Source organism: Zonotrichia leucophrys, chromosome 6 (genome assembly GCF_028769735.1).
Source record: "Zonotrichia leucophrys gambelii isolate GWCS_2022_RI chromosome 6, RI_Zleu_2.0, whole genome shotgun sequence".
Taxonomy (NCBI): Eukaryota; Metazoa; Chordata; class Aves; order Passeriformes; family Passerellidae; genus Zonotrichia; species Zonotrichia leucophrys.
The window spans coordinates 13,481,196-13,722,002 of NC_088176.1; the positions used below are offsets into that span (position 1 = coordinate 13,481,196).

A 240,807-nucleotide genomic window follows, 5' to 3' on the forward strand; every position below is an offset into this window, starting at 1 on the left:
GTGCCTGGAAGAGGCCACGAGAATGCTGAAGGTGGGACGGTATCAGTAGATCAGAGGAAGGCTCTGAGGTCACACAGCGTCTCTCCTGCTGCAGCCGCAGGGGAGCACCCCAGGGCTGAGGCGGCCTCTCTTGTGACTGTGGGGAAATTCCGGCAAGGCGATCCTGCCGGCCTTCCCAGCATTGAGGAGGCTGCAGCAGGTGCCAGCCGGCAAGGAACAAGTTAATAAAGAGCTGCCGCAAACCCCAGCTGGCGAGGAAGGGCTGGACAAGGCCTGCAGACATCAGGGCAGACACCCCACGTTTCAGCCACATTTCCGCTCATTCCCACTGACATCAGCTCGGGCATGACAGAAACCGAAGGCGGCTGCGTTTCCGGCACCGGCAATGAGCCTTGGCCAAGGGGCATCTCTAGTTACCACCATCAGCGGGCCAAAGCTTTCAAGGAGCGAAAATAGAAATTGTACAGATACCCTAAATAGGAACCAGCTAAATTGTATTGACACACGAGCAGACTTTACAGAAGAGTTAGAGAGGAGAAATGCACAGAATCTGGGTGGAGAACACACAGGGCTTTCACACACCTCCAGAGCTTGGTGGTGACCACAGGGTCACAAAAGACTGCGAAGGGTGCTCATATCTCTGATCACAGCAAAATAATCCTACAGTAATAGTTCTCCCAGTGTTGCAATCTCATCCTTTTACAAAATGCTTGTGTTTCTAGGCAGCGTTCAGGGTGCTGGAGTGAATCACTGCCCCAGGCTACATCACCTGTTTTACCACATAGCTACTATTAGCTTTTCCTCTGAAAGCTGGGAAAAACTTGCCCTTTTCCAAGGATCCATCAACTCTTCTCTCTGTTCTCATCATAAACCAAATGATTTGGCTGTCCACCCTTAAATGCCACCTCCTACTAACAAAGGTCGTCCAAGCCCTGGCTCACACGGCAGCTTCTCATGGCAAGCTGAAGGCACACCTAAACGATCCAGGCCTCCCTGCCCTCAGGCCCTTCCTGAGGGCCCCTTCTGGGGAGAACTAAACAGATTATTTTTTACTTCCAGCTCTCCCACCCCCACTCCAAAAGCTACACTCTCTGCACAAACCTTTTCCCATTTGGTGTGAAGAGGCTACAGCAGCATTCGAAGGCTGAGCCCCACAGCGCTGTTTTTCCCGATATCACCTCAGCCTCTTTCCTGCCTTTGCCCCTGGGGACAAGGACCCAAGGGATCCCATCAGTGGCTCACAGCATCCTTGTGCCACAAGAGGGCACATCAAGCCCTTGGATGTCATTGCCCGAAATAGCAACCAGCCGAACAGAGCTCAGGGGATAGGATATACCGGGGAAAGTGGGTTAGAGGGGAAAACGTGCTCAGGCCCATTCATACTGCCATACACAGCCCTGGGTGATGGCCAGCAGCCCAAAAAGGTCCCTGGAGAGTCAGAGGCTTTGGAAAGATCAGACTTGCTGCTTACCCAGTCCCACAATGGTAATTCCCCCCACAGCCAGAGCCCATCCTTTTAAGGCTCTGTTTGGTCTCCAGGCAGCTCTTTACATTGAGCTTTCAGTTCCTGGACCACAGTCTATAGAATGCTGGACCATTCTGCTGTCCCACATCAGATCCACTGCTCTCTTGTTCTGCTACTTTTTTACTTACATGACTGTTTACTTAATTTTTCCCAGTTTTCAATGGTGGACTTTTCCAACAGCCAGTAATTGCCATAAGAAAACCTCTTCCCAATCCATACCTACCTCCTCAAGGTGGCAGGCGACCATGTTGCTGTTAGCTCAGCCTTAAATGCCACATGCTAACAAGGGCCACCTGGTCCCAGGCTTGGGTTCACCCAGCAGCATCTGTGGCAAGCTGAAAGCACACCAGGCAGCCTGGCTCCTGAAATGTGACACACTTGATGCAAGAGCTTTTTAACCTTAACACCTCCAGCCTCTGAGCAGGAGAAACATCTGTATTTACAGGACCACTGACAGCATGGCTAAGCTCAGTGTGCACCTTGTCCCTCATGCAACCTCCCAGAGCACCCATGCACAGCACCCCAAAAAGGATACCAGCCCTCTGCAGAGACCCCTCATTTTTCCTGCCCTCACATCCCAGGCAGCTGACAGATGCAAAGACAGAACAGTAGTGTGCATAGCGATTGTGGTTAGATTTTATTGGTTTTTTGTTGGTTTTTCTTTTGTTTTTTGTTTTTTTTTTTAACTCATATAATTGTTATAATACAAAATATACAGACTGGAGATGCCAAGCAGGTTGTGGGTCACCATGCCCCGGGGCAGGGGGTCACACCATGCGACCTACAGCGTGAGGGGGGAGGCGGCAGGTGCTCCACACGGCAGCGAACAATGGGTACCCCAGAGAGCTGGGAGGAGGGAGAACAGGGCCAAGAGATGGAGGGGTAAGGCCCTCCCACCCGTAGGAGAAGGCAAGTTGGAGCTCAGCCCCACAGCAAACCTGGGAACAGGTCTGTGAGATGAACAGTGTGTTGAATGAACCTAAAAAACACATCATGTCTGCGAGATAAATAACGTGTCAAACGAGCCTAAAAAACGTGATATCTGCAAGGGCTGGGACAGGGATGGTCTCCCTGGGAAGCAGCCCCCTAGCTTTGGCTCAGAGCCCCAGGGGTTAAATTCTAATATCTGCAGCCCCAGGGCCTCAGCTTGGGTCTGGCCTAGCATGGGTGCTGATCCCAGACATCACAGCTCAGGCCAGCCCAAACCACCCCTGGCCAAAGATACAGAGAATGGAGCCACAGTCGGGGCTGCCAGGGCTGGGTACATTCCCAGTGCCTGTGAGGGGCTTCTGGAGTTGGCATGGGATCATTAGCCCATGGGCATCACTCTCCCAGCTATGACTTGGAGTGGGGTACGTGGGCAGGACAGGCCTGTCTGCACACACCCATCTGCAAGGAGCTGGTGGTGACAAAAACACCCAAGGTCCCCATCCCCAAGGTCCCCAGGCAGGCTCTCACACAGCCATGCTGGGAAATGGAGAAGAGTCCCCCGCCCCAAGGTGACCCTCCAGCCTGCCAGCAGCATGGCAGTGACTCCTGTCTAACCCCAGCCTCGACTTTCTCCTCCAGGAGCTGCCAGCTCAGCCATGTCACCAGCACAGGGCTATCCTGTGGGGACACCTCTCTGCCTCATTGCTTATTCCCCCATTCCCAGGGCAGCAGGTGGCACAGGAGCAGGGCAAGGTCAGCAGCAAGTGATGCCAGGCTGTGAGCCCTATGGGGCCAGAATGGCCACCACACACCAGCCCATCTCCCTCTTCCACAAGTCCCTGTACCCTGGCTGTCACATCCTCAGGAAGGGTTGGAAAGGGTGTCTCTCCACTGGAGCCTCAAAGTGGATCCCTGGGGTCCCCCTGTGCCAACACCCCAAACCTGAGAGACAGGGGCTGAGGATGCAGCTCTTCCAGCCTTGCATCGTCCATCCTGGGGGACAAGTGCCACAAGTCACTCGGAGTCCCTTTAGCCTCCATTCTGCCTCTGTCAGGAAGAGCCTCGTATTCTAACCAGGATCCCTGGGATCAGGGGATGCTCCCCAATAGCTCACGCAGCAGTGACACCCAGGGCTGGTGTGGCTGCCTTCTCCAGGCACGGCCCCTCTGCCCACCCACTGGCCCAGGACAGGGATGGTGCCCGGTGGCTCACAGTGGACACACCAGACATCTTCCCACAGCAGGGCACAGCCAGGGCAGGGGAGGAAGCCGAGGCACTGGCTGTGCCCACTGCAAGACTTTATTGGTTTCTAGACAGCATTGCTGCAGGATTTGGGCTGGAGCTGGGACTGGGGGCTCCTGGGGCTGGGGAGGATCAGGGTAGGCGAGGTGTGGCTGCACAGGGTGGTGTGCACGGGGAAAACCTCTACTGCAGCCTAAGGATGCATCTTTTCCACCAGGATTGGGTGCAGGGACGTCCATCCAGGTGAAATTCTCATCCTGTGCCAGCCATGCCCATGCTCCAACATCTGGGAGCACCTGCTTGGGATTCCCCGAGGAAAGCAGAGCTGGGCCAGGGGAAAGGGAAGATCTCTGTACCGACTGCATCCCAGGGAAGGAAAGCCCCTTTCCATGGAGGTGTCTGTGCAGCCGGAGCAGGGGAGTCTCAAAGGAAAAGTCAAGAGAGAGAAGAAGGTTCTGGGCCCAGTGTCAGGAGAGCTCATCTGGAGGCAGGTCCGGGAGCTAAATCACGCTGTCGAAGAGCTGCATGGATCGCATGATGTTTTCATCCTGTCAGGAGCAGGTGGGAAGCAGGCAAGTTGGGCACAGAACAGCAATCTGGGCAGCTCCCCCAAACCTGGCTTTACCCTCATGGCAGCTCTGGCACATGGGACAAGAGCCCCAGGGATTACAGAGCCCTAGTGGGATCCATGGGTCTCTGTACAAGTATACTGGCATCGGTACAGTTCCCAAGGGAGAGCTCCAGCCCTGCCCCTGGGAGCCCTGGCTTCACTCCCTCCCTGCAGGAAGGAAGCAGGAGGGACAAAGGTCCCCAAGGAAGAGGGTGGTAACCTAGCTCAGAGAAGAGTTGCTGGTGACTTTACCTTCTGGCAGGACTCCAGGAACTCCTCGATTGTCACCACACCATCCTTATTCCGGTCCATTTTCTGCAGACAAGCACAGCACAGGGAGCATAGCAGGGACAGCCCCAGCCCTAGGGAGAACCTGGTACCCCCTGCCCAGGTCCCACAGCGGCTGGACACAGTGCACCCCTGGCCCCAGGCATGCCCAAGCACCAACAGGACCAGCACAGCCCTGCCTCATCCCCAGAGTGGGGTGTTTTCTACTGCACCCACTGCAGCTCTGTGCTGGAGCTCTGCTTCCCCAGTGCTCCTGCTTCCTGAGGATGTACCCAGCTCACCTGGAAGAAGTTCTCCACGTGCTCCCGGGGTGCTTCCTCCCTCATGGCCGGGTAGGTGTATTTGCCCATCATGTCGTAGATGGACTTCATGATGTCCAGCATTTCCTGATGGGAAGGGGAGCAGGGTTGCAGTGTTAACACGGGGCTCTGCCTCCACCTGGTCCCCAACCCACACCTTTTCCTTGATGCTCCTGAAGGACCTGTGGGGTGCTCAAATGTGTTTCTGCTGGCTCTGTGCACACTGTGGGGCCATGTGTGCACGTGTATGTGTGATGGAGCCCCAAAGCTGCACACCACTCATCCACCTCCATCCCAGAGTCACACCAGTGCCAGGAGGCCAGGAGGGACATTTGCAAAGCAGGGCTCAGTTAAATACTGATCCCCTAGGCCCTCCTCCAGAGTTCATCCCAGTTCTGCCCCTGTCCCTGCCAGGTGCAGACTTGCACTGGCCCTGGGGACCAGTCTGGACCCCATCCCACCTCTTTGGTGATGCAGCCATCTTTGTTCAGGTCATAGAGGTTGAAGGCCCAGTTCAGGCGATCATCAATGGTGCCCCGCAGGATGGTGGACAGCCCAGACACAAAGTCCTGCAAGGATGGACAAGGCAGGCAAATGGGAGTTACAGAGGGCCTCAGAGACACAGGGTACAGCCCTGCTTGATTCTCCTGCAGAGAGGAACTCAGTCCCAAAGCTGATATGCCCTGGGGCTGGGCTGACAAGGCAAAATATTGGGTATCAAAAAGAGCTGGGGGAGAAAAAATTGCTTAACACTGTACATTTCCCACACTACTCCCTTGGGTCACAGCAACCAAGAGGACAATGTGTTCAGTCTTGTGCGAACAAGACCCAGCCATGGCTGTGTCTGCCAGTCTGGATCCCTACACAACCTTACCCAGAAAATACAGAAAGCCCCTTTTTTTTACTTTTCATTAGTTTCTGTTGCCTCTGGGAATTTAATAAACTCCACTAGGCCTCCAACTCTTCATCCATCTGCAATAACACTGCTGACCCCAGTCCATGGTCCCTGGAAGGCTGTGCTCTCCTTGCCCTGCTGCACCCCACCGCCCCCTCCCTGGCCACAGCTCACCTCAAAGCTGACAGAGCCATCGTGGTCGGTGTCGAAGGCGTTGAAGAGGAAGGTGGCGTAGGTGCTGGAGTCTGCAGGGAGGCAGGCAGCATGAGGGGGTGCTGGGTGACCCTCTGCCCTGCAGAGGCACCCATGTGTATGGGGACAGGGACGGGGATGGGCACTCACCTCCTTGAGGGAAGAACTGTGAATAGATCTGCTTGAAGTTTTCTTCGTTGACAATGCCACTTGGGCACTCCTGCCAGGGCAAGATCACAGCATCACTTCCACATTGCAAAAAGGGTTGAGCACCCCCTAAAAACCTGTGTCTGACTTGCCTTGCCCTCCAGCCCTATGGACCTGGTGAGGTGGCTAGAAAATCTGCTTAGAGCATCTCCCTGATTTTTTGGGTTGCACCCCTCGCTGGAGGGGCTCTGTGCACCCAAGGAAACAGCACAGGATCAGGTGTCCCCACTGAGCTCCTTGGAGGTAAGATCAGGCTGTAGCCTTCCATAAACTCTAACCCCAAAAACTTTCACACACAAAGCACTACCCCAAGGTGGACATGGCAGCAGAGGGGGGGGCTATCAAAGCTGGTCAAGGAGTACTCACATTCTTGAAGCCTCGGTACAGGACCTGCAGCTCTTTGCGCGTGAACTTGGTCTGCTCCTGAAGCTGCTCCAGCCCCTCGGGGCGGTGGCAGACGGTGGAGAGCTCAAACTCATCCTCAACACTGTCTGCAAGGAACCCAGGGGAAGAGAGGGTGGCTGAGGCCAGCACTGTCCTGCCTTATCTTGTCATGCCAGGGGGCAGAGAGGCACCTTGCACAGCACACACTGTCCTCTCACACCTGCCCAGGTTGACACATTTTTGGGGTGCTCTGCTCAGCCAGAGCTGGGTCTATGCCAGAAGAGGACACTCAGAGACACCCTGGGTTCAGACCAGATTGGGCAACAACCCCCCTCCAGTACAGCCCAGCTTGGGCACAAAAGAGGTGTAAAAACACCCCAGTGCTGAAACTCTCCCTGCCTGCCCTTGTCCTCCCACCAGCACAGGCATCTGCCCAGTGGAGTTCAGACCCTTGATGTCCTGCAGCACCAGGGCTCACATCCAGCAGGAGAGTTGCCCCTCAGAACCCCCAGCCCCAAATGCCACCCCCGCCCCAGCCTTTCCCGATTCTTTTCTATCCCCTGTGCTCCCACCTTCCTTGACAGCTTCTCTCCATCACCTGCCAAGCTGCACAACCCCTGCCTTCAGCACCAGCACCCCGAGACCCCACTCAGCCAAGGGGGGCACATAGCAGTACTCCCTCTTTGTGGGACGGCTCAGACCCTGCCCCTCCATACTCACCTTCTCCCGGGGGGGATTGGCTTGCACCGTGGAGCTGGGAGAGATCCTGACCAGGGGCTTGGACTCTCCAAGCAGCCAAGCACACCCAGTACAGGGGGTTAAGGGACTCTGCACTCACTCCCTGCTCAGCCTCTCTCATCACCCCATCACACCTCCATCTCCAGACCAACCCTCAGCTTAGAGAAACAACTCCCAACCCCTCAGACCAGTGCCGGGAGGGCCCTGCTCCCTGAGCCAGCTCCCAAGTGGTCCTTGCCGCTGTGCATCCCGTGGGAGCTGCTCCAGGGAGACGAGCAGGGAGAAAACCAGCCTGTGAGCAGGTAACGACAGAGGTGGGTGCAGAGCCCATGGGATCGGACCCCTCGGGGGCAGGGCTGATCCTGACAGCCAGGGCAGGGGAGAGGCGGAGGCGTCCCCTTCCCGCAGGCAGGGCCAGGGCGGAGAGCAGGCAGCAGCACCGCCGGGGACACACACACACAAAGGCAAGAAGAAGCACTTGCTTTCACTGAGCGAGGGGATGGATTTGGGCCGGCAGCAGGGCAGCAGTTTGAGGAATCGCTGCTTCAGCGCTTTTTTAGTTTGGACTGGCGGGTTGCCTGGAAGAAAGAAGGAGTCACCAAGCAGAAGAATTAACACAGCATCAGCACCCGGTCCCGACGGGCAGCAGGGTTGAGCACCCGGCGCGGGGTGATCTGAGCAGAGGCAGCACATGCAGCGTGAGGCTGGAGGAGCAGGAAGGCAAAACCCAGCCCAGGCTCTGGTCGACCTTCCTGCTCAATCCCAGGACAAACCCAGCACTGGAGTATCCACCCTGCAGAAGGATGAGGACAACCCTGCTAGGCTACCCACACCCAGCGCTTTTGTACACCCCCATCATACCAGGGTGTCCTGGAGACTTCCAGGAGCCCAGAGATACAGGAAATGGCAGGGCCAGACTCTGTCCTTTAGCCTTGAGGACAATTACCGCACCCTGGGGCCCCTCTCGAGAGGCTCTGCAGGGAGGCAAGGTAGAATTAAGCCCAAGAAGCAGCCTGTGGCAGACAAGGGCATTGCATCCTCGCTGAGCTCGGGCTGGGTTTGATCCTGCTGGCACCCAAGGGCTGAAGGCAAAGCATGCACCAGACCCCCCATGCAGCCCAGACTGCAGCATGCACCCCCACCCCAGTGCAACACTGGGATCTGAGCCCAGGAAGCTGCTTTGAGACAGCCAGAAGGGGAATGGGGCTTTGCCTTGGCCAGGCTACAGGGCTGAGAGAGGGACTCCCCACGCCAGCCTGGCCCATGGCCACTGCATCCAAGTCACCCTGCATTAACAGTAGGTCCCCTCACTGTACTGACCCCACTGCCACCCCCTGCTCCCCCATTTGGACCCCAGTGGGTTCACCCAGCCCCATCTCTCCCAGCTGGTGTTGCCCCATGGCTGCAGACCCCCTTCCCTCCCTTCCCACAGTGCCTCAAGCCAGCAAACTCAGCGCAGAACTAATGCTGCAGGTGGGGAAAGGAGGAGGAGGAGGAGAAGGGGATGAAGGTCATGCTGGGCTCCTGCCTCCAAGGGGAGGCAGATACCAGCATGGGGACAAATGGGACAAAAGGTGCAAAGTCCCTTTCAGGCTCTGGTTTGTCACTGCTCCAAGCATCCTGTACATCTACAAGCAGCAGATCACAACACCTACACATCCTGACCTCTGTTTTTGGGGCTGTTTCTCTAGGGGTCTAGCAAGTGCTGCCAGAGAAGCCCCTTCTCAGCCTTGTGGGACTAAGCTGAGCCCCAGATGCCAGGAAAATGGTGTTGCATGGTACCCAGCTCCAAGATAGAGACATGGGTCTGCATCCAGCAGCCACTTCTAGGCAGACTGGCCCCAAAGTGCCCACAAGCAGAACCTGGCACCCTCTGAGCTCACACCAAGGCAGCTCGATCATTCTAGGGGATGGAGAATAGCTCCAGGAGGTCATGGATCCAGCAGGACATCACAAAAAGCCACTCAAAGAGGGCAAATTCTCCCCAGAGATGTGTCATCCCCACCAGGGTGACAGTGAGCTGCAAACCTACAGGGATGAACCAACACATCCCCTGGCATTTGTCAGGGGGTGACAGGGGCAAGGGTGAGGACCAGGATCTCGGCACTGATAGAACAGCACAACCTGGCTCCTGTCTGCTCCAGGGTTTGCAGGCAGGTGAGGAAAGAGGACTTTTCTTTCCTAGAAGTGGGCATCAGTTGTACATAAACCGTGATTTTGTCCCAGCTACCCTTCCAGGGCCTTAATTTGCAGAGGGAAAGGGAAATTGCACCTTTCAGCCTTCCAAGGATGCTCTGGGGCCAGGTCCCTCCAGCAGAGCTGAGCTGTGGGAACAGACCTGACAGGCAGAAGTATCCCCTTTGCTGAGAGGGAAGAGACAGGGTGGGCAGAGCAACACCCAGTGCCAGGGTGATGCACCCAGGAGGGAGCAGGGCAGGAGGGAAACCACACAGCGAGAGAGATGCAACAGAGAGTAAACTGTGGTTGGACTCACAGGGGCAGCAGGTATAGGCACGTGCAGTAGGTCAGGTCGGGTGCAAGTTACACTTTAGTTTGTTATAAAGAAGGAAAAAGAAAAAAATAAAGAACATGGGCGTTTTCTCAAGGAGGAAACCAAAGGGGGCCCAATTCCAGGGTCCCCAGGGCAGGGGGGGAGCACATTCAGCACATGCAGCTTAACAAACAGGAGAGGAGTGACCAGGACTGGGGCTTTGCTGTCCTGGCTTTAGTGAACACAAGGGCTCTGCTGAGTAGGACACACCACCCTCTTTCTGTCTCCAGCATCCAAACCACAAGCAAGTCTGGGAGCTGCTCCTTGCTGGGAAACAGCTCTGCCCAAAGATGAGGAGCAGAGCCTAGCCATGTGCTGCCACTCTGGACACAAGGGACACTGCAGCACGGAGACCTGTCCCTGTCAGCGACAGCTCCTTCTCCACCCTCCTGCAAGGGCGATCCAGCGGCCGGCACAGAGCAGGAAGGGCTGGCAGTGCTTTGCCTGCGGCGGGGGGGCTGCCGCGTTAAGTGTCTTGTCGCTTCCCAGGCATCGCTCTGCAGCTCGGCGGCTTCAAAACACACAAACACACACAAGCCGACACTCCATCCTTGAGTAGCACTAGAAGGGGAAGGGATTTCCCACCTCCACACGCTGTTGAAATCCCAAAGCCTGGCTCTACAGTGATCCCTGCCCCCAGCAATGATTGCCATCAGGATGGCCATGGACCCCTTTGTATGGAGCCACCAGCAGCTGATGTGTCCTTGGAGGCTGGATCCAGCCTATGCCACCATGCTGAGGGTTACCCAGTGCTGGGCTGATGCTCCCTTCCCATGGAGGACCCAAGAGGACAAGCAGGAGACGGAGTCAGTCAGGTGCATAACAATGTCCCTGCCTTCCCAGAGAGCCACAGCCACAGTGCCCTTCAGGTGACAGCTGGAGACCAACCCACCCCTCCCACAGCACCCTCCTGCTAGAATACACCCTCAATAACAAACCAACAGACAGTGCCAAAACTTCCCCATCACTCTCAGTAACCTGTCAATAAATGCATGATCATGATGGGTGGAAAAATGTGCATCCCACAACAAGACCTCCCCAGTGTCCCCAGCCCCAGCACCGTTCCAGGAGGGGAGCAGAGCACCAGCAGCCCACCAGCCATGCAGCATCCCAGCCCCTGCTCAGCCCCGTGGGCAACACTGGGGCAGCTGGCACAGCAGGAGGAGCTGCTATCTCACGCTGATCTGAACCCAGCTGCCCCCAAAACCGGTGGCTGACAATCACCCCATGCAGGGCTCAGCCACAGCCTCGGGCAGTGCCATCAGCCACGGCTCTCTGGGGGCTGCAATGAGCTCAGCCCGAGGAAGAGTGAGTCTCCCCTGGGGAGGTCAGGATGTGTCCCACCAACAGCAGCTCTGCAAATGACCCTCATCAGTCAGCAATGCAGAGCCAAGTGTAGCAAAGGTGCCAGACAGTCATCCATCAGAGGAATGAAATCACAGCTGGCATCTCCCAGGGCCAAAGAGTCCTGTCCTGGGGGTGGGACAGAGCTGGGAGCAGCAAAGCTGCCAAGCAAGCTGCAGTTTGTGGTACAGCAAAGGCTCAGGACCAGGATATTCCCTGGTGCCAGAGGGAGAAGCAGCTGCACAACCCTTGTGCTGAGCAGTCCCCAGGGGGGTGCTGGCCATGGGCCAGAACGGGCCACAGAGTCAAGTGGGGCTGGCAGCACTGCTGTCCCCATTGCCATCCCCAGCCTGTGGCAGTGCTCCCAGAGAGCCTGGCTGTGCCTAAAGGAGATGCTGCAGAATAATAATTTCTTTAGACCACACCATGCACAAAATGTTGTGAGCAGGGAATGGGACAGGATACACATCCCAAGAGACAGTGGAGCTCAGGGGCTCCCCAAATGGAGCAGACAAAGCTGCAGGACAGGGACAGCCATATGCATCACCCTGCTGCAAACCCACACACAGGGACACATCCTGCCCCCATCAGCACCTCCTCTGGCAGCAGGAACCAGCACATCCAAGCTGCCAGAGGAGTTACCCAAAAAATGCCCCAGCGGAGCAGCAGCTCCTCTTGGCTGCAAGCAGTGAGTTCCACAAGAGAGCTGGGGTTCTGCATTTCCATTACCCAGATGCCATCCATACCCTCCACAGTAAGGCACAGGGACAAAAAGTGGATGTGCTTCAGCCACACCCCAGGCAGATCCCAGGCAGCTCACGGACATCCTCCATCAGAGGGAGGTTGAAAGCACCTCCTGAGCACAGCACCCTCCTCTTCTCCCCTCTCTCTGCTCTACTACTAGTTGCTCCTCTGATCACTCCTGGCCACACATCTCCCATTCTGAAATCTGGCTACCCAAGGGGATGTGCTGCAGTCCTTTCATTTCACAGCATCCCCAGTGTCAGCAAGGAGGCAGAGGGGATGGAGGCAAAAAAACACATTCATGCAAAGTCTATTGGCAGCCCTTGTCTGAGCTGGGACTGTCTGTGGCACCGTTGAGCCAGAGGAAACAAGGCATCAGCACCATGCAGCTCCCAGCGCTCCCACCCTCTCCAGGCACAACCAACAGGTGGTGTATCCATTGCTCTGACACATTTTAGGTCCTCTTCTTTGGCCACATCCAGCCCTGTCCTCAGTACCCACTTGCCAATCCAGGAAGCCAACACCCAGAGCATCCTCATCTTTCTCCAACCCTGGCACAGCCCCACAGGGAGGGCAAAGGGGCTCTCAGATCTTTTCCCATGTTTTCCCCATAGCCACCAATTCCTTCAGCAGTGAGAATGCTTTGCCCTGCATGGTGCTGTACCATACATTCATGGCTCTTTTCTCCCAGTTCACAATTATCTCTTCAGCCCCAGTTACCTGCAGCGTTTTCCCCCATCATCTGACAAAGCCCAGCCCTCTGCATCCCATTGTCCTGAGACTCCTACAGCCCAGACAGTCTCCATCCCCCAGCACCCCACATGTCACTGCATCCCAGTGCCTCAAGACACAGATATCCCCCACCCTGAAGCTCCCAGACACCTTAAATTTCTAGCATCCTGCACCCAACACCACACATTCCAATGTACACAAATATTCCCACCCAATATCCTAACACTCTGAAACACCCCCAGACACCCTCACTTCCCCAGTTCCCCACACCCTTTGCTGGAGTGCTGCCAGAAACCCCAATGCTCCCCCCCCCCGCCAAAAAAAAAAGCCCTAAATCACACTAAGCCTTCAGAAACTCCCCTAAGCACCCTGCAGCCCGTGGAATAGGAGGAGCACCTCCACCACCACATCCCCATCTCTTTGCAACCCCATCCCCATCCCTGTCCCCATCCCACCTCCCCTGGTCAGGTCGATGATGCCCAGAGCATGGAGTATCTTGAGGCTGGAGCAGAGCAGCAGGATGATGCCCACGGTTTGCAGCCCCTGCAGGTCCCAGGGTGCCTCAGCAAGCGCCATCCCCAGACACACAGCCCCAGCCGGCAGCTGCTCTGGCAGCAACAGACCCAGCAACGCAGGAGAGGGGAGGGCAGGGGAGGAGAGACCTGCCTTGGCCCTCCCTCTTCTTGCCCTGGCACCCTCTGGGGTCCCCCGGGGCACCCAGACTGCAGAGAAGCCGAGCCCAAGGGACTTAGGGGCCAGCTCTCCTGCAGGGCACCCCTGCACTACACAGCCTGGCACAGGAGGAAACTGCCAAGGGGTGCACAATGGGCACCAGTGGGTGCATGGAGGTGGAGGAGGCTCAGCCACACCGACTTCCACCCCAACAGCAGCTCGTGGTGGCACTGGAGCTGAGCAGCCTGCAGGAACCCTCGAGTTCATCCCACACTACTGGGATACTGCTGTCACCAGCCCGGGGAGCAGCTCTGCCTAGGAAATCCACTCTGCCCCATCACAAACCACCAAACCTTCCCCAACAGTGTCCCTGCCTTGCATGGCACAAGTTCCCTGCCTTGGAGCTCAGCCTTGTCCACTGATCACCTCCACAGACATCTGCAACCCTCATCTCCTCCCTCTTCTTCTGCATCTCTGCACCAGCAAGTCAGTCACAGCCACAGCTGGGGCTGCCAGCCCGGGGTAGGGGTAGATTGCTTGCTCCTGGAGAGAAATGTGCTCCATAGGGTGAAAATGTGCCCCAAAGGGTGTGAATGTGCCCCACAGGGCACTGCCTGGAGGGAGGGCAGCACGTCAGGGACAGCCAGGGTGGATGCTCCCCACAGCCCACCCAGTGTCCTGCTTGGAGGGCAGCAGGAGGGACTCCAGCCTGGCAGCAGTGTTATCAGAAAGTGGCTTTCAGCTGTCTGTGCATCTCTCATCTAACAGCTGCTTCTGATGAGGCCACCTCCTGCCCCAGCAGTAGAACAAGCCCCAGGGCAGGCACCCATGGGGGAATGAGACATTCTCCTGTATCCCTGGCAGGGGATGCTGTAGCCAAGCATGGATGGCGCATCTGACATCATATCAGCACTCCAGGCACCATGGACTCCACACTCCCTAGAGCCCAGCCCAGGGCACTTCTACTCCCTCCTGTGCCCTGTCCTGGGGTCTAATCCTGCCCCTCACAGGGGAGAGGTGAAGGACATCCCAATGAGTTCCCACAGCACCCTGCAGCCCAACGCAACCTTGTGCTAGAGAGTCACAGCCTCTCCCACTGGACATGAAGGTTTCACCCTCCACCAACAGAGCAGGACTATAAAGAAGGGCAGTCTATTCTAATAGGCTCCTTTGCTCTCTACATTTCTTGATTTTTCTCACCTCCCTGTGGCCAAGTAATCTCTGGCCCCTCTGTCTGTTGGCTCAGAGCCCATCCCAGGACAGAGTGAGGGCCCTTTCCCATGTCCAGCTGGATCTCCTTGCTCCCCTCTCCAGGCACATCAGTAACAGTAAGAGCAAATCAGGCCAGAGGGAATTGGGAAGGAAGCAATGTGAAAAGTGATTAACACAAGGCCGGAGGGGGAAGAGATTCAACAAGCTAATTAGGTCTGGCTGGGCTGAGCAGGACATGTCACCACGCAGCAGCAGAGGCACAGGGTGCACTACAGGTACTGTGGACCCTGGGGAGCTCAGGGCTGCTGGGAGAGCCAACACTGCCCAGCCCTAGAGCCAGTGACAAACCTGCTAGCCCATGGAAGGGCAAGGGTTAAATCCAGTGCAGATAGGGAACGTCTGGTGCAGCCCAGCCCAGGGAACCCCAAACTTCCATCTGGAGTGCCTGCAGCTATCCTAGGCTGGATTTCAATGCTCCAAGATCTACTGCCCTGCACCAAGCTCACCTTGACCTCGGGTCTGTCAGACCCACCAGGCTGGATGACACCCTGAGCCCAGGGACCAAAGCATCACACCCCAAAGGGCCTCTCCCTCCTGCAGCCACGACACAGCACTCCTGCCAAAGAGGTTCCTGGAAAGCAGGAGGAACCAGGGCTTGGCACAGGACTTTGCTCTCACCAGCACCTTGGGGATGCTTCCTTTCTCTCCTCTCCAGAGGGACCCTCATCCTGAGCCCGCCATGAGGAGGGGTCCATTCTGCTCACTGCCACCACCCTCTGCCTGGCACCTTTCGGAGTGGTGCTGGCATCCAGGCATGCTGCTGCTCCTCCTGTTTCTCCCACATTCGGGAAGGGTTTGGCACCCTCCCAGCCCTGCTTCTCTCTCCCTATCCTGAGCTCTACAGCAGCGGCAGCCCCCAGGGAAGGCAGAGGCCAGCACACCCTATGCTGGGGGCTCTCCAAGACACCCCCAGTCCTGCCTGTCCCCCAGCACGTACCCTGAACAGCCAAGGCAGGAACAGCCCTGGGCGGGCACCGATTATCCTGCCGACAGCAATCTGCCACTTCATTCAATATTAATCTGTGGCTGGGCTACGCGGGTGGCGCTCCCGCCTCCTCCCTCCCGTCACCCCTCCTCCCAGCCGGGACCGATTGCTCTGAGCTGAATTATTGATGCTGCACTTCAAGAGGCAAAATTGATAGTGTTTCTCTCCACCTGCCCCATCCTGAGCGCTCGGCCAAAGCGAGATCTCAGCAGAGGTCTGAGAGCCTCCTGCCTGGGTCTGCCAGGAGACCTTCGGGGCTGGGGACAGCCATGATGGCACTGGGCAGAGAGGGATGACACAGTCCATCATTGATTATCCAGCTGTAAACAACGTCAGTTCCAGCATTGATCACCTTGAAGATCCTGGAGCACAGTGCAATCACGGGGATGCTCCACTGCTGCTGCCAGACAGAGGCTGTGCCCGTGCCACCAAGGCTGTGGCAAGGTCCCGGGGGTACAGTGCCAAGCAGACAGGACAAGGGGTTGCAGACAGTCAGCACTTCTGTCCAAGCCCTTTTTCAGGGAAGTGCCAGCTCCAAATGAAGGAGGGGGTCCTTGGGACCTCATCCAGCTGAGTTTGGGAACTCAGCAAGCCTGGAATTCCCCCAGGATCTCATTGAAGATGCTCCCACTGAACCCTTCCCCCAGACTTAGAGGGGTTGGCTTGGTCCCCTCTGGAGCTGCTCCATTCCCAGCCCATCACTGCGGTGGCACAGCACAGCCTGGGCAGAGAGAGAGCCACAGGCAGGGGAGCAGCAGGGATGGGGCAGGCAGGGCCTGGGCCGGCAGCTGGAGCAGGGAAGCACCGCCAGCAGCATCGATGGCTCAGGAGCAGGGGCAGAGCCCCATGTCCATTAGCAGACCCAAGCCATTAGTGTTTGGTTTCAGGCTCTTTGCAGTCTCTGGGCTGTCACTGTTGACCCAGCCATGGCTTGTAAACAACCCCTGGAGGAGACACAGTATTCACCAGCCCCAGACACTGCCTGGGACCTTCCCTGGAGCGCAAAATCCTACCTGCTGCCTCTCAAGTCAGAACGGGCAGCAGCCTATGCAAGAGCACCTCACCTCCATCCCAAACCGCTGCTGCTCACACACAGGACTCCTTGTACAGTGCCCAGCTCAACCTCTGCCAACTTCAACTCTGGGCACCTTCAGGCAATGGGAGCAACTGCTGGCAATCCAGGGCACCTGGATTCCATTCCCACCCTCACAGCTGGGGCACATCTCCAGCCAAGCCAGAGGGAACTGCAGCTTCTCAGCATGGGAATGTGAGTGGCACAGGCATGGCCCTGTTCCTTCTGGAGGAGTGACAGGTGACCGGGACAAGGCTGGACACAGGACACCCCATCTCCAGCATCCTGCTCTGGCCCATGCTAGGGAAAAGTCACTTGCACATGGACAAGGAGCATGCCCCAGGAAACAGAGGAGCCGCACAAGGCAAGGAGTGGCCCCTGCCTTGTGCAGAGCCCCTCTGCAGGGTTGCTGCAGGGGATGGGGGCTCTCTGTCTCCACTCCTTCCACCACACCTGGGAGCTGCAGAACAGCCACAATCAATGCCACTGATTTTGGGCGAAAGCTTTGAGCAGCTACAGGGGGAAGCAAAAGCACTGGAAGGGGAAAGCAGGGTCTGAGGGAGGCACCCCCAAATCACCAGGAGGAGGAGGGGAAATCCACCCTGGGCACAGACAGCATGCCCTCCCCTGGCACTCACAAGGCAGGGTGTCTCACAGGTCAGCTCCTGCCTCAGTTTCCCTCCTGGTATGATCCACCTAGGAGTGCTGCTGCTGGAATACAGGGACTTAGCAAGCAGTTAAATAGCAATGAGAACTTCCACCCACCTTTCCTGTCCTGCAATCAGCTTCCCAGGATCAGAGAGAGAGATCCCCCCATCTGTCCCCTCCCTCCCTATCCCCAGGCACAGCCATCCTGTAGGTGCAGCCTTGTGTGCTGCCTGCTTCACTGCTTGTGGAGGGGAGCACTCACCACTACACCCAGCCCGTGCGGCACCCAGTGCTGGAGAAGCACAGCACATATCTCAGGGCACCAGTGGACCAGGAAAACTGTGTCTCCTCCTCACCCTGTGCATGCCCCAATGCCAGGGGCCAGGCAGGCTGCAGCATCCTTCAGAGAGGTGTGTGTGGGCATGGGCAGGGGCTGGGCAGGGCTGGGGGACCCTTCACACAACCATCACCCTGGGAGTCCAGGGAGCACCCAGCCAAGCAAGCCTCGACCTCGCTCCCACCATGAACAAAGCAAAATCCCCTGGGTGGATCCAGACTCTGCCAAGTGTGTCCCGTGCACAGCACTCAGCACCTCACAGCCCATCCACAGCTGGACAGTTCCCTCTGTGTCCCCCACCCTGCCCAAGGGCCACAGGGAGCCCTGGGGAGAGCCAGGAGCAGGAGCCCAGCATGCACCCATCCTGCCTGAGCCTGGCTGCTGTGCAGACTGGTGCTGAGCCCAACACCTCACGTGCAGGGTGAGGTGACCATGGACTCTGGTAACACCTTGCTCCTGTGGAGGTGCTGGAAAACACCCTGGTGCCCACACACACGGTCACACACAGTCCCAGTCCCAGCCCCAGCATCCCAGCACACATCAAAGTCACCACCATACAGCAGACACCTTGCCAGCCCGATCCCCTCCCTACATCCCCAGCCACTGGGACAGGCAGGATACTCTGCTCCTTGCATCCTACGCCCCTACAAGCAGCCAGCGGACACCAGGACTCTCTGATGGATGCAGCAGCCTTGGAGCATCCTTAGGGGCAGCTCTGGACACCCAGCACCTGCCCCTCGTGTCCCCGGAGGTGACAGCACCGCCCACACCCGTTACCTTCCAAGGACACAGGCTCGAAGAGGCCAAATTGCTCCAGCACCTTGACGAAGAGGACCAAGACCACCAGCACTGCAATCATCTCAAGGCCTTCCAGGTTCATGGTGAGGGTGTCTCATGGCCCCTCACCCCTCCACCCCCCCCACCACAGTCCTGGAGCCCCCTCACCCCAGCACCTCGCATCCCCAGGGACCAGGGCCTGTGTCCCTGGCGGGGGTTTGGCTGTCACCCCCTACTCAGGGACAGCTGCCATCAGCCATGGGCGAGCGAGGGGTCAGCACAGGGCTGAGCAGGAGGCTCAGGGAGCCACGGCCGAGAGCCCAGGCAGAGCAGGGCCGTGCCTGTGAGTGAGAGTGGAGAGAGGCCAAGGGGAGGGAGGCGTGGGGGGTGGCGGGGATGGGGGGGTCGGAGGGGGAAAGAAGGCATGCCCTCCCATTCCAATGACACCACCTCCATCGATTTGCTTAATGCAGTTGCTAAGGAAACGGGCCACAGATATTAAAAGGCACTCGGTTCCCAGGGGGGGACACGGGGAGGGGCAGGACGCTGGGCACTGGCAAAACATCCAGGATGGGGATGACTCAGGTTTGTCCTCTGTGCCCCAGACGTGTGTCTGCCCCACGGGGACCAGCTTGGCTAAACATCTCAACATCTCCCTCCTGGAGAGTGTCTGGGGCAACAATTCCATCTGCCCCATTGCTGAGCAGGCAGATGGGTCCACCTGTTTTGCTGGGAACACCAAGGGAAAATGGGGAGCAGGTCAGGGAGAACAGCCAGACCCTCAAATGGTGCAGCAGTAGCAGGAGAGGAGGAGAAGCAGGGGCTAGGGACCCAGCCAAGGTCACAGAGAAGCTGGAAACAGAGGGTCAACCTGTGCAACTGTGCCTCGAGCACACATCCACACACAGCCAACGGGGCTAAATGTAGCTCTTTTCTAACAGCATTCCAGCCCCTGCCTGGCTGTTTGATCACAAACACAGGGATCTCTGGGGATCCAGGTACCTGTGGTCACTGCCTGTCACCAGGGTCCAGCACCCCTTGGGGTCTTCCCCATCGCTTCCCCCAGGGATGCCACCAGCACTGCCCATCTCCAGGCAGACGATTCCCATATGGCCCATGATGCAGGACCAGCCCTAACTCCAGCACTGGTGTGGTCAGCAGGGAGCAGGGCTGCCCCCATGCCAGTGCTGCCCCTCAGCTCACCCCAGGAGCAAGGCCAGCTGCCACAGGTGGGGTTGCCATATGGAGCAGACCCCCAGCAAGAGCTCCCAGCAGGGCTGCCTCACCCCAGTCTCCCAGGAACCCCCATCCCCAGCCCAGGAGGCTGCAGGTTTGCCCCTGGCAGGGGATGGGGAGGGCTGGTGTTTCAGTCCCAGGTCACAGCACAGCCTGGCTATCTCATGGCTCCATGCCACAGGGCTTGGCATTGCCTGCCCACCTGGGGCACGCTCCCAAGGCTGCTCTAACACCAACAGAAGATGCCAGAGATGCATCAGAGGCATCTTGGGGAAAGAGCTGAAAGCCTTCCCTGGGGAAACATTCCCCAGGCTGGAAGTTTTCAGACCTCACATTTCCTTTTCTTGGAAAGAGTTGAGTTTCCAGGCACTGGGCCTGGATTTCATATGTCTTCCCAGTTTTGCCCTCCAGTCAGTCCCTCAGGGCTGGGGTGGCACAGACCTGTTGCACACCTGCAGGAAGTTTCTCACTGATGCCAACTGTGTTTTTAAAGCCACTCTTCTTGCTGAGCCCCAGTTACAGCCCATCCTCTCCTCAAGCCTCCAGCTGCTTCCAGCACCGATGCCTGTCCTGCAAGCCATGAGTCTATTTTTGCAATCTAGTTTTAGCCAGACGTAGAGGGAGAGGAGCTCTTCCAGCCTGATCCAGAGGGTTTAGGGCAGTTTCTCTGCAAAGGGAATCTGCAGAACCCATGTGAATGGACTGTCATCGGCCCCTCATGCCTCTGGCAGCATCGTGGGATGCTGGGGCTGAAGCAGTGGCATGTCAGTCACCAAGTGACAGCTTCCCCACGTGCCTTTGTGCCTCCCCCGTGGCAGCCATCCTCCCCAGCAGAGCAGTGATAATTCTCCCACTGCCTGCCCTGTCAGGATTACACATTTCTGTGCTGGAGCCATTAAAAAAACACTCCATTGTTTGCTGCCAGCATGCCACAGAATCCCACCAGGACCAGCACAGGCACCCAGTGCCACACACTGTGCCCAGCTCCCAGCACCCCCAGACTCCCCAAGGTTTCTTGCCCAGAGTTTATTCCTTTCAACCAAGGGCAGGTCCAGATGGGCTAGATGAGACAAAGGACCATCCCTTCACCTCATCAAGGTCCCCAGGGATGTTACTCCACCTGGAGCTGCCCCCAGGATGGAGGAGACACCTGGGACCACATGTGGGAGGTCACCACTGGAGCCAGACCCACAGCTGCATGCAAGGGATGCTCAAGAGCACGCATACCCCACCAGAAGTGTGGGGCAGGGCTTTGCCTCCCATCCCACTGAGGGGCATCACTCCCAGGGGTGCTCCCTGCCCCTGCAGCCAGTCAGCATTTGGCCATGCTGTGGGAAGTGCCCCAAGGCTCTGGCTGAGCTGTGCAGAGAGGTCTCACAGACGGATGGAGCAATGCACACCCCAGGCAGGAGAGGCTCCACACGTCCCCAGACACGTGAGGCCAGTTTCACCCCTCCTGCCCTGCTCCTTGCCTCGGGGTCTCACCCTGCAAACCCCTGGCACTCACATCCCACTGCAATGGGGCTTGGAGAGACCCTTCACTGGGGAAAGTGGGACCCCTGCCACATCCCAGAGCTCCCCAACACACTAGATGAGCACCAAAGATGTGGGTCACACCCAAAGGGACCCAGAGCCCCAAAACACAGATTGAGGCCCGAGCATGAGCTCTGGGCACCCCACAAGAGTGGGAGGCTCCAGAGAGTTCATCTGCATCCCCATCCCACAGCGAGGGGCAGCAGCATCCCAACACCAGCAGCACGGTGGACCCGGAGCAGTGCTGGATACAGCCCTGAGCCACAGCTCAGCCCCGGGCTGCCACCGGCTGCTCTCACACAGCGGAGCAGGACCACGGCCAGGAGGAACTAATGAAGTCACTGAGGAGATGGAGCTCTCCCAGAGAGGGAGTCCCCAAAGCACCCCTCCCACACCAAGCATGTGGCCCACCTCACCGCTTGGTCTGTGCAAGTGGCCGGGCCAGGCCACCGTGTCCCCCCACATCCCCAGCCCTGTACCTTCGATGCCGCTGATGATTTTGAAGCAGCGGGTGGTGAACCAATAGGAGATGAGGAGGAGGATGGCAATCAGGGAGGCATAGAGCAGGCTGTCGTTGTGCAGGGATGTCCTCTCCATGGCTCCATGCCCCGTGCCCCGCTGTGCTATCTGGGGCAGCCCTGTCCCCCGCCAGAGGAGCGGCCACCGCGGGCAGGGAGGCGGGGGGCCGCACGGGCAGGCAGGCAGGCAGGCAGGTAATTGGGAGCGTTGTGTGAGAGCCAGGCTCCCAAACCAATTACCTTAATTGTGCTCAGACAGCACATGGCAAACAGTTAAAAATAACCCTCCTGGCCCGGGGGGAGAGTGGCACCATCAGCCAGGAGAAGGAGGCAGGGGGCAGAGAACAGACAGGGCTCGTTACACATGTGGCTGTGTCTCAGTGCCATGGGGCCAGCAAGGCATCACCACAGCCCAAGGGCTGCTCTGAGTTCCCTGATGGTCTTGGGATCCTCAGGGCTCAGCTCCTTGCTGCCACACCACAGGTGAAGCTGGGAGTCCTGGAAAAGGGGCTCCCTAGGGAAAGATGCTGCCAGGATCTCTGCTGATGCCTGTGTCTGTCCTTGCTCCAGACACGAGGACTTGAAGGAAGGTGTCTCTGCAGTTCTGCCGTCCTGGAGAGCTGGGTCTGGCTCCCAGATCTGGCTCTCTGGATCCTGTTCCCTGTGTCCCACAACAGCATGTCCCCAGAGATGCCTGCGATCAGCATCTGTTTCTCTCAGCCTGGAGTCAGATACAACCAGCCTGGTTCCTGCTCCATGATGCCAGGTGCATTTAGTGCCACTGTGGGTTTGGGCACACTCACTCACAGATCCCAAACCAAACTGGATTAACTGCACCCGTGCCTGAGACACTTCTGCCCCTGCACAGCACTTGGCCCCACCTGCTGTCCCATGGGACATAGGGCTGAGGAAGACACCAGACCCAAGTGTTCCATCCCAAACCCTCTTTGCACATGAGATGTCCCATCCCTACCCTGTACCCACAGGCAGGGGTTGTGGCCACCCCACTGTGTGAGGAGTACAGCACTGCCCCAGCTGTGCCCCTTTCAGGGAGCAGAATCCAAACATGCAGATCCCTCCCTCCTTTCCTCCCTCCCTCCCTCCTCTCTCCTCCGAGATCAACGGCTCTGGGGATCCACAGGTGACACAGGACAGGATGGCAAAGTGGCCCTGGCACGTGCCCATGGCTCAGCACTGGGAAGAGCAGCAGGCCCTGTAACACGGCCCAAAGACCAGGCAGGCCAGGCTGGCACTGAGCCCGTGCTGCCTGTCCCACTCTGGGCTGTGACACTGACACTGAAAGCGTCCCCCACCCAGCCAGCCCTGCCCTGGCTCCCCAGTGCTGCCGGCAGCACAGCCCTGCCACACTGCTAAATTTAAACACCCTGCCAGCCACCTGCTGGGTGGTGTATAAATAACCCCTGGAGTGAGGGTTCTTGCCCAAAAAGCAGCTCCATGTCACAAGCACACCCAGAGCCATCAGGTGGCTGGTCCCTGTCTCCATCCTCCCAGCACTACCAGCAGCTGGGGAACTGTCCCCCACTGCGGGATGGAGCAGATGGGGACGGAGCAGAGCAATCACCCATTGTCAAGGGACCTGTCTCTTCAGGAGGGGACCATGCACCTTGACTGTGGCCAGGATCTGCCCTCCTTGAGAGCCACCCCTGTGGCTGCCCCCAAAGTGTTCTTCACTCAGTGTAGCAGGGTGTCAGGACACTGCTTCCACAAAATGTGCCACGGGACCTGCTGGGTCACAGTGAGGTGATGGTCCCTGGGCACAATTGGGCAGCTGCTGCCCAGGTCTCAGGTGCTCCTGACCTGCTGGGGGGCCAGCCTGATGGATAGGAATTTCTCCTTTTTTTTTGGTTCTCGGGGCCATCATCCATTAGGGAGAGTTAAATTTAGGTTAAAGCTGATCCCTTATTACCTTGCTGCTAATCAGAGCGCGAGCAGATTATTAATAAGCACATTAAAATATTGGTGAAACGCTATTTTTGGGAGGTGAAGTCACAGTTTTAATCTGGTTAATTGATTGAGTCATTTCTCTTTGCCCTCTCTGGCAACCCGTCCTTGGCCAGCTCCCCAGGGCACCCAGCCAGGGGCCCCCTGCCCCAGGCCCACCTGGTCAAGCACCCAGTGCCTTCTGCAGTGAGCTCCAGGAGACCCCCTTCATCTCTGCAGGAAGGACAGGGGGTCACTGTCCCCCAAAAGGTGGTAGGATAACAGCCAGAGAGGGGTCAGCATCTTGGTGACCCAAGGATCAGAGCAGCAGCTGAGGAGGAGGGGAGCTGCAGAGGGGAGAAGGCTGTGCAAGCCCCACATCCCACACCCAACTCAGAGCTGCCCAGATTTGGGTTTCACCCCACTTGGGCTTGTCTCAAAGCTTGGGAGGACACCAAGAAGACAGTGAGGCTTCCCCACAGCCAACCATGCTCTCTGTGCCCATCCCAATCCCATGCACACCCAGCAGGGCTGTAGGGAAAGCCCTTGGTCCTGCTCAGCACCACACATGGTCACTCCAGAAACCCAGTCCCAGGGGACACTGCTACAGTCCCAACGCCACAGCACCCAGCTGTAAAGCCCAGCACACTGGGAGAAGGACCTGCAGGATATCTTTGTAGGTGATGGGATTTGGGAGCATCCCAAGGTCCCATTCCCTTGTTGCTCCATCACCTGCAGCTCTGCTCCTCATGCCCTGGGCTGCACTCAGCTGACTCATCCTCTGCCCCTCCACTCCAGGCAAGTTGGCTGGTGCCCAGTGGAGCCAGCTAGCGGGGATGGAGCTGGCACTGCGTGTGGCACACCCAGCCTCCAGAGCCTGGCATGCTGCTGGGCCTGGGGACTGTGCCCCGCTTTGACCAGGAGCCTCCATCCCAGGGCTTGGGTCCCTGTGGGCAGGAAGGCAGCATGCCAGCTGGGCACAGCTCACAGGTCAAATATTGCTCCCACATCCCATCCTCCTGGGCTGTGCCAAGGGCTCCACGCTATTCCTGCCTTTCTCTGGCCCCAAGGACGGGCACAGGCTGTGGAGACCCAGGGTTTCCCCAGGCAAGGAGGGGACAAAACCCGGGAGGAGTTTTCCAGGCAGGCTGAGTCCTGGCAGGAGCAGTGCAAGTCCCAGCCCTGCCCTGAGGCATGACGCTGCCACACTGGCCTAACAAGGCTTTCCCTGCACTCACAGTATGGTGCATCCCTCCCCAGCTTGCTGGGGCCCAGAGGGGCAGCCCAGTGGTCCTCAGCAGGGCAAGGCCATGGGGATGGCACCTTTGTCCCTGCACAGGGACGCAGGGACAGGGCTGGGAGTAGCACACCGAGATTCCCAGCACACACAGGTGCATGATGACCTCCCCAGGATATGCTCACTGGGTTTAGGAGGTGGTGCTGGGTTCACACCCAGAGGATGAGGTTCTGGGCAGTGCAGGGGCTGGCACAGGGGTGAGGGTCCTGCCATGGCAGTGACATCAAACCAGGAGCACACAGCTCTGTCCCCAGGACCAAGCATCCCAGGACAAAAGCACCAGCAGATGCAGGCACCAGGGTGTGTCCCTGCCCTGGCTCGTGGGGCACACCCAGGGCACACCCATCTTTGTCCAGCTAGGTGGAGGGCATGGCTCCAGCCCCAGAGGAGTCAGATTCCTTGACATGTCAGGAACCACCAGACCAGCTGCAATTTATTTGTACAGCAGTTCTTTCATGCTCCACTTTGCATTAGTCCCCTCCCCAAATAAAACATTCCCCTCACCCCAGGTCCACAAGGGGCCTTCAGGGGCTTTTGTTGCCTCCTGGAGCCATCTTCAGCTTTGCTCCACACGGAGCACAGTGCAACCCCTCCACCAGCATTTCTAAGCAGCATTTCTCCCCTCCCCAGATAACCCCACAGAGCTCACCAGACAGACATCCCCAGCCACAGAACAGAGACCCCGCGTCCCCCAGGACGGTACCTACCTTGGGAGAGAGTACCGGTGACAAACTGGTAGAAGAAGCGGATCACCCGGCCCAGCTGCCTCTTGCAGCGCTGCTGGCAGTGGCTCATGGCTCCAGCTCCCAGCGCTGGGGAGGGACCCAGCCGCACCCCCTCCCGGCCGCCAGGCAGCCCCCGGCTCCTGCGAGCAGCGGGCGATGCCCGGGGCAGCCCCGAGCCGCTGTGCCCGGAGCGAGCCTGCGGGCATCGGCGTCGCTGCGGGGCGGGCAGCGGCAGCGCGGCACCGCCGGCCCCGCTCCCCGCGGCGGGAGGGCAGCGGGAACTTTTGCGCGGGGATGCTCCGGTGCGGGAGGGCAGCGGGACACGGAGCTGGGCGGCGGGGCCCCTCCCGGGGCTGCAGAGAGGGAGCGGGATGTCCCGGCTCGCCCCCCGGGCCGTGCCCTCCCGCCGGCCGCAAAGTTGCGGGGAGCAGCGCCGGGGCGATGCGGGGTGCCGGGGAGCCCGGCGGTGCCAGCCAGCCCTCCGGCAGAGGCCGATGGACGCCTCCCCGGCCGGCAGAGCCTCGGGTTGCCCCCGGCTCCTGATCCGCCCCTTGGCACTGGCTCGACCCGGCACTTCACGCCCCGGCTGGCCGGGAACCAGAGGCAGGTTGGTATGGCAACCCGCAGACTCCACAGGTCCCGCTGACCAATGAGGCACCGCTGCATCCCAGGGCCGCCTCTCTCCAAGAGCAGGCGAGGATGCTCCTTCCGGAGGGAAGCCAGCACCGAGAGCATCCTGCATCCTCGAGCAGGAGCCACCCACTCCCACAGTCAAGTGTTGTGAGCATCCTGAATCCCTGGGCATCCGTCCTTCATCCCTGCAAGTGTCCTGCATCTCCAGGCATCCACTCCTGCTGGCTCCACACAGGGGAGGAGACAAGGATGGATGCAAGGGTAGTAGGAAGAGGAGTCAGACTCTGAGACCACCCAGGCTATGAGATGCTCACTCCAAAGCTCAGCTGGCAGCAAGTTGCTGACTTGCACAGTATGTCAGAGCCAGCAGACAGACTGGAGTGTGGTGGCAGTGGGATTTCCCTGCTCCCAGAGCCAGCCTGAGACGGTCTGTGCAGCCTCAAGACAACATCCCTTCCCCTAGACCATTTTCCCAGCTGTATTCTGTGTCTACAGTGCATTCACACCCCACAGCAGCAGGATTCTATCAGTTCTGAATCCATCCAGACGCTACAATCTCATACATTTCATCTCTTATTAATAGGGAAGGAAGTGAACAAAAAGGGACCTGATGGAAATTACAGCTTCTGTTCCCTCAGGGATGGAAAAGAGGGTGGAGCCATGATACAGCCAGGAACAGCGAGACTGTCCGGTCCCCACCAATACCTCAAGGAGTCCAAAGGGAAGGGGCAAGAGCACCACCACTTCCCACCAATCCTGTACTGGGGTTGGCAAAGGGGAGCCTCACCTCCTGCTCCCCAAAAGAAAGGCCATCCCCTCCAAACCAAGCCCCTCTGTCTGCCCCCCTCTCTTATACATTGCCAAACGGGCCAGCAATGTCCCCACACCACAGCAGGACAGTGTCCCAGGGGGAGGGGACCTGCAGCAGGGGATGCTGCACTGGCCACTGCACAGCTGAGCCACGTTTGGAGAGATCCTAAACAAGGCACAACACACAGCACAGCAGGGACATGCAACCCTTTAATAATACATCCACAGAACCCCAGGCCAGGGAAGGGCTGCTAGGGACACCAACCTCACAAGAGGAAGGGGCCAGCCCAGGCCAGCTGAGGCAGATTGGGCAGCTCAGCACACAGACACAGATGTAGAGACAATCTGTGAGTGCAACACCCTGTGAACCTCTTGCCCCCAGCTGAAAGTTCAGAGATTGGGGAGCTAGCAGTGCCCAGCTCACTCCTGGCACCTTCCAGGAACAGGTGCGGGGTTTAGGACCCTCATCCATGTCTACAGTACCCAGGAGCTCTGCTCCTGGCTCAACCCCACAACACAAACACTTTGGACAGTTTCTTGCAGTGATCAGGTCCCATGAGCTGTGTGATACAAGGCCAGATCCTGTAAACACCCGGAGTCCTCAGTGCTACGGGGACCAGCCAGCACAAACACCAGACCAGGGCAGCTGCAGCATCCCAAAGGCCCGCGGGAGACAGGACAGGCGACACAACAGCCACAGGAGGGTGCCAGAGCCCACAGTACGCGGCAGCACACAAAGTTTGCAGATCCATCCCCACCATCCAGCTCTGTGACAGCCAGTTCCCACCTGCCAGGGAAAGTCACTCCATCCCAGCTTGTCTCGGGTGGGTGAGACATGCAAGTCCTAACCCTAACCCTGTTCCCCCTGGCCGTGATGGTCATGCAGGACAGGGGACCCCCAGTCCCTTCCAGATCAGCAGATGTTGGCCACCCTGGTCACTGATCCTGCTCATCCCTGGAAAGCTGAGTAGGAATTCGGCACAAATCAAAAGCAAGCCACAAGGCAGGGCTGTTGAGCCCATCCCTACACAACTTTTCTCGCTAAAGACCCCGCCTGGGTCACATCCACCCACGGGTGCACTGCAGGGTGCATCCTGCCAGCCTCCTGCCCCACAGCCCAGCCGGTGGTTCTCCCAGACCAGGTCCCTGATTAAGAAGGGCAGTGGTTCCCCCGCCCTGCCCCAGCTGCAGCCTCAGGTGAGCTCCGTTCTCCAGAGTGCCTCACTGTGGGCAAAGGAAATTATCTCCCAAAAAGATCCTTAGTGTCAACCTGTGTCCCCAGAGCATCTGCTGGGCCCCCAGAGGGGACACACCGCTGTTGGAGCTGCGGCGATGGGAAGGAGGAAGGCTGTGGCTCCGGGCTCTGCCTCCAGCTCCCGCACGTGGTCCCCCCATGTGCTTCGACCCTGGCAAAGAGAGACACTGCCCGCACCTCCTAATGCCGAGCCTGCACCGGGGCCAGCCTGGCTTAGGGGATAAAGGGCAAATTCAGAGAGACTGAAGAACAACACTGTCCTGCACTTCCCTGCCCCAGTCCCATGGCTGCCTGGGGGCTGCGCTGGGACACCCCGGCTTGGAAGCACAGGAGCCGGGACGGGCAGTACAGGCCATGCGACACTCCCTGTCATGGGTGGGGACACGGACTGCCCACGCTCAGTGCCCCTCGCTCCCTGTCCCTCGCTCCGTGTGGCCGCGGTGCCGCCGCCCGACGCTGAGAGGAGCCCCGGCACAGCGCAGCGCAGCGCAGCGGCGGGAGGTGAGCCGGGGACACGGCTCGCTCAGACGGCGGTGGCAGCCGATGGCACACGGGGGACAGCAGAGGACACGTGTTGTTGTGTCGGAGCGTGGCCCTGCACGCGTGTGAGAGATGCACGGGAACCGTAAAGGCCATGCGGCCACCACGGACGTGCGGCCACCGCGGTCCCCAGGCAATCCCTCGGAGGCTGAAGGGACAGCGACAACACCGCCGAGGAGAGGGACACGGCACATCTGCCCGCAGCAGAGCCACCGCTTCCTTCCCTAGCCGGGCCCTCTCCTCCCGAGATGCTTCCTGGCAGATCCATCCTTCCTCAGCCACCGACTCTCGGGCTGTACCTGGCGAGGGAGCGCAGGGAGCTGCCGGGGGAATTCACGCTGGTTCCCGGCCATGAAATATTCATTAGCACAGCCGCCAAGAGAAGGGAGGAAATAAAAGATAAACAGAAGGGGATGGGGGAGAAGACATAATGCTTGCAGGCAGCTCAGCATGGCACTGACAAGCCCATGGAGTGGCTGAATCAAGGTCTTTATACCAGTCATCACACCAGTGTGTGGGTCCCCTGATGTCCATGCAAAGCCTGATTCACTGTAATGGATGTCGTGGGCACATAAACACCCTTAGAATATGCAGCCAGGAAAGAGCAGAGCTTGCAGGCACACCCAGCATGGGTAGGGATGTGCCTACCATCCAGCATGTCACAGGGATGTGACAGGCACATCACCAAGGGGCACCATGCTGGGCTGCTGGTCAGAGACTGTCTGTGCCTGTGCCAGCCCTGGATGGTGCCTGGGCTTCAAAGTATTTAAACTTGGGCTACAGCCCTCAGGGACAACAGCAGAGAAGGGTCCCAGCCCAGGGCCACCTTGGCCAGGGCATCTGTGAGCTCTGTGGAGTCATCCTGTGGCTGGCAGAAAGCAGATGCCAACATTTCTCTCAGCGAGGAAGGGCTGTCAGGACGGGAGGAACATTTCCAGTAATGAGGAAGGGCAATCAGGGCGGGAAGGAGGAAAATTTCCATTACGAAGGAAGGATAATCAGAGTTGGAAGGATGCAGGACATCCTGCGACCCTGTGCCAAGCCTCAGCCCACCACTGAGGTCCAGAGCAGCTGAGCAAATGCTCTGTTCTCTCTCTAAATAATTCAAACTCACTTTTTTTTCGGATGGAGGGCATACACATCCCAGCCATGCCAGACCCACAGTTGCTTGGCAGGGACAGAGCAGGTCCTGCCTGGAGGGAGAGCTCAGCAGGACTCACCCCAGAGCCAGGACACCATGAGGGAGAAGGAGGTGGGCATCCCATCAGCAGGGATTGCTTCAGGAGCCATGAGTTTCTGTTCCAGATACACCACATCGGGGTGGGTGGCTCCGTGGGATCCCAACACCCCTGCCTCCAGCAGAGGAAGGCTCGGCCCAGCCAGCCCTGCGTGCTGCTGCTCTGCTCCTGCCTCCTCCCAGCCCGGGGAAACCGCAGCCTCCGGGCCTGGGGGAAGTGCTGAAAACGTGATGCCAGAGAAAATAAATAAAGCAGCTAATGAGGTAATTTGCATAGCTATTAGCAGTCAGGATTTGCAGCGGGTCTGACATGGGATGTGCTGTCACAGCGAAGCGCAGCCTAAGGGCTCTGCTGCGCTTGCAGAGGGAAACACACAACACCGCCCTGTTGCAGGCACCCACCGCAGGCACCCACCGCAGCACTGGGGCGGCCGGGGGGCAGCAGCAGATGCAGCGAGGAGGAGGAGGAAGGCTCGGAGTGGGGCACACGGCCTGGGAGGAGCTGCGTGCTCTAACCGTGAGCCCGTCCTGCCTTTGGCCCTGGGATGCACAGATCCTGGGCCAGCACTCAGCTCCTGCCTTGCCAAGGCTCTGAGAGCATCCATGAAAGGACGAGCTTGCAAAGGCCAAGGAAAAGCTGCCAGCAGCCCAGGCTTCATCGCAGGGCAGCCCTACATTGTCACAGCCAGCTGGCTCCATGTGCTTTTCCATCCAGAGCTGGCCACAGCTCCCTGCACCCCTTACATCTGCTTGCTCACTTGTAAACCTGGCCTAAAACACGTCCCAAGACAAGCACAAACCCTTTTGTAGCCCAATCTTTGCTGCCAGCAAACCCACCTCATTCTGACTGCCAGCAGAAGGTGCAATTTTTGGGATGTAGGACTGTGCATGAAGCATAACAACAGCTCTGCACCATAACTGCACCCATCCCTAGCTGATCGGGTCAGGAGTCACTGAACCTCAGCAGGCAGGAGGGCACTGACCATCCTGGCACATTCAGGAAGGCAGGGGCACCTACCTGCAACCTGTGACACGGCTGGATCCCCAACCCTGCTGTGCCCAGCAAACTGTGACAGAGAGGAATGGCATGCAGGGCCACTCTCCCCAGGCTGCCAGGGCACGTCTGGCTTTGATCACAAACGTGCAGTGACAGCTCAGCTCGTTCTCAGCTGGTGGATCTTGCTAAAAAATGCATGTGACGTGATCTGTCTGCCAGGGAAGGAGCCCAGCCCAGCGCTGTGCCGGGCTGGTTCCTGGCCATGCAGCGCCCACCTGGCAGCAGGTGAGGGGCAGCAGCCTGGCTCTGTGGCACCAGCTAGGGATGGCACATGCCAAAGCATCCCTGCAATGCAGGGAAGGGATGGGGCACCCCCCTCTCTGATGGCAGAGACAAAATGAAAGACCCAATGGATGGGTGGCTGGACAGACAAACAGACACAAACTCCACCACCAACTTGGGTGGTGTGCGTCAGGCCAAGATGAAAGTCAGAGCCCCACAGGGTCCACCCTGGCGTGTCCATCAGCCCCAGAACCCTCGTGGTGGCCCTCAGGCATCCAGAGACACTGAATGCTCCCGAATGCTGCCGAATCTTTTTCGTCAGTTCTGCTAAATATTTTAGGTATTTACACAGAAAACCTCTCTGCGCTCGGCATCATGTCGGCCCCCTTGGCATCACACAGGCGGCCACAGACACGCCCCGCCTGCCAGGGAATGAATAATCCATTGACTCCGTGAACAGGAGGGGGAACGGCTCCATCAACCCCGGCCCGGCTCCCGGGGTGCACCCCGAGCATCTCCATGTCCTGCAACGGGAGGCAGAGAACTGCACCAGAGCTGCAGGGAAACAGAAGCACAGGGAAGGGAGCAGAGCCAGGAGCTGAACCCAGCCCTGGTTATAGGGCTGACACATCGAGGCAGCAGCTGTGAGCAAGAACCATAACCCGCCTGGACCATCGGGGGGCATCTCAGAGCTTTTTGTGTCTGAAAAGCACAGCAGTGTTGGGGGCACGCAGGGTGTATCAGGCAGTGAGGCAGCACAGCACCCAGGGGCTCCAAAGAGCGTGGCCCTCACAAGTGTGCACTTTGCTGTACAGGGGTGCACAGCTCACACTGGGGCACAGCACAGACACAGCACCTCCTTATCCCAAAGCAGCATCTCTCTGCCCCTCAGATGCCCACCTTGCTCCATGCCCATGGCACCCCATGAAAATCAGCAGGGATTTCTAGCTCCAGTCCCGTTCCAGCACCCATTCCAATCACCACCAGGGTCTCCTGAATTGAGAAGCTGAGAAAAATCTCATCCTGGTCACAGGTGATGCCAGCCCTGCTCCCAAGCCTGCAACAGAGAGGACATGGTCCTCTCAGCATCTCTGCAGCCTGGCCACCCTCACCGCCCCACACCAAGCCACAGTGATGGTGGCAGATTAATGAGCTCTGTGCAATCACACAGAGGTTGGGCTCCAGCAAACTGGAGGTGGCACCAGGCTCATTTCCTCGCAATCAGCGCTCGCTTGGCCACCGACAGATCAGTCTCGGCAGGGTGACAGGAAGAAGCACAGTGGGAACAGGCTGGGACACGACCTCACTCCCACGTGCTCAGGCAGCTCAGGCTGCCTTGGGCCGGGAGTGGGACCCCCTGTGTCACCCAGGCGGGCGCTGTCACACTGAGTGACACGAGCTGTTGGCGCCACCGCTCAGCCAGGGGCTCCGCACACACAGCCTGCACAGCTGGGACGGGGAGATAAGGCGCCCAGAGGGGAAAGATGCTTCAAATGGCAGGAATCTCCCCCAGAATGGACTTGGCTTGAAGGCACCAGGAGTGTTTGCTGCTATTAATAACTGCAGAGCTGTAACGAGGAGCGTGCCCTCGGCTCAGGGAGACACAGCAACGAGGCAGGGTGGGAGGGCAAAGTGGTGTGGAGATGGGGCTGAGGTCCTGAGCCAGGGCTCCTCACCAAGCCCATGGAGCCCCCACGCCAACAACACCCCAGCACTGCCCTGAGGCCCCTGGAGAGGTGGCAGGGTGGACCTGGCGGCTTAGGGCATGGCAGACACACGAGGTCAGTGCTGCCCTTCCAACAGCCCACAGCCCACCTGTGCCCTTCTGCAGCCCAAGGCAAGGCACAGCACATCCCCATGGCTGGGCTAATGGCCCCCCATGCCAGCACTGACCCTCTCCCCACTTGCACCCTGAGGGATGGCTCAGCCTTCCACCCTGCTGCTCTCTGCCCCACGGGGCAGCAGGGCCGCCCACTCAGCATCTCCAGGGCACCCGCTCAGGTGACTGCCAATCCGGGGGGGGCCAAATACTGCCTTTTTAAACTGACATTTTGGGGACAGGAAAGCTATTTTCAGTTGTTTCAGAGACAGTGTTTCCATTGCAGCTTATCTGCCTCCACCGGAGGGAGGGATGCTCTCCCTGGAGGTGCCGTGGCCACAGCTCTGTGTTGGGCTATGGTGCCCAGCACCAAACCTGCACCACTGGGTCATCCTCATCCGTCCTCTGCCTGCCCACTGTGCTTGAGAGCACATGTGAAGATATCCCTGGGCTCCCAGCTGGGCAGGAGGGTCAGGAGCATCCCATCTGGGAGGCTTGGGGCAGAGCCTGGGAGCCTTGCTCCTGCCTAAGACTTCTCAGCATCAGCAGCTTTTCTTCTACACACCTTAATGAGATAATCCCAAAAATGAGCACACAGACCTGAGCAGCACCCCCTCCCTGGAGCCCCCAGGCACTCTTGATAGGAATAAATGTGCCTGGCAATTATGGAGGGGGAATACAAGCTTCCAGTGCAAGACCTGCTGAGAGATTCAGAAATAAATATGTTAATAATCAAATATCCATCCTGTGTCTGAGCTCACGGGAGGACTTTCAAGTCTAATTAGTGGAAGATTTGTACCATTGCTGCCAGGGCTCGAGGGACAATTTGCCGTGGTTCCCAGGAAGTGAGAGGTTCTCTGTAATTAGCCAGTCTGCAGGGATTACCTCCAACCTCCCCCGCAGGAACTCCGGGCTGGGGCAGGCGGGACCCGGGTAAGCCAAGATGAGAGATGGCCCCGGGCTTTGATCTGTGCACATCGAGCCTGGAGCTGCAAATCCAGGGCAGGCAGGGGGACAGGCTGTAAGCACGGGCAGCACACCAGGAGGAGAGCTCCCCTGAGCCTGCAGGTCATCCCATGCTCCCACATCTGCACACAACCCCTACATCAGCACGGAACCACAGCAGCTCCCCACAACATCCTGCCACAAAGACCCAGAGTGCCCCTAAACCTGCTCCAGCTCCAGACTGATGGTTTCCCAGCCAGGAGCCCAAGAACCAGGGCTGTTCAAGTGGGGGCATTTCCCAGTCAGACATGGTCTGCATCTGCCCCCTGATCCATCACAGCAGCATGAGCAGTGCCCAGGGGAATACTCCTACCACCCCAGCCCATGTGGTTTTAAACAGGCCCACATCCTGCTCCTGAGGGTGTGATAACAGACCCATCTCCACTGCTGCAACTGCTTGTGGGGTGGCTGTGATGGGGAATAAGGAGCACCCAGAGCAGAAAGGCACAGGGGCAGTACCTGGAGTGCACCTCTGACAGTGCCCAAGCTGGGACCAGCCTCAGGGGAAAGTGCAAAGGCAGAGAGAAGAGGGATGAGGAAGGGATGGAGACTGAGCAGAGGGAGCCATGTCTGCACTGAGGACCAACAGCACAGCCGAGGATGCTCTGCTGAGCAGGGCCCATGTGTCTGCTCTCATGGGGATAGCCTGGCAGATACTCTGCCAGAGACCACTGACCTGGCAGCAGCTGCCAGGGACCCTCATTAGCACCAGCTCATTGCAGGCAGAGGTGGCTGGCCTGGCAGCAGGCACCTAATCACACACTCTTCCCAGCCTGGTAATGGGCAAGGCTCCAAACTGAGGGGAGAATTATAGACAGGTGTCAGTGGTCACATCCAGGGCACTTCCTCAGGGCTGGCCTGGAAACATCTGTGCCAGAGATCCTGTGCCATGAACAACAAAGCCAGCACTTCATCCCTCCCAAGGGCATGCAGGCATCCCATGTTCAGCCCTGTTGTCCAGGCCAGGGCACAGCCATCCCCACCCAGCTCCTCTGCCAGCCCCAGGAGGCCTCCTCATAGCCACTGGGCTGTTCATCCCAACAAACAAGGGGTCACCAGCCCCTCACTTCCCCAGTATGTAATTAAGCAATGATAAAAGAGAAGTTGTATTACCCAGAGAGTGACAGCAGGTTGCAATTACAGCAGGGCAGGCTGAGGAAACAGACAGTGCTGAGGGAGGCACAGGATGATGTGGGGCTGGGGGGACACCACAGTCCCTTAGGACCCACATCCCTGTGCTGGCACTGTGGTCCAGGGCAGAGGTGGGGCTCTGGAGTCTGTGAGGGATGGAGGAGGAGAAAAGGCTCCTTTGCCTCCATGGATGTGGTCCCAGCTTACTCTGCAGTGGGATGGCCCTGATCCCAGCCCTTCCTGGGGGATGCTGGGGGATGACCAGTCCCAAGGAACAGCAGGTTTCAGTGTGTCACTTGGAAATATTAAACACCATCTCCTTCTTCCCCTTTCTGCTTCAGGGCAGCCCCTGCACTGAGGGGCTGGCTGCCCAGCTGAGCCAAGGGCACCAAGTCCCAGCTGGGACATGGCACCCAAAGGGGCTCTGCCTGCTCCTTCTCCCCAGTCCCCCCATCCAGGCATGATGCCCTCCTGCTGGGTCACTCCAGGCCGGGGATTGAACCTTGCCTGGTGTCTCACACAAAGCACAGATGGTGGAACAAGAGGCATGGCCACAGTGCACACAAGCAGCTCATAGCCCTGTCCTTCCCCAGCCACCAGCAGCTCTCCCTGAGGAGGGGAAAAGCTTCACTCCATGTTCCGTGTTGGAGGGTGCCATGGGTGCCATCACAGTGGCAGCTGGGACACATCAGGGTGGCTCAGTCCTGAGGAGAGCACAGCATTCCCTGCCTACCCCAGTCCTGAGGAGAGCACAGCATTCCCTGCCCATCCCAGTCCTGAGGAGAGCACAGCATTCCCTGCCCATCCTGCCCCATCAGAGCCTGTGCAGCCCCCAGCCCCAGCCACATCCCTTCCCTTGGTTAAATCGTCCTGCCCTCAGCCCAATCCTCTTACGCTCTCCCTCTCCCATTACAGCATCCTTAAATTAATGCTTGGCCAAGCGTGGGATAGAAGGAAATTAACCCTGGGGAGGAGGAGCAGTCTCTACAATGCTGTTATCACCTAAAGCACTGTTCCTTCCCTTCTCCCCCTCAGTATGCAGGGGGGACACAGGATCTACCACAATCACAGCGAGCATCCCTCGAGCACAGGCTCTCAGCCCCCACACCCTTGGCTGGTGGGTGCCAAGAGTCCCCTCTGGGCAGCCCTCTGCCTGGGAGGCTGCGAGGTCTGCCAGCTGTGCTTGGGTTTACACCAAAAACAGCCAGCTGGGAACTCACTGGGAGCAGTTCCAGAGCTGCCTGCACCCTTGCTGGGACACTTTGGGGTCCCAGGTCTGGAGCAAGAAGTCAGGAGGGATTTTGGATGCTGTGGGAAGCGTTTGTGACATCCACAGTGTGGGGAGCTCAGAGGAGCTGGAGTGGGTAGCAGGCAGGGATGTGGCCAGAACCAAGAGTGCCACAACACACACTCTGAACAATGCAGGGGACACTTCTTGCCTGTGCCACTGTGGGGGAGCTGGAACACGTCCCTTTCAGAGGATCTGTGTGAGGCTGAGCAGACACCAAGGCCGTGACAAACAGGTCCATCTCCCTGGCTGGGATTCAGGCAAGACGTGATGGCTTTTGGAAAAATGCCTCAGGGATGCGACCCCACTGCTGCCAGGCTGGTGCAGCTGTGGGACCAGCAGGATCCCTCCCATGGAGCTGCCCTCTCCCAGGGCAGGGGTGGCCAGGGCCAGGAGCTCCTCGCCACAGCAGCGCTCCCGCTGATCCTCTCCGTTATGCAACAAATTATTCCACTCGCATTAATGACTTTGCGGCAAAGGGGGAAATGACATGAATGATTCCTGGTGCCGGGAGTGACTCACTTTGCACGATGGAGGGGAAGCAAACGGGGAGGGCGGGCTCAGGGGAAATTTGTTTGGGTCAGCATGATCAGCAGAGGGCTGGGGATGGGCTCAGAAGATCAACTGCTGGAAGCAGAGTGAAGGGGAAAGAAAGAGGCACTTAGGGACAGATCCCACCGCTCAGGAGAGGACTGAGATGCCTCCAAGAGATGCTGGGATCAGTCATAACCACGGCATATTAGAACATCTGTTACTGTGCTGCCCAAGCCCCTTTTCTCACACCCCTTTTCCACCTGTGCTGCGACCCCAGAACCTGGCACCAGCAGCTGTCCCTCCCTGCTCCAGGGTCAGACAAGACCTCAACCAAGTGCAACCAGGGCTGGGGGTGCTGTACCACATCACTGAGCCACCCCAATGCAGCATGCCCCTAGGAGTCTAGCAGGATGGGCAGATGGCCCTTGAGGCCGCAGGAGGTGGGGGAACAGCAAAAGGGACCTGCCACATAGGCTGCAGTACAGAGCCTGGCATCTGACCCAGTCCCTTCTCCCTCACCTCTGGAGACTTCAATAAATCATACCATTAAAAATTAATGCATATTCCCTCCTGGAATAAATCAGAAGCTGTCAAGAGCCAGTGCTGCCAGCCACCTCCTGGGGACACCAGAGACCTGTGGAGACACACCGGGGACTCCAACAACCCACGGCCCAGCAGCACCAGGGGGGCCCTGCAGGGACAGAGGGCTGGGTGGATTATTGCCTTTAAACCCATCCAGGGGCTTTCTGTAAGCAATGCAATTTTAAAAAATTCAATCTCGGAAGAAGCGATTAACCAAAGGCCAGAGCAATGGCTCGCCTGTCTAATCTTGTTAGCGAGCAGGCCGGTTCCCATCCCACCCCACCACTGCATGGGCTGCAGGAACTGGTGAAAGCACACAGATGGCTCTTCCCTGGCTCCTGACCAGGCTCCTGATGGGTGTGAGAGTTTTCTGGTGCCTCTCGGCACCTCACAGGGCTACACCTTCCCCATCTGGGTGAAGGAAACCCCTCTTCCCTGTGACTCTCATCCTGGCCAGACCATCACCAATGATACTCCATCCCTAAAAAGCACTTTTTGGTGTCCAGTCACGTGGTTGGTAATGGGAAGAGGACAGGTAAGGGATTTGGTGCATCTCTGCTCTGCTGCTGGGGTCAGTGCCTAAGCCAGGAGCAGGGTCCCACTTTCTGCCCCACAGGCTCAATGACAGGCCATGCCAGTCTCTCATGGTAGCATCTTGCCAAGAAGCCTGCCTCTTCTTCAGACTGTAGAGCCCCTTCCCAGCAGGACTGTCACAGCCATGGGATGTGTCTCACAGGGACAACAGGACAGACCAGGGTGTCCAATCCATCCAGCTCTCAGCAGGGCAGAGCTAAGGCAGCAGATTTGTGCCACCACCCCACCTCTGAGTTAGTCACTGCATCATTGTCCCTGACCTACTCCCTAGAGGGGACCTCAGGTGAAGCTGTCCATCTCCACTGCCACCCCCTGGGGCTCTGAGTGTTCCCTGCCTTCCTGCAGACACTGCTGCTGCTGCTGCACGGTCCCTGACAGACTCTGTGAGCAGCCAGACCCCACACACCTCCCTGTGACCAGGACAAAGCCATCTGCCCGTTCCAGGTCCAGCAGAGCAGGTTTGTCTGCAGGCAGGATGTGCAGTGCCCCCGCTGGCACAGGGCACAACCCCTAAAACACTCATTGTGCATGAAGCTGGAGCAGGAATTGGGTGATCACACATGCTCAGAGTGGGGCTCCTGCTTGCACGTCCTGCAGACCTCTCAAGGCCCCCCATGTCCCCAGGTGGAGTGAGCAGGAGCAGCAGGGATGGGACATTGACCTTCTTGCCCAGAGTCCCCAGCATCAATGACAACACCAACCTGGGGTTGGGAGATGTGCCAGCTCCCTAAACAGAAGGGATCTCCAACCCAACAGGTTCAAAAGCAGAGTGCTTCCTGCCAAAATGGGGCTGGAACCTGATGGAGCTGAGCCTTTGGGGCTGGAGAGGCACACAAGGCAGGGACACAGAAGTGCACGTCAATGGCAGCGAGTGCCTTTCCTGCCCAGCAGGGTCCATAGGTGACGAGCCCTGTCTGGACCACAGGGGAAACGTTCAAGGCAGCCCAGGTTCAGAGGCAGTGAAGGCGGCAGCTCTCCACATCCCCATCTCCGCCAACTCCTGTTGAAGGCAGCAGTATCCTGCCCCAGCTCCCTCCTGCAGGGCTCTGTCTCCAAACAAGCTAATTACTCTCGCTGCTCCCCAGGGGCTGCACCACCCCTTTGCATTTGAAGAGGAAGACAAGTTAACTTAAAAGCCAGAAGCAGCCAGAGCCACAGCAGCTCGGGGACAGGAGGACCCCAGTAAGTGCCTCCCGCCCAGCAGAGCCCGGCTGCCACAGAACATTTGCCAAGCCCTCAAAGGGAATATCGCTGGGAGCACTCGTCCCCCATATCCTGCCACTCACCTGAATGGCATGGCCTGCACCCAGCCCCAGCTGCCAGCAGAGCACTCTGGCATGGACAGTGGGTTGAACATGACCCCTGCACCCATCCACAGACCCTGCCCCACGGAAAAGGGGCTCCTCTGCCCCTTTGCTCCCACAGAAGCCACTCGCAACCACCCCAGCAGCTCACTTGCTCAGCAATAACCCCCCTCAGCGTTCTGCAGTGTTAGTGAAGGGCTGTGATTCCCCAGCTCAAGGCAGAGCCCTCACCATGGCATCAGACCACCCAGCTCAGCCCCCGGCGAGGCACGACAGGAGATTGGTTTCACTGAGGGCTCATTTATCTGCGGCGTGATTAGAGAGCAGGGCTGGGATCCGGCGGCAGGAGAGCGATTTGCAGCAGATGGATTTATCATCTCCCAAGCACAGCAATTTGGCTTAAACAAAACCAAACCACTTCCCCTAATGAAAACATCACTAATGAGGACTGAGGCAGAGGCAGCTCCATGAATGGGGTCTCTCCTGTCCTTCAGGGCTGGGGTGACCCACTGACATCTGGGCTGTTAATGCAGGAAGCTCAGGTCCAGCTGGGACATAGGGACCCAGAACACCTGGGAGAAACCAGAGTCTGCTCCAGGGACCAAACCTCCTCGTGTACTGGCTCCCAAAGCTCTGCGGGCAACTGGTTCCAGCACAACACACAGTATGAGAACAGCACTACCAAGTCGAGACATTTTCCAGTTGTAAAATGGCCAACAGTGAGGAAAAACTCTCTGCCCAGACACAGACCTGGTGAAAGAGGGTGTGCATGGCCAGCCCTATGCAGCAGGAGCTGTATCCCTTGGCCAAAGTTGCAACAAGCCATGAATTATGCATCAGCATCTGTAGAAATCAGCTGTTTAACCGGCCCAACCAAATCCAGCAACTTCCTGTCAATTAATCCTGTCAATTAATCCTGTGCCACCAATTCCCCATGGACTCCAACCTGCCTTTGCTTGCAGGGATGCAGCAGCGGCTGCCAAAACCTCAGCTCCAGCCCTTCCACCTGCAAAATCCAACCTGCCCATGAGCAGTGGCACCCAGCAGCATCACTCACATGCTCCTTGCCCTGTGTGTGGCTGGGAGCAGCATCCCTTCCATCAGGGACCCTCAGGATCTCAGCAATGCCACAACACCACATGAGAGAGAAGTCAGCAGCATCAGAGGGCTGCAGACAAGCCAGGACAGCAAAGAGGGAAGAGGAAGAGGGTACAGGTGCCAGGAGGAGGGAGACAGCAGACAGAGATGAGGCAGAGTCAGGCAGCAGTCCCATCGCCCCGGGAAGGTGCAGCAGCCACCGAGGGCAGGCGCTCTGGCACAGAGATGACCCATGGGAGCCCCTCACCTGGCACACGAGGGGAGACCCTTCCCTACAGCACCCCACCCTGGCAGAGAACCTCCTGGGAGCTCGGGGACCTGAGGGTCAGTGTGGCTTCCAGCCCAGCCTCACTGCCAGGCTGCAGGAGCAGGAGTGGCAAGAAGAGGAGGTTGCATGGGGCAGCAGCAGGAGGGGAGGCAGGTTAGCAGGGGAGCAGGTGGATGGGCAACACAGTTCCCATGGGTCAGACACCCAGGGGAAGGACACTGGTGGCAGTCACCTCTCCTGAGGGCTGCTGTTAGGAGGAGGGGACAACCCATGCTTGACAGTGACCAGAGGGATGCAGGTAGCTGGCCCTGCCAGACCCATGAGGACTGGGCTGTGCAGGGCTGTTCTCAAGAAAGCAACTGGGCAAGAGAAGGGCCTTTTTTCTGGACGTGGGTGAGCTGGTTTTGGGCACAGTTCCCACCCCTGTCCCCCTCCTTGGGATCCATCCAGCACACAGGCACAGCACACAACCTGCCATGCACACTTGCAGCTGAGCTCCTGGCCAGCCACTGCCTGTCCATGCCCTTGCTCCCACCCAATGATCCTGTCACTCCATCTTCCAGCTGCAGATCCCAGTGCTTCCCCCTACACACGCTATTATTTGGGACAGGCTACCACTGACACCTCCTCCACACTCTGGGAAATAAATTATGCCCCATGCAGATGAAGTCCTACGCCATGGCAAGCTGGTGGACATGTTCCCCCAGCTGGCTGATCAGGGGCTGTGAGCAGACACAATGAGCTGCTGGGTTTGCCAGCAGCAGAACAAGCCCCTGGCACAGCCCTGGCTCTGCCCATCACCTGGGGCCCTCCTGCAGCACTGCCAGGACACAGCTCCTCAGCTTTACCCCACGGCAGGGACTGGAACCCTGCTCCCACTGTTCTCCCTCTGATGTGTCTGTGGGGGACAGCTTGGCCCCACCTCTCCTTTCTTACTGCCATCAGGAGAAATACCTCTGAAACACCCTCCCTCGAGGTGGGGAGGAGAGCTCAGGCAGATGCTGTGCTGCTGCTGCGCTGCTGCCTAAGGCTTCCATCTCACAGGGTGGGCTGCTAGAAGTGCTAGGAGTTGGGGAGTCCCCATCCATCAGCTGTGCCTCTGGAGACAGGAGCATCCCAAAGCTCTGCAGATGATCTCTACAGCAATTGCTCAACCCTGCAAACGCTGCGGCTGCCTTTGGGGTGGAGCAAAGCGGCTGCTCAAGTCCCCAGATCATGACAATTGGAGGAGAAAAGCAGGGGTGAAAAAGCAAGGGTGAAAAGTGAGCCTCCTAACCCTTTTTCGGGGACCCAACAGCCCTGGAGATAAATCTCTCATTTTCCCAAAAGGCAGTTAGGGGCCTTGCCCCACCCCAGGCAGCCTGGATATGGACCCTGTGCTGGCACATACTGTCCCACTCATGGGATACAGCATGGCTGGGAGGGGTTTGTCCAACGGGGTAAGACAAGTTCCAGGCCACCCACCCTTGTTCCAGATCTGGAGCCAGGGCAGCTGTGACACCCACACATCCCTGTGGGGCATCAGGCGGGAGGGAAACCCTTCTCCAAGCTCACTCACCTCTCACACTGCCGGCATGCAGGGTCAGGGATGTGGCACCTGCACTTCTCGGGACGAAGTGGCTCTGGATTCCCATTTCTCCTGCATGGAGAGCCATGGCCACAGCAGTCCTGAGACACTGGCTCTGGGCGCTGCTTGCACACTAATTGCTCATGCCATTAGAGGCAGGAGGAATAATGTAATTTATGGATGGCTTTTATTTCTCGCTAGCGTCATCTAAATATCCAGAAATGGACCAGTTTAATTTCCTGGTGTGTAACCTAAACATTTCCCTCCTCAGCACCAGGTGGGTGCCCAGGCTCAGGCTCAGCAGCCAGGCAGGCACTGCTGCTTCCTGCCCCACACAGGGTCAGCACAGGCAGGGTCCACCCTGGCTCACCCAGCGCAGCCCCTCTGTGTTCCCCTGCACAAGGAAACACACTGCTGCTCTCCCCACTGCTCACACACAGGCAGTCCTCATTCACTCGGGCCTCTCACACACACATCCACGTGCCCACACAGCCAGGGCAGCTGGGCATCTCTGGAGATGCTGCAGGGGGTGGGGACTCTCACTGCACCCTCATTCTCAACAGCTTTTTAAATTTAAAAATGAGTGGACATCGTGGAGTGTGTCCACAATGGGGACACAGATGGGGGTCCTGCTTCCTGCTTAGCCCCTCTCCTTCTGGAAGTGGGTATGCTAACCCTTCTGTGGGCATGCACAGGTGGGAATCACATTGCTCCATGATTTTGGGCAGTGATGGGAGGTAGCAGGACTGACTGCTCTCCCTGAACACACTGGAGCTGCTGTGGAGCTGTCCCCGAACACACTGGAGCTGCTGTGGGGCTGCCGCCTGACACATCCTGGTGGATGGGGGTCTCCAAAGCTGCAGGAACACCCCAAACCGCTCATGCTTGACCCCAAGCAGAGCTGAGCTACCAAACAGCAGGTGCCACCAGCAACCCTCCTGTCTGCACACAGAGCCCACACAGGCACTGCCAGCTTCACCCCAGGGCATTGCTACAGCCCTGTGGAGCTGCCAGCTCCTCACCACATCTCCAGGGTATCAGGAGAGCCAAGACCAGGTTAGAAGGCACAGCGTCAAGCTAGTAAACCCTTCCTAGAGTGAAGGTTGCATCCCCTTCCTGCCTGCATCCCTTCCACACTTTCTGGGAGAAAGACAGCTTTCCCTGCATGGGGGAGGTGAGCTTCAATGCATTCAGCCAACTCAGGGGAAATCTGGGACTAGCTCCCTCTCCTCCACGGTGCTACTGCAGGCTCTGCCCTGGCTTGACGGAGATGGGACATGAGTGACATGCCCTACAGGGCCTGTTTCCCACTCTGGGAAATGAGGCAGATATTTCCACCCTTGTTCCCCAAAGCCCCATCCCTGTGGGCAGGGACTTGCATGGTGGTACAGCTCCACTCCATCCATGTTTGCTGCACAGCTGGCTCAGAGGTAAGCCCCGGCATAAAAGGTCTCAGTCTTGGAGAGACTGGAATTTATTTTTAACTTAGATTTGATTTAAATCCATATGGACATTTTAAAGTTACCGGAGAAACCAAAAGTTGTGTGTGGGTTCCAAGTTCCTACACAGCTCAAAAATATCTTCCCTGCAGCACGTTTGGGCAGACAGTAAGCAGCGCTTCCCATGTGTGGGGCTGTTCAGGAAAGCAGAGCAGAGGTCCTGCTCTGCTACCACCACCTATTTGAAATCCTGGAACAAATCCTGAAATCCACCCCATCCAGACTTCAGCAGGAAAAACATCACCAGGACTCGGGGAAGCTGCCTGTGCCCACACAACACTCCCTGCAGCACAAGGACACCGAATCCCACTGGCCAAGGAAAGGTTCAGCTCTCTCGGGGTCCCAGGAGGCAGCAGGGAACTGCTGCCCCATTTCACAGCTGCAACAGAGGCCCTGAAAGAGGACAGGATTTGGCCTGATCTGCGGAGAGCACGTGGGGAAGGAGGGGTGTTGTGAGCTCCAGCCCAGCTGCTTCCCTATCGGACAGTGGAAGATGAGGTGTGACGGACGGACAGATGCTGTGGGATGTGGGATGCTCGGCAATTCCCTCACCGGGCAGCGGATGAAGGGGAATACAATAGAGTTACAAATGGGTTGTCTTAATCCTCTCAGTCCCACAGCTATCCCATCCAGGGGCAGGACATCTCAAGGGGTGCTCTAGGGGACACTGGGTGATGGTGAAGGCACCGTGGTGCTGCTGGGGTTTCCTGAGTGAAGTGAGCCTGTCTTCCCTGGGGAACCTGCTCCTGTCCTCCCTGAGGAACGTGCTGCCGGGATGCTGCTGTGCCACCCCAGGGCGCAGAGAGAGCCCAGCGCCAGACCCTGGCGTCCCGAGGGGCTTGGGCGTAACAGTGCGGGAGTGTGAACCTGGGGGCGGCCAAAAGCGATCCCAGCATTCCACCCCCCGCCCGGGGCCTTTTCCTTGCCTCGGGACAGCCCCTGCAGGCTGGGACCAGCCCTATGGCCCCGGAGCACCCTCCCTCGGGGGCCGGGACTGATCCCCTGCTCCAGCGCCGGGGTCGCGGCCGTTCCCCCTCTCCCGAGCAAGGCGTGCGGCGAAGCGGAGCGGGCAGGGAGCGGGCAGGGAGCGGGGCAGGGAGCGGGGCTGGAGCGGGGCAGGGAGCGGGGCTGGAAGCGGGGCAGGGAGCGGGTGGAGCGGGGATGGAGGGCGGAGCGGGGCTGGGAGCGGGGCTGGAAGCGGGGCTGGAAGCGGGGCAGGGAGCGGGCTGGAAGCGGGGCTGGAAGCGGCTGCCCGGGACCGCCCCGCGCCGTGTCCGAGTGGCTGCTGCACCTTCCCCGGCGGCGGCACTCACCCGTCAGCTGGTCGTAGGAGCCGTCCAGGTCGCGGGAGTCGGACAGGCTCTCCTTCCTGCCCTTGCTCCGCATCTTCCCGCCCCGCCGAGCGGCGGGGGGAACGGCGACGGGGCGCACGGGCTGCGCCGGCGGGCAGGGGCTGCCCGCGGCCGCCGCCTCCCCCCGCCCCGCCGCTCAGCGCCGCTCAGCGCGGCAGCGCCAAGGGGCCGGCGGTGCCGGGAGCTCGCCTCGGCACGGCTCGGCTCAGCAGCAGGAGCGCGCAGCCGCCCCGGTCCCCGCCGCCGCCGGGGCTGGGCACCGCCGCCCCCTCCCTCTCGTCCTTCCCCGCCTCTTCTCGGGAACCGCCAGCCCGGCCCCGCCGCCGCGGGGAAACTGAGGCACGGGCGGGGGGCGGAGAGCGGGGGCGCTCCCGGGAAGAGGCAGGCAGGGAGGGAGCTGCTCTGGACCGCGCCAGGTGCTGTGTCCGGCGGCTCGGGAGAGCCCCGGGCATCAGGCACCGCGCAGGGACGGAGAAGGGGACAGAGATGGAGAAGGCGCGGGGCAGGAGGGGTGCAGACCCGCCTGCGGGCGGGCGATGGTGCCCCGAGCCCTGAGTGTCAGTGCCCATCCCGGGCTGCGCCGTGCGAGCCCCAGGAAGGGAAACCCCGGCCCTGGCCGGTCCCGCGGGGCTGCTGCACCTTCGCCCGGACGGAGAGGCTGGATGAGAAACCGGCCCGAGACGGAGGGGATGGGCAGGGTCAGAAGATGCAGGAGAGGGGTGGGGAGGGCGGCCAGGTCCCTCTGCCTGCAGCCAAGCACAGAAGTGGATCCCACTGCCGTCCCCATCCCGAGCATGGCTTTCCATGCAGGGCTGGAGTCTTTAGCAGGATTTTACCCCATCTCCTGCAGCCCCAAGGAAAGGGTGAAGCAGCTGCATACTCGGGGAGGCCTCCACAGGCGCGGTGCTGCAAGAGAGGAGCTCACAGCCCACCGGTACATCTGGCACTGGGAACTCGATGTCCCGCCGCTGCCCCTGGTTATTTGTTGCCATCTGTGCACGCAGCCATCCCCGGGGGATGCCGACTGTGCTGGAGAGTCCCGTCCATGGACAAAGCCAGGGGCTTTTGTCATGCCACTGCCTAAGTACTGACTGCACCGTGACAGGGGTCCTGGGCACATCTCAGAGCCCGTCCAGCTCCCAGCGCTTCCCAGCGCTCCTCCCTTCATTGTCTCACCCATGCAGAGAGGCAGAGGAGAGCAGGGGCTGCGGGAGGAGGCAAAGCATCCCGCCTGATGCCAGCCGGGCACACGGGAGCCGCAGGGCAGGAGGGAATCCAGAGCAGAGGAGGGAGGGCCGTGCTCACGAGGCAGCATGTTGTCAGCGTGCTTTGGTGTCAAGCCATGAAAGAAGCCGCCTTAGCGAGGCAGTGATGCTTAGCAACTGCCTGGATCTAAAAATAAGAGCCATTTAGCAAGGAAAACGCAGTGGAGAAATGCTCAGAGAACTAAACACATTCCCCCAGCCCTCCCCGTGGCCCGGCCAATGCACGGAGCCTGCCTGCCCTGCCTGCCCGGAGGGAAACTCCCGGGACAGCTCCGGCAGTGCCCCCTCTGCTCGGCCTGACAAGCAAAGCTGGAGCTGGCCAGCCCACAGAGCCCCTGCACTCCTGGCCTTGTCCATCCTGCTGCTCCCTGGCCTCCTCAGCCTCCCCCCTCCAGCCTCTCCACCACGTGCGTGCCCACATTTCCTTGGCTGCCTTGGGGACCAGCAGTGTCCCAGGGAAGTGGGTTGGGAGCTCTGTGTGATCCATGCCCACCCTCACCCACCAACTGCACTGTCCTCGGGGTCCATCCTGCCATGCATGTGGCAAGCCCAGCAGAGCTGCACAGGGAAGTTTTCACCTTCTGCCATCCCTGGTCCACTGGGAGGCAAACATGGCTATTTTTATCCCAGCTAAGTGCTCCTGTTCTAGCAGGCAAGCAGGAGATGCTTTGCCAGGCTGGGCAGAGGGGGAAAGCTGGGAGGTTTGGTGGGTACCACAGGGGAGGCTGGGGCAGCCCCAGGCCCAGGCTAACATATCCCACCACCCCAGAGTGTAGAAAAAGGGGGACACAACTCACTTGATCGCTGGTTACAGCTCCTTTCTGTAGCAGACATGAGGGCTGGGCATTCTGCCAGGATTCACAGCCTCTGAGCCTTTCTCTGCTTGGGAAAAATACAACATCCTCCCCTAAATGTTCCTCTGGGCACTGGGGGTCTGCAGGCTGCCAGGGGAGGAGCAGCAGGAATGGCTCTGGTCTCTGCCCTCCTGCCCACACCCAGACAGGTGCCCTGCTGTGGGTGCATGGCTGCTGAGATGCCTCAGTGAGTGTGTCTGGACAGGGACACAAACAGCAGCAAAGTCACCCCAGAATGCTGAGCATCCCTTGCAACACGTCTCAATCTCACCGGGATGTGCTGCAGATGCAAAAAGAGCGGGCCAGGCTGAGGAAAATCACCTGAGCAGTGTCTGAGGCTTTAATCAAAGTGTGCCTTGTGCAGCCTGGCTGCTGCTGGCCACATCCACCACAAAAGCAATCAGCAGGCTCAGGATGGGCAGGGCTGGTGGTCTGCACTGTGGAGGTGTCACTGGATTAACTATTTCCAGAGGAGAGAAAGAGCTCTGTCAGCTCCTGAGAGCCCAGACCCCAGTTACACGGGGTAACTGGGAGGAAGGGCCGTGCTCTAGGTGGCCAGCACATGGCACAGGCTCCACAGGCACAGCTAACCACAAAACCCATGCTCCAAAGCCCAGGGCCAGGGGAGTGTGGAGGGCAGGCAGCAGGGAGATGGACTCAGCCTGCTGGGGCAGGCAGGGGTCTGGTGGATGCACTCAGGTCCCCAAACTCACCTCTGCAACAGCAGCAGAGAGCTATGACAAAAACAGGGCCATGTAAACCAGCCCCAGGGCTTGGCACAGCCAGCAGAGGGGTGGGATGAGTAGGAAACAGAGGGAGACAGGCTGGGGGTCCAGTGGTGCTGCCTATGAGGTGTCCCCAGGCTGTGTGAGGCAGGGTGTCCCTGGCACCGCTCAGACACCCTCCTCATGATGGAAATCACCCAGGCATGGTCCCCGAGGGGCCTCTCTGCCGGAGACAGCAGAGCTTTGATAAGGGACATCCACACAGGATTCCTGCTGCCCCCCAGGCAGTGAAGCTGCAGCCAGGAATGACTCTTAGGGTGAGAAGGGCTGGACAGAATGAGCAGGGTCATGCTGTCCAGGAGCCTTGTTCGTTCCCAGCTCATCGTGGGGCCACTGCAGCCTTGTCATAACTGGGGAAGAGAACAAGTTTGGAAATTCACCAGATTAAGAGTCTGGCTGGAGACAGAACTGAGCTAGGCTGCCAGCAGCCTCATCCACACCCAGGCTGGACCGAGCTGAGCCCACTCACAACCATCCCTGCTCCTCCTCCAAGATACTTACCCTGCAATACTGGACTGATCCCTTTAACTCATCTTTGCCTCCTGCTCCCTGCTGGGACACCCCAGCACTGGGGCCACAAGTCCCTACACTCCCCTGCTGAAAACCCTGGGCTCCACACAGAACCCTGAGAGTCCCAAACCACAGAAGACAACCCTGGAGAGGAGCCAGGAGTGCTTGAGTCTGCACCTCAGGGGTGGAGGAATGCAGGGGGATCTCCCCCAGGCCCTCTGCTCTCTGCAAGCAGCCTGGGGTGGGCATGATTAGGGGACAGGGAGAGGGAGAGACATAATTTAACATTTCATTAGGTAACTACAAGGCATTGATCTGCCCTACCATCCTGCACGCTCTCTAATTGCAAATCTCCATTCTTATTAGTTCTATCGAAAAAGCAGAGAGCAGCACTCAGGAGTCTGATCCTATCTTTAGGAAATTTCAAACAGAGATGTAATTGTGGAGTGCTCGAAATCACGGTGCTTTACCCACTGTTAACAGTATTTTAAAGCCATGATCATCAATAGCAGTCCTCGGGATGAGCTCCCAGCAGATGCCATTAATCCTATTTTGGCTGTGGTCACCTGGTGTCTCTGGGCTCAGATTTACACTTGGTGACAAGGGACAGCTCTGCTTCCCCAGCAGAGAGGGCTCCCAGGCAGCCCTCAGGGACTGGCGCCAGAGGCAGAGGGCAAGCATGAGAAGCTCCTTAAACCAGCTTCACCCCTTGCAAATGTGCCAGCAGATGGAGAGGAGCAGCTCTGCACCAGGGATGGATGTTCATGACCATGCAGGGGTCTGGGGAGGGCTCCAGGCAGGGCAATGGCCCCACTCAGGAATAAACCACGACATTTACTACATCTGCAGAGGAAATGGATCTGGGTGACACAAGACCAGGATGGGCCCCTCGGTCTCTGCAAAGAGATGGGAATCTTGGAACAGCTACAGCAGACCAGCAGGTCCCTGGGAGGTGATGCCCAGGGGGGACATCAGCCAGGACACACACAGGGGAGGGCTGCTCCCATCTCCACTAACCCACCCTGCAGGGACACATGGGCAGGTGGGATCCATGGTGAGATTCAGACCTGGGGGGAATTTCAGCTGCTGAAAAATCTTGCAAAGCTGGAGGAGGAACAGATGATCCTGCAAGCTGCTGGGAGAGCCTTGCAAACAGGAATGCTGCAGGAGGAAGGGAAATTCCTCTGTCAAATGCAAACTAGCAGGTGTGAGAAATCTGGGTGTGCAGGAGGGAGAAAGGACTTTGCATCACACCCTGTATCCTCGAAAGCCAGGCACCTGCCTCTGCTTATCCCTCAGCAAGGAGGGATTCCCCAGCATAGCCTCACTGCTGGGTGGGCTGCAAGGGGGCTCTGTGTCCCCCCAGAATGTTTCTTTGCCACTTCTGCACAACAGATACAAAATCTGTGTGAAGAAAAGGCTTAGTCTGGGAAGTGGAGACAGGAGCATTCCTGGGCTCAGGACATACCCTGCGTCCCAAAAGCCCTCCCAGCATTACAAAGCGTCTCATGTTTGTGTGCTCAGTGCCTGTGGGCTCAGGTTTTAATTAAAGAGGAACTAGATACTATTTCCAACCTTCATTTATGCCACGCTGGATGCCACACCGGGGACTCTTTGAGCAGCTCAGGTCTGCTAGGAGAACAGATGTGCATCTCTGTCACGAGCGAGTCCCCACTGCGGACACGTGTCCTCCTGCACTGCCAGGGCAGGGAAACAACATCTCCACTGTGACTCGGGTCTCAGCACTCTGCTCTCAGCTGCCCATCCCAATCCATCCTATCCCATCCCACTGGCCTGCCACTGGTTGCAGCAGAGGGGCTGAAAGCAGAGCATGGGACTGGAATGCTGCTGGAGCCCCCCTTGTAGGCTGGGAGAACAACAGGATTGGAACTCCTGAGCAGCCACAGGTCGTCAGAGCATCCCAGCCCCTGCACACTGTTGGGAGGGCCCTGGTTTAACCCTGGAGCAGGGGAGATCCAGCTAATTAGTCATTAATTGCTTCAGAAGGGAAAGGAGCCAAGCCAACCTCTGTGTGCCTGTAGCAGAGTGACCTGTGGGCCCTGGGACACAGCCAGCTGCACATCACTGAGCAGTGGCCGAGGGTCCGTCTGTCACAGCAGAGCTGGACAAGCAGCCCAGCACAGTGGGTGTCCATCCCAGCAGCCTCCCCAGCCCCTTCCTGCCCCCATGGGACTCCTGGGAGCTCCCAGCCTCTGGCAGCAGCTTGGCAAGGCTCTGAGCTTGCTGCAGTGAGAGGCAAGCCCGGCTCATTTAATCTATTCAATTGGATTCAATTTCCAGCCACATGATTCAATTAGCCCTGGAGGGACAGCACAGAGAGCAGAAGCTGCAGAGCATGGTCCAGCCTGTGCTCTGGCAGCTGCCAAGCTGGGAGAGGGCAGCACTGGGCCCTGTGCTTGTTCTGGCCCTCTGGGATGGGCTGAGATGTCAGGGGCTCCAGGGGAGCCCCATTCTGTCCCAGGGCACAAGCTGCTGGTCCTGGGTGATGTGTGGGCAGCTGGAGGGCACCATCCTGAACATCTCTCTGGGGAAGCCCCATCCTGAACATCTCTCTTTGCAGCCAGTCCCAGCCCTGAGGGCTGACAGCCACACTGGGTCAGAGCTGAGGTCTGCAGCCCTGAGCGCCTGCCAGGGTGGCCCAAAGAAGCTTTAGAAAGACAACAGCATCCAGCAATGCTCCCTTGAGGGTGCTGCCTATCGTACACATTTGGGATCAGCCCTCTGTTTAATCAGTGTCCCCCTGGGCACAATCACACTGTGCTGTACGTGGGAGAGCCAGGGCTCTGACCAGCAAAGGACCAGGGGTTTGCTACTACCTGCTCCTGGCAGCTCCAAAGAACACACAAAACACCATTTGGAGCTGCTGGCCCATGCAGGGAAGACTCAGCTCCTGAGGAGCTACCTCTCTCTCAAGTCTGCATGAGAAGTGGGACCTGTAAGAGCTCAGGAAAAAGAGATCAAAAATCAGTGGCACTTACAAAACAACTCTTAGTAACTCCCTCCAAAGTTTAGCTCAAATTCAATTCTCTTCCAGGTCATTATTTTGTAAAGTATTTGTCTCTCTGCAGCTGCTGCATAATTTAAAGGTAGCAATCTGACTTCTCCCCACACTCCCCAAGCCTCAGAAACAGCTCTTCCAATAACAGACAGAGTTATGAATTAGATATAACAAAATACACTCACCTGCTCAGATCAGATACAGGGAAGTTGGAGGCTGTCACACACATCCTGAAGCTGAACATTAAGATTTAAATTACTTTCTGCTCAGTTCAAGCTGGCCTCAAAACACAAATTGTAGTAGGGTGTTTAACAAAGCAGACAAATGTGCAGCAGAATTTGTGAGCAGGAGTCTGCTGACACCAGCAACAGAGAGCATCACACACAGCCAGGTCCCTGCATCCCTCACTCACGGGCTCAGCCTTGCTCGAGGTTTCCTTAGTGCCAGCCCAGGGACACGCAGGAGGAAGAGGGATGCTGAGTCCTGGGTGGTACCTGCACACTGGACCAAGGACAGAGCATCACTGTGCAGCACCACAGCCGCCCTCTGCTCAGGCTGGAAGAGCCCAAGGGCAGCGATAGCCCTGCTGCAGCCAGTGTGCCACCAAACGGTGACAGGGCCACTCCCCAGCCACCCCACTCTCCCTCCAGTGAAGGACAAACACTGCACACTCTGGACAGACGGGGCTCTGCTATTTATTGAGCTCTAGGTTTGTATGTACATCCATTTACAGTGCTTGGTTCAGTGACAGTGTGACAAGAGGACATGTATCACAGTCTTCCCCAGCTCAGACTTGGGTGAGGGCTGGGCTCAGGAACTGATCCTACACATGCCTGGGCTTCTATGAGCATCCCAGCAAGGGAGCACCCTCAGGGAGACAGGATAGCTGAGCCCAGAGTGAGAAGCTGAAAAGTCCAGAGGCTGCCAAGTCAGAAGCAGACTCATCCCGAACTCTCTCATGTATGTGTCTAGGCTCAGCCTAAATGGGCTCAGCGAACAGGAGGCATGAGGACAGCTGGATGACTCAATGCTCCACCAGTCACAATGCTGGGGCTGCACCTCAAGTCCCCTTGAGAAGGTGAGATCCCACCCCTCAGAGAGTGAGATCCCCCTCTATCCCCCCAGACAAGCACCACGTACTGCAAGCAACTGTTCCTCATTTTCCACTGGAAAAGCTGCCTCCTCTACATGCCCTGGCCTGTTCTCAAGCAGTGATTTTATGGAGCCTGCTTGCTCTCCCCTAAGCACTGTCCCTCTGACACATACACATTCCCATACACTTGCATGGCAGAAAGCAAATAAACGTCTGGCTTAGCTGTTAAAAGCCAGACAATTCCCTGCTGAGGAATAGTATCATCTGCTGAGAGAAGCCAGTGCTCCCAAGGAAAACATAGGGATGTCATCAGTGTTGTGCCCAGTGGGTGGCCAAGGACACAGCTCTCAGTTTCCCATGCTCATAGCAGGTAAGATGAAACATTAACACAATTAATGCACAATAGCATGAAAAAAGCCTTGCCTAAAAATGGTAGTAAATGAGCATGACATCCACATTACTCACACTAACCTACAAGGCTAAGAGCAGGACTAGGCACTTTTTAAAAAAAACATCTGTTTTCTAGGGGGAGGAAAAAAAACTGTGGATCTGGGATGTAAAAAACTTCTCTACTTCAGTCCACCAAGTCAGGCCAGATCCTAATATCATAACATCAGTGCTGGGAGCTGAAAATGCATGAGCAGGGAACAGGTGTGGAACAGGTGTTCATGCTGCGTATTCCTGAGCTGGGAGCCTGACACAGCACTCTAAACAGGCTCTGCCAGATGTGGGCACCTCTGCAGCACTGGCTCTGGGAGCAGAGAGGTGCCTGTGCCCCAGAGCATCATCCCAGAGCTGCTCCTTGGGAAGCCCTCAGCAGACACGGCTGAACGTCGCTTGGTGAAGACAGGAGGGCAGGAAAGTGAAGTCACTACTTCTCCAGATGCATTTTAACTGTGTGCTACACACAAAGGAAAAACTGGAGACTTCTTCATTTATGAAGGTCACCAGGCACCTGCAAACATGTGCAAGGCAGATGTTCCTGTGAGGAAGAGGAGGATTGTCGCAAAGCGGTCTCTGATGGGCAACAAGGTGAGTGGGGAGAAGGAGTCAGCCTCTGCCCCATGAAAACCAAATATCTAAAAATGTCCCTCTACCTTAGAAACAGCAGATGAGCTGGGGCTACCGGAAGCAACAGTGACTCCAAGCAGAGCTGGTCTCCAGTAGCAAAGTGCTCTGTTTGATGACCCATATTCTTGGATCCTGGCTCACAATGGACCCTGCAAGCCAACAGCCTTGGAAGCAAAGTTTCCCCTTTTCCAATGGCTTGGTTGAAGTGACACCTTTTGACTCAGGAGACAGCAGTGAGCAAGGCCTGCTCCTTGGGGAAACTGTTTTATAATCCAAAGCCATTCCCAATGGGATGGCAATGGATTTGACTTACGTGACAGGAGGACACGTTGACCCAGGCTGATGGACAAGAACAGCCCTCACCTGGGACCAAAGAGCTTTCCCCATAGAGCAGGTGAGCAATCTCTACCCAGAACAGTTTCACACAGCTGGGCTGATTTTATTATTTCAGTTGTGAGCTCTCCCCAGCTTTGCTACAAAGGTTTCCAGTGCATTTTCCCTGAGGCTGTGGAGGGAATCTCCCATTGCTATGTCACAGGAATGGCTGCCCACTCCCGCGGCACCATAAAAAGTTGCTTCCTCCTCAACGTGCCAATCAGCTCTCCTCAGCCCAAGTTCTGTTTAAACACATTCCTTTGGGATCAGACACACAGCAGCAAGGCGTTCCCCTAAAAGAAACTCAGTCCCTTCCGCAGGCACAGAGGCCCGGCCGCAGAGCGGAGTGTCCCTGCCCACCGGGCCGCCCGGCTCCGCCCGCGCTGCCGCAGCGTCCCCGCCTCACGAGATCGTCGAGAATTCCTTCAGCAGCAGCTCCTGGCTCAGCGTGTTGAAAGCAAGGTTCTTCCTCACGTTGATGCTGATGGAGCGAACCTGACAGAAACAAAACGAGATGTTTTAGCCACGGGACTCGTCCTGGCTCCTCATGAGCCCGGTGGTTTTGACACTGCTGACCTCCATGCCCAGCATGAAGCTGTTTTGCACTTCCAGCTGCACAAAAATTGCTGCAGCAAGCTCTCACTGAGACTCCAGCCTAGCAAGGAAATGCTGAGGTTCAGCTGTTCCTTGGAAAAACAGGAATGTCTACAGTGACATCCCAGCAAGGAGAGTAAACTCCCAATGAGACAGGGATGGGAGAAGATGCTCTGTGTGGATGCAGGAGCTATGATGTCGTTACTGTTCTGGGGCAAAGAGATGGGGGAAGTGAGCATTCCCAGGCTGCAGCCTAAAGATCATATTTTATCAATGCCCACCAGAGTGCCAGTGAGCATTTCCCAGATCAGTGCAGTGCCATGGCCTCTGTCCTGCTCCAGAACCCCAGAGCCAAAGATACAGACTGAAGGGGAGGACAGAGGCCATGCAACTGTGCTGTAAACACAAATCATCACCCAGGCTGGCAGAAACCCCTGGGTTCAGAGCCAGCTGTGTGTATTCTGAGTGCTGTACACATGCAGCTGGCTCACTGGCTGTCTCTGAAGAAGAGACACCTTTATCCCTCAATGACACCCAGACTTCTGGTCACCCACAGAGCACAAAGAAGAGCTGGACAGCCCTGTTGACAGCAGCTTCCCTTCCCCCCTCGTGCCAGCAGACTCCTTGGCCAAATACGCAGGCCCCAGACTGGGCTCAGTCTCAGCTGCACTTGGCAACGAGAAAACAAAGTCAAACATCATCTGTGTCAGCGACTGTGCAGCAGTGACAGAAAGCAAAACTGACACAAGCTCATCCAAACAACAGGATTACAGTTCCCAGAGACTTGGAGCCTGTGATAATAAGGTTGTTGCTGACCTGGTTAGTGTTTTGTACTTTCTAAAAACACTGGAGGAAGAATTCCATAGATGCATAATGAGGAATCCAATACCAGGGGCTGGAAGAGCATATATATACACACTGCTGAGGGTCCCACTTGCTACCCAGTGAGAAAAACACACTGAAAGGGCAGAAAGCCACCCAAAAGGCAGAATGTGTAAGAAAGGGAAGGAAAGCAAAACTTGGAAGGTTATCAGGGAAAGCTGTGAAATGAACCCCAGTGAGCCCCATTGCATAAACCCTAACAACTCGAGCACGCCAGCAAAGATGAATACCCTAAGAGACAAAGTACTTAAGTTTTAAGTAATCTGCAAAAACCACAAACTCTCCTTCATCAGGATGCTTGGCAGAGACCCCAAGCATCTTTGTTCCCTTGGAGCACCCCTTCAACTCTCTGCTTTAGGTGTTTTTTGACTTACTCCATCCTCAAATAGTTTGGGACCACGTATTGCAAGATAAGCACGGTTGTACCCTGTGTTAAACACCACTGCAAGGGGTCTCCAGAGCACTGGCTGGCACAGGTCTGTCCTGCTGCCAGGAGACAGGAGTCCCACTAACAGGATTTGGTCCCAGTCCTGCCAAGTGCTCCAATGATCCAGTCAGTTCTTACAAGAAGGAAAGAACACGAGCAATGAGCTGTGGGGAGTTCTCTGCTCTGGGGAATATCAGTGCCTGAAGAAAAGGGGCAGATGCTATAAGCAGTATCCTTATTCTGACTAAAAGCATTTCTGTGGGTCCCAGCAACACAAAGTACAAGCAGTAATGAGCTCCTGGCCTCAGGAGCTGCTGCCAGGACTCAGGTACCAGCAGCAGAAGATTCCCAGCTTGTATACACATCAAGGTCTCCAAGAAGGAGTATCTGCAAGCCCAGAAAGTGAGGCTGGAGTGGCACAATGAGAACACAGGGCTTAGCAGAAATTGTAGCTATGGGGTAGAGCACAAGAAATTAATTAGCCTGATTAGTTTGCAAAGAGAAGGAGGAATAGAGCAAACACACTCCATTATGTAAAATGAGGTCAGAAAGAGAACAGTGAGTAATATTTATCTGGCTCCCCAGGGATGGGGCAAGAAATACACAGCCTAATTTAGACAAAGAAGATTTACACAGGAAAAGAGGAAATACTTTTAAAACCTATGGGCTGTGAAGCAGTGGAGGAGATCACCTGAAGCTACTGTGGAGCCAGTGTCATTTAAAGACAGCTTCAGGTTACAAGAGAAGCTTTAGACACAAACTTTGGTCAAGAGCAGTCTAGATGAACGTAGATCTCCCTTAACACAAACTGGGGAGAAGAGTGGGCATGGTAACACACAGGAGTGACGTTTACACAAATCTCTGCCCAGCACTTCTGCTGTGAGGCATCAGGCAGCCTGAGCCAACCCGCTTAAAAGGTAAGAATAGCTCAAATTAAAGTTAAATCAAGTTATCTCCAGCACCAGGGCTCAGCACAGGGAGCCAGAGCTCATCTCCCTTTTGGAGATGGAAGAGCAGACAGTTACACAGGGAAGTGTCAGTCTGTAACAAGGATGCATTTCAGAAGCTTCCTATAGTGTATCTAAGCTGCTCCATAAGGATACACCCCAGGACTCCTAGCTCTCGGTGCAGTGGGCAGCCCAAGCCTGGAATTTTCCAGATCCCTCCAGACTTACACAAAGTCAGAACTACAGAAATTAAGGTCAGAGCTTTAACACTAATTCTGCTAGGAAGTACCAGCAGAGCACATGTCCTCTCTTGCTTCTGTATGGAGCATCCTGGAGAATTAGGGACAGAAGAACTCTAAAATTGTTTTCTTACTATCAGTCCACAAGTGTTGAAAAAATGGAAAATGCACAAAATACTGACACCACCTGTGGAAGAATGAGTAAATGAAAGAATGGATGAAACAAGGGCATTAACCATGGGGGGAAACATGATAAAATTTTAGTTTTGTGTCATCAGAGCTGGAAGTGTGCAAGGTTGTACCGACACTCCTATTTCACAGCAAGTCTCATCAACTAAACCTATTCCTAATCAACAAGCAGTCCTTAAATTATTTGTACAATGGGAAGAACATTTACACTGACTACTACACTTAATTGAAAGTCAAATTAAGATAATTTCCCCAGTCGAACTCAATCCCTAATCAGACTGTGTTGAGACTGATGAAACCTATCTAACTGCAGAGACAGTGAATGCTTTGGAAAGATGCTGAAATCTCTTTCCACACATTCCTCCAGCTGCAATGTGAGGGTCCAAAAGCTCACATCCAAACCATTCCTTTCTATCAAAGCAGCACAGACCTCAAATGACATCCCTGAGGCTTCAAAGGAAAAGAAATAAAAAGTGTAAGAAAACTTCTTAACTTCATTCCTTCAGCCCCTCAAAGGCAGCACAACATGCTGAAAAACCCAGCTGATAAAACAATCTGCACATCACCTTCCACCACAATGTGGCCGCAGTATCGCAGCCTTTGAAAACCTCTTTGTAAAGGGAATGGCAGAAGAAAGCAGATTCTTCTTTGGGATTAGTAAGAAAGAGCAGCACTGAGGCAAAGCAGGAGAAGTGAAGCAGTGAATTAGCAAAGCAGGTCAAAGGAGTGAGAACAAGATTTCTAAGCATAAAGGAGCCCCCAGAATGGCTTGGGGAAGCTTCTGCTCACCTACTTAATGGGAGCAAAGAGAGATAAAAAGGCAGCTGAAAAGGAAAATGTCTCCTCTGTGTCATTCCCCACCCAAGAAGGGTTTGCTTTGATGCAAACATTTGCAGACAGTGATAAGAAAACCTGGCAGAATCTGGAAAGAATTACTTGCAAACGGATCCTGTCCAGGAAGACCTGATGGGAACAATGTGAATTCAGAAACTTGTTCACCACCAGCTCTGAACTTTTGGTACAGCTCACAAAGAGATTTGCAGCAACTTCCCTCTGCCCCCTCCATGAAATCCTGCAAACCTCTGAGGTTAAACCCAAAGCACTGGGTAGGGGGGTATTATCCAGCATCAGACCAGCAACAGAAACTGAAGTACAGACTCAAAATCTTCACAAAAACAAAGCAAGTACCTGGTTTGAAGGGACTATGGGAAGGACAGGGCAGATTAGGGCCTTTTTGATGAGTTGTTTGAACAATTAATAGAGCCATCAGTTACTGTGCACCTAGAGAAAAGCAGAGCGAGGAGGCCGGGAGGCCAAGTGGATTTGCTGGAGACAAATCACAACGTATCAGGTTCATTCCCCGCTGCGCCGAGGCAGCGGCTTAATGGAATGCAGGGGATTTTCTGTAGCTGTGAGTAAAGAACGTTTAATAGGGTCCCAATTCTCAGGGCATCTAGAGATGTGGATTAAACTGATTCACAACTGGGTCAAATCAGCACATTTATACAGTAATTATTCAGGCTTTTATATGCTCTTGAGGAGAGGGTCCCAGGGGTACCTGGATGGGCAATTTTCACCAGGGAGTTGACGGGCTGGTTATGATAAACAGATTCTTAAATGATACAAAATTGGGATTTTGAAAAAAAATAGGAAATTGGTCAGGAAGAAAATAATTTTAGCTGAAATGTTTCATGGCTGTGATGATCATAGGACTGAGAATGTAATTTTAATCAATTGGCATGATTGGCCTGAGCTTCTGCCAGACCAAGTGGAAAGTGGGACATGCAGGAAGCAGGGCAGTCATGTGGCAAAGGAGAAGGAGATGCTGGCTGAGGGTGGGAGCCCTTGGGACAGAAGAGATGACAACAGAAACGGGAATGTGTCTTATTTCTAGAGTTCAGTAATAGAAAAAGCCTGTGTCACAGGAAGGCTATGGCCAAATTTCTTTGCTGTATTCCAGGAAAGCTGTGTCAAACAGCAGGCCAGAGAGACAAAAACAGGCACAAAAGAACACAGAAAAATAGCATAGAAGCAATTGCAAATGCTTTTGCCCATATACTACCCAATGTCAGGGCTGGAATGACCCCAAGAAAGTTAAAAGCATGCTGTAAAAGGAAACAAAAACCATTTCAGGTGCCTGTTCTGGAGCAGAGCTGACAGAAGGATGCACAACAACATGCCCCAACTCATGGAGACTCGTGATAGAGTAGGCAGGCATCAATTACTCATCAATCAGCAGGGACAGAGCTGGGAGAAAGAATCAATTCTCAGACTGGTGGAGAAGGTTGCCAAAGTTAGAGATCCCTCCCTTTTGGTGAAGCTGTAATGATTCAAGAGTGAGGCTTCCCTCACACACCAGTCACTACAAAAACACTGCCTCCATGCTCATGTGGCAGTGGACATGAAAATTGCTCATGTGGTCAAGAAAAGTTCCATCAGTGCTCTCTGGAGAAGGGCAAGCAAGCTGGCTTGCTGAAGAATTATAATTACCAACCTGAATTATTTAGACTCATTTTTGTCTTTGCTGTATAATTTTTGTGGGTCTTCCTACCATCAGTCTTCTTTTCTTGCAGAGGGAGACATTTCTAGGGAATGCCTTCACTTTCTATGCTTGGAAACCCTTTTTTGGTGAGTGATGGAGGAGAGCAGTGAGCAGGAAGGTGTTTCACCAGTCCCAAACTCCATGATCCCCTTAACAACAGCAAAAAAGCCAAGTTGCTCTCCATGATTAACCCCAGGTGGGAGCAGCCAGCTCAGTCAGCTTCTCCCCATACAAATTTACGCCCTGTCTTTGGGGGCAGTCCAATGGAGTAACAGGACTGCTCAGCTACACCCCAAATACCACTGGCCAGGCCATAACAAAGGCTCTGGAGGGGGCTGTTGATTGCTCAGAGGCAGGGCAGCTTACCAGCTCTTTGAAGAAGGCAGCCTCCTTATGCTGCTCCGAGTAGCGTTCGTACTGGTCCAGCCCGTCCTGCAGCTTCAGCGTCAGCGTGTCGTAGTTGGACCTGACCACCTCCAAAACCTGCCAGAAACAGTCAGACACAGCACAGGAATCAGCATCCACACATTCCTCAGCACAGGAGGAGCAGGGCTGAGATAGATCACAGCTCTGGCACCTGTTTTCACAACAGAGATGGCTGTAACAGCCAGTATTTGGCTCATGATTAACACCATGGAGCTGGGCACTAAAGGCTTCCTAATGCCAAGGAACAGTCCTGAAATTTACAGAATTTCTCCATTCATAAGAATGGTAGATAAAACCTATATCCATGACAGCAGCAGCTTTCTGTCATCAGAATTAGACATATTAATAAACCAAGCAGCTAATTACCACATGTACACCCAGATGCAACACAGAAGCACAAAACAAACACAGATTTGCCCAGTCCCACAGTCCCAAGGTTAGCTTTGTCACCACGCTTCCCTCCTGGCTCATGAATCACCACTCACAGCCTGCTAAACCACCAGCTTCTAGAGCTGCTCAGGTCAGCTTCATACAGAGCACTGCATGTCCCTCCTGATAGGAACAAGCTTCTGACAAGCAGCACTCAGAGAAGACCAGCCTTGGTATGGACCCTGCTTTTACAAAGACATGAATCCAGGTCTTCCTGCCCAGGAGATACTTTACTGTCTTCAGTTTTTACAACCAAAGCAGTTCCAGCTTTTATTACTGCCTTACTCTGCTCCCAGCATTGGGCTATACTTGCAAACTCATAGTTACATATCTCTGTTCTATTAAACCATTCATTTTCCTAACTAGGGAACACCAAGAGGGACTCCCACAATGATTTTTAGCCTTAAAGCATTGCATGGACTAACATATTCTTCAAAGCACTTGTGAGATGGTTGGTGACAACAATCTCCCTACAAGGAACCATAGAGGTTAACACTCCTGGGCAAACATATGCCTGAAATTATTCTCCCAAACACAGGAACTTCACTCTTAGGTTGTTGCCATTTGCTCTGAGAGCTAAACAGAATATGAGCATGTGAGCTTTGCACTACAGTAATCCCCGCTCATGACAAGCTTCAGCCAGGAAGACACGTGGTAAAAGGTGCAAAAGAAGAGGACCCTGTTTGAAGGCATCACAACTCAGAACAGATCCTAAGAACAGCATTGCAGAGGATTAAAGACAGCAGTGACCAGAACAACAAGGAGCCCTTGCACTTCTCCTCTTGTACTCCCAACAGTGTAAGCACTACTGTCAACTGCTCCTTTAGGCAGCTGGCAGCTCCTGCCCTTTACAGATATCTTGTCCTTACATTTTTTATTCTAAGAAATCTAAAGTTGCTTAGGGTTCATTCAAAAGCTTGCTTCTCCCAAACTCTGCACGTGGCAGTGGTGCACAGAGATACTCATGCTAGGGCCTGAGATGGCAGAAGCTACAGGGAGTCATCCAAATGAGGACTGGGGGTAAAAAAAAGGGGTTCCAGAATGGTTCCCAGGTGAGATGGTCACACAGCAGTCTCTGCAGCACAACTGTCCTGCAGCATTGCAGACACAAGCTAGGGAGAGGAATAAGGATTTGGAGGAAGGTCTCAGAGCCCTTTCCCAACTGCATTGACTCTGATTCTGCAATGCTATTTAAGAACAGCTTGCCAGTGTTGCAAAGGCTCACATCCTCCTCTCCAGCACTCATTTCCTAATGCTGTTTTGTTTGTCAGCTCCACTGGCAGAAAGAACTCCCTGCAATGACATCCATCTCCAAATTCAGCCTGCCCTTCTTGCTCCTGTGTGCAGAAGCTACAAGAAGTATTGCAGAGCCAAGAGCAATGATGAAAGAAAGCCACCTGGGCACAGGAATAACTATCCACTAGGGACACGGTGTAATAGCATAATGCACCTTCTTCTGAGCAATAAAGGATCTGGCAGCTTGCTCCTGTCAATCAGAGGAAGCCAAATTGATCAAGATTAATAAGCTGCAGAGAAAATCCTGGTTTGAAAGGTGAGGAGTTGAACAGGCTTCTCCCGCAGTAATTCAAGAGCAAAGGCATTTCATTCAGGGTTACCTGACTCCCCAGGAACCTTCCCTTCAGTCTCCCTGTATTCCCATACACACAGGTGTGCACAGTGCCACACAGTTGTGATTGCTCAATGGATGTGTTTCTTTAGGAATAATCAGGATTCCTCCTTGCTAGCTCTGAGTAGAGATCTCTTCAGATAGTCAAGAGAGGCATCCTCAAACCATGGTGAAGAGAAGTAAACTCTGAGAGCAGTAGCGAGCCCTGTAACCAGAATCCTTTAAATCTGTCTGCTTGCATCACCTTTGAAAGGCATGGAACTAAGCTAAGAACTCAGTCTGATACTTCAGGACGAGGACAGGGAAGAAAAGAGGCCCCCAAAGTCTCTACTCTGTTACTTACTGTAATCTCTGCAGCAAGCTTGAGATCAGCTTATCCCTTCACTATGTATTTCATTGGCTTCCACTCCTTATCTCCTTTAATTATGAAATAGAACTTAAAAAGAAAGGGTAAGTTAAAAATAAACAGCTTCTCCCCATTGCCTGATAATTTCCCTTTCTTGCTGCTACTGAGAAAAAAATGCTACGTGGGATCTGAGATAAACCCACTCACAGATCATTTCAAACTCACACCTTGTAATGGATAGAAGCTATTACTGAGATTAGGACCTGCCATCCTTGAGATGACTTCATCTGCTCTTTAAGATGCAGCTGCTAGACAGAGGACAGGTCAAAGAGCAGCAGAAGATATTAAGAATACCTAACAGGAAGGTTTAAAAGTCATCAACTTCCTACACAGATGACAAAAAGCCTCACATCCTTGGTGTAATAGAAGACTGTATGTTAGCATCCTTTGCCCTTCTTACACATTGCTTTGACTTTTGCTCAGGAAAACTACTGCAGGAAGAACAGCCTTTTTCCTTAAACACACAAGATCTTTATCTGCACTTTCTGTCAGATCCAAAGGAACTAGAGCAATTTAATTTTGAGATTTAAAGCATTTCTCCTTCAAAGTCTTGTTCAACCCATTCTTCTTGGAAGTCTCATGTCTAGAAAACTTGACCAAGATGGTCAAGTATGAGAAGGGAAAGGCTTTTTAGCTGTTCTTCCAAAAGATTTTAAATACTCATTCAGATTTTCACCATCTCATGAGAAACTGGAAAAATACCAGTTTTAGTGTCAGGCAAGGACAGATGAAATCAGACTGTAGATGATCTTCAAGGAGTTTGATGTGACACCCCTAAGACTGCAAGGATAAACATGCAGGGGAAGCTTTTTTCTTTTTTTAAAAATAGTTTACTGGATCTTTACAGTGGAAAAAAAAAAACCCAAAAAAACCAACAAACAAACCCTAATGGAGTCACAATCTAAAAGTCTTTTTGTAGGTTACCTTAGGGGGATCAGAGTCTTTAAAAAGCAGTATGATGCAAGCAAGCAACTCAGACAGGGTCAATACAAGAGGAGGGAAGGCTGCTGAATTCCCTTCCTGCAGTTACCTGTATCAGCCCCAGAGGCTATATTTGCTCATTTTTTCCACTGCAACAAACCAGAACTCAATGGAGCTGTACCGCTGTAATTTAAAGATAATTTGCCATCAAATTAACCCCCTATCACCACTCACTCTCTGACTGCTTTCCAGAAGTTCCAGGGAAATGCTGGAGATTCAGGTCCCTGCATGTGTGTCCCCAAACCAACTTTTCAGGAGCTGCTCTGAACAGCAAGTGCTTTCTCTGGCATTCAGATTGCAGCTTCCTCCTGCAGCTACAACTGCCCATGCCCCATAAAACTCTCCTTCCCCAGTCACACTCACCGCTTGTGAGTAGAGGCAACCCCTCAGGAACATGGCAGGAGGGCTGGCTTCCAAAGAGGGGCTGATGTGGGGCTCAGCTCTGTGCAGCATCCCACCCATGCCATGCCAGGTCACTGCACCCAGAGGAACAAGATTATTTCCCAGTTCGTGGCTCCTTACTTTGCTCCATCCACCTGCTCCTTCTACCACTGCCTTGCAAACTGGATGGACAATCTTGGTCAGTTGGGTCAGTGGCCTCCTCTCACACAAGCTCTGAAACCATTTCCCCCAGAAGCAGTTGCCCCTGCCCTGAAATTTTCAGCATTCAAAACACAGCATCATTTTGCTGTACTAGTCACTACCACTGACTTTTTCCTTACTGCACCAGAGCTGTTCCCTCTGACTGATCCTCAGCAAGAGCCAACACACTGCACTCCCCCAGGAGAGACCAGTCCTCCTGCAAGATCCTGTCCTGGAGAAACACAGGGATTACAGCACTCTCCTATCCCCACTGTGCCCAGGAGAGCACTGCTGCTGTTAGCAGCAATGCCACAGAGGGAGCTGCACCAGCAGTAAAACCTAATGGGCAACATGCAGCTCTAGGGCCCATCTATCTAGGAGACATCATCTGCTTCACTGCTTAGTAACTTTTTAACCTGCAGAATCCTTCATCATCTGCATCTGCAGTGTCTGCCTTACTGGAACATAAAATTAGAGAGCACCAGCAATTCACAGCACCCAGCAAAGGACCTGGTGGTGGGTAGGTTCCAGGGAGCATGCACAGGCAATGACAAAAATAAAAGGAAAAACAGAAACAAGAACAAACCAAGGTCTCTACATTGTCTTTTTAATTAGCACAGGAAAGCACAAGAAGGCAATCAGTCAGCATCACCAGTACCTCACTAAAACCTCTCCATGCCCATAAGACAGTTATTAACAACCATGACACAGACTGAATGATCTCACACCGAGCAAAAGGTAAAACACCCCCAACAATGCCCAGGTTGAAATGCACTTGCCCCCTCACCAACTCCCAGCTGCTCAGGGATGGGGGAGTGTCTCAGGTCAGGACTAGCAAGGCCCCACAGGACAGAAAAGCCAGAGGCTCTGTCCCATCTGTTCCATGGCAGAGGATGGAGCAGCCAGCCTATGGGGCATGTAATGCCAACCTCTCATCAGCACTGCTGCACAACAGGGCAGGACTGAGGGCAGCCAAACATGCCTTCTGTGCACCCTGCAGAGGGGTGTGGAGGCACTGCCTGTGTACCTCATCCAGAGGGAATTCAGGCAGTCCCATCCCCCAAACTCAGTCAAAGCACAAAGCACCACAAGCAAACTCAGCAGTCTGTCCCCTCAGCTCAGAGGGTGGAGGCTGCAGGAAGAGACTCTAGGGTTTTCCTATTCCAGTAGAAATGTGCATTTTACATGGCAGTCATCAAATGGGCTTGTTTATTCCAGGTTTAGTACAAATCTTCCCCCTTTTTTCCCTCCTTAATCTCTACAACAAGTTAAAGTCCCTGAGTGTTTCTCTTCATGAATTCAACTGAATTGCAACATTTCTCATTGTAATGAAAAGGCTGCTGACACCTGGACTACAAAGAGGCTATTGCCTCTCCATAATAAAGTGCTGGATAATTGACATCAATTTTACAGTACTAACTTCTAATTAATAGAGAAAACAATTTTTTTCCAAGTGCTATCACACTTCTTACAGAACAACTTTAAAGTTGCTGATGCAGGCTGAAGTCTTTGTTGAAATTAATCCCCAGAAGCACCACAGAGAAAGAACATAACTAAATAATTAGAAGTTAAATAAAAACACACACACAGCTGCCACATTTCCCAACAGACTCTGCCCAAACCCCAGCTGCACTCATCTCCTTCTCCCTTTCCTCTTCCTCTGTCTGCAGGAGCCAAGTTCAGAGAGAGGCTCCACTAAGGCTGGCAGTGCTACAGGCACATGATGGAAGCAGCTGCCACTGCCACTGGCTTCCAGAAAGGCATCCATCCAGGACTAGCAGCAGCTCAGAGCTCTTGTCTGACCCAACACTGCCCTACCTTTGCATCTATCCTGGAGCTAAATGTAGTGCTGATGCTTTAGCACCACTCCTCACCCCCACACTGATCAAGCCATGACTGTTATTTCCATGTTCATGAATGCTAAGAGGAAGAGGAGGAGGAGGATGGTGCTATGATGGTTTCACAACTCAGATTCCCAGGACATGCTGGTTGTACAGCACACATCTGTGGATCCAGAGGATGTGGAGTGGGTCAGATGGGAAAGGCAAAGATGGGGGCTGCAGATTCAAGGGTAACCATGCCACATATGTGTAAGACTCACAGCACGCTGCCAATCCTGCTCTGGTGTCCCAGATCTCCTGCATCCAGCAGCTGCAGCTTGTACTACATGCAGTGAAGGACCCATGGCCCTCTCGTGCTGTGGGCTGAGAGCATGAGCCTGCAAGTCAGCCCCCACCAGCTCACACATCTGTCACTCCCAGAGTAGAAGGCATCATCTTTCCTGCCCTGAGTACAGGAAAATTTGCTGGAAGAAGGATATTTTTCCAATAGTAAAAAGTTCAGCCAGACCAAAAGATTAAGTGGAAGCAAAAAAGGGCAGACTTCTCCTCTGAGGTATGAACAGGATGCCACTGAGGCGGGAGGCACTAACATTGCAGGGCAATAACTGTAAGAGGTCACTGGGGAGAAGCACAGCCTGCAGAGGTGGGTGCAGCTCCCCATGAGCTCCAGGGTAACAAAGAGACATGAGGACAAGCTCCAGCCCTGCTGTGGAGAGCCCAAAGCTGATGGAACTCATGGGTGTCTTGTTCAGTGTCTGGAGCTGGACACATGGACAAAGTTGAGCAGCACACAGCAAAGATGAGTGGAAATAGGGAGAGGAGGAGCCTCACCCTGCTCTCCCCTGCTGGGTTGGTGCAGGGACCCCTGCACACAGCTCCCACCAGGTTTACTCTGGCAAGCACAGACTAAAAAGTGTCAGTCTCTCTCTGTTCAGCTGACTGAGCATTAGCCAGGACATTGCTTCCTGGAGTCTGGAAGTGAACTGTCTCTGCCAGTCACTTCTCACAGTCCTGCTGTTTTCAGTGAACTGCTCTGTGCTCAGCCAAACATAGTCTAACTTGCTGTGTCCCAAATCCTTCCTGAGGCTGCTTTTATACATCTGCACTTGAGTGGTATCAAAATCCAGGCCTCATCACTTCCGTACACAAGGAAAAGGTTTTGATGGTACTTAAAAGATTATCATTATTATTATTTTAGTTAGCACATCAAGGAGGGACATTTCACACCCCCTTTTCTCACCTCAGCATAGAGCCAGTCTGTCAGGCTCAGATGATATATAGTAGCTCAGATGTTTGTTCAATGATCTCACAGGGATCTGTGATCTTTAAAGGAACAAGCCTACAAAGGCAACACTTTTTATCCATGGAGCGTGAGGGTTTGGTTACAGTCTTTCTCTTCTGCCCACAGGTGCCTATTCTAAAGATAAATAATTTATAAGCTCACTCAGAAAATTACTGTTGTTCTCTGAACTCTGCTAGCAGAAATGGCATCCTATTTTAGGACAAGAGCTATCTGCTTCAGAAACGTTTTAAACCCACAATCCATTAGAAGCCTTAGGTGTTCAACTTTATTTAATGGTGATAAAAAAACACACTGATCCAACCAATCTGGAAATCACTTGGCTTTCAGAAACGTCTCAAAGCCAAAACTGTTACCCAGCTCCACCAAGAAGCAACTGTAAATAAAACAGTGCCCATTCCAAGCTCCCACAGGACAGGCATTCCCAACACCCAGCAGGTACTTTAGGAAGCAGTAAGGACAAAGGCAAGGAATAAGGAGATACACACATGGTCTCTATGTGCACAGCTGGCAGGGCACTTCATTTGTAAGAGGTACAGCCAAGCAGAACAGATTGATGTGGTGATAACCCCGGACATTCCTGCAGCCATCACCAGGACTAGGCAGTGCTGTGCTACAATAAACACCTTCTGAGCTGCGGCTGCCAGGTAGCTGAAAGCATGCCCACCTTACCAGAAAACCCATGCCAGGAATGCTTCTGCTGCAGAATAATTTCAAGAAGTCATGTCTATACATGTTAAATGCACCTTGCTCAACCTATTCAGGTTTGGAGCACATGGAGCAAAATTGCATGTGAAAAAGCATCACACTGCCTTTTCTCAAATCCAATCCACCTTTTCCAGTTTCAAAGATGGTCAGTGGGTTTATACTAATCTGCATATCCCACTTGGCACAAAGAACCTGGTATTCTTTGTGGGACACTGGGTGCTCTTTCCCAGACTGTGGGGCAGGCTCTCCAGGGAAAAAAAGGAGGCAACTCTGTGCCATTCAAGGAAGGAAAACAGGTTCAGTGGGCTTCTGCCAAGGGAACAAACCTCCATATACTGAGTAACGCTGACACTTTCAAAACCCAGGCAGAGAAAAAGAAGTCAAAGATCCTGAAACAAATTATCTGAAAAATTATCAGTTAATAAAATAAGCAGTCTCCAGAGCAGACATTTAGATCTGGAAGGGGAGATACACCAGAAACCGAATGAGGCCCACTAAGCTTGCCTGTTTTTAGAAATTTTGTTGAGAAAGGCAGGCAGCGTTAAGAAAGGCCAGGATGATGGCAGGAGCATAAAAACCTGAGATAGATAGATTTGCTATTTTGGAGTTAGAGCCCATTTTGGAGTTGTGAACTCTTATCTCCAGCTGGTGGCATTTATGAAAACATTTCTCACTGCTAGGTACGTAAGAGCACTTGCAATTCTGCCAAGGCTCGAAATGCACTGCAGATAGCAATGGACTGGACTGTTAATTTTTTTATTTCCCCTTTGTGCTTACAATTAACTTAAGTGCTGAAAAGTGATGGGCTATTCCAGGAGAAGCTTTTTATCTACCAGCTGCATTCACACAGAGCAGTAAATCAACTGCTGTCACCAAACCATCACACAAGAGGACAAGAGCATCCTTATGCTCACTGTTATCATTCATGGTACCCGTTCAGCCTAAGTGGCTAACCAGCATTCAGCAAATGAATGCTGTGATTTGTGTGCAACCTTTGGTGCAATTCTCTATTTACAGAAGACCTTGTCCTCCTGAACACAGAGGAAAAAAATAGTCAGCAGCAGCTCTTCAGCACCATTTAACTGACCAAAGCAAGACCAGTAACCTTGGTGCCCAAAACAAGACAAAAGAGTTTTAAGTTGGGAACTGCTGCTCCAGCTGAATTGAGAAGCCAAGACGTACAAAGATATTACAGAAATCAAAGACAGATAGAAGAACCTTAAAAACGGTAGTTGAAGATTTTAAGAAAAAGTTTGAAATAAAATCCTTCTAGGACCAGTAGCCAGAAAGCATCCTGGCAAATGCTGGAACTCAAATATACAGCTTTCAGCTGAGATTGCCTTAGTGAAATGACAACAGGATACCTGATGTACACCAGAGGAGACTCATTTCCAGCAAAGAAATTCAAATTTGCCCAGACGACAGCTAGCTCAGGAATAAGGCTGTCTAGAGAATAGATTAAGGCAGGATATGCAACAAAGCCCTTTCTGTTCAATCAAACCCAGACAGAAGTGCACTGCCCCAGCTCAAAGAAACCAAAACCTAATTGTGCCCAAGGAAAAAACAATGGGGAGCCTTATTCTGGGTATGGTCTAATCAAACACCTGCAGTCACATGAGGCTTCTGGAACAACGACACCTGGTCAGGTTCACAGAAATCAGCAGAGGATCCAAGAGAGCTTGTGCCCCTCACACAGCCACCATGGACTTCTTTGGGATATAATGATGCAGACGAACATAGAGATAAAACCAAATCAAAACTCACCAAGACATTGACTTGAAGATCAAGACAAGTGAAAGGAGAACACAGACACTCCAAAAAGCTAGGGAGCTTGGCATGCATTTTGATTTTCTTTTTGATCTTTTACAGCAACTAGCAAGCCAATGGCCTTTATGATTGTACAGTCCTAGGTCTGATGCTTGCTGAGAAAAAGTGGATGCTAGATTAGGTTTTTTTCTTTTTTTAATGATCAGAAATCTTTTTAAACTTGGTTTGCACAGCATGAATAAATTTAATTAAAGGAAGCAGCAAAACTAAATACCAATATGCCAAAAAACTGGCCACAAACCAAGTGGATGCTTGTATTTAAAATAAGTCAAATCAATATAGGACATGCTAGAGAAAACCAGCTAGGACTGGAAAAGGAAGGTGCACATTTGCAGGGGCAGACATTAGGAAGATCAGTTCCCTAGCTCCTACTTACATTTCAGCAATTAGTGGAAGTGATAAAAAGCAGTCATTCAGTGGCCTGAGGAGATGCAATGAAGCCAAGAAAGAAGAAACACTAAGCTCACCTGCCTAACTGACTACATGTGGAAAATGAACTCAAGTCTATTCTCAGGGAAAATAAAAATTTTTGAATACAAGCAAGAACTCTGGATAGTTAAGAAACCCATTGAGCAAACAGCTGTTTGATTATTTGCACTATTTTGCAGCTCTTTGGTATGTTTGATGAACTAAGGGCACTGGAATCAACACACAAGATTTAAAACATGGGTTTTCAAAGACTTACACAGTGAAAACAACAATTGTTCTCCTTTATTTTTGTGCTCTCTCTAATAATTTCTAATTCTCTATTTGTCTTTATGACTACTGTTGAGCCTTGAGCCAACATTCCCAGGCCTATCACAATGACTCCAGGAGTCCTTTCCTGCATAACAATATCTAAAAGACTTAAAACTACAGTTTAATGATTCTGAGAGACTTACAAATTCAGTCTGCACAAATGCCTTCTAAAGATAGAGCCCAAAAGAAATAGAAGATCTGTACTCAACTGGTTAGCTACAAATAGCTAGAAAGACTGTAGCAGCAGTATGCTAAGGTAGCAAGCTAATAAGGAAAGGTGGGCAGTGCTTGGAAATTTGTGTGACTCAACCCACATAAAAGTTCTAGCTCTTAAGGCTTTTACAAATCTGGAGTTGGAACAGACAGCTATAAGCTGCTGGATGATCCTTATCCTACAGAAAATCCTGTAGTGAAGAGAAAACTTCAGTTGCAAAATGTCTGCTCTAAGGCACCAGTCCCAAAAGGGGTTTAAGCCAAACTAAGTGCAGCTCACCCAGCCTGCAGTCCAGAGTCTGGAGTTCTTCCTTCAAGGGCATTCACTGCAGAAATAAGACATTCTACTGTGCAAGTCAGAAATCTTTCTGTTCTAAACCCAAGTACCAAGGATGCTGGGGACCAGGCAGGACTGACATCAGGAGGGACTGAGAAGGTAAAGAAGGAGTAGAAATGACTAAAATACTGAGCATGCAGCTGTGCAAATCAGGTTTATAAGAATTACAGCAGTTACGGAATTCCTACCACGACAAGGGGATCAAATCAAATCTATCCCAACTAAGTGACTCCTCACAAACCCCAGGCACACTTTGGGATCTCAGACTTAATCTGCATTGCACAGCAGAGGAAAAGGAGTGGACAAAGTCTGTGGTGAGGGCAGAAGTTAGGAAACCAAATAATTTCTGATATGCTGAAGGAGTGAAGCTTGTTAACATTTTAATTTGTTGAATTATTCCCTTTTGTGCTGTTGGAATGTGTCATTCTTCTGAAACTCCATCTGGGCAATGACCAGAACTGAAACAGAACGAGACCCTTAATGCTTGGAAGCATCCACAGTCAACACAGAAAACGTTTTCTGCCTGCAAAACCAGAACTGCTTAAACTTGACTGCTAAGTTAATTTAAAAGGAACATTTAAACAGCTATTGGGACAAATGGAAATGCAGGGGCTACCATCCAAGATAATCACTAGCAAGGGCAGGCCTGATGAGATGATGAACGCTGTAGGCTGAGACACTTTTTGACTGAAATCGATGTGCTGGAAAGCTGGCCAGCAGACAGCCAGCAAGGTGAAGCTGAGTGGGAGCAGAGCCTTGGGCATGGACCACACACAGAAAACAGCTCAGATGTTTCCGAGAAATCAGTCTGTTGCTTATTACTGTCCGTCTCAGAGAAAGACATCCATGTGCAATCTCTGGAATAAACACAGAGGCACCAAAGGTTGCTGACACTCATTTGTTTCTAGTCCTTCATCCTCATATTACCAGAGCCTAAGATAATAGCTATGCCTCTGAAGGAGTGAGTCCTGGCATGGTTAAATGGCATCTTGCAATCAAAACATACTTGGAGAACAACAAAGCCTTGTATGCCTTGGAACATAGTGTTTATCCCATAAACATTTCTTCCACTTGTGTCCTTAAAATATCAGACCTACCACCCCTTCAGCACCAGCACTCTCACCATTCACATGCTCCCAGCAACAAGCCCCAACACTATAGGAGACAAATCTCTTCAGAATGACGAGCTGAGAAAGACTGAGAAGAGGCATCTAACCTCTATGACAGCGAGCTTTTACTGCACAGATATTGAGACGCTGGATGGGCAGGAAGGACATGACACAAAGGTGAGGTTTATTGCTGACAGGTCAGATAAGATTGCAGTGTTGGCTGTAGACCCACCACTGACAATCAAGGAAAAGGTGACTTGTGCTGACACCTGCTCTCTCCAAAGGATGAGGAGAACAAAAGAATACAACCTGTGCTTCCTTTCCAAAGCACCTTTAGCTGTTGACTCCTCGAATTGAGCTGACCAGCAAGTTGAGCAGCAAGCTGGAGAACCACTTGTCCACAATGCCTGCCCTCTGAATCAAGAGCATGCACCCTTTGCTGTCACAGCTCTAAAGAGAACTTGCTGGCTACAGAGGTGGGATATGCTGAAGACTTAGGCAAAGACAATACCACTGTCCTGGGGATATGAAGCTGACCACCAATGCTGCTGCTTTCTTGATATATTTCTCTTTTGCCATATTCCATGGATCAGTACCTGCAGGATCTAGGATGGAAATATCATCTGCACTGTAATTTCTCCAGAGCTTGGAGGACACCATTGTTCTACAGCCTAAAAATCCCTGTGTGAGGATTTAATGCTCCCAAGTGCCTCTTGGACATCAAACATTTTGAAAACTATTAGCTCTGATGGGTTTTTGAATAAGGCCCAGGGAAGCCACTTCCTCAGTATTTCTTATGAGGAAAAGGTAGCTCTGATCTGGTAGAATAAAAATTACTGAGAAGGAAGAAGAGAAGGAGAAGGAGAAACAAAGTCCACACAGCCTGCATCACCTGTAAGCAAGGAAATGAGATTTGATTCACTCTGTGATCCTGAGGTGTATTCAATTTCAGCCTGAATTTCCACTGCATAAATTCAACTTGGCTGAGCAATGTCCCCATTAGAGACTATCCAAAACAACCTAAAATTACCCACAAATGATCTTTGAAGCTGAAGGTTCAAAGCCTTGGTGAGGTGGGGCTTTTTAGCATATTTTTGCATAAGAAACCCATAAACCCATGTCTTCCCAGAAGTTTGAAGAAGACAATACAAAGAAAGCAATTAGATACAGTGCATACACAACTCCTTATTGTTGCCAATTAATCAATTTATTTATTTAGTTCAGTGGTTTAATTTCCTCTTCCTACACCACAGAGAACAACTCTGGGTCTGTTTTCTATGAGTCAAAGGGATTAGATGACAAGCTGAAGTCAGTCACTAAAAGGACTTGAGGGTTTCAGTTCAGGGATTAATAACTCAGCAGCTTTTTCTCCAGATTTTAAACCCTTTAACTTATATTGCATCAGCTGGTAGTTTTATTTGCAAAACTATTTTTGTTTAAATGGGAATCAAACCCTGCTCTTCCCAAAATGCTGCTGCATTGCCCTCTTGATATTATTCTCACATCCAAATTTTTGACTATATGTAAAGAGGATTTCATGCTTGCTTAGGAAATTTCTTAAGAAACTGCACCTTATACTAATACACAAGTTCAAGTTCTACTTGGCTTTTCCTGAATAACCAGACACAACAGCTGAGCAGTCCCCTCTGGAATTCAGCACCACTAGAAGGGCTGGGTGAAGCTTTGGACCAGGTCTCTCTGTGTCTTCAACTCAGTCTCACATTTCAAAGCAGCTCCACAAAATATTTGCCTGCATTTGATCACATAGTAACACACCTTTAAGGATAAAGCAGAGGGATCCATTTTCACCCTCAGCTAACACAGAATAAATTGGTACCACACTTATCTTGCTAAGAAAGCCAGTGGCAGAAGCTAAAGGGGGTCACATTTTTAATTACCCTGTAGAGACTCTGATCTTACAGTTCTAAGTATCATTTGCTAAAGGGAGCTTCAGTGAAATAGTACTATAATTTAACCCTAACACTTCTACATCTTAGACTCTATAAATAAAACACAGAAGCAAGTCTACAGGTTGAAAAATTCAGGTACTTTAAAGGTCTGGGGTTTCTTGGAACCTGAACTGGCCTGACTCAGCAAAGACTGAATTTCTTCCATATGCCTTTTTAAGGCCCAGCTTGCGACTGTGCCTAGAGCTTTTATTTGGTGTATTTTCACAAACTGCAATAAGTAGAGCTGTTCACTTTGTTTACTGCTTCTAGACAACAACTGCCATCTACAATCAACTCAGAGAGGACAGCAGGACAGGGCTGGCAGCAGCCACCAGATGCAGCATAGCAGCAAGTGATGGCTGTGCATTAGGAAAGGTCCCATCATTTTTCCTTCTCAACTCTCTAAAATATGTGAAAGGCACTAATTAACAGGCTACCCAAGTACCCAAGGCACATAAAAGCCACAAAAAAAGATATCCCTAGTGTCCTGTTAAGGCCCAATCCTAAGATGACTACCAAGGCTTTAGGAACCAACTGAACTCTCCCACTCACACGTCTCCAAAACTGATACCAGAAAGAATTCCAATATCACAAGAACTGCAGAACCGAGAAAAGCAAAAAAGAAATAAAGTGACCTACTTTATATTTTGTTATCACATGTTGAAAGAGACCGAATCATAAAATGCCAGAAAGGCACATGCAAAGGAATCCTCAAATTGCCTGCACTGTCAGCAGTGTGACAGCACTCAGCCTCCCACAGAAAAAACAAGGGCAGGGAAAAAACACCACTCAAATACTGTGCCAGAACAACAGTACCCACAGAGAAGGGAACATACAGTAGGAGCTACAGAGAACATAAGAAGCCTGAGATGCCACTTGCCCTTATCCCAGCAGGCTCATCAGAGCCTCTGCCAGGGAGGGACACCGAGCGTCAGAACGATCCCATCGCCTTTTCCAAGAGAAAGGGACACAGGACAGCTGTCTTAAACATTTCTATTTCTCCAGCATCTGTTCCTGACTCAGTCACAAGTGGCAGGGCAGAAGAATGTGCAGCAGTCTGTAAACACCCAGGTACAGCTGTGTGAGGTGACTGCAGAGGGTTGACAGCCCAGAGTCTGGATTAACCTTTTCAATAACAACGCTGTTAAGCACTGGAAAGTAAGGGGCTCAGGGAGAGTGTAGGCAGAGATTTTCACCCTCCATTCCCCAGGTTTCTACAGATTATTCCATAAAAATAAAAACCACTTATTCCCCAGATTTAACTTCACAGATTTTTGCATCATTCTTTCCTAAAATAAAGATCAGGGTCGAGCCAACTGGTCATTTTTCTTCAAGCATCTTAACCTGACCTTTTCCAAACTTGTCACAGAAAAAGGTCTCCATGACATACCTAAGCTGAAGTCATGCTGAGTTATGATCTCATGTATGAAAAACATGGCAGCTTCAATCCTCATCTCACAATGGAACAGTTACCTGCATCTTCAAATCATGCCTCACTCGCCTGAAGGGTTTCTGGGTGACAATGAGGGACCAGGCTATGCCTAAAGCTAACAAGACCACATGTTACCAACTAACTTCCTGAGCAATTAGGACAGGAGTGGTCAGTGACCAATTTCTCTATGCTAAAACATTTGGTATGACATTAACTGCCCAGCCCCAGTACCACTTACTCCTAGTTCTGATGCATCAACACACTAAATAGCAACAGAAGCACTTTAGGACTCAAGCAGTCCAGGAATATTATCCCTCTGGGCACTACTGAGGGTGGAAAGCTCAGCAAAATCTGCATGATGTGGAAATCTGTCACCAACCAGATAAATTAAGGTTTAGATCATGTTAATATTCTGCCCTGCAAAAAGTGTGTCACGCTCAGGTATCTGCAAAGAGGCTGAGATGAAGTATTACAGCAGATTTCTTTTTATTCTTCTGAGAAGGGGAGTTTAGCCCAGCAACAGACCTAAGTTTTCTTTCTATGCCTATAAAGTGACTTGTAGGTGGTACTGTAATTAAATAGGTCCATCCCTTAAAATAGAAAAGCACATCTTTACAGCTGAGGTGAGAACTAATGCTCTGTAGTGAGATGCTTCCATCAAGTCACTAGTCACTAGTTTTCAGGAGCATAAATGACAGGGTAGAAAATTCCCAGCAAAGCAGCCTGGATGCAAAAAATATAAGCAGACAATCAAAGTCTGAGTTCCATCATGCCTACCTCAGCTCCCTCACAAATCCACATTTCTGTTTTCATCAGTGGAAAGATTGTTCTTGTTCTAGTGTTTCAAAATGTTCAACAAAAATAGCAAACAAAACAGCTTTAATAACTCTACACTGCAGTTTACAGCTACCTTTCTTAAGAAATGAAAGGGACAAAACCACCTGCCGATACAGTCACATAAAGCTCCATCTAGAACCATGTTCTGTGCTGTAAGCTGTTTATAAAATGACAGATAAACTTTGTGGTGACAGATGTTTCCTGCAAGCTGGACAAATGCCTGCCTCCAGCAAACCACCACCATAACAGAGCTGAGCAGAGGCTGGTACCTAGGCTTGGGGAGGGGTGTATCTGTTCCTAGTGCAGAAGAGAACTGGAAAAGGAGACTCAGTCATTGATCAGCCAGCTAAGCACACTCTCCCTTTAAACACTTGGAAAGAGAACTGCTGGCAGAATGAGAGATATCTCAGGGTTCTGTGGGACTTTCAGATTCACATATGGATTGATTAATCCTGGGTTTGGAGCATTATTTGCCTCTGAACCAGGAGAAGGCTGCAAAGCACAATGCACTACCTAAGTGAAATGAGTGGTGCCTTACTTGCAGGAAGAGCAGTAGTTTGGTTTACAATATGCTGAGGAAATAGAACCAGAGGGGAGTTGAGAGCAGTGCCCAGATTCCCGCAGCATTCCCACAGTACTGTTACTTCCAGCTTTCCATTGTTTTAAACATGCTCATGGGGCACCAGTGCAGCTCAGTTTGCTCTGAAAAAAGGTATTGCAGACCTTCCTAAAGCCAAAGCACCCCAAGAAGAGTTAGCTAGCCACCTCATGTCAGCTCCCTGACACTAAATCTCATTGCTATAATGATGCCCTGTCTGTCCCTGCAAGCAGCTGCCACTGTCTCAGAGACAGAAGCTCGTTCATGCCATCACAAACAGCAGAAGCACTCATAAGAACTTCTACAGCTTTCACATAGGACCCAAACCTAGCATTTTCAGTGGAATCAGGAAGCCACAGAGTATTATTTCAACAGCATTTTCTGTGTGTTTTTATATCCAACTCAAAAACAAATGCAGTCTGCCAAATTACAGCTGCTGAGGAAAATACACTTGGGAAACCTCGATAGGATTTGTGCACAAATAAGCCTCCAGCAGGACAGTTCATTAGTGGGATTCTGCACACAGTGACACTTAGTGGCAAAGTTTCCAGCTATGAGACTAAGGCATATGGCAGGAGTCACTGGAAACAATGTTATTAGGTGACAGTCTGCACATTACTGCCTTCTCCAATTGTTGAGATTGTAACAGGAGATTTTCCATACTGATCCATCTTACTGCCAGAGGTCATCCTAACTAAGACCTGTTTTCATGGAAGAGGAAAGCTTGCTAGTTTAAACTAACATTGATACAACTGTGACACACCAGTTAACACTGATACCAGCGATGCTTGCTGGGTCACATCAGCTTATTTTAAAACAGTATGTACTGTCAGACAATGCTCCACAACAATTTACCAGTTTCTTGTCTGGGAGACCAGAATACATTTGTCCTCTTCAAAATTCTTGCTGTGAAGCATTATTTGGCGGAGAACATAAATCTACAGATAGGAAAATGTGAAAGAGGAACTCCTCCAAACAGGAGCTCAGGTGAAAGCAATCACAGGGCTATGAATTAATCCTCCTGCAGGCCTACACCCCTGCCAGCTATGAGGCAGATGCTGCTGCTCAAACAGCATGTGCTGCCAGCAATGCTCAGCTCCCCAGGAGCTTCTCTGTGCCTTAACTGAGCCATGGGGGAATCCTGGGGCCTCTGACTAAGGCAGTGGAATTGATTTATAGCCTCTGGCACTTGGCTGATGAACTACCTTCCCCAGCTCCCATCTCTCCAGACATCCATTCTCCCAGCTTGCTGCCTTTTGAGTGGCACATCTTGGTTCCCCGAGCAATCCCAGTGCCTGTCCCAGATCTCCCATGAAGACAGGAAGAGTGACACACATCAGGGGTGCCATCCTCTCCACTCCTAAAAGGTTTGTCTTTGAGGACCCTACTGTGGACAATAAATTTCTATGTACTGTCTTAACATCCAAATGTCAAGTGTCAGAGAGCCAGAAAAACCAATCTTACAGCTGAGTGGAGCTCTGTTCAGAAGTGGCACCTTTTGGCTCAGCAGCATTTACTCTCCTGCTCTGGGAGGGGTGGAGACCACAAAGCTCCATTTACTTCCCACTCTGAAATCACAGCCATGACCCAATTTGTCACTTTTAGAAACAGCTGCAGCTCCAGCTAGGATCCAGAAAAGGCAGGCAGAAAAAACATCATCTGTAACAGCAGGATCCTACCAGAGAGAAGGAAGAGCAGCAGTGTCTAAAGGCAGGAGTTTTACTCTAAAGAAGCTCCAGAACGAGCAGGGCTGGCAGTCACTGCAGTCAGTCCCCTTCTGTGAGAGGAAAATGTGACTCCAGGCATGGCTGCTCACAGCCACACTGCTGTCTGTAGCTGGCACAGCAGGCTGTGCTCTGTCTGCTTTCAGGACTCCCAAACACAGGGACATTGAGTGTAAGGAAGCTTAATGTGGAGCTCAGGACTAGAGTAACAAATCACAGTGCTATAAATCCAGCTTTACAGAGGACAGCCAAAGAAGTTTGCATGGTATCTATAGGTATTCTGGCAAAAGCCAACATCTATTGTTCCTGTTTCACAAGGGATTAAAGAACCTTCTCAATCTGAAGTTTTACAAAATGCAAATTGAATTGTGCATTCACACAAGCCAGACGTTGACAGCTTCTGCTTTAATCACAGATGTGCAGAGTTGTAATTTAATCTTTATAAATGCAGACTGTTTTGATCATTCTGTTGCAATCCTCTGTGGAGCTTTCCCTGCCCTATACAGGCACTTAACAGTGACAGGAATCCCTAACACTGCTCTGCACTTCCTCAGCAGCCTTCCCTGGCAGATCCCACAGCACTGCAAATGCTGCCTGGCTGCCCTCACTCAGGAGGACGCAGTGCTCAAGGTTTGCTCAAAGCAGCACAGTGACAGCACAGAGCTCAGACCTCACCCTGCAGCCCTTCCCTCTAGCAACCCACAGCCCCTTTTCTAGGTTTAGAAGCAATAAAAAGCAAGTATGTGCAAAAGAAGCACATATAAGCAAATCTGAGAAGTGTTTTGTGAAACAAACTCACTGGTAAAGAGGACAAGCACTGGGACTAGAGCAACATCAGCCTGTCTCCACAATGTAGACTGGGAGCTCATTACAAAGCTGAACCTATGGCTCATGCTCAGCACAGTCCCAGCTGTGAATCAGGCTGGCTCAGAACTCACAGCACTGAGTGCAGCTTCTGTAGCCCCAGCACAGAAACCTATCCAGCTCCACCAAGATAAGCTGCATTCAGCGGCAGCCAGCAGAGCAGCACCTCCCCAAGGCAGCTCTCCCAAGCCAAGTCCCCAGCACTCAGTGGTCACCTGTACCACTGCAGTCTTGGGGCCCTTATCAGTCCCTGCTGTAGTGGCAAAGCCAGGGCAGGATGTGAAAACAGCCCTAAGAATTGAAGGCAAGCCTTGCTTTGAAGTTTAATGGATTTATTTTGTCACTAGTTTGTACCTCAAGGCAGTCCCTTATCTGCCCAAGAGGGCAGCTCACAGAAGTGGTGGAAGCAAGACATGCCTCGGCATCTGCAGTGCACCAAGGGTGGAAAGACTCCTCTGCTCCAGGAGCAGCCCAGGTTTGTGGGGTCACACTGCCTCTGAGGCCAGAGCAGCTGAAGTCTCACCAACAGAAAGAGGCAGGATGGTGGGGCACCTTTGTGTTGAGCCTGAAGGAAGGGAATGGAAGGGTTTCTCCTGTTTCTTACTGGAACAGGGCTGCATCTCTCCAGTAGCAGCTGTTTTTAAAAATCCAAGTCCTTCTTTTGTTTCTCTAATGGCCTAGCACACTTGTCCCCCCTCCTCCAGTGACGCACAGTTTACTGCATTCTGCATGTTAATAAAAGGCAATACACAGCACAAAGTCACTACTCCAAAGCTCACCTCCAGCTCCAAATCTCCTTGCTGCAAAGTTGATCAGACCTTGGAGCCTGTTCAGACCCATTCAGTCTGGCATACTGCATAAAGCAGTCTGAGGTGTTAGTAAACAGTAGGGACATTTCTCTGATAAAACAAAAAACAACAGAAGCAACAAGAACAAAAAAGAGGACAATAACTAAACCAGAGAAAACTCCCATCAGCTAAGCAAACCAGCAATTTGCCAGTTCCAAAAGACTTTTCATATAGATTCTTTCCAATTTCACCTGGTGCAGCTCTGATCTTTCTATTTAAACGATAAAATCTGTTTCAAGCCATTAGTCATGAGTAGGTGTCTGTAATGAGACCATGAAAGCCAACATCCCTGCCTCATTTGCAAAGACATGATGACTTTAAATTAAGGTCTTGCCTTGGTGATCCCTCCTTAGCTGGAGTTTCAGATTCCCATTACTGTGTGCAACACACCCCTAGCAGGCTTGAGACCTTCTGCCCCAAAGCTCAGTGCATTCCAGAAGTGAAGCACCATTATGCCAAGACATTATAAAGTATTTCTCAAGCCCTCACAACACTTTATATTAATGCAAGAGATTAGGGGGATTTACTGTGGTAGCACCTAGCACTGACAGTACTCTGCATTTCAAAAATATCAAATGCAGACATTGACAAGAGGCTTTTAACACCACTGCCAGCAGTGCTAAAAAAAGACAAAACATTTGGTATCTGCCAGTGGTTTTGCTACTAGTTATGGAAACCAGAGCAACTTGAATAAACCCTGACATCAATGGCTCGGAATTAAAACAGTTTAGGGCACCTAAAACCAACTACACCCTTTTGTGTCCTTCTGTTTTCACAAGCCCCTTGTGGAACCTCCTCAAGCAGCACTGCAGGTTAGTCCCTCAGAGCCTCACCAGGTAACAGAGGCCATCTGGATGGCAAGGATGAACATTCAGCAACTGAGGTATGACCTCAGTGGCCTGACCAAACTGGATTGCAGCTACTGGTAGTGCTGGGTTAGTGCTTGGACTACATGATCTTAAAGGTCTTTTCCAACCTGAAACAATTCTAAGATTCTGCCTGAGTTACAAAGGTACTACAGTGTGAAACAAGCGAAGTGTTACACTCATTTGTCACAATTTCAAAAGTGATAGAGTTGTCCTGTTTTTCCATCACAATCTTTGCTGGCTCCCAGCATTTTCCATCTGCAATTACCAGACATAAAACAGGTGTTCACAGCAGTCTCTCACACTGAACTTTACTTCCCTTTTTGCGATGACATAACATCCCCACTGTGGCTGGGAAAAAAGAGGGGCTTGTACTAAAAAAAAAAATACATAGAAATGTTCCTGACTAAGAAGCATTATCAGTCCCGTGTGTCTGACATGTCAATTTTAAGACCCTGAAAGAGGAAATCATGGAGAGAAAAAATGCCAAAGAGAAAACAAGACCTCAGTGAGCAATTTTCTAACTGGCACAAGACTTGATTGGCATGCAAGGCACCACAACACATTCCTACTCAGAGAAGATTCAACCCAAACTAATGGATTCCTCTCACTTTGGCCTTTCTTCAAAGCTCTGCTACACTGCTATCAGGCAGAGCTGCCTTCTTACAAACAGCTGCTCTTTCACATCCAGAAAAGGGCAGATGTGAGACCCCACCTAGACCACTCATGCTGTGTGTTCATCCTTTCTGTTTGTCTGCTCTTCCAGAGAAACTCTTGTGTTGCTGTTTCCACATTGCCTTGACCCTGTTTTCTACAACTGCTTATGCTAGAAAATATTTTGGGAGCTTCTCAGATCAGATATGGCACTGAGAAATTCTACTGCCTCCAACATATTAAGTACAAGGCAGCCCAATCATCTGGAAAGTACAGATAAGCCTATGAATTCATTTCATAAAAGGCTATTTTGCCCTTTGACTCAAGAATGTACCAAACCTCTTTGAAGACATGGGAATAATCACTTGCATGGAAGAGCTAAAATTACATTGGCAGTTAATGGCCAACCCCATCTTTTGACTGTGCAGCATATTTCAGTCCCCTAAAGGATGTGCAGGGAGGAACCAAATGTGTTGAGAGAACACAACAAAACAACAAATTAACACTGTAGTCAGGCTTAACAAATTAGCAAGTGAGGAAAGATGCCAATAACTAGCTGAGGCATTCCCTGCTTCATGGTGAGGAACTACAGCAAGGTCAAACCAGCTAATGACTGGGAAGGATTCTGAGTTTGCCTTGGCAAGGAAATGCTTTGCAGAGGGCACTAAGGATCCCATTGTGTTTATAGACTGAAGTGGATCATTGTTTGTTTGCCCCTGGGAATCTCCCACTCGTTGCTGGAGAATATGGGATGGAAAAGGTCTTTTCCCACTATCTCTGATAAGAACATTGGATAAACCCCACAACAGTCAGCAAGTTCAGTTCCATGAAGTCTTACAAATATACCTGCCTAGACCAGAAACCTGCATATTCAGACTATGGTTCCTGGAAATCTCTAGGGCTGAGAACATACAGTGGCATTAACAGCCTACCCTTAAAACAATCCCACATCCATCATTTTCAAGGGCCTACATATCCTCCCAGCATGTAATATTGTTAAAATTAATGCTTGAAAATAAAAAAGAAGAAAGCCCTGAAATGACAGACTTAGAATAGTAATAAATGGACATTGGTAATTAACAAGGTAATAAAGGCTTCAATAGGATTAGGAAAAGAAAAAGAGCAAAATCTCTTTCAGCTGATTACTTAGCTACATTTAAGGATATTAAAACATAAAAATAAATAAATAAATAAATAATCTAACACATGAACAGGGTGTCAGAACTTAGCTTCAGGTGAATTTGAAACAAAGCAGAGCAGTTGGAAATCCCCCTTCAGACAAAGCTGTGTCAGATATACCTGCCTGATCAGCAGGAGATTACCACAGAGGAGTCTAAGCAGCCATACAAGAATGCAGAGAAAGACTGGTGTCTGAGAAGGAAATCTTAATTAAAAGGAAAGTTTTACCCTTAAAACTCTAAAAACAAATGTTTCCACTAAAGAAATATAAGTCTTCTGAAACTACCGGAATAACTCAAAGGAGAAAATGACCAGTCTCAAATGTACTATCTGTGTGTGGACACACAATCTAAATGTCAGCATTAAATATTTCAATGTGGTACACTTCAAAAGACAGGGCTATAAAGGATGGTGGACTATGTGTAGAAAATATTTAAGGAGAACAGAGAAATGGGTAATTAAGTGAACACACAATTTAAAACAAAGGTACAGCTGGAAGGAAAAACAAAAAAGGAAAGAGACTGCAGCAGCCAGAAGGCAAGCTTGATCCCTCCCCTTCCCACACACATGCTGAACAGCTCCCACAATGAAAACAGCAAATTCTGTTAGCCCACAAAAGCCAGAGCCTGGGCTTGATCTGGGCCAACTACCACTATGGTTCATGCACTTACAGCCACTGACAGAGGGGAAACCAGAGTCCAAACACACAGACCTGAGCTCACTGGCACAGCTGCAGGTGGAGGCAAGAAGTCTCCATCCCTCTCCTCCTGGTGCAGTAAATTGCAGGTGAATAAACACCCAGGGACCACACTCCGTCACCACAGTGACATCTCCCTTATTTCTCTGCAGTTCATCTGGGGCTATTATTGCTTTATTTTGTTTTATATTCTCCCTATGTTGAGAGAAAGCATGAAGGGAGAAAAAAGAGAAATCTGTCTGCCTTTCAACTTCCTAATCATCTTCCTCAAAATGCTTCATGCATCAGCACTGATTTCATTATCTGCCTGCTGCTACGGATTTTATTTAAAGAATAACACACAAGGAAGAAAGGATTTAACCTGACCTCCCTGAACTGCTGGGGGATGAATACTACACAGAGCTGACAGTGAAAAGCTCATTTCCTTTCTCAGACTAACTCAAAGACTATGCAAAATTCCCTCTATCCAAGCCTCCAGTTTTAAATTGGGCTATCAAAGGCTTTTCTTTTTTAGAGGCCTGGGTTGATGTAATCAGTGTATCATCAATGAATGAGGATTGATAACACAAACCATCACAAAGCATAGCTATGGATACAGTGACTCTCAAAGGCAGAACAGTAAGGAAAACTGAGTGAATTAAAACCAATGTTCTTCTATCCAACTATACCAAGAAGATAATAGAAACCAGTAGGGGCCACCTTTTTCCCCCCACACTGCATCAGTACAGCATTCATCCTAACTCTTTGGGGTGTTACATATTACAGATCAAGTAGGTTACTAAATGAAAAGGTTGGTGGGAAACATGGAAAGGTATAATAAAGAAATAGTAAAAATATCATGGACAGAAAGAGAAATGATTGCAGAGCAGGATACAGCCAGGACCTTCTAGCACACACAAGGATGGGATCCCATCCAATGGAAGGGGCAACCCAAGGTGACTTAAATGAAGTCTGTCCTGGACTGCATAAACAATTTCTTCCCCAGAAGGTCCAGAGTTGTTGATGTAGCTGTATCTGGGATGATTCCCCAAGCTCTCATTGGCAGCTCTGCATTTTGTCCACCACATGCTTCTGCAGAGTCATTTATCTCTCTAAGAGTGATTAATGTATAATTCTGATATTTTATTTTGGGAAATAGGCCATCTCTTCCGTTCCTGAGACCACTCACAGTAGCCTATTTTCAAAAAGCCACGTTTACAAATTTATGCAATACCAGCAGAACACGAAGATAGTAAACCAGGGCAAATTAAGGAAGGGAAACCTAACACAATCACCCTCTTTTTTAAAAACCTCTGCTTTTTAAAATCTAACCCACCTGAATTCAATTACCCTAGAAAATGTTTATCAGTTGCTGTCAGAGCTCTAGGTCCCCAATACCACCAAAAAACCCCCATCAAACTACGTTCAACAGTTCTCTGATAACCAAGTTTGCTGCCAAAAACTTCCTGTCCCATTCTAAATGCCAGCATCCTCACAGTGTCCAAATACACTTGCTGACAATGCTGCATATTTTGCTTGTTTGTACCCATCCTTCTACATCTGCAGGACCAAAATCTCTCTATGTGGTGGTAAAATTGGCCAAAGCAATTCTTGTTTTTCTTTCTATCACCCTCATCTGAACGAGGAAATGAGAGTCCCACTTGCACTTCCTACTGCTGCCACATCACCAGTGCCAGGGAGCACAAGGTACTCCTGAACACCCACATTCCAGAGGTCAACATGAGAAAAGGCCATGGCGTGCCTGGCTTACCTGGTCCTCGGAGAGCTGTGATATGTGATTCACTGCAGCATAAGACTCTATCTTCGGGTTGAAGTGATTGATGATGGCTCTGAAACAAAGGAGGGAAATTTTCAGAGGTCTCAGGAACAGCTTAGAGATGCAGCAGAAATTCCCTGCCAGAGTAGGTGCACATGGAGCCAGTCCTGCATGAAATTCTTCCCTCACCACGAGGTAGTGTTTGCTGTGCTGATGGCAATGCAGATCCTGACAAAAGCTCACTGGAAGGTGCAAGCACAGGCACTGTCCCACACATGGGTGCCTTTGTCCCAGCAGATACTGGCCTGAGCTTGCTGCTCTGGCAGGAGGAATTGCTGGGAACAAGCTGCAAACTGCTCTGTGTTCCAGCAGAGCCACAGCAAACCCGGCCATCACTGCCCCATCCTGCTCAGGGAACTGCAGCCCCTCAGCTTGGCCTGGCATTTTGTGAAACTTTGTTGCCTGATATGATGAAGCTGATAGTTTATTGCTTTGGATTTTCACTTCATTTAAAACGTTATAGCTGGCTGACTTGCAGTCATCCATCACTACAACCACTACATTTTGAATTCTTACCATAATGACTTCAGTCCTCACCCCAGTTTAGATCATTAGAGAGAACTTATGCCCCTGTCCCAAACACAGCAGCAAATACTGGTTACTCCTGCTCTTCTGCCTCATTTCTCTCACTAGCTGCACCAATCTGCACCACTCCCTCTCCCTTCTAGGTGGATCTAGAAGCAGATGTGAGAAGTCTGAAATTGAAAGTAAAATAACAATTGGGGGAAAAAAACCCCACCAAACTGCAGCTGGACCATTTCCTTGGCCTTCCTTCTGCTTGTCAGGTGCTGCTGCAAAGATAAATGGCAGGACAGAAAAGACTCCCTGGAACAGAGTTTGCAACTGCTCCAGTTGGGATATTACTCCTGAGCCCCATTGCTGAGGTAAATATTCACCATGGGAATAGGCCATGCCAGTGCTCAGCACAGATGAGTTCTGACCGTGCCTGGAGAACACTTGCTCAGCCAGATTACACTGCAGCAGAGTCAGGGCTTCCATTCTCATATTCATCAGCATGAAAATTCACTCCAGTCCTCCGTGTTGTACTCTAATGGGTTCCCTCCTCCCCATTCCTCCACCTGCAGAAGGACTTTCAGCTGCTTTCTCCAGACCTCATCACAGCTAAGAGCTTGTGCCCCAGTCTAGGAATACGTGATATTCAGTGGTGCCAGTCAGAACAGGTGGATAAAAACCTACCTAGAAGCATCCTTAATTTAAAAACACAGTTAAAGGGTGTGGAAGGTGTGGAGAGAGGGAACAGGAAAAAAAAACAACCAAACAAACACAACTCCAAAAACCTCCAACCCAAACAGAATCTGCAATTCATAGACTCAAAGAATTGTTTCAATTTCAGGAGGACCTGTAAAGGTCATCTAGCACAACTTCCCTGAAATGAGCAGACATATCTTCAACAAGATGAGGTTGCTCAGAGCTCCATCCAACCTGACCTTGAATGTCTCCAGGGATGGGTCATCCACCCAGTTCCAATGCCTCACCACTCTCATTGTTTAAAACTTATTTCTCATATATAATCTGTATCAACTCTCCTAGTTAAAACCATTACCCCTCATCCTATTGCAACAAGCTCTGCTAAAAAGTTTTTCATTAGCTCTCTTGTAAGTCCCCTTTAAGTACTGAAAGGCTGCAATAGCCTACCCACAGCCTTCTCTTCTCCAGTCCTCTCAGCAAGTCTTCATGGAAGGGTTCATCCCTCTGAACACACTCATGGCCTCCCCTGCACTGGCTCCAACATGTCCATGTCCTCCCCGTGCTGAGGACACGAGAGCTGAGCACTGCACCCAGGTGGGCTCTCAGAGCAGCAGGACAGAATGATCTCACTCACCCTCCTGGCTGTGCTACCTCACTGCAACGCTCCCAGCCACAGCTCATCACACACCAGGTGCCAGCCAGCACACAGGGCCTGTCACCCCTGCAGCTGCTCCTACAGCATCCATACACACCTGGCACATCCAGAAAACAAATTCAGCAGTGCCTCTACCAGGTTTTCCACAACCCCCTTCCCTCTGGAGAAGGGCAAACACCCAGGTGGAGACATGGCCACTCTTCCCATTTCAGTGTGACCAGAGTCACAATCACACTGTCCATTACCCAGCCTCTCCAGCACTCTGGCTTTCAACTGCCAGCTTCATTCCTGGCTGGAGTCATATTTATACCCCTACAGGACACATTGCAAGTTATTGAAAGAAAATGGAACACAGACTTACAACAACTTAACTTCTGGCTTGACAGAAGGCTTGGCAGCTCAGAGGGGTTCAGTGCACTCACATGGATCCAACATTTACCAGGGAACAGATTTAGCATTCATTTGTACCCACTGCTGTGAAGCACTTCAGCATGGGCTGCCTGCTCACAAGTCTCCCCTTGGATCTGAGCTAGTGGAGCAGCACCTGCAATCACAGCTGGGATTCACCAGTGAAAGCAAAGCCAGCAACCAGCTGCCACTGCAGTGAGAATCAACAGACATCAAGGAAGGAAAAGAATCTGAGTCTCCTTCCTCATTTCCCAAAAGGTGAATGGGCAACTCCTCAGTGATTAGATGAAGTTCAACTATTTAATTTGTTTTAATTATGCAGAATTCCTCCCCAGTCTGACCATCTGCAGAGCTACCTTCCTGAACCCACAGGCAGCCTGGGGCAGAGAAGCATGAAGAGCTTGGATTCAATCCTGACTCTGTGTAACCAGGTTCTTACTGCCCAGCACACCCACCAGGGCCAGGCTTTGCACATGGTGCAGCTCCTTCTCGTCTGCTATGAGAAATTCCATTGCTATCCAGGCCAAAAAACACCTTTCTGCATCAGCTATTGTCATACACCTCTGCTATTCTTCTACCTCTCAAAATACATCTTGTCCCTGCGGCATGCTTTTGGCAACTGGCCTCCTGGGATCTTCACTGATTAACAGCTGGAATTCACTTTGCAGAGATGCCTCTTCAATTTGATCCTGGAGAAAATGGAAGACCAGAACTTTGAAACACAGTGTTATTGACAAAAGAACCAGTGGTTCTGCCACCATTAGGTCCCACACCAGCACATAACAGCTGATCCTTGGCAATGATTTATTTTTACACTGTGAGTGCCTCAATTACTGCCACACCAGCCAGCAGCTTTGAGGAGGGGGAAGGGAGCGGTTAAAGCACTTAGAAAAGATTTGTGATTATGTGTTCTACTGAGATCTTCATATTGATCATGGGGGGAAAAAAAAGAAAACCCTTGTGTTTGGTATTCATGAAACGTGAACATCTTCAACACATTTGTAAAGCAAGGAAATGGTGAAGTGTCAACTGAAAGACAAAATGCTGCAGTTCCCACACAGCCTTCTACAGGATGGGCACTCACATGTGTGCACACTGCCAAGTCCCTCGGTGGGGCTGGCTGCCATATGTCACACAAATTTCACAGCACCTGTGGGACACAATTCACCAGGGACTGAAGTGAGAGATGTCACTTCAGCCCCACTGCCTCCTGACAGATCCACAGTTCAGCAGTGAACTGACAAGAGGAGACTGTCACTGGACACAGGAAAGATGCTGAATAAGCAGAAGGCTCAGGAATTAAAAAAACTACTCTCAGTGTCTTGTCTTGAGATTAATGGTTAGTGCTCTAAGGCAGATCACAAGCCATTTCCACATTCTATATTCCTCAATCTCCTGGGGAGAGATGTTATCTCCCAGTAAATACACAAGGCATACTAGTTGTCTCCAAAAAACACACATCTCACATCACTTCTTCATGCAGCTCTTCAAGCTACCTACACACCATGATGCCAGAAACATGTAGAGACACATATTGAATGAACCTGCATATTTCTCAGGATAAACAACCTAGGACACTTGAATTTGTGTCTTTGTATTTATTGCATATTTATTTCATTCATTTAATTCTTCATGAAGAAGAGAATGATTGCAGGAAAAATCACCCTGATTTAGAAACCTCAAAGTGCAGATGAATCATTTATTTGTACTAGCTGTATTAGTCATGTTTTTAGACAGTAAAAGCAGGTCCCACTGTAACAGGTATTGTACCAATCCAGAGTGGTGGAAAGCCTCTGTCCCAGGGGCTAAGGGTCTCAAATGCAAAAGAACAGGGAAAATAGAGAAAAGCTCATTGGCAGAATATGTAACAGTGCTGCTCCTGACTGAGCCTCACAAAACAATTCAGTTGGAGATAAACCATGGACAGAAAAACACAGAAAGAATACTGAAGGAATTATAGAGAGATAGGAAGAAGGAGATAGAAGGGCAGATAGGACCAAGATACACAGAGGTGAAAAACTGCAGAACAGGGAGGATCAGAGAAACAGCAACTCATCCCAGGGCAGTCTGTCCTCTGCAAACTGGAAAGCTCCAACTGCTGCAAAGTTTCTACTTTGGCTATTCCTGAGGCTGCAGAAATTGGCCAGTCCTGAAGTGAGTGTTATTTGCCCTTTCTCCCTCAAAACCACATATGCTGGAAGGTGAGAAGCAGAAGAATTTCCATGTGGGCCCTATTGATTTTTTGTTCCCCAAATAGGGACACGACACTGTGGCTCTCACCTAGAGTTATGGTGAGAGAAGGAATCCCCCAGGTAAGCTGCATTTCCCCACCCTCACTGTGTTCACTGCAACAGGACTTGCTTCTGCACTGGCTGCAGTAGCTCTACAGACAATAACATTTATAAACTTAGGTTTATAGTCTTTAAAAACTGCCTAGAGTTACTTTTTGATATAGAGAAACAACCAGTGCTGCCCTACAGAGAGGCCCAGACTAAAAGAACTTCTGAAGACACAAATTCTGCTGACTGGAAAGGGCTCCTATGAGAAATAATATGGCATGCATGGAAAGAAAAGGTTTAATTAATTCCTGAGTTTAATTCACCACTAGTTGTAACATCAGGTGTGAGAAGTGGAACACACCAGCGACACGAAGGCACTGGGCCCACAATTAACAGGATACTCCAGCCCAGGGGACCCTCCATGGTAAGGAAGGCACCTCACCCTCCTTAACCTCCCAATGAGCTGGGCTGGGTCCAATGTGCAGGGAAAGCAAAATCACTTTGCTCAGGCAGGCAGCATTCCTTCAGCACGTTTTCTCTGACCTCCAGACTCTCCCCATCAAGTTATTGCAGATGAGCTGTCTAATACCCACTCTTGCCTGACAGCAGCTACATTGCCAGTGTCCCATAAGACAACACTGTCCTCTTATTCTGAGCAACAAAGTAAAGCACTGTGGAGGTGCTGAAAGTAGGCTAAGGGAAGAACAGAAAGGCTGCAAAGCTTATTAAAGAGATGGGAATGCTGAGCCATCATTTGCTGCATGAACCTGGCCTTTGCACCTACCTCACAGGTCCAGCATGCAGTGCCTGACAAAGTATCCTTATGGATTCCCAAACGCTTCTTGCACAATAAAAGCAACACCACAAGTTCACTTCTTCCTACATTGTGCTAGAGTGGAACAGAAAAGCAGCAGCTCTTGGCTGGTATTTACCCCTTCCCAGGAAATCAAGGGTGACCTTATACTCACTGCAGACATTCATCTTCTTATGCCAGCACACTGGGCAGCAGGGAATGCATCTCAGTCCTCACTGAGTAAAACTGAATGCAGAGCAAAGGCAGCCAGTTCACTCGCCCTCTGCAATGAGAACTGGCACAATCTGAGATGGACAAATACTCCAGCACACACTAAGCCACATGCATTATGAAGGCTAGGAATAGGCAAGCAGGAAAGGGCATAGTTGTCTGTCATCATACTCCACAAAGCTGCTTTAGTTCAAAAAGGAGGCCTGAGATGAAGTAGTTGCTGTTCAGGAACAGGAATCAATAAGTAAACAGTTTCTCTGTGATTTGCCACAGCAGTTCCCTCTCCCTCTCATACATCTTAGTTTCTCCTTTATGAAATGGAAATAAGAGCAATCACTTCCACAAAGTGTTTTACCCAAGGTGGTAAGACTCAGTGTTCTACTATGTGGTATGTTGGAAACTGCTCAAGCACAAGGCAGCAAGTAAATTACACACAACACAGAGACCAAAATGAACACAAACCCTCTCTCCTTTTCTCTCATACATGCCATCATAACCATGGTTGCTGGAGATTTATGCAAAGCTTCCAAGCCAATCTTCCTGCAGCAAGCTGTGTCTTCCTCCCGCAGCAAGTGCTGTTTGGGGCAAGGATCTTGCTGACATTGCTCTCATAGGCACTCCCAGAACTCCAGACAATAAAACCCCATCTGTTCCATGCCTGCAATGATTAGATTGAGTTGCTTCATATGTACAACCCCACCTGGCAGGAGGTGAGAGGGTTTAGATTACTTTAACACACATCCATGAAGCATTGCTATGAAGTACACATACCTACCATACCTAAGCTGTCTGCAGCAATTAAAAGCAAGCAAACTCCCTGGAACTGTGCACCAAATTCTTCCTTCTACTGTGGTTTAACTCCAGTCTGTTAAATTTCTTTTGCTCCTACAATTTAATGAGTACTGACATTAAGCTGAAAGTCCACAACTCACAGTGGGAGGCACCTTCCAGACACAATAATAAACTGCAGGGAAGAATCCAAGACAAAAGGATATTTTAGTCAAAAGCATTTGCTTTAGAGCACACTGAAAATATCCGAGTCAGCACTGCAGCATTTCAGAGGAGAAGCAACTGCTACACCTGTTCAATTCTGCCATCCTGAAAACTATTGATCCCAGTGACAGCTTCCATGGCAGAGGGAGATACACGCTCTATTTATGTAATAAGGAGGGGACAAAAGAGTGCACACACAGCAACTGAGCTTCTCCATTTCTCAGCATGGTTTCACCAAGCTCCCTTCTGCAGGGGCAGAAGCAGAAGTTGTGCTTTCTGAACCACCAGGCAGGTACACAGTGCACCTTGGCACTTCAGTGTTTGCTGGATACTAACCCTGTATCACCACAGCTGCAGGATATGCTGATTTTCTCTTTTTACAGTTCATGGCCATAAATTTAAGTCAAGCAAATCAAATACATCACTTAACTTCTATTTGTCTTCTTAACTAAGGAGATCCTCATGGGTGAGCAGCTAACTCATCTTTTGGAACAGCTGCACAACCTCACTTGAGACTACAATTTAGGAAATTTATCCACTCACCTATTTTCACACAGCCAGTACATCACTGGAAACTAATCTAAGAATCATTTCTGTTCCCTTTTCTCAATAAGTAAGCATCAGAATTCTTAGGTATATGTAACCAGTGGCACTGATATTTTAAGTGGTATGAATGACAAAATGAAAAAATATTACCTAGGCACAGAGAGTGAAAATATCTATTGAAGCACAGGGCATCAGACTGATCTGTATTCCTGCTCATCTCCCAGTCTGTAATTGACTGCTCTACAACAAAGCTATCACTTGATAACAAATACATTTCTCATCTCAAACATGTAATTTATGAGAGATCAAAAGACATATTTTATGGCACATTACACTGCTACAAAACAGCTGGCTAGTAGTGGTGAGAGTGTGGCAAGAGTTTACATTTACCAAAGTAAAGACATTAAAAAGCCAACCCTTCACTACACCTCAATTCCAGAGAGCAGCAGGTAACTACACTGCTCACCTCTGACTACAAACAGAGCTGGAGCTGTGTGATGGAATAGAGGAACTCTGTGTTCAGGCCACCAGCACTAAAACCTGCAGCTCACTCTAGCATGTCCCAGGTGTGAGAGCCAGCCATGATTTATGTCAGCATACTGGATTTTAGGCACAATATCTGTGCTTCTTCCACATTTGTGTTACCAATTTTGAAGATTCAGCCGACTTTGAAAACGACAAGTCCTTCTTTGAAACTTCCTTAATATATGCTTTTAAAAAGTACCTTTTAATTCCAATTTACAAGGCAACCTGCTCTCTAAAACAAACAGCAAAGTATGAAGAAATAATTCATCCAGAAGGCAAGGGAAAAATAAAAACTAAACAAAGAAAAAAAAGAGGGTAAAAAAGCACATTTGACAGTAGTTCACCATACATGTTTGCATGGCCACTTTGTCTGGTTAGGACCTGAAGTAAAGCATTATGGCAAATATTTATTCTCTGCAAGTGCTATAAGTGGGTCAGCATCTACCCACTGCTTCATAATTCAGGTTACAGGATGCCATCCAAGCCTCCTGAGACACAAGACACATGGCAAAACCTCAAACAGAATCTTAACCTGAAGTTTTTTAATTACGTTTAGTGTCTTCCTCAGTATTTAATCACAGGATGTTTAACTTTGAGGAAAGCCTGGATTATTGGATACTGCATCTAGCACAAAATACTGTACAGATGCACACACCAGCTTCCAAACATATCAAGCTAAGAGTGAGACTTAGAAAGTTTATAAGTCATCCCACTGGGACCTTTTAAAGCTCTCTGAGAAAGGCTCTGAGTAGGCTGCTAGTTTAATTAACTTAGTGAAAACTTGCCATCAACCCTGCATTATCTAGAGCACAGTGGAAACGACTCTTATTACCTCATTTTGTCAGGTGTGAGCCAGCAGGTATTGCATGAGGTCCTGAACACGCTGTTTGCAGGCTGTGGCAGCAAGACAAACCTCTCTTTAGGTCATGGAGGAAACCTTATTTTACTGACTCAGAGTAAAACCTGTGCCTGCAACAGAAGTCCCAGAGGGAAAGGAAGGGCCTGGAGGATCAGCACTTGTCTGTATTGAGTGAGTGAAGGGTTAGAACAATGCAATTGAGTCGTGAAGTAGATGGATATTAAATTACAGAGAGAGGAGGGGAAGAAACACTGTCTAAGCAAGAATCAGCTACAGTCAAACCTACTTTGCAAAGGAAATTAAAATGAGTCCCACAATGGTGTTTAATTAACTTAATTACACCAAGTGTCAGCTATGGCTGTACCTGCACAGCCACGTAAATCAGGGTTCACAATATCAGCCTCTGAGACACCACCAACTGCCATGCCAACCAAAACCCATTATTTACAGTCCAATCCTCCGAAAATACAAGATGTTGCAAACCTCCCAATGTTTTTCTTGTCAGACAGGTGCAAATGAGAATCACATTTGTTGAAAAATGCCTAGTGGAATTCAGATTCTTCCAAAATCCAGGACCAAGACTGAAGCATGGATTCTGTTGACACTCTCAGACACATCCCAAGTGAATACCACATCCTCAACAAAGATGTCACCACACATCACCTGGGACAAGGTGAAGTTGGTTTTCAATGGCAAGGAAAGCTAGAGTCCAACAGCATTACAGCTGAATTAATGGTATTCTTTTCAGGATATTAATTTAATGTCTGAAGGACTGGAGGACCTGTAGTTGATTAAGATTCTGTTTTCCTGAGACAGGCTACCTGGTTTATGGACCAGTGGAGAGCTCCATCTTATCTCCTTTGTTGTATTTCATGTGTACCCATCTTCTTCCCCATTCAACTGCCTTAACCTGACCCATCTCCCTGAAAGCCGAGCCCCCTCCATCCCAATATTCACACATCTCACAAGTATCTGCACTACTGAGATCTCTACTCTCACTAACAGCTGATGATCAGAAGCAAGTGATTTATTGACATTGATCAAGTTACCAACTGAGTTACTGGCAACAAGCATGTTGTAAACCCACTGTTCCTGCAGAGCAAAATGCCACAGATAAACCCGACAGTGCCCACACACTCTCTATTCCTGACCACAGGAGGACTGGGATCAACTCATCACAGCCCAGAGGACAAGGGCAACTTTTTTTTATTAATCTGCCTCACCAAGGGCTTCCAGAATCACCTCAACAGAGCTGGGGTTTTCTGGGTTTTGCTTTTACTCCACCCATCCTTATCCTGCAGTGGATTTCAGGCAGATGTTGACAAAACCCGTTCAGCTGAATCGGCCGTTGAAGTCCAAATCTTTGGGAACATTTTCCCATGTCACAGAAGTAGAGAAATTCAGTTTCTTTTCAAACCACCCACTATCATCCCTGACATGTCTATCTATATACATGCTCACCTCTCTCTCAAAGCTTTGAGTTTGTAATTCAGACATAAGCTTTTTTTCTGCTCTGTTCTTTGTATGGGTGTTAGCAAAAGCAAGGCCAGTGAAGTGCATTTTCTATTTCAAAAGTGAAGTACGGTACTCCAGTCTTAGAAACAGCAGCACACCAAACATTTCCAAGTTAACTGCTGATGTTTTCCCATCCATCAAGTCAAACAAAAAGCCCAACTCCTACAGTGTTCTGCTACTGATATATCTTTCCTGCTTTAGAATTTAAGTGTTTTTCAAGGCTCTTTCAAAAACAGGCCACATGATTTTTAACCAGTTACACGTGACATAATACAGGTGGCAGAGGATCTGAAAGATCTAAGGAAGGAGCCCTGGACTTTTCTCTATGAAAGGAGAGCTAAAGGCTTGCCTCTGCCTTTTCCTTAAAATTGCTAATACACAACTACACACGAGGGAGGAATATTAATTCTAACCAGGGCAGTAACTTTGCATAGCTCAAGCCAGTTTCTTTTTGAAGCTTAAGCTGCACAATTCTTATACCAACATTTCTAATGCAATATTCCAGGCTTTGAGTCAACCTCTGAGTTGTGCAACAGAGTCTGTGTTTTATCCCCTTTCTTTTTTATATTTGAAACACAAAGCATCCGTGTATTCAGTTGGTGCTGAAAAGGTTTGTAGACACTCAGCATTTGGAGAAGACCACACAACTTCCCAATTCAGCAATCACACAAATAAATGTTATCCATAATCAAGTAAAAATGCAAGAAAAAACCCCCCACCAAACTTAATGAAAAAAGCAAGACGTGTTACAGTTTTTTGAAAAATAATTAATACCAAAAAGGAAGTCACCACACTTGGTTGTATTCATTTCTCTGAGCTCTATTTGATTCAGAATTGCTCTAGCGAACAACTCAATCTAAGCATTCAAAGGCTGTTGAAATCTTGACCTGTCATTTCACATTGTCAAAAACGCAGTGTTAATTACCTGTCAGCTATTTGATTTTCCTCAGTTCCTTTTAGCTCTTCCATTCAAAGACTGAAGGCAGCACTTCTCTGGTGGTCCACCCACTGCAGCAGGCTGATTCCTATTTCTGTCCCACCTAACCACTCTTCTGTCTGCAGGCCAGGGGCCAGAATCTTTTCCCTGGTGTTGCTTGTGAACCACCATTAGCAAAATCAGCCCACCACTAGAAACGTTGGGGACAGGAGTGCTGTCATATGCCATGAAGGAAAAGCTGCCCAATTTAAGCATTTTAGAAAACATGGAGGAACAGGCATATCTTTAAAACAAGGCATTCAGCACATATACAGGTCACTATTACAAAGTTTTAAACTGTCAATGATTACTGCATGCTTTTGTGACACTGCAGATTCCACCACATTTAGAGAGAAAAAAAATTTGCACGCCTTCTTTCCCTTGGCTAGCATTCCTTCTGAGCATATGCATAATTACTTACTATTGATAGGCACACACTTAGAAATTTCTGACAACTTAACCCAGATCCAGCACTGCTCTAGCCTGACTGATACAGCATTTACTGCCAGGTAAAATCCTGTAAAAATCTTGCTCCAAAACCTCTAGTCCAATTTGCAGCAAAAAATGTGTTAGAGCAACAGAAAGCAATCAGACTTGCTCACTGTTCACCTACCAAACCCTGTTTTCCCTTCACCCACACTGCTCTTGCTTAAGACATCTTTTTCCTGACTGGATTTAAAAAGCATTCTTTGCCAGCAGCTCTCCAGCTACTCTAAGTTAGCTTGCATGGCAAAATTTTCTCATCTGTTGCAAGACTCCTGAAGGAATTAAATCATGAGAGTCATTAGAGAACTTTGATTATTCTTTTAAATAACAGATCAGATGATTACAGAACCCATTCAGTATCAAAGCAATTAATTGCTGCTTGAACAGCCAGGGTGGGCTAGCCCTGGCTAGATGTCAGATGCCCACCAAAGGCACTGTCTTTTCCCTTCTCAGCTGAAAGGTGAGAGAATATATAATGACAAGGTTATGGATTGATATAAGGAGAGGGAGAGATTACTTACCAATTACCAACATTGGCAAAACAGACTCAGCTTGGGGAAGTTAGTTTAATTCATTGCCAATGAAATCAGAGATGGGTAATGAGACTCCTCACCCTCTTCCCCTGCTCCAGTGTGGGCCTGTCCATCCAATGGGAGACAGTTCTCCAGGAACTTCTGCAGTGTGAGTCCTTCCCACAGGCTGCAGTTCTTCACAAACTGCACCCAGGTGGGTCCCCTCACAGAGTGCAGTCCTTCAGGAACAGGCAGCTCCAGCACGGGCCCCTTCTGCAGGGACAAGCCTGCTCCAGTGTGGGCTCTTCTCTCCATGGCACCAGAGTCCATTCCTCAGTCTGCTCCAGAGAGGGCTTCCCATGGGGCCACTTCTGGCCTTCATAATTAAATTATCTCAGGAGCACCACCACCACCACTGATGGGCTCAGCCTTGGCCAGGAGTGGACCCACCCTGGAGCTGGCTGCCACTGGCTCCATGGGACACAGGGGAAGCTTCTGGCAGCCTCTCAGAGAAGCCACTCCTGCAGCCCCACCACCAAACCCTTGCCACAAACCCAATACAACAGCCAGCACGCACTCACTGAGCAATGGAGCAAAGTGAGATGGGCTGTGGCATTTGATGCTAATGAGCCACAGCACTTAGCAGTTTGCAAGAGCCAAGGCTTGGCAGCATGCTCATTATTCAAGAAAGCTAAAACTGTATAAACCTCTTCCTGGAAAAAAAATTAGATATGGAAAGCAAAAAAGGATATACACCCAAACAAATAAAATCATGAATGCTATCTAAAGGGCAAAACTGTATTTGGATTCAGATAAGCTGCATAATAACTAAATAAGAAAGGCGAACAAAATTTAAAAGGTTTTTATTTTCCTTCCATATTTGTCTGTAAATTGAGATGATTCAAAACTTTGGACAAAATTCAAGATTTCAGTTCAATTTTGAAACACAAGGTTTGGGGTAAAAATGACAAACCTGCATGTTGAAAGCATCCAGCTATGTAAAAAAGTGAGGTGATATTACAAAATAAGAATTGGCAAATATTGAAAAGTGTTTTTATTTCAGCTGTACACGAGAAAATGGTTACATCCAGGTTCTTTCCAAGCAATCTCTAAAACAAACCCCCTGGCTCCAGCACAGAGTATTTCCTTGCACACTGCACATAGACACAAAACAGAACTACCAAGGACTAATGTTTTGCCTCCCTTTCTAGCAGGACTCATCTTGCCAGAGAGCAGGACTCTGTGGATCTCTAAGCCTTCAGACACAACATCCCTGCACTCAGAGATGTGCAACTGCTCTGTACAAGTTGCTGCCAGGCTCCTGGCAGGAGCCCAGAGGCGCTGGTAGCAGGCCCAAGTTTGGGGTGTATTACAGGCTGGCATGCCTGTTCCCTGCTCAGGGTGTTCATCACTCTGCCTTAATAGAAGCCAATATATTTCCCCCGACCTTTACTTTCCACTGTTCTCAGAAAGCCTGAAAAATTAATATTCAGGCAACTTCTAAGTTTCATTCTGCATAGTGATGAACAGGGAGTGCCAGCAGAGAAACAAAGAACCTCTTGCCTCAATGCCAGTGGCACAGGAGAGCAGGAGTAAACAGAGTGCTTAACCTTTTGAACAGCAATGGCAAACCTGAGAGTTTGATTTGGTGCCCCAAAACACCTCTGCCATTACACAGCAGACAGAATTAGGGGCTGGCACGAAAAGAGTGAAGACAGACTTGCAGCCTTTGCAGATTCTCTGCAGTTACATGCTGGGGCAGCTACAAAAAGCTCCAAAACAGATTGTCCTGGGCTTTTTTACACCCTCCCTCAGAGCAGCTCTTCATGACCCAGCAATAGATCTGCACCAAGTATTGACTGCTTTTCCTGCTTCCTTTAATGGTTTTTAACATATCATCAATCACACCATCACTTTTAAGTATTTTTAACCATTCCAGGAAAACTGCAGTCAGACAGCTGCTGAAGGTCGAGCTCTCTTCCAGTCACAATTCGCTGTGGCCAGCTCAGCAGTTTCCTTTCTCCTGGTGGTGGGCATCATTAACATTCAGTTTCCACCCTACTTTTACGCACAAAGAGATGCTGTGGGACTGCCAGCCGTGTTCCAATAGCAGAGTACCTGGATACATGGATACAGGGGGCCTCTTCCAGGTGCCAGTTTTCAGACCCTGAAGCTGATCAACAAGGTCCTCTTGTGCCAAAAGCTGTCTTGGCATCCTCAAGATCACAGTGCTCAACAACACCAACACTTAAGCCTAGTCTAGACATATGCACTTAAAAAAAAAGAAAGACTTTGCTGAAATAATCAGCATATTTAACCCTTCCTTGGGTTTGAGGACAATTCCTAGCATGATTTACTGCTCCTGTCCATTATTCCAAGACTTAACTTGGAAAACTGAGCAAAATTCATCCAGTAAAACCTTATTTTTTAAGGTCTCTCTGAAACACTCTAGCCTTCTTTTGCTATTACAACTGAGTACATAGCTCTTTCCATTCTGAAACACAATGGGAAAAATCCCTTTTCCCCTAAAAAAACTGAAACATGTACTCCTGAAAATTCAAATTACAGATGTAATAATTTCACTTGGAGGTTAAGCTAGTGAACAATTTCTCCAGACTCCCTTGCAGCCCAAGTACTTTATCCTGGGCTCTACTCTCTCAGAACAGCCATCATGGTGACTGCAAACTGCAGAAAAATTAAAAGCTTGTGGCCTACTGACATCTCCTTGAATCTTACCTCTGTCTTGTGGTCTCAAGAGAAAAAATGCCTCAAAATAGTTCTCAGGGTTGCCCCTATGTTTAATTGCTCCATGGATAAATTTCAGTATGCCTATGACTGATGTACTGGAGGAGAAATCTCTCATTGCAAAGATAAAAAGCCAAAAGCACAAGAATCCAGAGGGAATTTGTTAAGTTTTAAATGCAAAATGACACCTTTGATCCAATCTACCTGATTCATGACACTACAAGTCAGTAGATCAGTTTATCTGAACTTCTGTACACCACATTTTTCAACATTACCCTTACAGCATTACTCTCATGTCAGAAGTTAGCTAGAGCACCTTTCACCAAGGTATTCTATTCAGACGGGAACAGGAGGAGAAAACCTTCCAGTCATTTACTGCAGTGATTAATTACCTATTAAGAAATGGTTATGCAACCTGCAGCTGCAATTTGGTTTCAGTGTCTAGCCTTACATTCCTTTTCTGTTTTGGTATTTTATCTCGTCAAAGACACTTGGACACTTTAAAGAGCATACCACAGGCTTTGCTTTAAAGATATTATGATACTGAAATCTTGAAAGCATTTTCACTAGTTTCTCATAACTGGGGCTTCTCTGTCCTTTCTCCAATTACTTAATATCCTTTTTTGAAACAGACAGCAGAAAAAAACTGCAAAATACATACAATCATAAAATCACTTTCTGTCTCCTGTTAATATTTCCAGGGTCAAATAAACCTCTTTAGCTGAATGTCTCATAAAAGACCTACAGTAAAGCTGTCAGTCAATGCTTCTTGAAACACTTTTTCAAGATACAGTCCCTTTTTGCAAGCTGACATTTATTTTTTCAAGAACTGCATTTCAAGAACTGCCTGATAGGTTAAAAAGCAATTCAGATCACACGCTTCATCTACTTCATGATTTAACTTTCTGTCAGTTTTCCAGTAACTTGCAACATTCATAAGAAATTCTTGTGTCCCTTACGATCACTGAAAAATTTATGTAGCACTCTTTTCATGCTTATCACCTAAGAAAGGCACCCTCCTTGTCTTCTAGAGATGCTCCACAAGTGCTTTGTCACATCAGTCACTCTTGGCATCTCCAGCATCGTCACTGATGCCCACTACTAGCTCCAAAAGAAATACTAGGAGTCCCACATGTCCCTAGAACCTCAGGAATCCCTGCTATAAAACTGACACACAAAGTTTTATATATTATAAAACTTATGTATTATATATACATCTTAAATACTACCTCTCTCTGCTGTCATGAGCTTTCCAATTGACCAGATGAGCTACAATTGTCAGCAAATAAATACCTGGGGCACCAACATCAAGCCAAGTCGCACCAGCAACAGTCTCAAGGAGTTTTTTAGTCTTGTCCTGCACTGACATTCAAGAGCTCTCCAAGTCCCTCTATGCACCTGGAGCCCCTTCAGTAATGAATGCTGACATATGACTCCAATTCCTAAAAATTCTTTGCCAATGGACAATTGTTTGTATGGTTTGTCTGCTTTAGCCAACACAAAGTGCTTGCTGATAAACAATCTGAGGCAGAATTAGTGAGTTCTGGACTTGGCCCATCACGGTTGTCTGCAATGTCCTATTTGATCACATCAGCAGTTGTGGGGCCATCAAGTGCAGAAAAGTGACAGGAAGACAAGTCTCAGCTCTGACAAGGGGCTGCACCCATGTTTCCTCTCAATTAACAATGCCAATAGCACCTAGACACATTCTTCATCTTGCAATTGTAGTAACTGCCAGGGAAACATTTATTAGAAGCAATTTATGAGCACACATTCTCTTTCCTCTACAGGAAGCGCTGCACATCACCTGATCTCTCCAATGCAGAGAACTCAAGATGCCATGCCTACAGATCACTCTGAAGAAAAATCAGCCTTGATATGATGGATATTCCTAACTGAATAATCTAAGAAATATCACATCCCTTTACCTTTTTGCTTTCTTTACACATAATTGAATAGAAGAAAAATCCAATTGAATTTCTAAAAAGAGGTCACCTTTAAAACTCCCATATGCTTTCTACAAGACTGCCAAGGAGTTCTCATACACATCTGGACCTAGTCCAACCTGAAATATATTTTGGTGCCCTAAAGCCCATGGAATTTCAGAAGGACAAAATATTCATCAATGTCCCCTATGTACTAAAATGCATTCTGCAATGTTGCTGGCACAAAGTGGCTGTTTGCTATGAGTGGGCAAAATGATTTATTTAGTATATATACATATAGCCTCTGAAGCACTGCAGTCCTGGTGACAAAGAGGCATACAAATGTTAGGATTATGCAAATAAATCACAGGCACAGGACTGGACTTGACTATACTCCCACTGTGTGTGCACATATATAATCTACAAATAGTTTCAGCTGAAGTTTTGTAATATTTTAACATTAAAAACTCTTGTTTCCATTAAAGTTGATTACCACTTTCAAATATCTATATTCCTGCCCCTGTGTATTGACTAATACATTAAGCTAGAATAAGACAATACACTTCTTGCTTCACAGCTATTGAGAAACTCCTAACCATGATTAGATTAGCTCTATTCAACCCAGACCAAAATGATTTCTGGGATGTTCCCAAAGCACATTTCATCTAGTACATCTGCATTATTTATGGCATTTACACAAGGTGAATTGAAGGCTTTTATAAACTAAGACACAAATCAATACAAGCTCTTAGCAGATGGGGCCTTAGTAGGGTTCCACAGCAGCAATGTTCCACATCAAGCAAACTCTTTCAACTGAATAACTGGTAACACAGAAGGAAAGGTTTGTTTAGAAAGGCAGGAATTAGAGACACCCTCAGCACCCAGCCTTTTCAGAAGAACTGTACCTGCATCATTTAGAGCCTAAACAGCAGGACTAGGTTTGCCTGCAGTAGGCAACTTGAACTGCTGCACAACATCAGTCCACAAGCACCACAATAGCTCTGTTTCATTTGCTTCCCCAAGCAGAGATAAAAACGCTGTAAACACAGATGGCTTTCCCTGTAAGAGGTACCATGGACTGGGGAGAAATGGAAGGGAAGCAAATTCAGCCTGGCACTCAGTCAGGTCAGCACTGTGCTCCAAAGGAGCCCCTTCTCAGCCTCCACTGCTGCTCTGCCTGTAGGGAGCACAGGCAGGGCTGTGCCCACTGGCAGGTGAGACCGGCTCTGGGCAGGAGAACCAGCTGCAGCCACAAGGGCTCAGCTCCTCAGCAAGGGAAAAACCCTCCCCAGCTCCATACACAGCCACTTTGGGGACAACATGAGGATATGTGGCTTCACCTGCTCTCAGGTAATGCTCCTTTAATTCACCTTGGCTGGTTTTCACAGATAAACGCCCATCACAAAGAACACATCATTATTTGAGGCAGTTACAGCAGAGATCAGATTACCCTGATCCCTTTTTTTCCTAACTCCTCTAACTCGTGCACTGAGAATTCACTCTAGTTTTTTTTTTTCCTTTGGATTAAGTGAAATCGAAAGTTGTCTTCAGAGATGTCAGCAAAAGAACCTTTTATACATCTATTTATAGAGCAGTGCATTGGGATCTACAGTAGCCAGAAGGAAAAAGGAATGAATGATAAATTATCCAACACAAACTTCCTTTAGAACAGTAACCTGCAACAGAAAAAACCTGATTATACTCCTGCTCAATTCCTTGCTCTACAGATGCAGTAAAAGGATCTGTCCCCTTCAGCAAATTAAAGAAACACAGGACCTTTAACTTTTAATTTTTTAAATCAAAGAAGTCTCAAAAGGCTCCATCAACTCAGTATTTTTTAGCTGACAAACAAGAGGCCACTGAAATTAAAAGACTTTTATATTTGGGTTGGGGCTAGCAAGGAAGAAAAAAAGACAAAAAATCCTGTAATCTTAATTAAAATCATGTCTTGCTCAGCTGGCACGGGTTTTACTTTCATGAGGTTTATAAGCACATGATCCTGACAGCTCTCCATGAGCTCTTTCTGGAGAAAAAAGGAACAGTGAGGATGACTGAAATCCTGAAGTAAAACCATGAGGGAAGAAAAATCTTCCATGGTTATTCATTCTACTCTTGCCTTCATCAGTGCTCCAGAAAATCATTCCCTTGTCTGCCACTCCCACAAAAGACCAAAAGGCTGCCAAACAGGAGATCAGCTCATGTTCTTCCTTAGACATCCCCATTTTAAATTACCACAAAATTTCCTGTGCACACACAAGTAAGAGCAACAAACCACAGAGGCTTGGAAGTCTCCTCTTCTACAAACAATGAGCGTGTGGGTCAAAGTGCAGGTAACAATGAACCCTTGCAGACCCCTAACATGGGAATTCAGCCTGCTCAACCCGCCATCAGAGACAGACTGAACACACCATGTACATAACCAGATGTGTGACTGAAAATAAACTGCAATGCCTCCATCCTGAGAGCAGTGGGAGGGAGATGCTGACGTGTGGATTTACCCTTGGCTAAAGACTTCGGAGCAACTTATTCCTGAGAAAATGCTGACAGATAAAATTTACGTAAACATTTAAAATCGCCATACTGAGATAGCAAAGGCCTCTGTGTCCCTGCTTCAAAACTGTCTACAATTTGGAGCTCAGATAAAAGTACAAAAGCAGACAAAACCAAAATGATACTGCCCCAGAGAGAACCCTTACTTCCAGCCAAATACACTTCAAGATAATATGTGAAGCAGAGGTGACATCTGTATGATCTAGCAACCCATGATTAAATTCTGTTCCATTAATCTGTATAATCATTGCTTTAAATTCATATAACTTTTTAGACATTTCACAGCTTAACTAAGCATAGCATGAAACAGTATCTCTTTGGTTCAAGCTTATCTGATCTTCTGATACACTCTTTTTACAACTCCCCTTCACCCTCTCTCTGACATTTGGTAATTTTTACTAACTCTTGTATAATATTCTCTGCCATCTCTTCCAGTCTGAAGACTTGTCAGGTATATAAATGTTCTTCATAACACATCTGGTTCCATGCCTTCAGTCATTCTTGATGTCCCTTTCTGAAATTTTCCTAGTCCTCCTATACCCTTTTGAATTTTCTAAGCTCTGTATAGATGGGAAATGAAAGACTAGGCTAATAAATACAAAAATTGGCCTTGCCTTTGGGAATAAATTCTCATAGAAAATAACACACTATTTTCTGAGGGAGAGGGGTTAAACTGAGAAGAAAAATTTTTTAAAAAGCTGGGTAAGAGAGAAGCTGCATTATAGACCAAGAGATCTGAATGATTTTAAACACCACAACAGTATAATTGATGCATTTTACATATTTTACCTAGAGTGGTATAGTAGAATAAACATTAAAAAAATTAAAAAAAAGAAAATCAAGAATTTTCCAACAGAGCCTCTGTAATGCTACTGTGGGAACATTCAGTTATGTGCAAATCCCAGTCTTGGCACTGCAAAAGAACAGGGGATTATTTTGTGTGTGCATGTGGGGGGTAGCTGCACATGCAGTCAGGTCCCTGACTGAGGAAGGAACTAATACCCTAAGCTAATGAACCAATATCCTAAAGGCTGGGACAAGTCTGGTAATGAAAACTTAAATTCATTTTTTCTTAAATTTTCCTTAAATTTTTTTACTGCTGGCATCCTTCAGTAACTGCAGGCTGTCACCACAATTCTAGTGCTGTTCAACTTCCATTTTCCAGGTTTTCAGGAAAAAAAAAATCTGTCTTGGTTATGGTCACTGAGCACAGAGAAGTCCTCCAAGAACAAGGAAATCACATATGGTCCTTCCCTCCAAATTTGCTCTGAAACATCAACAGCACAGAATACTGAACTTATTGATTTTCCAGCTGAGACAAAAAGCAAACATCCCAGCCACTCAGTGAGCTTTACACTTCTCAACAAAAGCAGAAAGCACAAAATTCCTGTTTGTGTAGCAACCCTGGAAATTTGTCTCCACGGCTTCAGTTCAGACTTTCCTCATTCCTTGTCCTAGATTGTCACACAATGAACCTGTGCAAGATTGGAACCATTTCTGGCTTTCAGCAGAACACCAAAGAAAACAGAAAAATCTCAGGATGCATCCTCTACAGAGTGTGATACTTCTGTAAAGGAACCCAGAATATTTCTGGAAAGAGGGCAGTGTGCTTACAGAATGGTGGACAAATGAAAAATACAGACAACTTTCCTAAGGCTAGGAGAAGGCATGCTGTGCTAAACAATTTAATAATTAAATTGAAGAAGAAAATACCACTGTAATTAACATACAAAGAACCAGCATAGCCCAGCTAATCTCATCATGAAGAGATGGAATAAAGTAGCAAGCATTTTATGGAGCAATTTAATCTGGCAAGCAATTAATCGTAAGAGCACTAAGTCAAACGAACAGATTTCCCTTTAAGGAGATCACATTCATCATCTGTAATGTATTCTAAACTGCAATTTGTTAGCCAGCCCCTGAATTTTACTGAAGACATTTACTGTCTTCCTTCAGAGGGAAAGTGATCCCTGGCTGACAGGAGGGAGTGGCACCAGACTTTTGGAAGGGCTCCCCTGTTAACAGTAACAGGTTCTCAATCGCTGATGCAGGAAGCAAGTAACCTACATACAGTGTAAGAGCAAGCAGGAGTTTTTAGAGGCTTATACTGTAGAAATCCCTGCAATGGTATCTATCACACTCTGTGAATCACATCTTAAGCCATGGACCAACATCATCTGAGCCATCTCCAACGCCCTGGAGATGGTAACATTACTGATGGGAGAGGGGGAATTAAAAAAAAGTCAAACTCACAAAAAACCCCCACCTCTCTTGCTCACTGAGAACCTCTGCAGACATCTTTCACCTGGGTTACTCCTGATACAAATACAGGGCTCTGGCTCTCTCCAGTCTCTCATATTCTCAGCTTCAAAATAATCCTTCCTTGTTTAGATTGCATCATTCTAACTGATTACAGGAGTGCCCCAGCCTTTCAGTGCTTTTAATTTTAGAAAACCTTTCATTCCCAACTTTTATTTATTCATTATACTCCCCCCATCCATTTGTTCCCATTACAAACAACCCTTCAGCTTCAGAAGCTGTTCTATATCACTTTTGTTTTCCACTACATTAGTAGGATCCACTAGTTTTCTCTTTGCTGGATTGGGCAAAGCATAAGCCAAGAGTTCTTCAGAAAGAAATCATGATTACTGTCCCCATACAAGTTTATCTTTCTATAAGATGAATTTGAAGGCCTGCTCTCTTCCTAGGAAAGGAAAATACTTAACAGAAAGTCTATCTTCCTGTGTAGATGGCATTATTTTTCTTCTGCCTGAGTGATCATGAAGATTAGCAGGCTGAAAGCAATCAAAGCTCACATCCTCTAAGTGCCCTTGGCCCAAACTGATTCATCTCCAAACACAGCAAATACTTTAAAAATAAAGTATTAGGAGGGAAAAGGGCCCTAAGAACCCCTCAGTTAGGTCTTTTCAGGACCACTAAACTTTACTGAAACATATGTGATAACATTTCATCTAGAAAACACACAAAAAAAATTCACTCAAATGAGGCTACTGGCCATGTGTGAACAAAAGCTTGCAAGAGACATACAACTTCTGCCAATGCCTTCCTGGCCCACTGTCACGCCAAATCAATTCAAAGGACAAATTTCTTCACAGTAATGACAGGATGAGACCTATGGCTGGCTGCTTTCAGTTCTCTTCCAGCTTAATTTCCCTTATGCTCCACTCAGACTGAAGGCATGAATATAAAGCAGCCCCATGACAAATCAAAGTTAAATATGTAGTCCTGGAGATAGAGTACAATTTAAAAAAAATAAGAAAAAATCCCTAAGCTATGCTCTAGACTAAGTTCAGTTAGTATCATCTCATTCCAGAAACAGTTAATGCAAAGATTTTATTCAACTGATCATGAGAAAACGCTGCTTTACTCCACTGTCAAAAAAAGCACAGGGAAAAAAACTTATTAAACCAAAATTAATCAAAACAAAGATTTTTGTACTCCCAGAAGGGAAGAAGAAAACTCCACACTGCAAAAAGATGTCTAAAGTAGAGGAAAAACTCCTGATGGCTAAGCCTTTAAACTCCTCTGACCTGAACCCAAGTGCATGGAATTGCTCCCTGATGCCTTCCTCCTATATAACATCATCCTTAGACCAACATCACATTAAAACGACAGCAAGGGCAGGCACAATTCATTTAACAATTAATCCACCCTAGCTATAATTTTCACTTGTCATTAGCTGCCTCTTAAATGCCCTCAATCCCATATAAGCACAGCCTCTTCCTTTAAAGGCACACACACAGGGGATGAGCCATTATGGGCATTAGTCAAAGCTCTGCTTTCCATGCCTGTCATCAAGCACAGCATTAATCACACAGAACAGTTTCTCCTCACAAATGACTGAGTTGTGTAGTTGGATCTCATTGGCAGGATCCAATTTAATGGGAAGATCACAGACAGCAGGCAATACTGGGCATCTGCACCAACACATACAGCAAGTTCTCTAGTTTTTACCCTTTCAAGACCTTCCAGGGAAAGAAAATAGATGCCAAGCACCTACTGATTTAAGTAAGTGCCCTACTCTGCACATCTAGCAGACAGGTCCAGGGTTAACACACAGCACAAGACACTCCATGAAAACAAGCTTTCTTGCTGCTTTTACCATTTGACCATGCAGTGAAGAGACTGCTCTCTAAAATGCAATGGGTTAGGTTAAAAAGGACTTGGCAGGTTCCATGGCCCAACTTTGTATCCAGCACTGGGACAGTTCGCTCACAGCTATGTTCAGGCAAGGTGTGAACAAGTCCCAAGGATGGAGATTGCACTGAGCCATCTGGTCCACTATGGGATCACTCATCCTGAGAAGAGCCTCCTTTATTGCAATCTGACTTTATTTCCCAGGCAAACCTCAGATCCTGGACACTTGTTTTGGGACTCTTCATTTCTGACACTAGCTCATGCTAAGAGTAAAAGTCACCAAACAAGGAAGAAAAATAGGTGCTACCCAGCAAGATTGCACAGTCTGCTCCCTCAGCAAGGCTCAATAGATCACACGTGGGCTTAACCTCAAAGCAACCACAGCTTTCAAACCAAGAAATCAAGAACAATGTGTGACAGATCTACTGCTTTCTAAGTTTACAAGGAAATGTCTGCCCCAGACAAGCTCATCTCAAACATCATAAAAAATTAATGTAAAGCCCAGACTTCAAAGCAAACAGTGTTGCAAAATTACAAGGAGGACAATAAATAATTAGAAAAAAAAGGTAAATAAAAACAATTGGCCTTCGTTCATGTACACTGCTTTGTTTAATGACCTCTCTGTAAAGTCTTTTCAGACACACCATGAAGGACATTATAGGAAGTATATCATGCTCACACTTCTCTGCCAGCAGCAAGAGCTTTACATTAATTAACACAATACACAACTACACAATCTTCCAGAAGAAGGATCCAGTTTAAAATTCCTCATGCAAAGTGTGTGCAACATCACATTTGTTTAGAATAAAAGGCATTTATCCTGCCCTCAAAGCACTTACCAGCCACATTTTGTATAGCAGATTGCAGCATTTTTTTACAGTACCCAAAGCCATCACTGAAATTCAATGTTCTAAAGTTTGAAATTATCCTTCCCTTGGCCACAAAGGTTGCATTACTTCCCATCCCACACAGACTCAAAAACTTTCCATAATCCAACTAATGAGAAGAAAAATGCCACTGTAATTAACACACAAAGTGATGACCTAATTAATCACTAAAGCAGCAACATGAAAAAGCTTTAGGCTGTCAAAGTTTTCTAGCAAAGTCAGGCAAAAGGATTGCCAGGGAGCTTTTAAGGTCATCCCACTTCTGGTCACCCTGAAACTGAGATGCTTTTGAGACCATGCTTTTCTATCCTATCAAACAGGACTCCACTGCAGTGAGATGCCTCCAATGAGTCAGTGATCTCCTACTTCACACTCTGGACCCAGTAACACCCAAGTTCCCACTTTTTGGGCTCACAGTACTATTGTTTCAAGCCCAGTGCTTAAGGCAAAGCTTGAGGCAATGATTATGTTGATTTTAACAGCAAGAACAGTTTGCAAAAGCCACCCTGCACTACACCAGCACAAGCAAGAGAACATGGAAGTTTAGACCCTGCAAAGCATCACATCTGTGACCACTGATGATTCTGGGCATAACCATAAAGAACACTTGGTAACATTTCAGCTTAAAACTAGTTTAACAGGTCAATGCTACTAAGAGAGACTGTCCTGCTGTCCCTAACACTGAGCAGTTTGTGCCTCCACCCTCTGCAGGCTGACACAACCACTCACACGTGTATCCAATGAAGGCTTGAGAGCAGAGCCACATTAAAACACATTATTTTGTCCTTTTATGTCCTGCCTACAGAGTCTTATCCTGAGTCAGCTCTCCGGTCTCCTCCTCGACATGCAGCTGAACAATGCAGGCTGCTCCCACAGAAGAGAAGGCAGGAACTCTGTCAGTTTTTACCTTCTCCAAGTGAGCAGAGCACAGGCTGAGGAAGCACACTTGGGGCACTTCTGCCAGAGGAACATCTTTGAACTAAACCCTTAACAGGATGAGATATCAGAATCAGGTACCCAACACAGATGAATTCTTCATGAGATCACTGCTACCTTAACCTGGTTGGCTTTGATTGCTGAGAAGCAGCCAAGCACATGGGCATTTCTCACTGCTGAACCTTCAGTCAGCATCCCTTGAAACAGGCAACAGAAGTCTGACCTCCGAGCTAAGGGAGAAATTGCTACTGCTCAAGCATTATGCCATCATTTCCTTGCAGCCAGAATTTTCTTCTAGCTGCAAGGGTTAGAAAAGAAAATTAAAGACTACATAGAGTAGGAATAAAAGGTTGCATTGTAGGATTCTTAAGAGTCAATTTCATTCAGGCCACCAGAAACTCTGATGTATCTTAGAGTTTCTATGTGGACTCAGAGATATTAGAGCACATAGATTTCACATTTTGGAAGGTGGGGTGGGGGTGGTGTGTGGAAATCACACTCACTCAAGCTCTATTTTTCCCCTCCCCTCCAAGCAGCATCTTACTTTCCTGGGAGTTGCAAAGTCAGCCCCTTTGCAGCCTTGATTTATGTGAGTGATTGTGCACTGCCTCATCTGAAGAAGTGTGGCACCAGGCAAGAAATTGGTTTTTGTTTTGCCTGACAAATAGGGCAAGACAACCTATTGGTAGGGTAAGACAACCTTTTCTACCTTCATGGCTGGAGCTCCTAAAAAAACCCCAACACTTTAAAAGCTGGAATGAGTATTTATTTAAAAGAACAAAGTCTTAGAAACAAGATGTCTTCCTCTCACAGTCCCCTGGGAACTGAGCTCCAGATTCTAGTGCAATCTGGAGTGCACCAGGAAAAAAAACCAACAAAAAGTACAGACTGCAGTTCTGCAGTCATGCTAACAATGTATTATCCTGGGTATCAGTTCAAGATAAGGTAGGTACTTCATTACCTTAATGAGCAGATGTACTTAATGAGTGGGTACTTTGTCAGATTAGTACTAAAGGAAGATTAGGAGAACAGGGCATTTACATTCCTAGAGCAAATCCAAATTTTAGGCTCCCCACTAGTATAAGATAATAAGAAATACATGTTACTGGCTTTTGAAAAGCTTTTCTTTAAGTACACATCCCACAGCCCAGACTTTCAGAGGGAATAATAATTCTGGCTGCTGCTGTGAGCAACAGATTTCTTTTAAACAGAAAGAGCAAAACAGCATTATACTACATCACTTTTCAAGGGAAAAAGGTGTTATTTAAGCTCACAATGATTTTTACATTGTTTGGGTTATGAAGAAAGTTGCTTAATGTTCTTTCTCCACTGAAGCAAATCTTGAAAGCCAGATTTGAGACCAGCAGAGATCAGAGTCCCTTATATTTACCCAAAGAATAAAACCAGCATGGATGGAGTTTCGACAAGCTATAAACAGCTGTTTCAAACTGTGCTTCAATCATGTTCCAGTAGAGCCAGTTCTTGGGGCCAAAAGAACCTGGTTGCTTCCTGGCTGCAACAGAGCAACCAACAAAGACATTGACTGTAAGGTTGAATTCTATCAATTAGGAACTGAACTCATGCCAGCCACAGTACCAGAGAAGTAATGAAGATTGTTCTCATAAGCAGGAGGAAACAATACAACAATTCAGAGAGAGAAACAGCAGAGCTCTCAGGATTCTGAGCTTCAACAAAAAACACAAGATGTTTACAAGTCTGCATCCTAGATTTGCAGAACCTGCTTTAATGCATTACTGAGCTCAGACATAATTTGCCTGTAGTCCAGCACTGGGATTCAAGACCAAAAGATCTGCAAATGGCATAGAAAAAAACCTTCTGACCAATAAATACTATATCCACTTCTGAAATAAACTGGAAGTACTCCCCATGCTGACATATACTCTCCACTACTTTGATGTTTCTACAGAGAAAGGTATTTGGCAAGCAAAACAAAAAACAATTTCTTGCCTGGTGCCCCACTTCTTCAGACCAGGCTGTGCACAGTCACTCCCATAAATCAAACAAGAGACCTCAATCCTCAATTGCAGTGAGAAGCCTCTGACTTCTCTATTGTTTTCCCAAAGCTTCACACCCCAAATTCATCAGCACAACAACTGAAATGATGTGCCAACATCACACTTCCAAGGCTGCATACACAGCTTTCAAAAAAAAAAAAAAATTGCTAGCAGCTTAACTAACTCCACCTTGTAAGCCTACAATCTGCACCCATGAGTCCAGCAGAGATCTGCAGACAGCAATTCCCAATTCCCAGAGCATTTGACAAAGAACAAATGAAATCTGGGTCCTAATACATTGGCAATGGAAGCAACACTTCTCACCAAACTGATAAGTAGCCTACAGATCCTGCCTAACTTCGCAAATCTTTCACATTTCAAGGAAGAAATGTTTCCAATAAAATGTCCAGGAGGACAAAAGCTCACAAGTGGGCAAACTGCATTGAGATGTTCATCTTACAAGGACCACATGGACTAGGAGACCAGCTGAAATTCAGAAGAGGCTGCCAAGCAGTGCCTGCTCTGCAGAGGAGTGTCCTCTCCACCCAGCAAACAATCCTCCCTTGTACACAGGGCTCACCTCCCCAGCAAACCCTACAGAGCTGGTGAAGTACAGAAGTGGGTCCTGCTCCCAGACCCCTCCTGAAGGCCAGCCTGTCACCTTTGAGACACGAGGAAAGGAGATGAAAGCTGCTGATACAATTGCAGACCTTGGGGAAAAGCTACAAAAGCCAGTTAAGCGAGGCTACTGTCCTAGAAATAAATCACTTCAAGACTCCAACCACTCCAATCCAAAGAGCCTTGTTTACTTTGAGGATGCAATTTTAGTGATCTCTGCAGAATGGCATCCAAATGCACTGAAGAAAGCAACCCATGGCCATAGTATCTCAGACAGAGGCATTCTTTGCCACACAAACATCTTTGCTTAAAATCAGCATCATCTCCAGAAAGAAAGTCACCACAGAAAGAAGCAAACAACAAAGAAATCAATCCTTTTGAAAACCTACTGAAAACAGAAGTTCATTAAAGAGAAAACAGGCTGGACATTGTCAGAGTCCCTTCATGACTGAAATGGAAGTAACTGGCAGAAAGCAGGAAGGTGAGCTGGTATGCACCATGCTGCTGTGTCTGTGGAAATGGCACATACAACACCACTCAACCAACAGATTTGCTCTCTGGATTTGGGCCAGTGGCAGAGACAACATTTAATTAAGCCACTGCTTAATGAGAAAGAATGAAAGAAAATTATAGCAGAATGAAATTGGCTATGGCTCTATAAAAGAAACACACCAAGATGAATCAGTTAGTAAACAAAGAGCAACAACTGAAAACTAACACTCCTGTCTTGAGAAGAAATCGGATCATGTACAAGAAACAAAGCACTGAAGTTACACAACTAGATGAAAGCCTTAAATACTTACAAAAATAACTGAAACGTGTTAGACTGCTGTGAAAAGATGAAACATGGCAACCCAAGATAGGAATTTCCTTCTTTTATGATTCTTCTGCTATTATGTTGTTGGTCATAAGGTCTTTCCCTTTCAATCTGCCTGCTTCCTCTGCTCAGGTGCCAGAACCTGTTCACACCAAGATCTGCTGCTCCTAGCAAAGGAACTTTCCCTACCACAATACTGCAAGGTGGAGTGAAAAACAAGCAGTGGTAGCAGGTGAATTCTGAGTAACCACTATAACTCTGTTATAACTGGTGTGGCATTTCAGGAACTGTTCTGCTGTGCCAAAGTCCCTCAGCCAGAAAAGCATGCAACAAGAAACACATGAAATGACAAGAAGGGACTGCTACCTTTGCTACTTCTGTTAGGAGTGACCACAGATCACTAAAAAAGAACCAGAACAAAGCCAGAATCCTCATCTAAAATCTGCTTTCAGATTTTCAGATCAGAATTTTTTCCAGCTACCACACTACCACCTGAAAACTGCAATGAACTAATTCTTCCAATAGCTTGGATACATACACTTCAGAAGTTTTCTTACATCCTTTTAGTAAGAATTTGATCCATAATCTTGTCAAGCTTGTGTTACAATTTAAAAGTACTGATAAAATACGTTGCTGAGTTTCTCTTTAGGCCTTGTTGCTTTTTTCTTATTAACAAAATAATTGTTGACTGCCTTGTACTATTCTGTGATCTGAGCTCAGTCAGGCTGATTAGCAGTGACAGCATGTCAGAGGTCATTACCATTAAACACACCTCAGTGAACAATTCAATGGAGTTGTTATTCCATCGGTGTGGTCCTCACAGGTGGTTTTAAGAATTGCAGGGAATGAACTCCAGATCACTGTGGGCTGTAACCTGCATGCCTGAGCACCCTCTGCTGCTCTGAGCAGCTCCACATGGTCCCACAGTCCCAGGGGATACATCCAGTGCAACCACACTGCTGGAAGAAACAACACCTGAGCATCTATAGCCAACCCTTGTGATTCATCTGGGAGAGGCCAGAAGCAAGGTTCTAGCTTGGCAGAACCCTGGTATTTTCAACTCAGGCTTCAATGGCTTCAATAAGCCCATTGCCAAAGGAAACACGTCTATGTGTATGTTCTATATGTCAATAAATATATATAATTTAGGTGTATATATGTGTATATGTCTGTATAAGTATTATATATGTATTTATATATACACAGACATCCATATATGGATATTCACATTTATATAGGTGCATATACCTGCAATGTTTATACAGATATCTGTATTTTAACATACATGCACATAGATTTTCTTGACCATTTCTTTTCATGAAGAGGCTTTAAGCTTGTTCTCCCATTTTCACGCTGATTCATATTGGCAAGAAATGCGTTTGTATGTCTATTAGTCTGTACAGAGAGGCAAGGAAGAAAGTGTGTGTGTACAGATATAAACACATATTTTGCACACAGTCTCAGCTGACTGTAATCTGTAGGTCACCACCTACACCACAAATACAGGTGCATTTCTCTATCAGCAGGTCCACTTTCACATATCCTGCATAAAAGCCATTGCAACATGACTAGGTCAGCAGCATTTTGGCCTTCTCTCTCCTTAAACAAATGCTAAATTCCTTGCAGTCTGGTGGAACAATCCTGAAGGTACTAGCTGGACTGCTTGCAGTGGCCCACTTTCTAACAAATATCTGAATGGAGCCTTCTCCTCTGTCAAGGTTTTCAATAAATGCAGTTCTGTGAGTGCTGGTAATTTATCAGGAGCTATAGCTTCAGGGCCAGGATGACAAGTGTCCTACAACAAACAAGCACAGTCCAATTTGGCCTAGCTAAAATTGCCAATGTTCCTTCAGAGTGCTCCTACGTAGACTGGCACCAAGCATAATCATTTTATACACATCCATGCAATGCTCTGAGTGCTCCTCCCAAATCCCCAGTCTCTCCTTTACAAAGGAGCCTTGGGAGAAGCAGCACCTTCCATTCAAGGAAAAAGCATCACACAGGGTGGCTCAAGTGGAACAAAAGTAGCTGCAAGATGGAAGAGTGAATGAGAGCACCCAAGCAAGGATTGCAGCCTATGCTACAACAGCACAGAAAACACCTAAAAAAAAAAAAATCCTATCACCCAGTTCCATGCTTCAAAGTTACTCTCTGCTTATTAAAAGTGGTTCAGTGAGAAAAATAAAATTACGATAAGGCTGAATTTCAGACAAGGGAGAAATTCAGCCTATTAATCATTGAGTTAATCTATTTATTCACCTTGGAAAAATCCTGATCAAGAGAAAGTCTATTAAAAGAATACAGGGATTCAGCTGCCGCCTTGCTCACTGAATAGTCAATCAGAAAATGCCCCTTTGAACCCCGCGTTAATAAAATTCTCATTAAATGCAAATCTGCACAATGTTATCTTGAAGAGGCACATTAGTTTTTAAAAAAAAAAAACTTGTCTCAAAATGTGTTTATTTCCTCATAGGTGAGAAGGTGAGTTTTTAAACCACCAACTGCTGCACCTTCCTATTTCAACCTCATCAGTGCTGCAGCTATATCTTGCAGTCTATCATATCTCAATTATTTATGAAAACCACAGAGACAAATCCACAGACAGAAATTATAATGACTATTATGAGATAGGACGGCAATCAGAATCACTCATTCCGGTTTGGTATGTAAGATTTTCAGACAGATAAGGACATTATTATTCTTTCTTCTTCAATTTTTCATTTTCTTTGGGTTGGACAGAAATTATGAATTATCTGTAGAAAGGAAAGAAGGCAGAAATAGTCTCCCTATCTCTTAACACTCAAAAAGAATATTTATGACTGCTTTTTTGACTGGAGTAAGGACAACAAAATTCAAATAATCAGCAACAACAAAACTCAGACCCTACTGGAGAATTTTTAGTCCAACTAAAAGGTGCTGTTCATACCATAATAGGACACACAAAGCGGGATCTCTCTGCGGCTGAGTTTAAAGAAGAACGTGTCTAAGATTCTCTAGGCATTACTCATCCTGTCTATTTAAGCAATTAATCAGCAGAGCTCATCAGTCCAGCACTGTGGGGTACAAGGAGGGCTGTTTCAGTGCCTCCTCAATAGTTCCTCCTGTAACACAAATGCATTGCAGCCTTGAAACACTGTAAATAACTCACCACTCCTCTCCCAGCAGAAATGCACATAAAATTGTACACTAGGATTTAAGACACTTGTTAAAGCCCACTGTATGCATGCACAGGCAGATGCTTTTATATTTCTAAAATCCACTAAAAGCCCTAGGATAAGGAAATTGCCATGTGTATTTATTTTTTAATAGCTTAATGAGACCAAGATATAAACCAAAGCATGACTTTGCACTTCACAGTTAGAGCAAAAAGCAGGTGATCACTGCTCATAAAAACTTTACAGAATGATGAAGCAAGGGGAGGAAAAAATCCAGTGTGGATTTCTCTAAATTCATTTCCTTCATGGCAAAAGCATCCAAATAAGACAGCACACTAAGACCACTCTAAGGGAAAACCAAAGGGGCACAAACAAACAGGAAACCCAGATAATGGGGAGCTAAGCCAGGTTCTAGTCCCTGTCACATCACACTGTCAAACACCTTCACAAAGCACGCTATCTTTGGACTTCCCTGGTTGCTGTGAAATCTATTCAGCTAAAGAACCCTTCAGATGTAGTATTTTTACCACCAGAAGAAGACAAAACAGAAGACAAAACTCTCCTCCTTGTCTTTTTTGAGAGTGAGGAAATGGGATAAATCAAACAGACTAAGTTCTCAGAATTCTAATCCCTCTCAAGGTCTTGAATCATCTGTGCTTTAGACCTTTACTGAATGAAAAGCAGTCATTCATGAAATTTCAACATAGATGAGCAGTTGGGAGGAGCAGAGGAAAGCTACCATAAGTGCAGAAGAGAAACAGAGTAGAGGCTCCACGGATTGCAGACATGAACACGTCTGATACAGGTTGTCCTTGAAGGTGTATCATGTTCATACCATAACAGGACACACAAAGTGAGGGTTTTGCTGGTTTTTTGGTTGCATCTTGTCTCAACTGCATGCTCATCTTCACAAAAGCAGTTGCAAAGCCAACAGGAAATAAGCCCATGCAAACCTTGGTTCCACAAACCAGAGGTGAGCACAAACTCTCTGTGATCACTTGGTTTTTCTCCCTTCCAAGTGTAGACTTCTCTCGCTGGTTATACTGAGCATTCCCAGAGCAGGCACTTTGTCACATTTAGTGACATTAGTCAACAGCCACCTGTTCTGCTGCTTCACTCCAAGTGCACTATCTACCCACACATGTTCACTTACATCTGTTTAAAAAACCGCAAAAATAAGGATAGCAGCAAAATAAGTCTAGAATCACATATGATGCTTACAGACTTTTTGAGGGAACCTTTAAGGTGGTTTACAGACATGTAGGTGTATATTGACTTGACAAATGCCCTCAGGGAGTTTGTCCTACACCATGTCTTTTGTAATGAGGAAAACAATGAGTACTAGCAATGCAACATTACTGAGCTACTTGGTGTTGCACAGACACCAAGTGTCTGGAGTGACTAGGGAAGTGATATAGAGATTTTTTTTCAGTAGAAGTACTTTTATCTTACATGGTTTCTTTATAAGCCTGAGATAAAAAGTAAATTTTCCCTCTCAACATTCCTCCTTTTTCCAATCAATCATATCCATGATCTTCTCGCCCAGTACCCAGCTTGGTCACTGCCATAAAAATTAATTATTGCCATTATGAAAGAATACATATCTAGATTTACACACCTTAGCCTTACAAGTAAAGCATAATTTCTCCCCTTCTGCCCTTGAACAGGAAGTAGAGGTTTAAGAGAACATTGAAATGTCCTTAAATAATCAGTTTTAAACACACAAAAATCTTGCAATGTTAAGAGGCCTCAAATCTGCTTATTACAGCAGGCTTACAGTCCCCTTCATAGCTTTGTGGAATTGCTATGGAATCACTCAACAGAAATCCATTAGGTTCACAACTGCTCTGCCAGCACAGCATTATTCTCTACTTTATAACTTCTCCCAAGAATGATATGAGGATTAATTCATTACAGTTCGTGCTATGCTTTGAAAGCACTCAGTCTACAGAAGAGCTGAGAGAATTATTAGGGGACAATCATATCCTGGTGATCATTCCTTTATGCCTGCAAGCCCTGTCCGAGCAACAACTTAGCCCAACAAGTATAGAACAGATTCAAAACAACATTCATTAAAACAAATGTGTAACTGTCACAATAAAAATGTAGTCACACACAGGAAATGAGAAACCTTAAAAGAGTAATTAACTTCAGCTCCTTACCTAATATTGACTAATGCATGGGTCACCTTGCTTGCAGGCTCTTTCCATTGACCAGCATTGGTAGACAGCCTTAGAACTGAAAGGAGAAGACAGTTAACAGTGCTGGCACAGAACTGGCAATTTCATAATTCAAAACAGGAAAAAAAAAATCTGTTTTGGCAAGATGGCAGTCCAGGAACCACATCAAAACAAAGGTCATCTATGAGAATCTGTGATCCAGGGTAGAAATTCCCTTCAAAGCCCATCTAAGGAACATAAGGAACATGGGAGGGGTGAGCAGAACAGAATAATGACTTAAGCCACAGGGGATGGGAGATCCTGGGTGCTCCAAAGTGCTTTCACTGTCACACACACAGTTTATTTTCTCCAGAATCAGAGCAGCATCCCAAACCTAGAACAGCTCTTATTCCACACACAACTGTTCTCCTTCAGCTCCTGCTAATGCAAGGTTCCATCTGAACTGGACTACATAGTGCAGTTAAAACCCTCTCCAGCAATGAAGAATTCTTCACATGCCCATTTATCTAGAGCTGCAGAGAGGAATTATACACCAGGGTAAAGAAAAAACACTCCCTGTAGGAAGAAGGTGGTGTTCTCCTGCACAGATGGTCTCTGACAGACTTAAGAGCAGATCTGAAAACATTCTGCAACAGGAAGAACTTCTAGGGAATCCAATTCTTTTCTGCCAGAGTACCAAAAATACTCATTTAGGTCAAAATATGTAGTGTTTTTATGGTAGCAGTTACTTGCACAAATCTTGGTAAGCATCAAAACAATAACAGATCCTGTAGCAGATGTTTTGATTAATTTCCATCTTGCCTGAACAAAGGGAATTTTCTATGAATTTGTAGATACAGGGTTTTCTGGAGGTTAGACTCCACAAGAAAGGTTCACCCTCAATAAGTGAAGGAACAGCTCACCACCCAAATTTAGGATCACCCAGAAACATGGATTCTACAAGTGAATGGTTAAACACAGTAGCTGCATACTTATGCTTATAATTGAAGGACAGAAGCTTTCAGTCCTGCAGATCTGGATAAAGTTCAGTTTCAGAACAAGAGAAAAAAACCAAATCAATTAGATTCCACCTCCATTCCCAACATGGAAAGTTTCAACCACATTAACAGAAGAACTAAAGGACTGAGTAGCTTTCTCATTTGTGCTAATACCCCAGGGCTAGGGGACAGAAGGGTCATTGTAGTCTCAGAGATGACAAGCAAAGGGAAGCTATCAGAACACCTGGTAGCTTTCATTAGCTTGAGACAGTGCTACTTTCTCTTCTTCTATTCTACCATTACATGCCATCTGCAGAAAAAAGCTGTCATCTCTGAGTAACATTGTTTTGTCCCACAGTAGGTACTGTGCTAGAATATCTGAAGCAATATATTCAATTCAGGCATCTGCAAGAGTAATTCAACAGGGTTTACTCTACATAGGAGGATGGCAAACATTCATGTGATAAATTGTTTCAACAGCTCAGTTGTGCCTTTTGCAACCCAACTGGGGAAGTATTTGAGAGCTTTATTCTTCTATTCCCCTTACCTTCAGCTTCTACAGGGGATGGGTTTGAGAAAAACATAACCTAGTAAGAGCACCACACCTCACTTCACTAGTTGCAACTCTGCTCAGGGAGTAGAAAATGGGTAAGCAAAAAATCTTATGCACTCAGAGGGTACAAAAATGGCCAAGTAATCCCTTATATAACAGTTGAAAACTGTGGGAAATTTATACAAAAGGGCAGTTTGTTTCTGCTTGCAGTTACAGGGTGTACTCAGCTACTTTCATTTAGGTGAGGATGCCTCTCCCCCATGTCAGAAGAGGGCTGTGGCCCAACTGTCTGCCCTTTAGCTCTCCTTAAACATTTATATCAATTCCTGTTGTTCCTTGGGTGATCAGGCTGAGAAGGGAGCAGAGGGTGAAGGAATGAAAGGTCCTTTTGGAATGAAGCAAACAAAGAACACAGCTATATTCCTTTTTTTACAGCTTCAAGCATGCAGCACACCAGTGCTGCTGCAGCTACTCTGGGCTGCAGGTGCCAGTGTCTAACACTGACTGATTATGCCTCCATGCATTCCTTGCTTTTCTTTGTTCCTCTTCCCTGCTGGGTGACACTTGGCTCCCTTCCCTCTCTCCTGAAGGTTGGCAGCTTCTCCCTGTTTTGCCAGGGGGCACATTCTTCAGTCCAGCAATTCACTTGTCACTGCAAGCAGGTTTGTGAGGGCTGTTTTCTTGGTTGCTTTGGCAATGAGTGAAGTGGATGTGATTTGTCTAGCACAGCAAGCCTCCTGCTGTAAGTTTCTCAAATTCTTTTCCAAATTCTTACTTGCATTCAGTGTTTCTCTATGCTGGGTAGTTCTGCAGCATGTACCTGCTTTTTGACTTGAAATTGTCAAATGTAGCAGAAGAAAACTACACAAAATGCATGAAATACCACATACTCCATTGTGACAATAAATTTGTATTTCCAACATTAGGTGACAGAGGTAGGGGCAAGGAGCCTGTTCATATTTTTTTGTGACATTAAAAAAAACCTTATCCTTTTAATAAGCTTATCCTTCTCTCAATTCTTAATTTACTAACATGCCCTAGTGCACAAAAGATGTTCACTCAGCACAGAAGACATCAGTAGCAGGTAGACAGCAAACACTTGACACAAACATCCCTCTTCCACCACCCTCACTTCCAGGCAGCAGCAGTCCTGACGAGTCAGGAGGTACTCACCCATAGAATAAAGGTTGTCAAAATTCTGGTGCATGCGAATGATTTCATAATAGAGCTCATCATAGCTGCTGGGAGTGGGCAGAAATGTGTCTCCATAAGTGATGAACATGTTGAACAGGTTCACAACCTATACAAGTGAAAAGAAGTTGCAAGAGGAACACTTACCCCAAATCTATTCTGCAACAGAAGCAATACACATTATGTCAAAACTTTCAAAGGAATAGCTTGCAGTAGCAGCAGATTTTCTTTACAGTACCAAAGAGACAGACAAGAAGCTTAAACACTGTTTTATCTAGGGCCAGAAAGGCATGTTTCTATTTTGAATACAAAAGACTACAGAACAAAAAAAAAAATTAACAAATGTGGAAAATTAAACTAGGCCTTTCCTCACACAGACTTCTTTATTTCACCCTATAGTGAGTCCAAGCAGTGCCCTTTCCAAACACCTAGTGAAACCAACCACAATATTCCTCTGCTTCATGGCCTTATTCTCATAATTCCTTAAGAGGCCAGAAATCCTTTCTGGAATCCTTTCAGCATTACAATTCCTTCCTAATATTAGTTCACAATTAAGTTGTTAAAATTAAGAGGATTTGTGCACGGGTGAAGATGCTTACCATAAGAGCAAGGGTGAAGATGTTGTGCTTGGCCAGCAACACAGTCTCATTAGACATGAGGAACTTCAACAAGTTGATCAAAGCTAGGAGAAAATAATAAGTATTTTTAAAATACTATAAAAAGCAAAGCCATTCTCAACAACTTATATACAGATGCGTTTACATTATCTAGTGTAAATTAAACTATTCACCTCAGAAATACATCAATTTATATGTAGGATTTGGCGGTGCTTTTTGTTGCTAAAATACCCTGCCAAACAGGTAAGTGACAGTTATTTTACCTTCCCACATTTATTCTCCTTCACTGACTTCACAATCAAATCTACTCAGGCTCAAGGTACATCCCTTGCTAACTCAGTTCAAGATTTTTCTATCAGCTAGATCCTGGAGCAAGCTTTGGGGTTGGAAAACCCAACTGTCTCGTTTCTGCTTCACATATCACCAACATGATGTATGCACAGGCAGCCCCAAACTGTCACTCTTGTTGATACCCGCAGTTATAAAAAATAAAAAAGGTAAGAAAACCCCCACAGCACAGCTTTTCTGTAGCTCTGTGTCAGTGCTGCTGTACTGGCAAAAAGGAGGATGTAGTACTTTATTGTGTCAGTTATCTGGGGCTGTGCCGTAAAGATTACAGATCTGGTTCACACTTGTCTTAAATAATAAAACAACAAAAGCTCCTGCTGTAACCACCCAGTATCAGTTAGTAACAGTGGCAATTAACAAAAAGGTTGGCTAAAAATGCTTTAATCAAACAGACTTTACAATAAACAACTGCATTCCATGCACTTGAATAAAATGTAAAGTTTCTTATCTTTTTTTTTCCTAGTTGTTGAAATTTTCAGAAAACTAGTTTCTTCTGCATTATAGCTGTTCAGGAGGGAAAGCTGATGCCTGACTAGAAGATAGTCTAGAAGAGGTTCTTAATGTACTCTCTTCTCTGAAGTCAACACATTTCAAGACTTAAAACATCTGAATTAAGATGTCCTGAAAAGTCAATGCTGGAACACTGTACACATCTTTTTTAAAAGGTTCCTAATTATCTACTAATTAGTAACTTCATCCAACAGAACAATACCAGGCATTACTCCTATTTCTTACAGGCACAAGTAGAGCCTGTTAATCCATTTTTCCCCACCATTACACAGGTGTCACACACCATCCAGTAACTGGTGAGAAAATAAACTGTGGTTTGGGGGAACTCCACAGTGAATGCAGAAAAGACCATTCAGCCCAAGGTACAGGCTATGAAAGAGGAAGAAATAAAGCACAAGGAACAGGAATGAGGTATGGGCAGAATTTCCATACTCATCCCCTTCAAGATTGCAAAGTATTCACAAAAGGGTAAAATCAAAAAACCTACAGCAAAACCAAGCAAGCACACCAGTCTGATCTTGAATTAAACAAAAATTCCAAATCAGATTTCTAATGCAGTCCTGCAAACTCTACTTTACAGTACTACAAGTTCATCATGAGTATCACAAGTTTTCACATGCACATTGAAAGGAAAGTCTGCAGCCCAAGGTGGGTATTTACTCATCACAGGCAGAAGCTACTTCCATCTAATCTTCCAGCAGGTGCCTGATGCTGAACTGAAAACCAGGAATGAACAAAATTCTCTGCAAACTCCAGACATGCAAGTGATGCATTTTTCAGAGCTATTCCAGGATTAACCATCAGCAATAGCATTTCTCCCTTCCATGTCAGCAGCTCACCTCATGAAGCAAATACATTAACACCTTTTCAATCCAGCCACATAACTCTCTGTACCATCATCACCCCATCATCACACAAACTCCTGGGACTAAAAGCAGAGCCTGGATGCCACAGTAACACAGCTCTGAAAATACCCCTGTCAGTTCTTTTCCTGCAAAACAAACGTTTCAAAACAAAGTAGCAGGTACAGATGGGCTCTCCACCGGAGCAAAGATCCAGCTAAAAACAGGTTGCCAAGGTAACCAAAACTCCACAGCAAAAAAGTCTCCTGCAGTCAGTCAGTGCCTTGGACTGCAGACAGCTGCCCTGCATCTCTGTCACAGCAGCTCATGGGCCATTTCTCCATCTCATGGTTACAAGCTTGGTTTTACCTCCTTCCCACCCACAAAGTCCACAGGGCCACAGCCCGTGACCAGGTGCTGCTGTTCAATTACCAACAGCTTGGCTTTGTGGAAGCAAAGTAGCAGAGCTCTGGATTTCCTATGACAAGTTGTGAGAAACCCCATGTTCATTTCTTTGCCTCTTACTCTCCCACAAGAGCCCTGCTGAATGGCCTTTGTCAGCAGGTCATGGCATAGTGTGACAAGGAGCCACCAACAACCATCCAAAACCAGTGAACATGAAAGCTGTCTGTGATGAGGAGAAAGTATTTTTAAAAGAACAAGTGTATTTGTCCAGAGCACAAGCACCACCAAACGACAAGGACAAGCACCCTACAACTGCCCACTGCAGTACTTCTCATAAACCACCCTGAAGCACTTGTTCTGCTCTATATTGGTGACAACACTTGAAGGAGAACTTTCTCTGTTCTATCTCTACATTTGTTTCAGCCATTGTGATGAATCTATGTTTAATTTTCCCGTTTCAGTTACAAAGAAGACAAGAGAGTAGCTCTGCTTGAAATCAGTATTTATACCTGAATTGCACTGAATCATAGCCCACTCAAAACTTTCTGTGCTGTTCCTTCCTTAAGAACTAGGAAGGAGAGGGACATGCTTCACATGAAGAAGAAACTGAGTGTGGGCTCAGAGCCCAGTCACAAGAACTACCCTATCAGAGGTTTACAGCCACTGTGTGCCCTGCACTGAAAAATTTAATCAACTGCTAGGAAACCACACATTCCTAAAAAAGTTGCAGTGTTCCTAACTGGGATATACACTACATCAACACTAAGAGAGCAGCCAGTCTTTTTCCACACCAACACATTCTGCAGCAGCCTCTGCTCAAGTGTCTCTAAGGACCACAAACACTGTGGAACCTTTAAATCCCTTTGCCATGTCTCTGTAGTTTGTTTGTAAGGCAGACCCTGTGCTGAAAATTAGGACAGCTATGCCCTGAAGTTTTCAGAGCTAGCAACTTTTAGATCTGGCTTCACATGCCTAGTGCCCTTCAGCAACAATTACACACACAAAATAAACCTTTAGAGGAAAGTCCAACTGACTGAACACCCCTCTGCCCTTGAGCTCCAACAGAGCACTGATGCTACTATTCCTAAACAATCTGAAGCCAAACCAGATGTGTCACATTTTCCCTGCTGCAATCAACTGCTTGCCTCTCACACCCCACCTGCAGACTGCCCTTTCTAGCCAGGAAATTATCTTTCTTTTTTTTTTCCCCAGCAGAGGAGCAATTCAGTCTCCCAGCTGCACAGGCAGACACAAATGTGTTCCTTGCTTGGGCTCAGCCACCTTATCCCAAATTATGCTCCAGGGTTTAACAGCAATGGATGGTTTGGGTATGAGATCTATTTCAACATTAACTGGAAAACAATTTTTGCAGTACCCTCTAGAGCCCTTTTTTCCTCCCTAAAGATATCTGTTCTTGGCATTCATTAGCAGGACCTGAAACACCCACTGTGGTGAGTCTTGGAACATCCATAATTTCACAATACAACAGTGCCATTAAGATTTCTTTAGTAATAAAGGGAGAAGACTAACTAAACAAGCAGCCACCAGTATGTTCCTGTAAGTGACCTGAGCTGGGTACACTGGCTATGCTTCTTAACTCAACAAGAAGAGAACACAGCTTTGGACACCTGTGTTCAGAGCCTCAAACCCAAGTGGACAAGCATGCTGAGTGGACACAGAGCCATGTGACAGGCTGCATGTGAAAACGGGTATATAGCAGGTTGGCTCTTGGACAATTTTCTCTCCAAAGGATAATTATAGCCAAAGGATGAAAAGTGACATCATAGATATCCTCCCTACTTTTTAAACTGAAATGACTGCATTTCAGTGAAAGAACCTCTTAGCTCTTTTGCTGCACAGCTGCTTTTAAAGACACTTTCCCTTATCAGCTTCTGTAGCCACTCTGTCTGCTAAGGAGCAGCAGTACACGCCTGCTCAGTTATTTGCTGCCCTCCCTCACGCCAGTCCTCTGTGAGAAGACTGTGGGCAGCCACCATCTCTCATTTTCTTCTACCAGGAAGCAGGTAATTCCTGTTACAGTTGCCCTTCACGCCCTCCTTCCCCTATTCCTATTCACACAGCAGACTTACCTTCTCTCCCTGTAAGCCTCATTTCAAACAGAAGTATATTCAGCCCCAGGTGAATTTGGATTCACACAAAGTTGGGGGTTTATTTATTTACTGTCTCAGTGTTCTTTGTTTGGATCATGTGTAATGCAATGGGACCATGGAGGTAGGCCAAGAGAAAAGGGGGGAAAAAGAGTAGTATTATCCCCTGGGCAAGTCAGAATGTAGCACAGACTCTGCCAGGAGCATTAGAAGGCTGTGATGTGTTATTGCACAATGGAGCAGAAGAGAAAAGCCCTGAAACACTCATCAATGAGAGCTTGGATGGGTTGAGCACAGTACAGAGGCCTCTGTCACTGCATCTGCTGCACTTACAGGTCAAGAATCTTCTAATGGTGCATATAATGGCCCTCAAGAAAGGAGCAAGGCAGAGAGAGATGTGAGGGCTCCTCAGCTGCAGTACAACATCCATTAACAGGATCCAGTGCTCTACTAAAATTCTCCAGTTTTCTACCCTTCAACTTTCAGGGCACACAGGGAAGAACAGTGACTTTCCCATTCTCTCTAGAAGTTACCATTGAACCAACAGTGTATTCAGTGTCCTCCTTCCAGTGTCTCAAACCAGAACCCCCTTACAAGGATCCCCACCCATCTACCACTGGAAGGCAGCTGATTGTGGCATCCAGACAACACTTTCATGCTGCAGAGAAGTCATCTGCCCACAAGTGCTTCAGCAGCACAGTAACCACCCCGCACCTCCTACAGCCATCCTGCTCACATGCAGATACTGGCAAGGCAAGGTCCACACCACTCACTGTAGCCAGATCCGGTTAAGGCCAAGTGCAACTAAGAATAGAGTGGATTAGATTCTCCATGAAGCAGCACTGGTTGTTCTGTGCTTCAGTTCTTCCAATATACAAGAGAAAACAGAAGCATTCTGCCTGCAACAGCACTGGAAGTATAAACAGCAACACCACGAGCCCTGGCTGTACTTGGCCAGGTCAAAGACCCACCTAAGCTTAGTGTGCTGTCTCTACATGGTCAACATCAAACGCTTGTTGAAAAACAATAGGCCAAACAATGCTTTCTAAAATTCAGCATGATTCCCTTACACAAGGGAAATTACAGCACAGAATGTGAAAAAAGCAGATTCTCACAACATGCCAACACCATAACCACAGACCAGTCCACTCTCTTGTTACAGACTAGAAGTCACAAGTGCTAAGCTAGGATAACCATACAGTCCACTGTGCAGCTATGAGGAGAAGAGACCCCAGAACAGAGTAATCACTTCTAGAAAATGCTATACCTGAAACACAATTCGGATTTAGGGAAGCAAAAGGCTCAAAAATGATATTCTGAGATGACCTAAGTGTTAAGAGGGTGCAGATCTGGCCACATTCAGCTTTGGCAGGCACTCAGAAGAACAGTGATCAAAACAAACTCAGCAGGAGATAAGAATCTACAGACTGGGTTTGACAGGAAAGAACCTACAGAGGTATTTTCCAGATAGAGTTGTAGGAATAGGAATCCTGTCAGAGAAATAGTTACATTGCTATTACAAACTAACACACCAGAACTCCCTGAGGCACAAACTACCCCAGCACCCTTGGACAAGTGAAGCAATTACTCAGGGACAGCACTTGCAGCTTCCTGTCAATCACCCTCAGCATTAGAACACAAGACTCTTGCACCAACACTGCAGTCCCTTCTCAGGAGCAAGGGAAGCAATAAAAGCTCTGTCAACATCATGAGTCAACATGCTCCAGCTCCTTCCCTGTGCTCTGATCAGGAGGGAGCATCCTGCCTGGGCACTCCTCTACCCTGCCACAGGCACTGCCGAGTTGCTCCTCAGCCACCACAGCTCCAAAAGGCAAAAAGCAGCTGCCAACTGGCAGGCTCCCCATTACCAGCACTCCACAGCTGCCCTCTCTTTTCCCTATGACTGGCTCTCAAGGGCCCATCCATGAAAGCAGGCTGTTTCCTTAATGAGAATCAACAGCTTGCCAGAGGGCTGGAGCACACGCTGGCACGAGCCATCGCTCCCAGGATTAGTCGAGCAGCTCCTTCACTTGCAAGCCTTTACTCTCTTCATACAGCCCCCATCCCTGGTACTCACTGTTCCCACCTAAATGGAGCCAACAGTGTGAAATTGCAAGCTTAATGGAAATGCTGATTGCTGATGCCAGAGCAACGCTGCTAGATGGCAATCCAGCAAGCAATAAGAAATAACACAAATTTTCCAACTTCAGCTAAAGCTCAGATGAACAATATGCTTTTTTCTTACAAATAAATAATTAATTTGTTTAAAAAAAAAAAAAAACACACACCCATAACCTTCATCCCTCTTTAGAAGAAAGGGTAGTATTGAGCTCAGTTCTGTTTTGTCTGACAGTGTAGGTTCACACTGTTAAACAGTAGTCTTGGGAGTTAACATTGCACATTTTTGCCTCAGGTTTTAAAACAGAAAAGGTGGAGAATCTGGAGAAAGAGAAGAAATATTGTGTGAGAACATGGAAAGACTGCAAGGTAAGGAAGCCAGGAGTGATGCTGCTTGAACACAAAAAGGGGCATGGGATAAATTCTGAGTGCTGCATTCTGAGTGCTGCAATCCCTCCTTACAGATAAAGAAACAGCTTTGAGCAGCTGCCTGTAACACTTCTATCATCAATGGGACCATTTCCCAGGAGAAATTATCACACTATCTCCACTAGGTCACTATGATCTGCAAACTGTTAATGATGCACAATCAAGTTTTCCAGCATTTGCTAGCTTTATTAAAAACACAACAGAGCAACATATCTGGATGAGATCTGCCAAGCTGAGGCAGGATGACCAAAACGTTGCCAGACTTTTACCCATGCAAATGACTAAATTCCATTTGTGCTTATCTGAGCAAGATATGTTGCTCAGATAAGCAACATGTTATGTTGAGAAATTCCCACCCTCATCTCACCAGGTGATCAATAACAGGCCCAAATCTGATATTCTACTTTTTCTGTTCACTAGCTATCAGGGTCAAACCCTTTACTATCAATATTAAAATATGTCAACATAAAGTAAAAGCAAACTAGAATTAAGTAAAAGCAGATGCTTCCTTAAAATGATCCATGCAGGGAATTTAGATTATCCTCCTTTACAAGAAGCCACTGAGTTTCTGCATTTCTTACACTATCTTCTTTAAGAGTTTAACACCAGGGCATTTCACTAAATGGCTGGAGTGTTCCCATGAAAATATTCTAGCTTTGGTTGAGGAGGTAATGTGGAAAGGTGAGCAGGAGAGTCCCACCAGCTGAGAATGACAGCAGAATACTACAAGCAGACATTTGCAGTCCTCCTTCTGACCTTCCCATCTTGCTGCCTGTAAGTGAGCTGTGTAAGATGGGACTGGGGTTTTCTTTGGGGCAACGTGGAGTTCTGCCCGGAGTACAAATTAAATAAATCAATAACTATCAACTCACAACTCACCACAACTATAAACAAAAATTATTTTATAAAACCATCTTTCAATTTCAATCCTTTCCTGAATTCCTTCAGTATGACAGATATATCATACTGTGAAATAGATAACAGGATTAACAATTGCATTCCTGAACCCAGCTTGGGCCGACACAGTACCACATATCACAAACACCAACACTCCTATAATAAAGAAAATAGAACCCCCTAAGGGCTGCAAACTCCCAGAATGTATTCCATGGCACGCAAAGTTACAGCTTTTCGTTTGTGTGAGAAACTGAGCCATTTGCTAACTGGCCAAGCAGCTCTATGTTCTTTCCAAACTCTCATGGCATCCAGTGACCAGGAGCTTTGCCAGTGAACTCGACTGTGTGGTACACCAGTGTGTGAATCCTGCCTCCACAAGAGCTGCAAGATGATAAGCTTCCCTTGCCAGATAGCTGCTGCAGAAAATGACAGTGACAGCTGGATTAGAGATGAAGGGAAGACACAACATCACCTGACTTCCAGTCTGTTCAGCAACATAAATCAGAGGGTTGAAGCAGACCTGATCCACAGTTGTAGAACCAGAAATTACATAGCTAACACACTCTCAGTAATCAACATTTCAGTCACAAAAATATTAAAACAAAGTGATTACACAATACCATCTTAAATATGCACTGCATAAGGGCAGTATTATATACACTGAAATTCGGGGGGGGGGAACATTCTCCTCCACAAAAAATTGTTTCTTTAAAATCTTCCACACAGGAACCATTCATGTTTTTATTATACACCCAAGAATTTTTGAATGCAGTACTATTCTTGTTATAAATACAGAACCTGACAAAAAGATCTGAAGAGTGTACAAAAAGGAAAAAAAAATGTATTTTGTCTAGCAGCATTGTAGAAGTCTGCTTTGATAACCCTAAAATGAAAAGGAGAAAAATTAACTTCTTAATGGTGCTACATATTTGAAGTACCCTTATTTTAACAGTGCATTCTGCATCTACCAAATTAACTAAGCTACAAGATAAGGAACTACAGCCTTATGTTAAAACAATTTGAAAACTGATCTTCAACTGATCTTACTAATGGTAATACCCACTGTTAATCCTACTTTGCATTCAACTACCCCAATAAATAGCTATTTCATCATTATTATAATTCAGATTTTTTAGGCTCTACTCTTGCTATTAGAAGTCTTTATTAGTACTGCCTTTCTGTTTCTTTAAACATAGCTTTTGCTTAAAGCAAACCATAGCAACTGCAAAGAAGTTACCTGCACCCCCTAAGCTCAGCGTGAATTGCTCAAGCATTGCTAATTTTGAAGTGGGAGGAGTTGAAGAAATGAGTTCTTTTTATATAAAAAGCCTAAATGACTCATGAAAACTCTTCTGGCATAGCTCATACATGCTTGACAACAACAACAACACATATAGCACGGTCCATCACTCAAGTGCTGTACAAACCAGCCCAAGAACATTGGGCATAACAGGCTGTTTCTGGGACCAGTGAACTGGCTGTTCCCAAGTTTCCTATTGGCTCGAGGAAGTACCTTACACTTGACATTCAATTAATCAGTGTTTAAAAAGAATAAGGTACCTGGCATAACAGTCCAGGAGATTTCCAGTTGGCCAAAACGTCTGCAAGCAAACAGGTCAACAGAGTCATATCCACTTAGAGCTTCTGACCTTGGCCAAATTTCCAGGCTAGTACCAGCAATGGTATGTGGTCAGTGGTGAAAAACCTGAAAATTTTCTTTAGCACTCAAAGGGAAGAGCTGCACACTAATCAGTGGTGGAACAGAAGTGAACAGACTGCTGAAAAGGGCTACTAAAAAAGAACCAAGACCAACAGACATTTCTCAATCTGAATGTCTGGTGTACCTAGTAACTGCCTTTGCCAATCATTCATAGGTTAATCAGATCTCACTCTCCAGCTCTCTTTTTAAGATGTTCCAGAATTTAGCTCCACTAGTGATCTGATATTTATTTTCACACTGCTTTTAGCTAGAACAAGCTTCTACACACTACTCTTGCCACCCACAGAGTTTTCTTTCTGTCAATCCTGTTTCCAGCTCTCAAATCCCTGCATCTTTCTCTGTCACCTAAACATTCTTGGTCATCTGGTCAGCACAGCCAGAGATTTATACTGCTTTGAGTACCATTCCTCTGGTCCCTTAACTTAATGTGAAAAAATTATTCTAATAGAGAAGCTCAGGCTGGATCACATCCAAAGACTGTAACAATATTGTTCTTCTTTAAGCTCAGATGTTGCAGAAGAAAGTTCAACAGAAATAAGATCATATGGAAACAATGTGCCAAATAATGGCATATCCAAAAAAGCATAAAATATTACAGACTGCATAAACAGCATGATACGTGTCCTGAGAGATGCCAAAGCACCTGGCTCCACTGCTTTTCCCTGCCATCACTGCAAATTAAAATCAAACACTAAATGCAGCAACTCTCCAAGTGCTGCTGGCCTTCCATACTGAAGACAAAGCATCCACAAAGGAAGAGCATCAATCCATCAGATGACACCCAAGTGGCTTTCCTTAATTAGAGATTAGCTAACATTAGATTTGGCAAGTGAACAGAAGGCTCCATACACTGCTACTGCTTCCACCTCCAGCCTTTATCTCAGTTCCTCCGCACCCGATACCGACTCCCTGCCCCCAGTATTCTCTTTGTCTTCTTCTCCCACTCAATTTTCTGCCTGAAAAAACTCTCCTCCTTTTATGTGCCAGGTATAACTCTCTCCCTTTCTTCCAATACTTCCTTACACAAATTCCCTCCAGCTTCTTTGTTCCACTCAGCTCTGCTGGGGGGCCTCCACTGCTATTATCCACACTACACCACAGGGGCATTGCTAAAGTCATCACACACTTTGTCATTCCAGAAGACAAGTGTGGGCTTGAAGACCTTCTGTGAAGCACACCTGATGGGGCAACCAGGTATCTCAGACCTTACAGCGAATAGCTGCTCCCTTCTGGCTGTTCATCCAGCAGTGGTAACTAACTCCTCGAGCCAAAACAAAAGCCTGATGGTCATATGAAGGACAGAAATTATTTCAGAAGTCTTGTGCTCTGGTTTGGAATTGTCTGTCACACAGATCAACACCACAGAAAGAGATATTCTTTCACATCAAAGGCAGCAGCATTCTGGGTAATCAAAGAGCAACCTTGACAGGGTCAGAGTTAAGTATGAAACAGATCTCAAGACAGGGCTGGCAATTAGCATTTATTCTGCAACTTATGTAGCATTCTAGAAGCACACCTGGAACAGCCCTGCCCTTTTACAGGTGTATGCACCATTTCACCCAGGGTCTTCCAGCCTGTATAAACCACTTATGCAGCTACAGAAGAATCTCTCTCTGTTCACCTCAACATCCTATTAAAAAAATAATAATTTTGAAACATTCTACAGTAGTTTACACTCAGAAGAGGATCACCCAAAATACACAAAAATCTATCATAAGCATAGAGCTCTTCAGCTACATCGGGTGTGCCAATGTTTCAGCTCCTTCACAGAAACCTGACCAACCCAAGTGTTTTTAGATTACTGCTTTGCTTTCAAAGCATGTGCAGTACTTAATACTTCTGAGGCACTTTATGTTTCCAAAGGTCTATATAAACACCAGCTAATTAGAGACAGCTAACAAGAATATCCCAAGATGCTGAATCTCAATGCATAGTGAGTATGTTAATTTTTTCTCCTTCCCTAAAATAGGGAAAGTTAAGGATTTAAAGATGCCAACGAGTGCTCCCTGAACTGTGGAAGAATACTTTCAAGCTAAAGGTGCTATATTTCAAACTTCCACTCTGCCAGTATGTAGAAAAGCAAAAAATTCCATCCTGGCCAAATGGAAATGGCTCTGGTTCACTGTAACTGCTGAGAAGATATCACACACATTGCCAGATGCAATTTCCATTCACAACAGACATCCACATTCTACACACTCATCTCCTGAACTGGCACTACACTACAGCCATGCCTCTAGGGGCTCTGTTCTGAGGAAAACAACTGAAAAGGAACTGCTAATCCCTTAATTAGTGGCACCCACTTCACCTTCTGCAGGAATAATTTAGAAAGTCTGAATGGGCCACATGTCACATAAGGTGAAAATTCAGTAACTGAAAATGACTCAGGTTGTTGGTTCATTTCTCAGTACCTACATCTCAGCTGGGCAAAGCTACTGAAGGGAAGTACTCAGTGTCAATTGAGAAGAGCCTCACAAACCACTGATCACTGCCTCTTTCAAAACCCATCCTCTCAAATTTCCGATGAGAGTTGCATTACACCAGGCAAGTCGCTGATCCTAGGTCTCAAGCACAGCTCCAGGAATACACAATTAGGGCCATGTTCCCTTGAATTTTCATAAAGCTCTTGTTTAAGCCACAACAGCAAGGGGATTAACTGTACTTTCCTGGCTGAGCTACTTCACTGGCTACATAAGAACTGAAGCACAAACCATATCCACCAAAGATGCCTGTTAGGTCTCATCACCCATTCTGCTACTCCCCTCCCCAGACCTCCCACACAATGACTGCTTCACATAAGAGTCCTACAAAGCTGTCCACTAGATTATCTCAGACTCCACAATACTTATTTATCCATCTTGGGATGCAAGTGGCACGAACCAGACTATCTACCATCAACTCAAAGGTCAGAGTTAAAAGCCTCTCTTCCCTCACATTGACATTTCAAGGCTGCTCTCTTTAGGAGCTGCATACACTATACTATGCGTGAGCATCTCTTGCAGTAAAAGGAAAAGCAAGGTCCATCTCCCTTTACCCAAGAGCCTACCTCCTTTCTACTCACAAATATCTGAGAGAGAAATACTACTCCATAAAACATTACTCCATTTTCTCCAATCAGGTAAAGAGAGACTCAGGTAATGGAACAGAAAAACAAAGACATTTGGATACCGTAGTGAGCATGGAAGACAAGGAAGTAAATTAGCTACCATTATGATAATGAACTAGCTTTCCAAAGGAGGCAATTTGCATGCAGCAACTAAGAAGCAACATAAAGATGCTTTAACAGAACTGCTGCTTGCTTTTCAACCCAGCAGCAAGGGAACAAGCAGTTATGGCCACAGAACAACCATCACTGTGGGTTTTTTCCTATTTGACTGTCTCTGCAGAGGCCAAGTACCTGACCAGAGCTCCCTCCAAGTGTAATGAAGCCTCACTCTGCATTTCTTCTGGTAGCACAGCAGCTTGTGCACAATCTGAATGCACCGTCTGGAAAAGAGAGGGCAAAGGATTAATGACATTGTATCTCCCCACAACTCTACAGCAAGCCTGGAAATACCACTGAAATCAGCAGCAGGAAAATAGACAAATTCAAAGACTACCAGAGGAGGATGGGAGTTGTGACTTTTGCCTCCTAAGGGGAATCAACACTCACAAAAGAAAGAATCTGACCAAATGAAAAAAGGGGCCTGTACGCCAGTTTACACTCAACAGAATAGGACTGACCACAAATGCATGTTCGTTGTTCAATAAATACTTTTCACTCCTTGCTACCCTAACCTAGGGGCCTCATAAACTACAGAACAAGTTACTTAACTTGCAGTGAGATACTGCAAGCTGCTGTAAAATTTGGACACAATGAAGCTTCTGTGTTTCTCTGGCCCCAGTGATGAGGCTAAAGGAAATGAGGGTGTCAGAAAAACTACAGAACTTTTAGTTTGACTGAGGTATATGGTTTAATTACATTAAAAAACAAAAGAAATATATTTCTATCAAATTTTCCAGTCTCCTTAATTTAAGTATGAGCTTTGGAATGTTCATGCAATACACATGCAAACTCTGGAATCCCCCAACATACAAGAAGTGCACTTATCAAGTCTCCAAATGCTGTAGGTCTCTATAGCATCTAATGTTCATACAGATTCCTAAGTGCACAAACATTCTTCACAAATAACATCCAAACTAAAAATACAGTACAGTGAGTAAATTCTCTAACACTATCATTATGGGCAAGACAAAAATATATACATATTTGAATTGGTCAGGCCAAGCTATTTTTAGCTATTGACATGGAGAAAAAATAGAAGGAAGACTACAAAACAGAAAGAAACATCTCTTTCCCCCAAATCCCTACTTCTCAAAAACACATTATCTCATTATTATCCCACATCTTTCTGAAAAGACACTGATGAAAGACACTGCACATCAGATAAACATGGAGAAATTAAATTCTAAAAATCTGCATGGAATTTATTCAAAATGAGGTGAAAAGTTCAAGACAAGGCTTTAAAACAAGGTTGCAGCAAAAAAATATGATGCAGAAGGTATGCATTATTCTTTTCAGACCCATAGATAATCCCAAAAATACAATAAAGCAAGAACTGAAACTAACTTTGAATAAAGGTAAAACTATTTATAATCACTGAGCATGACATTAAGTGCTGCATTTCAAATTGGATTCTCATGAATTCAGCCAAGAAAAGAAAGCAAACCAGCTAGGATAGACAGCTGTCTTCAGATCAGGAACAGCAACCCCTATGGGAGAAATCTCCTGTTTCTGATGTTACTGGTACCGGACAATGCCCAGCACATTTTCACCTCTGTATCTGCTTGGCTGTAAGTCAAGTTATGAAGTTATCTGTCTTGGTGGGATGTCTCTGGGTTTTAAAAGTTTCGTGCTGAGGATTCATAATACAAATAATGGACAAAAAGTACTCTTAGTCTAAGGAACCTGGATTTCTCTTTTAAATATTAATATGCCCAGCCTTGTGCAGCTTCATATCGTCACCTCTTAAATGCACTGCAGAGAAGTATGACACTACTTGTGCATTCAGAACACCTGCTTTGTCTGCAATAACTGTGTCTGCTATGGGATGGTTTCAGACAGGAGCAGAGTGAAAGGACTGCACAAACATGCCAAAACAAATGGATACAAATGTCCACTGATGGTCGCTACTGCTCATTATTTCTAATGCTATGGGGTTTCTAGATGTGATGCTGCTTTTGAGTCCAAGCATTTCACACCTTTCTTGTGAAACTTCAAAGCATTACATTCATCTACAATTAGTTCTGCAATTGTCATTAAAAAAAAGAAATTCTCACAAGCTCAGTTGAACTGCACAACCCTTGAAAAGGCACTGTAATTGCAAGGTTATTTGGGCAAAACCAGAATATGCTGAAAAGTTACCTTAAGGGAAAACATCCTATCTTTATCTTCGTTCCAGAATATAGTGCTGTTCACATCTTGGGGAAATTCAGCACTGTACAAACAGTCAGAGCAAAGCCAACAAACTGTCTAAATCCTACTTCTGCCCTCCAGGCTAAAGCAGTGCAAAGCATTGGAGAGGCCCCTGTGGGACACAGGGAGTGCTCAGGAGCAGCTCTGTCCTCTGGTCTCCTTTTGTCCATTGCTGAGTTTTACCCCTTGCTGCCTAGCAGGCCATCTCAGGCTTAAACCTCCCTCCCTCCCTCTCCACACTGCCTTCCAGGCCTCGTGCCAGTCATCCTTGCTTTTTCAAAACTGTCTTTTCTGTTTCTAGACCAAGATTCATCTTCTGGGAAGTGGGGATTGCTGCAATGACTCCGTGTTACGAAACTTCTTTTAGACTGAAAAGCTCTTTGTGTTAGATCAAGTAGATTAGGGAAACAGTCTGAAATTGAATTGCTTTCAATTTTCTGGCACACAGAGGATTTTTGAAGTAGAAAAAGTTACTGGAAGAGTTCATGAAAAGCCATCCCACTCCCCACCAGCCACAAAGTGTTATTTCAGCCAGAAGATTGCTCTATGGGCAGGATTCTACCTAAATTCAAACTTCAAATGAAATCACAGTGAGTTACCCCACAGACACTTACACATAGAGATCCATAGGAAATTCTTTCATCATGTGTGTTACAATGAATTCCACCATCAAATCTGACAGAAAAGAAAATTATACAGTAAGTATTGAGCTGGCTACTGTTAGCTTTTAGTAGACTACAAGGAAGTCAAACTGCCCCACCTACCTATCTCTACCAGACAATAGTCCTTCTTAGATGAAAGGGATTTCACTTTTTTGTTTGTTTGTTCTAAAGAACAGTAGACATTTGCTAGAACTAGAAAAGAACCTACTGGAAACTGAGGGTACATACTGTAATTTGCTTTGAGGCACTGCTTCCCCATATGGTTTCCCCCACTATTAGTCAAATAAAGACTATACCATGACTTCTGATGTTTAGAATTGCTCTCATATTTCAAGCCCTGTCACTAATGGAAAATTCCATTAAGAAGCACATTTTAGAAATTTATTCAGAAACAATGCACAACCTAGATGCTACTTAAAGACACATTGTAAATAACACCTATTTTTCCTAAAATAAATTCTGAAGCAAGTAAAGCTAGTTTGACCTCAACACAGGCTAAGCTTGTGCTTAAGACTAATTCAGGGAAAGAAGAAAAAAGCAGAATGTGTCTAACATTTAAGGGCCTCCAGTATGAAGATAAGAGGCAAAGAGTATAGAAATACAATTGAGAGAAGCTAATCAATGACAACTGAATATGTGTGGGGGTGTGTTCAACCCAACTTCAGCACAAAATATTCATACCAAGCCACAATCGTGAGCTGTAACCTCCTAGGGCAGTAAGAGCCCAGCAGCATGACTCAAAAGTGACTAGGAACAGTGCAGGTGAGGAGTCTGTGGGATCTGAGAGCTCTAGAAAGATTCTTCATTCAGCTGTTGTGTCTTGGCTTCAACAATCACGTTTCAAAATGCTGAAGTCTAAGACTGCTCCTGTACCATGAGGCTGAACAGCCTTTCAGGGATGCAGGCTCCATCCATTTCTGAACTCACATGTGCTTTTGGCCTCCACAGTAACGAGAGTCACAACTTAATCATGTGCTGCATGAAAAGCTTTCAACTACGCCTCCATATCCACAGGCAAAACCAATCCTAGCTACTAACATTCCTGTTGTTTTTTGGCTCAGAAAAGGCTCAATGCCCAGCAAACACGTTCACAAATATGTTTTTGTGAACCACAGGTCTGCCATTACCATATCATCTATAAAGTACTTGTCGTTGCTACCACACTCACCTAAACACTGAACTTATTAATCAACTGCCCTCCCTCTTACTAAAAACTCAGCTCAAATGGACCAAGCAGTGTCTGTAAAATTTTCTGTAAATGTATGGTAGGATTTATTGCTACAGAGCTGCAATCTTGGATTTGTCTGCAAGGTAGCCATGTACAAAGATGGGCATGGATTGCTGAAAACATCTTTAGTATGTAACTGTCCTTCTTTTAAGTCCATCCACTGCTCCATTTAATCCTCAAATCTCATATTTCTGTTGCCCAACAAGAGATGCTTCAGGAGGCACGAGCACCCAGGAGCTCTGCCAACACTCACCGAGCACCGCACACACCAGCGGGCGGCACGGCAGGTTCTTGTCTGCTGCTTTCTTCCGATGCCTCATCGGCTGCAAACACACCAAGGTCAAAAGAAGTCAGCACAAGCTTCAAGTGACAGTCTGTGTATTACTGTATTTTCCAAGCAAATAGTACAATCAGCACAGGCTTCCTTTTGTCTTTTTATCCAACTACCATCTTATACATACTAATCCTGAAGACCATGGCTGGAACAAAATTGTGCCTGCTTTCCAGCATGCTGATAACTGGGGATTTCTTTCTCTAGCAGTGTATCTGGGAGGCACTGTTCTACTGAGGAGAGGGACCTCAAGACAAAAACAAATCACACAGAAATTCCTCCCCCTTGGTTAACATACTGATTTGTTTCTGACCCAGAAGTGTGATTGGCATTCTTAACAGTGTGTACAGTAGTCAATGGCTTTGGTGTTTACTGAAACAGACCAGAAAGGCAAACTGGATAGCAAATCTGTTGCTAAGGGCTAATGACTAGCAATTCTTGCAGTACGGTCTCCATAAAGTAAAATGTTTGTTTCTTTCTTGAACAGTGAGTGACTTTCAGTTGCTGCTTCACTGTCAGATGAGGTGGAACTTTGTGCCAGTACCACAAAGACAGAATGGATCAAGTTAGGATAACTATTCAAGTTACTTGTAAGTGCAGAGCTTCATGAGCCAGGTAAGGACATTTCCATCACAGGAAAAAGCTCTGGAAAAAACACTTTCCTCCCTGAAGGTGAATTACTCCGCCCAGAATAAGCCAAATAAGAGCACTCAGTGTAACTCCAGCTGGCTATTATGTATCACATGAGGGCTAATGCTTGCTGGAGATTAAGGCAGAACGTTCTCTCTAGCACTGATTTCCTCAGAGACCTCGTAATACAAAGCTCCTCGCCAGCTAGACAGGCCTCTGAATTCACTGACAGGGCAAAGAGCTCTTTGTTCTTTGAAGAATGGAGACATTCTGAGAGCAACTTTCAAATCATTCTGCAGCTACTGCATTTCTGACAGTATTTCCACATGCCTTAGCAATGTAGGTTAGATGACTGTGACACAATTCTCAACATATATTTTTCATACATACTCAAATCCTCTGTGTTTGCATTCTAAAGAGAAAACAATCTGGAGGAAGAGACTCACCATTCTGTGTAGGTTTACACGAAAATTCATGTTGTCATCATGAAGAAAAGCATTAGCATATTGATCCTATTGAGAAGGGCGAAAAACGGGAGGAGATATGAAAAGCCCAACACCCTACAGCTGGCTTTCAAATCACATGTGTTTCAGTGTCAAACTCGCAAGATACAACCAACCACCAAGCTATAAAGCTATCTGTCCATTTCTTCTTGTCCCACCCATGTTTCCAGTCACACAAAAGTAAACCCCTCCTGATCCCAATTCCACATTAGAAAAATAAATTGCTAACAAAACAAGCAGTAGTTCAGTCTAACTTTCTCCCCCTTTGCTCATTTAAACTCTGGACTGTACACACCATGGTGTGACAAGTTTAACAAGTGCTCCAGGTATATAATATAAGAGGTGGGTCTCCAGCACCAGTTCTGTGCCTGTGTGGATAAAGGTTTCTTCTGGCATTTTGATTCCAGATGCTACTACAGTACTAGCAGATAGGTTTATGAGCTGGTCCATCCCTCAAGCAAATTTCATTCCAAGACCACCTCCAAATTAAAGAGTCTTCTCCAGATAATGCACAGCCAGAATAGCTAATAAATATACCCTCTCTTTAATATCAGAACCAAAGAATGCCCTTGTTATGCAGGAACAGAATTTCTTATCTTACATTATCTATGCAGCCACCTGAAGAACAAGTGCCAAAACCATTTTTTTAGAAAAATTTTAAATGTAGATGATTTGTTTTCAGGCTGCACCCTGAAGAAACATTATTACAGAATCCTTACAAGGGCTATCAACCTCACTGCTTTTTATTCTTTAAGGATGAAAGGTCTTCACTTGCAAGCAAGCAAAATGTAAATGCCACACAAACACAACCACCATTCAGGACATCAGTCAGCCATTAGAACATGGTCCCCATGAGACAGTGCCACATTCAGCCAGGACTGCTGACAGAACTCTGTGATGCTGCTTTCTCACCCTACTACCACATTTGCTACTTGTCTTGCTTGTAGGGACCTACAAACACGCGACTTACTTTCAGCTTGTATCCTTCTTTGGCAGAAGGGACATGGCACAGCCTGTGTTTACCATGAACAGCTCTCAGCTGAAAGCCATTAGCACATTACTCATCTAAAAGCCACACCACAGGGTCACTCAAAAGCTAAGAGAGAAAAGGCTTTGGGTTCGCTCTTTTCTCTACTCATCCCCAGAATTTGGTCAACTCCAATAAGATAATCCCATTTTCAAATCTCAAGTCAACTTTAACAGTCCTGCATCAAGTAAGTGTCTGAGGACCTCACCACTCAGTACCACTGTGGATATTCAGCTCCTGCCCCCCAGGAGGCAGGGGCATAGAGCCCTGTAACACACCATCAGCTGAGCAGCTTCACGGGAGCAACCTACCTCTGCTATGCACGTGAGGATGATGAGGCACAGCTTGCCACTGTGCAGCCGGTGCTCATCTGCAAAGGAGAGAAAACAAATCCTCCATGAGCCACACAAGCTTAGCAAGGCTGAAGAGCAAGACAGCTGTTGCAGCAAAAGAAAAGCCCAGCTTGGAGATTCTTCATAGTCCTACTTCCTCCATAACAGCTGATAGTACTCACCCTCCAGTCTGGCCACTAAATCCCACCCACTTGTCACCAGCCAGCACCAACAGCAAAGATTCAGATTTGAACTTCCAACAGCATTGTAACAGTCCACAATTCTGTCACATTCAGTTTTACTTCCACAGATATTCTAAATACTGTCCTCCTGTCACAGCAGAGACACACTGTTCCCTCTCTTAGACAAGGTGGAAAGCAGAACATCACCTTTGCTGTAGGTTATGAAACAAGCAGCAGAGCTTTCACAGAGGCACAGCACTGTGTAGCAAAACAACTGCTGACATTATGCTCTAAGTTCCAAGCTTTAACCCCAACATTGAGACACACGACCTACTTTGCTCTTTGCAAAACCATGAAAGAAGGGACTCTGCAAAGACTTAGCATTTTAAGGCAAGAGTTTCACCCTGACCATGTTCCACAACTTCTTATTCATCTCACAACTTCAAACAGCTTTTGCCTTGAATGACAGCTGGAGCAAAACAGAGGGACTAAGGCAGAAGAATGCAATTTTTATTTGGATGATCTAAAACCCCTCTCAACTTTAACCCTGAATATAAGAAAACCCAAGATACATATAGTCATGGAGTAACACAGGATAGAAGAAATCTCTGGTTCAATCCTTGCTCAAAGCAGGGTCAGGTAAGATCATGTTGAAGAAAGTACTGTCCAATCAAGCACATTTAAAAATCTTCATTCTAAATAATAATGTGCTTGGACCACACACCCCAAAACCCACAAAAATAAACCAACCATAAACAACACACTCATAACTAAATTCTGAGAAGGCTTCACATTGTACATTCCCAAAATTTCCAAAAGCTGCTCTAAAGCACAGGAGTACTAAACATGCCATCCCAGACTTCTGCCTTAGAGTCAAACTCAAAGGAGAGGGATATCTGAAAGAGTCAGACACACTTTCATGTAAAGCACAAGACAGCATCAGTCAAATTCCTTCTTTGCAGGTGACTTTGACAAACACTTTGCTAGCTGGTGTGTATCTGGTAATTATAAAAACAGATAGAATGGGCTTAGCTAGCTGTTCTGTCTAGTTTGACACCTGTTTTGTTTTCTATGCAGCTCAGGGACAGATATTTACTAACAAGATGTGCCCTGAAGTGTGCTGATTTCATCTTGCAGCACTAAGTAAGATGAAGAGGAATTTTGGAATGGAAGAGTTAAAAGCCTCTCCCATCTCCTTACCTCAGCTAAAACGTTTAAGTGTGAAGTTTTGTACTTCAGCAAGAAGGAGAAATGACCTAGAATAAAACTGATACACAGGAGTCTTGTTATTTTTATATTGTAAGGCCTCCCTGTATATTTCTGTAGGTGCTGCCACCACTTCTCTCTCTGGGGATGATGCTGTAAAGGCTCCTGTTCCACACCATGGACTCTGCCCTCTGCCAGTGTATTGTGAACATCAGACCATTTTCAGCAGCTGTGGGGCAGCTATGCAAGCAGTTACTTGCACACACTTTACACTTTTACAGAACCCTTCATTAAAGCAACAAAGCAAACCACTTTCTACAGGGAGGCATAGCAGCACAAAACCTGTTTTGCAGATGGGAGAAAATGACACAGAGGGTTTGTTTCTCCCAAGGCAGCTGCCTCTGACTGACACAAGGGAGGATAACAAGAGAAGGCTCTAGCAAACACCATCTATTAAATTATGCTCTCTGGGATAGCACCAAAACAACTGCCTAGTCCTGGATGTGGAACAAACCAGTTTCCCCTCTAAGTGTTCCCACCTGTCTCAAGACACAAGGAGCGAATGAGAATTATTCATTCTGCTTGCTACACTGGTGTCACATAGAAGCACAGAATCGTTTAGGTTAGAACAGACCTTGAAGATCATGGAGTCCAAACGTTAATCCAGCACTGCCAATCTCCCAGTAAACCATGTCCCTGACTGCCACATCTACATGTCTCTTAAATACCTTCAGGGATTGTGACTTGAGTACTTCCCTGGGCAGTCTGCTCCATGCTTGATCTTATACAAGAAAAAAAATAAGGCAGTGCTGCATCTATAATCAAAATAGAAGGACAGGAACATATCCACTAGAATTAATAAGTATGGGTTTGGAAAGCACACTTTTTAAATGATCAATCAGTGGAGTTCACTGCCATGAATTACTGGTGGGAAGGAGGTCTATCAGCTACACAAATTTCAGACCTTAAACAAGCTAGAACCAAAGTAAAGAAAGAAACATCAACTCCTGTCTCATAACACAATAAACTCATCTCTCACTGGCTTGTTTAGTAAGGAATCCCTTCTATCAGATTTTATTCTATCTGAAACTAATCCTGTGTAGCAGCTTCCAAGGCCCTGTACAGACTTTCCATATTACAGTGACTAATAAGGGCAGAAGTTAAATTGAAAAATATAAAATTCTTCCATCAGAGTCTTGGATCAGCAAGACAGACCCTGAGAAAAGCAAATGAGAATGAGCAAATTAGAGAGCTGCTAAGTCCTTCTCACGTGTGTAATCTATTAAAATGACTGAGCCAAGACTGATGGGGTTTAGTTCAAAAGACAAAAGCAAGAGGAAACATGAAAGCAGACTTCAAATACGCACGGGATGACACATAGAAAAAATAAATAATCCATTCTCAATATCTATCTTGGAGAAGATAACTAGTAATTAATTTAAATCACAGCAAAGAATTTAGGAAGCACACAAGGCTTTCTCACAGCAAGGACAGTTACACACTGGAATGGATAGGCTGAAAGTGGTGCTCCATTATCACAGTATCTTAACCCAACCTGTCAGCAAAACCTCTGAGAAAAGATACAGGTAAACCTGATTCTGCCTGGGTTCCAAGGAGTTATGGTTTAACCCCAGACAGCAACTAAGTACCAGGCAGCTGCTCAATCACTCACAATGCTTCTCCTCTTCCCACAGTGGGGAGAAGGATTGGAAATAAAAAGTAAATCATGTGGGTTGAGATAAGAACAATTTAATAACTGAAACCTCATCATCATAATCGTGATAATCATAATAATCATCAGCAGAGCGAGAGAGGGTAACAGAACCAAAGACAAACAAGTGCTGCACAATACAGTTCATTATACAATTGCTCATTGCCTGCTGCCCATCCCCAAACAACAATCATCTCTTTCTGGGTAACTCCTGCAGTTTACATACTGGGCATGACATTCTGTGGTGTGGAATATCCCTCTGGCCAGTTCAGGTCACCTACCCTGGCCCTGCTCCCTCCCTGCTTTTTGTGCACCTCCCCACTGACAGAGCATTGTGAAGTCCTTGACATGGGGTTAGCACTACTTAGCCAGAGCCAACATATCAGTGTGTTATCAATATCATTCTCATCCTGAATCCAAAACCACAGCACTGTACCAGATACTAAGAAGAAAATTAACTCTGTCCCAGCCAAAACCAGATAGGGGTGCATGAAGTTCCTTCTGGTCCTAATTTCAATTATTACTTTTTCTTCAACTAGCTTGCTTACTGAACAAGTGCCAGACAGCGAAATACAACTTCACTGCAAGCTAGTAGATAAAAGGAAACTGCCTGCTCTCTTATTCAATGCTATGCATTCATGAAACTCAGTAATTGATATATCATAGCTCTGCAGATATCTTCATATTTCTATTGTTATATCTAACTTAACAGCAAAAGCCAGTAACAGCCTGAAATACGGTGCAAAGATCACTTGTTATGTTCACACTGTGGTCCTGCCCTTATAACCACTGGGCAAAACAGCACCCTTGGGTACCCTGAGCAGGAGATTAAGCAATACTTCAGCTCCAGCAAGCTGAAATTAACCCCCACAGAACAAAAAGCACAACACAGATACTTTCTCAAGCAAATTACTGCCAGCGCAGTCTAAGCTGCTGCCGCCCTATTTATAATAACAGAGCTACTTGTTTAACCAAAGGACAAAGGAAGTATTTCCTTCTAATGCTGAGCTTTGCCCTCTGTGTCAGTTTTTAAGTGTTCTTAAAAATACAGCTCTGGTGTCAGACTTGCCCTCTCTGACAGATAGTTGTGAATCAGATATACTCACACTTTTGGCACATACACAGGCTTGGTTATTAGGTATTATCTTTTATTATTAAATTCTTTCCATACCTGACATCTCTCCTACTTTCATAAGTCTTATCTCACAATAAGAAATCACTTAATTTTTTTCAAAAGGTGAAATCGTCAATTTTTTAATAAAGAGACTGCACTTCTATTTCTGGAGTCACTAGGCATGTTCTCGTGCCCTCCTGACTTCAGAAGCACTGTTGGCTGCAAGCACAGACTTCACTTACCTTTTGTGTCCTGCATCACAATCGAGCTGTACTTCAAGAAGGTTATCAGCAGGTTGCTCGTTTGCACATCAGCATCCAAAGGCAGCTCTGCTGAGCTTATAACTGGAACAAAGCAGATAAGACACATTTATCCTATACAAATACAAGAAATAACTATACAGAGAACTAAGACACAGACTCACAGGTCTGGGGTAGGTTCAGCCTACCTGCAGGGCCACCTGACCTCCTCCTCCATGACCACCCAGGAAAGATTTTGCTATGCAGACTGGTACCACTCCCTCAGAGAACATTTCTCCTGCTCTAAGCACAGACTGTGGTACTCTGCAGAGTGATATCCTTCCCTATCCTGCCCCTGCTCCTCCTCCCAGGGAGATGAGCCCATGGTTGTAGCACTCATCAACATCCCCAGGCTGGGGAAATCGGGATATTTGCACTGATATCCAATTAATTCTTACAAGCAACACAGATAACAGTCACACAATTCTCATTTTGTAAAAAGACATGCCCAGGAAAGGCCCTTTCCTGTTTCAGCAATTTTGAAATGTTAGTTCCAAAAGGTCTGTGTCAATTCCATTCTTCCCTCTCAACAACAGTTTCTCTTGCAGAAGCAACACACAAGACATAATGTAACAATTATTGCAGTACCAAAGAGAGAGAAAAGGAAGGCAGAAACATAAGATCTATAAAAACCAAGAAGCAAAAGCAGTCACAGCTTGTGCTAGGTACATCCCAACCCAGCAGGAAGCAGAACTGTACCTTCCATACCCTCAGCAGCTCACTGGCATTTCTCTAGCACACCAGCTGTACTTCTGACACCCTAACCGTGGACATCATCAGCCTTAGACTTTACAAGAAGCTATTTCATCTCCTCAGCTAATTGCACCATGTGCCTCCCCACTCATTCCCCCATTCCCCATGCACCATCTGAAGCACTGAGTTTATGAGCTGTCAAGCCTCTACCATGTGACTGAGCCACATTTTTACTGATGACTGAGCCTGAGCTGTCCTAAAGGGCCATTCTCTGCCTTTCCATTCGGAAAGCTTTACAAGAAATATTGAAAGGGAGGAGAAAGATCAGTGGGAAACATGCATCATGCATTTACCTGCAGATCCTGCCAGATAAGCCTGATGCCATTTAAGATAAAGTAGCTCAGACAAAAAGATCCCCAAGCTGATGGAGCTAGCTTAGGAACATTTCAGTAGAGTACTTAATACAGCTTTGTATAAAAAAATTAAAAGTGAAGGAAATAGGTGGGAACCCATAAAGAAAATTAAATTAAATTTCTATTTCATATCAAAGATCTGGCAAACAAGATACAATTGGAGAAATTACTGGTCTGAGAAAAAATTACTGCTTGAATTCTGTAGACATCAGTTTAGAGAATAATTCTTTGTTTTTCTGTGTGACCTGGACATAAGAAGCAAACCTGGATATAATTGCTTGATAATGAACCTGCTAATGGCAGAAAGTTGGGATGTGTAAGCACAGAGGAGTATCAGACTGCACACAAAGAATGGGATAAAAACAAGAACAGATAACAAACACAAGATGAAATTAAACAATGCAAGCCATAGGGTCAGGAATTTGGGGATTTATTTCCATGGCAAGCTGAGAGCTCATCAGCTGCAAACCAAATACCATGAGCAGATCACAAGGTGACAAGCTACCAACATGAAGGGTTGAGGAGTGCAGTTCTACAAATATCCAGAAATGCACTTCCAACAGAGACACAAACACTGTAGTGCCCTGCACAAGGTGCTGGTGAGGCCTTGTCTCAAACACTGGGCATAATTATGCACAAGCTGTGTTCAAGGAGGATAAACTTAAACCTGAACAAGTTTAAAGACAGGCTAGTGTGTTGGCCAGAAGAAGAGAGTACCTTTCTTGAGAGACAGCAAAACACACAGGTGAGTAAACCAACACGTGAAGAAGAGCAACCTTTGTTTCAGGGGAGGCTTAACACCATGACAAATGGGTAGCAATTGACAAGAAATCCAGGTTGCAAAGTTGAATATTTCTAACCAAGGAATATTCAAAACTTCCCCCAACAGAAATTATTGGGAAACAAATTTAACAGATTCAGTCAGAGCTTGATAAATTCAAGGGATTGTATGCTGATATGCCTGCAAGCACAGGGCACTGGGCTCAAGAGCTAAGGAGACCTTTTCCAGCTCTATGCAACTGTCCTGACATGACAATAACATGACTGTTCTGGCTGCCTAGAGGGTGAAACTCACAGGTTCTCACATTCAGAAGGTCATAGATGGCTTGAATTACAATTTACCAAAGACTCTCTCTTCTCATGCTACAAAAGCAGCCTAAGACAAGACACTCTTTGCACTGGAAACAGATTTACAGACCACGAGTACACACATCTTAAGTATTATATCATCTCTTTTCTGCCCATCCTCAGGAATGCTCAAGGCTTTTCTCACCTTTTAGGAAAGAAAAAGGTATTTATCATGAGATTGGACCTTGTAAGAAGTGAGGAATCTGATTGTTAGATGACTAGGTTGGGGGCTCTGAGGGGAATTTCATCCTGTACACAGCTGTATTTTGGTTCAGAGAAAAGTCTGCTTTAATATAAAACACCTTTCAAAACTCAAGGCTTGTATCTCATAACCCTGTAATGAGGCAAGTAAGGCTTCAACTAGGGCAAGGGCAGGCACAGAAGGATGAAGGAGATAAGCCAAGAGTAAAATGCAGGATTCTTTAAACTGTGCAGTGAGAGGCCCAGAGTACAGCAGAGGTTCTCATGGAACTCAGGATTACACAATCACCTTCAACACCAAACTGTAGCCCTTGGAAACAAGAGACCAAATAGATCAGTGTAACTTCACTATTTGAATCACATTAAAAAACATAATGGGGCTTTTAGGTTATAAAGGTTGCACATTCCCAGGCATGAACTGCTTAGTTTAGTCCATTCAGTCCTGAAGACCTGGGGTTCCTGACACATCAGTAATGCGCCATGTCTGTTGGCAAAGTCTGTGCAATGAGTCTGGAAGCTTTCTCACTCCCAATATTATGAATAGCTCAAAGATTTAGCGAAAAGTCTGAAAAATGTATTTATATCCCCAGTGGATCCTTCTTGAGCTGTTACAATGAACGTAGTGAATGAATATTTAACAACAGTAAGCAAACTGACATTTAGATAACTATGGTGACAGGCACACTTGATTTACATATTATGGATAAACAGTTTCTAGCAAAAGCCTCATTTCTCAAAAAAAAAAAAAAGGAAGAAACCACTCTGAAGAACACATCTCTGCTTATCCTGGTTCATGATACAGACCTTTTTAACACACATTTTGATACTTTACAAGGTCTTAATTTACACTATAGGTTAACAGCCAGAGAAATTTCAAACTAAAATATAAACCCTTTTTTTATCCCAGACAAAGAAAAGCACCTGAAGTTGATAGATGGATTTCTACATGTTAATGTAAGTTGTAAACAGTTCAACTACACATTATTTTCATGCAGTAAAGAGAAAGCAATCTTATCATTCCAAAGCCAAAAAGCCTCTTGTTAACTGGCAGCCATAGGCAAATTTTACAGCTGAGTTGCAAGACCTTAGTAAATGAGGAAAATTCTGACATCTCTTTAAAACAGCAGTACTCAAGCACCACCAAACTAAACCAAGCCAAGGGCCACACAAAAAAAAAATAACCACATTGTAGGGATCAACAAGGTGACAGCAGATAAAAATAAAACAACTTTCCCAATGCAATTGCTGCACATAAAGATCAGATCCTTTTCTTAAATTTAATAACCATACAAGCCACAAGAAGCCTCAAACTTCTCAAGATCACTGCCTTGCTGAAAGCAGGATGGAGGTTTTGTTTTGTCTTGTGGTAAATGCAAAAATAAAGAAAAAAAGGGCAAGCAAGCTGTAGATGTAGGTAAGCACAAATTCTGTCAGTTGTGTAATATGGTGTGGGGGTGGATACATTTGCAATGAACACGTTGAACAGAAGCCCACAAAATGCCCATCCCTCCACATTTTGTGTTATATGCACACAGAGACACAGGGCACTCTTTATCTGAAGCTTTTGTTATCCATGGCAACCAGACAGAATCCATCCATGAGGAGGATCATCCTTAACTAGGGTATCAAATGACCTGAATAGCTGATATAACTGAGTAACCCAGGCTGCTTTTCCCCAGAAATATTTCCAAACTGTGCTCTACTCAAATCGACTCTGTTCCTTCATTAAACTCTCTTCAGCTCAGATGCCATTAAAGTACATGAAAACAGCCATTTCATTTCTTCTCTTCAACTAGGCTATATCTATCCATACCCTAAAATGAAAGGGGTTTATTTTAGATGATTTCAAAGCATATTTATGTGGACACATAACATCTCATTTAGAAGACAGATCTCAGGTTAAGCAGTCCTTTACAAAGCCTATCAAAGAAAAGGCAATAAGGGGGAGGAATACTTCCACACCCAGGCTGAATTCAAATCCCAATTAATTCAAAGCTGAGGACAAGTGCATTAACAACAAGCAGGAATCCACAGCAATTCTCTGTAAATCTGTTCCAATGAGAAATAATCCCAGGCAAAGGACCTGACACTAGAAATATTCATAAGTAAAAGCCTACACAGAATAACTAATGGGCTGGGTATACTTTCATGCAAATATTGGGGCAGTACTATTTTCAGAAGGAATATCAGCATAATTGCATTGAGCAATACACAAGGCAAAATAAAAATAAATTTGAGTCAAAGAATCTTGCTCATTTTTAGCAAGGCATATTACTCCAGGAAAAGACCACCAAGTTACATCTGCTCCAGACAGACCTCATTAGCTGCAGTCTCCAGAAAATAGCTTGCTAGTTATTTAACAGTTTTAACTTCTTTTTCCTCAGGATATCATTGCATTTTTACCATCTGAAGAAGGTGGGGTGGTTCCAAGTGGAGTGACAGGTGTGGTTGGAACTGGGCTCGTTGGTGATGTCATCAGGCCCATCTCAGGATGGCTCTAAGAGAAAACACAAATGCACAGGTCAACTGCTTCCCCAGGCACTAGAAACACAGATCACTACTTGTACTGTTCCATGCTCTTGCACAATAGATATGACTGAAGAAGTCTCAAGAAACTTCAACCTCTTCTCCAAAGAGCCAGGCCATGGTTCCTGACCTTGGATGTCTAACAATTAAACTGTACATCAATTTCTCTACTCCACAAAACACAAAAATACATCAAAAATGGAACATCAGAAAGTGGTGGCTCCCCCCAGCAGACAGAAAAAAATCCCCTTCCCTAATGTAGAATGGGAGAAGATTTGTAAAAGCCTACAATGTTAATAGCTTCTAATTCTCCCTAAAACAACCCAAGGATGTGCATTTGAAGTCTTCCCCCACGATCCTTTTACTTCTATTTCTAAGAGCAAATTCTCCTTGCTCTTGCCCTCCACCTGTTCATATTCAAAGATAATAGCAATTTATTACTTTCCTGTCTCACTGTAAAGCCCTGCAGGAAAACAGTGCATAACATAAATAATACTATCATTATTGATCCTCCCAGCTCCCATCAGCCAGTCCCTCTCCCCATTTCATCTTTGCTAATAGCTGCCTGCCTAATTACTGCTTTGACTCCACTCTTTGCAGGCTTCCGGACCCATCCACACTGGTGGGAGTGCAGGCAATCTGCCACGCTATTTTTGAGCCTGGCTGCCAAGCAAAGTGTCCATTTCATAGGGCAAGTTTTACATAAATGTATCATCTGCCTTAATATATCATCACAATTTCAAAATAAAAGGAAGATACAGAACTGCTGATTTGATGTTAGTTAGTTCCATAGGATTTTTCACAAGTGGATATCCTCCACACTGCCTTTGAGTATCTCATTTTATGAGCAACTGTAAAGGCATATATTTTATGGGAAGCACAGACACACATATTAGAACTGAAAAATAATTTACATCCCTACAGCTACCAACTTACACTTAAAATATAATTTTTCACTCAAAGTCTTACATAAGCCAGATTTCCTTAGACAGGTTTTAGGGGCTTACCTTCTTTCTCCAGAACAATGAATGGCAGTTGAGAGACAAGAGTGCCACCCAGCAGCAAACCCAAGCACCCACAGCTGGTGAGCACACACTCAACACTCCAGATACCCACACAACTGAATGCCTGCTCTTCCCATGTGCCACACAGCAGCAGGAAGCCATTCATGCAGTCCCAAGCAGTGGACACCAGCTTAGGAAAGAGCATTCATCAGCTTTTATGAGTTTTTTTCAACATGACATGACCTACCTTGCCCTCTCTTAAATGAAGAATTACAGACAATCCACCCAAGAGTATCAGTTCTCCAATTCAACCCACTGATCAGTGGCTGCTTCAAATTCTTTCACAAGTAACTAGTCTATCCTTTTACTTTTAAGAGCTGATCTCTAGCTGATCTTTTTCTGCTCTGCTCTTCTCCTGCCAAATGCCTCTCTTCCCTCAGGAGTATCTTGCCCACAGAAAGGCCTGAGTTGCTATTACACAGAACTGAAAGAGCAGAAATCTCTGAGAAGTGGTAGGAATGAATAACCTGGGAAAAGACAAGCAGGGAACTTCAGCAAATTAACCACCCATGAAACAGAAGCTTTCTTCAGAGGCTGTAGATCTGCTTATCAGCCCTCTTCCATCACCACTACTGTCAGGAGTCCCCAAATGTCTCCTCTATCATGCCAAGTGTCAAGCCTAAGATCTATGGCTGCACTCTGAGGACCTGAGCAAACTGGGGAAAGGTGTTCACTGCTTTGTTGATGTTCTTCTCCCAGATTACAAGCAGTACCTACACACCAAAATTAAAAGCCTGAACCTGAAGGTCCATCAGGCTGCCCTTTCAGCACAATCACTGCATCAGACAGGCTCATTATCTGCCTCCCAGCAGCAACCACCTCTCCAACCTCTCACAGCGTTAGAAAAGCATCCAGAGACCTGCGATCACAGCAGCCTCTCAGAAGGCTGCTTCTCCATCATAAAAAGCCCAAGGACAAATGCTATGCTCCAACAACCGGTTCCCATGCCAAAGGGGCTGGGCTCTTCAAGGAAGTCTGAACACAAAAGAGTATTTGAAACAACAACTGTCACATGTCAATTGGTCCCTAAGTGAAGAATACCCAAACAGACAACAACACACAGTCCATGCACACACATACAGGACAATTCATCCAATCTGGGAGCGGAATCAGCCCCTTTCTCTCAACACTAACTTAACAAAACTGATTTGCTCTGAGGGTTACAGCAACTGCTTTGCTCACTCCTTCCTCCCAATAAGTGGACTATCAATAGGGCACAGAAGGCACTCCATACAGCCCTTCCCATTTAGTGGCAAAAATTAATCATTTCAACATGAACTGTGACCTCGAAACACTACTCATTTACTGTCAAGGCAGAAAGTATATAATAAAAATTCTTCCCCTGGTCCTGGCCTGCTTCTGCTCTTTCATGCTGATCCTATGACAAGTATAAAAAGGGAAAAAAAAAAAAAAAACAAAACAAACTCTTTTCACCAATTCCATTTCTGGCTCTCTGATTTCAAAGACACTCACTACAAAGAAATGGGGAAACATTCCACTGAAACTCACTTGTGCCAGAACTGTGATGAAATTCCTGTTTAAGTGAACAGCTTCATAGAGGGCCAGAAGGATTGCTTCATTTGTTCTGTGGGAAGGATGCAAAGACACAGTTAGTGATCAGAATACAAGGAGCCAAGTTCTTCAGAAGCATGGCCTATCTGAAAAAACAAGAATTCTTTTTCAACTATGGAAAACTCTGCCTCTGCAGTCCAGGTGTTCTTCCAATTATTAGTAGCACTAATAATAGCACTAGTAGTAGCAACCCATAAAAGTAGCTATTTTTAGAGCACAACTACAATCTTTGTTGCCTTCCCACTGAAGATGTCCCTAGTTGCTCAGTGTTTTCCATTTGAAGTCCTCTCCTTTAAGAGTATAGGGTTCTAAAGACATTAAAATCCCTCATATTTATCACTTGCCCCCTTAATTTAGAAAACTTTGGTGAGGGTCAGAGTGCAGGAACTTTTGTTTCTCATGTGCCACCTCTGAGACACCTATTATATGTCATAAATACCTCATAAAAACTACTGGAGTTTTTTTTATAGACTTCATTACAAGCAATTCAGCTGTGTCTCCTCCTGCTGTACCCTTCTCACAGAAGGGCAAATCCACAGCTTGCAGGGTGTGGTACCGTTTTAGTGACAGGAGAACCTGCTCCTCTAGTTTGCTTTGTGACATTAAATAGCTCCATGAGAGGACGGAGAGCAGCAACCACTCCACTGTGTAAATAAAATAACATCTGTGCACTTACTGGACAGAGATCTTCTCATCAGCATCTGCTATGAACATGCTGCCCACCTATGGAAAGAGAGAGCATTGCACAGCAGGAATTTGGGAAAGCTAGTAGACAGACAACACATGGATGAAAATACCTTTTATTTTGCTGTACTGTTACTGACTAATGCCTCACCTATCAAATCACAAAAAGGACAAAAAAATAAGACTGGATCTTGAATCCCAGTCTGGATTAGTTTGCCATTTTTAAGAGGACAACAAAGATTATTTCCTCCCTGCTTGCCCCACAATGGATGCAGTTTTACCCAAGTCACTCCTAACAGAGAGCTGTCTACACTGAACTACCCTCAGCTGCAGGAAATTTTTCTGTCAGTTAAATCTCAGAATATTATGAAATCTCTGACTAAAGCAAAGCTAAACTGAACAAGGGGAACAGTGGATACTCTTTACAAGGAAGAAATTCACAACTCTTTTTGAAGGGTACCCCTTCAAAAATGGAGACAGTGCCCACTGCAGAATCCAAGCTCTACTCCATGGCTAAAGTGCATCCATGCTTGAAAACAAAACAGTAAAGAAACAGAACCTCAAAGACTAGTGACATTCCAGACTATGTGCCACTATGTTTTAGGCCACATCACCAGAGTAGCAAGTAGTTTTTAAAAATGCACAGCTGTTTAAAAGGATTAAGAAGTTAAAAACATGATTAAAAGTTTAAAATAAGGTGATTTTTAAAATAAAGTCACCTAGAGTGAAAAACATGCAAGAAAAGAAATTTCAGCTATCAACACAAGAGTAGAGATCGGAGAGTCCTTTGAAAGAGCTTTCCCAGCCAAACAACACATTCCTCAGAATACAACCACTTCAGCTGTATTTAGTTTTGATTTGTTCAATCCATCTCTATCTCCATAACTCACATTCCAAACTCAAACTTTTTAGAAACACTCTCCTGCTGAACTTGCATGAATGCACCTTTGTAAGAATGGAAAAACATTGTTTCCTTGTTTACCATGTTAGTTAGGGCTGAGAAGAAACCAGTCTGATGCTCCTCTTCTTTATCTTTGTATTGCCTGAACAAAAAGGAATAAGGATGACATTTCAGGGTTAGAAATTGAACCAGGGTAACTTCCCCTAAATCTCCACATGTTAGTTTTATCAGACAAGAATACAGGATGGAGGAAAGTTCAACATTCAACAGCCTTTTTCAAGAACTCACAAAATAAGAGACAAAGTGTATTAAAATTTTTGTAAATTGTGTAGAGTTGAAGTGAGGCTGCAGAAAGATGTGAAACTTGAACAATACTTGTGCTGTTACAGAGCACAAAAGCAGTTTGGGCTAACTCTGAAAGAAAGGGATCAAGTGACTTCAGAAATTTTGTCCTGCACTGAACAAACAGTAATAAGCCACATGGGCACACAGTGTCAGTAACCACAGAACAGTTTCACTTCATCCACTACAGAAAAAATCAGAGTTGGTCACCCTGCTGGGTGCAGAAATGGCCAGCAGAAAGCACACGGACCTTTATGGTTCATGGCCTGATCCCATTTTCCTGGAGCAAGTGCAGAGGCTGGAACTAGAACAAGTGAAGTCAACAAACAGGTTGGGTACCCCAGATTTACACTACACTGCTTCATCTGGCACTCAAAGGGACTAGCAAAGCTCACACAGCCATTTATTTTGTCTGTCACACAGGAATCTGATCACACACATGTAACATGCCAAGAAACCAACTCTAAATTCCTGGGAAAGAGGGAAGGAATGAGCTAAGGAAAACAGGCCATGGTCCAAGACAGCTGTTGTCAGAATGAAGGAAATTGGGTGGGTGAAGTTTTTTTCTGCTTTACTCTAATCATTTACTCTGTTAAATACATCTACATGATTTGCTGATTTTGCAAGTCAGCTGCATAACTATCACAGCAGGCTTTCAAAGGAATTAAAACATTTTTCTGGATATTTTGAGAATCCTACTGCACAAAAAAAATTCTTGAGTTTCCTAGGTGAAATTGATGTAAGTTTCCAAATTTTTCTAAAGCACTTTCCTCTTAGAAAAGCTTGCATGTTTTATGCTGCTACTTATGAAGTAGAGGGTAAGAATATGCCACCCTTTCTGCTGACTTTCTGGCTCTTTCTTCAGCAGGAGTTACTGCTTTCCACCATTTGGAAGAGTTTACATCTCCTAATCATCTCTGATCTGGCATGTGGACAGCCCTGGATACATCATCATTTGTTTGTTGTAGTGTTTCAGCTAAATCAATTTTTCAACAGAGAAGTTGTCAGCAAATTATTATCTTTTCACTTGTGATTAGGATTTTACACAAAGTTTATACAGAGGTAAAACCTGTGACAGTAAAAACAGACAATGGATATCTTCCCCTACAGCAAGATCTCTCCTGAAGCACATCAGCCCAGCTGGTACAGATGCACTGAGAATTGCAACGACTGCATCAACTGAAGCAAAGTACCTCAAAAAATAAAATTATTCCCTGCCTCTCCAGGTGCATCAAGGCTGTCAGGTGATAAACAAGTGCTTTAAGACAAAAAGAAAATAAAGTTTGTGAAAATGTACAGTAACTATCACGCATTGGAAAACATGACACAATTTGGTTTTACCTGTTATATTCTGATAAAGCCTGGGCAATTACAAGTCCCATTCCCTGAAAAAAAAGAATTAAAAAAAACTACACATTAAAATCTCAAGGGAGAAAATCACACACTGAACATACATTGCAATGCTGCCCTCCCCAAGATAACCTAGCATGCTATTCAGAATTTCCCTTGAAGCTGTTTGAACTATTAAGATGTGCTATGATACAACAACATTATAACACAAAAACCCAGACAACCAAATTGAAAGTTATTTACTAAGTTGGACAGAAAGCATCTCTTCTTCTTGGACCTCCAGACAGAGCTCTCACTCAAGAAGTCTCAGTAAAGCATCAAGAAATTTAGAAAGAAGTTGGTATCAGAGGAAGGACATCCAAAAATTCAAAACAAAGAATCATATACATGAATAACCTTTGACTTCTTGCAAACAGCCTCCACTATTACAGAACTACTAACAGTTCTCACCCTTTATTTAGCATGGAGTTTGCTTTCTACTTCATGCATAAAGAGCAGCTTCCAAGTCCAGAATTCACATAACTCAGTCTGCTGTCAATTTTAATCCAGGCCTGGATATAAAACTCAGACTGTAGCTGCAACCCAAAATACACTGCAGGACTCTTGACTCAGTTACAAGCTTCCACTGAGTTACAAGAATTCACTTGTAGAATGATAAAATCAAGTGACACAGCACTGGAAATGAGATTCCCTTTGGCATAAATCATCCTGTGCCTCTTTGGCACATGACAGCAAACAGTGCACAGATCGTTCATGAATGCATAATAGATCAACTTTAGCATGTTCCTTGCTATCTAGCTTTTAATCACCATTGAACTGGTGATCAAACTGTCCAAACCATGAGCTGCCTAACCTATTGCAAGAGCACAGGGCTGAACAACCTCTGCACTAGTGCTCCTTAGAGCAGCACTGTTCTGAGACCTGATTTCTGCCATACACCATGCTGGCATCCATTACCCCACACCTCATGGGAAAGAGCATCTCCAGCAGCACAGAGGAATCAAGCCAAGTACTCACATTGAGTGTGGCCTCATCATCCACAATGGACAGCTTCACAATGTAGGGATTCACAGACTGCTCAAGGTGGGGCGAAAAAGAAAGAAAAATGGTTTTCAGTTCAGCTTTCAGGGAAAAAAAAACACTATTATGTTTCCAAGTTTACACAACCACCTGGGAAGAATCTCTGTCCTGTCCCATAAAACAGAATACACATAAATAAGCAGAGTCACAGCACATGCTAAGACCACTAGGCCAGGGACATGTTCCCCTTATTGGCTCAGCCAGGCAGTCTCCTGATTTTATTGGGAAGAGGAGGGAGTTTCTGTCCCTGCACCAGCTCCTGTGTCAGTCTGGAAAGTGGAGCAGCCATCCTGCAAGCCTGTTATCTGTGACACACACACAGCTTTGCAGCAGGAACAGGCAGTGAGGCTGGATGCAGCATTAGTGCTCTGCTGTCTCCCCTCTGCAGCACCCTGCAAAGATTGCTTAAAGAGCCCCCAGGAAGGCAGGACAACATTCTGGACTCATCTGCTGCTGGGTTAGAGAGCAACACTTTGTTTGCACCATTAGGAGCTGGAAGTCTCTAGAGAATATAAATGCCTTCAATTTAGCTGAAGAAAACACACAGGTTTCATCTATAAAGACAAATGCTAATAATTTGGGAAGCATTTCAGATTAGCAATGCACATTTTTCATGGGTTTTGTGTGTCAGTGTAAAACTAAAAAAAGTTGATTTTGAATCAAGACACAAAAGAAAAGTCTCATCTGCAGGCAGGTCATTTTGCAGGGAATTGGAGCTTGAATAATTACTTTTTTGTTAAAGAATTTTTTTTTTTAGTCATTTGAGTTATGCAAGATCTTTGGGAAAAAAAGAAAAACACATGAACTTTCTGATTTTCCAAAGCTGTGTCTTTCAGACCTGTAGCTGTCTATACCAAGGAGAGGCAAGTGCACAAAACGACATGAAGAGTTGTTGGATACACTATATGCTGCCAGACAAGCACACAAAGGGAAAACCCCACATTTTAACTATTTTCTTTCAGCTCTAACAAAAGCTACAGTGCAATTCTAGCAGGTTGAACATGATGCAAACAAACATCTGCCTAGATGTTATCAATGAATATGTATTCAAAAGTCACTACTTGATTTTATGTTTTAACTTGCTATCCTATCAGCCATCCCTTAAAACACTGGGAAAGTGATCAAATAAATACTTTTTCTCACAGCATTTTCTTTCTTACAGTATCAATGCAAAAGTATTTTCTCTGAAAGTATTAAAAAAAAAAAAGAAAAAAAGAAAATATAGCTGATGGCTTGTATAAGTATATAGTTGGAACAACTTCTGAAAACTATTAGGATTTCAATCAGATGCATCCCTTTAAAGGTTCCAGGTAAAGAGACGTAAATCCCTAGAACCGAAGTCAATAAGCAAGCCAAGATCTCATCAACATGGGTAATGACAACATGGAGAGATACTCTCCAAGGAATTTGAGAGATTACAAAATCCACATCCCAAAACTACAAAAGAACATCCTAATGTAAAACACACTGATATTTATGCTAAAAACAGACACAAAATCATAATCAGCTAATGAATTTTGAGCCTTATTAGATTTTCTTAAACAACTGGAAACACAACTTAACCAATGGAGTTCAGACCAAAAGAGAAGCTCTCAGGTGCACCACAGTTAACTCAAAAGAGAACTCCAAAGCACCTGAGGCATGAAGGTGTGCTACAATTCACTGACAACCAAACAACCACCATACTGACCCTAAGGGCCAAAGAACAGCAAGGGAAAGCAGCTGCTCAAGGACAAAGCTGATGGCTGCATTACTGCAGGCTTGGCCTGTAGCACTGCTACCAAGGGCAGTGCTGGGCAGCTGTCACATGAAACCCTCCTGGGAGGCACTTTCAGCCTTGCCAGAGGAGCTGCTTGAGCTGAAGTTCCCCTTCACATCTGCTACACATCTGCTTCAGCTGGATTGTATGGATTGCACTTTTCAAACATCAGCACAACTTCCTTCAGAGTGCACAGTTCCAAGATGTCTCAGAGTGTGCTCCAAAGCACTTGACCCCAGCTCAATACTCCCCAGAAATCCAAGGACAAGCCTCCTGCACTCACAGCATTCTACCTGACTAAGGACATCAACTGCAGTCCCACGGATCCCTGCCCCAGGGATGGCACTGCACAGCTCCCCAGCATTTGTCTGAATGCTGCAATGAGACCTCTGGTCTTCCCAGTCCACCCTCATAAGTAAACCCACTTACAGATAATTCCCAACAGATTTCCCTCATAGCCATACACTGAAATCAGGCTCCATGCTCCTGTTCCATGCTACCACAGCACAGAATGCTGAAGAGAATCTGCAATTCATGATTCTGACATCATTGACAGGAATGAGAAACTGACAGGCATTACTTTGACACCAAGTGTAGTTCCTGTCCTTGCATATTCTCTAGGTCTATTCATAATTCAGAACAAGATCTATTATAAAACCAGGTAGGTTTTGAAGCCTGCTCCCTCCTAGTAATTCTGTTGAAGGGCAAGTTATTCCAGAACTTTCCTATTTGCTGCCTAATGAAGTATATTAAAATATTCCTATTTATGAAGAAAAAAAACCCTGATCATGAAAGCATCATGCCTCATACAAAGAAAAGCCAAAATTAGGTGTTGTTCTGACATCTGAGATGTTTTTTTTTCAAGCTGATGAATAACAGAAAAAAATGGGAATATACCATAAACATAAAAAGGATGATGAATAAAGTTCCTCAAAGAGGAATCCAGCAAAGAGAGAGAGAGAGACTTCTCTTGGAACTGCTACCTGTGATGTTTCAGTTCATTCTTTGGTTACAGCTTCACCATCTCTTCTGAGGATCTGTGCTCTTTCAGTCAGCTACTCAGGTCCTGAATCATAAATTCAGTCTGAAGCCCAGGATGATTGACAGCTCATTTTACTTTGGAGATTATTATTATATTATTATTATAACCACACACACACGCACACAGAGGCAGACGTGGTTTGGCACAACAGCAACTCTTCCAAAAGGACCTTCCTCAGACTATTTCCACAAAGGAAATGCAAATTCCCTAGGTAGTTTCTTTCATGCTGGCACAGAGGAGTTGTAGGAGTATCACACACATTTGATTGTACATGTACATCAGAGACAGACACAGGGACATAACAGGGCTGCCTTGCAAAGCTTATCCTGCTCCACTCTGATGCCCTGGTGCTACAGTGTGCTCTGCTAAAAACTGCACTGTGTGCTGCCTTCATAATCCAGAGGCCACTCTAAATCAGTAAAGCAGAGAGAAGTGATGTTTCTACACCTACCTCATACTTTCTGTAGTTGACCAGCAAGGCCAGAAGGACAACAGCATCATACCCATGCTCCCTGCGACTGAGAGGGCTGGACAGGATCTGGAACAAACAACCACACTGTTCTGTCAGGCCTCCTGCAGGAAGCTTGCAGTGACTCAGAGCACAGCCACGAAATGTGTGTGCAAGAGCAAATTATGTCCTATCTGAAAGAGGATATTTGGGTGAAGGGAGTGTCAGTGCCTCAAGGAAGTTCTGCACACAGAGAAGCTCATTTATCACAGACAGGATGCACACAGGCTTTCAGGGCATAAAGAGCAAATATATTTCACAACAGCATTGTATAGTATCTCATCATAAACTGTGCAAGTGTTCTGGGTTTCTCCAAGGCTCAGTTCCACTGAAAAAAGTATAATTTATCCAAGAGCAGAAAAAAATATATCCACACTACCTTTTGAAAAAACAGTTTCTCCAGTAAAGAAATTCTGTGTGAAATTAACCCAGAAATCTGTTCGGAATCTAACTGTGCAGAAATGTCTCAAGTGAAAATACTTTAAATAGTCAGTAGCGACTAAAAACAGCAGACTAGAGTAAAGGGGAGAGAACATTACAAAATATATGTATGACTGAGCTATGAATGGATGCAGCAACAGTACCAGTGAACTTACATTGCACTGAAAATGCTGAAAGGCAAACACATTACTGAAAGTCCTCATTATGGAAGAGCCTCCACAGTAGAAGGAAGAACCCTTACCTGTAAAATGGCTTCAAATATGCTGTTAATCATCACATACTCCAGGATGGTGTTCTGGCTAATGTTATCTGTCACCTGAGTACAAACACAAGTTTTAAAAGCTCATCCACAACTTCCACCAGTGCTGTAACTGCCTCTGGCACACACTGGGAACAGGAGAGTTCTGCTTCCAGATGGACACATTTATCCAGAATCTCACACTTAGCAAGTCAAGGTGTGACTAGCAATAGAGCTAGACATGAAGTAAAAGAAATCTGTCCTGCCTGCCAGCCCTCTCTCTGCCAAGAAGCACCACCCACAGACTAAGAGCTCCCCCACTCCTCCACACGTTGGTATTTTACACAGCTGCAAGAATGACAACAGCCATCAGCTGCTGCAGGCTCCACACAGGAGGCAGAGAATGAAAAACAGGGCACGAATGCTTCACTGAGAACCTTCCCATCATGAAGAGGGCAACGAAGAGCTCCACCACTCTCAATTATCTCTTATCACAGTCAAAATAGTTCGCAGCTGACCATCTCCAAAAGCTGATGAGTGGCAATTTATTACAGCTTCCTCATTCTTCACGTCCTCACCACTCTTGTTTTCCACACCTTCTCTCTTGCCTCCACCCTTCTCCCTTCCTTTCCATACATCTGAAACTTCTTAAGTATTTTTTCCTTTAAAAAACCCACACCTGTGAATCCAACTGATACTTCCTCCTGCCTCTCCCCTTCAGCCCCAGCTGGCACCTATCTAACAAGATGAAAAGTGTCTGCTAGTCTGTACTGGCATCATGGTTGGAGCCATCATGCACATTCTGGACTGACACTGGCTCTCATTCACCATTTCTTTCTCCTTCTTAAGCGTCACACTGCAGCATTCTGCTCAAGTTTTGAAACAGCTCCATCCCTCAGATGTGGCCCATATAACCCCTTAAGTTATACAGCTGTTAATTACTTACTGTCACCAAGCAGAGAAGTAGCTTCAGACACAAGCTTTTGAGGCTTTCAGAACCTTCTGCACAGAGGAGGGAGTCCAAGCTCTCCATCAGATTCTAAAGAACAACAGTCACATTACTTAAAAGTAGTATTTTAAATTACTTGAAATGTTTTTTAAATAAAGGCTTCTGGAAGATTCAAGTAGCAGAGCACCAATATAAAGCCATGTTATTCCAGAATCAATAGCTGAGCTATTACTACTGCTACCCAGGCCATATTCATACTATTGCTTCTCAACACTATTTGTGTTAACTACAGCTTAATGACTACTGGTAGAACATCATTATCCTTTTCCATGAGTTTTCTCTAGATGCAGCAGCACAGCTCCAATTTACAATACATAAGTTATGATTAAAAATCTGATAGGCAAACTACTACTTAATGTTTTCCCCAAATATACTACAGTTTGTACAGAGAAGAAAAATTGCTACTCTTGAAGAGAGATGAAAGATACAACAAGAATTCAGCTTTATCACTGGTTACTTTGTCATTTCCCAAACTCAACATCTTTACAGCAAAGAGTATCAAGTAGGTTTAAAACAGTACATGTGCTGATGGATTGTGAGAACACAGGGTATGACACTCAGATAAAGATGTGATGTTCAATACTAGGTGATTGTGACAGCCTTTTCTGGCTTTAAGGTTTCTCAACAACAGTGACTACACAGTGTGGAACTAAAGAAAAAGAACATGCTCTGTTATATTACTAACCAATCCAGGGACCCCAAATGTCTGTGCTACTGGCAGGTACAGAGCTTCAGGACAGCTTACTTTCAGTAAGTGGCTCCAATATTTCCCCCAAAAGCTGCTGCCTGGTAGACACACCCATGTACACTCACTGCCCTTGCAACAACACAGCTGCTGTGCAAACTGCTTCTCTGCACTGCCAGGGCCTCACCTTCATACACAGCTCTGCCTTGTCAAAACCCACAAGCATGTTGATGATGTCAAACCCAGAAGTGGATTTGTTCTTCTGATGGACACCCCGGATCAATGCACACAAAGTCTGCAAAGGGGAAAAACAGAAGGTGACATGTAAGGCAACACCTCCAACTCAACAGCAAAACCCACTGCATGATCCCCTCCTAGCACTGGCAGATACTGAAATTAATACCACCAGCCTGGAGGCCATACATTTTGTCTGACCTCTTTTCCAGCTCTGGCATTTCTAAAAACGTATCTTGGATGCTGAAAATTTGTAAAAATTGGAGAAGAATAGATTTGTCCATATTTTTCTTGTTTGAGCACAAATTTCTGTTTGGTTACCACATTGCTATACCAGTTGGACCAATAAACTGTGTCTTTGTCAACAAGAGGAACCAATCTTTCCACAAAAAAAAAAAAAGGTTACAAGTCTATTAGGCAGCTTAATTACTGCTTCATTCCAAGTTCTTGAAGATTCACAGGTATCAGCACACTATCAGCAGACTCTCTGGAAAATTTATAGGCAGCAAATTACTCATTTGTCCTAAGAGACAGAAATGTCTGGGGTGACTTTTGTCATCAGGCACATCTCAGGCCTGTGAAGAGGGGAATGAGCAGGAATACAACCACTGCAGTTTTAGATTCCAGCTTAAATTCACCAGTGAGAGGTAATTAGTTTCACATGCAAAGCTGGAGACAAAACAGACCTGATGGAGTTAGCAGACCTCTAGAACCACACAAAAGCAAAAAGGTAAGGTAGACATTCTTTTTTTGGTTACTGTCAGAAACAGATACTGGGCTAAACAAACCTTTGGTAACCATGTTGATTCTCAAAAAAAAAGGATTGCTTAAGTAAGTTTTGGCTTCAGGATCACTTTCCACATTAACATAGTCTGATTAAGGGAACACTCTCCCAGTTTGAGCTCAGGATGTGTCACCTGGTTCCTATTTACAAGCACACAGCAGGATTCTTGTGACCTGCCCTAAGTTCTTCCAAGAGTATGGATAGAAGTTTAAGAATTTGGAGTTGGTCTAAGCTGTCTATGTAGCTATAACTGCAATTTTAGTAGCACCCTTTCAAACTAATTCTAAAAATGACAATAAAACAATGCAAGATTGTACAGAGATGTAATGTTCTGTTTTAAACCAATTTTTCCCAGATCACTGCTGGTCCAAAGTCTTCTACAGATGACTTCTTCAGACCTGAATTTCCTATCCTGTACTCCTAAAGCTGAAATGCATTCTGCATACTCCTAAAACAAATGCATTCACCAAACTGTGAGAATCAGCTTGTGAACTATTAACATCAAATATCAAAACTGAGGAGGCGAGTCTCCCACAAGATATGGAGCAGCAGAGCTTTGGTAAGGAACAACCTGCACAAAAATGGCTATGAGTTCTGAGTGATAATTCTTCACAGCTTCCAATTAGGAAGTGTCCAGCTGAGGCAATTTCCTGCGTAAATTTCACACTAACTTCTCCAGAGCTTTATTTCTTTTTTGACCCAAATAGAAATTGAAAAAGGCAGCTGAAATAAGGGAGAAGAGGTGAAAGTAAAACACTACTACACAGCCTAAGTACTTTTGAGACCCCAAACCAATAGCCTGCAATGTGAACAAGCTCCTTTGATTCTTCACTGCCATCCACTTCATCCTCCATCACCAGATCCTCATGAATTCTGAAACCATCTATTGCTGTGCCAAGAGTAGAGACTATGAATGTTTGGAACCTCCACAGACAAGTAGCAACTGCCCTGTAGACATCACTTCTCAGTAACAAAGAAACAAGCACAAGGTGTTTGATACCAGCATCTGAAGTACAAAGACAGCGCTCCCTGTCCCCCAGCGTGGTACCTGTAATGCATTCACCACTCTGATTGGGTGCTCCTCGCCCAGGGCCTGGATGCAGTGCTGAAACAAGCAGTTGATGTTGTCTTTTATCTTCATTAATTCTTCCCCATCCAGAGCCTCCAGCTTGCCTTCTAGATACTCCAGGTTGACCTGTCAGGTTAAGAAGCAGTTCAGGCACATTATACCATCACCAACACCTCAGAAACAGAAGTCCTTGCACTGACTGTCTGCCACTTTGTAGGCAGAACAGCAACAGGATGTTCACGGTCTGTTACCTTCATGAGAAATAGCTCCTCCCAAAACCTAGGGTTGCATTTACTGGGGTCTTCTGTCTGTAAGGAAAAGGAACAGGCATGAGGGCAAAGAAATCATTCAGGCAGAACTTAAAGAAAGTCTTTATCACAGGTAGCTCAGAGTCAGCACCATCTGCCAGATGACCAAGAGGTCTCAAAGTGCAGAATTCTGGCCACAGAGATTCCCAGAAAAAAAGAAGGACCAAGAGAAGCAGCTCTCAATTGGGATGCCCCTGTTTATTTTCTGAATTGTTATTTGAGAAATGCTGGGAAATCCATGACTTCCCATAGATGGTAGGTTCTGGTAAGCAACAGGACACGGAGACATTTTGGAAGAGAGCAGAATACAGAGTTCTGCATGACAGCAGGAGAGCCTGGAGCATGTGCCTACACTGTGCAGGCCTTACCTTAAGGAAAGAAATCCACTGGAAAAAAACCCTCAGGATAAACTAAACCAAGAAAATGTAACACAACTCTTTAGAAAAAACAGATGCTCAGCTGCTTACCGTGAAAATTTCATCATACATCAACACCACTTTCTCTTTCAAAGGCTTCTTGGAGGCTGAAGATTTCCGGAGCAGCCCACCTTTCTTCTCTGTTTGGGCCATGCTGTACACCCTGAAGGGAAGAACAGACAAAAAAGCTCAGAAAACTTGAACTTTTCTTCAAGGCATATCTGGCCTGCCTCAACCATCAAAGATTTTTTTCACGGCACTGAAATACTAACAGTCTCTCACAAGCTCTAAGTAGGAGCATTTATAACTATACCAGATAAGAAATCAGATCAAAGGACCCATCTAGCTCTACATCCCGTATCAAAGACATGCAGAAGTCCACACACATAGGCAGAATCAGAATAAGCTCCTTATGGATAAATTTTAATTCTTCTCTATTAGAAACTGATTCATTATCCAGACCAATGCAGTTTACATTTAGAAAAGTATGTATTTTTTAATTTCACTGGAGGAATTGTGATACTTGATAACAAATAGGTACCCAGTCTTTTCTTATGCTGGTCAAGCCTCAAAGGCATCTGGTGACATGAAGCTCCTGAAACTATTTGAAAGTCTTCTCTTTTCTGTTTAATTTGCTGCCCACCAAAGCACTTCAAATTCTGCTTTTAGTACTCTGAAGTGGCATCCAACACAAGGAAAGCCTCCCTCTGCACCTCATCTGGGCCAGCTGCTCTGCAAATTAAGCCAGACAGGAAGCCCAACCCCAAAAGCATCCCATGTTCAGGGTTCAGTTTTGGGAGGAGGATGCAACACAGAGGACAAGCTTTACAGGGATTTTTTTTGACCAAATTAATTTAATTATCCATTTGACAGCAAAAGGTTTCCTAAAACCACAAAGTTTTACTATCATTAATTGGTGTCTTACTGATTATACTATTAAAAAAAGGAGTACCCTTATTACAGAATTAGACATTACACAAAGTAATGTGGTCCTGAGCCTTCTGAGAGAAACAACCCACTCCAGGGGCTGAGTCAGAACACACAGCTTGCCACATATTCTCAACCTCATGTGTGATGCTACCAAGTGCAGCACTACTCTGACCTTGCAAATACGCATTTATCTGCAGTCACAGATTTTCCTGGCAAGCATCACAGCTTTAGCACCATTCTAACCTCCTCCATCACTGCAGCATGTCACAAGTACTCAGCAGAAAGGGAATGCCATCCCTCCTCATGGCCCTGAGCTCCCAGACTTTCTCCCATACTTCCAAGGTAATTACACACACGGCAACAGCATCCCACACACAGAGGCTTGACTGAAGTCATGCTCCAGGAAAGCATGGGCAGGCTCCTGTGGTAGCTGCACTCAGCCATGATAAACCATGGCCAGAGAGGTAAGTTCAGTGCTCCAGTCAGGGCCCCAGAGCTCTCTGAGCTGGCAGCCATGGAAGCAGCTTTGGATGTAGCCTCAATCCCAGACTGGCTGAACCCCCTGCCACAGGATTAATCTGTCTTTCCCTCAAAGACCAAGTTCTACCAACTACTGAATACCAGTTCCATATCTCCCTTACATTCTTTCCACTGCAGACAATTTTTAGCTGACTTACAACTCTGTTCTCAACTAGGACTCTCAGGCTTCCAGAGACAGTTATTCAAACATCCATCCCTTTAGCCACAAATCTTGGTTCTAAGGGGCAGAAAAACATTCTCAGGCCTGGAAAAACAATTCTGCTGTAAAAGACCCTGCCCCAGGTGCAAAGGTAAGGAGATTTGCCAGGATGGGAAAGGACAGAGAGCAGCAGATCTCACACCTGAAAAGCTAACATTTACATAAGGAGAGAGGTGTTGTCTTCCCACTAGAAAGGGAACCAGCTGGCTGGTTATGGGCTGGGGTGAGAATGGAAAGAGCCCTAAGACACCCTGACAGAAGAAAGCTTAGCAACAATTGCACCATAACCTTCTGTAAAAACCAAAATTATTCCCATAGCCTAGTAGGTCTATGTATCAAACTAAGATAGAAGAAGGTTTCCAACTAACAATTAAAAAATAAAACATTATTCAATCATCTTGATAGCTTCTCTTTTAAAGACTTTGCATTATTTTTAAACTGTCAAGGGAAATAAGACATTATTCTAATTAGAAACATAACTGGAAACACTGAGAAATCTATTAAGAAACAAATCAAGAGCGATGTCACTTTTAGCCTAGGAATACAAATCTTGGATTAGATTGCACAAAACAATTTTCCTACTAGAACTGTAAGTTTCTGAACCTAAAACAGCTGCCAGGCCCAGCATACAAACACATCCATCAGTGTGCTTCTAATTGAATTAGAGCTAACGAATCCCAATGTCAAAACTAATAAACTAACTCTCAGTGCTTCTGGGTCAGCGTTCTCACATCAAATGTGTACGTGAATGGGAGGGGATCAATAAGCTCTGCTTAGTCCCTGGATTTTCAGAGCTGCATTTTAACCCTTCTCCTACATTTCCAGAAAGACAGAAAAATCGAAATACATCAAGATACAAAGGGTGAGCACCAGAGGGATCACATGATCATGTGAAAATTCTAATCTCTGTCAAAATAGGTCTTAGGATTCACATTCTCTCAATCAAAGCTGCACAGAGCACACACAAAGACAACTGCTAGAGGCAAGGATTAAATAATGTTCTTGTTTATAATTTGCTATTCTACAAATGAGCATATGGAGGAGCAAGGAGAGAAACATAAACCATGCCTCTCATGCCAACGCTTTATTAGGCTGTGTTTGTTTCATGACCTATGATGATCAGGTCATACAAATGGCTTTTTCTTTCCACTTTATGCAATTACATTTTCTAGATGTCATAAAGACAAACAGAAAACTGCATTTTGCTAATGGAGACCTTCTCAGCTGCAGAAAACAACAATTAAATGCACAAAACATTTATAAATAAGTTGCAGAGGTGTCAAATTATTGTGATGCCCTGACAGCTTATGAAAACAACAATGCTGATGATAATTAACAATTTTCCTTTAAACACCACATTTAAAAGACATCAGTGCATTTTCCACATTTTAGGTTCAAATGGATAATTTATTCTGTCAATAGGTCATTCCCATTAACACATGCTGCTAAGTGAATCCTGCTGTATTCACTGACTGCACAGGAGAACTGCCCCTCAGGGCCACGAGAAGCACACGCATGGGGATTTTTAGAAAAACAAACACTTTGCTGTGCAGCAGAAAATCCAAGATGCTTCATCTGGAACTAAAAGAAAACTTGACAGAGCATGAGTCTTGGCAGCTCAAAGGCAGCAAGATAAAAGACGCAAGTTCAGGCAGACTCTTGCTTTATCTCTCATCAACCCCAGGATCAGCTGATCCAGTCAGGAAGAGATGAGCACATCCAACCATGCAGCTCCTTTCTGTTTCACTCCAGGACTCGAAACAGAGATTCCAACCAAACATATGACATTCCGATGAACACAGCTCTGTTAGCTTTTTGTTAGAGTAGCCACAGGGAAAATGAACCTGGTATTTAGAGTCTGAGATTTACTCAGACTTGTGCACTCTGAGAACTGCTACACACCGCTTCACATTGTCACTCTGTTCCTGCACAGACTTATTAGTATTCCATAGACTGCCTTTTAACAGCAAAAATACTGTCAAGAGGGTAACACTAATGCACATCTACACCATAATGACATCAGGATCCAAAACTTGTAACTTGTGTAATCTTGCATGCAGCCCATCAAGCACAGCACTTTGCATTCAATTGCTTTGGCTAACAAACCTGAAAGTTCCCAAGATTATAAATGCACATACACAACCCCCATATACAACCAAACATGAATAAGTGTATTTTTTCCAGTGTGGACCCCTTATAAAATATACTGCAACACTTCTTGGCTAGACAAAAAGAACACAGATGATGCAAAATTGTATTTTCACATAAGACTTACTTGGCAAACCATTTATTCACTACCTGGAAAAGGCTGTGCAAATGATGTGATTAGTTTGTTAATGTCAAAGCCCTGAACCGCAATCAATTTCATACGGACTCTGAATAAGAACTTAGATACTTCTGCTTTTAGAACCCAAGGTCCCTTGACTTGCCAGAGCTACTGAGATTGGACTCACCTGTTCAAACATTTCAAAGGCAGCAATTGCCTCCTCCCTCCCTGAGTGTATGCACCTGGGACTCTGTGATTGTGCTTTGCTTTCAAGGTGCTCTGCAGGGTACATCACTCAGAATTAAAGGAAAGTTGTTCAAAAACTGTCTCCATCATGCAAGAGGTGGGGAAAAATCCCTGTCTAAAAGTTAACTCACAGCTTCTAAAGCAATGTGCTACAAGCTAAGCACTCATACCTCAGTGAAGTACCAGGAAAAACTTGCACTTCATCCATGTGATGAATATGCAGAGTGAATACCAGACCTGAACAACAGGCAGCTACAACACAGGTCCCAGAGCCCACCCATCGCTGGAAGCAACAGACAACCTGCACCCAGGACAAGAATTTATGAATCCCAAGGCACAGGGAGTGCATGGACCCAGTTCCAACTCCTCTGTTAAAACCCCCAGGACCACCCATCAGCAGCCCACTATTGAAAACAAACAGAGCAAGAACACATAGGGCTTTTTTCAAAGGTTTAGAAACCATCATGGCCAAATTTCTGCCATCAGCCTTTGTGCAGCTTATTCTCCACAAACTCTTGCATTGGCAGTTACAGACTGTGCAAGTACATCCACACTGCTTTTATATTTGATCCCTTGTTTTATAACTTCACTTGTATATTGGCCATTGGAATAACAACTGCTCAAACTGCGCTTTCCTCTACAACTGTAAGGTGCTCAACCCACCAACAAGGGAAACAGTAACACAGCATACCAGCTTTGGAGCCATGCTGCAGAATTTCCAGGTGCCTTCAGGCAGTACACAATGAGAAACATATTCTGAAGGCGTGATGATGACAAAAAACCCATAGAGATCCTATTTTTTCTGCAGTACAAAGCAACAACCCCCAGCACAGCCACAGTGTATATATATACATATTTTACTAGAAATTCCTTCCATCCCACTCAGAGCAGTGTATGTGCTTCTACATAGTACAATCTAGTTATACCATTTCTGACCTATTTTTTACCTCTCAAAAAATTAGAAAATTAGCTTCCTAATGTGAATACAGCCACATGCTACCTCTCCCATTGCACCTGCTTAAGCAATGATATAAGAGTCACATTTGAGCTACGATTTTAACACTTCATGCATAACTGCATTTAATTTCTATATGTCCAGTTAAAATAACACCCAGTCCATCAACTTCACACCACCAACTAGCTATGTTTTCTCCTGTCAAGTCCATCCAGACAAGCACTGCATGTTTCCACCAGCATCTGTTCAGACCAATTTCATACAAGGTAATTTTTTTCATTTCACCACACTTTTTCTCTGTATTCCTGGCTACCATGACCAGCTCTCTCAGGTCAGAAAATTACTTTGGGTTTTCACTTTTCAATCGCTTTAGAATCCATCCCACATAGTTTATCATTAAATACTCTGCACTGCCTTTACACTCCCACCTAAAAGCTCATGTCACCTGCAGACTTTTTCAAATGCCTTCCTTCTGAAGAAAAACACTCTTCCTGTAACCTTCCCTGCCCTTTTCCCATGGCTTCAGCTGGTGGTGTGGATCCAAGGCCCCTGCTGAACACAGTGCAGCTGCATGACCTCGGCTCTGACTTCTGAGGTAGCTGCTATGTTCTAAGAAGCTGCATAGTAAAGTCATGCCAAGATAAGAAAGGTGGAGCTGCAAAGAACGTAGCATTTTTGAGATACAGACCATCAGCAGCACAAGTACTCAGGAGTTAAAATGCAAACATGAAAAGGTGTAAGTTCAAAAAAAAAAAAAAAAATAGGGAGCCAGAATATAGCAACTCAGCAACTCTGAGCAGCAGAGGCTGACCCTTCCCCTCCTAAGGGATGTCTGCATGGCTGCCTGGTGTGTTAGCTGGGGGAGGGAGCAGATGAATGCTTAGCCCAGCAGCCCATTAAGGCCTCACTGTTCCTTTTGTGCATGCTAGCCAATAACTGTTTAACTTTTTTACACTGTATGTACCCTGCCCACAGTATCTCTTTGCACAGAGCCAAAGTGCTATAAATGACACTGTGGATCAACCTATTATCACTGGAAAGCCAAACTGTTGTCCTTTCCTCCCCTTGAAATTCCTCTTGTACATTTTTGTCACATTTCCTACTAGAGCTCAAACAGCTGGTGAACTGCAGCCACCACGTATGGCAATGACTCAAATTATCTCGTTGCTTTGCATATTCCACCCACCCGCTCCCCCTAACCGGCTCTCACCATACATTCGGGTTACAGGCTCTGCTGCTGAACAAACTTTGCTACAGTGACATACGCAACAGGGTTAGACCGAGGCCGCAGCTTGTTCCTGCAGCAAGTGCCTCTGCCTCCAGCACAATAAACACTGCAAGCTCCCACTGCTTTGCCCCTGCTGCTGTTCCCCTTTGCTTTGCCCGCACAAGTCTTGGGAGAAGGGCGAGGTAAACCACACAACTGGAATGATCAGCGAACGCTCGTTCTTTCCCTAAGAGTTATCTCGAGCCCCAAGCACCGGCAGGCAGCCGGGGTCGGTGCGGCCCACGAGCACCGAAGGGCTGCGCTGCGGCAGGCCCCGAGGCCTCCTCGGGGCGGCACCCGGGACACGCACCGGGGCACCGCGCCGTTACCGGCGGGCCATGAGAAGCGCCTCCCGCTGCACGGGCTGCGTGCGGCCGCTCCCGCAGCTAACCGGGGTGGACAGCGAGCGGCCCTGGAACGAAGTGCCGGTACCCGGCGAGGCCCCTCGCGGCGGGGAGCGCACCCGCCCCGCGGAGCCCCCGGAGCGGCGGAGCCCCCGGTGCCGGAGGGGCAGCGGGCGGCGCCCGGCCCCGCGGGCGGGGTCCCGCGTCCCCCCCGCCGCTCCCGCACTCACCTGCGGGCAGCCGCTCCCCGCACACCGCGCAGGCGCCGCGCGTGCGCCCGCCGGTTCCCCGCGCGGCCGCGGCTCCCGCAGGCGGGGCGGGCGGGGAGGCTCCTCCCCGGGCCGGCCGGAGCTCGGCTCGCCCCGCGGGCACTGACACACGCACGTACACACGCACGCCGGTAAGAAATGGCCCCGCCGTCTGCGGGGACCTGCAGGTCGCCCTCGGGACGCGCCCCCGCAGCCCGCTCCGCACCGGCGGCGGAAGTAGGAGCGGGCCGGCCCGCGGCGGCGCGGAGCGGCTCCGCCCGGAAACCCGCGGCCCCGTGACTGCGCAGCGCTGAGTGGAGCTGCCGCTGGCCCGGCCCGGGCCCGGCCGCCAGTCGCCGCCGCGGCAGGTGGGTCCCGGCGGGAGGGGGACCCGGCGTGTCGGGACAGCGCGGAGTTCTCCCGGGCGGCGCTGGCTGTGCGGCGAGCTCCGGGCGCGGCCGGTCCCTGGGAGTCGCTGCCGCGGAACCGGCTCACCGCGGGGGGAAGGTGGCCGTGGGGGCCTCCTGGAGAGCCGAGGGAGCCGGGTGCCGGGAGCAGGGTGTGGCGGGGCGCCGGGAGGGGCTGAGTGCTGGCTGTGGCTCCGTGCCCCAGCTCTCCCTGCTGCACGCTGTCGCTGACAGGATGAAGCTGCGGCGGGTCTCCGACTTGAGTGACTTCAGCCGAGGCCACTGGCTGCGGGAGTTGCTGTGCCGCGGAGAAGAGCCCAGCCGCGTCCAGTCCAGTCCCGACGGGCAGCATGTCCTGCTCCTGCAGAAGAGCCGGCCGCCCGCCCTGCCGCGGCTGGTGGCCTTCCAGCGCCACAGCATCGCTGGAGCCGACCTGGAGAGGAGCTGGCAGCCGCCCCAGCCAGCCCCTGTGGGACTGCTCTTCCTGCAGAGCCCTGTGGTACCGGACTCGTGGGTGCTGGCCGTGGTGTGGGAACACGGCCGGACCGAGGTGTGGCACTTCGTGGTGGCCGTGGGCTGGCAGCTGCTGCAGACCCTGGAACTGTGCCAGGGCGCCCGGGCACGAGTGGTGTCCGTGTGCAGCCAGGGAGCCAGCCTGGTGTGGTGTGAGGAGAGGCCGCCGCTGGGCACTCACTCGGACGTGAGCAAGTGTGCCTTCAGGTTCTGTGTCTGTGCCCGTGCTCTGGAGCTGGGGGAGCAGGGCGTGCGGCTGGGCACTGCGAGGATAGTCCTGCACAACAGCCCCGAGTACCACGTCCTGGCCTCTCCCCAGCATGTGTTCCTAGTGCCTGCTGCTGCCGGCTTCGCCACCACTTCCAAATTCCTCCTCATCTGGCATCCAGAGAAGACAGAGTTCACCATCACAGCCCCCTCTGCAGGCTTCATCCACAGCAAGGTGCTGCGCTCCAGCAGCGAGTCAGACTTCAAGAAGCTCCTGCTGGGTTCTGTGGGCCTTCTCTCAGGTTTTGCGCCTCTGGACATTCACACCTCCACTGTGTCCAACAACGGGGGTCTGCTGCTGGTGAGCACAAAGGGTTCTGTGAATATCGTGGAGCCAGATGGGACACAGAGGCATATCTTTGACCTGGAGGGCGGCCCCCTGGCCCACGGGAGTCCTGTCCAGCTGAAGACTTTTGGCAGCATCCTGGCCTGTGTGCTGGCTGGAGTGCTGTACCTTGTCGACCAGAACAGTGGAAGGCTTGTAGAAAAGGAAGTCCTGAGCATGAAAGAGGTGCATTTCCTGGAGTCTCAGGGAGAGGAGGACAGTATCCAGGTCCTCAGTCAGAGTGGCATCTACAGCTTTAGCTTTTCCAAACCTGAGGACAACAGCAGGCCTGAGCCATGCCTGGTGGAGATGGTGTTTGAGGAGGCCTGCAGATATTATCAGAGGAGAAGCCTCAGCAGCTCCAAGCTGACAGTGGAGAAGTTGAAGAAGGGTGGTACGTTCCAGGCTCCTGTAGTCCTCGCTGCCATCCTGCAGCACAGCCTCCACCAGAAGCAGAAGCCAGCCCAAAGCCTACAAGATTCTTACACCAAGCTGTTGAGCACAGTGAGCCTGGAGCTGCAGAGCTACATGAGCCTGGAGCTCCTCAAGACTTGTGTGGTGTGCGCCACAGAGAGTGAGGTGGAAAGCTACTGCAAGGAGCTGGTGGAGCAGGAGGTCAGCCGCATTCTGCAGTCTGACATGGACAAAGACAACTTGGCCTATCTGAACTCTGTCTTTGCCTCCTTCCCCAAGGCTGCCTGGAAGGCCACAAGGAGCTGCCTGCAGCTGCAGCAGAATGGAGATGGCCTCTTGGTAGCCAGGGCCACCCCAGAGGTATGGAAGAAGGTCCTGTGTCAGCCGCAGCTGGAGGAGGTGGGTCAGAATGGAATGGTCCCGCTCTTTGAGCTCATTTGTGCCTCCTTCCTGAGGTTCAAACCCAAGTGGCTGCCCAGCTTTGTGGAGCTGACCCAGCAGTACGTTAGCAGCTCTTGGTCATACGGCAGCAAGGAGGGCCCAGAGGGCCGGGTGCCACTGTATAAGAGAGCACTGGGAGTGCTGGCCCGAAAGAACAAACACGGTGAGGCAGATGAGGAGATGGAGCTGGAACTGCTGCTCTGCAGCAAGAGGCCTAAGGCTGTGCTGCAAGCTCTGCACCTTCTCATCCATCTGAAGCGGTGGCAGCGGGTGGTGGAGGTGGCAGAGAAGTTCTCCAAACTCAGCCCCTTGCTCAACAAGGAGATATTCATCACACTGCTGGCTGAGTTTGCCCAGCACCGGGAGCTGGACCCTTACCTGGACAGGCTGTGGCCGCTGTGCCCTGCTGAGCTCACCGCCTCAGACATCCTCACCACGGTCCTGCAGCACCTCCCTCATTCCCAGGAGGAGCCAGTGCCCTTCTCCAGCGAGGGGAACCAGCTGACTGTGGGCTTGCTTAAGCCACTGCTGCAAAGGGTTATGCAGCGTCCCAGTGTCCAGGACGAGATGTACTCTGATGCCCTGCAGAGCAGCACCTTCCCCCCTCCCACCCCACCGCGAGAGCACAAAATCCCCTCAAAAGCAGTGGCTGATGATGTTCCTCAGCCATCTAAGGCAAGGACTTCCTCACCCTCAGCACTGCTACAGGATGACAGTGTGTGAAGGGGGGAAGGACAGTGTCATCCCAAGCCCTGGGTGCACAAGGAAGGGAAATCCTACCTGTGTTGGCAGTACAGAAGCCTGCTGCTTTCTGAAGCATCCTTGCAGCATCTTGAAGAGCCTGTTGGTGGCTGAGGTTGGGGGATCTCTGAGCCAGGGCAGGCTTTCTGGTTATTCCTAGCAAGTGCAATTGTGTGTGTGCCAGTGGAGGAGCAAATGCCAGGTGCATTTGCAGATGAAAGCGCTGGCTGCACTACAAAACTACAGAACTGCTCCCTGCCCAAAGCACTTTGTTTTCAGTTTGTTTGGCTCCTTTCTAGCTCCACTTCTACTTCCCTGATGCTCTGGTACTGGTGGTGGAGTGGTAGGCAGTACACAGTCTTTCCCCCCCATTGAACCCCTCAGTGAACTGGGTGGTACCTCCAAGCTCTGCCTGTGAAACAGAAACAGAGCATGTTTCCTGCAGCAGGGTCACTGAGTGCTGCTGCTTTGGGCTCAGTCAGATGCTAAAGGCCAGTGTGGCACAGCTCCATGGCACTGGGGATCCCAGCACACACGCTGGCAGTTGCAGCACTCCACACATTGTCTGGCCACAGCTCCTCTGGGATCAGTCCTGTAGCTGTGACTGATTGCAGCTACTTAGCTGAAAAGAGCAGCCTAATTCCCTTATCTCTCCGTCCCAGACAGTACCCAAACTCTCTGCTGAGCTGAGAAGCTTGCAGCAGGCTATGAGAGCTTGGGGCTGGCCCTGCCTTCCCCTTTCCTTTGTGGAAGCTTAGATTATGCTGCAGGACACCCGAGCCCTCTGTTCCCATCTCCTCTACCTTTGCCCTTTGCATACAAAGGGGCTTTGTCAGGATTGTCTGGCTCATATTGTGCCTCTGTTTGCAAAATTGATGTAACTTGAGAGCAGTTTGTGCAGGAAGATCCAGGTTCCAGCCTCTCTCAGGTGCTGGTCCCCTCCACCCAGAGGGAGACCCTCGCTGTGGCTTTGCCCCTGCATTCTGGGCTCTGGTGTAAAGGAGCTGTCTGGTGCCTTGTTGGGCTGCGGGAGATTCACCTGCATTAATCCTCTTGAGAGTGGTCTTAAGTGTGGAAGACAGACTCCTTTTAAAAATAAAGGTTCCTAAAGCACTGCTGAGGTGGTGGTGGATGTTATGAAGGTACACACCCTCAGGAGGAGGGCAGTCTTGTTTTGCCTCTGGTGAAAAGTGGCCAGGCTCATCTCCCTGGTGCTGCCCAGCATGGCTCACAACTGGTAGAGCTGGGCTCAGAGAGCTTGCCCAGGCAGCTCATTCCCTCTGTGGTACTCAGCTGCTCACCACTGTGAAGCCACAGAGGCAGAGTCTGCACAGGCAGGCTGCAGCTCTGTGCCACAGGGAAGGGCCATCAGGCCATGCACAGCTGTGGCTGGGCCCAACAGAGAGTTGAGGAAGGGAGGATTTTTTTCTCAAGAGCTGCAAATTCTCTGTTTTTTAGGAAAACTAGCAACAGAGAGCACCTGGCTGGCCCAGCAAAATCCTGCAGTGCCAGAGCTGCCGTTGGAGAGATTATTGTTTGTGAAACCATTGTAAAGGTGTGGCAGGGTCTCCCCCAGAGAAAGCCTTGGCTGTGGAAAGTCCCCGTGGTGGAAAAAGGCCTGGCAAAGAGGAAGAGAAACTGCTGCAATGGTTCCCTAGAGACTGGCTGGTTATTGATGAGACCTTCCTTGGGGGGGTCCTTGTGCTGTGGCCATGGGGCACTGTGAGTTTCCCTCTCACTCTGGCAGCTGCCACACGTGAGTGGAGGGAGTGGGGCCTGAAAGGAGAGTTGGTGGCATCCACTGTGGGCATTCTGTAATGAGCTGTCCTTGCCTTCTCTCCAGGCAGCTGGTGGCCTTGCCTGACTCTGGTCTCAGCCCCCTCCCAGGGCTGTTTGGGAGGAGGATAATGGATGGAACCCAGCACCTCTTAGAGCCATGGCTCCAGAGATTGGAACACTGCCCTGGAGCTGCACTGAATGGGGAGCTGCTGAGAGCAAGCCCCACATCTTGGCAAAGGCTGTGCAGTCATTTGGGGGGATATCTTCATTGCCAGGGCTGGGTTTGGGTGCAGGTAGCCACAGTGACACAGTGAATGAGACTGAAGCTCCCTGCCTTCCAGCACTGGCTCTGCAGAAAACAGAGAGCAGGGAAGAAGCAATGCCCACAAAGCCAGCAGCAGTGCTGTGTGAGACACAGCATCCCCGAGGCACAGCAAGGGAGGAGGAAGTGGGAACATGACGCAGTAGGGACAGCCTGAGGCCTGGGGGCAGAAGTCTCCATGTATGGGCCCCAGACAAACCGAAATAGAATTCTGGAAGCTGAGGGTCCAGGGCAGAAAACTGAGCTGAATGCTTCCGATATCTCACACCAAGAACCAGGAAGCATGAGCATCCTTGGGGGAAGCAGGGGCCAAAGCAACCTGAAGGACAGATTGAGCTGACTTACAGGCAAGCCCAGGGCTCTCTCTGCAGTCAGATTCTGCTGGGAGGAGACAGCAGGAGGTAAGGCTGGTGCAGCCTCAGATAAAGGCCAAAGGAAAAACCAGCAGTTGGATCTGAAGGCAAGTGGAAAAAGTGGTAAGAGATGCACGTAGTGGAGGGGGAGCTGGCCTGGCCCTCACTCTGCTCCAGAGAAACTTGGACTTTGCCACAAAGGAAATGAGTCAAGCTGCTCACGTATATCCCCTGTGCCTGACACAGCTTTCAGGATGGGCCCTGCACTTTCACCAAGGAGCAGCACAAAGCAATACCTGAACTCAGCCCAAGGCTCCAGACCAAGTCACCCTTGATTTATCTGTGCAGAGCACGGTGTGTGCAGAGGTGAGCACAGAAAGTACCCATGGCATCGTATCTTACAGAGAGAAGGAAGTGTAGGCTGCAAGCACCTCATAAACTCACTGGAAATCGACAGATGATACATGCTAGGGTTGCCAGAGGGAAGGGCTTATGTGCTGGGGACAGCTTGGGGTGGCACTTTATAGACAGGAGGCTCTTTGTGCGCCTTGTCCCAGGGAGGGACCTGGCACTCATCCAGTCAGAGGTGCAAAGGGCAGCCCAGTGAGGGGACATCACCCAGTCATGGTCACACTGAGCAGTGATCCTGTATCTACCCATAGGCTGGATGTGGGCAGAGCACACTTGGGAACAGCAGAAAGAGCCCCGTAGTCCCAGGCACAGCCTCAGCTTGTGGGGAACCTTCCAGCCCTGCTTACTTCCATCACTGCTAGACCTGAGGAGCACAGTCACATCCCACAGTGCACACAAACACACCATTTATTATTTGACACCAAAAATTACAGCCCTGGAAACAGGCAGGTTCCCTGCAAAAATAAATAATCACATTTTTCAAGTGGGGGGGTCTGTCCATTTCTTCCATCTGTGGGTGATGGGAGCTAATGCCTTGTGGAAGGCCTGGGGATTTTGTAGGAGTTGAATGTTGGTGGCCTGCAAAACCAAGGTCACATATGTCAGCCACAGAGGGACATATGTAAGGGACAGCTCAGGATGCACTGGGATGGTCAAATATCATCACACTCCTATCACCTAGCCCCACAGGAAATAGGGTATGGAGACACCTTCCCCAAACCCACCAGCTTGGGAGAGTGGGACCAGCAGCACCTCCAGTCTTGGTAGTGTGGGAAGATGATAGGGGACACCACAACTGCATGCACTACACAAGTCCCACCTTCACAGCCATCCCCTGGTACCAGCACACTCCTTGGTCCCCACCCCCTCCCTCTGTCCCCTGACCCCCCTGTACCTACAGGGGCTGCCTCCCACCCCACAAAGGGACCTGGCAGTGTAAGTAGCTTACATCTCAAAGTCTTCATTCCTAGAGGGGAGAAAAAAGAGGGGACAGTGTTAGTGGGGCAAGAAGATGCCTTGTAGGACAGGACAACATCTCATGGTAGGACAGGGTCTCCCATGGGTCATAAAAGGAGAGCAAATGAGCCTCAGGGTGCTGTGGTCCCCTCCATCCTGGCTGTCTGGTCTGATCAGAGAGCACTGGCTCTTACAGCCCCCCAAAGCATCAGTGCCCCTTCCCCAGGCAGGCAGAGCAGGGCCCCACGCTCAGCAGCACCGGCTCCCTGTGCCTCAGCTTGAGCTCCCTGAGGTTCCTGGGCAGCTGAGCCTGTGTCTCCAGCCAGCTCAGAGGGGTGGCAGGAGCTGGGGAACCCCCAGCACAGCAGCTGCACCACAGGGCCATGAGGTAGCCCTCAGGAGTCAGAAATCCAGCTAGAAACTGCTCACTGTCCCCAGGGGTCAGTGCCTGTGCTGGTGGTGGAGCTGCCAGGCAGAGTGTCCCAGAGGGCTGGGGGACAGCCCCAGGACACTGGTGGCCACAGGCATGTGAGCAAGCACTGCACCCTCGTGGCAATGCCACCAACCACACAGCACACTGCATTCTGCCCAGCATCCCTGGGCTCCCATGCCAGAGCTCCAGCACAAAAATGGTGCAAAACACAGTCAGGTGGTGGACTTGAGCCAGGCTGTGGCTGCAGCCCTGCCAGGCTCCTTCCTCCAAAGGGAATTCACCTTAGTCTGCCCTCCCTACCAGGAGGTTCAGAGCAGGCAGAGAAAAGCTCCAGAACATGCCCATCCTCAGAGGCTGAGGGCCCCAAGTCACCTCTCAGGTTCTCCCCAGCTCACATTGCTTTAGCATGAGCCCCACAGGCTACCACAGGACATGAAGGAGCAGGTGGCAGGGGGGACCTCACACCCAGTGTGGTCCCAGGGGCGGGGCTGCTCCTCACCTGTACACATCAGCAATATCCATGCGGCGGTAAAACTTGGCAAGTCTGACAGACAGGACGATGCTGGGCAGCAGGAACAAGGTGCACCAGCCCAGGCTGAACCAGAAGGCATTCTGCATAGGGTGCAGGAAGAGCCATGAGGTCCAAAGAGTGACTGGGAGCATCTGTTCTGCTCCCAGTGCTCCCCAATAACCACCCACTCCTTCTCAGAGCCTGGCCCTTCCTCTTAGCCACAGCACTTTGCTGGGCAGGAGCTGAGCACTGCTTCCTGTGCATCCCTGATCCTTCCCTGCATCCCTTATCCTGTGCATGAGGAGGACAAGAGGACCTCAGTGCCACCCCACAGGTGTGTGTCACTCTACACACTGCTGCCCCACTCACCACAGAGTCCATGATATAGTCACAGCCAATGACCTCCACATCATCCAAGGACTGAGCTATGGGCTTGCAACGTGCCACATCTTTTGTCACCTGGGGACATGGTGGGGACAGCATATGTCAGCTCATTCTCCCTTTCTCTCCACTTCACTGAGGAAGGCTCAGCTTACCCTGCTCTTGGCCCATGAAATGTAGGTCTCAAAGAAATCCAACAGCTGCTCCAGGAAGGCCAATGTCTCCTGGAGGGGCAAGCACAGAGTGGAGATGTTGCACCACCAGCCCCCTCCATGTCAGGATCGGGGGGCTCTCAGACCACCTCAGCCCAGCAGCAACAGGGCTGAATGCTTCACCCCACCCTGGGATGCCATAAGGGAAGGGGGCACTCAGAGGTGCAAGAGACACTCAGGGAAGGCAGGATGAGCAGCCAGACAAGGTTTGGCTTCCCTGTATAGAGGGAGGTCTTGGTGAGGGGGTCTGGTGTGTAACCTGACAGCAGGGCAAGGCAAGCTCACGTTCTTGATGATGTTTGGCATCTCCCTCTCCAGGAATTCCTGGGTTATGTTGGCTTTGTCCAGTGCAGCTGTTGTCTGTCCCTGAGGTGAAAGGTGTTCTCAGCACTGTGATCTAAGAGGGGTCTCTGCCCTTCACCAGCCCTGCAAGCAGGACTCCCTGGGGCAGAGCCTCTCAGAGCTGTGGTGCTCCCAGCAGTGACACACTGCTAGTGCCAGGTACACATTGGTAGTGCCAGGTACCTCAGGTGGAGGGAGCCCGTGCCTGGCAGGGTCCATGGCCTCCCTCCACCTTCATGGCCCCCATGAACAGCCCCTGCAGCACATGAAGAGTGCCACCGCAGCCCCCAGACTGCAGGTCAGCCCCACCACCTCCACTGCAGGACCTCGAGGGTGCTTTGCAGGGTGCCCAGGACTGGCATGCACTCCCCTTGTGCAGCTTACCTCCAGCTGGGCAGCCCCACTCTGCACTGAGTGGATGTTCTCCTTCAGATTTTGCTGGGGACAGAGAAGGGGGGTCAGAGGTGCAGCCCCAGACCCTGCCAGCAGGGTCTGAGCTCTAGGGAAGCCCAGCCCAGCATCCCCAGGACGCCCCAGCGTCGCTCACCAGTGGCCCAGAGAAGTTCCCCTGCATCTCCTTTTCCAGATCCCTCAGTTCACGAGCATTATCTTCCAGGTCCTTCTTCACATCTGTGCTCTGCAAGTGCTGCAGTCAGCAGTGCCCAGCTCTGGGCCTCCCCTCAACACCCAGGCAGGCACAGAGGAGCCCAGTAACCAGTGGCTTTGGGGACAGGCTGGCTATGGCCCTGGGGTCTCATGGTCTCTCACCACATTTTCTGCCAGCTGCTCCAACTCTACAGCCAGATTCAGGAGGCTTCCTTGGATAATATTCTGATCCAGCTGGAAAAGGCAGAGACAGAGCCATGAGAATGAGGACTGAGGTTCACAAGGGGAGCTAAACCCCTTCTTTTTGGGACAGAGTGGAGCCAGGGCCTTCTAGGCAGAGGATGTGCCTTGTTACCCTAACAGGGTGCACAGATGGCAGAGGACTCTCCCAGCAGCAAAAGGAGAGTGCAATAGAAGCTCCTCAACCCACATCCAATCCCCCCACCCCGATCCCAGGACCAGGCTACACCCAGCACACCTGCTCCAGGGTGAGGGTGAAGTTGGGAGGCTGTGCAGCCTGACTGGCCCTCAGCAGCAGGTCCTTCTGGCTCTGGCTGAGCAGGGAGATGGGGCTTAGGGTGATGTTCATCTTCTTAAAAGCTGTGGAGATGTCTCCTGCGTACTGCCAGAGCAAAGGGGGCCATGATGGGACATGTGCTGGCCCCTCACTGTCCCCTCAGCCCTTGTGCAAGAGTGTGAGTGTGAGCAGTGTGAGTAGTGTGCAAGAGTGTGAGTAGTGTGCAAGAGTGTGAGTAGTGACAGTAGTGTGCAAGAGTGTGAGTAGTGTGAGCAGTGTGCAAGAGTGTGAGTGTGAGTAGCGTGCCCTCAAGACCCCGGTCCCCCCGTGCTCACCTGGCTGATATTCAGGAGCTCGTCCAGGGACACGCTCTGGTCCAAGTGCAGAGTTTGCCACAGGGACGCGTCGTGCTGGCACTGCCTGCAGGATGGGCCATGGGGTTTAGAACAGGGCAGGTGAGGCCGCCTTCTCACAGGAGCATGTCCTCACCTGTGCAGGTAGGTTGCACCTTGCTCCTTCCCTGTGATCAGTGCCTACCGACAACCTGGGTAGGCAGGGCAAGCTGCCCTGCTCCTGGAGATTATCTGAGGGCATTGAGCAGCTCTACCCCACCAAGGACACCGTGTCAGGGCTGGAACCCACCTGTATATCTCTGAGAAGTTTGCTGTGTCACCCTTCAGGCCCAGCAGCTCTGAGAGATTGAAGTTAGGGATCTTGCCAGGGGTGTCCAGGAGCTAAGAGCAAGGAAAGAGATGGAGAAACTAGACATAGTGCAGGGCAGGACACCTTGGAAGAGCATATGAAATGGCTGGTGCTGCCTCTGCCCCAGCAGCAGCCCTCATTAGGAAGCAGTATTTCCAGGCAGTTTCCCCACAGCAAGCTTACCTGGAAGAGCTGCTGGTTGTGCCAGGACTCACAGAGGAGCATGTAAATGTTCCCCCCCACCACGAAGGTGATCATCACCAGCAGCATGAGCAGCCAGTAGAAGATGAAACTGAAGCCAACCCCTCTGCCAGGACAGAAATGCTGTCACCACCAGCAGCCCAGCACTGATGCTGACATTGCCCCCAGCTCGCGGAGCCCGGGGGCTGCACACCCCTCACTCCCACAGTTGTGGGAACACCACCCTTCCCAAAAGCTTGTCTCTGTTCTGCCTTCAGACCCCAGAGCACAGCCAGGCTCTGCCCTGGAGCTTGGACTCCACAATAGCTCCCCACAGCTCTGGAAGCCAGCACTCCCCCGCAGAGCTGCAGGGCCCACGTTCACACTGCCAGGCCTCGCTGCTGTCATGGGCCAAATGGGCTCCCCTCAAACACCTCTCACCAGCACCATGATTGACCCTCAATTTACCACCTGCACGGGGAGTCACCACGGGGCAGCCATTAAGCTGCAGCAAAATGATTTAGGAGCTCGAGTGTTCCCAGAGCAGCCCTGCCCACCCATCCCACCGCTCCCACACGTGGCCTTGGCAGCCAGCTGAGCCTCACGCCATGAAGAAGTTCCCGCCAGCATCGGAGAGGCTGCTGCGCTGTGTGGGCAGCACACCTTCCTTCAGCCCCAGGGGCCCCAGCAGCAGCCCAAAAACGTTGCAGAGGACCACCAGCAGCACCGTGCAGCACAGGAGGGCACACAGGATCAACCTGGGGCAAGACAAAGGGCGGGAGTCAGGCAGCAGAACCTGGGACCCTCAGCAGCACCCTGCAGCCCACCAGCTGTCTTCATGGGGAGGAAAAAGGTCCCAGACAGCACAGCAGGGAAGGGGCATGTGTCTGCAAGGCACAGCTCTGAGTACCCTGCACCCACAACCCCACCACCCAGCAAAGCCCCACCTCCAGCAATGGGAGAAGCAGGAGCCCTAAAACCCCCTAGACAATGGGGTCCAGCCCCTCTCCCACCTGAGCCCATCCCAGGCCACGATTGGCTCCCTGTACTTCTCCAGCATGGATGTGGCATTGTTCACAAAGGCCCCAACTTCCTGCTCCACATCCAGGAGTGGCAACCTTCCCTGCAAGTTCCTGATCTCCTGCCTGATGAGGAGCAGCTGATCCTGGCTCTCTGCAAGGAATGGGGACACGCTGACATTCTGAGCTGCTGCCCAGGTCCTGCAGGGCAGAGGGGACTCAGAAAGGATAGGAAAGGGGCAGTCATGGCCAAGGATGACATTGGCATGATGGAGCTGGGGACAGCCAGGGCTGCAGAGAAGGCCTCCAGGAAAGAATGGCTTGAGAAGAGAGGAGGGAATCCCAGAAGAGGGAGAAGTCAGCACAAGAAGCCCTGCTTACTTGCCACCACCTCTTGGGACTGCTCTTGCACCTTGTCGGGGGTCATGCCCAGCGTTGTGTTAACCTGCACCCAGGGAAGCACAGCATGAAACTCACATCCCTGCCTGCAATCCAGGGCTGAGCAGCACATCCCCTTGAACCCAGATCCTAGTAACACACAACAGCCAGGCTCCCCATAGCACCCAGTCTACCCTATCAGTGTGCAGGGATGGCTGGGACAGCGAGCAGACCTCTGGCCAGCCCTTCCCTCTGTGTGACACACTGAACTCCTGACAGAGCTCTTCCCCACCCACAGCCTGTCAGCACAGCCTCAGCAGCTGCAGGAGCACCCAGCTTTGTGCCTGGGTGAAGGAGACACCCCTTACCTCCTCCAAATCAGACTTTATGTTTGACTCAGAGACCTCACGCAGTGCCTGCAGCTGCTGCTCCACACCTGGGATCTGTGGGGAAGAGACTGGGGTGAGGGAGCTGTGGGGGCTGGGGCAGGGGACCCCTCACCCACCCCCTGCCCTCCTCACCGTGCTGAAGTTGGCACTGAAGGCGAGCCCCTCCAGGGACACTTGGCTGCAGGGGAGGCCACATTTCTGCAGGGTGCCATTGAGCCTGTCCCTAAGGCTGACCAGCCCCTGGCTGTAGCTGCTCTGCAGCTCCTCGAGGTCTGAGCGGCGGTTGGCAATGTTGGCAAAGGTGTCATTCAGTGTCTCCATCCCTGGGGAGAGAGCAGGGAGCTCACATCCTGCCACTGTGGCAGGGACTCCTTCTCATCCAACTGAACCTTGGGAACCCATGAAAAAAGGCAACATAGGGGCACCCCCAAAGTCATGGCACTTGTCCCAGGGTGTGGCTGGGAGGCCAAAGGGACCCACCTCCATGGGATTCTTACCCAAAAATGCACCCACCCCATCTCTTGATCCCCCTGAGTCCCTTACCAGTCTCCCAGGGATAGGGCCGGTACCTTGCAAGAGGCTCTGGAGAGACCCCAGAGCCCCATCCGTGCTGTTCCTGATGCGGGAGGTGATCATGCTGCCCAGTTTGGGCCCAATGTCTGCAGAGATGGGAGAGGTGGTGTCAATAACAAGTTCCCTGCAAGGTCCTGGGGCTTACAGGAAAGCTGGTGAAAACACTGACACCGCCAGCACTCCTCCCTCACCCACCCCCCAGGTGGGAGGCAATGGGAATATCCCCAGTCTCCCACCACCCACATCACCCTTCCCAGAGAGGAGCCTGAAAAGGGAAAAGCAGAAACTGGAGCAGAGCTGGAGCTTGGAAGAGCCTGCAGACCCAGATCCTTTAGACATCCCCATAAGAACAAGCCCAGTGGCCTGCAGGGTCAGCAGCCACCCACAGGGCAGAAAGGTAAACCCACACAACACTCCCACTGCCCAAGAACCCCCAGCCCTGGGGCAGCTCCCACAGGGCCCTGGGGATGCTCCAGCCCCTCCCGTCGCACACCCTCACCCTGCAGGCTGCGGTTGGCATAGCTCAGTGGGACATCGCTCTTGTTGATGACAAAATCAACTTGCTGCAGGGACAGAGATGTGGTGTCAGTGAGGGTGGGGAGCTTTCTCTGCTGCCAGCCCCTCTGCTGCCCTTCCCCCGGGGCTATTTGGGCTGCTCCTCCCGCCTGGCCCCTTGCCCCCAAGCCATGGCAGGGGGCCCATGCGTGCCTGGGGGATGGAGGCCAGGTAGGTGTGGACGTTGTCCAGAGTGTTGTTCACATTGGGGAAGGTGCTCTTCACAGCCTGGGAGAAGCGGCTGTTGCTGATGAGGGCACAGACACCACCAGCCCTACAAGGCAAGGGTGCAAGGTCAGTCCCAACGCTTCCCCCAGCACCTTCCAAATCCACCCACACAGACCCCAGCCCGCAGGGTCTGGAGCACACCAGTGACCCCTGATCCCAGTGCATCCCTGCCCGTGCCCTGCCCCGAGCAGGGAGCAGAGAGGAGGGGCGCAGGGAACTGGGGCAGGGCAGAGCCCGGCAGCCGTGGGGAAGCTGCGGGGAAAGCGCTGCACGGTCCGCAGCGCGCAGCCCCCCGGGGCCAGCCCCCCACCGCCGCCGCTTCCTCCCCTTTGTCCCGCCGTGCCGCGATCTACTCGTGAACAATGGCAGCTTCCTGGCACGGCCGCCGAGCGCCGGCATTTCCAGCCACGCTGGGCTCCATCCGGAGCCTCCCGGGCCGCGCACTCACAGCAGCAAGGCGGAGAGCAGCAGCACGGAGGCCCAGAGCGCCCGGCGCCGGCAGCGCATCCGCCGGCGCTGCTTCTGGTACATGCGGCCCCCGCAGTGCCCGCAGCAGCGGCAGCAGCAGAAGCAGAATCCCACCAGCGGCACCAGGATGATGAGGAGGACTCCAATGGCCGCGCAGACCAGGAAACCCAGTTCGTAGAGCAGCAGCTGGGATAGGAAGAATGAGAAGCAGCGTAACATTGGTGTCCCCAAAGGTCCCTCAGCTCTGCGCACCCTGTCCAGACCCAAACAGACAAAATGGGTCTCCCAGGGAGCAGAACATGTCCCCTTGCTGCTGCTCGGCATCCAGGGCTCAGCCTCAGAGCAGCACCCACCAGTATCCCCCAGTCCACAGTGCTCTGGGGCTGCCAGCTCCCCACCCCAGCTGCCTGCTCACCTCATTGATGTCATCTCGGCTGAACCCATTCTGGGACTGCTCAAAATTAATCAGCTCTGGGAGACAAGAAGCACAGAGGGCTGTGAGCAGGTGCTGGGCCCTGTGGAGCTCTCCAAGAGGGTCCCAGACCCTGCTCGCCCCTCCCAGCCCAAGGCATCACCTGCAGCTCAGACCAGCTCTGAGTATGGCATTTTTCTCCCTTGCAGCTGCCCTCCCCAACCATCACATCATGCAGCATTTTTGCACGCAGGAAAAGTGCTGCCAGCTCCCAGGCTCTCAGGGGTTCACAGAACAAGGGAGTTCCTCACCACTGTGGGCATAAGGGACACTGCCCTGGGGCTGCCCTCCTGCAGAGAAGTCCAAGGGCACTGCCGGTCAGGACTGAGTACAGGGGCAAAGGCCCACTGCCACGCTGCCTCTTTCATTCCCAGGCCTCTCCCTGCCTGTGCCACATGCCCTCATTACAAGCCTTGATGGCACCTGGAGACATTGGTTGTACCCTGGTGTCTATGTGACACAGGTCCTGTACTGCCAGCCAGTACAGGACCTGTCACCATCACCATCACCTTTTCCAGCATGTTGATGGTGAGCAGGGGTTGAAGCCAGTGAAGGAGGATGCACAGTGGCAGTACCCAGAGTGGCATTTCCCTCCAGGTGGGCAGCACTTGCCCCATGAATATGGAGCAGCTGCAGGGTCCTAGTATCACCTGTGCAAACCTGCAGCTGCTTTGGGACAGAGCTGTGACAGCGACAGGAGCAAGAGCTGGCAGGCAGGGCAGTGCACAGGGAGAGCACGCTGACACCAGGACACACTGCACTTGGTGGCCAGCAAACACAGAGGGCTGCAAGACGGGCAAAGAGCCTGCAGGCAGAGTGGGGTTTGCTCTGCACATTTTTGGGATCTTAGGATTAAGATACCTGGAGGGAGAATGGGGCAGGACTCTGCAAGGTGGCACTACCTCTAACACCTGTCCTGGGGCCCAGCTAAGATAGTCCCACAGTTGTTATGGGGCATGAGCAGGACACAACTGGCAATCCTTGGATCCCATTCCCGATGACCCCAGCCGTACCAGCCCCCTCTGCCAGCACCCACCTGTGGGCAGGGCGTTGGGCTGCACCAGCCGCAGGAAGCCGTGCGCCATTGCCACCAGCCCCGGCGTGCTGCTCCCCGGCGCCTCGGGGCCAGGGCCGTACGTGGGCTTCCAGACATCCCCCAGCTCCATCGCAGCAGCTCCTGTGGACACCCGGGCGCCGAGAGGAGCTGTCGGTGTCGTCGGGGCTCGGGACCACCCAGCCTGCCCTGCCTCCTGCCTCCGACCAGGAAATGCAGAGAGAAAAAATATCAGGCACCTGCCCGCTCCTGCCCGGAAGGACCGAGCTGCGGGAGAGCACCGAGGAAGGATGGGTGCACCCATCCCCACCCCTGTCAGCAGCGGGGTGGGAAGCCAGGCAGGAGGTGCCCACGAGGGACCGGGGGCTGTGGGGGGTGAAGCGGATCCAGAGCACTCACCCAGTCCTCTGACACCTCTGTGCACCCACCGCTGCGGCAGGGTCCGGCCGCACTGTGCCAGCGCCCAGGTCTGCGGTTTGTTTAAGTTTCAGCGGTGATTGCTGACAAGCCGTTTGCAGGGGCAGGCGGCGATACCGGGATCGCCCCACCCTGCCCCTTACGGCTCTTGGCACCCGGCCGCCTCCCTGTACCGGGGTCAGGGTCACCACCGACCTGTCCCGACGCAGGCATGTCCCTCTCCTCCCTCTCCGCTAAGCTCCCCTGCCGGCGCTGGTTTCCTCCTGCCCCAGCCCAGGAGCTGGGTGGCCCGGGGTGATCCCGAGGGCAGCCGTCCCGCCCGCTCCGCCCCACACCATCTGCATCCTTTCGGGATGGGGTGCGTGGAGCCGTTCAGAGTTTCAACACAAACCAGCTGTAGCCACAAAAGCGGGTTTTGCATCTAAAAACCTTCCGAAATGGGGCACTGCGGCAAATCCGTCATTTTTCACTCACGTCCCGGTCCCCCCAAGCGGGGAACAGCCCCAGGGGTCCCCAGACAGGATTTTCCCCAAAGGCCGGGCCCCCGCTGGGCTCCATCCCCGCTCCCCGCGGAGCTTTCCCACGCCGCGCCGCTCCATTCCCCGCCCCGCCCGGAGCTCCGGGAACCGCAGCCGGAGGCAGGGGCGGGAGGGGCCGGAGGTCGCTCCCGGTTGTGCCGCGGACGCACCCGGCGGATCCCGGTGGCCCGGGGGGTCCCGTCCCGGCAGGCGGAGCTCCGCAGCTGGGCACGGCTCCGCACCGAGCCCGCGGCGCGGGTGGCTCCGGGAGGTGCGGGAGGGCAGGACAGAGCCGCCCCTTCCGCCCCGGCCCGCCGGGGTCTGTCCGGCCGCGCCGGCCCCCGCTTCTGCCGAGGGGGAGCCCTGCTGAGGTGCAGCCCACCCCTGCCCGCTGCACCCTGGTACCCCTCCTTCACCCGAGGGGCAGCCCTGCTCCTGTCCCAGCCCATACTGGCATCCTGCATCTCCCCCAGAGACCCCGGCCCCTGCCCTGTCCCGCATGAGAGAGCCGGCCGCCCTCTGCCTGGGGATGCTCTCTCCTTGTCCAAGAGAATCAGCACTCACCCCGCACTGCCAGAGCCAATGCTGGCCCCTCCGGCAGCCCCCCCTGCCATAGCACCCTGGCCGAGAGCCCGCCCCGCTGCCCCCCTTGCCCCTATGGCAGCCCTCTGCTGTGCCCTGTACCTCCCACCTGCCCCAAAGTAGTGGAGCCCCCAGCACGGTGTTTGGCCCCTGCCCTGTGTCCCTGCATGTGTCCCCGGGCTTTTGGACAGGACCAGCAGGGACTCTGAGTGAGCTGTACCTGCATGACCTTTGCATGGGGGTCTTCCTGCCTCTCTCTGGCTTGCTCATGGCTACCTCCAGTTACTGCTTAACTTTCCTTGGCACAAGCAGCCATCACTGCACTCCGTGACCTTAGGTGAAGGTGGCCCAGGGAGGAGAGCAGCCCTGCTTCAGGTTTTCTTCCTGGGCTGGCCCATGCTGGGTTGCCAGTGTCATGTGGGACCCTCTGGCACAGCACTGGCACTGGGCAGAGTAGCAGAGGGCACAGATACATCCCAACAAAAAAAGGGGGGAAAAAACCCTACAACTAGTGAGTTTCCGGCAGCACTGGAGCTGATGTGGGGGAAGGAGGTTTGGGAGCTTCACAGGTACCCTTGGGCTTTCCAGCTAAGACCTCAGGCCCGAAGTGTTGCCTTGGGGCCCTCCAGCAGCTCTTGGGTTCATGTGCAGGATCCAGCCAGGCATATGGAGGATCCATCACAGATGGCAGGGCATCGCTCCCTTCCCATCCAGGGCATCCCACTGAGCCTGCCAGAGCTTGGGCATGTCAGAAACGAGGGTATTTATTGATGCCTCAGCTCTGGGTGCCACACCATGGGCTCACCGGGGCCACCCTGCCCTCCCCTGCCCAGCCATGAGCTCCTACCACAGCACCTGTGTCCTGCAGCAGCCCAGCCTCAGCCCTGTCACAGCCTGGTGACGTCCCTCACTGCAGATGTCAACCCAACCCCTGCTCCTGCTTTGAAGATAGAGGCCCTTCCTGCTCTCACCCTCTGCTACATCAGCCCTGTTCTACAAGCATGGTTTCCCCCATTTCCATAATAAAGCTGGCACAGGGTACCCCAGCTTCTGGAAGGAGGTTGTTACAACTCCCTGTCCCTCCTTTGCTCCCCCCAGGACACCTCCATGGTGCTGAGCTGCTCCTGCCCTGCTCCCAGGCAGGATTACAGGGCCCCCACTGCTCCCCAGGGAACGTGCCCATCACCCTGGTGTCCTGGCAGGCCTCGAGCTGCTTGTTTGCTCTGCCTGGGGGACAGGGGCCATTTTCCAGCAACCCAGCACCTTGCCCTTGCTGGGATTTCTGCTCTCCATGGCATGGCAGGGAGCCAGCCATGGCTGTGGCGTGCCTGGGAACCAGCAGGCAGAGGCAGGCCAGCATCATCCAGGGAACACAGTGAGCCCTGTGCCCACACTCTCTGCCAGGGTACCAGGGACATGAGGGGACAACTCCCCTCTGCCTTGCCCACGTTAGCCTGGTCCCATGCTCAGATGTAAGTGATTAGGACAGCTTCAAACCGAAAAGTCATTTTATTGGTACCATACATGACTCATAAATGGCACAAACTATGGAGGGGAGGAAGGAAAAAAAAAAAAAAAAAGGAAACAAAAAGGCATTACAGTGTGCCCATGGCAGTGAGGGCTCTGCACCCTCCACAGCAGCCGTGCAGCATGGCATGGAGAATCGTACCTTAACTGTGATGCAGAGCCCCCCTCCCTGCCACACTGGGCTCCCACCCCTGCCTGCAAAGGGGCTGTGGGGACCCCCGTGCCTGGGGGTGTGAGCCCTCCAGCTCTGGCCTGCCCATGGAGGGGCCCAGGAGCCAACACAGGCATTTCTCCAGGGATCTTCAGCTTGAGATCACGCCAGGGCTGATTCAAGGCTCTGTCTCCCTGCCCAACCACAGGGACAGCAGAAGGAGAGGACACACAGGGTGACCCCCACCCCACCTCAGCAACCTCCTGCAGTCTCACCCAGGAGTGGGCAAAGCATGGAGTGAGTGCTAGTAGCACCCCTGCAGCAGCCAGAGCCCCGGCACAGGCAGGCCCTCAGTGACACCTGCCAGCCCCAAGCCCCATGGAGCAGTGGGACAGAGACTGTGGGATCCCCAGCAGGGAACTGGGGGTGTCTGACAGAGAGAATGGAGTGCACCCCTCACTCCCCCAAACTTCAGGGCTGCTCTGCCTGCCCCAGGCTCCCTTACGCACGCAGACAGACACACAGACCTCTCGCACACACACTCTTACACACACTTATACCCCCACTAGGGCAGTCCCCTCCCACAGCAGCACTTGCTGCAACCCCACCATGGGGCATGCCAGGGTGTTCCCACAGGCAGCCCAGACTCCCACCTTCCCCCAAAACCCCACTCCAAGGCTGTTGGGGTGAACTGGTTAGTTAGCACAAACACCCTCCCCCGGCACCTCCCATCCTCTCCTTGGAAAAAGCCTTGGAAGGGATTTTTTTTTCTCTTTTTTTTTTTTTTAAACCAAAAAAAAACCCCAAAAATTATTATTTTTCTCATCGTTTCCCCTAACATCAATGGAGGCACCTGCTCTAGTGATAACACATTGAAAGAACAGTATCGTACACACTGTCTACAGCGCGGAAATGTACAAGCACGAGGTACACGAACCCGAGGGGGGAGCAGGGACAACAGCACACAAGATTTACATTGAGAAGAGAGGTGGGGGGCTGCACCCCCGGGCCTCTGGAGGGATTAGAAAGGAAGTCTGCAAAGTCTCTCCTTGGTTTGAAGCTCTCCGAACTGGATATAAAATGAGACTTCCAAGAGAAGAAGCCTGTACAAAAGTCAGGACAGGGTGAAAGGGTTCAGGACAGGAGGGGGGAATGGGCAAGGGGGCTGAGGGGGTATTTTTCCATTTTTTTTTTCTTTCTCTTTTTTAAACTTACAATTTAATAATATTATTTTTTTTCTTAAAAAAAGACAAAAGTAGGAGGTACCAGGAGCCAGGGGTTGCAAAGGGGCCCCAGGCAGACTCACGCAGGGTGGAGGGAAACGCAGGGGCTGCAGGCAGGGAACAAGGGCACCGGCTGCTCCAGCAGAGCCGCGGGTCCTCCGTGCTCCCCAGCCCCCCACCACGCACTTCCTATATACAAGAGTCCCCCCATGGCTGTGCTGCGCCCTCGCTCTGGGGAGCGAGGGGAAGGGGAAGGTGCAGGAGAGTGGGAAAATGCGACGGGGCCCTATCCTCAACACCATCCCAGCACTGCAGGATCTGACCCTGGCACGAGGAAGCTCCGTGGCAGAGCCCGAGGCACAGGGAAGGCTTTCCATCACTGCCCCTCCCAACCAGCCCCACCTTGGACAGGGGATGTGCAACCCCACTGCAAGTGGTTGCTCAGCAAACACCAACCACAGGGCCAGGGAGGAGGAGGGTCTCTGCGCTGTGCCAGACCCCAACACATGGCATCTGGTAACGCCAGCCGCTGCCAACACCTCCCCACTAATTCCCCCTTGCTCGGCAGGGAGGGGTTGGGCATGTTGGGACAGGGATGAGAAGCTCTCTGGGCAAGAAGCAGAAAAGAAGAGCGGAGGGGGAGTAATGAAGCTACGGCCCCAGAAACCCACCCTGCCCTGGGGTCCGTCGGGGAGGCAGGCGTGGGGTGCGGGGAGGCGGCGGGGGTGACGCTGGGGGCTGCCTGCCCGGTGTGTGCCCCATCGTTCACGTGGCGCTGATCCGCCCCCGGTACCTCGCCGCTTCCCAGTCACTCTCCGTTGCAAATGTACAGGTAGATTGGTTGGGACTGAGTCCACGGGGCGGCGGGGGGGCCGTTACTGCGACGCCTGCGACGTGGGGTTCTCTGACTTGCTCTCCTGGCTGGAGGGCGGTTTGCTGTTCCAGGGGCTGTTGGCCCCCAGTGCCGGCGAGTTGTTGAAGCTGTCCTCATCGTCGATGCCGTTGGCGGCGTCAAACTGCGTGTTCTCCAGCCGGGTGATGAGGCGCTCGTCCTCGTCCCCAAACTCCCCCCCCATCAGCGTGGGCTCGCCTACCACCATCACATCCTGAAAGGGGAGACGGTCCCGAAACATAATCGAGGTGGGGGGAGCCTGGGCCGCTAGACCCCCCCTCTCATCAGCGCAGCCCCCTCTCCCCAGCTGTAGTGCCACTTCCTCATCTCCACTGCAGAACCTGAGCCTGGGCACTGAGTGGGGCAAACACATCCTCACTCCCTTGCAGGAGGGCGAAGGGACTCGGGGAAGGCAGCTGGGACACCCCCTCCTTCTTTTCCCCACCACATGGGAAGAACTGGGGTGGCTCAGATAGGCAGCCCCTGGGGGCCTCCCGCTAGCAGCTCCCAGGGGCAGGGGCAGGGAACCCTCCCCTCCACCCCAGAGCAGGAAGAGAGAATGGAAACGGGATGCTTACAGGTACCTGACTGGACAGGGCAAAGGTGCTGGCTGGGCTCTTCTTCTTGCTGTTGCTGTTGTTGGTGTTTCCCCCACCAGAGCTCATGGTGCTGCCCCCTGACATCTTCCTTTTCCGGCGCTTGCTGGGCTGCTGCCGTGCTGGCTCGGCTGGTGAAGGATGGAGACATACATGGTCAGTGCCAGCAAGAGGAAGCTGGTGCCCCCCAGGCCCTTTTATGCAAACCCTACTTCTTCAAGGAACACATTGCCCCTCCTCACCTCCACAGCTCTGCTGTCCTCCTAGACCAGAGGACAGGTGAGGGGGCAGGAACATTTCCACCCCTGCTTTGCTTTCCACAAGCAGCTGGCAACCTCAAGGCAGGGAGCACTGGTTGCATGCAGCCTTGCTCTGCCCCACTGGGAAGGCAGACCAGCATAGAAAGAACCCAAATGCCTGGTTCACCACCCCCAGCCTTATGAAACAAAGTCAAGAACAGCTCTAGGGCTGGGAGAAGCCTGCACTGACAGGCAGTCCCAGCAGGCACTGTGAGACTCACCGGGAGGAGCGACCATCCGCTGCCACTTCTGGAAGAGGCAAGTCTTGAGGCAGTCCCGGGGACTGAGGCTGTAGGTCTTGTGCCGTGACATGAGCTCCTGCATTGGTTCTAGGATTACACAGAGCTGCAGAGAGCAGACAGACTCTGGGTTAGATTGCAATGCTCTGAGCCTCAGCCAAATGGAGACCCCATAACCCTAACCCTACACCTCTACAGGCAGACATGTGTGCTGCAATCACCCAAGCCACGCCGTGGGTTTTTGGGATTTGGCAGACCCACTGCCCCATAGCTCTCTACAGCGCCTCTGCAAGATCCCTTTTGCAAAGCCAGCCTTGCAGCCTACCCACACGCCCCAGGGCAGCCAGGCATCAGGCAGCTGAGAGCACAAGACGTGGCAGAGCTGCAGAGCTGCAATCCCCCTCTTCTCGCACACTTACTCGGAGGTAGTTGAGTGTGGAGTTTGAGAGCCCACAGCGTGTGATGTTCTTGGATAACTGGTCCAGCATCTGGGGATCCTGTGCCTAGGAATGAGAGGGACAGAAGGCTCAGCTGCATCCAGGCTGGGAACAGCCCTCCCGTGCCCCAGCCTGTGATGCAGGACTGGGTTGAGGTCCCCCACCTGCAGGGCAGCCTGAGGAGCTCAGCAGCCCTGTGTTGCCCATGCCCAGGCGAGCTCCTGGAGCTGTACTCACATGCATGGCAAGGATGCTGCGGGGAATAAGTTCTCGATGCTGGCGGATGCTGAAATGCCACGTCTTTATCCTCATCATGTCATCAAACATGAACTCCAGGTAGAGCCGCCCCTCCACACACACCTGGGCGGGCAGGGCACAGGGTCAGGCACAGGCTGCCCCAGCTTCCCCCAGCCCAGAGCCCCTGGGAACCCCCTGCTGCACACTGGAGCACACTCACAGTGGCTCACCTCTGCCTCTCACAGAATCCATTCCCACGAGCCCAAAATGCACAGCCCCGTGGGACTGCAGCCACCAAGAGGGCACAAAAAACCAAGGCAGGAGGGCAGCAGAAGCTGCGGGTGCTGGCAGTACCTGGGTGAACATGGGCTTGCCGTGCTGGGTGACCATGGTGCACTGGTCACAGTCCAGCGAGACAAAGTTGTTGTGGAAGGATTCCTTCGGGTGCTTGAGCACGTAGTACAGCTCTGTGGCTCCCCCTTCAAAGATGCTGCGGAAGTAACGGGGAATCAGAGTCCGGCCAATCGCTGCAGCAGGAGAAAGAGGAAAATAAGGTCAGTAAGGAATGTACATGAAGAGGGTCCCCCCATGCCTTCTGGCTGGAAATAGCTAAGCTCTGACACGCTACCCACATCCCCCATAGCACACACTGTCTCCTGCTGAAGGGCAATGCCCCTAGGAAGGAGGGCTCAAGCTGGTACTCACTGTATCTCTTTGGTCCATCCTCCAAGCAGAAAGTGATTGTTAACATGGCATCATCCTCAAAGAACTCTGTGGTAAAGGCATCCCACCACAGATTGTCACATTCCTGGGGATAGCAGAGAGATGCTAAGTTATAGGGAGGAGAGAGACAGGCAAACACTGGCTGCCTGGCACAGCAGCCATGTGCTCAACTGAGGGAAGACTGTGCTCCAAGCTGAGTGCTTGGAGACGGGGGTGACAAGCCCTGTCCCATGGCCACATGTGGGAGAAGGTGGTGGGGGTCCCCAGTGCTGAAATACTGCCCTGGCCAACCCTCACCCTCCCAGCTGCCTACCTCTGTCCAGTTCTGCAGCCGCTTGTTGAGCTCAAATATCCTGTAGTCGGTCTGGTTCCCGTACGGCGTGTGCCTCCTGCCCAGAGAGCACAGCACGCCATCAGAGGGGAGGGCAGCCACAGGCTGTGGAGGGACCCTGGGCCCACAGGGGGAACACATACAGCCCCTCCAGGGCTGTCAGAGTCTGAGCAATCCTCCCAAAAGCCCCAGCCAGACAGCATGCTGGCCCTGCTGAGGCACCCCCACCACAGGCATGAGCTCCCCCCAAGCAGGGTCCACACCATCCCCCGTGCTTACCCGATTCCAGGCTCCAGGTATGTCGGTGGGTACATAGGAGTAGGTCTAGCAGTGGAAAGAGATGCAGGCATGTCAGTGCAAGCAGGGATCTCCCTGCACACCACAGCTCCTACTTCCCTGGCTACAGCAGGCAGTCAGACTCACTGGAGCTGAGTGACTCCCCACAGTGCAGACTGTACTCTGGCTGCCAATATTTGATAGCCCCATGGGGCGAGCTGTAGCCCAAAACTGGGCTCTGATCCCACAGCATTGGCTCCTCCACCCCCGAGACCTAGCCAACTGCTCCTTGGGGACATACCCAGCTCCTCTGCAGTACTGACTAGTGCCAGACAGGACAGACATTGAAGAAGGGGCTGTTTTGGGAGGAGCTGGGAGGGCTCCCTGTCACTCCAGGGGCTTGGTCAGGCAATGGGCTTGGCCTGACAGAGCTCAAGACCTGGAGACTTACTTCATTCCAAATAGCACTCATTCTCAACCACTAACACCTGTGCCTGCTCCAATTCTCTCTGCTCTTGTGCTAACTGAACTCCATGCATTGCAGTCTCTGTCTGCTACTGGGAAGCACAACACAGAGACCCTGGGGTGCAAACTGCAGAGTGTCCTCAACGTTGCAGACCCCTCCCTGGGCCCCAGCTCACCCCACATCTCGATCCAGCATGGTGCCTGGGTGGAAGGGGGGGAAGGCGTTGCCGTTCGGGGGCTCCTTTGGCGAGTACAGCTTGAACGACTTAGAGGAACAGCCTGGAGAGAGAGAGAGAGAGAGAGAGAGAGAGAGAGAGAGAGAGGGGACACGGGTCAGACCCTGCAAGGAGAGACACACTGCTGCTGCTGCTGCGAGGAGGAGGAGGAGGAGGAGGAGGAGGAGGAGGTGGAAGGATGCACTCCATCAGCACAGCCCCATCTCTCCTCTGCTCCCCCCCAGATGTCAGCCTACTCCCTTCATCCCACACACAGCTCCAGGCCTCCCCTGTGCAGGATGGAACTTACAGGGTCAAGGCTGAGCTCTCAGGATCAGCAGCCAGAGGGGCGCAACCACATCTCAAGGGTTTCTCACCGGTACCCAAACTTTGTCAGTTCTCAGCTGGCTGGGCTCTGGGGATGTGCCCGAGGGGGACACTCCAGCTGGTGAGCCTGAAGAGGGGCTGGGCCATAGCCCTCCCTCCCACACTGCTCCTAATCCCACTGACCGACCCACCCGGGAATCACACAGGATCTTTTTGCTGACCTTTCTATCGTCATGGTGACGGGTGAATAATTGCCCAGAGGGATGGATGGCGGGTCCCCAGGCAGCCACCATCTGCCGCTCAGGCAGGCCAGTGGCCACCCGGATCCAGGCGGACAGACAGATCCCACACGCCAGCCCCCAGCTGTGATCAAACCACCCCAAAGTCTCACTGCTCACCAGGGCAAAGAGCCCAGAGAGGGGCATTGGGGTGTGATGGGGTCTGCAACAGAGCACACGATGTGTGAAACCAGCACACATCCTGAAAGCAACCTGGGGGCGCCCAGACCTGCCAACAGGAGACATTAGGTATGGTGGGCAGAGCCAGCCCCATCCAGGCTCCTTAGGGGCAGCCAGGGGCTCCCACACTCCCCAGCCCACTGGCACACAAGGGCAGGTTCGGCTGCCAGCAGCGCTCCCGAGCCCCGCGGGGCCGGCAGGACCCGGCACGCTGCGCCAGGACGCTGCTGAGGCACGCGGCTCCCTCCCTGCCGGCAGGCAGGCAGGCAGACGGGCTGACCTGGATGGGGCGCAGCAGTGGGCGAGCTGCCAGGCAGCTCCGGCTCCACCGGCTCAGCCGGCCCTGCCGAGCACAGACACGTCTGCCCCGTCCCGCCGCAGGCGCGGCCCCGGAGCCGGCCGTGCCGCGCCGTGCCGGGCTACCGCGGCAGCCGGGGCCAAGGCGGGATCCCCATCGGCTCCCGCCCGCACACAGCCCTGCGACAGGCACTTCCCAACGCCCACCAGCCGCCAGGACTGCCACCCGGTACTGCAGAAAGCCAACCCGGCGTCCCAGAGGCGCCAGACACCACTGCCCCCCTGGGCTCCACGGCCACGCTGTGCAGAAGGGTGCTGGGACAGCATCGGAGCAGCAGCTCGACTGTGATGGATACAGAAGAGGAGTAAAAAGCACCAGAGTCAAGGAAAGCAGTGCCACCAGCACAAGGACCCAAGATGTCCAGCTTGTTGCAACAAAGAGCTCATTAGCCAAAAGAGGTGAATAACCAAGGCATCACCTTCGCCCCTGCCGAGCCATCTGGGACCCCAAGTCAGCAGTCACAGGGATTGCACACACTGCTGAGCAAGGGCTGGTCAAAAATAGAAGGGGTCACCTCCCGAGCATTAAATCCAACTTGCAACGGGGGAAATACGTGTTTCACTTCTTGATTTTCTTGGGGCCTTTTCACCACGTTTCCCCACAGCAGCTGAAGCCAGCCTCTCTCCAGCACTCACCAGGATCTAGAGCTGTGGGGCTGGAGCCAGCCCAGCCACTCAGCCGTGGTTCACTGTTCCCACTCCTGCCCGCCTGCAGTGAGGATAAGTGGGACATGGCACAATTTCTCATACGGCTGCTAACAATGTCGGCCCCTTGCTCTTACTGAATGTTTTTATAGATAAAACAATTTTTAATAGGGAGTTCAGTGCTAGTCAGTTTCTGCTGCAGAGGAATTTTTGCTTTCTGCTTTATCTACATCAATTTGTGCCTAACAGACAATAATTCACCCCAAACTGTACTAGAAACACAGCATTTCTATTTCCTCCATTCTGTTGTTATACAACATGATGCTGAAGCATGTTCAGCACATAGGAAACTTCCCAAAACTCCCAAACTTCTGTTGAAAACAAACCAATTCATTAGGCAGAGACAGCAGCGGCTGATGCACTGCTTGTTTCTGGTCATCATGTCCTGAGGGGCAGAAAAAAATCAGACCCAGCAGGTCTCATCCTTCAAGTCTTTGTTTTTATTCACTGATGAGACATGGGAAAACTAAATTCCCAAGGCTTTTTGCTATCCTCAGTCCCCATCTTGTTTTTCAGGGTGCAGAAAGGTCTCCTGGGGTGGTGAGACCAGGGAGGCACATCACTCTCCATCCATTGTGCTTCTCATGCTCTTCCCTAGCTCCCTGCTGCTGGAGATGGGACAGAAGACAAGCCAAGCCATCACTTCTACCCAAGCCTCCATTTCCATCTTGGGCCTTTCCCAGCAGGTTAATATGGAGACACCCTGTTTTTGGAGCTCTGAGTGACCTGTGCCAGGATCTAGAGGAGCAGAGAGAAGCCTGTTATGTGATCTCAGCAAGACTGGCACCCTAAGTATTATTTTTAATGCAGCGTAAAATATGTCACTGGATTCAGTGGTTTGAAATAACACTAACAGCCTTAGGATTTGATACAAGCTGTCGAAATTCTACATTCACTGTAGACACACTACACACATTACATGAAGTAACACAATTACTTTACAGCAGCTGGAACACCAACTTTTACCCACACATAGGCCATGCTGCCTGGTCCAGGACATCCTTCCATCACCACCTATTTTGTTTACACTGCCCCAGCTGCCTGCAAGCCCTGTCCAGCCAGGTGCAGTGACACAGAAACACAGATGTGGCCCGTCCCAAGCACCTGGTTCAAGCTGCTGCTTCTGCCTGCCCCTGCTCTGCCTCCTGCTCTGACTACAGGACCTGGGCAGGCCTGGTGATGCAGGCAGGCTTGGTGCAAACAGGGATGCTGCCTGGTGGCTGAGCACGCAATGCCCCCGTGGAACATGAGGCAACAGGAGATGCTTCCTGTGGCTGCTTACAGGTGCTGGCCCAGCGACACAAAAACATTCAGCAAGGGAAAAAATCAGGCTGATGCTGCAGCTGGCGAGCTACCGGTCCAGGCAGGTCTGGGCAAACAGCACAGTGCTTGTGGCCAGGTGGAAGGGAGGCTCCATGGCTCCTCCTCAGCGTGGAGGTACAGAAGGGAGCCCCAGGAAGGGATCTCACAGCTCAGCATCCTTGGCTGAGTGCAGGTCCACGGACCTGCCACAAAAGCGTGGGCAAGTCAACAGCTCCAGGTGGGCACCCACCCAGGGAACAGAAGGCAGGTGCTCTGGCCAGCACGTACAGCCCAGCACTGCCCAACCCTCCACATGCCTTCTCCTCTGCTGCTCCTGCTTGTGAACTAGCAGCCCTTCTCGTGCACTGTCTGGTGGGTTTGCTGGAGCAGGAATGATTCACATCCTAGCCAAGCTCACAGAGCTGGGGAACATCAGATTTCCCAAGGCACCAAAAGCACAGTGGACACCTCACAGAGCCAACACAGCCAGGAGACAGCAGGGTACTGTGAGCCAAGACCAGCACCTTGGAGCTGCCTGCCTGGGCAGGGGACATGGAAAGCTGGGAGAAAGGCCCTGCCTGAACTCCCATAACTTCAGTTCACCATCAAAGAGCAAAGAACCGCTGAGGACAAAGGCAAAGCAGCAGCATCTTGCTCCTCCTATACCTGTGACTGCTGGCAGGAATCAGTGCCCCCTACCAGACAGGAGCTACCCCTGCCTGGGCAGCCAGTGTGCTCTCTGTGTAAGCAGCAAAGCTCACCAAGAAGGCAGAGGCTAAAAACATAAATGATGAAAAAAAATGAAGAAGTGGGGCTTGAAAGGAGCTGCAGGGTTACAGCTCAGCCGGGGAGTGTCCTGCTCCTCCCAGCAGCCAGGGAAGAAGAGGCCAGCTGGGCTGGTGCTTCCCGGAATGCTCCGTGCCTGCTTCCGTGCTGCCTAACGAGGCTTTAAAGTGTAAATAGCGGCATTGTTTCGCACGGCTGCCTCGATGGGGTGTGGGCGCCCTGATAGGGGAAGAAATACATCTTCCCAGGCCAGTACTGCTGGCATGAGGGTGGTATCTGGGACTGGGTGCAGGGCAGCATCTCAAAGAATTCACATGTTTTGCCCAGTGACAGTGCCTGCTGTCCGGGAGGTTGGCAGGGCTGGGAGGCAAGCACGAAGTATTCAGAGTGACTGGGACAGGCAGAGGCACATGGAGCAGACCATGGTCTGCCCCCACAAGCTTGCCTTCACCTCTTCTTTCTCCTTTTCTTTGGAATAGAGGAGACTGGGAGAGGCCAGTTGCAAACTCCAACGCTGTTGTTAAGCCCACAGAAGCCCAGGTGGAACCCAGCAAGACATGGCCTGAGACATTATCAGTGACAATACCAATTTGCAGAAACCCCAATTGCTTTAAAAACGCACAACCGGTGAAGCTGAAGCTCCCACGAGGCTGGGCTTTCCAGGGAAGAGGAGATACCACTTTTGGAGGAGACCATGTGCCATGGACTCAGTGGCATCCAGAGGCAGGACACTGCCTGGCCCTGACCCGTCCCAAGGCAAAACCTGCATTGCCACATGCATGCAGGGATTGCTCTCTCTCTTTTCCCAAGCTGCACATCTGAGCCATCCACAGAGCTTATCTGGACCACAAGCTGCCTCCCTGCGCACACCACACCACGTGCATGGTGTCCCAGCCCCAGGTCAAATCCTGCAATATTAGTGCAAAAGTCCCCCACAGCAGCACACAAAGCATCTGAACCCAAGTGTGCTCTTCTCTGCACAAAGGGTCACAAATTTAGGGGGACAGTCAGAGAAGGGACAATTACCTGCAGCTAACTATTACAAAGTGACAATCCTGATTTAGGCAGCAAAGCAGTGCTATCTGAAAGCATCAGGTGAGGAGAACCTGTCCGGCATGTGGATTTACAGGTCAGGGCTCAGCACAGTCCCACAGCCCCAGCTCTGCCAGGGTTCAGGGTCTCCTGCAGTGTCTAGGGACAGGAGGAGTCTCCCCTTTCCAATTTTCTTCCTCAGATGATTCAGACACGTAGACGGGGAATTCTCCAGGAGGGAAAAAGGGAGAAAAGCACACCCTGCCAATTGCAAAACAGCCAGAAAATTGAATCACGTTCACGGCTGCAAGCCCCAGATGCAATCCCACAGATAACCCAGTTTCAGCTCCACTACTATCAACTTACCACGAGGCAGTCATTTCCTGCAACTCTCAGGGAAATATCCCACTGTCCCTAATTACTCCTTTCAGTTCACTGTCTCAAAGATGATCCATAATCAAACGCTGTCGGTTTCAGCCTCAGAAATGCACCTTTCAAATTTTCAGACACTTTCCCTGTCTCCCAGACCCCTTCACCCAGGGGCCCTGCCACTCTCACATCCCTCCTGCAGCACGCATCGGTGCAGCACTGGCAAACAACGTCGTGTGGGAACCATGGGGCTGGGAAAAAAACCCTGTCAGCATACCTAGAATAAAAGCCTCCTGACAAACTAGGATTTTCATCATCAAAGGTTTTCTAGGCTCTGCGGCAACACAGAATAATTCAGTTATAGCTAACCATGCCGATGGCCCTGCAGAACATGAAGCCAACATCCCCGCTCACAGCTGCCTGCCTGCCACGCACATGGTGGAGCAGAACTACACAGCTCTGCACGGTATTGTGAGCTTGCTGCTCAGGGCAGCCCTCCACAGAGACAAGATTTGCCCAGGAGAGCTGGAGCCGAGAGCCACGCTGCAGGGAAGTGACAGCAAGAGGCCGAGGTCTGTACGTACACTGAGAGCGGGGGACACACAGCGATGCCCCGGCCGGCAGGACCCCCGGCGCCGCCGCCTCGGAGCGCTGGAGGCTGTCAGCCCCACGTGGCGCATGGAGACCCGCGATCCCGGGATGCACCGCTCCCCTCGCTCCCTGCGCTGCCAGGCGCCGAGAGCTGCACGCTGGGACGCGTAGTCTCCGGAGACGCGGCCCTGCCGCCGCCGGCCGCCTTGCTCCATGTTGCCTCCTAGGTGGAGCCCCGCAGCCCTGGCAGCCGGCCAGACGCCCGCTCCGGAGGGGGGAAAAAAGCTGGATAACTCCCGCGGCGAGGATCCAGCTGGCCTCGCTGGGGCAGCGTGCGCCCGGGGGCAAACCATGGCGCTGCTGTGCAGTGCCTGCCACAAGGTCTGGAGCGCTCACAGATGCCCATGGAGAGGAGGGACAGTGTGAGCATGGCAGGAACCTTTTCAGTGCAGCTCACAAAGCACCTCCATTGCTTCTTCGAGCTGCCGGGCAAGCCTCTGCCCTCCTGATCAGGCAGAACTTCTCTCTTCTCAGTGCTTGGTTCAAAGGCAACATGGGAGTTGCTGAACAAGGGACAGGCAGGCTGCCGGCAGCACTGGGGACAGGGCAAATGCAGTGGTTGCAGGACTCCCACCTCTGAACAGTCCGCAAGCGCTGGTGTCAGGCCTTTGGACAACCAGTGCAGGACGGGGCCAAAACCCCAGGAAGCAAAAGGACACAATATGGTCAAGCACACCTGCCCAGTGCTCCTGAAGGCGAGGAACCCAGCCCCAGGGAAACCCTCTTACCCCGGCATCCCTGGTTACAACTCCACCCGACACAACAGCAACCCACAGGGCAGCAAAACCTCACTGCGGCAAGCGTGACAACCCACAAACACACACACAGAGCAAACAACAGCAGCAGCACTCTGTCCCCAGATCAACCAGAGGATGGGAGGTTTCCAAGGGAGAGGACCACGAGAAGCACTATCCTGCTCTGCCACCACACAGCACTTTAGGTTTGTATTGTTAATGGACATGTCAAGCTCACGCCAGTGCAGAGCTGCAAGCACATGAAAGAGGGCACACTGATAGAGACCACTCTGGGCCAAGCACTGCTGCCACCCTACCAGCCATGGAACAGGAATGGAGTCCTGGGGCTGGACTGGTCCATATCATCCTCTGCTCCTGCATCCTGAGGAGCTGGGCAAGCTCAGGGCCTCCAGCTATCGCTGCTCTCTGAAAAGAAGCTGAAACAGGCTCCAGGTCCCCAGCCTGGGGAACCTTTGCCTCAACTGAACTTCTGTGGCTTTTCACTGCCCTTTTCCTGTCTTACATGGATTGCGACCTGCTCCTGGTGAGGAGAAAAGTCACCAAATGGCAGCAAACCTTTGTGTCACCAAACCTTCCAGCACCAGCCTGTCCCCCTTGGATCACAAGTTTTCCAGTTAGAGGCAACACAACGTTATGTCATTCTGCTCAGCAGTACTCACTCTTTAAGGGGTTCTGAGATCACAAACCTGGGATTTCTACAGCATCAGGGAGTGGAAAGACCATATTCAGTTCAAACCATAACTCCCCCACAATGAGAACACTCCAATACCTAAAGGAACAAGGACACTGATATTTACTTATACTTGCAACAGAAGCAGTAAGAGTTGACACCTGACCAGCACTGGAGGAGTCGCTGCAAAACTGCTCAGACAAGGTGCTACTGAAAGCACGTGGAGAACAACTGGGAAGCCCCTGGGAAGGGGTGTTTGCTCTCACACCTGCCCACTCCAGCCTCGAGCAGGCTCAGACCCTCCTGGTGAGAAGAAAGCAGGCGACAGTTTGCAGTGTGGGCTAAGTGCACACTGTGTGCCCCCAGAAGGTTACTCCCTGTTAGACCCCACAGCCTTGCACCCCTTTGCTCACACCTCACGCTGAGAGCGGCTGACACCTCTGGTTTTTGCTCCTGCTGCGGCACTGGCTTTGGCCAGGGACAGCAGTTGCTCAGCAGGTTCCTGCCTTGGTGCCTGCCAGCTAAGGCTGCAGGGATGGGACTGGGGCTGCCCAAGCCAAGGGAGCCCCAGGAGTGCTTATCCCCCATCCCTAGTGGGCAGGCTGGCAGGGACTACTAGGCCAGACACCCGAGATCAGGGCAGCCTACCACAGCAGGCTCTACCAAAGGGGCTCCAGGAAAACACCTGCCAAGCTAAGACACCCCTCCACAGCTCTGGCATGCATGCTGACTCCTAAACTGGAGCTGATGAGGCTTCCCCACTCCCGAGGATGCTGTGCTCACCCTCAGCTTGGTTCCCACTTTTGGCTGGCCCAGGTAAAGCCAGTGCTTTGTCTGCCAGGGAGAATGAACCCCCTATGCCCACAGCCCCCCTGAGCCTGGACACCCAGCAAGGCAGCTTCTGAAAAATGTGTGGCCCTCGTGTGTTTGCACCTCTTGGACCTTTTATTCCCTTTGCACCCGTGGGAGGCTGGCGGGACCCTTTGAGCTGCGAGCAAGGATGAAGTTGCAGCAAGCAGTGAGGTGCGGCAGGTGAGCAGCCCCAAGAGCCGGGCACTGGCCCCGTGAACCCCGTGACAGCACAGGCAGGGGGACCAGGAGGGCGTGGGGCAGCTGTCAGGGGGCTTCGGAAGGGGAAGGAACCCGGAGAAGAACAAAGGGAGCTGCGGGCTGGGATGGAGCAGGGCACGGCAGGGCATGGGGGCCGCTGGCAGCACCCCACCAGGCTGGGGGTGTCGCTCCAAAAGCCAATACGTGGTGGAAAGAAAGGGGAACCAGGGGAGGAGAGGAACACCACAGGCAGCGAAGGGGAGGCCACACATGGGAGCTAGAGGAGAGAGAACGAGCTGAGGGGCCAAGGATGCACTGAGCAGCTGGGGAGGGATGAGGAACGGGAGAACTGGGTAAGGATGGAGAGGGAAGCCGAGGAAGGAGAGAGGAGCTGAGGACAGGGAGATCCGGGCCGGAGAAACAGAGAGCGGGCAGGGGGCTGCCGCGGGGACCCCGGGCCGTACGGGGCCCCGGTGGGGAGCGGCGGCGCGGTGCGGCCGCGCACAACTTCGCAGACGCGGGGGCGGCGCAGGCGGGACCCCGGCCCTCACCTCCGCCGCCCGAGCGGGACCGCCACCGGGGTGGGGGGGACCGGGAAACTTCCGCGGGGGGCAGGGGGGCGCGGGGGGGCGGGGTGACTCACGGCGCGGCGGCGGGCGGGGGTCCGGCGGCGGCGCGGCGGCGGCGGGCGGGCGGCGCGGGGCCGCCGCGGGGCGGGGCGGGAGGGGCGCGGGGCGGGGCGGGGGCGCTTCCTTTGTCTGCGCCGCGGCCGGGACCACAATGGCTGCGGCGGCGGCGGCAGCGGGGCCCGCTCCCCCCGCGCCGGCTCCCCCGCCCCGCGCCGCCCGGGGGCTCACGGGCCAGCGGTGACGCCCGAAAGGGGGTCCCCGGAGAGCTGTCCCCCCCGCCCGGTGCCGGTACAGGCACTCCCCGGGATGGGGAGGAGGGAGCCGCGTCCCGCTGAGGAGCTCAGCACCAGCCGGGGCAAGGATTCTTTCCCTACTGCGAAAGTTTGAATAAAAATAGACCTTCTCCCTAGCTTGGTTTCGGGGTGTCTGAAGTTTTTTCAGGATTTTTTTTTCTTTTTCAAACTTGTTTCCCTTTCTCTCAGTTTCAGACGAGAAAGGAAAAATACAACCGGTTTGTTTGGGAGGGGGGGATGAAAAATAAAATGCTCCAGTTTGCAATTGCCATCATACCCCCAGGGTCTCCCTTCCTTGATAAAACTGCGACCTCTTCCAGTTAGGAGATTTTAGAAAAAAATCCATTATGAAAATTTCCGTTATAAAAAAATATCCATTTTTCCCATTCCCTTCTGCCCCACATCTGCCCCTTGCAGCTTCTCCTGCCCTGGCAAGTCACACTGGCACAGACCTCTGCTGCCAGCCCAGCCGGCAAGCCCAGGGGCTCGGCACACACACACACACACACACACACACACGTGTGTGTGCTGGTACAGCTCACCCTGCACACATGCACTGCTGTTCAGGCCGATGGGCTGGCATGCACTCGCATGCCTTCCCAAAGGCCTCCCGGCACAGCCCGGCTGGGTGTGCACCCGTGCCTGGGGCATGCACACCCTCCCACATCCCCCTGCTTGCAGGGCCGGGCCCGCTCCTCATCCCCTCCCCGAGCCCTGGGGTAATGCAGGTACAACCAGTTGGATCCTGCCAAGCACACTCGCTTCCCCCCTCCACCCAAGAGAGCAGACATGGCTGGTGCAAAACCTCATCCATGAGGTTTTGGGGGCTTGCTCCCCTCCGTGCTTGTGCACACCCAAAGCCCTGCACCTGAAGAGTGGGGGCAGCCCCCTGCTCCCCAAGGATGTGGCTGTCTGGGACCAGCACTGCAGAGGGACAGGCAGCATCCCTCACTCCTGTCCCCCACACTCATCGGCTGAGTAGGCTCCAACCCTGTCCTGCTCCACATTGCACCACCATGATTTCCCCTTCCTTTTGCAGGCTACCCTGGAAGCATCATTTTCCACAGCCACATGACTAAATAGACTAAAACTCTTTGTAAACCCCAGATTTACAGAGAAAACAATTCACTGTAAACCTAAAAACCTCTGTGACACCCTACTCTGTGAAAGGCACATGCAGCTGGAGGTACCCATGCTCTCAGTGCCTTGATAACCGAACACAGGGATGCTGTGAGTGCCCCAGCATGCCGGTCCTTCACTGCCTTGTCCTCCTGCCAGCCCAAATATTGTGGCACTGGGTAAGACGGGGCTGCAGCATGCTGACCCCCACCATCATCAGGCCAAAAAAAGTTCTGGCTGTAATGCTGATGACAGCTACGGGATGGCACAGCCCTCCTGGCCAAGACTGCCATTAAACGCAGTCCACCCGCACCCCATTCCCACTCCAGGCACAAAGACGCACAAGGCACAACCACCCACCAGCACTGAACACCACGCTGCTACTGCAAAATACTGCAAAACAGTGAAAAAAAGGGTCATTTTGTCCCCATATTAGAGACTCCTAGCACCAGTGCCGTGGCCAGGGGATCAGAGAGCAGCCCCCATTCATCCCCAGGCCCCGTGCATCCACAGCAAACATGCCTGGAGCAATTTATCCCGGGGCTCAGCAGCCCTCCGGGACTGCTCACGTGTCCCTGCTCAGCTCTGACGACAGCGCTGGACTGGTCCACGTGGCTGCAGCAGCCCCAGCTGTTTATGGTTATAGCCGAGTTAATAATTAAATAGATGCTGGATGGAGAGCAGAAGGGCTGGGATGCAGCTGGGAAGCGTGTGTGGCAGCAACGGTGTGGGGGAGCCCCCTCCTCACCAAGCACTCATGTGAGGGGAGCACAGGGCTACCCAGTTTTTGTGCTAGGGCACTACATCCCCCAGATCACAGCCTCCACTCTCCCCCTAGCAAGGGCCCCATGCCTACCTGGTCTCCCCAAAGTGCAGCCCTGACCCAACACCTGGTACAGGTCTCAGCCCAGGGAGCTGGCAGCAGCGCGAGAGCAGCAGTGAGCACAGGGATTCCTCCCAGGGAAACGGATGGGAAGAGCCCGGTGGGGACCAGGGTAGGCAGGGGATGCCCAGGTGTCTCTGATCCCTGTGGCCATGGCTCAGTGTGCCTGCAGTGTGCCTGAGGGATCCCAGGCGAGCAGGGCAGGAGGCAGGGCATGCTCACACTGACTCCCGGCCGGGGCCCTGGCAAGAGCAGGCCTAGAGCAGGGATGTGGACACGCACTTACATAAAAAATAATAATAAAAATCTGCTAGCTCTGCAAACAGCACAGCCTGCACCGGGACATGGACTGGCTAGGCACTTCCAAAGCTCACAGACTTGTCCAAAGAGCAGCCAGACCTGGGCACCATCGCAGGCATGCAGATGCAGCCTGCAGCACAGCATGCATCCTGGAGCCCCCCCTTTCCAGAACACAAGAGCCAACCCTGCAAATCCTACCATCCTTCAAACAGAAATATGCTTTGTTTCCCTGTTTCTCAAGGAGGGGTTTCTTTCCTCCCTAAAGCTATGCATGACCAGATAAAAAGGGAGTTCTGGAGCAGGAGGGGCCCCTGGTTTTGGCTGGAGAAGCCACAGATCCATCTCTCCAGAGGAGGTTTGGGGGAGGCTGGAAACTACATGGTGAGTCATGCCAGGCAGGCAGCAGATCCTGGGGGCTCCTGGGATTAACCCTTCGAAGCCAGAACCACTTCCAGACACACAGAGACAGAAATAAAGCCAAGGGGCTGGGAAAAAGCTGCCAGAGCAGGATGAGAAGTTACAGGGCCACATCTTGAGCATCCTGCATGGGACAGAGAAATCAATCTGAATATGTTAGCAGTGGACAAGCAGCAACCAAATGCATGCACTGGTGCCTATACTCTCCAAAACAAGAGGATGTGGAGAAAGGTTACAGTGGGGTGCAGAACCCCAGAGTGCATGAGGTTCACATGGGGTGTCCACCCTCACATCACACCTGGTTCTGGTGTCATGGGTCACCCTCAGCACCACTGGGCTGCCCACAGGCTCCAAGGGGAAGGTGCAGTCCACAAGCAAGCTTTGGAACATCCTGCTAGAATGGGGTTTGCCCGTGGCACCAGCACCGAGAAATGCCCCACTGTGTTCCTGCACCGTCCCTGACACATTGCAATGCACGTCCTGCAAGACCTCAGCCCCAGCATAGCCACCCACAGCAGTGAGCCCCAGTTCCTCTGCAGAAGCCCGGGGCCAGCCTGCCAGAGCTGCAGGGTTTTAAGGCTCCTCCAGAGCCTCCAGGTGGATTCTCTCATGTTACAAGAATGGCTCGTTTTACAGCCCCTTTCCTGGCCTGGGAACCCACAGCAGGGAGGGGGTGACTTGCAGCATGGCTGCACAGCTTCAGCATCCTGTGCCTGCCCTCTGTCCCTCAAGAAGACCAACAAGGGACAGGCACTGCTGCGTCAAAGACAACCAAAGCAGAATCCTTAACACCCAGCCCTGCAACTACAGGAACTCAGCCCTGGTCAGAGAGCATCCTGGTCTCTGTCCCACTGTTCCCCCTGCATTTCCTCCACTCTTGTCTCCCAAGCCACAGAGGACCCTTGGCATCCATAAGAGATTTACATAGCCAGGAGCTGCCACCCACCAAACCCCCCCAACTAAGGCTGCCATCCCTCCTAGTACACACATGTCACTGTGCCCTCCCACACTAGAAGCTCCCCTGGGAGAAGGTAAGGGACATCTTAGAGGGCCATGGCTCTACATGGCTGATTCGAAGCAGGTAACTCCAGCAGCTGAGCCCACTCCCTGCCACCCCCCTACACGGTGCTGCTGAACACTCCGGAGCAGCTCTCCGAATATAGCAGCATCAAATAGCTCCATCAATAATGCATTGCTTCTGCTTCCTCTCACTGCCGTGTTTTTGTTGCTAACATGCGTGTCCTTCCTGTTAGCAGCTGCCTCCTCCCCACCAGCTAGGCCAAGCAGGGACACGGCCACGGTGGGACGGTGATGGCAGCTCCCACAGCTCCAGGTCCAGTTCCTGTAGGGATTGACACAGAGCACCATCTAAGCCACCCGGGGGCAGCCTGGGGTTCTGGGGGGGGACCCTGCCACCATCCAAGCCTCCTGCTGCGCACGCGCTGGCAGCGACGACGGCATGCCGTGGCTGCCCAAAGGATTTGGCAGGGGCACCAAGCTGGGAGGAGCATAAGGACATCTCCCCAGCCTCAGCAGGGAAATGCCCCTCTGCAAGGACTTTTGGCAGCCTGGCACTCCCCGTACCCATGCAGCACCCCCATTCCCAACTCCATGCAACGCCGCACCACATCAGCTCCTCCAGCAGCTCTGCGTTGCCATCCCCGGCAGGGAGAGAGCTCCCACTGCCGTGCTCCGGCCTGCCCCTGCCCGCAGCTGCCCCGGGCTCACCCCGGGCCCGCCCTGGGCCAGTTGAAGCAGGCAGGTCGGGGTGCCTGGACCTGCCCCATGCCCAGCAGAGTCGCATGCCTGCAACGCCATGAGCTGCCATGGGCTCCTAGTAGAGAGGCAAGAGCTGGTGTAGGCACAAGCTGGCACCCACCACCCTGCAGCTACTCAGAGCAAGCAGGGGCAACCTCTGCCCGGGAGGGCAGACCCCCAGGCTGCACAAGACCTTGGTTGGAGGAGAATGCACATAGCAGAGCAGAGTTTGGTACAACTGGCTGGTGTAGAATGGTCCAGCCAACACCACCAATGTCCCAGCTTGGCTTGAGCTGCAATCACTATGTACAGCCACCTGAGCTGTACTGCAGAAACCTGGCTGCATACACAATGCCTGTCCCTTGGTGTGTAGTAGAGGGCCTGAGGCTGCTGCTCCTGCAGAAAGCAGGGGCCCTCCCACCCCCTGCGTGCCACCCTCTCAGCCACAGGTCCATCCTGGGGCACAGGCACCGTCACCTTGGTGCAGGGTAAGCTCTGCTACCTGACTGTGGGTTCTACAAAGCCGGGGCAGAGAGACACCCTGCAAAAGCGGGGCTGAAGCTACATGCCACAGGGCCCCCCAAAGGAAGTGGCAGCAGAGGGGTGCGGGCAGGGTGTTATCAGCCACCCTGCGGGCAGGGCGGGTCAGGGCTGGACAGGGGCCAGCGCCTGCCACAGCGGAGATTACGCCTCGGGTTTAACGTTCATCCCCATCCATGACCTGCCCAGGAGAGAAGGGGGTGGGCTGCACTGGGAGGCTGGTCTGACAGCTTTAGAGACTCCTGAGCCCCACCAGCACTCCTGCTTAAAAGAGACATCCAACAATGGTGCACAGCCCACTTTCCCACACTCCCATGAGCACGCAGCAGTGAACCTCCCAAAAACCTGCAAAGCATCACCCCTGCTGCAGCCACCCCAACCGTGCCCAGCAGAGATCCTGGGAGAAGGGGAGACTACTGCCAGTATTCCCGCTCCAGGTGGGGCACAGGAGCCCCCTGGCAGCCCTGCCTGCTCCCCAGCACCCTCCCCCCGGCACCGGCAGGAAACCACAGCCGCAGCCTGCGGGCAGCTGATAACGGTCACCCAGCCCCATCCTGCCTGCACCCACCACCCGGGGAGCTGTCCCCACACCCACTGCTCCCAGGCCCAGGGGTGCACCCACACTGTGCACAACAGCAGCCCCAGGGCCCGGTGTCACCCTGCACAGAGCTGGGAGCTCTCGCTGATAGTGCAGCTGGGGCACCAGGACACACCAACAGTTGTTGTGCATGGGCACCACGCTCTCAAGTGTCCCAGCATGCTCCTGGCACACCATGCAGAGCAGACTCATGCCTCGCGTGTTCTAGCAACATGGATATGGCGGGAGAATCTCAGAGCAGAGTAGGGGAGGGGTGGGTGGCATGAAATCCAGTGATCTGACCTGAAAGGGATGAACAGGGGACTCTTGAGCTGCTTCGGCTCCTGCCCTGCCCAGGGGCACACAGCCACCTGGCCAGTGCATTCCTGGCCACAAGGTACCTCCCTGCCCTGGAGGCCCCATCCCCTAGGGGCATCCCCTCACTCCCAGGGGAACAGCTTTCACAGCAGTTTGTGCCGAGCAGGTAACAACATTCCTGGAATAAACCTGGGGCCCAGTGCAAACACACAGTGCTGAACCCGCTGGCATTGGTGTGGCACTAACCCATGCAGGATTCTCCAGGCAAATCCTGGGTGAGCTCACAGTGGCCCCAAGGAGTGCTGTGATGGTGCCTCACACCAACAACAGGACCCCTGAGGAATCCCCTCACTGAGTACCAGACAGCCACAAACCCATCACGACTTTGCCACAGCATGCCAGAAGTGTGTAGGCAATGCAGCACACACGGTATCAGTGCCAGGCACTGTGCTGCTGAAGGGGACAGGGCAAGTAACACGTTTCATCCAAACATCACTGGTAACGTGAAGAAAGCCTGGACTAGAGTGCACCAATATGCACAACGAGGCCTCGGGACCCCTACTGCTCCCCTCCTCCCCAGCAGGCCCGGGGCACCCCAAGGTGCCAGGCACCCCGGGGCTGTTTGGGAGCCAGAGCGCACGGAGGTCAGGGCTGCCTGCCCCCCCGCCGCGGCACTCAGCCCGCTCGCTGCCATCCCTTTCCCAGCGCATCTGTCGCAGAAGGCATGTGGCACAGCTCGGCCTCGTGACAGTGGGGGATGCACGGCGCCAGCTCGGCAGAAGGGAGGGATACGGCAATGGGCCGTGCCCTGGCTGGACGTGTCCATGCCGGGACCCAAAGCATGTGCCCTGGGAAGCTCTCTCTCCAGCCAGAGGGGTGCACAGGCTAGTTCTCTGCAAGGTGTCCCAGGGAAGGCGCTGACCTTGGGAAAGTTGCTTCCCTGCCATGAAGCTGGAGCCAGCCCCGCAGGGAGGGAGAACAGCTCCACTCTGCTTTGCTTCCCTCCTCCCCCCTGCACTGACACCATCACTACAGGGGGAAAAACAATGATAATAATAAAAATAATTAAGGAGCAAAGTGCAGAGCATGCTGGGAGAGTGAGAGGTGCCCCCAGGGGTCAGAGCCCCGCTGGGGTCTGGATGCCAAGACCTGTCTGCCGGCCCTGCTCCAAGCAGCCCTGGGCACAGCACCACTGGCACCAGCACCAGCACCAGACAGCTGCTGCCCCAGCTGCTGCCACCTCCTCTCTGAGCCCATTACGCTCTTGCTGCTCACCTCTCCATATGTGAGGTGGGGGGCAAAGCCCCCCTCAGGCCTCCACTGGCCCCAGCAGCTCCCCGCTATCCTCGGGGACAAGAGTGCACCAGCCTCCCAGCTGAGCTGCCTTCCTGCTCCAAAGCGCTTGCAGAGGGGAAGAAAGGAGCAGGGAAACATCTCCAGAGGGGTGCAAGAGGAGCTGCAGTGGGGCAGGAGGCACCCCCAGGGATAGCAAGGAGTACATTATCCCTCTGGGAGGGCACAACTTGGAAGGGGGGCAGCCAAACCCCCCTCCCCCCGGCAGCAGCTCCCAAGCAGGAAACTCCTCCAAGTTAATGCAGCCCTGAAGAGCAGCCTGGGCAGAGCGGCTCATTAAATGTTTCTGGCTGGCGGGAGGCCAGCGGCAGAGCTTGTTTTTTCTATATTCCGATAAACAGTCCGGGGAGGGGAAGGGGGAGGGGGGCGCAGGCTCTCGGCGTGCCACCCAGCCCCAGCGGGTTGAAGACGCCGGGGGCACATGTACATTGCACGGCAACACCGCACAGCAGCCTCGTGTCCTCCCTGCCCTGGGGCAGCGGGCAGGGGCGACATGGGGGGGACACAACACATGAAGCCATCCACAGGGATATTCCCAGGTGAGGGGTGACCCCACGGCTCCCCATCACCGCACCGAGGGAGGACCCCCTCTTTGCATCCACCAACATGCCGATGACATTCCCAGTGGCGTGGGGCCAGCTCCCGGGGAATACGAAGGGCCCCCCGTTGGCCGTCGCACGGCCTTTGCCCCGCCGCGGCGGGAGCCCCGCCAAGGCTGCGGGTGTCGGAGGGTGCCGTGCCCCGGTGCGGGGTGCCTGCGGGGCGGGTGCTGTGGCTGCTCGGCCTGGCTCGCAGGGAGGTTCACGTGACTTTCTGCTTGAGGAAGCAGCGCTCTGGCAGCTTCCAGTGGGAGATGGAGGAGGAGGAGGATGGGGGAAGGGGCCGCCTGGCTTCACAGAAACACGGCGGCGAGGCGCAGGCAGCGCAGGGGCGGGGGGCCGCCGCGCAGGGGCACCCCTTCCCCACCCCGCTCATCCAGCTGCAGACCCCTGGGCAGAGGCGGCGCCGGGGGAGGCACGGGGACCGTGTGCTGCCACAGCGCCCCACTGCCTCCAGCAGCCCCCCAGCATGGGCTCCTGGCCTAGCAGGAGGCTCTCTCGGGACCACAGGGATGCTGCCACGGGAACTGGGCTGAGGAGCATCCCTGCTGTTCCCATACCATGTGCCAGATGCCCAGGGAAATGGCAGAACCTTCTCCCCAGGGCCCCCCAAACTTGGCTCCCTGTCTGCTGGCCAGCGCCACAGGGACCTGGTGCTGGACAAGGTTCCAGCAGCCCTCCGGGACCCCTGCCCTGCCTTGTTCCTGGCACAGCAACGTTCTGCACGCAGCAGCAGGCAATGCAGCCAGGCCAGCTGCCCCAAACCTGCCCCCAAGCCCAGGCGGGCAGATGAGTATCCCTGCGGCAGCACCCTCCCAGGTGCTGAGACCTCACCAACTCATCACACCTCCTATGTAGTCCTGCAGCCTTGCCAGCCCGCAGGCTCCAGAATTAGGAACAAGCTCTCCAGCAGACGCCCCACAATGGCCATGCTGGGGGGCCGTACAGCATCCATGTCCACCAGCAGCACTGGCAAGCCTCTGCAGGGACACTGTGCCTCACACCTACACGGGGAGCTGTGGCACCCCACACACCTATTGCTCTGGCCACAGGGGTACATTGGGGTCACTCTTTACAGTGCCACCTGCACGCCTGCCCAGTGCCCCTGCAGCACTCTGCCAGTGGGGTCCCAGGTCCAGGCTGGTACCAGCATCCATGGGCTCTTGGGTCCCAGATCTCTTAGTCCAACAGATCTCAGGATCCATGCCATAGGAACCCCAGCACCTATGCCATGGAGTCCTAGCCTCACAACCACATCATAGCACCCATGACCATGGGGCTCCAATCCCACAGTCAGACCCATGCTGTAGGGACTCCAGACCTTCAGCGGGATTCCAACAGCCCGTACCATGGGGACCTCACCCCCATGGCTGGACCCAACAGCCACACCATAGTGACTAGGACTCCAGTCTCCACACCTTACTGACACCCATAGCTTATCCCCAGCACCATGACCAAACCTCAGCATCTACGCTGAAAAGCCCCCGTGTTGCAGTCAGCTCCCAGCAGCCATGCCCCAGGAACCCAGCCCCATAACCAAACCCCAGCACCAATGACACAGAGACCCCAGCACCAGTGGCAGATGCCAGCACCAATGCCATGGAGACCCCAGCACCAACACTGTGAAGACCTCAGCCCCACAGCGAGATCCCAGCACCAATGCCATGCAGTCCCAGGGACCAATACCATAGAGAGACCATCCCCATAGCTGGACTCTACCACCAATGTCTTAAGAGATCCCAGCATTAATGCCACGGAGACCTCAACACCAACGCCATAGAGACCCCAGTCCCGTAGCTGGAGATCTCAGCCCCAAAGCAGGACAGCAACATCAATGCAGTGGGGACCCCAGCCCCACAGCCGGACACCAGCGCCCATTCTTAGGGGACCCCAGCCCCACAGCCAGACCCCGACACCACTGGGGCCCCCACCCCGTAGGTGGCCCCCAGCTCCCCACCCAGCCCGATGCCGCGGGGACCCCAGCCCGAGGGGCAGCCCCCGCCCCGCCGCCGCGCACTCACCAGGGCATGCACAGCCCACTGACATCTTCACATGCCTGGCCCAGCCGGGGGTCGCTGCGCGCTGCCCGGGCCGCGGGGGTCTCGCATGGGCGGCGCGCCGCGGGCTCCGGCGCGGCGGGTGGCGGGTAGCGCCGCGGCCAGAGGCTGGCGGGCGGGCGCGCCGCGAATCGGCGGAGCAGCGGCGGCAGCGGCAGCAGGAGCAGCGGCGGCGGGGGCGGTCGGGGCGGGGGCCGCGGCGGTGGAGCGGGAGCGGGGGCGGGGGCGGCTGCGCCGGCGGCGGGCGGGTGGGGGCGCCTCTGCGCGTGCGCGGGGCGTCCCGTTTCCCCCCCGCCGCGAGCGCGTGCGTGTTGCGTGCGTGCGCGCCCCCCCCGGCTCGTCGCTGCCGCCGCTGCCCCGCTCGCACGCACGCGCCCCCCCTCCATTCCCCCCTCGCTGTGAGGGGCGGGGGGATCCCGGTGTGTGACCGGGGGGTCCGTGAGGGAGGACACGAAGGGAAGGACGAAGGCTCCCCCCTCCGCTCTGAGGAGGCTCTCGGCCTCCTGGGGTTTGCGGCCGTCGGAGCGGGAGTAGCGCTCTCCCCAGAGCCCCGTGTGTGGGTGAGGGTTCTCAGGGCTGCGGGGCTCCCGGGGGCAGCGCAGGGCTGAGGATTCCGTCCCCCCCGGCCGGGGCTGCTCTTCCCAGGGCTTGAGGGGGACTCAAGCGGAGGGACGAGTGCTCAGGGACCCACGCCCGGGGTGGCCGATGAGCGCCCCGGGTGTCTCAGGGCAGCTTGTTGGGGTTTCCACCTGGGAGGCCGTGGGGACGAGCAGAGGACGCCGCGGCTGTTCCGCATGGAGGAGCCTGCTGAAGGCTTGTGCTTTTTGGGACCTTGCCAGTCCCCAGCCCCGGGGCACGGGAAAGACACGGCGCTGTGGAGGTTGTGGGTGGGAGGGAAGGGGGCAGAGAGAGCCGGAGGGCAGGAAGGAAGGGGGTTCGCAGCAGCGCTTTGCACAGTTAGAGAGAGTGTGAGCTGCGATTGCTGTGCTTTGTGCAGCAGGGGATGGCAGAGGCTGCTGGACAGGAGGCTGGGAGCTGCTCTGGTCTGTGCTGCACCCTATATTGGAGAGATGTGACAGCATCCCGGGTGAGGCTGGGGGCCAGAGAGATGCCAGGGCAGAAGGAGCAGAGTGCCATATACGGATAGGGTCTCTCAGGGGGACACCCACCAAGAGGACCTCACCAGGGATCCTGGCCCAGCCCCACGCCGCTCTGCTCCTGCACACCAGCTGTAGGGACAGAGCCCAGTCTGCAGAGGCAAGCACTGTCCCTCTACTGCCCTGCCAAGATGCAGCCCCAGCCCCACGATGGGAGCGGCACCCTGGGCTGAGCAAACTGCCCCAGGGAGCCAAAGCCTTCTCTTCTCTCTGAAGGGCCAACTTCAGCCATCTGCTCCTGCCTGGTTGGGACACACATTCCTCTTTACTGAGTGGAGTGTCCTTTAAGCATCACATGGTTTTGGGGCTCTCCTTTTCATGCAGTGCCTATTAGCCCTGAGCAAACTGCCCACCCTGGGTGCTGCACAGGCTGAAACTGGATGGCCCTGAGCAGCATCTGGCTGTGCCTGGCCAGGGAGTGGTCACAACACAGAGAAGGAAGGGAGGGGAGCCAGGGATGTAGAATGCGCATATTCCTTTCTGGCTTGTTGTTTGTTTTTCTTGTAAACCAGCAGGAATGCCTGGTGTTGCCCTGTGCCAGGAGTGCATCCCTGCTGGGGATTGTACTGGGGGAGGGAGATAACTGCAGGTGGGACTCTCTATGGTGACACTCCAGGGACCCTATCTGCAAGGAATATGGTTCCACTTTACAGGATGCACACCAGGCCAGGCGATCTCTGTCAGAGATCAGCCTTGTTGTGCCGCAGGGTCCTGGCACACGCAGGGACAGAGGGATTAGACAGGTCAGTGCATGCCCTGGATGTGCCCAGGGGAGTGAACATGACAGCAAAGGAGGGTGTGGCGCAGGATAAGGAAAGCTGCAGGGCTCCAAGGGGAACGTTGCTCCACATCCCTGTCAGCAGCTCTCTGGGTGCCAGGTTATAGACAGCTTCTCCTCAGGCCAGTGGACAGAAACGTTGACATTTGAAAAGTGACTTGTTCCTTGACCACACCTGAGCTGCAGAGAACCTGGAACACTTGCCTAGCTTCCTCTGCAGTGCCAGAAGCAGGTGCTGGCCTGAGGAGCCTGTTACACCCAGCAAAATCCCCCACACCCCAGCAGTGTGCTCACATTCAGCCATTGCAACAGGTGGGCTCTGCAGCTCTCAGACATGGATCTGTAGCCCTGGAGAAGGACACAGCCACATGCCTGCTGCTCAGACAGCATTTTGGCCAGATGCAAGTGTTGGTGAGAAGTGCTATGGGCTCCTTGGACGAGGAGGTGGAGGGGAGCAGCTACCTGGACAGAGAGCCTGTTTGTGGCTAGGGAGGAGCAGCCCCTGTGAGGCAGGAAGTGACGAGTGATCACTTTTAAAGTCCCTTGTGGCAGGGGTGGAAAGAAGGAGAGCAGGATGAGGCTCCATGTGTCTGACATAGTTCAGTCCAATGACCAGGCACACAGGGCCGAGAAAAGCAGCTCTATCCCGTGGATCCCCAAGGGAATCTGGCTGGGCCAGGCCTCTGCTCCAGGGACTGATGTAGAGAAAGGGGAAATTGCTCCCCGCCAGGTAAATCGTGCACTTCAGGGCTCCAGTGACATGTCCACACTGCACCTGTGCTGCTGTAAGCACATCCCTGAACTCCATGAGATGATCCTACTGTCAGTCTGGAAGGCAGAAGAGCCATAGGAAGTGACAAAGAGTCCCCAAAGGGACTCTGGGCTTCCTGAACAGAGGGCACCAAGCAGGGCCAGGCCAAGCACCTGTGCACACCAGCATCCCTTGCCTTCCTGGGGAGCCAGGCTGGATAGCAACTGTGTCCAGTGAGCCCAGTTTGGCTCCCTCACATTTTCCAGGTGATCTTTTTTGTGCCAGCTTTGGAGAACAGCACAAGCCTAAGCACAAGCAGTGACTTGGGTATCCTGCCCTGTTGCCATGCCAGGAGGGTGCACGGAATCTCACGGTGCCCATCCCTCCTCTCATACCCGATAGCTTCTTTCATCCGCCCTGTGCCCACCACACTACGTCTCACCTCCACCAGCGCCACACGAGGTGGGGCTCAATGGAGCACCATGGCACAGGCACCTCAGGCAGAGGGAACGCTGCTCACAGCCAGGAGACAGCGAGCCCACAGCAGCTCTGCCGCTGACTTTCCGGGAAACGCGGGGACACGCGGGTCGACCACGCACACGTGTGCGCCAGAGCCGGCGGGGCGAGCCCGCGGCGCCGCGGGAAAATGCGCGCCTGCCCCGCCCCCAGGGGGCGCTTCCCGCCAGTCCCGCCCGCGCCGCCCCTCCCACCGCGCGTCGCGGGGCCGGGCCGACCCTCCTCGCCGCCGCCCGCCGCAACGATGGCGGCGAAGCCTGAGGGTCTGCCCGGTCCCAAGATGGCCGCCCGCGCTGCCGGGGCCGGGCGCCCCCTCAGGCTGCTACCCGCCTCTCGGCGCGCGGCCAGCGGCGAAAGGGTGCGCTCCCGGCGTGCCGCGCGCGGCGGGGCAGCGCGGGGTTGCCGGGAGCTGTAGTGCGGGGCGGGCGGCGGTCACGTGGCGCTCTCGGCAGTGGCCGGGCTGGGAGCAGAGGCGCCAAGATGGCGGCGCGGCGGGGCGGAGCGGTGCCCGCCGCCAACGGGGCCGGGACCGGTGGCGCTGCCGCCGCGGCCGCTCCGCGGGGCCTGGCGAGCGGCGGAGCCCTGCGCGAGCCGCCTTTCCGCGCCGGCAGCCCTCTGCAGGTAAGGGGCGGCGGGGCGCGGCGGGCCGCGCCGTGACACGTGGAGGCCGGGCGCGGCTCCCGCGGCCGCTGCACCACGTGTGCCGGAGCGGGCCCGCCGCACCGGCGGCGGGCGGGGGTCGCAGCACGGGCCGGCGGCGCCTCCACTGGTCCCGGAGTGGGGCGCCCTTTCTTTGGGTGGGGGAATGGGGTGCCCGCAGCTCTCCTGCCGGCGTGGGGCGTCGGCGCGGGGAGATTACGGGGTTAGAGGGACCGCAGCACGGCCACGGGACCCGGCGAGACGGGTGGTTTGGTGTCCCCTGCGGGAGATGACACCCCGGCCTTGGGTAGTGGGGGACAGGGGGATGCCGCTCGTGTCATTCCCCCGCGGTCCCTCCATCCCGGCGCCGCTCTCTTCCACCTGCGGCCGCGGGGAGCTGGGGCTGGCGCGGTTTGGGACACCCGCCGGTTTCGGTGGCAGGAGCTCTGTTTGCACAACGTGGCCCTGGCCGGGAGAGGTTCCCCCAGCCGTACCGAGAGCTGATCCACGGGAAGCGGGGCTTTATCCCCAGCAAGAGGTTCCCGCGCCGGGGCAGGTGTGGGGCGCGGCGCTGCCGCTGTCACCAGCCCCGGTGGGCGCCTGCCGGGGCCGCGCTGGGTGCGGGTGCCCTGCTGTCTGACGGGGGCGCGGGGATGCAGCACCCCGGGAGGGGACGCGGGGGCACCTGCGTTGTGCTTTTGCCGGGATTTTTTTGGAAAGCCCTAGGCTTCTGCCTCCGTCGGGGTTCTCCTGCGTGGCTGAGGGGCTGCGGGGGAGACACCCTATCCCGACCCCGGGCTGGAGGACGCCAAGCCCGCCTCGCCCCTCCCCGACGCGAGCAGAGTGGGCTGCGTGTGGGGGAAGAGAGGTGTGTTCCCTCCTGATGCTTTCCGAAAGCAGCGGAGGAATGCAGGGAGCATCCTCTGGCTGTGCTGCGCTGGCCGGGCGGATCCCCCCGGCTCCCGGGCTTACCCCGCGCCCTTGCCGGCAGCTCCGGCGCTGTAGGAGTAGCCTTGGCAGCCAGCCGGGGACCATGGCCGCCCTGTGCTCGGGGCGTAGCCGCAGCACGCCGGGCACACGTGTCAGCAGCGGCCTGCGGGGGCCTCCGTTGTCCCTTCCGGGGAGCAGAGCAGCGAGCGCAGTGTACCCTGCGCCGGGTGGGTGCTGGAGGAGCTGGTGGCCTTGCTTAGACTGTATCCATTGCAAGCAGTCAGCTCCAGTCCCGGCACCCGCTCTGGGGTGTGGGCATCCTCCCTTCTCCCCGGCAGTGCTGGTTGCTTGGGCACAGCGTGGCCAGAGCCGAAGCCTGTCCTTGAACATTCCCGTGACCCTCTTTCCCTGCAGCGCTGCTTAAAGCAAGTACAGGGAGCTGTGAAGGAAGGCACGGCGGGTTCCCCCCTTCCCTCCGGGCTAGGAGTGACAGGGGTCTCTGGCAGGGAGGAGCGCGGGCAGGGACGCTGGAGCAGGCTGGGCTGGTTCGTACCCCCGCCCCGACGCTCAAGCGATGCTCGAGTGATGAGGGCTGCAGGAGGTGCCCGTCCCCAGGTGGATCAAAGGGAATCCTGGGGGAACGCAGCCCAGGCCGGTGACTCACGGCTGTGAGACTCCTTGTTGCAAGGCGCTGAGTCAAGGGACTCGAGGAAGGCATGGGAGATTGCCGCCCTCCCTCCCGGGCTGCGGGCAGGAGCCACAGGAAGAGGCCATTTGAGTGGGAGGGTTTTACTTCCCTCCCTCCTAATGTCCAGCGCTGATCACAGCTGGAAACCTTTTATTACATGTTTTCTTTGGGGAGAGCCGCCCTGTGGCCAGATGAGCAGGGCTGTGCAGCCCGGGTGTCCTTCGAACCCTTGGCCGTCTACAGGCAGGGTTCAGATGGTCCCTGCGTCCCTGATGCTCCCTCCTGCTGGCTCCTTCGGTGGCCCGGGTACCTCTGCCTGCCGGTCACCGCTGACTCAGGGTTGCACTCGGGGCTGGGCGTGTGAGCCTGGATGTCCTCCCAGTATGTGCGTGAGGATTGGTCGGGAATCGCAGCCAGGCTGCGCCTAGAGGGCCGCCAGCAGGCTCTGCGCTGCGCTCTGACCGGCAGCCAGCGCCGACGAGGGAGGGGACTGGGGATGCTGAGCAGGAAAACTGCTCTAGAACTGCTCCATAGCCTGATCTGCATGGTGGGGTGGAGGGGTGCCCTGGTGTCACTGGTGGGCTCCACTTCCAGGCAGAGGGCCCTGGAACAGGCTGGTCTGGGCTGGCAGCCTGTCTGCTGAGCCCCAAACTGCTGTAGGCTCCTGGTCCTTAGGGCTTTCATGTCACAGACTGGGGGAATTTGGGATGGGTAGCTTCGGGGCATTGCTGTGGGTGTCCTGGCTTTGATTCCCAGCCTGGTATTGGGGTGCCTGTGTTCTGGGGTTGCACGGGGCTCCTGGCTGTGCTGTGGCCAGTGGTACCTGTTTAGTCTTATCAGAGGAAGTCTCTGAAGAGCCCCAGGAACCAGGGGTTTGGGCACGTGGCTTTGGTGCTGTTGTATTTTAGAAACATCTATTTTGTGAAATGCCTGCTGTCTCTCTGGTGCAGTTTACTGCTTGCTAGAAGAGGATTTCAAAGTATTAGCAGCTTCTCTCGAGGGACAAGGTACAATTTGTTCTGCATGGGCACAGGCTCATGCAGGCTCCAGTACCTACATGAAACAGAGGTTAACTGCATCATATGTGCATCCCCCAAGGTTTGGCTGTATTATCACGGTGCTGTTGCTGCTCCAAGGGCAGGAAGATGGGTCACAGCCTGCTCCTGGCTAGCTTTGAGAGGGAGGTGTACTCTCCCAGGGCTCTGTCCTTGGTGCCCTTATCTTCCCAGCCTCCATTATCTCTCTGCCTAAGCCCATCTACAAACAGGAATTCGCATCCTGTCTTGTGCCGGTGGCACGCCTGTGCTGCTGCTCTGCTCTGTGTGTCCTGTGGCTCTGCTCAAGTGGGGGCTGCAGCCCTTTCCCTTGCCCAGCATCTGGCTTTTCCTGGCTGTCCTGCAGCATGGCTGTGTGACACCCTGGAGTGCAGTGCAAATACTTTTTTGAAGTTACCCGAGCATCCCTGGAGGTGGCTGGGGGACGGAAAGGATATGGGGCTGGGAATTTGGAGGAGGAAGAGTGACAAAGCTGGTTTGGTCCTGGATTGCAAGCACAGACCATGTCCTCTTGTAGCCTGCACAGAGGTACTGGGATATGGCTCCAGCAGTGGCAGCTGGCTGCACCCCTCTTGCTGACTCCTGCACTTTTGTTATGAGTTTCGTAATGGTTTTGGGCTTATCTGAAGCACCAACAGCCGGAATTGGAGGAGCGCGTGACAGTCCATGAGGTGGCTGGAATTGGCCTGTCCCCTCCCTGTCCTGCAGGACCATGTGTGGTGTTGGGTGGAGCCTGGTGTTTTATCCATTCATCTTTCCCAGTCATGCAGCTGCAGAGTGAATCAGGCAGAAATTTTCGGTGTGGAGGCATCCTGGGTAATTGGAAGGGTCTCGGGCTGAGCGCAGCACAGGCCTTTGTGCAGTGGACCCTCCTGAAAGCAAGGGGGAAGGTCCCCTATGCCACCTTCTGACCTGCAGCTTTGTCCCACCTGCTTCCCCTGCGTGGTCAGGGTGCTGGGGGTGGCCTGCCACAGTTTGCAGCACAGGCTGTTCAGAGCCCATGTGTACTGTGAGGAAATCAGTGCTGGTAGTGGGGCTGTGCAAAGTGTTTACCTGGCTCCCCGTGCTCCTCAACAGTGCTTTTCCCTTGAGGACGATGACCTGAACTTAACATCGTTGGATGCAGAAACCATCTTAGAGGCTGAAGAGATCCTGGGCACAATGCAGAACTATCTTGACTCCTCTGTGATCTCCATCATTGAGGATCTTTCTCTGAGCGAGGTGGGAGCTCACACACAGATGTGGGGTGTGGCGTGGGTGGGGGTAATGGCAGTGTCCTCAGTGTCCAGGTTTTAGGGCTGTGTCCCATCGCCCTCTGAGACCATCCCTACCCTTGCAGCAGAGCAAGGCCTGCCTGGATGCTCAGAACGAGCTGTCCCTGCTGACTGCCATCACAGAGATCCTGGACAGCACAGATGATGAGACCTTGTCCCCCTTTGACACCATCATGGATGCAGAGCTGCTGACCTCACCTCGTGAGCGGGAGAATACCTCGGTAAGTTGGGGGGCAGATGCAGCCTGACCCCATGTTCTGGTTTGACATTGGCACAAGGCCAAATGCCCACATGAAAATACACCTTCTCTGGTGTCTGCTGTGAGATTTTGACCAGGAATAAACAAAGCAGGCTCTCACTTGAAAAAGAAGAAAAGTTTATTAACTAAACTACAAAGACAATTGCTAAACTACACACAAAAGGAAAAAAAAAAAAAAAAACAAAAAAAACAAGGAAAATGAAAACCTCACAAAAACACTCTCCTCCTCCTCCTCCCCCCCAAATTCCCAATACAATACAATCCAAAATCAATTCTGGGTCCAGCACCACCCTTTAGAATGCTCAACTTCAGTTCCTCAAGAGGAGAGGGAGTCCTTCCATGTGTCGTGGTGGCCTTTTCCAGCCTTTTCCATCCTTGTTCCGGTGCTCTCACCACCAGACCAGAATCAGGGCTGCTTCCAGGGTTGTCCTTTTAAGGAGGCTGTGTCCAGTTCCAGAGAAGCTCAATCTCTCACCTCTGGGACATCTGTCCCCCCCATATTTTATATACCCCCTGGGGCCGAGGGGTACCCACACTGAATCTTCTTTGGCTCTTGGACATTTCTCCCCCTGGTCTCAGTCTCTGTATTCCAGGGAAACATAGCTCTGTCCATGGCTACACAAAGAGTCCAGCATAAAATGCCACTCCCTCTTCTCCGTCTTTCCAACATCTCTCACTCTCTCTCTCTGGTCCAGACCTTCATCACTCACTCATCTCTCTTCACTCTCTCTCTCTGGTCCAGACCTTCATCACTCACTCATCTCCTTCGTCCGCCTCCACTCTTATCTCTCGTCTAGGAAGGGTTAGTGTTCTGTGAAATTTTCATTGTCCAAAAAAAGGGTTAAAAACTCCTCCAAGCGGCTGGACTCCTGGCTGCACCCCCCCCCCCCACCATCTCCTCAGCTGGGCTGCCTGCTACCAGCACATGTTTACTGCTTTCAAGGTAACGGCACACAAACACCGGCTGCACTTTCTCTGTCTGTCTCCAAGGTGGGGGGGGGGGGGGGGAGAAGGAACAGGCTGCCCCATTGCCTCTCCCAGGCCGGGCCGCATGGCTTTTCCCCTCCCCCAGCCCAGCCAGCAACTGGGCCGGGGGAGAGACTCAACTCCTTCACCGCCGGAAATCCAAAAAGGAACTGCCAGGGGGAGAGCCCTGCTTTTACCCTGTGTTCTCGGAGGTGGATCCCATTTGCCCAGTGGTTAGGCCAGATGGCAATATTCAAAACTGACCACTCATTGGCCCCATCCACACAGCATCCCAGAAATCCTGTTTCCGGGTCAAACCATGACACCCCAGAGCCCATGGGGAGATGCTCTGGCAGGGCTCTGCTAGGTCCTAGCATGAGGGTGCCCTGAAGTAGTAGTAGTAGGACCCTGGTCCCCAGTACCCTGAGATGAACTCTCATGACAGTTCCAATGTGAGAGAAGTGCTTTGGAGGGCCATGCCTCCCCCCTGAGTCTTTATAAAGAGCCAGAGATGTGCCAGAGGCTTTGGGGAGCAGCATGTCCCCAGTGGGAGCTGTGTGCAGTGTGGGTGAAACATGGCTGTTTGCTCTTGGGCTTTGTGGGTTGAAGTGTGTGGGCATTGTGGGGCTGGGGGTGGCCTGTCCCCTCCAGCAGCGTAGACCTGCCACTGTCTCATCTTCTGTCCATCTTTCCAGTTTCAGAAGTTTCTCACCTTATCCCGCCCGTTGCTGGAGTGTGAGAGCCCTACCCTGGAGCAGCCTAAGGCTCTCAGGCCTCTCAGCAGCAGCAGCAGCAGCAGTGTCTCCGTGGCTGGGAAGGTGAGCAGCTGAGCAGGGCAAGCTGAAGCAGCAGTGTTGGGATGGTGCTGGGATAACTGCCTCTACTGCAGCCCCCAGCCTTCCCTCCTGGCACAGGCATCCTTTCCCTGAGACGATGCTTTTGCAAGGTACCAGTGGCAGTGGGAGTAGGGTCTGCCTCATGTGGTGGGTGCTAGGAACTGGGGATGCTCCCATAGGAGCATCAGATTTCCAGCTCTGTTGTGTTTTACTGGGCAGGTCAGATGTGTCCCAGCTTTTTGTCAGCCGTGGGGCTTTGCTGTAGAGTTGCAGCAGACCCAGTTGGCTGTCCTGGGGGAGTGCTGCTAAAAGCCCAGGTGCTGATGTTTACTGTGGTCCCCTTTCCCAGACTGACACAGATGTGGCCTGGGACCGTGCTACTCATGGCCTCGAGGACCCAGTGCTGCCAAAGAAGCAAGTCTGCAGTACCCCGAGAGTGGAGAGGAAGGTGGGCTGGCACCGAGCCCGAGAGCAGCCCCTGCCACAGCGCAGTGATGGGGAGGAAGAAGAGGAAGAGGCTGCCTTGAACCTGGAGATAGACAGAAGCGTGGAAGCTGTGAATTTCTGTGTGAGCGAGGCAGGGGTGGCGCTGGAGGAGCATGAAGACCCCTGCATCATCAACACAGGTGACGTATCCCTGAGCGAGCTGGTGAAGTCCATGCACCCCTACTGCCTGCCCACCTTCACTGTGTGCCTGGACCCTGACACGGAGCCTGTGGCCAAGGAGCTTCTGAGCAGCTCTGTCTTGCTGGAAATTGTGCCTGGAGAGGGAGAGAGTGTGGAGATCCCTGTGGTTCTGCAGCCCTTGACTCCCAACTCCCCTGACCTGGAGCCCCAACTCCTGGGAGTAGAGGAGACTACCGGGGAGTCAATCCCAGAAAATCGTGGGGAGCTGCCAGGAGCTCCAACCCAGGAAAATAGGTTGGAAGAGGAGAAGGAGGAAAAACTGCCTGGGAAGGAGCCTTCATGCAGTACTGCAGAGGCCACCTCCCCCCTGGAGACAGCAGCACCTGGAGCCTCAGGTCCCAGCAAGAGCTCCTGGCACAGCACAGAAGCCCCAGCAGGTGGAAAACGTGAATGCTCTGAGAAGGGACGGGGCCGTGAGAGATCAAGGAAGAGTCGGAAAAAGAAAGCAGCAGAGGACCAAAGCAAGCAGGCCCGGCCTGGCAGGGACTGTGTAGCCCACCGGCTCCATTCCGCTGGCTCTGGACAGCCCCATGCCCAGCCAGCCATCAGCAGGCAGCGGGCAGAGTGTCCCTCTGTTCAGGTCTCAGACTTCCTGGCACAGCAGCTGGAGAGAGCACGGAAGGAGGGGCAGATGGAGCTGCATGCTGAACGGGCACCTCGGCCCCGGGGCAGGCCTCAGAGCACATCAGCGGCTTTGCTGCCCAAGAAGGTGAAGCAGGAGCTGCAGAAGGAGCCGGCACCAGAAACCGTGAATGCGGCCCTGGAGAAGAACAAGACTCTGGTGTCTCTGGAGAAGACTGCACCAAGCGTGGAGGGGCAGCCAGCAGCTGAATGTCCCAGCCCGACAGACCAGGCTGAGGGCCAGGGAGATGCGCAGCCATCTGTTGGACAGAGCAGTGGGGTCTCGGAGGCTGCCTCTCAGCTCCCAGAGCAAGGTGCTGGGCTGGAGCCTGCCCAGAGGGTGCCAGCAGCAGAGCCAAGTGAGGGCCTGCCTAAGGAAGCCAAACCCAAGGCCTTGAGCCTGCGTGAGTACCGCATCCGCATGCTGCACCGTCAGCCCAGCGCGGGTGGCAGCCAGGAGGGCAAGAAGCAAGTGGCCAGCAAGTGGCCCAGTGTCCCCGAGCCTCCGACAGAGCTGGCAGAGATCCCCTGCCTGGTGTCACCCGTGCGCTCCGCCACCGAGGCGGACAGTGCTCAGAAGGGACCGGACAAACCCACCAGCCCTGCTGCTGTCCCTTCTCCTGCCAGCAAAGCTCCCGCTGCTCTGCCTTCAGCCCCAGCACCTGCCGCAGCTCCACCACCGCCATCAGCACCAATGCCTTTTGTCGCACCAAACGTGCCCCCAGCTGCTGGGGTGGCCCCCACTGGGATGCCGCCAGCCTCTGCCGGTGCTTATGCCCTTTACCCACCAGTGCCTTCCTGGCCCTGCTTCAGCCCGCAGCCCATGGGCTGCCATGGTTTGCCCCCACCACCCAGTGCCAGCTCCTCCAGTGCTTTTCACATGGTGCCTGGCCTCCCACCTCCGGCCATGGCCTGGCCCCCTCCACCTTTGCCACCCCCGCCTCCATTTGGCCCAGGTGGCCCCTATGCCCCAGTTGGGTGGGCACCACCATCCTACTGGCCTGGAATCCCCGTGCCGCCTCCGGTGCCTTCCCTTGCGTACAGGGACCCTGGAGCAGCAGTGCAGGCCACCACTGCCTTCCCAGCTGGCAGCCACCCTGGCACAGCCCCTCTGCATGGGCAGTCTCCTGCTGCCCCTATGCTCAGCTGCCCGGAGCCACCAGCCTTCCCTGCCCAGTCACCTGCTGCCCCGAGCAGCGAGATGGGGCCTGCAGGTGGCCCGGCCAGGCCGGCAGCTGGCAGGGTGTCAGATCCCAGGAGGCAGGCAAGGCTGGCAGGAGAGAGCTCCCTCCCCAAGGCCCCTCTGGCCCCAGCCCAGCCCCTGCCAGCCCCCTCAGCTGCCACTGCCCAGCCCAGCAGGGTCCCTCCTGCAGTGCCAGTCCCCCAGGCTGTCCTCACCCAGCCTCCGGAGGAGTCCCAAGCTGCTACTCCCCACCAGCTCCCAAAGGTCCCCCCAGCTGCCATCTGCTGCCCAGCAGAGGTGTTTCCTGCCCCTGTTGGGGAGTCCCCTGGCACCCAAGCCATGGAGAAGGCTGTAGAGCCAGGGAAGGAGGCAGCGGAGAAAGTCCCCTTGGAGTCCAAGGCAGCTGCCGGGCAGGAGGTGCCTGGCCAAAAATCCACCTCCCAGGCTGTGGCACCACCACGGAAAGCAGGTCGAGAGAGCAGCCTTCCCACCAAGGCACCCACTGTGCGGCCATGGAGGCACCAGCCACTCCTCAGCCCAGCCCAGCCCAGAGACAGCAGCAAGGACATTGTGCAAGCCTTCATCAGTGAGATTGGTGAGTGGGAGGGCTGCAGGATGCTGGGCTGAGTGTCAGCAGCCAGCAAGGCTGCAGTGCTGCCAGCAGCCTGGGTAGCAGGACCGGTTCCTGGCATTTCTGGGGGTGAGGGTGGCAAAGCCATGCCCACAGGCTTGCAGTCTCTTCCCAGTGCTCCGCTGGGATGTTGCCTGCAATGGATGGTCTGGGCTGGCTGTCCTGAAACTACTTCCTTCTGGGACTGCAGAGCTGGCTGCTCCTGTCCTTCTGGGAGACACAGAGCTGCTGCAGGCTCTGTCACTGCTTTTCCTCCCCAGTGCTTGTCCCACCATCCAGGAGGCTGATATGGGGGGAGAATGGGGTTGGGGTGCATCACTGTTGTGCTGGGGGAATTCTAGCTGATCTGACTTGCTGTGCTTTCTCCCTGGCTCAGGGATTGAAGCCACCGACCTGTCCAGCCTGCTGGAGCAGTTTGAGAAGTCTGAAGGTGCGGATCTGGCATGCCATCCCCTGCAGGGCTCCCTCTGTGCCACGCTGGCCTCCCTGGGCTGTCCATGCTCCCTGTGTCAGGGTGGTAGTGGGAGGGCTGTGATGCTGCTGCCTGTGGGCTCATGTTACCCTGCCCAGGTGTTTTGTCCTGCAGCTGTCTCTGCCTCCATCTCCTTGGCCTGTGGAAATATCTGGGGGTCCCCATGGCAACCAAAGGGGTGGTGAAGAGTCTGTGAAGGAAAAAGGATGTGCAGCTCCTATCTTGAGGAAGCTGGGTTTCAGGAGCTGTGCTCTTCCGAGCTGTTTCTGGGGTGCTTTGTTGACCCTGCCCTTCAGCCCTACTTGTTGCCCCTCTCACCTACCTGTTCTCTTTTCAGCCAAGAAGGAGGAAACTCCTGTACAGCCCCCTGAGGAAAGACAGCTGACAGGGAGCTCTGGGTGAGTATCAAAACCTTGGCAGCTGGTGCCCAGCAGAGCAAGGGCACAGGGCAGCTTTCACTCCTGGCAGGATTTGAAGTGTGGTGGTTCTGTGTCCATTGGCCCAGGAGGGGCTGAGCTTGTTGCTGGACTGGGACAGAGCTGGCACTTAGGGGGAAAAACTGGGACAAGCAGTGATGGGCATGACAAGGCTGTGCAAGTTTTATTCTAGCAACTCTCTTGGATCCTCTGTCCTCGTGGACTGGCCAGTGGGGCAGATTGAGTGGGTGCCCCAGGCTTGGGGAGTGGGGCTGGGCTTTGCTTGCTGTGTTTGACAAAGCTCTTTTCCCATTCTCAGACCTGAGACCCAGCAGGAAGCACCAACCCAGCAGGACAGGAAACCCACAGATGGGCTGCAGGCCTCTGAGCTGGCCAATGTGGCAGGTAAAGAATATGTGGGACAAGGGAGGGTAGTGTGCTATGGCATAGCAGGGCTGTTATGTGTCTGGGGGGACACCTTGGGGAGTGAGGGGGCCTGGGATGTGAGGGAGCCCCAGCTGGGTGGGTTGCCGCAAAGGGCTGCTCTTGTAAGCGTTCTGGTGCTCTCCCAGGCCTCACGCCCCCAGCGACACCTCCTCACCAGCTCTGGAAGCCTTTGCCTGCTGTCTCACTGCTGGCCAAGACCAAGTCACCTGGATCCATGCCCCAGGAAGGGCCCCAGAAGTCAACCAAGCTGATGAAAGCCAAGCCACTGCTCCCAAACAAGATCCAGGTGAAGAGCATGGTGCCAGCCCCTGCCAGCACAGCCCCCAGCCACGTCTGCTCGGGAGACCACGACTACTGCATCCTGGGTGCACCGCAGCCCGAGAGCAGCAACAGCCCTGGCACGCAGCCCCCTGCCGAGGGAGGCTCCCGCTGGAATGTCAAACACCACCGGGACATCACTATCAAACCCATCTCCTCCTTAACCAAACGGACGCTGGACCAACCTGAGCCCACCCCTCCAGCCCCTGACACCACCATGGGGCACAGCCCGGAGCCCCTGGGGATGGCCTGCCCAGCTCCCCTGGATTATCGGACTACCATCCCCAGCAAGGGCAGCACTGGGTGCAGCAGTCCCCCCACCTCAGTGCTCCTGTCTCCAGCTGCATCCCCCTGCCGGGAGCAGGAGGTGCGGACTGCCGGTGCCCAGCCCAGCCATGCTGCTGCCAAGAGGTCCCTGCGCTGCTACCGGAGACCCCAGGACTCACCCAGCCCCTCTGCCGACAGCTGGAGGGCTGGCCGGAGCCGTGCCAGCCGTTCTTTCAGCTCCAGTTCGGATGGAGCTAGCGAGTCCTCATCTTCATCTTCATCCTCGTCCTCCCGGTCCCGCTCACGGTCGCTCTCCCCACCTCCCAAGCGGTGGCGAAGGTAAGCAGTGCGTTGTTGCTCTTAGGGAGTGTCTTGGTTTGAAAAGACAGGTGTCTGGTAAGGAGGGCAGGAGCCTCTCTTGAAATGGAAAATGTAAACCCCCTCCCTCCAAATTATTATAATTTTGAAATTAAGGGGCTCTCAGGCAAAGATATGGGAATAGGAATAACAGTTCTTTACTAGGAAAATTAAAATAAAAATGCAGTAATACGAAAAAACACTGACAGAGTCAGAATACAACCTGATTAGATGGTGGCTGCTGTCCTGGGATGACAGATGTGGTTCTGTTGAAGCAGTGATCCTGTAGAAGGATGTAGTTTTCCTCTGAAGGTCCAGTGGTGGTGTAGATAGGCCTGGTCTTCCTCTGGGAATCCTGTGGAAAAAGGGTCCCCTGGGTTTCCAAATATCAGATTTTTCTTTGGGTAGGAATGCTTGGCTCCTCCCTCTGGGTGGAGCATCTCACAATGGGATGATGTAATTTTATGCAGCGAGTCAATGGCCCATTAACTGGAGATATTTCCCTGGATGGAGGATGGGTCATGGAGGAGATAAAGAACACTACTCCACCTGGTTTCAACAGGTGGTGATAGAATACCTGTAGTATTTCTGGTTACATCTTTCATTGCAACCTAAAACAGGCAGTTGTCCAGTGGCTGGTCTTTTGCAAGAGCCCAGACACATCTTTATGGTCCTGCTTAGATGGCTGAATTTGATGCTTTTGTCCTTGTGGCCCTTCTGAAGAGATGCTCACAGAGGGTGGGGGAGCTGCAGCAACACCCTGCCCATCCAGTTCTGGCTGAAGCCCTCATCCGGGCCCATATGCCTGCAAAGCCACCAGTGAGCCAGACTTCCTTACTCCTTCAGGAACACCCAAACCATGTTACAAGTCCTTGGCTGCATCTTTGCTTTTGGATGCTTTTTCTGGAGTATTACAGCAGGTGCTCATATTTGTGCTGTGGGGCTGTTGCAGCCCTTGGTATAGTAGTGAGAGGAGCCACAGTGGAGCTCTCCAGGGAGCTGCTGGAGGCAAGCAGAGAATAACCTGTCTGGCTTGGCTGCCTCAGGGGCTCCCTGTTCTCTTTATGCAGGTGGCTGTGTAGGAAAGTGGGACAACTTGCACTCTGTGGGATTCCTTTTGGAGTCCTTGTGCATCTGAGTGATGTGCAGCCTGTCCCAGCTGGGCTGGGAGGCACTGGAGGTAGTGAAGGGTTTCTCCTTCTGTCGTTCTCTTGGCGTTCAGCCAGTTCTGGAAACATCCCTGGGCATGAGGGGCCTGTCCAACCAAGACCCCTTCATTGATAGCCCAGTAAATGCAGAGGCTGGAGCTGGAAAGGCCAGGTATAAAAGTGCCATGTTTTGTGGTTGTGCAGCTTGGGGATTGTGAAGCAACACATCTGGCTTGGCTTTCCAGCAAATCAGCTGGCCTTGTGCTGGAAAATGTCCCCATGTACTGTGCCACCCTGACTTGCTGTCTTCCAGGAGAATGTGGCATAGGAATATGCGGCAGAGCCAGGCAGCATGCCCTGCTGGGGTTTGCCCATGGCAGGGACCATCTATGGCCAGCATGTCTGGAGAGGGACTGTGCTCCTGGCTGGAGGCAGCACAGCTTAATCCCAGCTGTGTTTTGGTCCTGCTGTCCTTAAGGTTTCTCGGGCCCTGCTGGAGAAGCTCTTGCAGTCTCTGTTCACATGGCTGTTGAGCACGAGGTGGATATAGTGTTGTCCTGTGCATGGTGTGGGGCTCAGCACAGAAGTCCCAGCCCTTTCTGAGTCCTCCCAGGCACAGCCCTGTGCTTCACAGTTCCCCCATGACTATTTCTTGTTCTTTGGAAGCTGTGCTTCCTGTGAGCCTGCTCCCTTTTCTCTGTGGCATTGGGAGCCAAATGGAGCAACACTTCTGTAGTGTTGCTGCCCTGGCAATCATGCTGGGGATGGGTCCTGTCTGAGTGGGATGCTGAATAGCATGGGGACAATGGATATCTTTTCCTGCTTTGGAGCCTTATGATGATGCTGGACAAAGGGAGGGCTCAGCTGTATCTCTCCTTCCCCCAGGTACCGCTCAAGATGTTCCCGCAGCTCCTCCTCTCGCTCCAGCTGTGGGTCATGTGGCAGGTCCCGGGACAGGTCCTCATCCTCATCATCAACATCCTCCTACTCATCTAGGTCCACATCCCGCAGCCAGTCCCGCTCCCCCTCGCCCCGTGGGAGGAGTAGCAGGTGGAGAAGGTGAGCGTGGCCATCCTGCAGGGGTGTGAACTCTCCCCAACCCATCTCCCAGCCTTCTGTGGAGGAGGGATGGACCCACTCCTTCAAGATCTCCCTTGTGTTTGGAATCACTCTTCTGACACCTCCATAGCTCATGTGTCTGGTTTCTGCCCTGACAGATACAGCTATGATGCACAGGACCACTACCAAAGGCAGAGGATCCTCCAGAAGGAACGTGCAATAGTGAGTGATGGAGGGCTGGGAATCTGGGACTGGAAATTTGGGGGTTCACAGCCCCCATGTCACTTCAGAAACAGAGGAGGTTTCTGCAGGGGGGTGAGCCTTGCCAACAGCATTGCTGGGAGGCCCTGGCCAAGGCACAGTGTGGTGGGAGGCCATGCAGGGAGGGTGTTCTGTGGGAGAGGTCCTGCTCACGGATGGGCCATCCCTGTCCGCAGGAGGAGCGGCGAGTTGTGTTTATCGGCAAGATCCCCAGCAGGATGACACGGTCAGAGCTGCGGCACCGCTTCTCTGTGTTTGGGGACATTGAGGAGTGTACCCTGCATTTCCGCTCCGAGGGGTAAGAGCTGTGGGAAGATGGGTCAGTCCCTTCTCAGGGATGACTCCTCTTGGCCCTTTTGCCATTACTCAAGGGGATGTTGCAGACCAAGGGGGGACAAACATAACTGTTGCTGCTGATCTCCTCCAATGTCAGGGATAACTATGGCTTTGTCACCTACCGGTATGCTGAAGAAGCCTTTGCTGCCATCGAGAGTGGGCACAAGCTGCGGCGCCCAGACGAGCAGCCCTTCGACCTGTGCTTTGGTGGCCGCAGGCAGTTCTGCAGGAGGAACTATGCTGACTTGGGTGAGTTGCACAACCTCCAAGTTGAAGGTTGCCCTCCCTGCGTCCTTCTCTTCTTTCCAGAGTCCCCATCCTTGGGATCAGTCAGGGTTGGCAGCAGAGCTGCATCCAGGAACTGTCCTGCCCTGAAGGATTGAATGGGGGCTCCCTGTCTCTCCAGCACTGTGTTGGAGGCCAGCCCAACTCTGGGTCTAGAGGCTGGCAGGTGAAAAAAGATAAGAAATTTGCCGTGGGAATGGCCAGAACTGTGCCATTGTTTCCATGAGCTCAAGACAGCCTCTCCCCATCTCTTCCAGATTCAAACCGTGAGGATTTTGACCCAGCTCCCGTCAAGAGCAAGTTTGACTCCCTGGACTTTGACACTCTGCTGCGGCAGGCACAGCGCAGCCTGCGGAGGTAGCGGCAGGCAAGGCGGAGCACCCGCCCCCACTTTTATACTCAAATACAAAAGGCAAAAAAAGAATGGAGAGAGAGATGAGATTTTTAATAAAATGAAAAAGGAAAAAAATTTGTTTTATAACCAATATTTAAGGAGGTTGGGTCATTGGCCTTCAACTGGAGCAGTCCAGGCACGTGGCAGCCCTGGGCTTGCCCCAGACATATAATAAATATGGATGCCCAAACAGCAGCACTGCCTTGTTTCCTCTTTTGCATGGGCTATTCCCAGGTGTGGGCTTAGGCTGTGCCCCCCTCAAGACCCCAGGGACTCTGCCTGTGTATGGCCCCATCAACTGTTGCACAGGTCATGGACTGGGCACAGGAGTGGGATGTCTGGGGAGAGGGGGGCAGGATTGAGGTCACCGAGTGTGTGACTGTCACCATGGCAGCCTGCAATGGCCTGGCACGGGGTGAATGCCTCTCTGAGGACCCCTCTGAGAGTCTCTTGGGCTCTGCTGGCTGCAGGACTTGGCACCCCGAGGCTCCCAGCAGTTTTGGGGCCACCTGCACCGCCCGTAATGGCCACGGGGGGGCAGTGCAAGATGCTCCACCGCCGCTCCCAGCAGCGGGCCGGGAACCGGCTCAGCCCTCGGCCGGAGCTCGGGCAGGGCTCTGCTCGCTCCGAGCCCACTGCCCTTCGAGCCTGCTTCTTGGTATCGCTCCGGCTCGCCCGAAAGAGAGGGGAGACATCTCATCTCTGGGTTTCCCCTGAGGGAGAGGTGTTTGTGTGACTGCAGAATTTACAGCTGTCTGCAGGGGCATGGTGCTTGGCAGGAGAGGATGGGCAGTGGCAGGGAGGGATGGATGGTGCCTGTCTGGGCCCTCTCAGTGCACTGCAGCTCATGGAGGAGAGGAGTGATCGCAGGCAGCCCCCAAGGGAGCAGGCTTGGGCCTGCTCTTGTGCTGGCAGTCAGAGAAAAGCTGTGCCTTGGACTGCTTCTGGGCTGGGACAAGCTTGGGGGTCCCTGGGAATGCTGAGATGGCATTCAGTACCCTGGCTTCAGGACTGGGACAGGCTTGGGGTGGGGTGCAGTGTTTGAGCCCTCTCTTGGCACACCCTGGGTTAGGAAAGTCTGCAGCTGCCCAGCTGGGCAGTGCAGAGCTGGGAGGTGTGGAGGGAAGTGATGGGCAGGGGATGGACCCCCATGCCAGGGTTTGTCATCGTATTTAGGGTAGGTAGGGGCTGGTTAAAGTCCCTTTAGATTCCTTACTTGGTGGAGGCAGCACCCACTCCAATAGTGTGAGATCAGGGAGGGGAATAAGGAATAAACCCAGGGTGGGGGGGTTCAGCCAAGTTGGTGCTGATATTGCCACTTGGATCATGTTCAAGGCTTTGAGCCCTTTGTGGCTGTGCCTGGGGGTACTGCAGCACTCTTATGGACTGGCACTGTGGCTGGAACCCTCCTCTTCCCTGGTGCTCTCCTAGGTGGGGCGAGGTGCTGCTGCTCCTGCCTGCACACTGGGGACTTGTGCTGCTGCACAAGAGCCCAGGGAGGCCTCTGCAGTACCCAGGGATGTGGGGTACAGTCAGGCTGCCTGCAGGTGGGCTCTGAGTGAGCTCCCACCCTGTTCTCTCCTCCTGGCCCTGGACTTTGCACAAGGGAGGGTCCAAGGAGGCAGCTGCAGGCAAGGGTGTGAGTGGGATAGAGGGAGGCAGGCAGGGGCTGTTAATCAGCAATGCAGTTCTTCCAGGGACATTGAAGGAGGGGGTGACAGCCAAGGCCCAGTGGGGTCTTGTGGGGAGGATGTGTGTCCCTTTCTGTGAGTTCATGCAAAGCCCTGCGGCTGCAGCAGACCTGCAGCCCCTTTCCTGCCCAGAGCTGCTGGGCTGATGGTGGTGCTGACCAGCATCTCCCTGGTCTCAGAGCTGCCACAGGAGTGGCAGATGTGGATCCAAGCGTTACAGGGAGACCATCTCTTAAATCAGCTTTGAAAACACTCTCCAGCTGTTGGGTGATTCAGACCTGAGGAAGCTCTTGTATGCCTTAGAGCTGGGCTTGTTTCTACAAATACTTTAGGCGATCTGAAAGTTTCTTTTCAGCCTTTCCTTGAAACTGTGGTGCATCTGAAGAGGCAGGCAGGAGCGGGTAGTGTTATAGGCAAAGTGGAGTTGGACACGGGGGATGTCTGCTGTCAGCATCCCTGGGAACCCCTGGGCATATGCTATTCCATGCATTTGGGCAGCCCTGTGAGCATGGCATCACCCCAAATATGTGTGCTGCTGACTGTTGCATGAACAAGGCTGTGTCCTTGTGTTCCTACAGCTGGGCTGCACATGGTCCCCTCTCCTCCCACAGCTCCTGTGGGTGACGAAAGGCAGGGGGTACGAAAGCATTTGTGTTGCCAAAAGAATTAACACACTGCTGTTGTGCCCTATAAATCTTCTGAGTGTTAGAGGCTGGCTTTATTCCCCTGTGTTACAGTTTAATGGTTTCCGTTAGCAATAACCTGTCCCTGTGTTCTTGGTTATTGATTTAAGGTTTGTTGTGGAGGGTGTGAGAGTTGCAGAAAGGTGTTTTCCTGCTGTCCAGCCAGTGGCAAAGGCACTGTTGCAAAGAGGAAGCAGAAGCATGGAAAGCAGTGCACAGCACCTCTGGAAGCAGGGGTGC

The 240,807-nt window shown here is 50.7% G+C and overlaps 6 protein-coding genes across 23 annotated transcripts; 2 read left to right on the top strand and 4 right to left on the bottom strand.

Moving 5' to 3' along the window:
- Positions 1-2,137: 2,137 nt before the first annotated feature.
- On the bottom strand, positions 2,138-45,742 carry KCNIP2 (potassium voltage-gated channel interacting protein 2). Of its 5 annotated transcripts, none has more exons than XM_064717558.1 (9): positions 45,451-45,742; positions 7,789-7,888; positions 6,555-6,675; positions 6,132-6,201; positions 5,964-6,034; positions 5,356-5,463; positions 4,877-4,981; positions 4,560-4,622; positions 2,138-4,245 (listed from the first exon to the last, which is right to left on the bottom strand). In XM_064717558.1, the coding sequence occupies exons 1-9, from the start codon at positions 45,521-45,523 to the stop codon at positions 4,198-4,200; spliced, it is 759 nt and encodes a 252-aa protein (XP_064573628.1). In that variant the 5' UTR covers positions 45,524-45,742; the 3' UTR covers positions 2,138-4,197. The 5 variants fall into 5 exon arrangements, with proteins under 5 accessions (XP_064573628.1, XP_064573627.1, XP_064573630.1 ...); XM_064717557.1 differs by having other exon boundaries at positions 6,555-6,679; positions 7,793-7,888; positions 45,451-45,741; XM_064717560.1 differs by lacking the exon at positions 7,789-7,888 and having other exon boundaries at positions 6,555-6,679.
- Positions 45,743-52,601: 6,859 nt separating this feature from the next.
- Positions 52,602-175,168, bottom strand: ARMH3 (armadillo like helical domain containing 3). Of its 4 annotated transcripts, none has more exons than XM_064717405.1 (26): positions 175,062-175,168; positions 168,136-168,247; positions 167,612-167,668; positions 167,340-167,486; positions 165,461-165,568; positions 164,526-164,618; positions 163,583-163,657; positions 162,844-162,930; positions 159,529-159,585; positions 158,503-158,546; positions 156,901-156,961; positions 155,911-155,957; positions 155,172-155,247; positions 152,476-152,569; positions 147,581-147,682; positions 143,105-143,163; positions 141,710-141,775; positions 140,556-140,625; positions 139,027-139,087; positions 136,355-136,443; positions 123,563-123,645; positions 122,946-123,072; positions 120,225-120,300; positions 86,204-86,282; positions 60,648-60,764; positions 52,602-54,956 (listed from the first exon to the last, which is right to left on the bottom strand). In XM_064717405.1, the coding sequence occupies exons 2-26, from the start codon at positions 168,235-168,237 to the stop codon at positions 54,864-54,866; spliced, it is 2,070 nt and encodes a 689-aa protein (XP_064573475.1). In that variant the 5' UTR covers positions 168,238-168,247; positions 175,062-175,168; the 3' UTR covers positions 52,602-54,863. The 4 variants fall into 4 exon arrangements, with proteins under 4 accessions (XP_064573475.1, XP_064573478.1, XP_064573476.1 ...); XM_064717408.1 differs by lacking the exon at positions 175,062-175,168 and adding an exon at positions 174,798-174,977; XM_064717406.1 differs by lacking the exon at positions 175,062-175,168 and adding an exon at positions 172,029-172,168.
- On the top strand, positions 175,106-179,382 carry HPS6 (HPS6 biogenesis of lysosomal organelles complex 2 subunit 3). 2 transcript variants are annotated; one of them, XM_064717404.1, is made up of 2 exons: positions 175,106-175,231; positions 175,721-179,382. In XM_064717404.1, the coding sequence occupies exon 2, from the start codon at positions 175,722-175,724 to the stop codon at positions 178,167-178,169; it is 2,448 nt and encodes an 815-aa protein (XP_064573474.1). In that variant the 5' UTR covers positions 175,106-175,231; position 175,721; the 3' UTR covers positions 178,170-179,382. The 2 variants fall into 2 exon arrangements, with proteins under 2 accessions (XP_064573474.1, XP_064573473.1); XM_064717403.1 differs by having other exon boundaries at positions 175,194-175,447.
- Positions 179,383-181,444: 2,062 nt separating this feature from the next.
- On the bottom strand, positions 181,445-192,234 carry LOC135449930 (prominin-2-like). 6 transcript variants are annotated; one of them, XM_064717401.1, is made up of 25 exons: positions 192,135-192,234; positions 191,012-191,225; positions 189,919-189,998; positions 189,484-189,689; positions 188,961-189,081; positions 188,752-188,815; positions 188,249-188,338; positions 187,812-188,002; positions 187,659-187,733; positions 187,294-187,357; positions 186,907-187,066; positions 186,499-186,651; positions 185,897-186,020; positions 185,654-185,745; positions 185,347-185,431; positions 184,973-185,116; positions 184,657-184,728; positions 184,436-184,525; positions 184,273-184,326; positions 183,832-183,912; positions 183,490-183,558; positions 183,323-183,412; positions 182,942-183,054; positions 182,002-182,019; positions 181,445-181,631 (listed from the first exon to the last, which is right to left on the bottom strand). In XM_064717401.1, the coding sequence occupies exons 2-25, from the start codon at positions 191,139-191,141 to the stop codon at positions 181,580-181,582; spliced, it is 2,418 nt and encodes an 805-aa protein (XP_064573471.1). In that variant the 5' UTR covers positions 191,142-191,225; positions 192,135-192,234; the 3' UTR covers positions 181,445-181,579. The 6 variants fall into 6 exon arrangements, with proteins under 6 accessions (XP_064573471.1, XP_064573467.1, XP_064573468.1 ...); XM_064717397.1 differs by lacking the exon at positions 192,135-192,234 and adding an exon at positions 191,642-191,711 and having other exon boundaries at positions 191,012-191,498; XM_064717398.1 differs by lacking the exon at positions 192,135-192,234 and adding an exon at positions 191,642-191,710 and having other exon boundaries at positions 189,919-189,974; positions 191,012-191,498.
- A 1,829-nt stretch (positions 192,235-194,063) lies between these two features.
- LDB1 (LIM domain binding 1) lies at positions 194,064-219,642 on the bottom strand. Of its 2 annotated transcripts, none has more exons than XM_064717466.1 (11): positions 219,427-219,642; positions 200,119-200,221; positions 199,481-199,525; positions 199,184-199,259; positions 198,853-198,955; positions 198,502-198,674; positions 198,148-198,270; positions 197,893-197,976; positions 197,456-197,579; positions 196,924-197,066; positions 194,064-196,553 (listed from the first exon to the last, which is right to left on the bottom strand). In XM_064717466.1, exons 1-11 carry the CDS (start codon positions 219,449-219,451, stop codon positions 196,323-196,325), a joined length of 1,230 nt encoding a protein of 409 aa, XP_064573536.1. In that variant the 5' UTR covers positions 219,452-219,642; the 3' UTR covers positions 194,064-196,322. The 2 variants fall into 2 exon arrangements, with proteins under 2 accessions (XP_064573536.1, XP_064573535.1); XM_064717465.1 differs by having other exon boundaries at positions 194,066-196,553; positions 196,918-197,066; positions 219,427-219,641.
- Positions 219,643-219,917: 275 nt separating this feature from the next.
- PPRC1 (PPARG related coactivator 1) lies at positions 219,918-238,388 on the top strand. 4 transcript variants are annotated; one of them, XM_064717463.1, is made up of 14 exons: positions 219,918-220,022; positions 227,054-227,197; positions 227,316-227,471; positions 229,171-229,293; positions 229,661-232,397; positions 232,810-232,863; positions 233,243-233,303; positions 233,641-233,726; positions 233,894-234,692; positions 236,744-236,917; positions 237,076-237,139; positions 237,355-237,476; positions 237,612-237,763; positions 238,057-238,388. In XM_064717463.1, the coding sequence occupies exons 2-14, from the start codon at positions 227,138-227,140 to the stop codon at positions 238,158-238,160; spliced, it is 4,692 nt and encodes a 1,563-aa protein (XP_064573533.1). In that variant the 5' UTR covers positions 219,918-220,022; positions 227,054-227,137; the 3' UTR covers positions 238,161-238,388. The 4 variants fall into 4 exon arrangements, with proteins under 4 accessions (XP_064573533.1, XP_064573532.1, XP_064573534.1 ...); XM_064717462.1 differs by lacking the exon at positions 219,918-220,022 and adding an exon at positions 223,158-223,285; XM_064717464.1 differs by lacking the exon at positions 219,918-220,022 and adding an exon at positions 223,179-223,285 and having other exon boundaries at positions 227,069-227,197.
- Positions 238,389-240,807: the final 2,419 nt, after the last annotated feature.

What these genes read in the sequence shown, in the direction of transcription:
- KCNIP2 (XM_064717556.1), bottom strand. Translation starts at nt 26,436, where the DNA reads ATGCAGGATGCTCTCGGTGCTGGCTTCCCTCCGGAAGGAGCATCCTCG. An exon ending in ATGGCTGCATCACCAAAGAG is followed by an intron (nt 4,982 to 5,355) that starts GTGGGATGGGGT and finishes CCTTCCCATCAG; the next exon opens with GAAATGCTGGACATCATGAA. An exon ending in ACGTGGAGAACTTCTTCCAG is followed by an intron (nt 4,623 to 4,876) that starts GTGAGCTGGGTA and finishes GCTTGTCTGCAG; the next exon opens with AAAATGGACCGGAATAAGGA.
- ARMH3 (XM_064717405.1), bottom strand. Translation starts at nt 168,237, where the DNA reads ATGGCCCAAACAGAGAAGAAAGGTGGGCTGCTCCGGAAATCTTCAGCC. An exon ending in AGGAGCTATTTCTCATGAAG is followed by an intron (nt 167,487 to 167,611) that starts GTAACAGACCGT and finishes TTAACCTGACAG; the next exon opens with GTCAACCTGGAGTATCTAGA. An exon ending in GCTGGTGTGTGCGGTGCTCG is followed by an intron (nt 139,088 to 140,555) that starts GTGAGTGTTGGC and finishes CTTTTCTGTCAG; the next exon opens with ATTTGATGGTGGAATTCATT.
- HPS6 (XM_064717404.1), top strand. Translation starts at nt 175,722, where the DNA reads ATGAAGCTGCGGCGGGTCTCCGACTTGAGTGACTTCAGCCGAGGCCAC.
- LOC135449930 (XM_064717397.1), bottom strand. An exon ending in GCCCAACGCCCTGCCCACAG is followed by an intron (nt 189,999 to 191,011) that starts GTGGGTGCTGGC and finishes ACCTGCTCACAG; the next exon opens with CCCTCTGTGCTTCTTGTCTC. An exon ending in AGCAGCTGGCAGAAAATGTG is followed by an intron (nt 184,526 to 184,656) that starts GTGAGAGACCAT and finishes CAGCACTTGCAG; the next exon opens with AGCACAGATGTGAAGAAGGA.
- LDB1 (XM_064717465.1), bottom strand. Translation starts at nt 219,451, where the DNA reads ATGTCAGTGGGCTGTGCATGCCCTG. An exon ending in GGATGGACCAAAGAGATACA is followed by an intron (nt 198,675 to 198,852) that starts GTGAGTACCAGC and finishes CTCCTGCTGCAG; the next exon opens with CGATTGGCCGGACTCTGATT. An exon ending in GCAAGCCCATGTTCACCCAG is followed by an intron (nt 198,271 to 198,501) that starts GTACTGCCAGCA and finishes CTGCCCGCCCAG; the next exon opens with GTGTGTGTGGAGGGGCGGCT.
- PPRC1 (XM_064717461.1), top strand. Translation starts at nt 226,874, where the DNA reads ATGCCACCTTCTGACCTGCAGCTTTGTCCCACCTGCTTCCCCTGCGTG. An exon ending in GTGTCTCCGTGGCTGGGAAG is followed by an intron (nt 229,294 to 229,660) that starts GTGAGCAGCTGA and finishes CCCCTTTCCCAG; the next exon opens with ACTGACACAGATGTGGCCTG. An exon ending in AGGAGTAGCAGGTGGAGAAG is followed by an intron (nt 236,918 to 237,075) that starts GTGAGCGTGGCC and finishes CTGCCCTGACAG; the next exon opens with ATACAGCTATGATGCACAGG.